Source organism: Symphalangus syndactylus, chromosome 8 (assembly GCF_028878055.3).
Source record: "Symphalangus syndactylus isolate Jambi chromosome 8, NHGRI_mSymSyn1-v2.1_pri, whole genome shotgun sequence".
Taxonomy (NCBI): Eukaryota; Metazoa; Chordata; class Mammalia; order Primates; family Hylobatidae; genus Symphalangus; species Symphalangus syndactylus.
Genome location: NC_072430.2, coordinates 120,839,550 through 121,127,907, shown reverse-complemented (window position 1 = coordinate 121,127,907; position 288,358 = coordinate 120,839,550). Strand labels below are relative to the sequence as shown.

General features: G+C 44.1%; 4 protein-coding genes and 2 long non-coding RNA genes across 25 annotated transcripts in view; 1 reads left to right on the top strand and 5 right to left on the bottom strand.

Moving 5' to 3' along the window:
* RPL37A (ribosomal protein L37a) overlaps positions 1-11,075 on the bottom strand; it is a 62,845-nt gene extending 51,770 nt beyond the window's left edge. For 14 of the 15 annotated variants that reach the window (XM_063645704.1, XM_063645703.1, XM_063645701.1 and 11 more), the window contains exons 1-3: positions 9,701-9,812; positions 9,176-9,304; positions 8,543-8,625 (exon numbers count right to left, since the gene is read on the bottom strand). In XM_063645704.1, the coding sequence (XP_063501774.1) occupies positions 8,543-8,625; positions 9,176-9,304; positions 9,701-9,703 (215 nt within the window). In that variant the 5' untranslated portion in view covers positions 9,704-9,812. Of the gene's footprint in view, positions 1-6,104; positions 7,238-8,542; positions 8,626-9,175; positions 9,305-9,700; positions 9,842-10,981 lie in introns of those variants that run through there. The other variant, XM_055290580.2, reaches the window with a different exon arrangement.
* A 14,379-nt stretch (positions 11,076-25,454) lies between these two features.
* Positions 25,455-96,374, bottom strand: SMARCAL1 (SWI/SNF related, matrix associated, actin dependent regulator of chromatin, subfamily a like 1). Of its 6 annotated transcripts, none has more exons than XM_055290557.2 (18): positions 96,083-96,374; positions 94,856-94,892; positions 93,282-94,150; positions 92,481-92,531; positions 88,288-88,521; positions 85,126-85,176; positions 80,025-80,211; positions 75,937-76,087; positions 73,341-73,499; positions 70,053-70,118; positions 61,378-61,518; positions 57,362-57,580; positions 44,100-44,170; positions 40,722-40,824; positions 33,000-33,182; positions 31,256-31,356; positions 30,173-30,269; positions 25,455-25,750 (listed from the first exon to the last, which is right to left on the bottom strand). In XM_055290557.2, exons 3-18 carry the CDS (start codon positions 94,090-94,092, stop codon positions 25,511-25,513), a joined length of 2,865 nt encoding a protein of 954 aa, XP_055146532.1. In that variant the 5' UTR covers positions 94,093-94,150; positions 94,856-94,892; positions 96,083-96,374; the 3' UTR covers positions 25,455-25,510. The 6 variants fall into 6 exon arrangements, with proteins under 6 accessions (XP_055146532.1, XP_063501763.1, XP_063501764.1 ...); XM_063645693.1 differs by having other exon boundaries at positions 95,941-96,290; XM_063645694.1 differs by lacking the exon at positions 96,083-96,374 and adding an exon at positions 95,813-95,984.
* A 41,340-nt stretch (positions 96,375-137,714) lies between these two features.
* On the top strand, positions 137,715-248,017 carry MARCHF4 (membrane associated ring-CH-type finger 4). The gene is made up of 4 exons (XM_055290555.2): positions 137,715-139,565; positions 221,837-221,992; positions 228,037-228,229; positions 246,222-248,017. The coding sequence occupies exons 1-4, from the start codon at positions 139,047-139,049 to the stop codon at positions 246,587-246,589; spliced, it is 1,236 nt and encodes a 411-aa protein (XP_055146530.1). The 5' UTR covers positions 137,715-139,046; the 3' UTR covers positions 246,590-248,017.
* Positions 181,647-188,004, bottom strand: LOC134737476 (uncharacterized). The gene is made up of 3 exons (XR_010122416.1): positions 187,872-188,004; positions 187,661-187,731; positions 181,647-184,260 (listed from the first exon to the last, which is right to left on the bottom strand). It is a non-coding gene; the product is annotated as an uncharacterized lncRNA (long non-coding RNA).
* A 9,743-nt stretch (positions 248,018-257,760) lies between the features above and the next one.
* Positions 257,761-259,227, bottom strand: LOC129488401 (cyclic AMP-dependent transcription factor ATF-4-like). The gene is given in 2 exon segments (XM_055290556.2): positions 257,761-258,841; positions 258,844-259,227. Coding segments are annotated over 2 exon segments (1,047 nt in total). The 5' UTR covers positions 258,905-259,227; the 3' UTR covers positions 257,761-257,855.
* A 2,123-nt stretch (positions 259,228-261,350) lies between these two features.
* LOC134737475 (uncharacterized) lies at positions 261,351-276,275 on the bottom strand. The gene is made up of 2 exons (XR_010122415.1): positions 270,583-276,275; positions 261,351-264,994 (listed from the first exon to the last, which is right to left on the bottom strand). It is a non-coding gene; the product is annotated as an uncharacterized lncRNA (long non-coding RNA).
* Positions 276,276-288,358: the final 12,083 nt, after the last annotated feature.

The following is a 288,358-nucleotide window of genomic DNA, read 5'->3' as shown; positions in this document are numbered from 1 at the left end:
CCATAATTCTGTATCCACACCCTCTGTAATTTGTAGCTTGTTGCATCAAGAAATAGAGTGTATCTTCGTACTCCTTAAATCTGGATTCGCCTTGAGACTGACTTCTTTGTACTATAATGCAGAACAGGTAATGATGTGTGAGCTTCAATTACCCTGCCACTGCCCTGTGAGCCAACCCAGGCTAGCTGCTGAATGACAGACACATGACCCAGTCACACTTACTGCTCCAATGCCAGCCAACTATCAGCCAAATACATGAGTGAGGCCATGCTAGACCAATCAGTCCCCCACTGACCTAACAGCTGACCACAAATGCAAGAGCAAGCCAAGCCCAGAATGACCCAGATTATCAGAATGACTTTTAAGTAATATTAATGCTTATTGTTTTCAGTTCTTAAGTTCTGAGGTGGTTTGGATTTAGCAGTAGCTAATACAAGACGACATAAAGAAGTAAACCTAGTCCCTACCCACAAGGACTGCACAATGACAACCTATTGAAGTTGATAATCTTCAACAGATCAACCTCTGATCTTAATAGAATGCAGAGCCCTAACAGATGGTAGGCTTGACATTTTTCACGTCTCTCTGGTGCCATCCTCCTCTCTTATCTTGATCTCTGCTCCAGGAGGCTGACCTCTATGTACTATGTGAATGGGTTCTTTTGCCTACTGGTTGCGCTTGGTCACTGGAGAACAGTAGCAGATAAGGAGAATGAGGCTGGGATATTCATCCCCTTGGGTCACTCTCTGCATGGCCATATTTCATTGGTTGAATCACTCTAAGGTCACCCTTTCCACAGGGCTTTCCTTAATTTCCAGTAACTACTCACTCTCCTCCCTTTCAGGCCACTCTACTATCTCCTATTTTTCCAACATCCTGCACACACTTTTGTAAATGTCTTTATAAAAACCTTGTATTTTTGTAATTTGAATGTGTCATCTGTTCCCTGCTAGGACACTGACTGACATATTACCCAACCAGGGAAATAGCTGGGGAGTCTGGGAGGAGTTCAGGTATGCCAAAAATAATACCATAAAGAAACTTTAGTTGTTGATATGGTTTGGATCTGTGTCCTCATTCAAATCTGATGTTCAATTGAAATCTCCAATGTTGGAGGTTGGGCCTGGTGGGACGTAAATGGATCATGGGGACAGTTTCTCATGGTTTAGCACCACCCCACTAGTGCTGTTCTTGTGGGAGTTCTCACAAGATCTGGTTTAGTGTGTAGTACCCCCTCCTACCCACCCCCCCACCCCTACTCTTCTCCTGCTCTAGGCTCCAGCCATGTGGATTACTGCTCTGGCTTTGCCTACCACGGTAAAAGCTCCCTGAGGCCTCCCCAGCCATGCCTCCTGTGTAGTCCGTGGAACTGTAAGCCAATTAAATCTCTTTATAAATTATCCAGTCTCAGGTATTTCTTTATAGCAATTCAAGGATGGACCAATATGGTTGTGTATAAAAGTATTGGCTGGGTGTGGTGGCTCATGCCAGTAATCTCAACATCCTGCGAGGCCACTCACTTTAAGTCAGGAGTTCGAAACCAGCCTGGCCAAGATGGTGAAACCCCGTCTCCATACAAAACTTAGCTGGGGCATGGTGCCACATGCTTGTAATCCCAGCTACTCAGGAGGCTGAGGACGATCACTTGAACCCAGGAGGCAGAGGTTATAACAAGCTGAGATCACACCACTGCACTCCAGCCTGGGCGAGAGCAAGACTCCATCTCAAAAAAAAAAAGTGTTACCCTTTTGCTTGCATGCCCCAAACTCCAGCTTACTCTGGTCTAGTGGGTGTAGATAATAAATCATGTAGCTGTAGATCCATGTGGTTGGTCTCCTACTTTTTTCACTGATTATTGCCTGGAAGGAACCATGAGGCACAGAGGTAGAAACTCGCTCTTCTAATGCTCCTGTAAATGGGCCTAAGATGGAAGTGATGTTAGCATCTTGCTGCTTACAGCATTCTCCCAGTCACTGCAGGTCCCAACCTTCTATATCTGGAAAGACTGGGTGCAGCCAACTCAGTGGGAAAGCAGAACAGAGAAGCTACAGGAACCACCTCTCCGCCACCAGGAATTAAACCTGTCCTCAGTTCTTGTGGTTTCCCTTTTTTCAGAATGGCTTTTTCCATCTCCAGTCAATGCCCTCTAAGCAAATGACACCATCCTTTTCCCATAGTGCTTGGAAAAATCCTTTTATGGTACCTGTGCAAATGCAGCCAACACATCTCATTTTCTCTACAGCCTAAAGTAAGTCAGAGACTAAGTAATCAAAAATTACACTAAAATACTTAAGTGAAGCCCCTGAGAAAATAGGGTATTATTTGATTCTTAGCACAAATGTGCTAGAATTTAACCCATGACAAACAGGCCCATACAACAACTTCCCATAGACAATATAAACAGCAAAGGCAGATCCGATGGAAAAGAGGAAAATAAGCCTTCCTCTTACAAGGAATATCCTAAGATTCCAAAGAGATTTGAACCTCAAAAGTGTTTCATATTCTGGGCACGGTGGCTCATGCCAGTAATCTGAGAATTATGGGAGGCTGTGGCAGGTGGATTGCTTGAGCTCAGGAGTCCTGAGACCAGCATGGGTAACATGGTGAAACCCTGTCTCTATGAAAAATACAAAAGGTAGCCAGGCGAGGTGGTGCACACTTGTAGTCCCAGCTACCGGGGAGGATGAGGTGGGAGGACGGCTTGAGCCTGGGAGGCAGAGGTTGCAGTGAGCTCAGACCACACCACTGCACTCTAGCCTGGGTGACAGAGCCAGACCCTAATTCAAAAAATAAAAATAAAAAATAAAACAAATCAGGTGTGTATGCACACACACACACACACACAAAATGACTTCAAAGTATTTTCAAAGATCTTATTGAAGCTCCTTGGGCCAAAAACAGAGTCTTCCTTGGCCTGAACCCTCTCTCCCTTTCCCTGACATCATAACTAATGCTTTTGCCATAGGCAGTTTCCCTCCTGATTCCTTCTCCTTTGGCCTGATAGCACCCTCTAACACCCACCCACCACCCCATCTTTGAAAAACAGCATTATGTCCAAAGTGTTACTCGTCTTTCCAAGATCTACAGTTCCTGAACCTGTGAGTGTTCTAGATCCAAATTTAACTAATTTGTTCTGTTTGAGAGGAAAACTATTATATCCATCTTACAGATGAAAAGATTAGGCAGCACGGTGGCTCATGCCTGTAATCCCAGCACTTTGGGAGGCCGAAGCAGGTGGATCACCTGAGGCCAGGACTTCAAGACCAGACTGGCCAACATGGTGAAACCCCGTCTCTACTAAAAATTAGCCGGGCGTGGTGGCGTACGCCTGTAATCCCAGCTACTCGGGAGGCTGAGGTTGCAGTGAGCCAAGATCATGGCACTGCACTCCAGCCTGGCAACAGAGCAAGACTGTCTCGGAAAAAAAAAAAAAAAAAAGATTGAATTTCGGGAGAGGATTAAGTAATTCCTCCAAGGTCACACAGCTAGTATAGCAGAACAACCAAGTAACTCCTGCTTGACTCTAGAATCCACATTTTTTTTTTTTTTGGTTGAGACGGAGTCTCGCTCTGTCGCCCAGGCTGGAGTGCAGTCTCGGCTCACGCCATTCTCCTGCCTCAGCCTCCACATTCTTAACCATTATGCTGGAGACAGTTCTTGTCCTTTCCAACTATTGTTTACGTTCCCGAATAAATTTGAGAAATATTTTGCACAGCTCTGGGGTTAAAAAGAAAAATTAGCATTCTGATTGGAATTGGCATGTATATATATACATAATTACTTTAGGGGGAAGTAACACTTTCACCATAGTTTTCTAACTCAGAGTTTATAATTAAGCTTAATTAAGCATACTGTTTCCCCCCTGCTATAGTGGGACTTGAGGATGGTGATCATGTCCTGTCCATACTGCAGGGAGTGGTCAACAAAGGCTGGTTTAATGAACAGTCTCTACCCTCAACTAAGCCCCTGCTTCATTAAGTGAACCCATAAAAATACCTGTGGGTCTTTGTGTCAACCATACCACCCACTCTCCCGACACTACTCTGCTCTCAAGGGCCCTGACATACAGGGTTGATTGTGGCATGACATTAACTTGACCCTCAACTTATGTTGATACACCCCAAAGCATATAAACAATGTTTCCATTCCCTGCTGATGAATTCTGACCTGAAGTGCTATCAACAAAATGGCTTTTAGTTTCCCAAAGGAAGACGGCCAACAGTAAAAACGTTGTACAGATTGCTTGGTTCTAGTTGCTTACATTCCCAAGTTGATGTATTATTTCCAATCTTAATTAAACAGATCCTCCCCAAACCCCTTCAGTCCCAGTTCTCCACACCTCACCTGTTGCTGACAAAACAAAGCTCAAGCTTCCCCATGTCTCAACTTCTTACCCAAAAGAAAACTTGGAATTAGACGTACTTCTGTATTGGCTAATCTGTACATTTATCACAGGCACCCGCATAGTTAGGATACAATGAAATGGCCTGGTGAAAAACACAAGCCTAACTTACTTTTTAAATCACAAAACAATGTACAATTAGATGACTTAAGAGTCAAAGGCTCAGAAAACCACTGTGAAAACAAGCCAGGGGATGAAGTTGCTTAAATAACAGAATGAAGGTGGGCATCTTTAGGATGGGAAAAGGCAGGTAAGGAATACTGAGCCCATAAAATAGAAGGCAGACTAGTACAGCAGGAAATCAGTTAGGAGCCAGAAACCTAATTTTCAGCCCTACCTACATCACCTGCCTTCCTATCATCTTGGGAAAATCACTATTTCCTTAGGTATAAAAATATTTATCTCAACACTTTCACTGGTCTGTAAACTGTCCCCCGCCCTTTCCTCTGTAACTGTCATAAAAAAGCAATACATGGCTGGGTGAGGTGGCTTACAGAATCCCAGCACTCTGGGAGGCCAAGGCTGACGTTATCAGTTGAGCCTGGGAGTTTGAGACCAGCCTGGTCAACATAGCGAAAGCCCATCTCTACTAAAAATACAAAAACTAGCCGGGCTTCGTGGCATAAGCCCGTAATCCCAGCTACTTCGGAGGCTGAGGCACAAGAACTGCTTGAACCTGGGAGGTGGAGGCTGCAGTGAGCTGAGATTATGCCACTGCACTTCAGCCTGGGTGACAGACACTGTCTCAGAAAACAAACAAAAAGTAGTACTTCACTGATTACAAAAATTAAAGTCCTCCATGCCTAATCATGTAACATAGCTTTGTAAGACTCCAAATTAGTAATCCAAACACCCATCATATACTCCATTCTACTACCACGAATTATACAGGAAACTGAAGCAGAGAGGTTAAGTCACTTAACCCAAGTCACCCAACTACCTAGGCAGTTTGGCTAAGTTGGTGTTCTTAACCACAGCATTAGACCATCTAATGCTCATTCAATTCCCTATGCTTACATGAAATCCTGGTCACTCACCTGGAGATCCTATGGAGAGTTCTCCAGGAGATTCACCTGGAGAGCTGTGTCATTCCTATGAAGCCTGAAAATCCTGACTTGTCACTCCTGGTCCTACCCCTACCGACCCACAGTAGTTGCTTCACATTACAAAATCAGTAGGAGTACCATTTTGTGACACAAATGAGATCCACAGATGACCAGTTACTCCTATGGATCTAGCAAACGCTTGACCCAGTGAAGTATTCTCCTGGGGTAGCAATGTTTCTGCCAGAGGCAATGCAGGAGGTACAGGTGAAGGGAGACATCCGTACAAAGGCCAGTAATGGGCAAAAAAACAAGTTACAGAAGATAGGGGTCAGACCAAGTGAAATAAAGGTTTTCACTCTGTCCTAAAGATGAAGTAAATCCACATTCTTATCCAATTAAATTTGCATCCTTAAAGGATTACTGACTCTGGAATAGATGAAAGACATACCAATTAGGAGGACTGAGAAGTCCACACCACAGATGGTTGAGGAGTTAGACTAAATTGGCAGTGAATTAAGTGCATAAAAGTGTCAAAGGCAGGCCTAAAATAACTCGAATTCTCCAAGGCAATTCATTTTTTTGTTACTACAACCATCTGTCAATCTGAAATCAATCCTACGAATCCTTACGTGCAAACTAAAAACTGGAGAATCGCAGACGTTTGCAACATTTAATGTGAAATTACTTTCATACTGTTTCCTGAAAGATGCTGATACAGTGTAGGTCAAATTAAACATCATAGAAGAGGCAGTATATGCATATCCTTTAGTGTATCTTTTATCTTCAGAAACTTTTTTTTTTTGGAGACAGAGTGTTGTCCCAGCTAAATAAAGTGCAGTGGCACGATCCTGGCTAACTGCAACCTCTGCCTCCTAGGTTCAAGTGATTCTTGTGCCTGAGCCTCCCAAGTAGCTGGGATTACAGGCATGTGCCACTATACCAAGCTATCTTTCGTTATTTTTCGTCGAGACGGGTTTTTGCTATGTTGGCCACACTGGTCTCAATCTCCTAGCCTCAAGTAATCCACCTGCCTCAGCCACCCAAAGTGCTGGGATTGCAGGCGTGAGTCACCGCACCCAGCCTAGACACGTTATAATAAAAGTATTAAATGTAAGGCTGGGCGTGGTGGCTCATGCCTGTAATCCCAGCACTCTGGGAGGCCGAGGCATGTGGATCACTTGAGGTCAGTTCAAGAACGGCCTGGCCAATGTGGTGAAAACCCCATCTCTACTCAAAATACAAAAATTAGCCAGGCATGGTGGTGCGTGCCTGTAATCCCAGCTACTCAGGAGGCTGAGGCAGGAGAATCGCTTGAACCTAAGCGGTGGAGGTTGCAGTGGGCCAAGATCGGTATACCGCACTCCAACCTGGGTAACAAACACTCCACCTCAAAAACAAACAAAAAAAGTTAACTGTAATTTAAAAACTAAAGTTTACAGTTGGCTCCAATGTATCTCAAAGTCAAACTGGCAGGAGCAGACTTATAAAAAGCTAATATACATATCTATCTTGGAAGACTTATATTCTTATGCTGCATTTTACCATCTGACTACTAAAAAAGACACTGATTACAATAATCCATCTTGGCATGCTTTTCCAATACAACAGTATTTACACAATGCAAACATCAGAATGTCTAATAAAGTTAACAAGCCAAGGCAATTTTGTTACATAAATTAACCCATTTATTATAGGCCAGTGATGTCTCAAAGAGTAGAGGAGCGTCTACTGGTCTTTCAACTCCTTCAGTCTTCTGATGGCGGACTTTACCGTGACAGCGGAAGTGGTACTGGAAAGAAAGATTCAGTTTCCAACATAATTAAGCATGTTAACACAGAAAATGGCAAATAAGTAAATCTGCCTCGTTTTTGTGTTAAAGTCTCTTCCCAAATTTTCCTAGAAAGAATTATACTGAGATAGACTGCTCTACCAATACTTTGGTGCAGTCAATCCAAAGACCTAACCAACATTAGATTACTCCTCAGAAATTAGTGGCTTCTAAACTTCATGATGGCATCCTTTAAAAGCCATGCCTTCAGGATCTTGCAGAATTAGACACACAATCTTATGCATCTGATTTCTCAACCAGAGTTTTTTTTTGTTTTTAAGTAACTCAGTTGTGGACAAGCAAGCTTTAACTCCCCCTACCCCATCCCATGAAAAAGAAATGGTCTAAGAGGCTGACCTGAACTTATTAAAAGGGAATGGACAGATTACAAGAAATGAATAAATTACAAGACGGTACAGTGAGAACAATTAAGGAAATAGAGCGGACACTAAAGTGCCTTTGGGAAAGACAGCTATTGAAATGACTACAAAAGTTTTACCACAAAATTCAGGAACTATACCTGAAAATCACCATCCTATGTGGTGAGTATATAAACGCTAATTCACTTTCCTATCAGAACCAAGAAAGCACTCTAGTTCCCATTTTCCATTCTGCTCTAATAAAAACCCCCACAAGGAACATATATATATTTCAATATTTTCCACTGCTTCCGTTTAAGTTTAAACTGACTGAAACTTTAAGATCCAATTCTTTAATTACACTAGCCATATATGCGCTTAGTGTATTGGACAACACAGCTCTAGACACTAGTTTGTAGTATAGTGTTTGTAGTATCACCCTGTCAGGTGATACTGAGTTGCAGATTCACAAATCTGCAGCAGTCTAATACTGTTCAGAAAGACGAAACTGTGGTGGTCCTGATGGCCTCAAGTTTCCAAATACAGTTTTGAACTAACTGACCCCTTCACCTATTTTTATGAAAACTTGCAGTGCAAATCAACGTTCAGTAGATTCAGCCCCACTAATGGACCTGCACAGTATCATGACAATATTCACAACGATGTGCCCAGTGACTATCAAATTCTAAAGTAGTCTGTGAATTAGATTTCCGACTTCTATTTTGGTAGTTTTGTGTTTACTCTTTCAATAACTGAAAATAAACCACCATGGAAGAATCCTGAAAATACAAAGGCATCCTCATTCTCTCAGTCCTGAGAAAGTGTTAAAACTAGCCCATCCGGCAACAACGTGGAATTTGGGCCTATGTGGTCCACACACTTCCAAATACAACAAGGAAAGACTCACTTGTACGTCCAGGCACCGCCAGCCACTGTCTTCATGCAGGAACCACAGTGCCAGATCCCCACAGCTCGTCTCTTCATTTTGGTCTATAAAAGAGAACCAATTTTCACTATGAACCAAGTAAGTATTTTCTCTTACAAGCATCCAGAAGTCTACATTTGGATTCACCTTATTGTCAGGGATGTGAAAGCCTCCCTTTCTCCCTCAAAAACAAAACAAGGATTGCTGTAATGCAGTATTTTGGACATAAACGTTCAAACTTTTACCAAACAAAAATCCCTCGCAGAACAAGTAGAATGGTATTAGATGTACAGACATCTTGGGAGTTGGTGCAGAAACATCAGTAGACAAAACTGATGGAATCATTTCCCACAAAGCAGGTTTGGCTTAGGCTGGGGGCGCTCTGTCAAATGATTATTTTACCCATTACCTTTTAAGTGGTTTTCTTTAAATGAGAAACGTTTCACAAAATCTAAAGTTACCATCAACACTTTTATCTTAAAACTCATAATCAACGGTATGAGTAATTCCAACTGCTTACCAGCACACGGCTTATAAAATACCTTGAAGTCAGGCCTCACTTGGGTAAGAAACCTGCCCTCCCTCTCCCCTCACCAGAGACTTTGCCTTACTTACTTTGCCACAGAAAGAGCAAGTGTACTTGGCGTGCTGGCTAATTTCAATTTTCTTCACCATTTTCCGGAGGGAGGCCCCATAGCGGGTCCCGTATTTACCGACGATCCCGACTTTCTTGGTACGTTTGGCCTGTTTAGAGTGAAGGGAGAAACCAGCGATAGTTAGACCTGGAACCCAGGCAGGCCTCGGAGCCTCCACACCCCGTTCCTCCACCTCAATGACGTGTGACCGACATGTGAATTACATGTGACCTAGTTTTCCCTAAATTCAACCCAACAAAACCAGTGCCCAGAGCTGGCCGCGCGCTCCGAAGGCCCGGCGTTAACCTGGCCGGAGCGCGCCAGGCCCAGCCAAGGCGCCCCCGCCCCTCCGCCTTGGGCAGCTTCCGACAATGGTGTCTCCTGCGAAGGCATGGAGACAGGAGAGAACACGGGGCAGGGCAGGTGAGGAGACGGGTGCGGGAGAAGAAAACAAGGACAGATGCAGGTAGATAGAGATCTAGGCCGCACAGAGACCCACACTCACCATGCCGCCGCGACCTAGGTCCGAGCCCAGAGAGGAAGAGAAGCGGTGCGCAGGCGCGGTATTAGGCGGACGAACGGAAGTGGCTGGTAGAGGCCTAGCTAGGAACTGAGCTCTATGGTTTGGGCGTTTTCCGGCGGCCTCCTGAGAAATGTTTGCGATTGTAAGGCGTCTCTCTCACCCAGGTTTACCCAGATTCGCAAACTATGGCGACAAACAACCATAGCAGAAGCATGTCCAGATTATTTCACATATATCACAAAATCCTGCAAAGGTACGGGTTCCTCCATTCGATGCACAGCACTTGGCTTGGAGAAGTGCATAAATCTTACATTTGTGGGGCCGGGCGCGGTGGCTCACGCTTGTGATTCTAACACTTTGGGAGGCGGGGCGGGTCAGGAGTTCGAGACCAGCCTGGACAGCAGGGTGAAACCCCGTCGCTATTCCAGATCTCATTTATTTCCCCTCTGCATTATGCTCTCTAAAAGTGGCTGACTGTGCAAGATGCTAGCGACAGTGGTGACTAAAATCCAAGGTTCCACTCCCAGAACAAGTTGCAGGCCAGCTGCAAATGATCATATAGCCACATTAAGAAGTTAGACAGTTTCAAACTGATCAGAGCTCTGAAGGAAAGGACGATGGTTCTGCCGCGACTAATTCGGAAGAGCCTGGTGTTTCCTGAGGAAAGTCTGAGATTGGAAGGCTGGGGAAAAATTAACAGTCATCTTGGAGTTTTATGTTCCAGTTGCTCCATCTCAGTGCAGATGGCCTGCCTTCCACTTCATTTCAGAACCCACTCTTATGGCCCCACACTAGGCTGTTAGACAGCTTCCTGGTCCAGGCCTGAACCCTTAAACTCCAACATCTTACCCTTTACCCACCATCAATTCTCTGTCCCTCCAGGTCTCTCAAAGGGGTCAGCAGGGAAGAATTGGATTTCTGGTTGAGGCCCGGGGTGGGGAGGGTGTGTTCTGGGACTATACACATGATCTTCTTTCTTCATGTAGAACACACACACTAGGAAGTTTGGCTGCCTTTTTTCAGGGGATGGCTAATCCAGAGGATAAGAAGCTCAGAAAACTACTGGAATAAGAGTGTAAGAGAGAATCCATGATTTGAGGGCCAAGAAAGACCATGAGAGCTGAAAGGCATTGTGTGGTCCTGATTCCAATGAGAACTCCGGTAACAAGTAGCTTCCGTTCCCAAAGCTTAATATTAACTGTCTCAAATAATTTTTCACCTGTTCACTTTTCCTCACAATTATGTTAAAGTCAACTTGCATACCTGGGCTGAGGTGGGAAGATCACTTGAGCCTGGGAGGTTGAGGCTGCAGTAAGCTGTCATCACGCCACTGTAGTCCAGCCTGGACAACAGAGTGAGACCCTGTCTCAAAAAATATATATGAATCAAATCAAATCAAAGCAACTTGCAAACAGCTATGCACTTCGTATGGTTACAATTGTTGGAAGGTAACACATGGTAGGCACTGAGTATTTTATATGGATGCTCTCATTTAATTTTCCATTATCCTTTATGATAGGAATGATTATTATCTTCATTACTAAGAAAAAGAGAGGAAGTCTCATATAATGATTAGGAAATTAGAGGCTCTGGATTCAGTCTGGGTTCAAAACAGAGCTCTGCTATTTACCAGCTGTGGGACCTCTGACAAGTTATTATATACTTTTCTTTCTTTCTTTTTCTTTTTCTTTTTTCTTTTTTTTTTTTTTTTTTTTTGAGACAGAGTCTGTCTTGCAAAAGATTCTTTGAGGCCAGGAGTTCTAGGCAGCCTGGAAAATATAGCGAGACTTCATTTCCACAAAAAAAATAATAATAGGCCAGGTATGGTGACACACATCTGTGGTTCTACCTGCTCAAAAGGCTGAAACGTGAGGATTGCTTGAGCCCAGGAGTTCAGAGGTTACAGTGAGCTATGATCACACCATTTCACTCCAACCTGGACAACAGAGTGAGATCCTTTCTCAAAACAAAAAAAAAAGAAAGAAAAAAGAAACTCAATCTCAGGGAAGTTAAGAATCTTGCTCAATGTCACACAGCAATTAGAACTCAAATCTGGTCTGTCTGACCCCAAAGTTAGTTCTCCTAATTGCTAGCTTGTACTACTCCAAATCATAATATTTAGTGCACTGAAAAAGCACATTAGAAAACATACTTGAATTAAAATCAGGTCCCTGGCACTCAGTCTGGGCCAGGCTCTGTAACTACCTTGTGGTTTGACTTTAGGTAAGCCACAGTCCCCACATGGAGAACCACCTCCCTACCTCCCAGCAGCCACCATCTTTATTTACAAGGAGCTAGACCAGGTGGTTTTCAAGGTCCTGTCCAGTTCTTCCCTCCTATGATTCCAGGAAGAGCTTCCAGACTTTGAGTGCCACTGGGGCAGTGACCGACCATGTGCTTTATTCATCACATCTTGCACATTTTTGTGGAAAAAAGGTAGTTGTCTCTTTATCCTCCCCAATCTGTTATTCCAGCTCTGCCTGTGTAAATTCAAGGAGGAGAAAAAGCAAAAAGTAGTGGATAGTGGGAATAGTTAAATTGATTTTTGCATACATTTTTGCATTTTCTAATTATCTTTTATAATGAGCATGTGCTTCTTTTATAATCTAAAAAAACTACCATTAAAAAAAAAACCCAAACATCTCCAGTAATGACGAGTATACCTACCACCCCAGATCTCAGGGTTTGTTTTTATTTGTTTTGTTTTGTTTTGAGACAGGGTCTTGCTCTGTCCCCCAGGCTGGTGTGCAGTGGTGTGATCACAGCTCACTATAGCCTTGACCTCCCCAGGCTCAAGCAGTCCTTTCACCTCAGTCTCCTGAGTAGTGCCCAAATAATTTTTTTATTTTTGTAGAGACGGTCTCGCCATGTTGCCCAGGCTGGTCTGGAACTCCTGGGTTCAAGCAGTCCTCCAGCCTCAGTCTTCCAGAGTGCTGGAATTACAGGCATGAGCCACCATGTCCGGACCCCAGATCTTGGTTTATAATATCATTCTTTAATGAAAGGAACCAGGGCCCCTTAGAGAAGTGATTCATTCTAGCACTGCAGCAGGAAATATACAAGGCGAGCCTGCAGTATCTTGTAGTGCCAGAAAGTAAGGAAATGTTCAGAAAACCCTACACTGATGGGGATATGTCAGAGAGGCACGGGAGTCAACTGAAAGAACTCCGAATGGCCAAAGCTAGAAAATTTTGAGCAATAAATAAAGTAGTATTGATATATAACCCAAGTGTAAAATAAATATCCATGAGTCCATGTGGATATAAATAAATGATAGACTAAATAAATGAAAGACAAGAGGCAACTCTCTTTTGCAGAAGAATTTCTTTTTTTTGAGACCGAGTCTTGCTCTGTCACCCAGGCTGGAGTGCAGTGGTATGATCTTGGCTCACTGCAACCTCTGCCTCCTGGGTTCAAGCAATTCTCCTGCCTCAGCCTCCTGAGCAGCTGGGACTGCAGGCGTGCACTACCACACCCAGCTAATTTTTGTATTTTTAGTAGAGATGGGGCTTCACCATATTGGCCAGGCTGGTCTCGAACTCCTGACCTCGTGATCCACCCTCCTCGACCTCCCAAAGTGCTGGGATTACAGGTGTGAGCCACTGCACCCGGCCAAGAAGAATTTCAAGTAATTTATGTGGATATTCTGCCCTCAAGGAGGGTGAGCATAACTCCCCACTCCCTAAGTGTGGGCTGCACAGAATGACTTCCTTCCAAAGAGCACAGTATAGAAAGGGGAAGAAAGAGTAACTTTATAGCCAACACGACCTCAGCCAAGGTGATGAAGGTCAACATCAACAGTGATAATCTTGTTAGTATGTCCCCTTGATGTGGAATGAAAATGGCACTTTGCCTTTGTGATCTTTCTCCCCAAACCCATAACCTCAATCTAATCATGAGAACAATAGACAAATTCCAAAAGAGGGACATCCTTCAATATACCTGACCAGGGCTCCTTAAAACTGTTAAACCAGGAAAGCCTGAGAAACTGTCACAGCCAAGAGGAGCGTAAGGTGACATGATGACTAAATGTAACATGATATCTTAGAACAAAAAAAAAGACAATACGTTAAAAACTAGGAAGATCCGAATAAACTATAGACTTTAGGTCTTAATAATGTATTAATCTTGCTTTATGAATTGTAACCAATTTACCATACTAATGTTAAGATGTTGCCGGGCGCAGTGGGTCACGCCTGTAATCCCAGCACTTTGAGAAGCCGAGGCGGGCAGATCACGAGGTCAGGAGATTGAGACCATCCTGGCTAACACAGTGAAACCCCATCTCTACTAAAAATACAAAAAATTAGCCAGGCATGGTGGCACATGCCTATAATCCCAGCTACTCGGGAGGCTGAGGCAGGAGAATCGCTTGAACCTGGGAGGTGGAGGTGGAGTGAGTTGAGATCGTGCCACTGCACTCCAGCCTGGGTGACAGAGCAAGACTTCATCTCAAAAAAAAAAAAAAATGTTAACAATAGAGAAAATTGGGTAAGGGTATACAAAAACTACTGTCTCCTCAATTTTTTTATATAACTATAAAACTGTTCTACAAAATAAAGTCTATTTTAAAACAACTACCACCACCACCCAAGGAGGTCACCACAAGTCAATTCCGTGAGGACAGCGCTTGTGTTGTTCACCTCTGCATCCCAGGACCTATACAAGAGCCTGACGTGTCAGCGGTAATATCTGTTGAATGGGGGATTGTTACCTTGCCTGGTATAATGGTGATGGGTATACGAAGCATTTTATATGTTTGGGTTTCTCTGCTTTATAAAGTCAGTCCAGTTATGTCAGAACTGAAAAAGGCTTTAGAGATAATGTAGCCCAAACCGGAAACTGAGGCCCAGGGAGGTCAAATGATTTGCCCAAGGTCACATAGCCATTAAGTGACACCTAGACGTGTTCTCTCCACTGTATCACATGATTCAAGTCTCTAAGTCTATTTCCGCAGCTGCAAAATGAGTATACTGTACAATAAAGGGTCTCAGGAGGATAAAATAACTTCCATGAAGTGTCTAGTAGACATTTGAAAATAGTGGCCAGAGTGTGTGTTGAGATGCTGCTGCTGCTGCTGCTGCTGCTACCTGATTTCAACATCTCTTTCTGCCTTTTCAGTCCTCTCTCCTCTTCTGCCATACTCAAGGAACTGCAGGAGATCTGCCTTCTTCTTTCCCTTAAAAATATGCCCATCTCTTTTCTCCTTACTTTCTTTAGCTTGGACACAATGAAACCACTACAGTCATGGTAACTGATGCCGCTTGAGGCCCACAAAGGGAGTGAGATGTGCCCAAGATGTTTCTCTTCCACCACAGGCCTCATGCACCCTCTGCCTCCATAGGTTAGGGTGGAAGATGGCAAGGGGCCAAGGGAACAAGTCCGTCTTCCCTCAGAAGGGAAATGCACTGCATTTCAGGGATGTTGTCTGTAAAAGCTCTCCACCCAAACAATGCCTGCCTCCAGAAAACTATAAATTAAAACAAAAACATATCCATATTGGTACAAACAAAGGAGACTAGTGGAAGGAGTCTTAAACAAACGCTCACCATGGCCCTCCCTTTTCAGACTGTGCCTCTTGGCCATGCAGGATGGTGCTCAATTGACCTGGAGAGTGGGTGAGTCAGCTTCATGCTGGGGCAGTCCAGGCAGAGCTGAGGTGAGCCATCCTGGGCTGGCACTAGAGCCTAATTCAGATCATCATTCAGCAAATGTGCTGCCTCCCCCACACCCTCCGCTGCAGAGCCTCCTATGTCTCTGGCCTTCAGGGGGTCTGAGAGAGAGAGCGAGAAGAGGGAATGCATGAGGAGGAATGCAATAAGCGGCTGAAAATGAGACACTCCATAATAGGAGGAAATTGTTCATGTTCAGAGCAATTTTGTCAAAACTGAACAATTCTCTTTAAATAGCAAGCTTGAGGATGTACAAATAGCACTCATGAAATCAGCTCTGAGTGACTTCAGAGAATCGGCCCTTTCCTAAAGTCTCAATTTGTCTTTTCTGTGGGCTCATAGATTTCCATCCCTATTAGAGGACCATCCGGTGTGGAGAATGTTAACTGTAATGTGTCCCCATAAAAGACTCAGTAAAAATTACTGCTGACTCACCTCTGCTCTTAAGGAGCCCTCAACATTCACTCTTTGCCTTTAGAAAAATAAATAAGTTAAAAGTCACCTCCAGAGAGGAGTTCTTGTAGCTGTTAACCAGTTCTCTTGGGGCATATGGAACATATTATTCTTGAAAGAAATCTGAGGTGCAAGCATCATTCCAAATTCATCTTGTGCTGGAGACAGAAAGGGTTTATTGGGGCGTTGTTCCTTCACCTCGTGCCTCAAGAGAGCCTGCTCTCCACAAAGCCCCTGGGGCCACAGACAAGAGTGGGGCCCACACAGCATTGTTGAGAGTCCCTTGAGCCCAGAGCTACAGGCAAGAGCTGACCCAGCAGGAGAGGTGAGGCCCTCCAAGGCAGTCCTGGATGCCCCGAAAGAATAAGAGTGTGGGAAATTGACTCAGGCAACCCTTCTTTCCTTTCCTCCTTCTCCCCTCAAATTCCGTTTAAACTCGTTCTAGTTATTAATGGACCCGTCACAGAGCATTTACACAGGAAGTGCACACATAAAGACTGGAGTAGCTACTTGGCAACTCTTAAGTGGGATAAGGTATGTTAAAAGAAAAACTTTCAACAAATTAAATTTAACAGAGTTTAATTAAGCAAAGAATGATTTGTGAATTGGACAGCCCCCACAACCAGAAGAGGTTCAGAGCAGCTCCAGGGTTGCCACATGGTTGGTTCACATTTATGGACAGAACAAAGAAAGTAACATACAGAAAAGGGAAGTGAGGACAGAACGAGCTGGATTGGTTGCACATTTGCCTTATTTGAACACAGTGTGAACGGTTGGCCACCTGTGATTGGCTGAAATGTGGCTGCAGTAATTGCCTGAGACTTGGCTACTTGTTACAAGAGTGGGTCCCAGTCTGTTTACCAATCCAGTTAGGTTACAGTTCACTCTGTACGGAGAAACCTTTAGGCCGACTTTAAAATATGTAAGGAGGCAACATTGGGTTAAACTTAATTTAACAAGTAGCAGGAGGCGGAGGTTGCAATGAGCTGAGATCGCACCATTGCACTCAAGCCTGGGTGACAGAGAGAGACTCTGTCTCAATAAATAAATAATAATTTAACGGGTAGATCAATATGAAACAATGGCCAAATACATCATGTGAAGTGAGTCATTTTCAGTATGAAGAATTTGATACAATTTTTGTAAAAACAGCTTCTATGTGTATTTTACATATATTTGTATGCATAGAGAATAAATTACAAATGGCTTCATCTCACATTATTTAGTTATTACTTCTAGGAGGTAGGGCTGAGGGAGGGAGGGAGGAGAATGCAGGACTCTTATTTTTGAGCTTATACTTTTCTAGATGAATTTTTTTTTTTTTTGACAGAGTCTGTCTCTGTTGCCCAGGTTGGAGTACAGTGTCACGATCTCAGCTCACTGCAACCTCTGCCTCCCTGGTTCAAGTGATTCTCCTGCCTCAGCCTCCTGAGTAGCTGGGATTACAGGCGCCCGCCACCATGCCCAGCTAATTTTTTTGCATTTTTGGTAGAGATGGGTTTTCACCATGTTGGCCAGGCTGGTCTCAAACTCCTGACCTCAGGTCATCCGCTGCCTTGGCCTCCCAAGGTGCTGGGATTACAGGCATGAGCCACTGCGCCCAGCCTTAGATGTATTTTTACATCAAGTTCATAATATTGGAAAGAAGGCACTGCAGAGCAGTAGGTGGAAGGACCGCCTTTTCCGTAAGTGGTGCCGAGCTAACTGCATATTCATATGGAAAAAATTAACCTTGGCCTTACCTCGCCCCATATACAAAAATAAACTGCCGGTGGATTGTAGATCTAAACATTAAAGGCAAAACACAAAAGCTTCTGCAACATACTATTTTTTCTTTCTTTTTTTTTTGAGACAGAGTCTTGCTCTGTCGCCCAGGCAGTCTCGCCCTGTTGCTCAGGCTGGAGTGCAGTGGCACGATCTCCACTCACTGCAACCTCTGCCTCCTGGGTTTAAGTGATTCTTCTGCCTCAGCCTCCCAAGTATCTGGGACTATAGGCGTGCACCACCACACCCAGCTAATTTTTGTATTTTTTATTTTTTTTTTAGTAGAGATGGGGTTTCACCATGTTAGTCAGGCTGGTCTCGAACTCCCGACCTCAGGTGATCCACTTACCTCGGCCTCCCAAAGTGCTGGGATTACAGGCGTGAGCCACCACACCTGGCCTCACAACATACTATTTTCATAACCTTGGGGTCATGGTTACATGGATGTTTATTTTAAAATATTTTGTTAAACTGTAAAGTGTTTTATGAACTTTTATGTATATTGTATTTTGCCCCCAAAAAGAGGAGTTAAAAAAGAGAAAAAGAGCCTCAAAATCTGTTGAATAGGGGGTGAGAGAGAAATGTGTGCAGAGGATCTTGCAAAATCAAATAACTGTTGATTGTCATAATGCCCAAAAGACTGTGACTCACAGGCTTCTTAATGCTTTCTGCTATGGTCAGGAATTCATTTCCTTCACTGAGACCTCACAGGAAAACACAAAACCAAAACAAAACACAGGTAGAAGAGACTTCTCCACTTAACCCTCTTTAAACTTCCAAGCCACTTTTTATGTTGGTAATTCTGAACTTGGTGAGAAGTGGGAGGATGGAGTAAATATATGGTTGGACTTCATTCTCTCCCCTTTGCAAAAAAGAGGATAGAACTTCAAAAAGCACTGAGGTTCTAACAGACGAGAATGAACAGACAAGGCAACACCTCAGAGCCAGTGGTGTGGGGATGACACCTCCTGCTCAATTTCTCAGCTCTCCCACTGATCTAGAAAAAGGCTCCTCTGAAGCCAAGAAGGAAAAAGACATGATTAATTCAAGCACAAGTGGATCAAGACTAAAAGGATCCTTTGCTGCCTCTTAGAGGCTTCCTTGATGCCAGCCCTAGAGGCAGAAATCAACCAGGATCACTCAGGAAAGAAAATACCACTTAGTGACCCTGGTGAGGGAAGGCAGAGACCAGCTCCATGGGCCAGAGGGGACTTCTAGTAAAATTCTGTAAGGGTACAATTGATGGCAGGGACAGGAGTGGGAGGAGATGGACCTAGATTTTCTTCATTTCAGTTGACGCTTCCAGAAAACACAGTTCTGGGGGTCTGGACTGTGCTGTGAAATGAAGGAGGAAAAGGAGTTAGTGTGGAAATATTAATACCACTTTAAACCCAGTGGTATTCACTCTCTATATAAATAAGTCCAAGTGTCTTTTGCTGAATTATACAGAACTGGTTAGGTGACTCTTAACAAATTTCAGAGTACATATGGGATGGTCTAACTTAAAATAGATAGGCTACATGGTATAAATAAAATTTGCTTTGGAGGACCTCAGGGACATCTCAAAGAGAGAGTTCGTTTTTCTCCAGAACAGCTAAAACTGAGGTTCAACTAAAGGCCTCAGATGGAGGCCATATTTACTAAGACTACAGATGAATAATGGTTTTAAATATGAGCACCAGGCATGGTGTGGTGGCTCACGCCTGTAATTCCAGCACTTTGGGAGGCCGAGGTGGGTGGATCACCTAGGGTTAGGACTTCAAAACCACCCTGGCCAACATGGTGAAACCCCATCTCTACCAAAAATACAAAAACTAGCCAGACGTGGTGGCAGGTGCCTGTAATCCCAGCTACTTGGGAGGCTGAGGCAGGAGAATTCCTTGAACCCAGGGGGTGGAGGTTGCACTGAGCCGAGATTGCCCCACTGCACTCCAGCCTGGGTGACAGAGTGAGATTCCGCCTCAAATAAATAAATAAGAGCACCAAATTGCAAGGAACAAGAGCAAGGCCTCCCGTTGGCAGCCACTAACCTGACTTCTTGCAGTATCATGAGGGCCACTCTGTGTTGCAGGTCCTGGGGTGAATACAACAGGAATTTAGTAATTTAATGATGATCAGTGATTCTCCATAGCAACACTGGGTATAAATGTCTCTAAAGTCACCTGTACATTCACTTTTATTTTCAAAGCATAACCACTGTATTACACCCCATATACCCATCATATCCTAACCACCTTCCTAGAGGAGAAACTGTTGATGGAAATAGAGAATGAGATCCTAAGAGATTCAAGTCCATAGAGCCCACAGAAAAGCTGCACCAAAACTCTGGTGGGGGCTGAGTGAATAGCAGACAGGTGGAAGCATCTTGGGAGATGTCCACAGGGCCCCGGGTGAGGGCTCGTTCATGTTTCTCAAGCCGTGTGATTCAGATACACAGAGCAGAGGCTTTGGATGGGCACTGGGGCAGGTGAGGAAGAAATATTCCTTCCTGAAGTTCTCTCAAGATCTGCCTGTGATCCAAAATCCTTTCTGCTTCCTGGACCTTGACTCATTCCAAAGATTTTTCCCTAATGAAGTGACTGTGTTGTTTCGATTGACAAGACCCCTAAGACTGCAAAAATCCATGCAAACAACATGTGGGCAAAATTTATGTACAATTTTAGCATTTCTTTTCATACAGGGTCTGTCCCTATTGGACCACCTCCCATCACGCCACACAGGACGTGAATGACTATGTGCTTCTCCATACCTGCATTGATCTCTGGGTCCATTGCCAATTATAAACCTCCAAGGGCAATAGCCATGAGGTGATGTACAGTCATGCATCACTTAATAACCAGGATACCTTCTGAGAAATTCGTCGTTAGGCAATTTTGTCATTGCACGAACCTCACAGAGTGTACTTACACTAACCTAGATAGTAGCATCCAGTAAACACCTGGGCTATATGGTCTAGCCTATTGCTGCTAGGCTACAAACCTGTATAGCATGTTACTGTACTGAATATGTAGGCACTTGTAACACAATGGTAAGTGTTTCTGTATCTAAACGTATCTAAACATAGGAGAGGTATTGCATTGTGCTACAGCATTACAATGGCTATGACAGACACTAGGCAAGAGGAATTTTCCAGCTCCATTATAATCTTAAGGGACCACCATGGTACATGCAGTCCATTGTTGACCAAAAGTTGTTATGTGGTGAATGACTATAATTGGCTTTTCAGAGCAACCACTCACAAGGGGGGGTGTAGTATAGCTTACTAGACGAAACTGCAGCCGCTGCTCTGTGTTTTGCTCTTAGAAAACTGAGTGCCTGATTTGGACAAAATCATAATAAAACCTAGAGCCAACATTTGTCCTCTGGAAGCTTCTGACAAGACACAAGTCACTATTATAATAGTCAAATGTCAAAGTGGTATATATAACAAAATTAAAACAGAGAGCTAGGAGTGAGAAGATTTAAGAAAATTCAGGTGGCCCAAAGGAAAGCCAAGACAAGACATTCTCTCCCGGCCTTTGGGCCTGGATTTTCACTTCAGCAGGTAATGAGGAGACCAAAGGCCTAGTTATTTATGGAGATCTGGGGCCACAGCAGAGCTCCTCATGGCAGGATAAGCCAGTGGAAAGCAGACTCAATGGCTAACCCCACAGTCCTCCTCAGCAAGCTGGGAGAAGCAACTGATGCCACTTTGATGCTTAGACTGGGCCTTCTGGAAGAGATCTGGCCCAAGGAGCAGCCGGCAGCTTGACACAGTGACCAGTTGGAAGCACAGCAACCGCACGCCATGAAACAAGATGATCATCTTCACTCATTTCCTGAGGCCAGAGCCTTCCTTACGCAGGACATGGATACCCCAGTCCCAGCTGTGCTGAAGTGTCAGGAAGCCTCCCCTGACCCCACCCTGAACAACAGTGAGGGGGGTTAAGTGGCCTCAAAAGATCTACTCTGTCAACTGGAGCTGTTGAGAAACTCAGGAAAGGGAACTAAAAAGGATAAGAAAATGGTGCATTCCAGTGTCTTCCTGTTCTCTGTTGCAGAGAGCCAGCTGGTGGAATGCAGAGACAGACTTCCAGCCAGGGCCAAGCCCTTCAGGAAGGGAGCCATGTACCAAACTCAGCTAACAGACCACCAGGGCACCACTGGGCCTCCTGCTGGGGAACAGCACACCTATGGGTAGGCTCTGGGGGTGGGGTGGCCTGGTTGCAGGTTCTGCTCTGCCACTTCTTAGCTGGACTTGAGCAATTTGTAACATTTCTTGGCTCAGTTTCTCCACCTGCACAATCAAAATATCACTACCTTCCTCCAAGATTGCATTAAGTATGACAATTTATGTAAAGCACTTAGTCCAGTGCCTGGCACCTAGTAAGTACTGAATAGTGAAAACAATTTAAGTCTAACAAATCCACACACCATGACGTCAGACAAATTAGGCATCTTTCATTGCTGCTGTGAAAATTGCGCTAACTCTAAACTCTAACGTACATCTGGCTCACTGTCTTTCTGTAAGACCAGTTAGAGCAGCAGCTCCTTCCTTGGTAAAATATTTTAAAAACTCCCATTCCTGGCTGGGCACAGGGACTCATGCCTGTAATCCTAGTAGTTTGGGAGGCTGAGGCGGGCGAATCACTTGAGGTCAGGAGTTCGAGACTAGCCTGGCCAACATGGTGAAACCTCATCTCTACTAAAAATACAAAATTAGCCGAGCGTGGTGGCAGGCACCTGTAATCCCAGCTACTCGGGAGGCTGAGGCAGAAGAATTGCCTGGAGGCGGAGGACGCAGTGAGCCGAGATCGTGCCACTGCACTCCAGCCTGTGCAACAGAGTGAGACTCTGTCTCAAAAAGCAAACAAACGAAAAACCCCCAAAACTCCCATTTCTGGGCACCCATTCTGGTTTTCTTCCTCATTTACTTCCCTGCTCAGTTGTCATCTCTTATGTTGCAGTTTGTGGGGGTCAGTCAGAACTGCTTTTCTTCAGAAGCCACTCTTACCCACTCAGTGACCTCATTCAGCCCATGCTAGGGCAGAATCCACAGCTCTTTCTCTGACCTTTCCACAATGTGAAGACACACATCCAACTGCCTGCAGAACATCTCCACTTGGATCTTGCTAGATTGTGTGGGTTTTCCAGAAACAAACACCAAGACAGAGTTTGGGGCACAAGATAATCTATTAGGGATTAACACCTGTGAAAGGAAGGGGATGGAGGCCGGTTTGGCAGGGGGAAGAGGTGAACTGTGATACAGGCCTGCGGGAACCTTAGACAATCCAGCAGGGAGCAGGGGGAAGGGAGCAGGGAGCTCTGTGAATACTGCCTAGGACATAGTCCCTGGGCTATATGGTCTAGCTTATTGCTCCTAGGCTACAAACCTGTATAGCATGTCACTGTACTGAATATGCAGGCACTTGTAACACAATGTTAAGAATTTCATCAGAGCTGCTCCGCATCAGGCCAAAGTGGCCCAGCCTTTGTGCCCTGCCTTGCTCAGTCATGGATGCAAGCTGCCAAGAAAGGTGTGACCACAGACAAAGTGGCTTTCTGCAGACCAGTTGTGGCCAGGTAGAAGCCATCTACCAACTTCACTCCCCTCAGCTGAGCAAGTCCCTCCTTGAAGGGGATCTGGGTGGGGTGTCTCCAAGTTTGCTAGATTATCTCCCAGCCATTTCAAACTCAACAAGTCCATAACCAAACCCTTGATTTTACCCGGCTCCCCAACCTCCCTTTCCCACTCTTTCTTCTTTTACCACTTTGCTCAGGCCAAAACCAAAGTCCCAGCCTGTCTTCCACAAATGCCCATTGGTCAATGTATCTACACATATCCTTCCATCGCTCCCTTCAGAATACGTCCAGAACCCAACCACTTCTCATCTCCTCCATGGTTCGACCCATACTCAGCCACACCCCAGCACCAACCCCACGGATAGTCACAGTAGCTCCATAGCTTCCTACCTAAGCGTTGCCTCTGCCCACTTGCTCTATTTTCTGTACATGCATTGGCATGAAATATTTTTTATTTTATTTTATTGAATAGAGACAGGGTATTGCTATGTTGGGCCTGATAATATTTTTTAAAAAAAGGGCCAGGTACAGTGGCTCACACCTGTAGTCCCAGCACTTTGGGAGGCCAAGGCAGTAGGATCACTTGAAGCCAGGAATTTGAGACCAGTCTGGGCAACATGAGATGCTGTGTCTCTATTTAAAAGATACATACATTATTTTATAAGTTTAAAAATATTTTTATTTATATACAATCAGATTGCCTCAGATGTCTGCTCAAAGCCATTTTGTGGCTTCCATTCATACTCAGAATTAAACCCAGATTCCTTACTGTGGCCTATGAGCCCTGCATCATTCTGTCCCTCTCAACATTATCAACTATTGCTCTTCCCCACATCACTCTCTAAACCAGAGCTGCCCAACACAGGAGCCACCAGTCTCATATGGCTACTGAGCACATGAAACCTGTGGCTCGTCCAAATTGAGATGGCGCCTGTATCAAATACATTGTTTCAGACTTAGTTGAGAAAAGAGAATGTAAAATTTCTTTTTTGTTTTTTTGACAGTCTCACTCTGTTGCCCAGGCTGGACTGCAGTGGCACGATCTTGGCTCACTGCAACCTCTGCCTCCTAGGTTCAAGTGATTCTCATGCCTCAGCCTCCTGAGTAAGTGGGATTACAGGCATGTGCCACCACACCTGGCTAATTTTTGTATTTTTAGTAGAAATGGGGTTTCTCCATGTTGGTCAGGCTGGTCTCGAACTCCTCACCTCAAGTGATCCGCTCACCTTGGCCTCCCAAAGTGCTGGGATTACAGGCATGAGCCACTGCACCCAGCCCAAGAATGTAAAATTTCCATTGATAATTTTTAAATATTGTTTGTAAATTGAAATAATATATTTAATATATTGGGTTAAATACATTATTAATCTTTTTTTTTTTGAGACGGAGATTTGCTCTTGGCTGGAGTGCAATGGCACAATCTCGGCTCACTGCAACCTCCACCTCCTGGGTTCAAGTGATTCTGCTGCCTCAGCCTCCCCAGTAGCTGGGATTACAGGCATGCGCCACCATACCAGACTAATTTTGTAATTTTAGTAGAAACAGGGTTTTACCATGTTGGTCAGGCTGGTCCTGAACTCCTGACCTCGAGTGATCCTCCCACCTCAGCCTCCCTATATTATTAATCTTAAGTCTAAATGTTCTATTAGAAAAGTTACAATCACATATGCAGCTTGCATTACATTGCTAATGGACCACGCTGCTCTAAACCAGGGGTTGGCAAACTATGAGCAGTGGACAACTTCCAGCCCACTGTCTGTTTCTGTATGGCTGGTAAACAAGGAATGGTTTTCACATTTTTAAATGGCAGAAAAAAAAAAATTTGTGATACATGAACATTAATAAAATTCAAATTTCAGTGTCCATGAAGAGTTTTATTGGAAAAGACAACCTACAACCATTGCCTCTCCCACTGTGTAAGTTCTGCAAAGGCTCATGCTTTGTCTTTTGTTGGATGAATGACTACCAGCACTTAGGACAGTGCCTGCACAAATTAGGTGCCCTATAAATATTTGTTGAGTCACTAAATTTTAAAATTCTAGATTATGGGGACTGTGTAGGAAGGACCTCATTATTTAGAGAACATGAATTACCCACTACTATGACTCGCTATGTCCATCCCTAAGCCAGAAGAGCGGAGGTTAAGACCCCAAGCAAGCCCACACATAATGACACAGGAATGGAAAGCTGATGCTCGGCCTGGTCTCCTGCTGAGCCTGGACACAGGCATAGGCACTGCTGCAATGGCAAGAGAAGCGCAAAATGTTTTAAAACAAAATACATTATTTTATTTTAATTCCATGATTTTAAAATGCTTTTTATTTTTTTCTTTTTGTCCCTTTTACAGGGGAGAGGTAAAACTGTCCCAGTTATCAAAAAATTCAAATCTCCTTTTCTTCTGGGGACTGGCTGTCAATGAGCTTTCATCCAGGGTGTCTCCCATGTTCTGGGAACTACTTCCAGATGTTCCTGAAGCACTTCCTGGGTCAAAGGACTCTGCTGCTTCCAGGAGCTCCATATCACTTCCTTCTTTCTCAAAGGACTTCTGGAATAGGTCATAGATCTTCTGCTGCTTTGGGTCCTTCATCAGAGAAAGAAAACAAAAGATAAAAGGAAGAACCCAGGCTCCAACACTGATTCTCCTCCACTAGGGCTGATGGGAGAATATAGAGATGAGAGACCACACATTTTATGGTGTCAGGGAGCTACATGATGGCAAGTGCACATCATCTCAGCAAACCATCACTAAAGCAGCCTCATTGTTTTAGTGTCTGCCATCTTACCCTCTCTGCGCTCATAGGGTTAGGAAAAAGAAATGGTTGTGAGTGCAACAAAGAAGCTGCTCTCACGCTATAATTTACGTTGGAAATGTTTTCTCCCTTTGAACTTTCCAAACCATTATTTCAACACTGAAATAGCACCCAAGATCTCACTTCCTCCAAAGCCTTTCTCTACTAAGGGTCAGTTAAGGTGTAATTCAACTTCTAAATCTCTATTTTTAAATTTATTTTTATTTTTATAATTTTTTAAGAGATGGGATCTCACTAAATGTTGCCCAAGCTGGTCTTGAACTCCTGAGCTCAAATGATCTGCCCATGTCGGCTACCCAAAATGTTGGGATTACAGGTGTGAGCCACCATGTGCCCAGCCCCCTAGACTTCCAAATCTCTGTGTTCAGCCATGGCTTATACCTAATTTTCAAAGTGGTTGAAAAAACATACACACATTTAACATATTCATAAGTAGATATGTGTACCTATTCTGATTACCTTAAATTACAAACAATCAAAATACCTACCAACTGCATCTATACATTGATGACAATGGTGTAGTGTTAAAACCATGCCCAGTGGATACAACCACAACACAGGATCACTATCACCCCTCTGCCGATTTTTCCTACATCTAAATTTCCAACCTTGACCATTTTTCAATCCAGAGGTATATTTCCCATATCTCCATTGACATCCCACAGTTTCATAAAACTAAACTGGTTTAAAATCAAATGATCTTTTGGCTGGGCACAGTGGCTCTCGCCTGTAATCCCAGCACTTTAGGAGGCCAAGGCGGATGGATCGCCTGAGGTCAGGAGTTCGAGACCAGCCCGGCCAATGTGGTGAAACCCCATCTCTACTAAAAATACAAAAAATTAGTCAGACATGGTGGTGCGTGCCTGTAGTCCCAGCTACTTGGGAGGCTGAGGCACAAGAATTGCTTGAACCCGCGAGGCAGAGGTTGCAGTGAGCCATGATCACGCCACTGCACTCCAGCCTGGGTGAGTGAGACTCTGTCTCAAAAAATAAATAAATAAAAATAAGGCTGCTGTGAGGGCTCACGCCTGTAATCCCAGCACTTCAGGAGGCCGAGGCGGGGGGATCATCTAAGCTCAGGAATTAGAGGCCAGCCTGGGCAACATGGCAAAACCCTATCTCTATCAAAAATACAGAAAATTGGCCAGGTGTTGGCAGCGTGCACCTGTAGTTCCAGCTACTCGGGAGGCTGAGATGGGGGGATCACTTGAGCCTGGGAGGCGGAGGTTGCAGTGAGCCAGGATAGTGCCACTGTACTCCAGCCTGGGTGACAGAGTGAGACCCTGTCTCTAAATAAATAAATATAAAAAATCAAATGGTCTCTCATCTCACTCCTATACTCTCAAAGCAGCTTCTCTTCCCATAAGTCTATTTTTTATAGCCTACCTGCATTCTCGTAGTCTCCCAGGTGGAAATCATCCAGGCAAACAGAGTCCTCAGCTCATGCAAGTTTGTTCCCCCATCAGTTCCCTCCTCTCTCCTTCAGGCACCATCTTTACTTGGGCCACATCACTTGGTACTGCATGGATTTGCAACAGCTCAGCTGCGCTTCCTGCCTCAGGCTTCTTCCCATTTCACACAGCCTACAGATATTTGCCAGCTGATTTTTACCCCAGGCTCTCCTTTAAAGATTTTTTTGTCATGTCTTTGGGCTCCGCTGTCCCTACCTCATCAAGTCTAAAGTTGCTCCCCTGGCTTTTCAGGCCTTTATAGAATTAGGTCTCAACCTACCTGGCCACTGTTCCTCACTATTCCTTAACCAAATCCCTCCACATTGGTGAAGCAGAGTTCCTTGAAAATTGATCATGACAGCCTGTCATGTAAGAACTCCAGATTATTCAATTAACCTGCACCCGAAATCGCCTAGCCTTTCAGGATCCCAGCCTTGCAGAGAGGGAAATGATATGAAAGATCATCAAGGCTGACCCCCAAATAACTCACATGTCCTCCTCCAGGATGCCCTCATCAGCCTCTTTCTGAATGACTGCAATGTCAAGGAAACGCCACCCTGCAAGGCAGCTTATTCCAAGTAGAAAAAGCTGCTAATGTGCATTTGATTATGATGATGGCAACACTGTATGCTAACTTGGGGCATGCATAATTAATTGGAAGCAAGTTCCAAGATCAGATTAATATTTCATTTCCCTTCTCAGAAGGAAGGCTATCTCAGTGAGATATAACCTCTTCTGCTTTTGTCTCCTATATTGGAAGCAACATTTTCTTTTTCTAGTAGTTGATAAAATTTTCAGCCCCATCTTAATTAAAAAATAAATTGATATAGTTATTAATCAAAATAAATATCGATAAAACTCATTTATATTACCTTGTACTTATATTTTAGGTAGAAATTCTTAACTAATTTAGAGTAAGAGAAAGGCAAGGAGGAATAAACGAGTTCAAGTGAGAATCCTTTAAAAATAGGCTTTTTTTTCTTTTTTGAGACAAGGTCTAGCTCTGTTGCCTAGGCTGAAATGCAGTGGTGTGATCTTGGCTCATTGCAACCTCTGCCTCCCAGGTTCAGGGAATCCTCCTGCCTCAGTCTCCTGAGTAGCTGGGAATATAGGCATGTGCCATCATGCCTGGCTAATTTTTGTATTTTTTGTAGAGATGGGGGTTTCACCATGTTGCCCAGGCTGGTCTCAAACTCCTGGGCTCAAGCCATCTGCCTGCCTCAGCCTGGGATTAGAGGCTTGAGCCACTATACCTGCTCAGACTCTTTCTTTTCAAAAGGCTTATAATAACCTAGGCTCTGTTACCATTTACCATTCAGCTGAACTGGAGAGTTCTTTAAAAAGCTTAAAAATAAGGTTGTTTTAAAATTGGCTTATTAACTATATATGTCTGAAAGAATAATTTGCAGTCTGCATTTAAAAATATGATCTGAGTCTTATTTATCCCAATATTTAGCAAATAAATTCTTGCAAAGAAAGAATTTATTTGCTAAATAAATGTAAGTGAATGAGCAGATCCACAGAGTCTTAAGTCTTGGTGTCAACGATAAGATTTAACTCAACTTCTTATTTATTTAAACTTTTTTATTTCTTTCTCTTTTTTTTTTGAGGCAGGCTCTTGCTCTGTTGCCCAGTGTAGAGTACAGTGACCATCATGGCTAACTACAGCCTTGACCTCCTAGGCTCAAGTGATCCTCACCTTTTCCTCCCGAGTAGCTGGGACTACAGGTGTGCACCACCACGCTTGGCCTAACTCAATTTCTGATGGTGATTTCACAGGAAGGAGGAGGTGCTTCACTTTCCTGATAAGCTACCCTAAGGCCCCTTTCTGCATGAGGCTCAGACCTGGTTCAAACTCTCCTGGCAGAAACAATTCAACCATGAGCTGTGCTCGAGGAGGGCATACTCCTAGTTTTCACCTTCTGGCCAACAATCCAAGCTGGGGAAGGAAAACAAGCTTTTGGAAGGCTCTGGGTCTCTTGCTCCCTCCATTGTGTTTCACTGAAATGGGGGAGGAAGAGTCTGTGGCAGCCACTGGGCTGGAGCACTGAGGCCAGGCAGGCATGATGGGCCCAGGGCTGTCCTGTCCAGAGGCAACAGCCTTCCCCCTCAGCACCTTTGACAAGGCCTGCCTGGTCATGGAGGGATGCCTCTTACACTCCTTTACAACAAGGGGCTGAGCTCAAAGGAGGAATGCTGGGCCAAGTTAGGAAGCCTTCTTCCTTGGGCTGGCTTCACATGCCCTGTGACTTTGTGCAAACCCACTACACTGCCATGTCTCAGTTTACCCGTCTATCAAGTGGGGAGACACTGAGAATAAATAAAATGACAGAAGGGAAAATATATTCTATGAAGCCAGTACCCTATTTTAAACATTTCCCCATTCTGTGCTGGGGACGCATTCCTGTGGCAGCCCTCTGTGTGGTGTTGCTGTGTACTTTTTGAAACAATTCAACATTTGCCATGGGGAGTTTTGTCAGTTTCTAATGGCCTGCTGGAAGAGGCAGCATTCAGAGCCTGTGCGGGAATGTCAGCAGCTGTAGGAGCTAATGCCATCACTTCCCCATAAAGCGATGCATGCATGGTTCAACTGAGAATGACTGCAGGCCACTGTTTTCAGCCCTGGGGCTGGGGGAGGTCCCTAGGAGTGATTCACATCCTCCCACTAAGGACCCAAAGGCTTGGCAGACAGCTTAATGCCTCCCTCTGCTCCAGGGGTGAAGAGCCATGTGCTGGCATTACCTTGTAGAGGTAATCAGTGGATTCTGTCATTTCTGAAAAATTGGTCTCAGAAAGCCCGGCTTCTGCCAGAACTTTAATCTTCTCTTGAATCAGGGGCCTGTTGGGGAGAAATGAGCTGCAGTGAATACAACCTGCACAGAACCACCAGACTAATGAAAATAAGGCCACCCTCCTTGTTCTTATGGGACAACGGCTTGTTTACGGTTTCACATCTTTGCATCTCTGCAAACACCCATCTTGAAAAATTTGCCCCCTCTCATTTGTAAAAACTCCAATTTAAGGCTAAGAATATCAACAGGTTCAATATTCTTTCTAATGGAAGATGTGTAGGAAATAAATGCTGCCTCATTACAACACAATTTTGAATCTGGTGGTGTTATAAGCTGCCCAATTAACAAATCCACTAAACAGAGGGAAGTAGGAGTGACCCACACACATTGCAAAGGGAAGACTCCTTAGTCATAAGGCTGGAAACAGAGACAAGCAGTGGAAGCGAATGAGATAATCAAGAAATTTAATATCAGGAAGGGGGAGATAAGGGGAAGAAGCTTTTTGAGATTTTTCACTTAGGTAACAGACAGAAAACCCCAGGTTGAAAATCTTACTCCAGCTCTGCTAACGAAGTACACTACATGGTCCAGGGTAAGCCACTTTCTCCCTGTGGTCCAGCAGCAGCAATGTAAGATGTGCCCACCAGATAAATGCACATCATAAAAGGTAAAAGACTGTCACCTTGTCTTAACAAATGCCTTCACAGCTGGGAACAGGGTGTTTTACAAACTAAATTCCATCTACATTTTGTCATAATTGGCACCTCTCCCTGCCTCAGACCAGCAGCAAAAGGAGCCACAACCCCTTATTGCTATAAGATTCCGCATGCACCCTGCAAGCCACCAGTGAACGCTAGTGAGGGAGGCCAAATATGGTCATGATGAAAGCAGGAGGGCATTACTAGTCAACTTTCTATAGATCCTTAAAGACCTTACTTAGCAAAAGCAGAAGCACTTTGGGAGAAAAGTAAACATATCATCAGTTTCCACCCTTGCTCGACTGCAACTGCCAGGCCACCCAGCCAAGCCATACCAAAGGTAGTCATCAGCTGTGCCCTTTGCCACGAGGTAGTGAATGCCCACGGAGCTGGTCTGTCCAATGCGGTGCACGCGGTCCTCAGCCTGGATCAGCACCTGTGTGCCCAGGAATCGAGACAGGCAGGTAAAGGCCTGAAGCAGTTCCATCCATCATAGCAGGTAGCCTCTCCACCCCATTTCCAGCCCCACCACAACCCTCCCTCCTCAAAGCACTTCACTGTCTCAGACCTAGAAATAACCTGCACTTCACCAACTCAGACCTACAAATGACCTGCCACTTTAACAAAAGAGAGAACCCAAAACAGCCCTGGTTGGGGAATTGGAATCTGAAGCAGAAGATCTGCAGGTGGCTGTTCAGTGCTGGGCACTGAGCTAGGTGCTGTGAATGAAGAGGCACAGGCTCTGCCATCAGGCTGCATGGGGAGGGGCTGGTGATGGAGGCCTGCATGCTTCCATTTCTTCTCTGTGTGAAATAAAAAGTTATCTTCTAAATAAATAAAAACATCACACACAAGGGAGAGGCTATCCATGATTTGGGCGTAGGGTGGTGGTTTAATATAGTGGTAAGCCTTATAATAAATACTTAAGAGCTGGGCGTGGTGGCTCACGCCTGTAATCCCAGCACTTTGGGAGGCCAAGGCAGGCAGATTGCTTTAGCCCAGGAGTTCCAGAACAGCTTGAGCAACATGGCGAAACCCCATCTCTACAAAAAATACAAAAATTAGTCAGGCATGGAGGTGTGATCCCCTGCTACTCAGGAGGCTGAGGTGGGAGGATCACCTGAGCTGGGGAAATCGAGGCTGCAGTGAGCCAGTAAGTCCCTGCAGTCCAGCCCGGGTGACAGAGCAAGACCCTGTCTCAAAAAAGGAAAAGAAAACACCACCTAACATCATGAGCATTATTTCTTGTATAAAATGGCTTCACCCTCAAGGTCTACCCATTATTAATGTACTCCCTCATGTGTAGCCAACAAAAGCCACAATATTATTAAATATTATATAAATATTACAGGGGATATAACTTTTCTGGAGATTACCAGAAAAATTTAAGAGTTCAAACAAATGTCTTATCTCTGCCCTCAGTTGGTCAGGTGAGGCCAATGGTGGTGTCCAGGAAACCCTCACTGCTGTCACTCTGCGTGAGGTCCATTGTTAAAGCAGCTCACATGATGGCTACTAAAGGGGGCACAGGATGGAACATGAGGCCTGGGCTGCAACCTGGTGCCACCACGTGCCCCTCTTCAGTTATGGCAGTGCAGTCCTGCCTCACCCCTTGAGCTCTCGGTGCCCTAACTTCCTCCTATGAGACATGAAGTCAAGATTCCTTCTAGACCTGGAAGACTTCAACCTTCCCGTTGATAAAATGGAGTCGATAATCCTACAGGTTGCTGTGAACATCTAGAAACCAGCCAATCGCCTGGCGCAGTGGCTCACGCCTGTAATCCCAGCTACTTGGGAGGCTGAGGCAGGGGAATCACTTGAACCCAGGAGGCGGAGGTTGCAGTGAGCTGAGATCACGCCACTGCACTCCAGCCTGGGTGATAAGAGACTGTCTCAAAAAAAGAGAAAAAGAAACTAGCCAATCAACATAGAAGTGCTTAAAGGAAGTGAAAACTGACTTGTGGGAAGTATAATGAATGGATAAAAAGGAAACCACACTTTCCGCGACGGATACTTGCTGCTTCCTGCCCACAGCCATGAGCATGCCTCAGGGGTATCCAAATCTTCTGCGTCTCTTACCCCTGGGTTCCAAAACAGCTCAGCGAACACCACCAGGTCAGCCGAGGAGAAGGTGAGGCCCATATTGGCAGCGGTGATGGACAGCACGGCCACGGCATGCCTCTCCGACAGTTGGAACTGCTGGCACAGGTCCTCCCGCTCAGCTGATGAGGTGGAGCCGTCGATGCGGATGTGCTGCACGTGCTGCAGGAAAAAGGGGCAGAAGCAAGGTGGGCAACAGCCCCGGGGACTTCTGAGTAAACCACACCCAGCCATAGCTCAAGCACGGAACCAGGTTCCAGCTCAGCAGAGGCCCCTGCCTTCAGGGCTTTTCTTTTCAAATTGAAATTGGTATTGAGATGATTGCTTATACTCAGGTGCCATTGTAAGAAATAATACAGAGATCCCTCTTAGGCCTTTGCCCAGTTTCCTGCAATGGTAACATTCTATAAGAACTATAGTATAATACCGCAGCCAGGATGCTGACTTCTATACAATCCACTGATCTTCAGATTTCTTGTTTTACTTGTATGTGTGTGTTCTACACAATTTTATCACCTGTGTAGGTTTTCATATATTCACCTCCAATGTCAAGATACTCAACAATTCCAACATTGCAAGGATCCTTTTACCTCCCTCCTCTTTCCACGGTCCTTAGCTCCTGATAGCCACCAATCTGACCTGCATTTCTAAAAAAATTTTTTTTCATTTTCTTTTTTAAGATGAAGTTTTGCTCTTGTCACTCAGGCTGGAGTGCAGTAGTGTGATCTTGGCTCACGGCAACCTCCGCCCCCCGGGGTTCAAGCGATTCTCCTGCCTCAGCCTCCCAACTAGGTGGGATTACAGGCGCGCACCACCACATCTGGCTAATTTTTGTATTTTTAGTAGAGGCGGGGTTCCACTATGTTGGCCAGCCTGGTCTCAAACTCCTGATTTCAGGTGATCCGCCTGCCTCGGCCTCCCAAAGTGCTGGGATTACAGGCATGAGCCACTGCACCTGGCCAATTTTTTTTTTTTTTTTCAAGAATGCACTATAGGCCAGGCACAGTGGCTCACACCTGTAATCCCAGCACTCTGGGAGGCCAAGGCAGGTGGATCACCTGAGGTCAGGAGTTCGAGAACAGCCTGGCCAACATGGCGGAACCCCGCCTCTACTAAAAATACAAAAATTAGCCAGATGTGGTGGTGTGCGCCTGTAATCCCGGCTACTCGGGAGGCCGAGGCAGGAGAATCACTTGAACTCGGGAGGCAGAGGTTGCAGTGAGCCAAGATGGCACCACTGCACTCCTGCCTGGGTGACAGTGACAGAGCGAGACTCTGTCTCAAAAAAAAAAAAAAAAAAAGAATGCTATACAAATGTTATACAGATTGCACAGCATATAACCTTTTGGAATGGGCCTTTGCATTCAGCATTCTCTGGAGATTCATCCAAGTTGTTACCTGTATCAATAATTTTCTCCTTTTTATTGTTGAGAAATAGCCCATGGTATGGATATACCATAGTTTCACCATCCATCTGTTGAAGGACATCTGAGTTGATTCCAATTTGGGGCTACTACAAATAAAGCTGCTATGAACATTTGTGTACAAGTTTTTCTGTTAACCTAAGTTTTCATTTCCCAAAGAAAAATGGTCGAAAGTCAATTGTTGTGTTGTATGGTAACTGCATGTTTACTTTAGCTATTTTCTTTTAGATGGCATTTATTTATTCTTGCTAGTGATAAACATGATAAGGAAAATAAAAACATTTAGTAATCTAACCAATCTACTTTTTCCTGTCTCTTTTTTTGATGTGTATGGTATATATATCTTTTAAATAAAAAGTTTTATATCCCGTTTTCCCCCAATAAAACGTATTGTAAGTAAAACTGTATTATTAAGTGTTCTAAAATATAATTTTTAATGGCCCTTTGTCATTAGGCAGCAACAGCATAATTTAACCATTCTATTTCTGCAGATTTAGGGGTCTCAAATTTTTCCTAAAAGGATATGTTGGTAAATGTCCATCAACAAGTGAACAGATGACGTACAATGGGATGTTATTCAGCACTAAAAGGGAGTGAACATCTGCAGGTCTAGATAACCAAAAAAGAAAAAAAAAAAGGAAAACCAAGGAGTGAACACTAAAAAGGAACGAGACACACAACAACACGGATAAATCTCAAAAAAAAAAAAAAGTACATCCTGAATGTCCTTTTCTCCACATTTATATTCCATTATATTCCATATTTATATAAAATTCTGAAAAACTGCAAACTAATCCTCAGTGACAGGCAGTAGACCAGAGGTTGCTTGAGGATGGGAGGGTGAGGGAAGGGGCAGGAGGGAGTGATTACAAAGGGACACGAGAAAACTCTGGGGGCGGGGGCAGCGGGTGGCAGATATGTTTCCTATCTTGATTCTTATAAAATTGTACACATTATGTGCAGTTTACTGCATGTCAATTATACCTCAATAATGCTATTAAAATGGAAAGTTTTTAAGAGGATGCCAATTTTTGGTGATTTTCTTAGATTGGACTACAAACCAAAGTACGATAGCAAAAAGAAAAAACTTAATTTAAGGCTCCTGATATTATTGCCAAATTGCTTTCCAATAACTAATGTATTAGCATGTCCATCTTGGTACACTTTCAGCAACAGTGAGCACCACACATTTTTAAAACCTCTACTGACTTGATGGGGTAAAAAAAAAAAATCTTTATTTTTCACTAACTTGATTACTACTGAAATTGGGTGTTTTCGTATCTTTTAATTGGCTATTGGTGTCATTTCTTTGATGAACTATCTATTTATACAGGTTGCCCTTTTTTTTTTTTTTCCTACTGGGAGTTAGGAAATACCTTTACATGTAAAAACCATTATTTGTATGTCACAGAGGTGGCTAATACTTTCCCTAGCTTATTTCCTTCTATTAATTTTCTGTTGTTTTCTAAATGCTCTTTTATTTTTAAAAACATAATTTTTCTTATTATAAAAATAATACACACTCATTGCAAAAATACAGAAAAACTAAAAAGAGAATGACTACTTAGAGATAATCATCATTAACGTACTGGTATATATTAATCAGGCTTTTTTCTATGGATGACTATTTTGTTTATTTTATTTATCTTATTTTTGAGACAGAGTCTTGTCTTTCACCCAGGCTGGAGTACAGTGGCAGGATCTCGGCTCACTGCAGCTGCTGCCTCCCAGGTTCAAGCAATTCTCGTGTCTCAGCCTCCCGACTAGCTGGGATTACAAGCAAGCATCACTATGCCCAGCTAATTTTTGTGTTTTTAGTAGAGATGGGGTTCTGCCATGTTGTCCAGGCTGGTCTAGAATTCCTAACTTCAGGTGATCTGCCCGCCTCAGTCTCCCAAAGTGCTGGGATTACAGGCGTGGGCCACCGCGCCCGGACAACATGACAATTTTTAAAAATTATTATACATACAACAGCTTTTTGTCCATAGTATGGACATCTTCTGATAGCAATATATACTAACCAGATACCAAGACCTTCAATTTTGGAGTTTCTTCAGGTTCTTATAGGGTTCAATGATCTCCAAAGTTAGGAACCACTGATCAACATTATATTTTATGGCTGAATGGACTATAATTTATTTAATAGTATATCTGTTGATAAAAACTTAGATTTTTAATTATTGAATATTATAAACAGCATGCCTAATATTCTCATTTATAAATCTGACTAGTCTGATGATTTCCTTAGGATAAATTCCTAGAAGTGAAATTTGAAAAACTGAGTGCACGCCTTAAGTTACTGTCAAACTGCCCTCCAAAAATGTAACAAATGTACAAGAGAATCATAACCACTGTGGGCCAGGCATGGTGGCTCACGCCTGTAATCTTAGCACTTTGGGAGGCCGAGATGGGTGGATCACCAGAGGCCAAGAGTTTGAGACCAGCCTGGCCAACACAGTGAAACCTTGTCTCTACTAAAAATACAAAGATTAGCTGGATGTGGTAGCAGGCACCTGTAGTCCCAGCTACTCGGGAGGCTGAGGCAGGAGAATTGCTTGAAGCCAGCAGGCAAAGGTTGCAGTCAGCTGCGATTGCACCATTGCACTCCAGCCTGAGTGACAGAGCAAAAACTCCGCCTCAAAAAAAAAAAAAAAAAAAATTAATCACTGTGTATATGTCACAGAAAAAATCCATGTGTTTAGGTAATTCAAATCAATTTTTCCTTTGTAATTTCTTTGTTTTTATGCTTAGAAAGTCATTCTCCACCCAGTGATCAGCTATTGTTCATTGGTATTTTCTTCTAATACTTTATGGTTTCAAGGATCTTTGATTCACCTGGAATTTAATATAGCAAACAGTGAGGTAAGGTTTCATCTACCCTCCCCACCCCCCAATTATTTAGGCAATTATCCAAACTTTGTTGAAGAAATTGAAAACGCATTTGTGACAATTCCTTGATCATGTATTTGCTTTCCGTTTATGGTAAAGGGTTATCTATTCTATTCCACCATCTGGCCATCTCTCTGGGGCCAGCATGGCTGAATTTTAATTATTGGTGTTTTGTAATAGATTTTAATATTTAATATCTGAAGGGACAAGTCTTCCAACATTGCTCTTCTTTTTCATAGTTGTTTAGATATCGCTGCTTTTTTTTTTTGAGATGTTCTTGGGAGTAACAGTATAAAGTTCCCTTTAAAAAGTCCAACTGGAGGCTGGGTGCAGTGGCTAATGCCTGTAATCCCAGCACTTTTGTAGGCTGAGGCAAAAGAATTGCTTGAGCCCAGTTCTAGACAAGCCTGGGCAACATGGCAAGACCCTGTCTCTACAGAAAAATTAAAAAATTTGCAAGGTATGGTGGTACATTCCTGAGGTCCCAGCTACTGGGAAGGCTCAGGCAGGAGGATCACTTGAGCCTAGGAGGTTGAGGCTTCAGTGAGCAGTGTTCGTGCCACTGAACTCTAGTGTGGGAGATAGAGTGAGACTGCCTCAAAAAAAAAAAAAAGATCTAGTTGGAGTTTTTATTAGAATTCAATTAAACCAGCTGGGCCTGGTGGCTCACACCTGTAATCCCAGCATTTTGAAAGGCTGAAGCGGGTGGGTCACTTGAGGCCAGGAATTCGAGACTAACCTGGCCAACATGGTGAAACCCCATCTCTACTAAAAAAAATGCAAAAAAATTAGCTGGGCATGGTGGTGCGCACCAGTAATCCCAGCTATTCGGGAGGCTGAGGCATGAGAATGTCTTGAACCCAGGAGGCGGAGGCTGTAGTGAGCTAAGATGAAGCCACTGCACTCCAGCCTGGGCAATGGAGTGAGACCCCCTCCCCAACAAAATAAATTTAAAAGATAAAAAGATAACTGATAAAACATTAATATCCAGAATTTATAAAGAATTTTCCTAAATCAATAAGAAAGAAACAATCCAACAGAAAAACAGGCAAAGGATACAAACAGAATATTCACAGGAGACAGCTAAAATGGCCATAAATAAATAAATAAATAAAATGATACACATTTTACTGGTAGTCAGGGAAATGCAAATTAGAGCAAGAATGAGATGATATTTCATTTCTCTGGATTGGTAAAATTAAAAAGTCAGATAATACCAGTGTTAATAGGCACATAGAACAGCAGGAACCCTTATATGTTGTTAGTGAGATTATAAATGTGAATGACCACCTTGGAGAGCAATTTGACACCACTTAGTATGAAGATGAGCCTATTTAATAACCATGCAACAGCATGCCTGAATATGCTTCCCCTACACAAAGCACATACACAAGGCATGAAGAAATGCATAGATACAAACATACACCTACTATAATATTCACACGATAGCAACCATCAGCAGGAGAATGGATAAACTGCAGTATAGCTATCCAATGAGATACAATTCCACAGTTACAGTGAATGAACTACGCGTGTAATGCAGTATAAAGAAATCTCCATTGGGAGGCTGAGGCGGGCGGATCACGAGGTCAGGAGATCGAGACCATCCTGGCTAACACATGGTGAAACCCTGTCTCTACTAAAAATACAAAAAAATTAGCTGGGCATGGTGGCGGGCACCTGTAGTCCCAGCTTCTCTGGAGGCTGAGACAGGAGAATCACTTGAACCCGGGAGGTGGAGCTTGCAGTGAGCCAAGATCGCACTACTGCACTCGAGCCTGGGCGACAGAGCGAGACTGTCTCAAAAAAAGAAAAAGGAAATCTCTAAAACAATGCTGAGAAAAAAGTAAGTTGCAAGATAATTACTCCGTGCTGTCATTTATTTTAAATTTTTAAAAATATGCAAAAAGGAGACGATAAATTGCTTATGGATACATACTCCTAGAATATAGTATGACAACATGGAGGGCAAGGATACCCATTGCCTTCATAATAGTGATGTTATTGCTGGAGAGATGGAAGGGGAATACAGTTAGAATACTGAGGGGACCTAAGTATTTTATTATTAAAAAAATAAACCTTCAGGCTGGATGTGGTGGCTCATGCCTGTAATACAAGCACTTTGGGAGGCCAAGGTAGGTGGATCACTTGAGGCCAGGAGTTCAAGACCAGCCTGGGCAACACGGTGAAACCCCGTCTCTACTAAAAATACAAAAATTAGCCAGGCGAGGCGGTGTGGTCCCAGCTACTTGGGAGGCTGAGGCACTTGAACCTGAGAAGCGGAGGCTACAGTGAGCTGAGATTCTGCCACTGCACTCCAGTGTGGGCAACACAGCAAGACTCCGCCCCAAAATAAAAAAACTAAAAAAAACCTTGAAATAAATACAGTGGAACTTTTCATTTATTAAATCTGGGTGGGAGATACATGGGTGTTTGCTGTATATTTCTCTGTACTCTTAATGTACATTCAAATATTATATAAATAGGCCGGGCGCGGTGGCTCACGCTTGTAATCCCAGCACTTTGGGAGGCCGAGGCGGGCGGATCACGAGGTCAGGAGATCGAGACCACAGTGAAACCCCGTCTCTACTAAAAATACAAAAAATTAGCCGGGCGTGGTGGCGGGCGCCTGTAGTCCCAGCTACTCGGAGAGGCTGAGGCAGGAGAATGGCGTGAACCCGGGAGGCGGAGCTTGCAGTGAGCCGAGATTGCGCCACTGCACTCCAGCCTGGGCGACAGAGCGAGACTCCGTCTCAAAAAAAAAAAAAAAAAAAAAAAAAAAAAAAAAACAAATATTATATAAATATAAACGATGAGGGAAGACAAAGAGCAATTTACAGCCTTAAATTTAACCAAAAATGAAAAGGGGATGAAATGTGTTCAGTTTTCATAAACATCCTTGGAAATCCTTCTAGATCCCTTTCGTTCAATTTCAGGAGAGCCATAAAACTCTCTACTAACGTCTGCACACTGCCATGTGCAATTAATAAAAGTGCTTTGACAGTGCTAAGCAGGAATGAAAGGAAGGAAAAAAGGAAAACATTCACATAAATACTTGTCTCCATACAAAAGGACAATTTTGCTATCTCCTCTCTTGCCAACTTTGTAATTATTTATGCAGAATAATGGAACAGCCCCTGGGAGAAGTTCCTAAAGCAATACTCCTGGGATATCTATTTGGAGCATGGAGGAAGTTAAAATGACATGGCTGGGGAAACATTTGGACCCCACTGTGGTTGTATAAGCAAGAAGAACTCTTCTTCAGAAAGTCTTCAGCAATGCTTCCAGAAGCTATCGGTCTCACTTTGCTTGGCTCTGACCTAAGCCTGCCCAGAACAACTTTGTACATGGCAAAAGTAGCCCATGGTGAATTTCAAAGGGAGCTCACCTTTCTCTCAAGCTCTTGTGTAATTGCGTCCAGGACCACCTTATGGTGTGCAAACACTAGAAACTTCTCTCTTCCACTTTCCAGTAGGTCCAAGATATATTCACTGCATTTGACAATGACAAAAAAACAGATTAAACATATACTCCTTATGTTTTATGTGTCTCTGGTATGTTACTGAAACATTCTTATTATCTGGGATCATAGAAGATGATCAACAGTTTTCACTTTACCTCCGACTATCATTATAATGTGTTTTAAATACAAATTAGTGTCCTCTGTAGATCTCAAAACACTTAGGGAGGGGACTAAGGAATTAATGACAGTACACAAATTTCTAGAAGCTAAATATTGAGACATAATACTAAAGAGACATTCCAGGAAGGATCTCCAGCTCCTCCCACTTTAGACCTCAAATGACAGGGCCAGTAGTTAAGTCAGTTAATTCTCTTCCAAGGCAGAGGACTATGGAGAGAAGGTTCTCATTTGTTTGGCTTCCCTTTAATTTACATCTCTCTTCCATCCACTGTGTTTTTTCTTAGCTTCCCACCCTTTTTTTTTTTTTTTTTTGAGACTGAGTTTCGCTCTGTTGCCCAGGCTGGAGTGCAGTGCTGAAATCTCGGCTCACTGCAACCTCCACCTCCTGGGTTCAAGCAATTCTCTTGCCTCAGCCTCCTGAGTAGCTGGGATTACAGGTGTGTACCACCACAACCAGCTAATTTTTGTATTTTTAGTAGAGATGGGGTTTCACCATGTTGGCCAGGCTGGTCTCAAACTCCTGATCTCAAGTGATTTGCCCACCTCGGCCTCCCAAAGTGCTGAGATTACAGGCATGAGCCACCATACCTGGCAAGCTTCCCAACTCTTATCTTTCGCTTGGCCTTAAGGTAGCTACCCTCAGGGAGCAATGGGGTGGGAAGTCATCAGGTTAACAGACCCTGGCTAGGTTCCCCTCTCCCCTGGTAGTTCCCTGAAGAGGGAGCACAATCCCAAAGAAGAGGTAAGCCCAGTACAGGCAAGTGAGCTCCTTCGCTGAGGCCATCGCCAGTCATGGGTGCGTCTGGACAGGGAACAGACTCTGCCTTCCTTAAAGAAGGATATGTCTCAGGTGGGGGAAAGGTATGGGGACTGCCCTGTAAACATCCAAGAGTCATTTCAAACAACACTATGACTGACCAGGGCACCAGATTTGAGTTCAATTTGTGAATTGTTGATACTAATAGAATTCACTTTAATTATTTTGAGAGACATAAAATTTGCCATGATATAAGCAAAAAAGTTTACGGCTACGGCATCAAAAAGTCACAAGGCCACAAAATCCACTTGGTGAGCTCATAAAAACCACAGGCCCCAATTTTCCTAATGCCTCTTTCCCCTCTATATCTCATACACAGCTTTGTTGTTCTATAACCTTCTACAAGTTCCTAGGCTGGAAATATCTGCCTAGCACAATAACCTTGGCTTTTATATTAAAAGATGCCCATTAAAATGAAAAAACAAACAACAGCAAAAAAAGAAAAGACAAATAACTAGCTGAGGAAATTGGGGTTTTGAAGACGTACAATCTAATTTCCACTTACTAACTGTGTGACTCTGAGGTCCAGAGAGTCATAGATTTACTCAGTGTTTGCATTTTTAAAAATGGAGCCGGTGTGACTTACATGATCTCACAAAGATGCTGTAAATGTGAAATGAGTTCACAGGTGTAAAAAATGTTTGGAAACTACAAAGCACTATACAATTTATCATATAACAGAATTTTGAGAAAGTATGTATGAGGTATGACCAAAGTTTATTTATGAGGTGGTAGAAAGACTTAAAATTTCTAAGGGAAATGGGTGGCTCTGGGCGCAGCATCTGAAGAGAGGCACCTAGTGGACTCTGAATTTTGCAGGTCCTGAGCTGGCTGAGGGAGCAAGGGAGAAATGCACATCCTTGCCATCTGTTATTCCACAGCACATGAGAAATGGGTCAGCGGGGGCAACTCTGATGTGTTTCTGGGAGAAAAGTTTCCAGGCCATAAAAACCACATCTGGAGTTCATTAGCTCTGTAACAGGGTCATAAATGAAAAGGGCAGTGCCCAGGAAGTGAAGGGGAGAGGCCAGCCCTAGGCAGTCTTTCCAGGGGGCATTGCAGATCGAGTGGTGTGGGGAACTGTCTTGCCACAGCGGAGGGGGTGGAGAGGTAGGTGGGCCAAGTACGAGGATGGGGCAGATATGTTTCTTAATTTATTCCCAGATCTCAGTCCCCACAGCCAGTCTGGCACCACTCAGCCCTACGGAATCCATTCTCATTGTAATTTCATCAGCTGGACCATTATCCTGCCAGAGCATCACATGAATGTTAAACAAAAAAAAAAAATCAGGCAAACTGCACGTCATTAGAATTGCCAGGTTTCTACCCAGTGATATTTAAATAGGAGTGGGTTTTTCTCTAAGAAAGGCATACAATTGAGATTTTGTCATGAATAATTCTAAGAATAGAAATTATTACTTTAGCTTTAGTTTACAAGGTGGAAATAGAACTAGGCGTGACAATGCCCATATGCCCATATATTTGAACAAACTTTGACATTTCTCTTTTTATTTAGGTAAGTAATGGATGACAATTCCTGACCTTGGGGAAGACCCAAGTATCCCCATAAGGCAGCTTTTCCTTCTAATTTTTTTTCCCTAAAGGCAAATGATCACAATTCTCCTAGAAAAACTCTCCCTTTTAGTGTTGGGGACAACCCCACCCTCCTTTTAAGGAGCAGCAGCTCTAGCCTACTTGGCTCAAGACAGGATCTCTTAGAGAACCAGGTACATCCTAGTAGTCGCTCCAGTTACTGGCCAACTTATGCCTTGTGTGTAATTAAGGGCAGGGTGCCCTAAACTTTTACTTTTTTCATTTTTCCCTTGAGACAGGGTTTTAGCCTCTTGCTTAGGCTGGAGTGCAGTGGCACCATCTTAGCTCATTGCAGCCTTGACCGTCCTCCCTCTCAAGCAATCCTCCCTCCTCAGCCTCCTGAGTAGTTGGGACCACAGGTGCATGCCACCATGCCCAGCTAATTCTGTTCATTTTTTGTAGAAATGGGGTCTCACTATGTTGTCCAGGCTGGTCTCAAACTCTTGGACTCAAGCAATCCTCCCACCTTGGCCTCCCAAAGTGCTGGGATTACAGGCGTGAGCCTGGCCCCCAAACTTTATTTTCAAGGCAGCTATAATTCTACTCTCTGATCATCTGTTTTATTTTTTCCTTCCTCAACAAAAGGCACATTTAATAATCTCTGGTCATTTCTTAGAAGCAGTAAAATCATTCAGGCAGAATAAAGTAATAAGTTTTTTTTTTTTTTTTTTAAAGATGAGAGAGAGAGAGGTCGACACTTCATGACCACTTACATGACAGATGGGATTTTAGCTTCAGCTGTTCTGTTGAAGAAGAGAATGAGGGCGTCTTTCTGCTGCTGTTTCTGTTGAAAGATAAGTTAAGAATGTTAAGTGCCCCAGTCTGAGAGCTCTGGGATGAGTGGATCTAATTATTGCTCCTATGCGCTTTACAAATCTCAACCACCCATCACCAGAGTCAGGAGACCCTCGTGCTGACAATGATTCCCCTTTCACTTTGGCCAAGTCAGAAGAACTGCCTGGGTCAGGTTTTGTCCTCAGAGACGGCATTAGAGCTACCCTGCCATTGTCCAAGAACTGTTGCAAGAATCCAAGAGGCAAGGAATACAAAAGCTCCTTGGAAAAGCATTTCGGGTAGGGCTTCACCATATACACCAAACCCATGTGACCCACTGAAATGTGGCCTTGGCTAAGCATTTAAGTGACATGCTTGTCACTAAACATGTAAGTGACAACTTACATGTGACATTTCCCCAACTTGCTTTTTGCTTCCCTCTTTTCTTCTGCTAAGCTGTGACTATATCTGACTTACGGAGCCTACCTCTGTCCAAGATTTACTGAATCAATTCCAATGGACCCTGACTAGTCTATTTTACTATCATTTTATTTTATCTTATTTTTTATTTTTTTGAGACAAAGTCTCCCTCTGTCTCGCCCAAGCTGGAGCACAGTGGCTTGATCTCAGCCCACTGCAGCCTCTGCCTCCCAGGTTCAAGCGATTTTCCTGTCTCAGCCTCCGAGTAGCTGGGACTACAGGTGTGTGCCACCACGCCCAGCTAATTTTAGTAGAGACAGGTATTTTTAGTAGAGACAGGGTTTCACCATGTTGGCCAGGCTGGTCTCGAACTTCTGACCTCCGGTGTTCCACCCACCTCGGCCTCCCAAAGTGCTGGGATTACAGGTGTGAGTCACTGTGCCTGGCCCATTTTAGTATCATTTTAAAACCATTATTCAGGTGTTCTTGGTCTACCTCCCACATAAGGTAATTAACTTCCCAGAAGAAGAAACGGTGTTTTCTTTATGGTTTACATTTAAGTGACTCCTAATAAAGAATGCTAACACAGGAGATGCTCAAATTGTTTCATAATAATGTGAGATAACATTTACTATCGCTCTGGCCTCCCAGAGATCATATTCTTACCATCATTGCTAAGAGTGTCCCCCCAAAATTCATAATCTGAAACTTAATTTCCAGTGCAGTGGTGGTGGGAAGTGGGGCATCTGGGAGATGCTTAGGTCCTAAGGACAGACAGCCTGTTTTTTCCTTCCGCCCTCTTTGAAACAAAAACTGGGCGCTCACTAGACACTGAATCTGCTGGCCACTTGATCTTGAACTTCCCAGCCCCTAAAACTGTGAGCAATACGTTTCTGCTTATAGATGACTCAGTCTAAAGTATTTTGTTACAGCACAAATGGACCAAGACAGGTGGCCATCTCCTTTCACCAGCAAGCATAGTTTTACAGGTGCACCTCCCTTCTTGTGCCTGGCCTCTGTAAGATCTGTGACTGACAGGACAGCTTCCCCAGGGAACAAAGACGTGATTCAACAGCAATAACATCTATAGCCTTGAACCTGTCATTCTTGAGATCTTGATAACTCAGGAAAACCACAGCCAGACTGTACCTAAAACTAATAACCATGGATGGAGGAAAAAGCTGTCTGGTTAAAACAGCTTCTTGGCTTTGGGGTTGTTTTTATTGTTTTTGAGACAGGGTCATGCTCTGTCACCCAGGCTGGACTCGACCATGGTTCACTGCAGCCTCAGCCTCTTGGGCTCAAGTGATCCTCCCACCTCAGCCTCCCAAGTAACTGGGACTAAAGGTATGCACCACCACACCAGCTTTTTTTTTTTTTAATTTTTTTGTAGAGACAGGATCTCACTATGTTGTCCAGGTTGGTCTCAAACTCTTAGGCTCAAGTAATCCTCTCCCATCTCGGCCTCCTACAGTGCTGGGATTACAGGCATGAGCCACTGCATCTGGCCAGCTTCTTAGCTTTGAATGGTGTCTTTCCTCCAGGACTTTATGGGAAAAAAGAAAGATGCTGAGGAACCACAGGAAGCTGTGAGGTCACTGATTAGACTGTAAATCCCTTTCATATCCTACATGTGTCTTGGCAGTGGCAGCCACCTACCCTCCTATTTTGTATCAGGCTCTGGAAACATACACTTTTCACCCGTGGCTAGTGAGCTCAGACTTCATGAAATCCATTCATGGACCTCTAACGGTCCCCAGGAGCAGGCTAGGCCCTCCAACCCAATGCAGTTTCTAGTAGCCAAAGGGGCAGGGCAGGCGTACATATGATGACCTCACTCGCAGCATGTGTGCCTCCATCAGACTGCACCCCAGTTGGCCCCCGTCTACAGTTTTACTCCTGTGTCCTTCAGAGACAGCCTACCCCTCCCACTTACACTCACTCATGCCACACTCCCTACTAAGAAAGAAAGAGGGCAAAACAAACAGATGGAAAACTGCTGAGAAGCACTTTCAGGAATCTTGCCCTAACATTTAGCACCTAGAGTTGATGAGAGTGTGAAGAAACAAACACTTTTATTATACATGACTGGTGGCATGGTACACTGGGCTAGCCATTTTGGTGATGATGCAGCAAAATGTACCAACCCCCTTTAAAACATGCCAAAACCCTATCATCCAGCAACTTACTCCTTAAAACTGATTCTCATTATAAAATCGCATGTGCACAAATTTCAATGTAAGCTACTTTTTCAGTACAGTATTACTCAGAATAGTGAGCAATTGAAAATAACTTAAAGGCCCAACAAAAAAGATTAGCAAAATTATAGCCATGTGAGAAAACACTATGCGGTCTTTAAATATTATGTTTTTTTTTTTTTTTTTTTTTTTTTTTTTTGAGACAAGGTCTCTCTCCGTCAGACTGGAATGCAGTGGCACAATCACAGCTCAACTCCGCCCCAAACTTCAGGCTCAGGTGATCCTCCCACCTCAGCCTCCTACCCGAGTAGCTGGGACTACAGGTACACACTATATCGCCCAGCTAATTTTTTTGTATTTTTTTGTAAAGACAGGGTTTTGCCATGTTGTCCAGGCTGGTATCAATCTCCTGGGCTCAGGTGATCCTCCTGCCTTGGCCTCCCAAAATGTTGGGATTACAGGAGTGAGCCAGCGCACTTGGCTAAACATTATGTTTTAAGATAATATTATGTTTTAAGATAACATGGAAAAGTCTTCATAAGACAGTAACCTGTTTTCCTTCCCACTTGATGTGTATGATCCCAGTTCTGCTTTTAAAATATATGTATTGCTTATTGCATATATAAATATAACATTTTATATATATTTATATGCAGATATATAAAAATATATCTTAAAGCAACATATACACACATAATTATAGAAAAATACTCATATATGCCAAAATTATGGTTGTATAAAAGATGATTTTTAAATATATATATATATATTTTTATTACACTTTAAGTTCTAGGGTACATGTGCACAACCTGCAGGTTACATATGTATATATGTGCCATGTTGGTGTGCTGCACCCATTAACTTGTCAGTTACATTAGGTATATCTCCTAATGCTATCCCTCCCCGCTCCCCCAATCCCACAACAGGCCCCGGTGTGTTCCCCTTCCTGTGTCCAAGTGTTCTCATTGTTCAGTTCCCACCTATGACTGAGAACATGTGGTGTTTGATTTTTTGTCCTTGTGACAGTTTGCTGAGAATGAAGGTTTCCAGCTTCATCCATGTCCCTACAAAGGACATGAACTCATCATTTTTTATGGCTGCACAGTATTCCATGGTGTATATGTGCCACATTTTCTTAATCCAGTCTATCATTGTTGGACATTTGGGTTGGTTCCAAGTCTTTGCTATTGTGAATAGTGCCGCAATAAACATACGTGTGCATGTGTCTTTATAGCAGCGTGATTTATAATCCTTTGGGTATATACCCAGTAATGGGATGGCTAGGTCAAATGGTATTTCTAGTTCTAGATCCCTGAGGAATCGCCACACTGACTTCCACAATGGTTGAACTAGTTTACAGTCCCATCAACAGTGTAAAAGTGTTCCTATTTCTCCATATCCTCTCCAGCACCTGTTGTTTCCTGACTTTTTAATGACCGTCATTCTAACTGGTGTGAGATGGTATCTCATTGTGGTTTTGATTTGCATTTCTCTGATGGCCAGTGATGATGAGCATTTTTTCATGTGTCTGTTGGCTGCATAAATGTCTTCTTTTGAGAAGTGCCTGTTCACATCCTTCACCCACTTGTTGATGGGGTCGTTTGTTTTTTTCTTGTAAATTTGTTTGAGTTCTTTGTAGATTCTGGATATTAGCCCTTTGTCAGATGAGGAGATTGCAAAAATTGTCTCCCATTCTGTAGGTTGCCTGTTCACTCTGACAGTAGTTTCTTTTGCTGTGCAGAGGCTCTTTAGTTTAATTAGATCCCATTTGTCAATTCTGGCTTTTGTTGCCATTGCTTTTGGTGTTTTAGACATGAAGTCCTTGCCCATGCCTATGTCCTGAATGGTATTGCCTAGGTTTTCTTCTAGAGTTTTTATGGCTTTAGGTCTAACATTTAAGTCTTTAATCCATCTTGAATTAATTTTTGTAGAAGGTATAAGGAAGGGATCCAGTTTCAGCTTTCTACATATGGCTAGCCAGTTTTCCCAGCACCGTTTGTTAAATAGGGAATCCTTTCCCCATTTCTTGTTTTTGTCAGGTTTGTCAAAGACCAGATAGTTGTAGATGTGTGGTATTGTTTCTGAGGGCTCTGTTCTGTTCCATTGGTCTATATCTCTGTTTTGGTACCAGTACCATGCTGTTTTGGTTATAGTATATACCTATAAGGTTGTAGCCTTATAGTATAGTTTGAAGTCGGGTAGTGTGATGCCTTCAGCTTTGTTCTTTTGGCTTAGGATTGACTTGGCAATGTGGGCTCTTTTTTGGTTCCATATGAACCTTAAAGTAATTTTTTCCAATTCTGTGAAGAAAGTCATTGGTAGCTTGATGGGGATGGCTTTGAATCTATAAATTACCTTGAGGGGTATCGCCATTTTCAAGATATTGATTCTTCCTATTCAGGAGCATGGAATGTTCTTCCATTTGTTTGTATCCTCTTTTATTTCGTTGAGCCAGTGGTTTGTAGTTCTCCTTGAAGAGGACCTTCACATCCCTTGTAAGTTGGATTCCTAGGTATTTTATTCCTTTGAAGCAATTGTGAATGGGAGTTCACTGATGATTTGGCTCTCTGTCTGTCTGTGATTGGTGTATAAGAATGCTTGTCATTTTTGCACATTAATTTTGTATCCTGAGACTTTGCTGAAGTTGCTTATCAGCTTAAGGAGATTTTGGGCTGAGACAGTGGGGTTTTCTAGATATACAATCATGTCATCTGAAAACAGGGACAATTTGACTTCCTCTTTTCCTAACTGAATACCCTTTATTTCTTTCTCCTGCCTGACTGCCCTGGCCAGAACTTCCAACACTATGTTGAATAGGAGTGGTGAGAGAGGGCAACCCTGTCTTGTGCCAGTTTTCAAAGGGAATGCTTCTAGTTTTTGCCCATTCAGTATGATATTGGCTGTGGGTCTGTCATAAATAGCTCTTATTATTTTGAGATACGTCCTATCAATACCTAATTTATTGAGAGTTTTTAGCATGAAGGGCTGTTAAATTTTGTCAAAGGCCTTTTCTGCATCTATTGAGATAATCATGTGGTTTTTGTCTTTGGTTCTGTTTATATGCTGGATTACGTTTACTGATTTGCGTATGTTGAACCAGCCTTGCATCCCAGGGATGAAGCCCACTTGATCATGGTGGATAAGCTTTTTGATGTGCTGCTGGATTTGGTTTGCCAGTATTTTCTCGAGGATTTTTGCATCGAAGTTCATCAGGGATATTGGTCTAAAATTCTCTTTTTTTGTTGTGTCTCTGCCAGGCTTTGGTATCAGGATGATGCTGGCCTCATAAAATGAGTTAGGGAGGATTCCCTCTTTTTCTATTGATTGGAATAGTTTCAGAAGGAATGGTACCAGCTCCTCCTCATACCTCTGGTAGAATTCGGCTGTGAATCCGTCTGGTCCTGGACTTTTTTTGGTTGGTAAGCTATTAATTCTTGCCTCAATTTCAGAGCCTATTATTGGTCTATTCAGAGATTCAACTTCTTCCTGGTTTAGTCTTTGGAGGGTGTATGTGTCGAGCAATTTATCCCTTTCTTCTAGGTTTTCTGGTTTATTTGCATAGAGGTGTTTATAATATTCTCTGATGGTAGTTTGTATTTCTGTGGGATTGGTGGTGATACCCCTTTTTCATTTTTTATTGGGTCTATTTGATTCTTCTCTCTTTTCTTCTTTATTAGTCTTGCTAGTGGTCTATCAATTTTGTTGATCTTTTCAAAAAACCAGCTCCTGGATTCATTGATTTTTTGAAGGGTTTTTTGTGTCTCTATCTCCTTCAGTTCTTCTCTGATCTTAGTTATTTCTTGCCTTCTGCTAGCTTTTGAATGTGTTTGCTCTTGCTTCTCTAGTTATTTTAATTGTGATGTTAAGGTATCAATTTTAGATCTTTCCCGCTTTCTCTTGTGGGCATTTAGTGCTAAAAATTTCCCTCTACACACTGCTTTAAATGTGTCCCAGAGATTCTGGTATGTTGTGTCTTTGTTCTCCTTGGTTTCAAAGAACATCTTTATTTCTGCCTTCATTTCATTATGTACCCAGTAGTCATTTAGGAGCAGGTTGTTCAGTTTCCATGTAGTTGAGCGGTTTTGAGTGAGTTTCTCAATCCTGAGCTCTAGTTTGATTGCACTGTGGTCTGAGAGATAGTTTGTTATAATTTCTGTTCTTTTACATTTGCTGAAGCGTGCTTTACTTCCAATTATGTGGTCAATTTTGGAATAAGTGTGGTGTGGTGCTTAGAAGACTGTATATTCTGTTGATTTGGGGTGAAGAGTTCTGTAAATGTCTATTAGGTCTGCTTGGTGCAGAGCTGAGTTCAATTCCTGGATATCCTTGTTAACTTTCTGTCTCATTGATCTGTCTAATGTTGACAGTGGGGTGTTAAAGTCTCTCATTATTATTGTGTGGGAGTCTAAGTCTCTTTGTAGGTCTCTAAGGACTTGCTTTATGAATCTGGGTGCTCCTGTATTGGGTGCATATATATTTAGGATAGTTAGCTCTTCTTGTTGAGTTGATCCCTTTACCATTATGTAATGGCCTTCTTTGTCTCTTTTGATCCTTGTTGGTTTAAAGTCTGTTTTATCAGAGACTAGGATTGCAACCCCTGCCTTTTTTTGTTTTCCATTTGCTTGGTAGATCTTTCTCCATCCCTTTATTTTGAGCCTATGTGTGTCCCTGCACGTGAGATGGGTTTCCTGAATACAGCACACTGATGGGTCTTGACTCTCTATCCAATTTGCCAGTCTGTGTCTTTTAATTGGAGCATTTGGCCCATTTACATTTAAGGTTAATATTGTTATGTGTGAATTTGATCTTGTCATTATGATGTTAGCTGGTTATCCTGCTCGTTAGGTGATGCAGTTTCTTCCTAGCCTCGATGGTCTTTACAATTTGGCATGTTTTTGCAGTGGCTGGAACTGGTTGTTCCTTTCCATGTTTAGTGCTTCCTTCAGGAGTTCTTGTAGGGCAGGCCTGGTGGTGACGAAATCTCTCAGGATTTGCTTGTCTGTAAAGTAGCTTATTTCTCCTTCACTTCTGAAGCTTAGTTTGGCTGGATATGAAATTCTGGGTTGAAAATTCTTTTCTTTAAGAATGTTGAATATTGGCCCCCACTCTCTTCTGGCTTGTAGAATTTCTGCCGAGAGATCCGCTGTTAGTCTGATGGGCTTCCGTTTGTGGGTAACTCGACCTTTCTCTCTGGCTGCCCTTAACATTTTTCCTTCATTTCAACTTTGGTGAATCTGAAAATTATGTGTCTTGGAGTTGCTCTTCTCGAGAAGTATCTTTGTGGCGTTCTCTGTATTTCCTGAATTTGAATGTTGGCCTGCCTTGCTCGGTTGGGGAAGTTCTCCTGAATAATATCCTGCAGAGTGTTTTCCAACCTGGTTCCATTCTTCCCGTCACTTTCAGGTACACCAATCAGACATAGGTTTGGTCTTTTCACATAATCCCATATTTCTTGGAGGCTTTGTTTGTTTCTTTTTTCTCTAAACTTCTCTTCTCACTTCATTTCATTCATTTGATCTTCAATCACTAATACCCTTTCTTCCAGTTGATCGAATTGGCTACTGAAGCTTGTGCATTTGTCACGTAGTTCTTGTGCTTTGGTTTTCAGCTCCATCAGGTCCTTTAAGGACTTCTCTGCATTGGTTATTCTAGTTAGCCATTTGTCTAGTCTTTTTTCAAGGTTTTTAACTTACTTGCAATGGGTTCGAACTTCCTCCTTTAGCTTGGAGAAGTTTGATCGTCTGAAGCCTTCTTCTCTCAACTCATCAAAGTCATTCTCCTTCCAGCTTTGTTCCATTGCTGGTGAGGAGCTGCATTCCTTTGGAGGAGGAGAGGTGCTCTGATTTTAGAATTTTCAGTTTTTCTGCTCTGCTTTTCCCCCCATCTTTGTGATTTTATCTACCTTTGGTCTTTGATGATGGCGGACGTACAGATGGGGTTTTGGTGTGGATGTCCTTTCTGTTTGTTAGTTTTCCTTCTAACAGTCAGGACCCTCAGCTGCAGGTCTGTTGGATTTTGCTGGAGGACCACTCCAGACCCTGTTTGCCTGGGTATCAGCAGCAGAGGCTGCAGAACAGCGAATATTGCTGAACAGCAAATGTTGCTGCCTGATTGTTCCTCTGGAAGTTTTGTTTCAGAGGGGTACCCAGCCATGTGAGGTGTCAGTCTGCCCCTACTCGGGGGTGCCTCCCAGTTAGGCAACTCAGGGGTCAGGGACCCACTTGAGGAGGCAGCCTGTCTGTTCTCAGATCTCAAACTCCGTGCTGGGAGAACCACTACTCTCTTCAAAGCTGTCAGACAGGGACATTTGAGTCTGCAGAGGTTTCTGCTGCCTTTTGTTTGGCTATGCCCTGCCCCCAGAGGTGGAGTCTACAGATGCAGGCAGGCCTCCTTGCGCTGTGGTGGGCTCCACCGAGTTCGAGCTTCCTGGCCACTTTGTTTACCTACTCAAGCCTCAGCAATGGCAGGCGCCCCTCCCTCAGCCTCGCTGCTGCCTTGCAGTTTGATCTCAGACTGCTGCACTAGTAATGAGCAAGGCTCCGTGGGCGTGGGACCCTCCGAGCCAGCCAGGTGCGGGATATAATCTCCTGGTGTGCCATTTGCTAAGACCGTTGGAAAAGCACAGTATTAGGGTGGGAGTGACCCTACTTTCCAGGTGCCATCTGTCACAGCTTTGCTTGGCTAGGAAAGGGAATTCCCTGACCCCTTGCACTTCCCCGGTGAGGCGATGCCTCGCCCTGCTTCGGCTCACGCTCAGTGCGCTGCACCCACCGTCCTGCACCCACTGTCTGACAAGCCCCAGTGAGATGAACCCGGTACCTCAGTTGGAAATGCAGAAATCACCTGTCTTCTGCGTCACTCATGCTGGGAGCTGTAGAGTGGAGCTGTTCCTATTTGGCCATCTTGGAACTGCCCCAAGATGATTCTTTTTTATAGTATAGTAATAAAAATAACAACTAACTCTCATATACCACTTATTACAGGCCAAGCAGTAGTCTAAGAACTAAATATGCATTAACTCACTGAATAATCAGCATTGCTATGAGGGAGGCACTATTATCACCACTGCACAGATTAGGAAACTGAGCCAAAAAAAAGTCAAGTGAGTGTACTTGTCACACTGCTACTAAACGGTAGAACCAGAATTTGTAGCACTTAAAAGTGCAGGCTCTGAGGCTCAAATATCTGGGCTGATGGTGAGAATTTAATGACCCAATACACGTAAAGCACCATGCCCAGCACATAGCAAGTATTCAATAAATGTTACTGATTGTAAGTATTTTTATTTTTCAGATTTTATACAATAGATATCTATTGTATTAATACTTTTAATGTGGGAGAAATCAATAGTTTTAGCTTTAAAAAAAACTCCCCCAAACTGTGCAGACATAATACTCTATTAATGATCTTACTTCTTTTGCCAGCTACTGGCCAGGAAATTTTAAATAACCTGCATTCTTTGTTCCTGACTAGACGTTAATTAAATTAGATCCAATGGAGTTTTTAAATTTTTCTACATTGGAAATTTGAGTGGATTGTCAAATGGCAAGGGTGAACTGATATTGTTACCAGGAAATCTGTATGGACTTGTTCCATTTCTCTGTTACTGGTCTTGAGGATGAAAAAATGGCTTTAGACAAAAGATGATTACAGTCAGCTTTCCTTTGCCTGTGAAGCGATATCCATTATTTCAGCTGAAAAAATGAGAAAAGTCTTTCATTATACATTATATTCTATAAATTGGCTCCTTCACCTCAGCTCCTGTGATATAAAGCTTTTTAAGAAATGTATTCTTCCAGATGGAAAGGTGTGAAGGAACAAAGAAAGAATCAATTCTTGACAGGCAGGTCAGCAGTGCTTGGCTGCAGTCACCATGATTTGCAAAATTGCAAGGAAACTTGGGACTAAAAAGTAACTTAAAAAGCTGGTGGCAATGGAGAGAGGGGACTTTCTATAGATCCACAGGGCCTCCTTATTCGACTAAAACCATAAAAAAACCTAAGTCCCCATTTTAACCCTTCCAATTCAGGATTTCATAGCTGGCCAGGGTTTGGAAGACATGCCTATGGTCATCTAGTCCAGCCTCCAGCTGATGCTGACTCCCATCCTGAATTAAGTTAGAGCAATGCTCCTGATCAGATCCATGATTTAGAAATGCACTAAATCAATGGCTTTAGAAATCCAAAGGTTCTGATGGCCCAAAGCACAAACACACAAATCTGTTTTCTACTTGGATTTTCCATTATAAGAATTGATTTATATTAAGACACAAAAAGTCATCAAGTTCTTAAGGAATTATTATCTGAAAGAATTTAGTGTCTCGCTTCAGCCATCACACTGAAGGTAATCTGTACCAACTCAATTTCTATCTTTCAGGGATAAACGTTTAATTTTCCTAAGACTCCAAGGAAGCAGACAGCAACTCTCAAGTGCTGGACTGAGAAGAGCTCTGGGCTCTTTCTCAGCTGGATTCTTAAAGAATGACACTGCAATTTAGGCTCCATTTTCATCATCTGCAAAATGGATTTAAGACTGTGGTGTTTACAAAGCAAGGAGGATAATCACCCAATAGGCAGGATTCTGGGCAACTGGCACTATCCTTATGTACTTTTCCACAACCAAAAGGGAGCTGTGGCTCCATTTCTAAGCAAGAAAATATAAAAATATCCCCCAAAATACTGGATTTGTATAGCTACCTAAAGTTATAAAACACCCAACATTCCTAAGTTCCATGGTACCTTCTAGTTAATTTCATAGCATCACCAACAAGCTCAGAAATCAAACTCTCAGGTGGCATCTGAAATCATCTTTGAAAAGAGCCACTTCCTTTACTTGAAGAACTATACAAGTTGGCAGAAGTTTACAAAATGCTTTCAGATCTTGTTGCACTAAGTACAAAATTTCTACTGCTTTTCTTTTTTTCTTTTTGTCCATACTACACAATTCACAGTTGTGTTTCAACAAGTTAATGTGCTTTTCCTGCTTAATTCAAATGCCCACTAATTGCTTTTTCAGGTGTCTACCCTGGCTGTTCTGAAACTGGTTCAGGAGGTGAACCAGGTATTGGTGAGGGTGTTCTCTGAGGAATCTCATGAAACACTAACAGACTTACTTCCATCTCACACACACAAGGAACAACTTTGCTGGCAAAAAAACGTAACATTTTATAAATATTCAGATCTTTGCATCTAAAAATATTGCATGTCTGAATTTTTCCATTAATATTATATTTGCTATGCCAGTTCACTGGTTTTCTTGTCTGGTAGAGTTCACCAGTAGACAAAAGTCATTAATAAAAAGTTATAAGAAAAAACTTCAAATTGAGAAAAAATATTCTACTTATTGCATTTTTATCTCTAAAAATAAACAAAAGACCACCAAGATTGATTTTAGTGACAAAGCTTCCTGGTTTTACTCATGGTTCCACTGAAATATAATCTGAGAACACTGGTCTATATGTCTACATCAATGTTGTTTAACTTTGAAAACTCCACAATAAAGAGATGATGCCTGCTCACTTACTCCAGACCATCCAGATTATTATATGTAGTACAGCATAAATTCAATACAGCTTGACAATTTGCCAGTGCATCCTCTATCCTGCCATTTCTTAAAAGTTATCAATGAATCTTGCTCATCACATGGTAAAATAACATGAAAAACATGCATTCTGTCTCTTGTCATTCTTATTTATTTTGTAACCTCCCAGAAGGCTGAGATCTATATCTAAATATCTTTATACAGGGTAATATTAAGCCCAGATAATACTTCATGATGTTGAAAAATATCAATGACTGTTATTTTCTTGGTAATGGGAATTACAAGATTTTATCTAAGAGGACAGAAACAGAGCTGGCATAGATTATAGCACTTAGCACAGTATGACACTAAAGACAGAAATAAAATAAAAGTGTTTGAAAAGATAAAACCATCATAGTGAAGAGTCCTAAAATAGGGGCAAGAGGCTTGGTTCTAGCCTCAGCTCTGCAGTGGAGCAGCTGAGAGACCCTGGGCAAACTGCAATCTCTATGAGCCTCAGTTTCCCTCTCTGTAAAAGGGGGATGCCAACTTCCTGCCAACCATAAATGCCTGTAATAGGGATTTAAAAGGTTAGGAGGGTTTGAAAAACTTAATTTTGTTATATGAATGTCGACTTGTTATTTTGACTAACACAAATGACACAGTATAGTTAAAGGATTAACATATGTATCAAACATGTTAGGACTAATTTTCTAACAACTGTTACTAGAATGATGCATTCTCAAAATATAGTAGACATAATTTCCACATTCTTTGAGGGATTCGGAATATTGATCACCACCCTGCTGTTGCCTGTGCTTATCTTTATGGCCATCCATCAACAGTGATCTATGCAAGTATAAAACCACAAATTAATAAGAGATTTTCCAAAACTGACTAGGTAGACTGAGGAATGAAATGGACTTGCTGTTCTTGCCTAGGGAAGAGGGAAAAGGTTACAGAAAGGAAAGCTGAAAGAATGCCAGGTCATTTTCAAGGGCCTCTCATGGAAAGGAACACCTAGACACGTCTGCTTCCAAACCTGTCTCCAGCCCTGGACTCACAGTTTTGTCCTTGGTGGTCATTTCCTTGGCTGCAGCGTCCAGGGCAGCTCTGGTCCTGGCATTGATCCGTCCTGGGGCAATCACCACTATCTTGCGCTGCTTGGCAGGCAGCTGGGAAAGGACGTCGGACTTGAGGCGCCGCAGCATGACCGCTTCCTCCAGCAGGAGCTTCAGCTCTCCCAGGTTGGAGGAACCTGAGTAGTCCCACCCCCAAGGCATCTGCAGAGAACAAGACAGCAACAGCCCCATGAGGCTCCTTTCAGGCCCAGTCCAACAGGGACGTGGGATCCTGGGAGGTCCCTCTTCTCACAACCACCCCTGGCTTAGCTCAGAGAACTTCTAGTGACTTACAGGGACAAATAAACCCCCAATAAAACAAATGAGAAATGGAAAGGAAAAGAGAGAAAAAAGTCAGGAATGAGATGAACAAAAAACACCTATCACGGCATTCTACAGTTTGGCAGTGAGCTTTCTTTTCCAGCAGCAAATGCCAGAAGTCAAGCAATTGGGTGTCCATTTTATTAAAAAACAAACAAAAAACTTGGCTTGTCAGACTATTCCTGTACACTAAATACTAAATCTTCCCTATGGCTTATCCTACAGAGTCCATTGCACAATGTAATAAAATAATGTCAGTAACATCTTTATTTGATGAGACTTACAGGGATTTTAAAAACTGTTGTTCCTCAGTATGGATTACACCAGCACAAACAAGTACAATATAATAAAAGTAACTGCAGTGTTGTTGCGGATGGCAGCTGGGGTTGGCAGGAGGAGCTCACCACATAGGCTTCTGGCAGTCTGGCTAAGTGCCTAGGCAGTCCTTCATAAACATGGCTCCCTCGCTCAGTAGCTCACGGGAGGCAGTGAGCTCAAATGTTCATTCCCCATCACACAGCTAGAGAAGCCATTACTGGCCAGGCACAGTGGCTCATGCCTGTAATCCCAGCACTTTGGGACGCGGAGGCAGGAGGATCACTTGAGGTCAGGAGTTAGAGACCAGCCTGGCCAACATGGAAAAACCCTATCTCTACTAAACATACAAAAATTAACTGGCATGGTAATGTGCACCTGTAATCCCAGCTACTAGGGAGGCTGAGGCAGGAGAATTGCTTGAACCCGAGAGGCAGAGGTTGCAGTGAGCCGAGATGGTGTCACTGCACTCCAACCTGGGCAACAGAGCAAGACTCTGTCTCAAAAAAAAAAAAAAAAAAAGAAGCCGTTACCATTAAAAACCCTATCCCTCACCAACAATCTTACTGGAAATGGAACTGATTTCTACAATCTAGTAGAAAATCAGGGAGCCAGTGTGCCTGCCACTTTGTATTTTAAGGAGCTCATCTCTCCTCCTGGCTGATGAGCTAGCTACCTGAGGGTAGGGGCTAGGTTTTTCCATTATGGAGGGCTAGATAGCCTAGCATAATAGTGGAGACAGAATAGGTGTCTCATAAACCTTTGCTAAATTGAGAGAAGGAAGAGATGGTCAAAGGTGGAGGAATAAAATGTTGTAAAGCTGTTTCTTCTTTTTAAAAAATACTCTGAAATCAGCTGGAAGTTCTCAGCAAATGCCTTCAGATAGTTAGTGGTTTGCAAATGAGCTCAGCATGAGGTTCTCTTTTCAGTGGTTTCTTAATGCATGAGGCTGGCAAAAAATATATGAACGTATCTGATTTTTTTTCCCCGTATATTTCTTACTTTGTGCATTTGATATTCAGTTGTGTTTGTAATCACAGAAAAATAAAAGCATATATTTTCAAAAAAAAAAAAGAAAAAAAAAAGGCAGCCCTGGCTTATGGATTGTATTAAATAAAAACCATGCTGAGAACAAGTGGATATCATAATTAATTTGGATATTGCTATGGCTTAAATGTGTCCCCCAAATTTCACATGTTAGAAAAGTAATCCCCAAATTCATATGTTGATTGAAGGTGGGGCCTTTGGGAGGTAGATAAGGTCATCACGGTGGGTCCCCCATGTTGGGACTGGTAGCTTTATAAGAAAAGGACCAGAGACCTGAGCTGACACATATGGTCTTGCTCTCTTCTCCATATGATGCCTTCTGCCATATTATGAAGCAGCAAGAAGGCCCTCACTAGATGCCAGTGCCATGCTCTTGAACTTCCCAGTCTCCAGAACCATGAGCTAAATAAACCTCTATTCTTTGTAAGTTACTTAGTCTGTGGTATTTAGTTACAGCAACAGAAAACAGATTAAGACAGATAGCATGCTCCTAGGTTCTAATATTGTTAGCTCTTAACCTTGTAGGTTAAAACTTAGTAATACCAAGTAAAGTAATTTGTTACTTTTTTTTTTTTTTTTTTTTGAGACAGAGTCTTAGTCTGTCGCCCAGGCTGGAGTGCAGTGGCATGATCTTGGCTCACTACAACCTCTGCCTCCTGGGTTGAAGCGATTCTCGTGCCTCAGCCTGCAGAGTAGCAGGGACTACAGGTGTGTACCGCTGCATGCAGCGAAAATTTTAAGCTTGACTTTGGGATAGTCACAATCCAACAACCTTTAATTGAAAAATTACCACATATCAGGCACTGGGTTAGGTGGAAAGAAGGATGTGAAGATGAGGAAGGCATTCTTTGTTGTATTGGGGAGGTGTATCAAGAAGGCAGGAAAAGGAGAATTCAAAGATAATGCCTTAGTTTCTGGCAGGAGAAACTACTGAGATGCTGGCCTGAGATGGGGAACATAGGAAGGGACAGTTTGGGGAGGAAAGGCAATGAATTTTATCTTCAGCCCCTTTCATCACTAGCTGAACATTATTATGCCATGGGCCCATATAGTCAAGAAAGAGAAGATCCTTTTTAGAAAGTGGACTATTTGCAAATAGGACAGAAATCCAAATCATACATGAAGGGTTTTGAGGGACCATGAAAACTATATAGCATCAATCTAATCTGGATTGATCTACAGGGAAAATGAACTAAATATATGATTAAAGAAGTGTACAGCTTTTAAATACATTTAATAATTGGGAAATTTCCTGCCTCAATAACCAGCTAAAAATGGTTTTCAATTAACTATGCTAAGCACTACAATTTACATTGTAAGTACTTTGTTTGAATGTAAGTGGATATTTTTAAAGTACTTGAAAACTTTTTTTCTTCTTTTAAAAATTTAAAAAATAAGACAGACACTCTCATTTATATCATGTATTTGCACAGCAAGGCTTTTCCCTGATAGATGGCTTGTACCCTCATAGATGGTTTGTAGGATAAGTTGCAGCTATTTCTCCAAAGTGTCAGTACATTTGTGACTTGATCACAAAACAAGAATCCCTAAGGTCTGAATTAATGTGGTTTTAAAAACAAGGGTTCCATGGCAATGCATTGGTGTTTACAGGGCTTCCCTGCCATTTTGGGAGAGCATTTCTGGAGTGCTGACTGTAGGTCCTGAGGTGCCTGCGCCATTGGCACTGCACTCACAGAGCCCACCCAAGGCAGTTTGGGATCAGGCTCCCCAATCTACCTTTATCTTTTTTTTTTTTCTTTTTTTTGCACAGGGAGGAATTTCCCACCTTTACTTCATATTCCTCCCATATCAGGAGGAAGCCCTTACCCCCTCACCTACTTCTTCCCTCTGCCTGGGGCCTCAGCCTCACTCCTAGCTCACCTCAGTGCCAGCATCTTCTCTAGGGCCAGCACTTGACATGGACTTTCATTTTATAGCTCCAGCACTGTGCCTCATGCAGAGCTGTGACTCTGGGCAAGGGGGCAGCCGGCTCTCAGAGCTCCACACACCCACACATCAGCCACTGGTCCCTTTACTGGAAAACGGTGACTTGGGATAACCATAACCATTAAAACTAGATTTAAAGGGTAAGATGACCATTGTCATCTTATCCCTGAGGACATTCTAAAGCCATAGTAAGAAACAGAAAGACTAACATCCATTCCCCTGGCCAGTGCTCTTCTGATCATATCATGGCCAGAGAGAAGGAAGAGAAAGATAAGTGTCAAAATCAGGGTGAGAAATGGGTGGGCTGGGAGGGAAGAGATAATACATACCCGCTTGGCATCACAGTAGCGAAGTCCAAAGGCATGAAACTGGGGGAAGAAAGTTGGCTTGACTGCGATGATCTGCGTGTAGAGCTCTGCGGGCCGGGACATGGCTGGTGTGCCCGACAACAGGATCACCCTCTTGGCAACCTAAAAGACAAACAGCCAAAAGTGCTCTGAACACAGGGAGGAGCACACAGGAAATGTTCAAAATGCCCCAGTGAGGGAGGAGCTGGATGCCCCCAGAAAAAAAGACTGCGCGCGTGTTGCGAGAACCTAATGGCATTGCCAATGCAAGCAGTTAGACGGCATCTCCTTTTCTTTAAATCCTCCCTGCCTGCCCTCTGCTGAGCTCTATCCTAGTACTTAACATATTACATTGAATTATAACTTTTCTGTCTCCCTTGTTAGACTGCAAGCCTCTTGAGATCAAGGACTGGGCTGTATTCACCTTTATTTTCTGTAGCATATGCCTGACACCAAGTAACCAATAAATGTTCACCATATGCTGCAAAAAAATTCACAAGGAAGCTAATCAGTACCCTGCAGAACACAGAGTAAACTCAAAGAATCCAGCATTGGACAGGAAGTGGGAGAAGACAGTGGTAGGTCTGAACTTCCTCCAGAGTGGATCTGTGACATGCAAGTTGAACGCAGATAATGACAATTACAATCAGCCTTCTCCCGTTCCCAAGAGGAAGTGTCAGGGGTTGCCAATGTATACGTCTCCATGTGACTTTCTTTAAAGGAAAATAAGGCCTTTACTAACTCAGCTTCACAATGCTTCAAGCCTACAGATCCTGACTCAGGCTCATTTTGCAGTTGTTAACAATAAGAACCTTAAAAGGTGATACCTGGTTCCATTTTCCCTAAACTCAGCCCAGATATGCAGCAGCCTGCTTAGCATGGGCAAGATGGGAAAAAATAGATGGTCAACAGCAATGGCAGATTCCAAGTTCCTCATTACCCAGACGCCAACCTGACCCATGGGGATCAGACCCAAAGATCCCATCTCCTATTATTAAGATGGGAAAGAGGGTGAGAAAAAAACAAAGGAGACGCTTCCTACTGTATTAGAACACAGAATCACTACAAATTACTGGAGGTAAAATTCACTTCAGCTCTGGGAACGGACCCTACCATGGAGCTCAGTTGTCTAGAAACAGCTTGTTAACCACTGTAACCTTGAGTTAATGACAGTAATACAAGGCAATTGCATGTAATAAATCACCTAGGAGAATAAATTAGGTTTACAGATGGATACACTGCCTCATAAAAATAAATAAAGGTGCAATAGTGAAAAGAAAAATCATTCTTTATAAATATACAATATATACAATTATCAAAACGCATTTGTGCCCTCACAACAATCGCCAATATCTAATTCCATTATGACGGGAGAGCTATGAATGTCTCCAGCTATAATTTCCACAGTTCAATTACCTAGGCCTTCTAATTTCCTGCACAGTTTAATGCAGACTCATTAAAATAACAATGAGCTGACGTTGGTAGCATCTCTTGCCTTGGCTTTAAGATCATTTCAATGAAAAAGGAAAAATGAAAAGTTTTATCAAAAAGAGAAAATCTCCCCATCACCCCAAACCTATTTTTCATGTCGCTGTGCTGGCCTGGGGATGGAGCCAGGGCAAAAACAGTTCATGAATCAGATGATGGAAATTAACTCCAGGGTCTTCTGTCAGATATTTATAGGATGTAGTTAGTATTGAATCGCTTCTCCCATACACTCCCCAAACTAGAGAGTGATGGGAGCGTTGCAAATGGGTGTTTGTGGGCATCAAAAAGGCAGAGGCAGCATTACAAAAAAAGAAAAAGACTAGCTTTGAAAAGAAACCAGAATGGCATCTTGTCTGTAATGGGGTGATTTGGCTTGCTCCCGGCTCAGGCTCAGCATTAACGTGTGTATGTCATCACTATCACCCATAAGGGCTTTTAACACATGCTGAGCTGCAAAGGTGTCATATGTCACCCTCCACTTCTGAAAACTTCCAAATCTAGGAAAACATAAATCTATAAAACTACATAAATCAACACTAAATTGAACAGTTTACAGTGAACTCCCCCACCTAAGGGAGAAAAGCAACACCCAAGAAATCGACGATAGAACAACGTAAAAAAATACTTTCTGTGTGGTGTTAGAAAGATAACATGATTCACATGTGCAGACACTGTTGGGATCAGATGACCCTCAAAGACAGGCTTAGTTTCTTTGTGAGTTGGGGGTGGGAAAGCCCTGCAGAATAGGTTGAGTTTGTGTATATATAATTCGCCACAGAGAATTCAATGTAGTAGTTGAAAGTGGATAACCTGTACATAGTTTTAAAATTAAGAGTTGGCCAGGTGTGATGGCTAATGCCTGTAATCTCAGCACTTTGGAAGGCTGAGGCAGGCGGATCATCTGAGGTCAGGAGTTCGAGACCAGCCTGGCCAACATGGTGAAACCCTGCCTCTACTAAAAATACAAAATTAGCCGGGTGCAGTGCTGCACACCTGTAATCCCACTACTCAGGAGGCTGAGGCAGAAGAATCGCTTGAACAGGGGAGGCAGAGGTTGCAGTGAGCTGAGATCATGCCATTGCACTCCAGCCTGGGTGACAAGAGTGAAACTCTGTCTCAAAAAAATAAAATTAAATAAAAAATAAAATTAAGAGCCAAGAGAATGTTCTACTGTAGAAAAAAGAGCTGAAGTCTTAAGTTTATGTAAGAAGCAGTCCAGAAATTCTTCATCACTTTATGTTATCTCTTTTTTTTTTCCAAATGAGCCAGTAACTTGCTTTACTGAATTATTCTGATGGGCTGTAATATATTTTGCCAAAACCCCAGACTAGGAAAAAAATCATGCTCTCCAAACCTCAGTCCAGTCTTATACCCAGAATTATTCCTAATGGTACTCTAAATAAATTTACACAATACCATATATTCAATTTAGAAATAAGACATGAAGAAGGCAGGTAACATCAAAGAGAAGGTCAAGTCCACACTGCTGGAAAGTCTCCATACTCAGTAACCCTGATGTGGCAGGGACATTGAAGCTGTGTTTTAATTAGTTCAGAGGTCATGATACAATCTTCAAAAATAAGGATAGTGGCAAGCATAGCTTGAGGACAAGTGACCAAAAGAACACAGATCAAGAATAAATGTGGGATCACAGTCACTATACGAGGAGCTACAAAAGAGACACCTGTAGTTAAATCGAAAGCCTAAGAGCAAAAAGAAAAGCTCAACATTCAGAAGAAAGCCAGTGCTTGGAGTCGGGGAGGGAGACCGCGGGTGTATTCTTTACTCTGCTCCTGAGTGGTGCCCCCCAAAACAAACCAGGCCAAACCAAGAAAACAGCATAATTATGGCCACTGCTGACCAGCGGCTGCCCTAAGTATTGGCAGAAGGCCACCTACCACCCAGTGATACTTTATATATGGCCTTTGAATCTCTGGTTAGGTCAGCTTATTTCACATAAATGGTTCCCTCTAGGTTCTAGCCTATGTTCCAAAAAAGACAAAGTTCCAGTCACAAATCTGAATAGTACTAATCTTAACTAAACTGATTTGCTATAATAACCATAATGCCTTCAGGCTAAGTGAGTATTGCTGCTGTAACATAAATGAAATTATCATGCCACATACAAGGCAGTTCTTGGGTAAGAACAAACAGAATGAAGACAGTGAGTGCATGTATATTGGTCCAAAAATACCAAAATATTATAATGAGAATACATCGAATGGTATAATTATAGCTGATTAAAGTTATGCCATTCCAAGCTTTTTTTTTTTTTTTGAGACAGAGTATCACTCTGTCACCTAGGCTGGAGTGCAGTGACATGATCTCGGCTCACTGCAACCTCCACCTCCCAGGTTCGAGTGACCCTCCTGCCTCAGTCTCCCATATAGCTGGGATTATAGGCGCACATCACCATTCCCAGTTAATTTTGTAGAGATGGGTTTCACCACGTTGGCCAGGCTGGTCTTGAACTCTTGACCTCAAGTGATCTGCCCACCTCAGATTCCCAAAGTGGTAGGATTACAGACATGAGCCACTGTGCCCGGCCTAAGGTAGATTTTTTTACTCTGGAAAAGACAGTCTATTTTACCATAGGCTTCAAACTCTAATAATTTCCTTTTTAAGTCTGATTATGCAATGAAAGTGAGGAAATAAATGAGAATGGCTGGACCCCAGGGGACTTCTATAGCCTCAACACACTAGGGGAGAAAACAGAATCTGCCAGTTGACACTGCTCTCCCCTCTGTCCTGATAGGCAAAAAGCTATCTCAGACACAGAGGGATTGCATTTTCTACTCCCCACTTCTCTATCGTATGAGAAAATGCTCATTGCAGTGTTGCATGTAATAGCTGCAATTTGGTTATAAATCTATCAAAAGAGAACAGATAATACATATTATGATAAATTTGTCCAATAGAATGCTATTTGCAAGAATGCGGTAAAAGTCATTTGGAACAATATGGAATGATTTTCAAGACACATTATTAAGGGGATAAAGGCAAGTGTAAAATAATGGTTGTAAAACACTCTAAGGAGGCAGAAAGGAAACACACACATTCGTACTTCCATAGGCACAGGCTATTTTATGGAAGTAAACCTGAAAACTGGTAACTATAGCTGCCTTTAGGGAAAGAGACTGGGGACTAGGGATCCAGAGGGGTTGAAAGACTTATTTTTCACTGTCCATCCTTTTGTATCGTTTGAATTTTTTTTTTTTTGGAGACAGACTCTAGCTTTGTTGCTCAGGTTGGAGTGCAGTGGTGTGATCTCGGCTCAGGGCAACCTCCGCCTCCCAGGTTCAAGTGATTCTCCCGCCTCAGCCTGCCGAGTAGCTGGGATTACAGGCATGTGCCACCACGCCCGGCTAATGTTTGTATCTTTAGTAGAGATGGGGTTTCGCCATTTTGGCCAGGCTGGTCTCAAACTCCTGACCTCAGGTGATCCTACTGCTTCAGGCCTCCCAAAGTATTAGAATTATGGGCATGAGCGACTGCACCCGACACCATTTGAATTTATCATCTATTTAAACTACTTTAACAACAAAGGAAAAAGAAAAAAACCTTATACATTTTAGCTACTATCTCATCCAGCCAATCAACAGAGATATAAAAAGTACTCTCTACTTACAGAAAAAAGAGAAACAGCTGCTTCTTAGGAAAGACTGGTAGGATTCTGGGGGCCTTTCCCTTTTAAAAATTTTAATTTTGTTATTACACTAGTTTAACAATAAAAGCCAGTGTTGACAAAAGACAACTAAACTAAACCAAAATACCCCACACACCTACCTCACTGTTCAAAAGTGAGGTAGGTGCCTGCCGGTAATCCTGAGGGCAGAGTCATGTGGGAAAAAAAAGCCTCTGATTGAAGACTGAATGGGAGTGAAGATTGTTATGCCTGGCCAGACTGGACTTCAGAGGCCTCCCCCAAAATGGTCAAATGAAAACTGGCCTGGCAATTCTGATTGTAGGAATTTGTCCTAATAGGATAAATATGCAAGTACATACAGATGATGTTCACTTGCAGAATTATTTATAATAGCAAAAATGGAAAACAACAACATGTCTGATACTGAGGATTAAATTATGGGATGTGTCTCTACTATGTAAATGTTCCATAGTTATTGAAAAATGATGATCTTGCTCAATAATTGACATGATGGAAAAATAAGATGTTAACAGTGGCTTTTTCTGTTGGAGGGATTAACAGTAATTTTAACTTTGTTCTTTTTAGCTTCTATCTTGTCTACTTTCGTGTATTTATATATAAAAATAGATCTACCTCATTTAGGATTAGTAGCCCCAGCAAATAGTGCTGTGGGAGAAGAAAAATGTCACATTTCCCAGGGGGCAGTGACACTAGTTTCTTACAATCTAACACATCTTCTCTCTGCTGACTGCTATTGCCATTTACAAAAGCCACATTTTTCTGGACACGATCTGGCCCTGCTATCCAACGAACTGTATGATTTAATCTAAATACCTCATTATGCCTATTTGCTGAAAATATGCTTGTAATATTATTAGAATATAGTTCTAAGAGATGTTCACATTAGAGGAACAATCAAGTGGTATTAAATTAGGTCCTTATATGGCTTTTCAAAGACATACTTTACTTTTCCCCAACTATCTTATTATTCCAAAAACATTTAGATTCATTTCCTTATTTAGATTGGTGGTTCTCCATGGGGTTGGGGAAGGGCAAGGTGGGTAGAGAGTGATTTGTCCTCCCTCAGAGGACATTTGGTAGCATCTGGAGACAATTTTGGTTGTCATGACTGGGGAGGAACTGCTGGCATCTAGTGGGTAGAGGCCACGGATGCTGCTAAACATCCTAAAATGCACACGACAGCTCCCCAACAACAGAGTCATCCAGCCCAAAATGTCAACAGTACCAAGGTTGAGAGACTCCAATCTAGACGAAAATACAATAGACAGAGGTGAAAGGTTCGGTTAACAGAATAGCACGGAATTCTCCATCCCATTCCTTCACCCCAATCCTGCCACAGTCCAGCATTATATGAAGTCAACGTTGCAGAAGAGTGTGGCCTCAAGACACCTTCATAAACACAGGCCATGTTCATGAGGCTTATTTTAAAATATTAATTCATCTAAGTTCTACAGCAAATGCAGAGTAGTACATATTAGTTAGCAGTTTAAAGATTTCTTTTAAACATGTCACTTTGAAACACACTCAAGATATTAGAGGTATATGCTGCTTCCAAAGGTCTGGCTGAGAAGCACACATTTCAGAAACCACTATCTGGTTCAGCTTGCCCAGCCAGGCAATGACTACATTAACAAGTGGTTGCTAGAAGCTTTCACATTATATCTTTAATGATAGAATCTATCTATTGTGCAATTTCTTTTGTCTAAACAATCAGGAGTAAAGATTTAATTTAGTTATGGCTGAAATACTGAAACCATAATACCAAACCCTATTGTTTTCCTATGGAAAGCATATTAAAGCCTCCCAAAAGAAGGGTTACCAACCTAGGAAAAACATTTTATTTAAATGTGTCCATCAATGGCTATCGACATATAAATATTTATAGGTAATACTGGCAGAGAATCAAGCGCTTTTTTTTTTTCTCTTTTTGAGATAGAGTCTTGCTCTGTCATCCAGGCTGGAGTGCAGTGGCGCAATCTCGGCTCACTGCAACCTCCGCTTCCCAGGTTCAAGCGATTCTCCTGCCTCAGCTTCCTGAGTAGCTGGGATTACAGGTGTGCACCACTATGCCTGGCTCATTTTTGTATTTTTAGTACAGACGGGATTTCGTCATGTTGCTCAGACTGGTCTCAAGTGACCCACATGCCTCAGCCTCCCAAAGTGCTGGGATTACAGGCGTGAGCCACCACCCCAGCAAAACCAAGCTTTTGCAGTAAAAGACCTTCATTCTTAGGTTTGGCACATGACATGACCCTGCCTTGGAAAATGTATCATATTCCGTTATTCCTAAACACATGAAAACTTGAAATGAGTGGACACTTACGTGTGTTTTGTGAGGAACTGGTAAGATTAATGTTCAAATGCTAAGCTTCATTAACATTTAGCATATTTGTTTTCCCTAGTTTAGGTAAAAGTTAAAGCTTCTTTTAATCAATAAAAGCCATAGTTTTAAAATGCTAGTACAACACAAAGGTTGCTTTGAGCACAAGAAAAACACATGCTTTGGTTTGCTCAGTCTACACAAACCAAAGTGGATACCTCCAAAGTTATCTGTGAGAAATTTCTAACTTGTTACAAGAGAAAAGGCTACTTTTCTAATTGTACTTCTCCTTCCCTCTTCCAATAATAGGAACAAAATCATCCCCCCACCCCCTAAAATGGAAGGAAATTTAGAGGCCTACCCTTTGTTGGGATGGGGGACTAAGAAACCAAACACAGACAGAAGAGAGAGACAGATGAAACACAGAGCCTATATTGCACATCAGAACATGCTTAGATAAAGACTAGAATCTGCATCACATACCCACGCCTGCCTGCTGTGAAGCCAGAACTCACACCCACCAAAGCACTCAGAGATGAGTTTAGGCCACCACAGGGAGGAATGGGGATGGCTGCTCCTTCTGTCAACCAAAGAGGCTCAGGGTAGCCACAGAAAACAGTATCAGCTTTTAAAGCCCATCTTGGCTTTGCCAGTGTATCTCGCTGACCCCACCAGCCCTTGCTCAGTTCTGTTTGTATTAGTTTGATGCAAAAGTAATTGCATTTTTTTGCCATTACTTTCGTTAATACAACTCATCTTCCCTGATTTCCAGCATCTAGACAGCTTTGCCACTATAAGTGACTTAGAGGACAGGCAGTTTTTTCTAAGCTAATGAGTAGACAAGCTGCTAGCAGCTCTCCCTTGTCTAAGTAGGAAGCCAGAGGAGGATTCTGGAGTCCAATGCCCACCCAGCCTCAATAGTCTTGACCTTGGAGAGACAAAGGCAGCACTACTGACTACTAGTACTGACTACTAGTTCCTTAGCAGGATGTTAGGAAGAAAGATGAAATTGGTACCACAGCCCTAAGGAGAGAGAGAGACACCCTAAGTCAATGCCAAGTCATGACCATGGCCCACAGGTCTGTACTTGCAACCCCTGCTGGACTAGGGACCACATGCAAGCCTGAGCAAAATATTATGGGATGCCAATGCTCAGTGGGCTCGGTTCTCAGAAGTACTCACCTTTAGAACTGGCATAGCTGCTCGACAGCGGGCAGTCCTACTGTTTTTGAGGAAGTGAGATTCATCCTGAAAAGAAGTAGCCACATAAGTGAACAAGGTTCAATCTTGAGTGGACAGAAATATGCGCCACTTTGGCCGGGCGCGGTGGCTCATGCTTGTAATCCCAGCACTTTGGGAGGCCGAGGCGGGCGGATCACGAGGTCAGGAGATCGAGACCACGGTGAAACCCCGTCTCTACTAAAAATACAAAAAATTAGCCGGGCGTGGTGGCAGGCGCCTGTAGTCCCAGCTACTCGGAGAGGCTGAGGCAGGAGAATGGCGTGAACCCAGGAGACAGAGCTTGCAGTGAGCCGAGATTGAGCCACTGCACTCCAGCCTGGGTGAAACAGCGAGACTCCGTCTCAAAAAAAAAAAAAAAAAAAAAAGAAATATGGGCCACTTTAGGCTTGACCCTGGCACGGCAAGCGCAAGGTGGATGCTCCCTTAGCATTTTCTCATTCAAGGAGATGGCTCAGTGGGCCTAGGTCAGGACCCAGGGTTCTGGTGGCAGCTGCTCTACTGCATTCTGAGCAAGTTGCTTCATCTCTCCGGGGACAATTTTCCATCTATAAAGTGGGATTCATGAATCCCTGCTCCACCCACCTCAGAGGCTGCTCAAAGAAACCACTAGAAGGTGGTTTGCTGCTTTTTAAGAGGCACCTCGCACCTGTGGAGCACTAGACCAAGTGCCCCATAGTGGGCCCTGCACTGGTGCAAAGCTCTGGGGTGTCCGGCCCCTGCCCTCAGGGGCTCAGGGTGCAGGAAGGATGCCAGACACAGTGACAACCGATCAGGCTATATTATCAGTACTGTCACTGAGGCAAGTGTAAACAAAGTGCTGGAGAAACTGAGAAACGGAAAGAAGATGATATGATTCCTATTCTCAAGGAACTGCTATGTTTAGAACATGAAGTCTGATTAACCACTCTGTATCTGTGCATAAGCAAATATATATATATATATATATATATAGTTTTTCTTTATTCTTCTTTTTGTTGCATAAGCAAATATAGAGTTGATCATATTTTCTAAAGCCAAATGAGTAACTAATACCTAAGTATTTGAGTGGAAATTTTCTAGTTTGGTACAGAGTCAAATTCCTTGCTGTGTGACTCTGAGCAACTACCTCTCCGTAATGCCAGTTTTGCTGTTTGTAAAATGGGTATCATAGTCCCTTATGTATTAGGTTGCTGTGAGTCTTAAATGAGCTAACACATTGTGAAGTCCTTAGCACAGCCCTGTCACTCAGTAAGCACTCAATGGTATCAGCCTTCCTATAACTGGGATACCAGTGAGATCCCAACGCTGTCCTTAAAGATGATCTATAAGAAATCCCCTATTCCATTTCAGCTATCACGAGCAAAAAGGGCCACAAAGCACAACAGAGGGGAGTGTGAAATAACCCTCAAAATGTCAAGACGGTATCTTGTCCAGAAAGCTGGAGTGTTACAGTCATACGCCTTTCTGATAATGAAACCTCATTACAGTCAAGAAAAAGGTATTTATGGAGAAAAAACACAGAAAGTACAGAGGATATGGAAGAGAATGGGCCCTTTCAACCAATGGGTAAAAATGTGCCAATACTGGAACAAATCTCAAAGAATGGCTTGAAACTGAAGCCTCTTCTGAAAAGTGTGACACTTCAGAGCCATCACTCTATTCTTTCCTACAACATTTCTCTGAAAGCAAGGGGACAGAGCTCTTACTTAACTGAAGAACAAACCAACAATGGTGGTAAGTGGCTTGCCAAAAATCATACGGCAGGTTAAGTGATGGGCCAGAAAGAGAAGAACATGAATTCTGAAGGCAGACGCAACCCAGCTTTAATCAATAACCTCTAACTTGCTAGCTTCGTGCCTATGGGCAAATTTATGTACCCACTCTCACTGCCAGTTTCATCAGCTGTGAAATGGATAATTCACAAGGATAAAAGATAAAGCCTGCTCAGGGGCCACTGGGAAAATAGATGATTATATGTCAGTACCTAACACAAGGCAACACTCAAGAATTGAAAGCATTATTCTTCCCACACACTCTAGAGCCATCCCCATCATCCTGGGAAACTTCTTGTAATGTTTTCATTTCACATGTATGCTGACATCTTTTCAAAGCCACACTTGAATTTGTGCCAAACCAGAAATTACTCCCCCAAAGACTCATTACCTCTATCACTTTGCAAAACTATCAACACTCAAGTTTGCTTATGCTAAGAACACAGTGTGGCTCTCATGTCCAAAACAGAATAATAGATCCCCTGAGGTCAGTAACGGTATCTTCTCCTTCCTTTCTCTAAGCTCCCACAATATTTGTGTGAGTTATGTAAATATACTCAGTACTGACAGAGATGGCTGGGTACCAAGTCTGTCTAGACTTTCCTTAGGAAGTATGTGAGGAGTCAAAAGTAGGAAAGCCTGCAACTGAAAGATATGTTGTCAAATCTGGAAGCAGGTCAGTCAGACCTTCTTTAAAAAACAATTAGAGGCTGGGCAAGGTGGCTTACACCTGTAAATCCCAGCACTTTGGGAGGCCAAGGTGGGTGGATCACCTGAGGTCAGGAGTTCGAGACTAGCTTGGCCAACATGGTGAAATCCCATCTCTACTAAAAATACAAAACTTAGCTGGGCGTGGTGGCAAGTGCCTGTAATCCTAGCTACTTGGGGAGCTGAGGCAGGAGAATTGCTTGAACCCGGGAGGCAGAGGTTGCAGTGAGCCGAGATCACGCCACTGCACTCCAGCCTGGGTGACAAGAGTGAAACTCCGTCTCAAAAAAAACAACACAAAAAAACCTCCAAAACACAATTAGAGTAAAAAGTGCTTTTGTGGGGTGGGGGTGTATCTTCACATTGGCTGGAAGAAAACTCAGTTGTTTGAGTAAGGTGGCACCAGATGTAGGCACACCCCCTTACCGTCCAGGTTGTAGTCCCCAGAGCCCCAGGTGGCCTGGGATCCACATGATGGCCTCCATCCATGACTCACGCTGGGAAAGAAAATGAGCTAGAAATCCCCAGCAAAGACTAATTAAATCACAATTTCAAAAAAAGCTCCCTAGGAGATTCTAGTACGTAGCCTTGAGAATGGCTATTTGAGGGGAATGAATTTCCAGTTCCCCACAAAATAAAGACAGTGATTTCTATTCTTCTAGAAACTAAACGCGGCTCAAGGAGATTATAGACATGAAAGTTCTCAGAGCTTTTACAAAGAAAGTTTCCAGAGAGATAAAGTACTTAAAGACTTTGCCAAGTTTCTTACAATGATGACAACTTTAAAAGGGGTTTTTAGCTGTTTTTCCAACTTGCTAAGAAGGTCAAAGCTGACAATGTTGATCAGGCCAGCTGTCAGGCGGTCCTTCCCAGTCACCACGACGTTGATGCAATCTGGGCTCAGAGATGGCAGCCACCGAAGGAAGGCCTGTGGACAACAGGAGGGAACAAAGCTACAATGACCACCCAGCACAGCAGCTGTTGGTTGTGACAGCAGCAGGCTCATGCCCATGAACAGCCATCACCTCTACCTTCCTCTCACTCTTCTGCACCCCTTCACTTGTCACTGACAGGACACTCCCCCCCTTTTTTTTTAATAGTTGGGGGAGCCGGGTGCGGTCGCTTACACCTGTAATCCCAGCACTTTGGAAGGCCGAGGAGGGCGGATCACCTGAGATCGGGAGTTTGAGACCAGCCTGACCAACATGGAGAAATCCCATCTCTACTAAAAATACAAAATTAGCCGGGCATGGTGGTGCATGCCTGTAATCCCAGCTACTCGGGAGGCTGACGCAGAAGAATCGCTTGAACCCAGGAAGTGGAGGTTGTGGTGAGATGAGATCACGCCATTGCACTCCGGCCTGGGCAACAGGAGAGAAAACTTGGGTCTCAAAAAAAAAAAAAGAGTTGTATTGGTCACACTTTGTTGCCCAGGCTGGAGTACAGTGGCACCATCATAGCTTACTGCAGCCTCAAACTCCTAGGCTCAAGTGATCCTCCCGCCTCAGTCTCCCAAGTTGCTGGGACTACAGGTGCGTACCACCATACTCTGCTAATTTCTTTCTTCTTTTTTTTTAAAGAGATGGGTCTCAGTATGTTGCTCAGACTGGTCTTGAACTACTGGCCTCAAGTGATCCTCCTGCCACAGCTTCCCAAGTTGCTGAGACTACAGGCATGAACCACCATGTCTGGCTATCTCCCTGCCTTTGTCAACAGTCACTTCATAGTGTCTGGGTTTCATCTCTGTGATCTCTAACTAGATGGTAAGTTTCTGCAGGGAAAGAATGTGACTCTTCTTAAGAGGAATTTTATAAAGGACTTAGCAGAGCCTGGTACACTGAAGGCAAATCATAAACGTTTATTGATGATTATAAGACTATGTCAATATTTCTACAAATCCACCTTCTCTCTCTGGCAATCTGAGCATCTCTAGCCAAACTCACCCAGGCATCTGGGTGCTCACTTGCCTCATCTGGGGTGACACTGTTCGATACAGGGAGGGCTGGCCTTTTCTCTAACCTCAGGCTGGTCACCATCTGGCTGACTCTTCCTAGAATTTCTGAGGGTACTGTGGGAACCTAACACACACAAAATATGTACTGAAGATTACTTTCTACAGGCACTGGCAGAATTCACAAGACTTGGGAGGCCAAGGCAGAAGGATCACTTGACCTCAGGAGTTCAAGACCAGCCTGGGCAACATAATGAGACACTGTCTCATCAAAAAATAAAATAAAAAATTAAAATTAAAGAAAAGAACTCAGACTACCCGGACAGAAAAAAAACGAGATGCACATTTTTTAGTTTTTTTTTTTTTTTTTGCCATCTCTTCGGTCGCAACAGCACGCCTGGGCCTTGGGCTGACTGGCAGCAGGAGGAGCTGCCTCCTCTGCACGAGTGGCTCGTGGAGGCCTCAGGAAGAAGCCCCAGGCTGATGTCAGTCGCATAAAGCTAGAAAAAGCTGTGGACGATGGACTAGGTCTTCCTTCTTCACTGAGTTTGTTCACGGGCTTTTTATTCATTTCACAAAACCACTCTGATTCCTGGATTTACAGTAGAAAAAGCTCAAGGGTGGGTGATACAGTTTTCTTGTCAGGCTCTGCATCCATAAAGCTACCTGGCAGACAGTGAACATCCCATTTACTTCCCCCTCTACAGAGTGCAAAATCCCTGAGTCAGGAAGTCAGGAGATGCCACATCAAGATCTGCCAGGGCTCCTCATTAACAGGAAGCATGGAGCTTAACCTCTGAGATTCCATTTTCTCATCTATAAATGGGGTTACTGTCTATTGTACCCACCGCATAGGACTATCATGGGATTGAGGAAAATATAGGAGGTAAAAATATTTTAAAAATTAAGTGTGAGCCAGGCACAGTGGCTCCTGTAATCCCAGCACTTTGGGAGGCCAAGACAAGTGGATCACTTGAACCCAGGAGTTTGGGACCAGCCTGGGCAACATGGCAAAACCTCATCTTTACAAAAAGTACAAAAACTAGCCAGTCTCATAATCCAGTTTCAAAATGAATAAAAATTTTAAAAAATAATAAAAAAGCAGAATAAAAAAAATTAACTGTGGTACAGATGAAAAGTATTATTAGCAGGGCACAGAGGTCCCAGAAGTGCCTGCTGACAGATGAACACAAGTCTCTAAGCCAGTTTTTCCTTGGCTTTCTTCCCTCAAGGTGTAACCTGATTCTAATCCAGAAAACCCCCAGCCTGCCCTCAGGTGGCATCTCATCTCTCTTCCTGCCTTTGCCTTTACTTAAGACGATACTTAAAGATCCCTAGGCCCTGTCTGCAAACCATTATTTTATGACTCTAAGAAAACCTTCTCTGTGAAAACTGCAATTTGAAGAGTATTAACCTGCTCCCAGGTGAAGCGCACAGAGGATGGCACCACCACCAGGAGCGGCCACTCCTTCCGGTAAAAGGCTGCGATGCAGATGGCTTGGATGGTCTTCCCCAGGCCCATGTCGTCAGCGAGCAGCAGGCGGCCTCCTTTGGCTATGGCAAAACTGAAGGCAGACAAGGTGAGGATGGCACGTTTCCCGGGGCATGAGTTCATGTGCCCTCATGTCCGGTGGGTCAGCACTGCTGGGTGAAAGCCACTGCACTGGCCAGCCCGGGCCCAGCCCACCACCAGACTTGCTCCCCAGAAGGAAAGGAGCATGGGCCAAATAGGGAGCAGAATAAAAAAGAGAGAGAGACAGAAAGCCCAAAAAGGAAAAATGTGGAATGTGGTCAAAAGGTAGGAAGAAGATCTGGAAGATGATTAGGTCGTGGAGGCCAAAGAAGGAAGTTTCCAGTGAGAGGAGTCGCCTCGGTCCACTGTAGGCAGGGCCCAGGGGACGTACGTGGAGGAGGGTGGTGGGAGTCCAGGACTAGCATTGAAGAGGGCATGCTTACTCACTCCAGAGTCTGCCTTGAAAGGAAGGAAAGGGTCGGGCACGGTGGCTCATGCCCGTAATCCCAGCACTTTGAGAGGCTGAGGGGGGCGGATCACCTGAGGTCAGGAGTTTGACACCAGCCTGACCAACATGGTGACACTCCATCTCTATAGGCACATGCCTGTAGTTCCAGCTACTCAGGAGGCTGAGGCAGGAGAATCGCTTGAACCTGGGAGGCAGAGGTTGCAGTGAGCCAAGATCACACCATTGTACTCCAGCCTGGGCAACAAAAGCAAAACTCCATCTCAAAAAAAAAAAAAAAAAGAAAGGAAGGAAAGAAAGAAGAGCTGGTGGGGTGAAAAGAAGGCTTTCTGAAGATCAGAGAGGACTCAGTATGCATAAAGGCAGAGAAAGGGGCTGGCAAAGACAGAAGATGCTGCTAACGAGGAGAGAGGTGGAGAAAAGGATGGGAGGAAGGGTGCTTGTCCAACAGGGAGCACCAACCTCAGCACTGAGTTTTTTACTATGGCAGCCTCCAGGACCCTAAAGCCCTTAAGTGCAGCATCCCTTGCTAATAGTTCATGAATAAAGGTGTATTCCACTATTTTGCAGCCAGATTGGCTGGGGTTGGAGTCCCAATTCCATCACTCAGCAGCTGTACACCTTCATGCACATGATTTAACCTCCCTATGCCTCAGCCCCCTCAGCAGTAAGAAGGGAGTAATAACAGTACCTATCTCATGGAGCTGTGGGAGGGTTAATAACGCTAATACTGAAAACAGTGGTTGGCAACATCATAAGCGCTAAGGAAGTGCTTCTATCATAACTACTATTCCACAAAAAGAAAAAGAATCAAAACACAAACAGTAAAAATGACTTGTTCGTGTCGCATGATGAAACAGTGAAAAGCTAAAAGGATCCCAAGTGCCAGATGTCTGGTCTTCTGTGCCAAATACTAGTCTTCTTTCATCTAATCTCTGAAAAATAGATCATTTGCTCAGAATCCTGATAATAAGCTGCTGGGATAGTTCTTTCTCTTTCCTTCTCACACAGTGAAAACAGAGAATGTCACCTCTTCTAATCAGCAATTAGCAGGGCTGACAAGAAGTCTAGGCTGCACTTGCCCTTTCTGAATTGCCTGGAAACACCGTTTCCAAAGATGGAAAACTGGGCAGCAAATCCCCAGGCAGCCCGAGGCCAGTAGAGTGTGGGGACAACAGGCATCATGGCATGGCACCCTTCTGTTCTCCCTGCAGCCTGGGCGGGGCCCTGCCTGGGAGAGGGGGCAGCCCTTCCCAAAGCCCAGATTTGGCGGCCTCACCCTCCACTGGGGAGGAACGGAGCCGAGCAGTGGGCTGCCTCACCTCTCCAGAACAGGCGCAGCCTCCTCCCTGTACACCCACCTCTATGAAATCTTCTGGACCATTTCTGGGATCAACCCACAACACAGACAGATGGGGGGAGGGCAGGTGTGAAAAGATGTATTTTTTACCTCACTTTCTGATTTACAAAATTGGTGGCCAGCGAGGACAGGCAGTACCTAAGCAACGGAATCCATGGAGAGCCCCACGCCCTTTGAGCATCTTTTGTTTCAGCCTCCTCAGCTTTACCATCTATAATTTCCAGAAGTTTGGTATATCCATATCCTTAGAGCAGAATGGACCCCCTGAATTTCACATTCTCTCCTTTTTCCCCTGCCTAGAGGGAGCCCAACTAAGGAACAAAGTGGCCAAAAAATGACAACAAAGACAGAAAAAGCCTGGATAACAGAGGAACAATAACATAATTAAATGTCATCCTCCACAGGGTAGTTGAATATAATAGAAAAAAATGCCATACTCAGAAATTAATCAATCAGAAAACACAGACTTAAGCCCCAACTCCACTTTTGGCAGCTGAATAACTTTAGGCAACTGACTGTCTTTCTAAGCCTCAATTCATTCACCTGCTGAAGAAGAGTGACTTGGATATTAGAAGATGTTGATATTTCTAAGAGATTCTGCTTTATAAATTAAAGGGTGTGTTCAATTGTAGTTCTTGCATTAAAGAAAACAAAACAAAACATGGAATTGACAGCCCTCCTCCCCCAATGCCAAACCCCCACCTCTTCAGGGTATGAAAGTTAAAATCTGAGTTTATTTAGAAAATTCTGAAGAAAGATTACAAGTACTTTAGAGCCACAGAGAGAGAAACAGATCTGCCCTGGGGTGCCTCACGCACAGAGCCTCTCTCAGGGGTAATGGGGTAACTGGTAAGACCAGCACCCACCACGTGGACCCAAGGATGGCTAACAGTGCCACGAAGAACTGGATGCTGAAGGCAGAGGCTGCCCAGGGGGTGGGGCTGGGCAACCTCTACTGCAGCTTTAATAAAGAGGCCCAGAGAAAGAAAGATGAAAGGAAAAAACCACCCTGAGCCTGGTTAAAACAAGGCCCAAAGGACATCTCACCAGCTGGAGAATTGGAATGGCAATGCCAGAGGAGGTTTTGCAGAGTGTGCTATTTAAGAGAGATAGAAGGAAATGAAGAAAAGAATTAGGGGGAAGGGCTGGGGCCAGGTAATGTAATAAAGTGCATTGTGCCCAAACGGCACACTGAGACCCAAATCCTGCCAAAGACAGTAGCCAAGCTTTCACCAAAATACCACAATCAGGCTTCAAGCAGGCAGGCTGTTGTGGTTTGTCAGTGCCATTGTTAATTTAGGTTCCTTCCCTTGCACAGGGCTCTATGTCCAACTACACTGTCTAATAACAGCTTCTTATTTCTAGACAGACTATCAAGACTTCCTCTTTCTTCTCCTTGAACTCCCATATTTTTAAGAGAAGACTAGTTCAAATCTGGCATTTTGCTTCTCCCAAGAAACTCAGGAAAAAAAGGAAAGATCAGGATGTAGGTTTATCTTTTTTCTTCCTCTAATAAGAGCACCTTGACTTTCTTTTGGAGAACTGCCACCTCCCACTTTCAATCCAAGTAATTTAGGTGGGCAGGCCTTACCCTCTGGTTCTAGGGACAGGCCTATCACCAAGTCTAATCACCAAGACCTCAAGCCTCCAAGGCCACAATGACTGGCTCCAACATTGGTACCAGACTTAAGCTATTGCAGTGTTAGCCCCATTAGAAAAAAGGTGCTTCTGTGTGTTGCTAAGCTGAGAATGCAAGTTGGAAGCTCCTGGCTGCCCGAGCTGCCACACTTGAGTAACACCTGCTTTGGAACAGAGCAAACAAACAGAAAGCAGATCTGAGAGAGGAGAGCAGCCTGATGAGATCTTTAGAGATGCTGGATTTTCTCTTACAGGCACTGAGAAATCTCTTTCCTTAAGCTAGTTTGAATTGGGTTTCTGCATAGCTGCAATTCAGAGTCCTGATTAACCCATGGAATTTGAAACCAATGGTTACAATAAAGCTTTGGTAACAGCACACCTGGCTGTTTAATGCCTAGACTCCTCTAAATTTTCATCTATCCGTGGAAAATAAAAGTTCATAAAACAGGAAGCATCTGAATGCGGTCTGTGGTGAGTAATGAAATTTGAGCAAGAGAGGAAGAGAGAGGAAGGTCAAGAACCTACTTGACTCCAGCTCTCTGAAAGGGCATGAGATTAGACACGAGCTTGGGGTCCACTTCAGAAAGGTCTGCCTCTGGGACATCTGGCGTGAGACTGAGAGATGTCTTCTTGAGCTGAGAAGCAAACGCCAGGGTGAGGGTCGTGGGCAGAGGGTCCAGCTGAACTTGTGGGAGGCAGCGCACCTTTGCAACTGAAAAGAAGAACAGAAGCATATGAGCTGGAGTGTTCATGCCCAAAAGATTTAGAGAAAGAGGAGCTTTGGGATATATATATTTCCTTCCAATGATGCTGGTCCTAGGTCCCTATATAATGGGTGGAGAAATCTCTTCTAGTCAGGACCATTAACCCAAATGGGAAAAATAATTTACTTGGGATCTACATGGAAATGAAAGCAAATGAATTGCACTGACCTTGCTTTTTGAAAGAATGTAGTCTCACCTGATTTTAAACTTCAAAAAAGAGGGAAAAAAAAAAGCCTTTATTCAATAGAGAAACAGAAAAAGAATAAACCAGAGAGATAAATAAAACACATAATTCTTGGGAGAAGGAGGCTGAATTACAAATTAAAAATGCAGAGAAAAAATGACAGACCAAGAGACCCTTGGCAGTGGAACTACCGTTAAATCACTAACCACAGCCTGCTGTCCTGAGGGCTGTCACTTTCAGGATGTTCTTCCCTTTTATCATTTTCCTTTGAAAAGTCTAATTAGAAGAGTAGCCATTATTTACAGATCGTCAATTGCTCTTTATCCTTTACCTTTTCAAGGGCACTCTGGGAGTCAGAGTAACCCACCAAGAAGCTAATTGTCCTCCGGTATCCAGTAAAGGAAACTACAAAGAGAAACTGGGTATTATTTTACTTCTATCCAATATTATTTGAAATAGTAAGGCTGGTTCTCTATTTCATACAGTCATGTGTGATCATACGTTTTCTCAATACCCTCACAAGTGATTCCAAAAGTCTTTTGCCACAACCATCAATTGGTTACCACTGTAAATACTGATGTGAACGTGCAGGGCTGAGCCATCTACTGCTACCTCCAATTGCTTTGTATTTTCAATATATTTAAGTCCATTTCTCTCTTCCACTAAATATAAGTATCAGTTATTTCTGGAAACAGTTTCCACAAAAATAATCACCATGAGAGGAAATTAGGTAAGGTTGATGGCTTTAATACAAAACAGACTGTCCATATTGATGCAGAAATACATTTTATACCTCCAAATTAAATATGAGCATGTTGATTTCTGCACACTTCAGGAGGCTGAGCACTCCGTGTGCTTTCAGAAACCATTTTCATTTTAATTCTAGTGATCCTCAGAACTCAAATACCTGATGAAAGCTAAGAAAGGGCTGACGAACTGGCTGGTAGAAAATGCAGGGCTTTGTAAGCATTATGTTCCTTCGGCCATTTAAGAGGAATAAAACCAACATCTACCCTGTCTCCTACCAACTACTGTCTCCCAAATCCTATGCTGCTAGTTCAGACATCTCAGTGTCCCTGAGAAAGCCACCATTCCTTGACAACGACTGTCTCTACTGTCCTTTCCCTGGTACTAGGAGATGACAGACGTGCTGTCTGGCTTCATGAGTCATCTGGAAGTCATTTCTGTAAAATAGCTCTTTGCCAGAATGCTACTAGCCACATAGCAGAGATGCTAATGTTTTCAAATAGCAGCTGACAAGACAAGATTGTTGAGAACCCTTCTGGACTGACAGCAAGGGGAAAACAAAAGGCCTATGCCAGTTTCACTGGGGGCAAAAGGCCTGAGTCACTTAGAATAGAGGAGGAAAGCTTAGATTCTCCTTACTAGAGAAAATAACTCCCACTGCTTCACCAATGAACACTCACATACTCAGGTCTTATTGTCATTTCTTCATTAGTTTCCTATGCACATGTTCACTAGCTCAGGGTCAACGATCTAATTTCACTCGTGAGGAAGGAGAGCATGGGGTGAGGAAGGAGGTGGGCATTCCCCAGGTTCACAGTACTGGTGGAGAAATCGGAACTAAAGTGGAACTGGGCTCTATTCTCACCGCTTTTCCCTCCCCAGCTTCTTAGTATAGCTGGCTTCTAAATTTTATAATGGGTCACGTTACAAAGGCAGATAGCAATTTTAGTCTTATTTCTGTCACTGACCTTACTGTAACCCTGCAATGCTCCCAGTAAGGAAAGCCACTGTTTCCTTTCTCTGGGCCCAACCTTTTCTCAGTCTATGAAATAGGAATATCAGTCTTATCTTCCGTGAGACACTGTCATGATGAGATAGCAGGTAAAAATTCTAAATCTAGAATCTTCACTCAGGATCCATGGAATCATCTTTATCAAGTGCAAAATCTTATTTGTGACCATTATGTGCATTTTTTTCTGGGTGAAGAATCCATTCTTTTCATCAGATATTTCAAGGAGTCTGTTGTCTGCAAAAGATCAGGAACCACTCTACAATGCTATCTGAGTCACAAGTCATGGTTTTTCAACACTACATTTATCTATTAATGCTGTAAGTGTCCTGCTTTTTGTTGTTCCATAAAAGTCAAAGACTTTATAGCTAACATATGTGTGTTTCCTGGTTGAAAGACAAAGGCAAGAAGGAAAGAACTCACTTCTATTTTTCTTCAAAAATTCAGCTTTTGTGGCCGGGCACGGTGGCTCACACCTGTAATCCCAGCACTTTGGGAGGCCAAGGTGGGAGGATCACTTGAGGCCAGGAGTTCGAGACCAGCCTGGCTGACATGACGAAACCCCATCTCTACTAAAAATACAAAAATTAGCCAGGCGTGGGGATGTGCACCTATAATTCCAGCTGATAATAGCAGGAGGCAGACAACTTCCTAGGCAGACAGGTGTGGGTCCACAGTGAAACCCAACCTTCAAGCCAAACACAGACTGAAACCGGAAAACCAGGCTGTCAGTTCCAGGTGGAGTCCACAACCCAGAATGAGAACTTCCTCAATGCCTTTTAGCCAATTGAATGGTGCTTTTTCCAGGCCTGCCCATGGTCCAATCAGCACACACACCCCCATTCTGAGCCCATAAAAACCCTGGACTTGGTCACACGTTGGGACTACCCACTTTGGGTCCCGTCTCCACTAAGAGCTGTTCCGTTGCTCAATAAAACCCTAGTCTGTCTTGCTTACTCTCCAGTTGTTCATGTAACCTCATTCTTCTTGGACGCAGGACAAGAATCTGGGACCCGCTGAATGGCAGGTGAGAAAACGGCTATATCACACTCCTGGTCTGCTTGCCAAGCTGCAGGCAGTGACATGCTCCTGTTTGTTGGACCACAGGAGTGAAGAGTGGCAACCTTTCTGGAGCCCAGACCTTGGGACTCCCTGAGCCAGAGCTGTGACACGCTGTAACACCCCCTTGGGGCTCCATGGTTGCTGGTGTCTTCAAGTTTTTGGGTACCAGCACATTCCCATCATCCAGATGCTGGTGCCCAAGGCAGAAGCTGCTTGTGGTATGCCTAGTCCAGCTGCAGCCTCACACGGAGCTAGTGCCTGTGCCACAGTCTGCAGCTGCCCGCTCCGCTGCAGCAGCTGGCGCACCTGGCTGTGTGCTGTGGCCAGACCCTACACTCACTCGCTCACACACCCTCCACTGCTCCATGCCTAGCTCGCCCATGGTGGGTGTGGAATCTGGACTGGTAGTGTGAGCCAAGCGCAGTCTGCCAGGTCGAGTGGGCAGAGCAAGCCCAGTGGCAAGCCCGGCTGGTAAAGTGGCACCAAAAGGATTCTGTGTAACAGCTACTTGGGAGGCTGAGGCACGGTAATCGCTTGAGCCTGGGAGGCAGAGGTTGCAGTGAACTGAGATCATGCCACTGCACTCCAGCCTGGGCGATATTGAGACCCTGTCTCAAAAGGAAAAAAAAATTCAGCTTTTGCCAAATAATTCCCTCTAAATCACAAGTTCCAAATAGTAGCAGCCAGAGTCTCAAGATCAACGTGAACCATCCTTTCTGCTTCAGCCAGCATTTATTAAGTTATCATCTCATATTCAAACCTAATCGTGTAGTTCACAGCAAGTTTTGCTTAAGGAACCAAAGGCTCTTCCTTTATATTTAATTCCTATGTCAGGAGAGCAAATAGAGATTAAAGACCACCCTTTTTTTTACTAAAGGGACAATGGGACCCAGAATATTTAATTATTTACTCAATGTCACACAGTAAATCACATAAGAAGGAGACAAAAGGAAGGAACCCAGTTTTTCCCTCACATTGAAGCCCTAGCCTGCCAGGCAAGATGACCAATGACTCAGAGCTCCCAGGGTTGGCTCGTGTCTGTCCTGGCCTGATTGGTACCCACAAATGACTCCTTCCTTGGTTTGGGAGGCCCAACAGGCCATCAGGATTAGGAGTAAAGCAGAGGAACATAAGCCATGCTAGCTGCAAACCCAATGCAGAATTGTTACAGCCAGATAGATAAGGGACTGGTATTCTGGTACAGTCTGAGATATCACCATATTTCCTTTTTCCAGGCATATTAGAATTTATTGCCCCATCTAAGCAAAACACAGAGAAGAAAAATGATAAACCCAAACTGGCTTCTTCTTCTTGCACTTATGCTGTCTGTACACATATCCCTTTTCCTTGGTCAGTCTGTAAAGTGCTTGTTAAAATGCCGAAGTCCCTGGCCTTGACGTCTGCCTCAAACAGAACTCTATGATGAAGTCCATTCCCAGTGAGACTCTCCTACCTTTCTTGATCATCCCATCCAGTTCTAGAAGTACACTGAGAGCCTATTCTTAGAAGTAATCTATGGTCACTTCCACCTAAGCTAAGCAATCCTAGCTCACTTCTGATTCCTAAAGTCTATGTACCCATGCTTCTAGCACTTCTATGACAGCAGGAAGGTTTCACAGGCCTGGGAAATTTCACTATTGCTGCCTCACCCTTATGGCAGAAGAGGCCTGGCATTTGTCTGGGCTGTCATAAAGCCAGTGGATGTGGACAAGGCTGCATCCTCACCTCTACTCACCCTGTACTCAAGCATCCCACCATAGCAAAGGGAGGAGAAGATTCTTCGAAAATACATCAAATTCAAGGTGAATTATTAAAGCTTAACAATAGCATGATATAAAACAAGTAAGGAAGGCTTCTTACTTAGTTTACTGTGCTCTTCCAAGAGAAAGCTCCACTTCCTGGTCTTGACATCTGCAATGACAAGAAATAAATAAGCAAATAGGACACCCTGCCCTCCTGCTACGTGATCACACTTACTCATTTATTCCTTGGCTTCATAAACTTCCATTAAGCTTAGACAATGTGGCAGCTGGTCCTGTATCTAGCACTGCAGATACAGAAATTAGGAGAGTACTTTCCCTGGAGGTTTCCCCAGTGTACTAGGAGGAAAAAGAGGCAGAGATGCTGACAACACTGGGTTGTAAGGGTTGTGATAAAAGGTGCCACAGGATACATGGCTGGGGAGGGTCTAGCAGGTCAGAAATGCCCTGAGTGACAGGGGTGGTAACTGGAGCTCACACCTAAGCAGCATTCATGTTCAGCCTGGCACTGTGCCAACACTCAGTGGCACCCTCTCATCTGCCCCTCCCAAGTCTGTAAGGTGGGCTGTTGTTAACTCCATTTTACACATGGGAAACAAGTTGCATGTGGTCAGTGGTCAAAATGCCAAAGTTTCAATTTCAGCTCTGCCTCTTGCTAGCTATGTCACCTTGGGCAAGTCACTGTAACACCTCTCCCTCAGTTTCCACATCTGAAAAATAAAGATACTACAGCTCCTACCTCAGGGGTTACCGTGAGGATTATGTGAAATTAAAGTAAAATGCTTATAAAAGTATGACTGGAAAGCAACGAGCACCTCAAAAAGCCAGTTGTTATGAATTATTGTTAGTGTGATTATTATATCATCTGCTAATCAGCAAAGTGTGGTATAAATTACACACGATATCACCTAAGAAAGGTGAGCATCTTTCTACCCAATGGTGGCTCATTCTCTAAATAGAGGAATTTCTCTACTAATCTATCTTTTGAAAAATCAAGAAAGCTTGGTCTCAGTAAATGCTATCTGGGCAGCAAAAGTTCATTCTTCACTGTATAGTTCCTTCAAAAGCAAGGTGGTCAGAAAAAGGCATCATGGACACAGAGTCAGTTTCAGCAAAAAGCGAGGTCGTCCAGGTACAACCTGATGGAAGGAACAAAGCAGACAGACTAATCTTAAATGCAGAACTAGAAGAGGAAGGCCCTTCCTGACAACTTGATTCTCACAGTGGCACAGCAGCAAACAGGAAAAGCTGTGAACAACAGCTAAGGCAAAGGAACCAATCACGGTTTTTGGACCAGTATCAATGTGAGCAGGATCAGTATCAATACCTTCATGGTACCCACTCCCAGAATGCAGACCATGTCAGAAGTGTGATCTCATAGGCCGGTGATAGACACATATCACTGTATTTGCCTTTTTTATTTTTGAGATTGTCACCCAGGCTGGAGTGCAGTGGTGCGATCTAGGCTCACTGCAACCTCTGCATCCTGGGCTCAAGCGATTCTCCTGCCTCAGCCTCCTGAGTAGTTGGGATTATAGGCTGGCACCACCACACCTGGCTAGTTTTTGTATTTTTAGTAGACAGGGTTTCACCATGTTGGCCAGGTTGGTCTCGAACTCCTGTGACCTCAGGTGATCCACCCACCTCGGCCTCCCAAACTGCTGGGATTACACGCCACCACACCCGGCCTGTATTTGCCTTTTAAGGGCCACCCCAAGCTGAAGCCGAACATCCGAGGGGGCAGGAAAGGCAAAGGATCTAGACTGTCGTGGAGCAGCTCATCTCACGACCTGCCTGGGCCTCGCACAACTCCCCTGTGCCCTGCTCACCAGCCTGCCCTCATCAGTCCAAACTCCATCCATCTAAGGATGATGACGTAGCAACCAGCATCAGCCTCCTCCGGAACCCAAACCCTGATGAAAGCTCTTGTTGAGCAAGCAATTCTAGAGGCTTCTTCCAGAATGATGCTTGAATGTGAGGTCTCAAAGGCATGAGGTTTTAAGTATTTGAGTTCTACTTGATTAAGAACAAGATTAAACCAATTCAAGAATGGGGAAACACTAATCCATAAAAACTACATAGTTTTTAAAAAACAATGTGGCCCAAGCTAAGAATGACACCCACGAGTCCAGAATCTATAGCTGCTTCTCCTCTATTCTGACGGGGGAGCTTTTGAAGAACCTCACAAAAAAAATAAAGCGAAACGGCCAGGCGTGGTGGCTCATGCCTGTAATTAATCCCAGCACTTTGGGAGGCCAAGGTGGGCGAAGAAGTTTGAGACCAGCCTGGCCAACATGATGAAACCCTACCTCTACTAAAAATACAAAAATTAGCCCAGTGTGGTGGCAGGTGCCCGTAGTCCCTGCTACTCAGGAGGCTGAGGCAGGAAAATCGCTTGAACCCAGGAGGCAGAGGTTGCGATGAGCCAAGATTGCACCACTGCACTCCAGCCTGGGCAACAGAGTGAAACTCCATCTCAAAAATAAATAGAATAAAATAAAATACAGCAAAACTATTCTGCTGTGGCCAGTAGATGTCAAGACTGGCTTATAATTAGGGTCATCTGAAGATTAAAAAAAAACAAACAAAAAACACCCCAACAATGTCCAAGCCCCACCTCCGACAAAAAAAACATCTCTGGGTAAGAATCAGGCATCAGTGCTTTTGAAGTGGCCCCGTGATGCTGATGGGCAGGCCGAGAGCAGAACTACCAGCATTTTCAAACTGTGGCAACATCACCAGCAGCAGCACCAGCACAGGGAACTTGTGAGAAACGCAAATTTTTGGCTCCACGCTCAAGTTCTAGAATCAGAAACTCCAGTAGTGGGGCCCAGCTAGCTGCATTTTAACAACCCCTGCAGGCGGTTCCCTGCATGCTCAAGTTTGAAAACCACTAAGTTTGCATATGGAAAAGCATTTATTTTTATGGCAACCACCTGTTTTTCTGCTCGGCAAAGGCCAAAATAAAAACAGATGGGTTTTAAATGGCTGAAGCAGGAATTTACCTGCTTCTACCAAGAAGATATTGACCAGGGGGAAATTATGAGGTCTTCCCTTTGGGAGGCCTTATGACAAAACAGCCGCCACTGTATGTTTACTATCTGGAATAATTAACATGTCATCTTTCTATAGGAAGAGGAGCAGAACAGGAAGTCTTTCCCAAGAAAGTAATTTTTGAATATTCAAGGTAGAGAAAAATACCCTATGTTGAGATCACAGACCACTACACATTCTGGGAATCAGACAAAGACCAATTACTTGCCATATCTTCTGGAATCCATCTGTTTAAAAAGCACAATCAGGTCCTGTGAATAACTGATGTCTGCCTCGAAGTAGGCCCTGGAGATGAGCATGCATCGCCCTTTGACAAACGAAAGGGATGGAGCTAATGGAAGTCCGGCCTGTCCCTCACTGCTGGTGGAGGGTGACTCGCTGCTGCCATAGGCCCATTCCAGAGGCTGCAGGTTGACCGTTGGGAGGCACTGGGCTGCTTTCACTGCCAAAGAAGAAGAATCGAACTGAAGTGATAAAGCAGAGGACTATGATGTGGCTTTGAAATACAGGCAAGGCAAGAGGGAGAAAGTGGGGAAGGGACATGGTCAAGAGGCAAGAAAAGGCACTGTTAGATTAGGAAGGCTTGAAAGTGTTTTTTAGTTGGGGCTTTGGGAATTTCAATATTTGTTGAATGTAAATTTCCATCTCCTTAAGTTTCTTTTTTTTTTTTTTTTTTTGAGACATGAGACAGGGTCTTGCTCTGTCACCCAGGCTGGAGTGCAGTGCCGTGATCATGGCTCACTGCAGCCTCAACCGCCCTGGCTCAAGCCATCCTCCACCTCAGACTCCCCAGTAGCTGGGACTACAGGCGTGCACCACCACATGCGGTTAGTTTTCGTATTTTTTGTAGAGACAGGGTTTCGCTATGTTGCCCAGGCTGGTATCAAATCCCTAAGCTCAAGCCATCTACCCACCTTAGCCTCCCGAAGTGCTGGTATTACAGGCGTGAGGCACCATACCTGGCCTCCCTACATTTTTCACATCAAAACATTTAAAATTCAGAAATTAACAAGGGGAAGAGGAAGCTCGCCAGGATGAATAAACTTATTAGATAATTTCTGGCATGGTGTTGGAGAAGCCACTGAAGTCAGCACAACACAAATTACCCAGTTAAGCCCACTCCTAGGTTGCTACTCTGTCTACTGCTCAGAGAACAAAGGAGTGAGGACCAGGATCACCAGGTCACAAACACACAGTTCTGAACACTATTTTATCTACTACAGATGCATTTTATAATGAACAAATCCAACTATGTAACACTAAGCTGTCAATAGACACACACTGGAGTGAAAGGCAAAAACCCTGAGTAAAGAAATATAAAAGAGCTCATGCTTATAAAAGTACTAAGAACATAAAAGAAGAGGATAGAGATGTTGCCAATTCAAAACGGGAGGAAAAAAACTAAGAAACATTTGAAGAAATGTTAACCTTCACAAAAAATCAGAAAAATAAGAGACTTTTTTACTTCTCGAATTTGCAGGATGAGAAACAATCAGACATCCATATTGCTAGTTGGGAATAAAACCTTCTGGAAAACAATTTGGCAATTATAGCAAGAGCTCTAAGAATAATGATTCAACTTCTGGAAACCTATCCCAACTACCGATTGAAAATACAGACAAAAACTTACATACAAAGGTGTTCCTCTACAGCTTTAAAACTGGAAGAACTGGCAGCAAATTAAAATCAAGCAGGAAAAAATAAACAACAACAATTTAAGCAATGTATGACACATTCATAAGACAGAATGTTATACCGCTATCAAAATTTATTTCGTACTAAAAATTCTGGAAAAGACAAAAGTAGTTCAACAACATGAAACCATTTCTTGAAGGTCAAAATGGCCCATTATGATAATGGACACATTTTCATCACTTAGAATTAACTGTTAACATTCAGTAAAATAAATATGCTTTATGCTGGACCATTAAATTAAAAGGGCAAAATAAAAATTATATGCATATGTAAAACTTTATATTTTAATGCATAGAAAAAAGGCTGCAGGGAATGAAACCAAAATGTTAATAATGGTTAGTTGAGTGGGGAGATTACGGGGGATAGTTTTTCTTCTTCACATGTCAAAATATGTTCTACAGTGAGTATGTGGTAGGGTTCATGAAGCCAAATCCAGAGATATACCTAAAGCAAAATGACAGAAAGACTGACACAGAGACAATTTTATATGGTTATACCGATAAAAAGCCAATCCTGACACACAATCATGAACCTATCTGAAACTTAGAAATACAAGGAGAAATTCACAAATCCATAATTATGGCAAGGAATTTCAAGGTTTATCTCAGCAGGCAAAAGGTCAAGTGTGTAACACATTGGTAAAGATGCAGAGGAGCCAAACAATCAGAAAAATTCATCTAAAAGCTATATGGAGAATTTTTTTTCTCTTTTGTGAGCTTCATTGAGAAGTATATATGGAGAATTTTGTACCCAATAAACATGGTTGTCAAAACATGTGGAGCATTACACAAAGCAATGATAGTCGGGCACAGTGGCTCACACCTATAATCCCAGCACTTTTAGAGGCTGACGCAGGTACATCACCTGAGGTCAGGGGTTCAAGACCAGCCTGGCCAACATGGAGGAAGCCCCATCTCTACTAAAAATACAAAAATTAGCCGGGCGTTGTGGTACACACCTGAAATCCCAGCTACTCAGGAGGCTGAGGCAGGAGAATCACTTGAACCTGGAAGGCAGAGGTTGCAGGGAGCCAAGATCACGCCACTGCACTCCAGCCAGGGCGACAGAGTGAGACTCTGTCTCAAAAAAAAAGTAACGATATCACACAAAAAACCTAAATGAATCTGCAAAAGCAGCAGTCATCTAAGTCACCATGCACCGTGGTCAGAACAAGAATAAAAAGACAAAACAAACAACTGCAACAGGGGAAACCACTGGTTTAAAATCACCAGCAATGAGAATACCGGGTGTCAAAATCTGCAATCTTTATCCAGAGCCTTGGGTCTCCCTGTTCCAACAGCAAACAAATCGATTAAAAAATGAGCCCTCGCTAGACGGACCTAGCAGCAGCAGTGTTATGGGTTGAATTGTGTCCCTCCAAAATTCATGTTAAACACACAGCACAGGACCTCAGAATGTGATTGTATATGGAGATACGGCCTTTAAAGAGGTTAGCTGTTCAAAACAATGAGTTCACCAAGGTGGGCGATAATCCAATGACTGGTCTTCTTCTAAGAAAAGGGAGAGACTCTAGGGATTTGCACACACAAAGGAAAATCCACACAAGGACACAGAGAGAAGGCAGCCACCTGCAAAGCATGGAGAGAGGCCTCTGAAGAAACCAACCCTACCAATCTCAGGCTTCCAGCCTCCAGGACTGTGAAAAAATAAATTTCTATTGTTTAAGCCACCCAGTCAGTGGTACTTTGTCACGGCAGCCCTCGCAAACTAACACACTAGCAGCTACCAAAGAAAGATATCGCCTAATGTACACATTTCAAGAATTGGAGGCCAAGGAGAAAACCAGGAAATTCTACAGGGAGCTGTCCCATCACCGGCCCAAACCACCCTTCCCAGAAACTGTACTGGTGCCTCCAGATAATCCTATCTCATACCCCAAATCTGCAAAGTGACCATCTTTTCCCTTCTTAAGCTGGGGGAGGAAGAGAGGGTGTAGAAACGGCAGCTGGGGGAAAAGAGTAAAATAAATGGAAGATGAAAACACACGGGGCTGACGCTTTGACACAGGTGTGCAAGCTTCATGTACCAGGATCAAGTGACAAAAACTTTGGTGTATGACAGTTTTCTCAGAAGACAGAGGGACGTAACCAGGTGCTGACTATGACCAGACTCTGCATTAGCTGGAACTTGCTTGGCCAATGCCCCCTCCTTGCATTTTTGAGTAGTTAGCTGCACAGAGAGTACTCTGAGGATCTGTGCTGTTTGCTGAACTGTTACCTTCCTGGGAGCAGGGGCTGGCAGGCTGCCTGAGCTGCCTGTCACTGCTGGGGCCAGCGTAGTCTGGTGGGAACATGTAGTCTGAAGTCATACTGTCAGGGTTTGAATCCCAGTTGTACAACTTATTGGCTATGTGACCCTGTGTTACTGACTCATCCTCCCTGGACCTCAGTTTCCCCATCTGTAAAATAGTCATTATAAGGAATAAAAGTTAGCCTAAGGGGCTTAGAATAGCCTAATGCATAGCGAGCATCATTTAGTGCTAGCTTTTGTTAATATTACCAACGGCCTTCACCCACAGAGCTGCCTCATTAGGCTAGACAGAGTGGGAAGGAGTGTGGGGGGGTGCCCTCAAAGCTTTCACCACCTGTAAAGCTATGCACACCATAAGCTAGACTACATGTGATACTCTAAAGATTTTCAGCACCAGTGTCGCCCTCCATGAGAGACAACCATGTGTCTACTTACTCAGGGCACTATAGTCATTCATGCTGAAGTTCCAAGTCTTGGTGCCAGGATCTGAAACAAAACAGAGGGCTGATGACTGTTGACAATTTGTACTTAGGCACTCAACACAAGCTTGTCTTCTAAATGAATGAATGAAGGACGCCAAGTTCAAAACAGCTGACCAGCAAGCCCCCACTGATCTATAAAAACCTCTGTAGAGGACAAATAGTAAATATAGACAATTCTTTTATTCCATGTAGTGGAATCCAACTCAGGCCCTGGGAAGTTATGAACTTCACCTAAGAGGACTGAGGGCAGAGTTAGGACTAGAATCCAAGTTCTCCAGGTCGTAGTGTGGTCAGGCAAAGCAGTATGAGGAGTAATGGCTCTGGGCTGTAATTGAGCTAGTCACATCCTGACGCTGCCTTTCCAGACCAATGAAACTGGGCCTGTCACTTAATCTTGCTGAGCCAGTTCCATCGCCTCAAAAACTAAAATAACATCTACTTATTTCAAAAAAACTGCTGTTCAGCTTAAGTGCTACAATGCATATAAAGCACCTGGCAGAGGAAGCGTCTTCTCAATAACATTCAACCGTTCTCCAGATGGCCATGTGACAACCATCAAGTTTGGCAGCTGTTTGAGGGAATGACTATTATGAAGGGAAACACAAGCTAAAATTGAAAAATTGTTAACAACTGGATGGACAGAATGTGCCAATGCACTCTCTTAATATTTATGAGAAACTGTTAGATTAAAAGAGACTCCAAAAATAAGCAAAAAAAAAAAAAAAACAAAACAGCTGAAGAACAAAGACATTACCATAACTCTTGCTGGGCAGGCTCTTAAACACTGCAATGAGTTCCGCATTGTACCCAATCAACACCTGGAAACGATCGCCGTTCCTTATGCACTTTCCCTTCTGAGAGTTCACTCCTTTTTGGACTGAGGACCCTGACTTCTGTTGGAGTCTTCCTTCTGTCCTGGGCATTACATTCTCTGAGCTAGAATGGACGTAAGAAATGTTCTGCCCTGAGGTGGAGGCTTTTGCTGTCTTGGCCTCTAATTTAGCATCCCTGCGAGGCTGTCCAGAGGAATGAGTTGGTGTCTCTTGGGAACTCTTTGCTTTGGCCAGAGGCTCATGACTTGGGTTAGCAAAGGGTGTGAACCTGATCTCAGGTGAAGCCTGAGCATGACCTTGACCTAACTCATAACTCAAGAGCTGTTGTTTAGGGACCTCTGGAGGACTTTGTGCCAAGGGAGGAGAGATTCCAGTGACAGCCATTTGACTACATGGACTGTGGCCTGGGCAGGCTGTGGGCATTTCTTCTGGCTTTTTCCATATTCCCTTTGCCTGAAAACTGTGGGAATCATGAGGTCTTTGGTCAGCATTAGATGAGCTACTGAGATTCTGGTGCTTGAAAATGACACCATGGCTCACTGGCTTACAAGACTCCCTTGGGAAATTTTGGGATGGGCCTTGCTTGGACTGGAATGGGTTGCCAGCAATGGAGGTGCCCGAGCTAGTCCTCTGACGCTGTTCTGCCAATAACTTCTCAGCTCTGCGGGCCAGAGCCTTTTGTCGATTCTCTTCAATCTTTTTCCTCTGCTCCTCTGTAAGAGGCAAGGACATTTTCACAGAGAACTGCTTATGCAGGAATGTCAACCTTTAACTGGAAAGTTGGCAAAAGCTGTGGAAGAAAGTAAGAAGAATGAAATGAACATTACATGTATTAATTGCCATGCTCCAACCATGATTTCCACAAGCTTTTGTCCCAGAAAATGCATAATCAGCACAACTGAAGGATATATTAAAGTTTCTTTTATAATTGCACACGCACTGAAATAGTAGGTAGCAAATGCTGCAATAAAGATCCTGATGAAAAAGCAAAAGCAGGCCAGGTGTGGTGGCTCATGCCTGTAATCCCAGCACTTTGGGAAGCTTGAGGCAGGCAGATCACTTGAGGTCAGGAGTTTGAGACCAGCCTGGCCAATATGGTGAAACCTCATCTCTACTAAAAATACAAAATTAGCCAGGCGTGGTGGTGCACACCTGTAATTCCAGCTACTTGGGAGGCTGAGGCAGAAGAATTGCTTGAACCTGGGAAGCAGAGGTTGCAGTAAGCCAAGATCGTGCCACTGCACTCCAGCCTAGGCGACAAGAGCAAAACTCTCAAAGGAAAAAAAAAAAAAAAAAAAAGCAAAAAGCAAATCCAAAGCTAAAAAGGCATTTCAGAGGCAATATTTCTCTCCTTCCCATGGCCCACCCAAGGTGAGTTATCAGAACCTAAGAAAGTTATGCAGTGCAACGTGAATCCATCAGATAATGAGAAAGGTGACATTTTTAACCAGAAAGCATAATAGATTAGACTGAAATAGACCAACCAACCACATACCATGGCGTGACACTTGTTAAAATAGTCTCTTTCCAACCTAGAAGAAGGAAAAAAGCATTAGCCTCCCATAGACTGCACACTAAATTCTCCCCTCACATTCATCCCTTTTTATCATTCCTGGCAAATCAGTCTGCCTGTGGCTCAATGCAAGCCAGAGCAGCTGGCCTTAGTACCTGACTTCCAAAACACAACACAAGGAGCAACTGACTGACTCTCCTGGGAAAATAAGGGGCAGAAAAAAAAAATTATGTGTTCAGTGTGCAAATTAAGATGCTACATAAGGATGTAAACAAAAAAAAGAATAAAATTACTCTGTAATCTTAACAGCCATCAATAACCACAGTTGAAATTAATAATTTAGAGTATATAGTTCGGATTTTTTTTCATCCATAACCAAATGGCACATATTTAGGAGACATAAGAATTTATTATAAAGTAGGATAATTGTAAACATTCCATATTGCACCCTGATTATTTTTTTCCATGAATTTACCCGGAACATTTATTTTCCTATGAGCTGAGACATTTTTACAATATTTTAGAAGCAGAGGGCAGGACACCAATTTGTCTGGCTTGGTTCAGACTAAATAGCCTGCATCTAATGTAATACTGTGTAACAGTTAGAATGATGATGTAGGGGTACTCCAAAAGCATTGCTTAGGCCTCTGGGCAGCTATAGGGTTCAAAGGTTTCCTTCCCTACTGGGGCTCCCTTTGGCCAGAACCCAACCCCTCTCTCCCCTCCCCCACCACGAAGTATCTATCCCCAGAGAAATTCCACCTTCTCCAACCATTAGCAGTTAGGAAGGGGTGAAGAGGTTAGGGAAAGGTTTTGGAGGTGCACAGCAGAAGCCCTCAGTCTCTCTGGGTAACACACTCCTGCTTAAGTTTCCAACCAGGGATCTCCTGCACCTCCAAACTCCCCAGATCCCAGGCCTGGTAAGCTGTCTCCACTAACCAGGGAGACTCGGCCATAAGACCCACTGATCAGCCCCAAACCATAAATCCATTCCGCCACATGGACGCCCCTCTTCCTCTCTAGGCAGGGACCTCTGCCACCCCCCGGCATTTCGGGGCGCGCCTCACCCGGCCTCAGGGTAAGCGGGCGCCACGCCCCACTCCCACCCCTACAGTCTCCACTTGGATTCACCCTTCCCACTTCCTCCTCCAGGCTGGCATTGGTCTCGTCCGCCTCCGCCGCCTTCCTGCCAGTCTACCACATTCTCACCCAGGGAGGCCTAGAAGGCGAGCCGCATTCGACCCCTGCCCTGACCCCAGGCGCGACTCCAGAGCCTCCCGAGCGGGGCCGGTCTTCCGAGTGGACGGTTAGGCCATGGGTATTCAAGCCCTGCGAGTTCGCCCGCCTTATTGTAGCGGCCAGGCCTGAAGGGCTCGGCCACCGCTGAACTACATTTCCCAGCAGGCAACGCGGCCGCAGTTTCGCTTCCAAAAGTAGGAATGATGAGACGAGAACGCGAGCGGGGCTGCAGGGTCTTCCGGGATTTGTAGTTCGGGCCGGCAGCCTGGCGAGGAACGGGAGCTGCAACGTCATGGGCGGGGCGAAAGTGGTGCACCTTGGAAGTTGTAGTTCTCCAGAGGTTTAGCCAAACGCTAGGTCCTGAAAGCCTGGGACATTGAGGTTTCCAAACCCGGAGTCTCCCGTCTCCAGAGGGCATCCCAGACAGCCATACTAACTTGGCAGCTCTTAATAAAAAGTATCTCCCCGGGGCATCCATTCCTGGTATTGCTATACTTGCAATTTAAGCCCCACCCGCTGCGCCCGGCTGCCATCATCGTCATCATTGTAGTCATCAGTCATTGTGTTTAGGATAAATATGAGTTACCTCATTTAACCGCACTGCAACCTATGGAACACATTCTTGTCCCCATTTTACAGAGGGGGAAACTGAGACAGCTATTTGATAATATTTCTCAAGGCTTTATTAAGCTAGCTTGTGATTCTGATTCCATAGCCCCTCCTCTTGAGAGAAGATTAGTCATGAGACTTTGAGTCGCCTTACCCCATCCTGAGCACCAACATCCTGAGCCATCCTGAGCACCACTGGTGATAAATATAATATTTCTGTATCAGTGTGCATATGAATGTTGCTATTGTTCTATTTTCAAACACGGCTCATTTAAAAACAAACAAGTCTACTAAAGGATTTGGAAAAATGGACCAGACATGCTAAGAAAAAGGAAGCACAGCAATGTGTGTAGTTTGATTTTTTTTTTAATCCTTACCTGTACATGTATGTAAACTCATAAAGGTCTGGGAAGGAAACTTGAAAAGTCACCAAACTGTTCAGGAGCAGAGTGGCATGGAATACACTTTTCAGCTTTTTAGTCTCTATTTTTCAGAATGATTTGAATTTTCTAAAATAATAATGTAGAATTTGTGTGACTTTTGAAGCAATAAATAATCTCCCTTCCTCCTTCCTTGCTTTTTTTTTTTTTTTTTTTTTGAGACAGAGTCTCACTCTGTTGCCTAGACTGAGTGTAGTGGTGTGATCTTGGCTCACTTCAGCCTCCGACTCCTGGGTTCAAATTATTCTCCTGCCTCAGCCTCCCAAATAGCTGGGATTACGGGTGCGCGTGGCCATGCTTGGCTAACTTTTGTATTTTTAGTAGAGACAGAGTTTCACCGTGTTGGCCAGGCTGGTCTCGAACTCCTGACCTCAAGTGATCCACCTGCCTCAGCCTCCCAAAGTGCTGGGATTACAGGTGTCAGCCACTGTGCCAGGCCCATTTTTCTTAAATGACAAAGACATTGCCTGTCTTAGGGGATCTGTGTGAGGTTTAGTAGTAGAAAGTATTCAAATCTCAGCTCTACACCACTTATTGACCTGACATACCCAGTGACTGTGCCTCCATTTTCTACATCTGTAAAGTAAATGTAGAAAACAATACCACCTTGGTAAATCTCCTTGTTATTAGAATCAAAGCAAGGTATTATGAGGGGAAGTGCTTAGTGAACTGTGAAATCCCAGAACAGGTAAGAGAGGGATGTTGTTATTATTTGAGGTAAATCTCTTATATCGTCCATTTCTCTATACCTCGTGCTCATTTCCTACTATATAGTGTGAACAGAAACTAGTTAATGAACACCTGTCCCTGCCTTTCCTGTCTCCCAACAGAGTCAGTTAATTTGCTAAGAAAGCTGGGTGCTGTGCACTTGACTCATGTCTGTCACCGATTCATAAGACCATCACTTCACTTTCCTGGGCTTCAGTCGTCTCACCTGTAAAATGATATCCTGCTTTGACATATGCTAAGAGGGCCTGTGGACCAGTGGATCCTAATGTTAGATCCTAGAATTCTTATAGAATTTTTCTTCCAAAACTTAATCCAATAATGTTTAGTCAGTGAAATCCAAAAAGCTGGCAGATACCACCATAAGGGAATCCAAAGATGAGTAAGGTCCAGTTTTTCTCCCTCCAAAAGGTTACAGTATTTGGAGAACAGAAGACAAATAACTAGAACAGCCAGATTTAACAAATGTCTCAAATATTTGTCCCAAATATTGTGTGGGACATACTTACACTAAAAATGGATTTCAACATATCTGAAATTCAAATGTAACTGGACATACTGTATTTTACTCAACAGCCTCCTATTATTAGTAGCTCAGGACTTAGTTGAGCAACAAGCAAATATGCATTGATAGATGATTCATGGATATATTGACACATTGCGTTTTAAAGCTAGAAGGACCTTTAGAGACCATCTGGTTTCATAGGTGAGGGAATAGAGGCCAGATTGGCTGCCAGTCCATATGGCACCTGTGTTACTCTGCTCAGGCTACAAAAAAAAAAAAAAAAAAAAAAAAAAAAAAAAAAAAAACCCACCACCATAGACCGGGTGGCTTAAACAACAGAAATGTATCTTCTCACAATTCTGGAGGCTGCAAAGTCCAAGATAGAGGTGCCAGCTGTTGATTTCTGGTGAGGAGTCTCTTCCTCTCTATGTCCTCATGCGGTGGAGAGGGAGAGAGCATAGCCCCCTCTCTTGTCCCTTCTTAGGACGCTGATCCTGTCATATCAGAGCTTCGCCCTTAGGACCTCACTGAACCTTCGTTCCCTCCTTGCAGGTCTTGTCTCCAAATATGGTCACAGTAGGGGTTAGGGCTTCAACATATGAATCTCGGGGGGACACAGTTCAGTCCATAGCAGCACCTTTGTGTGTTGTAAAAACACACCCCTTTCTCCCAGGAAAGCAGCCTGGCTCCAAGACCCACTGCAAGCAGAGCATTGCCAGCCCCCAGTGGGGTGCCCCGGCCAAGTGGCAGTCTTGCTTCCTCCCCAGAAGAATGCCTCGATTTTGCCAAAGCTACTTCCTTAGGTGGAAGAACATTGATTTCCCATCTCTCTTTGGAGTAACCATCCCTCCCCAACTTCATGCAGACTTGGGAGAGTGTTAATCAGGGGGCCTCACCCTCGGGGAAGGCAGTGGATGCAAGATACGAGGGAAAACACCAGACCCCCTTCTTCTGGGAACTTAATCTGTAAGGATATGATACGATGATAAAAAGACAACTGAACTGATATAGCCCAGCAGTGGCTTTGAATGGAGCCTGTTCCTTAGTTCCTGACACCCAGCTTTGAGAGTCACCCTGACCCTGTTATTCCTGAGCCTTGATTTTGATTTTGCTATTCTGTGAACTGCCCTTAGCCTTCCAATGAATTCTTTATTTTTATTTTTGGAGTGGGAGACTCTAATTAGCCAAAGTCAGTCTCTGTTGCTTGCATCCAAAGAACCTTGACTTCTTTTTTTTTTTTGAGACGGAGTCTCGCTCTGTCACCCAGGCTGGAGTGCAGTGGCACGATCTTGGTTCACTGCAACCTCTGCCTCCTGGATTCAAGCAATTCTCCTGCCTCAGCCTCCTGAGTAGCTGGGATTACAGATGCAAACCACCATGCCCAGCTAAATTTTGTATTTTTAGTAGAGATGGGGTGTCACCATGTTGGACAGGCTGGTCTTGAACTCCTGGGCTCCAGTGATCCACCTGCCTCAGCCTCTCAAACTGCTAGGACTACAGGCGTGAGCCACTGTGCCTGGCGAAGAACCCTGACTTCTAACTGTCAAGTCAAAGGAGTTTTATCCTCCTTCCCTCCATTTTCCTTCCTTCTTTTCATCCTCCTCTGAAATATTCTGAACTCTCAATAAGCTGAAAGTTTAGGGTAAAATACCGGTGCAAAAAGGCAATGTTTACAAAAGGATCCAAATAATGTGAATTTGTCATTCTCAGGTTCAACAAGTCCCTTAGGATTCCACAACATCATCTCTAGGTTATCTTGGATTCTTGATCCCTTGAGGACAAGAGTTGCATCTAAGACATATTCTTCCTAGTCTATAACTCTTAATTATCCACCTTGTATACTCTGGGGTACTCAAAGTGTAATAGCAGCACCACAAATACATTTCCAGAGAATCTATCTCATTTTCTTTTCTTAACCCATAAAATGAGATTTAGAAAGGATCTTAGAGAGCATTAATCTCTCTTTAGAGCTAAAGAAATGGAAGCCCAGAGAAGTTAGCTATGCCTGATGTCATAGACCAGGCACAGGCCAGGCTGGAATGAGGCACCTCAGTCCCCCAGTAGGGCTCTTTCTAGATACTAATTAAATGCACAGATAGTGATTGCATGCTTGCCCTTGCCTGACGGTGTATGTCTGGGCACCTAAAGCAGTTTCAAGTCCCTCTCTCTGGAGCTTACCTGATAGTGATGTAAGTACTGGGCTTCGCTCTTCCCTCAGCAAGGATTCCCTAGAGAGCGCTTGACAGCCCTTTGGGGAGAGCTTTTTTGACAGCCACCCCTAGGGCATGTCATCGCTCAGGTTAATTACACCTAGAGTGCTGTGATGAGATTCAGGAGCAGATGGAATACTTTGGGTGGAAAAGGAGGCTATTCCCTCTCAGATGCTGCCAGTTGGCAAGGACATTTGCATATCCAAAGCACAGAGGAGTAATGTAAAGGTTTATAAGCCAAGAAATTCACCTTCCTTAGTGGTTGTTCCGTTCTGATGGATTTAATTGCTTGGAGTCTGACAGTTCTGTTTTTCTTCCTCCTCTTGTCTGCTTCCCTCTCGCCCTCCTTCTCCCTCGACTCTAAATGTCTTATGAAGACAGAATCTCCATGTAATTTCCTTACACCACACATTCCATGGCTTGGTATGAGGGTTCTCCTAGTGTCTTAATTTCTCTAACTGGTCTTGGTGGCTGTGATTACTTCACAAGCCTCTCTCTCAAACCTGGCACATTTTCTGCTGGGATGGCTTTGTCTGTCCTTTGCTAAAAGCACCCACCTAGACACCCTGTTCCAGTGATGTTAGACTTAGGAAATTTTACTTTTTTCTGTTTCTTCAATATTGCAAATTCCACTTTGTTCATATTCATCTATTCATTCTTTTTTCAACCATTCATTCTTTTTCTTTTTTTTTTTTTTATACAGGGTCTGAATCTGTCACTCAGGTTGGAGTGCAGTGGTGTGACCTTGTCTCACTGCAAACTCTGCCTGCCGGGCTCATATGATCCTCCCACCTCAGCCTCCCAAGTAGCTGGGACCACAGTTGTGCACCAGCATGCCCGGCTACTTTTTGTATTTTTAGTAGAGACCGGCTGTTGCCATATTGCTCAGGCTTGTCTCGAACTCCTGGCCTCAAGCGATCCACCCAGCTCATCCTCCCAAAGTGATCCCCCAAAGAGATTACATGTGTGAGCCACCACGCCCGGCCTTCATCCATTGATTCTTATATTCACCTAACAAAAATTTAAGGACCTACTGTGGGGCGCACGGTGTGCAGAAGCACCAGGGCTGCAATACTGATGTCATCCTTTTTTAAATAAAGCTTACAGTTTAGTTAGGGAGGCAGATCCCCCGCAACACACACACAAAACAAAAAGAAACAAATCAGCTAAATGATAAGTGCTGTGAGGGACCTAAACAGAGAGCCCAAGTGGACACTTAAGAGGGAACTATTTCAGAGTGGTCAGGAAGGTGTCCCCAGGGGAGACCTGAAGGAGGAGAGGAGACAGCCATGAGGAGCTCAGAGGGAAGCGGGTTCTGAATGAGCTGCAAGGGCAAGAAACATCAAGCCCAGGCAAGGAAGAGCTGAGCTGGGCATGTTTGAGAAGTGGAAGCGAGGCCGGCTTGGCTGGAGGAGGTGCGAGAGGATGAAAAGGACACAAGATGGGGCTGGGTAGAGAAATAGGACAGATAACGTCCAGGTTCTTCAGTACCACACAAAGACATTGGGAATTTGTTCTGAGAACAGCAGGAGGCCCCTAATAAGATGCACACCAGAGTGGAGTAACTTGTGTGTCTCAGGAAGCTTCTTGCTGTTATGTGCAGAAAGCCCCGGAGGAGGGCGGAATGCGGATAGGAGGACTTCTTAGGAAGCCATTGCAGGAGTCTAGGGAAGAGACGATGGTGATGGAACTGGATGGACAGGTCGGAAAGCTATTTGGAGGTGGCTCCAGCACCATCTCTCTATCTCAGGAAGCCTGAATGTCTGAGTCTAGCACATGCACGTGCAGGGCTCCACAGCTCATCTCCTGTTGGCCACAACAGACATGAAGTTGGCTTAGAAATTCAAGTTCGGCTAGGTGTGGTGGCTCATGCCTCTAATCCCAGCACTTTAGGAGGTGAGGTGGGCAGATCACTTGAGGTCAGGAGTTTGAGACCAGCCTGGCCGACATGGTAAAACCCCATCTCTACTAAAAATACAAAAAAAATTAGCTGGGTATGGTGGCGCATGCCTGTAATCCCCTCTACTCAGGAGGCCAGGGCAGGAGAATCACTTGAACTTGGGAAGTGGAGGTTGCAGTGAGCCGAGATCGTGCCACTGCACTCCAGCCTGGGTGACAGAGTGAGATTCCCCCCAACCACCCCCCAAAAAAGAAAGAAAAGAAAAGAAAAAGAAATTCAAGGTCATACACTAAACTTTCTTTTTCTTTTTTATTTTTTTGAGACACGGTCTTGCTCTATCACCCCAGACTGGAATGCAGTGACATGATCATAGCTCACTGCAACCTTGAACTTCTCAGCTCAAGGGATCCTCTCACCTCAGCCTGTTGAGTATCTGAAATTACAGGCACATGCCACCAAGCCCGACTAACTTTTAAAATTATTTTTTGTAGAGATGGGGTCTCACTATGTTGCCCAGGCTGGTCTTGAACTCCTGAGCTCAAGTGATCCTCCTGCCTTGGCCTCTCAAACTGCTGGGATTTCAGGTGTCAGCCATCACATTGGGCTGAGCTTTCTTATGTACCATTTCTTCCTGCATATGAGGCAGCTTCTTCACAGAGACATAGACTGGAAAAAGTATGATTCATGCTTTCATGGTTATTAAGGGAGAATGAAGGCAAAGGGAGGCCAAGTAGCTTGTGCAAGGATATAGAGAACGCTGGAGCCCAAACTTGATCTCAGGCATCCTAGTTTCTTCTACTCATCCAGCAGGCCACTCTGTAGCTCCAGCAAGTGGAGCACCATCAGCCTTTGGTCAATAGTCTACTCTTAATATAATTGTATCCACCACACTAGAAATTGCGTAACTGTTCAAAGTGCATTTTTGTCTGCAGATGTGAACTGTTAAGGTTGGATTTGAAGTAATTGGCTGACTGCAATGTCCCTGAGGACCACAAGGGGGCGAATAGATAGGCTGCCTGTGTCCCTCTGTCCGTCTCACCTGCCCCTCTGTACTCCTTAATTTTATTTATTTATTTATTTATTTATTTATTTATTTATTTATTTATTTATTTATTTTGAGAGGGAGTCTCGCTCTGTCACTCAGGCCGGAGTCCAGTGGTACAATCTCAGCTCACTGCAACCTCTGCCTCCCGGATTCAAACGATTCTCCTGCCTCAGCCTCCCAAGTAGCTGGGATTACAGGCAATCGCCACCACGCCTGGCTAATTTTTGTATTTTCAGTAGAGACAGGGTTTCACCGTGTTGGCCAGGCTGGTCTCGAACTCCTGACCTCAAGTGATCCGCCCGCCTCGGCCTCTGAAAGTGCTAGGATTATAGGCGTGAGCCACCTCACCTGGCCTCCTCCTTAATTCTACATGTGTGTGCTTTATCTATATCATTCTTTTTCATTTTATTATAGTAAGTTACATCTATTTACTTTTTATCTTTCTCTTTCCCTCTCTCTTTTTTTTTTTTTTTTTCTGTGCTCCTCTAACCCCACATCCAGCTGCCCATAGCATGGAGCTAAAGCTTATTTTGCCCGGTTTGCCGTATGTGTTAAATTGCTCCTGGTTTTCAGTTCTCAAAAGGTACAAGTGAAACATCTCATATTTCCCTCCTCTAGCCTTTCCTCATGCTGATTTGATGTTTTCTTATATGGCCACCAATTGCCTTCCTCTTTTCTAGCTGAGTGGTCTTCAATAGAAAAAGAAAGAGGGGTCTACCTCTGACTGAAATGCAATAGCACACACACAAACAAAAGGCCAATCAGTTCTTAAGGAATTTCCTGAGTAAGGGAAAGAAGGCTTTGAGGCCTGCATCCTGTCTCTACTGTAACTAAGATGGCACCAAAATAACCATCCAAAGTGTGGGATTCCTGTGGGTCTGGGCAAAAGGCAATTCCTTCCTTCCCTTTCTCCAGCATTTCACGTTTCTTATTGTCAGATTATTCTTTTTAGTGTTTGCCCAAATTATCTGCAAATTGTGTCCAAATTCCCTGCAAATTTGTTCTGTCCATGGGGGAAAGATAAATGGAGGGGCTGCTAGCTATTTTGTGTTCCTGTTGACTTGGAGGACTTACAATCAGCCCCTTGCACAGAGCCAGGCTACAACCTGCAGGTTTAGACCTCAGGGTGGTGAGGATACAAGGCTGGCTTTCTGCCCCAAACAGAACTATTTATATCTGCATTCAATGGAGGCACAGCCCAGACTAAATCAGGGAGAAGGAACTGTCCCATTCATCGCAAGGATAAATTACCCTAATTGAGTGGTTAAGAGCCTGAATGATTTCTAGACACTTTACAGTAAGGGACCTGCTACTCCTAGATGCAATAATAGAAAACCACGGGCCATCAGAGCCATTTGGGAAAGAGCATTAGCATCCTGTCTGCTCACATCCTTGGTCCTCAGCACTGGTTTCCAGGAAATTAGCTCCCTTTTAACAATCAGTGCAGTATTATTTGAGTTTTTACTTTAATTTTCTCTTGTACGTTTCTGAAGAAGCAGGGTCTCTTTTCCTTGTCCCTACGTGTATACATGTGCAGTATATGCCTTTTATTTTTAATTGTTTTCATTTTTCCATGTTACAACTGTATATGCCTTTTACATTTCTGACACAAATCTCTACTCGGAATTATGAAGGTAAATCCCCATGTCCCTCTACCCTGCCTCCATAAAACAGGCAACTCTGGAATTCCTCCTCAGCACCCCCACCAGCTTGCTATAGGCACAGACACCTCTGCTTCTGGAAAAATGGAAACTTAGTTATTTACTTTTTGAAAAATGTAAAAGTCCTGCTTTATGAAGTCAGTTGGAGAACTGGCTTTTAAAAATATTATTATTATTTTTGAGAGAGAGTCTCACTGTGTCGCCCAGGCTGGAGTGCAATGGCATGATCTTGGCTCACTGCAACCTCTGCCGCCCGGGTTCAAGCGATTCTCCTGCCTCAGCTTCCTGGGTAGCTGGGCTTAAGGCACGTGCCACCATGCTCAGCTATTTTTTTGTGTTTTTAGTAGAGACAAGCTTTCACCATGTTGGCCAAGCTGGTCTTGAACTGCTGACCTCAAGTTATCTGCCGGCCTCAGCCTCCTGAAGTGCTGGGATTACAGGCGTGAGCCACTGTGCCTGGCAAAACAAAAAATATAAATTTTTAAAAAACTGTATCTTTTTGAGTAGACAATGCATTTACATGATTAAAGCTCCATATATTTAATATATACAAAAGTATATATAGTGGAATGTCTCCTTCCTGCTGAGGGCAGATTTAAAAAGTAACCTATGGCATCAGGGATCCTCATTTGCATATATCCCTTCTAAGGCTCTGTATCTAATTTTGTATTTTTTTGGTAAAAGTGCTCCCCCCAAATTGTATGAGCTTCAGTGCACCCAAAACTTGATTCTGCTCTTCTTCCATTCTTAACTCCCGCATCCCATTCCCTTCCCAGCAGGCAGCCAATGTCATCCATTTCTTTTTTAAAAAAATTGTTTATTTTTAATTGACTTATAATAATTACGGATATAATTATTATATTTCAATTACATAATCAATTTCTTGCATATTTTTCTGGATATATTCTATGCACATTTAAGTAAAAACATTTATTTATCTTCCCTTCCCTTTCATACAAATGGCAGTGTGCTATACACACTGTTCTGCACTTTTTGCATTTGTCTTGGAGTAAATTCATCTCTTTAAATTTTGTTTTTTCCATCTGTAATATGGAAATAATTGTACCTATCCCATAGATTTCCTGTTAGGATTACCTGAGATCATGTAAAGCACTTAGCTCATTGCCTGGAATACATTAAGTAATCAATAAATGTAAGTTATTATTCCATTAATGTTTAAAATATGCTACAAAGCTACAATAATAAAACTAGTGTGGTATTGATAACATAGTAGCAGACTGATGAAACAAAGTAAGAAGCCTCTTCAACTTGGTCTTTATGATTTGTATGCAAGATACTGTTGCCAACAGATGAAATGCAAACACTAAAAAGAAAGTTTGTCTCAAAGAACTTAAAGACTAGGGGAAGAGAGAATATGTGTGTGAAAAATATAATACAAAAATAATTATGGATAAGATCAGTGCAGTGGTGTGTGCCTGTAGTCCCAGCTGCTTAGGAGGCTGAGTCAAGAGTGTTGCTTGAGCCCAGGAATTCAAGGCCTTAGTGGGCTATGATTATGCCTGTGAATAGACACTGTGCTCTAGCCTGGGAAACATAGTGAGACTCCATCTCTAAAAAGAAATCAATCAATCAATCACAGATAAATGGCCTTGGGGGTTTAGTGAGGAGCTCTGATGATGGAGACACAGGGAATACAGAATCAGGAAGGTTAAGTGGATGAAGTGGTGTCTGAACTGGCTAAGTAGAAATTTGGAATCCAACAATAATAGGAAGATGGTGGTTATGGCAAGGATGATCCAATCCGATGGAAGCACAAATGCTGAGAAAAATCTAGTTAACCAAAATAATGTGTAAAAAAGTTTATTCTTTAACATAGAGTTATAGATTGGCGGGATGTTTTCCTATATGACTTGGTCTCTGGGGTCCTTTCTACATGTCTGAACAAGTAAAAGAGAGCCAGAAGTCCCTTGGCGGGGGATAAGATGTGCATTTTGATTGAATTTGGCATCTAAATCTAACTCCTAACTGCATTAAAGGGGGGAAAACCTTGTCAATATTAACAAAACCAGTCCCTCACGAACAGACTCAAAGTCTAAATCTTTAGCTAGCACTTTATCAATAACATGTTCTAATTACATGTGAAGCTTTGAAAATATGCCTCTGTGTGATAATTGCTGGAAAGCAGATTTTAATCCCAGGAACTTATAAATTGCAGTTGTAAAGAAGAAATAGAGAGCTTATCCATTGACACTATTTAGTGTCATTTGATTGCAACTGCAGATATTGACAGGACACTGCTTGGAACAATGGGTGCCCTGTCCCCCTCTATGACCACCACCCCAGTAGATCAAGTGTATAAGTGACAGTTAATATGCAAAATGGTCAAAAGGCTACCTGATCACCCCCCAAGGCCACATGAGGCTTTGAGGAAACTGAATGCAAAGCCACATGTTAGGTAAAATAAAGCTTATATCTTCATCCCAGAAATTAAAAAGCCTCCTGGCAAAGTCAGCTTCCAGACAAGCTGAGGCCCGAAAGAAGAACCAGTCCCCCAAAGCTCTATCATTGGATTGAATTGTTTCAGACCTGAGGAGGAGGGAGCTCCTGAAGCTGGGCCCACCCTGGCACATGGAGGGTGGGCTTCTTCTGCCATCTGCCACTTCTTTATTCCAATGCCTTCTCCTCTCAGTCTAGATTTCCCTGGGCCCCCAGTCCTCGCCCAACCAGTATGTGCTGTTTGTGTGATCAGCAAATCGTTTAGGGAAAAGCCTTTTAATTAAGAGGAGAGCAACAAATTATTAAATCAGAGTCATTTATTACCCTTCCATCTGGCCAGACTTCCTTCTGGCCCCCCTTCTTCCTCAGCCAAGCCTGCACAGGCATATAAAGTAACAAAGAGAATGAAAAAAGAGGAGACTCCTTTCTGCCTGGACTTGGAAAGGACTGTCCAGCTCCTCCTGGAAGCAGGGTAAGGGTTCTAGGAGGACTTTTCTACACCCTTTCTATACTGTAGAAGCCAAGTCTTGGTTTTCCTCTCCTGTAGAACGGGGATGATGAGGTCCACCTCAGGGCTTCTGGATGCCTGGCCCAGTGGCTGGTATAGTGGAGGCACTCAGGAAATAGAAGCTGAATCTGAAGCCTGCAAATTGGAAGCTTTGTTATGGATTGTGGCCTCAGCAGTAGCGGAGGCAGTGATGGCTGGAGGGAGCCTACTAAATGTTTCCATCCTGTAAGCCCAGCTGGCTCTCCCTCTGTTGTGACCCACAGTGGTATTCCCTTGCTGCCTCCATGCAAATGTCAGGGAAGCTCAGGAAATTCATGCCCACCCCTTGCTCCCATCCCCAACCAAACCTGAATGCTGGGACATTATTCCAAGAGAAAGGCAGCTGGAGTCCACAGTATCTGGTTCAGGCATGATGAGAAGGACTGAGCAACACTTAGAGTAGAAAGAAGCTAAGGAATCACACATAGGGGTGTATTTCAATAGCCAACAGCTCAGAAAGGACTATGCTGGGATACATAATAAGACAGTCAGGCACTATTTCCTAAAAGCAAAACACCACAGTTACGACAGCTATGAATGAAAACTAATACGGGTATATTGGAGACTCAATTACCATGAGTGGTGTGGCAGTCAATGATGTGATTTTCCAAAAGAGTGAGCAACTCTGGTAAAGAAATTAACAACACAAACTCTAATCTTCCCTTAATTTACAGAGTAGTTTCATTCTTAGCATACACTTAGTGAATATTAAAAATCATTTTTAAAAAGTCTCTCTGTTTACATATAAAATTAAGTTACTTTTTAAAGCTCAGATAGTTATAAACAAGTTATAAACAGCTCTGCAAATATCTAGTAGAACAGTTGAAAATTGTGTGGAGCATAAGGTAAGTATATATGAGATGGTGAGATTGTCTCACAGATAGTAAAAGATTGAGCTGCCTGGGGTCCCAGCCTCTACTTGCCAGGAGTGAGCCCCTTACCCATCATTGGGGCAACCAAAAACACTCCACACTTTTTCAAAATGCTCCCTAGTGGGTGATCCTGTGCTAGACTAAAAATTGAAATGTGAATCAAACTAAATTAATGTTAAAAAAAACCTTACTTTGACACAATTGAGAAATTTTGAATTTGAATGGATGCCTGATGATATGAAAGAATTTTTGTTTTGTTAGATATGATAATTGTCTTAGTCCATTTGTATTGCTGTAACAAACTACTACAGACTAGGTAATTTGTAAACCAGAGAAATTTATCTGGATCAGGGATCTGGAGGCTGGGAAGTCCAACATGGAGGAGATTCATCTGGCGAGGGCCTTCTTGCTGTGTTGTAACCTGGCAGAGGGCATCACATGGTGAGAAACCTCTCCAGAGCAAGAGAGCAAGAGGGGGCTGGACTTACTTTTATAACTGTCCCATCCCGGAGACAACTAACCACTTCTGCAATAATGATTTTAATCCATTCTTGAGGGCAGAGCCTCCTGACCTAATCACCTCTTATTAGGCCATGCCTCCCAACACTTTTGCCTTGGTGAGTAAGTTTCCAACAAACCAATTTTGGGGGACACATTCAAATCATAGCAATAATGAAATGGTTTTACATAAAAACACATTCAAACATGCATATACTCATATCAAAAAATCAGGCTCACAATAAAATTTCAGTAGTGACCATCTGAGTACAATATATCTTTGCATTTTTTTTTTTTTTTTTTTTCTTGAGATGGAGCCTCGCTCTGTCACCCAGGCTGGAGTGCAGTGGCGCGATCTCGGCTCACTGCAAGCTCCGCCTCCCGGGTTCACGCCATTCTCCTGCCTCAGCCTCTCCAAGTAGCTGGGACTACAGGCGCCCGCCACCACGCCTGGCTAATTTTTTGTATTTTTAGTAGAGACGGGGTTTCACCGTGGTCTCGATCTCCTGACCTCGTGATCCGCCCGCCTCGGCCTCCCAAAGTGCTGGGATTACAAGCATGAGCCACCGCGCCCGGCCGTATCTTTGCATTTTATAGAAAGTATTTCTTGGGGTGGCTAGTCAGCTCCCAAAGACTCACTCATCTCATGGAACTTCCTTAATACAATACTCAAGGGGACCTTAGTAGTGGAGTTTGTGTCCCTTACTCCCCTGTCTGTAGGTGATGAGTCTATGTGGGACCGGAGCTCCCCTGACCCAATTGAAGCCATTCAGATGCTCTGGCACAGCAATCTGGCCATTCTGAAAAGAGAGATGGGGGCCTAGGGTGTGGGAGCTGAGCCACATTGGTGGCAACTCCTAGAGAAGAGCCTTGTACTGCAGGAACTGAAGTCTCCAAAGCCACCCTGTTCCCTGTCTTTGTTGACGCTTAGTAATCCAGTCCTTCCAAGGTTTCTGTGAGACACCACAGAATCTTTCCCCCAGATTCCCTTCATTTGTGTCCAAGACAGCTAAAGTTGGTGCTTGCTGTTTATTACCAAATAATTTTAGCAAGATTATTTCATTCTAGAGGCAAATAATATTTCAGGAGATGATTTACAGATAAAAGATGGATTACTTAGGACTAGGTCCTTTGGAAGTCAAAGTTAGAGAATTGTTATGTGCCTGAATTTGTTTTTTAGATAAACACTACAAAGGGGGATGCAGTTGAACGTGGCAAATCATCTGTCTTTGGATATATTGGAAATTCTCATTTAAATAGAATAGCTGTGATAGCCAGTTTCCAAAAGGGCCCCCAGTGTTGTTAGCTGCTTGGTATTCACACCTTGTTTAGTCCCCTCCCACACGGAAAAAGGCTGACCTGTGCAAGCAATAAAATACTATGAAATATTATGTGTGGAGTCATAAAAAATGGAGGCTTCTGCTTTGTCTCTTGGATTACTTACCAGGGAGGAAGCTATTCCCCATGTCATGAGGACCCCGTGGAGACAGCCGTGTGGTGAGGAACACAGCCTCCTCCTACTTGCCAGCCTTGTGAGTATGTGAGCCACCTTGGAAGAGGGTCCTCCAGCCCCAGTCAAGAGGCTGCAGATGAATACAGTACGTGGCGACCATCTTGATTACAATCTCATGAGTGTCCCTGAGCCACTGAAACTGTGAGGTAATCAATGTTTGCTGTTGTTTTAAGCCACTGTGTTTTAAGTTTTGTTATATTCCAATAGATACTTAGCCCAAAAATCAAATCAAACTCCTCACAAACTGTAGGTGGCCTTCCCACTTTCTTTCCCCAGCTGCATTTTTTTTTTTTTTTTTTTTGAGACCAAGTCTCACTTTGCCACCCAGGCTGGAGTACAGTGATGTGATCTCGGTTCACTGCAACCTCTGCCTCCTGAGTTCAAGCGATTCTCCTGCCTCAGCCTCCCAAGTAAATGGGACTACAGATGCACACCATCATGCCTGGCTAATTTTTGTATTTTTAGTAGAGATGGGGTTTTTCCATGTTGCCTGGGTTGGTCTTGAACTCCTGACCTCAGGTGATCCACCCACCTTGGGCTCCCAAAGTACTGGGATTAAAGACATGAGCCACCACACCTGGCCTTTCCCAGCTACATCTTTATTTTTTCTTTTCTTTTCAACTTCTTTTGTTTTTTCCTCCCCCAACTACGTCTTTGACCCTATCTTCTTGTCCTCTCCCTCTCTCTCATTCTGCTTCAGATACCCTGGTCACCTGCTTTTCTTGGAACTTGCCTGGCACACCTGCCTCACACACTTTGTATCTGTGGGCCTCTCTGCCCAAACCACCCTTCTCCCAGATACTTAAGTGACTCGTTCCCCCCGCCTCCTTCAACACTTCGTTTAAATCTCACTTTCTCAGTGATGCCTTCCCTGGTCACCATATTTAAAATGAAAATCCTTCTCCTTACCTGGCAATTTCAACCTCCTCTCCTGTTTTATTTTCTCCATCACTCTTATCACCATTTCACATCCCATATGTTTTACTTGTCAGTCTTCTTTATCATCAGCTCCAGGAGGGCAAGGATTTAAGTGCATTTTGTACACGGCATCCTTAGGGTCCAAAACAATGTTTGCATGCAGGAAGCTCCAATAATTATTTGCTAAGTGAATGAATACATGAATTAATCTAGTTAGCTTAAAATATTAAACTCATTATAGGGGTTCTTTGTAGGAAAATTAGAAACTATGATAACCCTTAGGAATGAAATAAGAACCACCAACTGGAAATATCCAATACTAACATTTTTCTAGATATTCTTCTTGGCTGCTCTCATTCATGCCCTTAGATTTGCAAGGAATGGAAATCCACTCTGGCTAGCCCAGACAAATTAAAGGCTGCAGAGGACTCTAGGGAAATGGACAAGGCACAAGGCACCTCTGGGGGTTAAGAGAACCAAAACTCCAACCAACATGCTGCTCTCTCTGGCTTGTGGGGCCTTAGGACCTCCCTCCCGTGTCATCTCTGCTTCCTCTCCTCACCTGCTCCAATCTGCAAACTCATTAATTCACATATGGTTTTCATGGCTGTTCTGGGATTGCCATGCTTTTCAGTCTTGCTGGCTTAGTCCCTCTTTGTCCCAATTCCCAAGTTCCAAGAAAACTCTTAGTATGCCAGCTTGGGCCAGGCATCCTCGTCGGGTAGACGAGGTCATAAATCTGTATTTGTTTGCTGGAGCTGCCATAATGAAGTACTACAAACCGGGAGGCTCAAGCAATGGAAATCTGCTGTCTCGCGGTTCTGGAGGCCAGAAATCTGAGATCGAGGGATTGGCGGGTTGGTTCCTTCTGAGGGCTCTGAGGGAGCATCTGCTCCATGCCTCTTGTCAAGCTTCTGGTGGTTTGCTGGAAATAAATCATTAGCATTTCCTGCCTTCCACTGCATCATGTGATCTCTGCCTTCATCTTCACATGACATTCCTCCTGTGTCTATCTCTTTGTTTCAAAATTTCCCCTTTTTATAAGGACACTAGTCACATTGGATTATGGTGTACCCTAATGACCTCTTCTTAAGTTAATCATCCACAAATACCTTATTTCCAAATGAAGTCACATTCTCTGGAATTGGAGGTTAGGGCTTCAGCATAGACCCCGTGATGGTCACACTGAAACACAAACGCTCCCCGACTTACGATGGCTGCAAGACTCACCTCCTTTTCTCTGCTTCTGAGTGAGGGTGATGCTCTGATATCAACTTGCAAAAAGGACAGGTCTAGATGCCCTTTTCCCCAACAGATCGTATTATATAAATGTCTCAACATCTGCCAAAACGGAGACTTGGGCCAGATACTCTCAAACCTCTCTTTAAGATCTTAAAAACCTGCAGTCCCTAAACCTGAGCCATGGGCCTGGCAATATGGGCAATGTACAGGAAAACGAGTGGTCCGGTTTAGCCAGGACTCAGGGTGCCTTTTCCTGTAGAGGGTCCTCTGGTTCCAGGCACCAGGAGGGACAGGGTAAAGTCACATAAGTGGGAAGGTCATGCTGAATTCATCCCTGTATCCTTAGAGCCCAACACAATGCTGGGTCATGCAGGACATATTTGATGTCTAAGATAAAACCCCTCAAATGACAGTGGCCGAGCTGAAGCCCCAGTCCTCAGAGACCCCCAAACTGTTTCTGAGAGTTTCCCAGAGTGCTGCCTTGCATGTGTCCAGAAAGAAATCCAGGAGATGATTCCTGTTGCCTTATCCCTGAGCCACTGCTTCCTTCATTGACCTTCACCGTGTTTCGACTGGATACGATTGCCCTGCTACTACCACTGATTCGACTTCTCTGGTCTCAAGGGAGGGGACACTGCCCACTGCTCTGCTGTTTGGTCCCAAATGGGTACCAGACTCTTCCCTCAGCCTCTACAGCATCACTGAGACCAGGCTGTAGATCTTAAAGAGACTTTTCTCTAAGTCAGAGATTAATGGAAGGAAATATAAAAACTGAAAATTACCAAAACTCTTGCCTGATACCAGGTTCTTCCCTAGGATCTGTTTCCTTTTTTGGCTCCTGGGCTGCCTACATTTGGCAAAAGGCAGCCTTCCTTCTGCCCCAAAATGCACTCACTGGGAATATCCCACTCCTCTCTTGGGACACCAGATAAACACATACCCTGCTCTGGGGAAAACGAACACTTTTTTTTCTTTCCACTCTCTGTCTCTCCTCTTTATATCCTTATAGCCAGCATCAAATCAAATTCTTGCCAGGATGATGGACAACGAGAGCATCCATTAACTTCAAGTGCAAGCCCTCTGTATTCCTTCACCAGGGTGTGTCTGGCCTAGATAAGACAACCACAGAATGGCCTGACATTAATGAATTTCTTCACTTGGGTTCGCTAGTCTTATTCATATGCACCTTATTGATGAAGCAATGAATGATGTGACCTAAATCAAGGTACCCACCCTAATTCTAACCAACAAGGCCTATACCAAGCATCTTTTTAAGTATTCAGACAGCTTCCTCTTCACACCAGAGCTTATAAATTCCCAGCACAACCTCCAGCACGGATCAACACTATCTTCCCCTCTTCTGGCCATCGTCAGTTCTCCAAGCCCAGGATCATTAATTACTCTGCCACCACCAGGCCCTTTCTGTCAGCCATGGTCCCCTCTGACCTGTCCTGTCAGTCCCCATCCCTTGCCTCAGCCTCTCACAGCAGAGCTGAGGCTCACACCTGTCAGAATGGAATGGGCAAAACCAATCAACAGGGGTGTGAATCTCCCTTACTGCCCACCCTGCTTCCCACCCTTTCATTCCTCTACTTCTCAATAGCACGCCATGACCTGACACATTTAGATTTTTTTTCCTTTGAGAAGGGGTCTCACTCTTTTGCCCAGGCTGGTGTGCAGCGGTGTGATCTCAGCTCACTGCAGCCTCGACCTCCCAGGCTCAAGCGATCCTCCCACCCTAGCCTCCTTAGTAGCTGGGACTAAGAGCGTGCTCCATCACACCCAGCTAATTTTTGTATTTTTTGTAGGGACAGGGTTTCGCCATGTTGCCCAGGCTTGTCTGGAACTCCTGGGCTCAAGCAACCCGCCCACCTTGGCCTCCCAAAATGCTGAGATTAAAGGAGTTAGCCATTGCTCCCGGCCCACACTTGGATTTTTAATTTTTTCCTGGGATTAGCCAAGGAGAAGTGGTGATGAGAGGAAGTGGGGAAGAACTTAGGAAGAACCACAATCTCTGGGGGGTCCTGTGGGGCTTTGGGTGCACCCTAATGCCTGGCTGCCCTAAGCACATAAAAAAGTTCTCCAACTTGGACCTAGATTCCCGTGAGGAGAAATTGCAAAACCTAAATGGAACCGCAAAGGAGAAGCAGAATATGATGCTTTACTTGTGGGCCCATTGTCTTATTTTCTTTACAGCCTGTTTCCTAATTTCTTCAGGGCCCTGGTCATATGGGCATGAATGAATTAAGTGACTGGCATCTCAGTAGGAGGCAAAATTGTAAAGTAGGCCACTCCTGCCTCCTCTGAGCTTCTGGCCGTATTAGCTCTTTGTGCTAAAAGGAGCAGACTCAAGGGCCTCCCTTCCACTCCCAGGAAGCCTGCTTTAATGGTGACCTGCTGGGAAACATGCCCCGTTTTTTATCATCTAAACCCTTAGCAACTCTAATGGTAGGAATTTCAGGCTCAATAAGAAGGGACGGTGTCCCAGGCAGGTGGGTAGAGGAGATATTTTTAGGCAGGCAGAGCCTCTGAGAACCCATCAAATCACAGCGGCCCGCCCACTCCACCTGTGTTGTCAGCTTTAAATTTGGATGGTATTTTTGGTGGCACAAAAGAGTCTATGCCTCCTGCCACTGGGAGGGCCCATTCTCCCACCCTGCCATTCTCTGGATGTTCCATCCTTCTCTTCCCCACTGACCCCAGCACCCAGCTGGCTCCACTCAGCTTGAAGGAGAGCAGGCTGCCAGACCAGCCTTGCTAGACTGGCCATCTGTCCCAGAGGAGGGTGGCAGTCCCACCTATCCCAAGGCCTCCCAGGGCTGCTGATACAGCTGCTCCAAGTAGAAGATTTTATTTTATTTTAATTAATTTATTTATTTTGAGATAGCATCTTGCTCTGTTGCCCAGGCTGGAGTGCAGTGGCGCGATCTCCACTCCTGGCTCACTGCAGCCTCTGCCTCCTGGGCTCAAGCAATTCTTGTGCCCCAGCCTCCTGTGTAGCTGGGGCTACAGGCATGCACCACCATGCGCAGCCTAATTTTTGTATTTTTAGTAGAATGGAGTTTCACCATGTTGGCCAGGCTGGTCTTAAACTCCTGGCCTCAGGTGATCTGCCCTCCTCTGCCTTCCAAAGTGCTGGGATTATGGGCGTGAGCCACCATATCTGGCCAAGAGAGATTTGAAAGCATGTTTTCTCATAGGTGCCACCGACTGAGATTGGGTTGCAGGGATAGTGACTTTTCTAGCACTTCAGGCCAAATCCTCAATCTTTACATGGATCATTTCAGAAAATGGGACCCAATATCAGATAGAGTTGGTGAGGGAAAATGAGCTGGGGTAGAATAGTGAGGAGATGTGGCTTCTGGTCCTGACTCTGCTTCTCAGTAACTGAGTGACCTTAGTGATTATTTCCTTCTCTGGGCCTCCATTTCCTCCTCTGTAAAATGAGAAGGCTGGATAGGTTGTATCTATTTCCTTTTAACTCTTCCTTTTTATGGATTTAATATGATTCTTATGACCAAATATCTGTATGAAGCATCCAGGCAATACCTACAATGATTCAGTGGCATTTGAAATTGTGACAAGTGTCCAAACTTGAGGCCCATACTTTCCTTAATTTTATTAATATTTTAAGCAGAAGTATTTTGTTATATTTGGGAAAGGTATGGGGTGGGAGGAGGCTGGGTAGTGCTTCATTCTACTTTTTTTGCTGGTATAGATTAGATTTATTTGCTGGGTTCAGATTAATTTGAAAATACTTATATCTGTTGTCTGCACTGGGGTGACTTTTGGGTACTGGGAACTCTATTCCTATTCCATCTGTATCAGTTAAATCATTTTGTTGCAAGCAGCAGAAACCCCAACCCTAAGGGACTAAAGCCAAGCAAAAAAATGTATTGTCTCATAAATCTAAACCATTTGTCACTAAGATCCACTTCTTCCCTGTCCTGAGCTCTGCATCCTCGAATCTTAGATAGGGCCTTTCTTCACGATTAGAAGAAAACTTCCAGGCCAGGCACAGTGGCTCATGCCTGTAATCCCAGCACTTTGGGAGGCCGAGGTGGGCAGATCACCAGGTCAGGAGTTCAAGACCAGCCTGGCCAATGTGGTGAAACCCCATCTCTACTAAAAATACAAAAATTAGCTGGGCCTGGTGGCACGTGCCTGTAATCCCAGCCACTTGGGAGGCTGAGGCAGGAGAATTGCTTGAACCAAGACACAGGAGGCAGAGGCTGCAGTAAGCCAAGATGGTGCCACTGCACTCCAGCCTGGGCTACAGAGCAAGACTCCTTCTCAAAAAGAAAAAAAGAGAGAACTTCCAGTAACTCCCAGGGCCACATATGTGCTTATTGAAGTCTATGTCAGTTAGGATGATTTGAGCTGCAAACAGGAGAAAATCTGACCCAAAGTAGCTTAGATGATAAAGCAATTTTTTTTTTTTTTTTTTTTTTTGAGACGGAGTCTCGCTTTGTCGCCCAGGCTGGAGTCCAGTGGCATGATCTCGGCTCACTGCAAGCTCCACCTCCCGGGTTCACGCCATTCTCCTGCCTCAGCCTCCCGAGCAGCTGGGACTACAGGCGCCTGCCACCACGCCCAGCTAATTTTTTGTATTTTTAGTAGAGATGGAGTTTCACCGTGTTAGCCAGGATGGTCTTGATCTCCTGACCTCGTGATCCGCCTGCCTCGGCCTCCCAAAGTGCTGAGATTACAGGCATGAGCCACCACGCGCAGCCGAGAAATTTTTCTCTGCACACAAGAAATATAAAGATGTGGTGAGATCCAGAATGGTTGATTAAGCGCCTCAACAATGTAGCTGAGATGCCAAGTTTTTCCCACCCCTTCATTTTCAGTGTCAATTCTCTCAGGATGGCTTCCCTCGTGGTTACACAATGGCCGTTAAATTTTTAAGTGTAATATTCAGACACTGCAATGTGCAGAAAAAGAATTGAAACTACCTCTTCCTTCTGCTCTTTTGTCAGAAAAAGGAAATGTTTCCCAGAATCTCCTAGAAGGCTTTTTACATCTTATGGGACAGAATTGCATCACATGCCCATCCCTCACCCAGCCACTGATAAGTAGGATAAAATGTTCATGGTTAGCTTAGACTAGTGGTTCTCAATCAGGGGAGATGTCACCCCATTGGGGCCATTTGACAAAGTCTGGAGTCATTTTAGGTTGTCACTGAGTGGGGTGGGGTGGGGTGCTCCCGCAATCTAGTGGGTAGATGACAGAAATGCTGCTAAACATTCCAGATTGCACAAGACAATTCTTCTACAACAAAAAAACTCTCTTGTCCAAAGTGTCAGCAGTGTAATGTTGAGAATCCTGGCTTAGATGATCACCTAGGGTGGAATGGCTGGTGGAAAGTCAACCAGCCATAATGTCTTCTGCAGTGTCTGCTCTAGGAAAAGTCTTTATACCAGAATTTCTAGCAAAATTTCACTACATTTTATTGGCTCTGACTGCATCACATATCCACCTCTGAAACAATTTCTGTGTATAGGAAAATGGGACACAATGATTGGATTAAGCCTAGGTCACATGTTCCACCTCTGAGCCAGGCTCAAGTCAACTCTACCCGAAACACATAAGTTGAGACTTGGGGAGGAAAGGATGATACCCTAGAGAGAAGCAAGAATGTCACCAAGATAAGATGAATATAGGATGAGCACCAATAAACAAACAAACACAAACAAACAAACAAAACTCCGGATGTCCTCTACCCCAGTCCTCTTACTGAGAAATTGTGGGCAAGAATTGTGCATGTACTTTGACTTGGATAGCAGCAGCAGCAGCAGCAACAGCAGGCTAATGGGACTGTCCAGGAACTCTCTGGGCTGACTCCATGAATTTCTTACTCCTTATGGTAGGTAGAAGTACTGACTTTAACTATCACCATCCAGAAAGTACTTTTCACCTGAGGAGATGCTCAGTCAACCTAGCAAAGTGAAAGTGGGAGGAGCAGAGAAGGAAGAAGGAGAGGAGGAGGCAGCAGCTAAGAAGAGTGCAGAGAGAGGGAGAGTTGGAGCACAGGTATACTGTTTGTCCCCAACCCCAGATGACTTCTCTGGGCTGGGGGCCATCTCTATGACCCAGAAACCCAGGCTTCCCTGTCTCGTGGCTTTCGGTTGGGTTTGGCCAATGGGTGGCATTATCAGGGGATGAAAGGGAGGAGGAATGAGAGATTGGGATATTTGTTCCTCCTGTTTCCTCCCCTACTTGTCAAGAGTTCTGGCAGTCGCTACATCCCGCTTTGACTAGTGCTTCTGTTGGGTGGTTCCCCATAATACCACTTCCTCCCTTTGCTTCTTTAGGTCTAAAGGTGACATTACATTACTGATGGTACCTTCCTAGATGAGTCAGTATTGGTTTTCTTAATTCTACCTATACATCTGTAAATAGTACCTTCATTAGAAAGTCTCTGAGTGTGTTGTCTGGTTCCTATAAGGATCCTGACTAACAAGCAGGTGGGAGGCACAAGAGCCTCTCATGCCAGACTGTTGTGCCTGGATACCACATGCTTTGATCACACCCAGTGCTCTGTGAGCCTAAAGAACATCTACTCATACCTGTTTTTAGGACCTAGCCTTCTTGGGAAGCCTAGTAGTTAAAATGATGGATTTGCAGGTTATTCTCTCTCTCTCTCCTTCCAATCTCTGCCAACCTCTTCTCCCTATTTTCTAAGCAAGTAAAAAGTATACTAACCATGATATATTTGATGAAGGTGCCTCCCATTTCTTGAACACATTATGTGCCAGACACTGTGGTAAGCACTTAAGATGCTTTACTTCATTTAATCTTCACAACAACTTATATGTTAGATACTCTTGTTTTTCACATTTTACAGTTCAGGGAACTGAGGCTCAGAGAATTAAGTCTTGCCCAAGATCAAACAGCTGGTAAGTGGCTATGGTAGCTAATACCAGTGGTCACCAATATTTTCAATTCTCTTCCTCTTCCTAGATACATGGGAAACTTTGTTTTCCATCTTTCTTGGCAATTGGGTAGGGACTTATGACTAGTTTTGCCAATGTGTTGTGACTTTGAGTGATAAGGTACTTCTAGGCTGACACATGTAAGAGCTCTTATGTGGGCTTTGATGCTTTATTCCTCTGCTCCAGCAGTCATGGAGGCATTTGTTGAAATGGAGGTGCCAAAGACTGAAGAGATGTGGATTGCTGACCCACCGCATGAAGGCGGTTGCCCTACAGAGTCACTTGGACCTGCACTGACTTGGTATAAATGTAAAATAAGCTTTTATTGTGTTCAGAAACTGAAAATTTGGTGCTGCTTGTTACTGCAGCATAACCTAACCTATCCTGACTGAAACAGTGAAGGAGCCAGGATCAAATCAAAAGTCAGTGTCTTTAACCGCTGGATAATACTTCTTCTCCCTGCCTCTTAATCCATGGAAATTTCTTGAAAGTTGTGGTTTTGGAAGGATAAGTGAAATGGGACAAAAGAAAAGAAAGTGATACTCATGAGGACTATTTTAAAGGAATAAAAATATTAGAAAGGGATTAGCAAAAAATCATGCTTGTCTTTCCTTTACTTCCCACGTCAATAAAAAAATTAAAGAAAATAAAAGAGAGAAATCTTTAGAAAAATGTTTATACATAGGGCCTCCAGGATTTTTGCTCTTGGCCAGGGAATTAATTGTGGCTGCTTCTTACTGAAAATAACTTGCAGCCCATCTCTAGGGAAGTCGAAGTGGAAATTCTGTCTGCTTTAGAAGAGAAGCTTCAAGCAACAGCCCCTTTGCCGGAAAGCAGGACAGAACCTCCATTCGGGTCATTGTCTCCCTGTGTGGTTTATCTCTTTTTTTGGTTCAATAAAGACAATTTGCTGGTTTAACACTGCTTATTAATCTTAACCACCTCCTCCTTTCAGCCCTCCATCACCTACTGCTCTCAAATCCCAAGGATCGACAGGCCGTGTCTTTGTATCTAAGTTTGGAAAGAACCCAGGTAATGAGGCCAGTGTTCATGGATCTAAAGGCACTTTGTATAATAAATCACAGTCCCCCAAGGTTACTAGAAAACCTGAGTTTAAAGGGATTACATAGGAAACCAAGATGCTAAAATGACCTCTTTTTCTGGAGTGAAAAATATAATACTTTCTATAGAAAGAAAAAAAAAAGATTTGACAAAGAAGGTGGTACTTATTGCCCACATCTATATATACCTATGGATGGGAACATAGAATGGTGACCCATCTTATCCATATTCCAGGGCATGTGTACACGTGTCCCCAAACTGGAAGCAGCTATGAGACAATTTGCTAATTAGCATCATGTTTACACATTTATTGTCAACTGTAATTACTTGTTTATTAGAACAGAGGTTTCCCTGTTTATTACAGTCATTATGGTCTGTCAGCAAGAGATAGTGTGGTTGAATTTCACAAGTATATGTACATTGCACAAGTCCTGCCAGCCCTAGCTGGGACCAACTCAGAGTGAAAATGCTCAGAGAAGTAATTCTCAAGGAGATATGGGGATTTAATTTTAGCTAATAAGGAGTTATCCTGCCCAATAGAACTGCAAATCTTCTCCTAAGTAAGGAATTTGCAGCAAGCTCCTTCTTATTTAGCCTGAATGTCCTTATCTTCAGTAGTGTTAATGCCAGGCATTGTGCTAGGCACTTACTTGATATGTGTGTTTTCATTCCATCCTCACAACAACCCTTCAGTGTGGAAGTGAATAGCCTCATTTTCTAGATGAGGAAACCAAAGCTCTGAGAGGTCAGGAGACTTGCACTGAGGGACACACCTGGTATCTATTACACACACACACACACACACACACACATGCGTGCGCGTGCACGTGCATACACACTCTGCCCACTTATGCTCTCGTACCCCACATAAATGAATTACAAGATAACACTGATTGGGCTAATTTTTCTGGTGTATGTAACTGCAGGGGTGCATAAGAAGGGGAATTGTTGGGAAGGACAGGACAGGGAGGTAGAGTCTCTAGGTTAGCAAAGGCAAGCAGAGGTGTGGCAACGTGTTAAGATGGGGAAGCTGGTGATGGAACAAGGTTGTGCTGTTTGCTGAGGAAGTTAGAAAACATGATGACTCATCGAGGAATTGGGAGATCAACTGTTGTGGATGGAGTTGGACAACCAGGACATTAAGAATCATTAGGTCTCTGATTATGTGTAATCGTTTTTTGCTTTCACAGATTCTGCAGGGCAGAGGTTGTGCCCCATAAATAGTGCTATGCATTGAGTGTCTTCTGGCTCTGTCAGTGTGAGGAGTAAGGGGTGGTCATGATCATCTTGGAAAGAGCCCACTGTTGCTGAGAGTTACTATGTGCCAGACACCATGCAAAGTGCTTTATGTTAATTTTTTCATTTGATTTTTCTGCAGCTCTATAAGGTTTGATCTATTTTATTTGTGGGTGGGGAAGCAAGCACAAGGAGTAAAGTGGCCAAGGTGACATGACCATGAATTATCAGAATCCAGACTCAATGCTCCACCTTATCTGAACTAACAGAGTTCTGAGAAGTGCCCCACGTAGTAAGTTCCAGCATCCCTCTGAGATGTTGCGGATTCAGTTTTAGGCCACCATAGTAAAAAGAATATTGCAACAAAGCAAGTTACACACACTTTTGGTTTCCCAATGCAATAGAAGTTATGTTTACATTATCTTGTAGTCTATTAAGTGTGCAATAACATTGTGTCTAAAAAACAATGTACAGATCTTCATTAAAAAATACTTTATTGCCAAAAATGCAAGTGATCATCTGAGTCTTCAGCTAGTCATAATCTTATTGCTGGTGGAGGGTCTTGTCTCTATGTTGACAGCGGCTGGAGGGTCAGACTGGTGGTTGTTGAAGGTTGGAGTGGCAGTGGGTTTTGGTTTTGTTTTGTTTTTTTTTTTTTGCTTGAGACAGGGTCTTACTCTGTCACACCTAGGTTGTAGTGCAGTGGTGCAATCACAGCTCACTTCAGCCTTTCAAGTAGCTGGGACATCAGGCATGTGCCACCACACCTGGCTAGTTTTTAAAAATTATTTGTAGAGACAGGATCTTGCTGTGTTGCCCAGGCTGGTCTTGAACTCCTGGGCTCAAGCAATCCTCAGCCTCCCAAAGTGCTGGGATTATAGGCATGAGTCACGCACCTGGCATGTGGTTATTTATTAAAATAAGACAACAAAGAAGTTTGCTGCATTGATTGACTCTTTTGTGTTTGTTTGTTTTTTGAGACAGAGTTTTGCTCTGTTGCCAGGCTGAAGTGTGGTGGCATGATATCAGCTCACTGCAGCCTCCGCCTCCCAGGTCGATTCTCCTGCCTCAACCTCCAGAGTAGCTGGGATTGCAGATGCCCACCACCATGCCCGGCTAATTTTTATATTTTTAGTAGAGACGGGGTTTTACCATGTTGGCCAGGCTGGTCTCAAACTCCTGACCTCAAGGGATTTGCCTGCCTTGGCCTCCCAAAGTGCTGGGATTACAGGCACAAGCCACTGTTCCTGGCCCAATTGGCTCTTTTAAGAAAGATTTCTCTGTAGCATGTGATGCTGTTTGATAGCATATCACCCACAGTAGAACTTCTTTCAAAACTGGAGTCACTCCTCTTAAGCCCTGCAGCTGCTTGATCAACTAAGTGTATGGAATGTTCTAAATCCTTTGTTGTAATTTCAACAATGTTCACAGCATCTTCACCAGGAGTAGATTCCATCTCAATAAATTGCTTTCTTTGCTCATCCATAAGAAGCAACTCCTCATTCATTAAAGTTTTATCATAAAATTACAGCAATTCAGTAGCATCTTTAGGCTGTAATTTCTGATTATGATTATCTTGCTATTTCCACCACATCTGCAGTGACCTCCTCCCCTGAAGTCTTGAACTCCTTAAAGTCATCCATGAGGGTTGAAATCAACTTCTTCCAAACTCATGTTTAAAGTTGATATTTCGACCTCCTCCCATGGAACACAAATGTACTTAATGACATCTAGAATGATGAATCTTTTCCAGAAGGTTTTCAATGTACTTTACCCAGATCCATGAGAAGAATCACTATGCATGGATGCTATAGCCTTACAAAATGTATTTCTTAAACAAGACAGGAAAGTTAAAACGACTCCTTGATCCATGGGCTATGGAATGGACGTTGGGTTAACAGGGCAGGAAAACAGCATTAATCTCCTGGTGCATCTCCATCAGAGCTCTTGGGTGGCCAGGTGCATTGTTAATGAGCAGTAATATTTTGAAAGGAATCTTCTTTTTCTTAGCAGTAGTTCTCAACAGTGGGCTTAAAATATTCAGTAAACCAGCCAGGTATGGTGACTCACGCCTATAATCCCAGCACTTTGGGAGGCCAAGGTGGGCAGATCACCTGAGGTCAGGAATTCAAGACTAGGCTGGCCAACATGGTGAAACCCCATCTCTACTTAAAAAAAAATTAGCCAGTTGTGGTGGTAAGCACCTGTAGTCCCAGCTACTCAGGAGGCTGAGGCAGGAGAATCACTTGACCCCAGGAGGCAGAGGTTTCAGTGAGCTCAGATCACACCACTGCACTCCAGCCTGGGCAACAGAGTAAGACTTCTTCTCAAAAAAAAAAAAAAATATATGTGTGTGTGTGTATGTGTATATATATGTATACATATATGTATATATATTTATATTTATATGTATATATATTTGTATGTATATATACATGTGTGTATGTATATATATTTGTATGTATATATACATATGTGTATGTATATATACATGTACACATATATATGTATACATATGTATATGTATATATGTGTGTGCCTCCAGCTAAGACAATGATAAATAATGTATACATATATACACATATATGTATACATGTACACATATATGTATACATATACACATATATGTGTACATATATACATATATATGTATGTGTGTGTGTGTGTGTGTATATATATATATATATATATATATATGTACATCAAATATTCAGTAAACCTTGCTATAAACAAGTGTCTTGTCATCCAGGCTTTGTTGTTCCATTTATAGTGCACAGGTGGAGTAGATTTAGCATAATTCTTAAGGGCCCCAAGAGTTTTGGAATGGTCAGTGAGTATTAGTCTCAACTTTAAGTCATCAGCTGCATTAGCTTCTGACAAGACAGTCAGCCTGTCCTTTAAAGCATCAAAGCCAGGCAATTACTTCTCTAGCTGTGAAAGTCCTAGATGGCATCTTCTTCCAATGTAAGTCTGTTTTGTCTACACTGAAAATGTGTTATGTAGTGTGGCCACCTTCATTAATTGTCTTAGCTAGATCTTCTGGCTAACTTGCTGCCCCTTCTCCACCAGCACTTGCTGCTTAGCCTTGTATTTTCATGTTATGAAGGCAGGATCATGAACCAACCTTTGCTAGCTTCCAGCTTTTCTTGTGCAGCTTCCTCACCTCTCTCAGCCTTCATAGAATTGAAGAGTTAGGTCCTTGCTCTGGATTAGTCTTTGGCTTAAAAGACTGTTGTGTCTGGTTTGACCTTCCATTCAGACCACTAAAACTTTCTCCATATCAGCAATGAGGCAGTTTTGCTTTCTTATCATTCATGTGTTCACTGTAGTACTTTTAAATTCCTTCAAGAACTTTTTCTCTGTGTTCATAACTTTGCTGTTTGGCTCAAGAGGTCTAGCTTTTGGCCTATCTCTACTTGCAAAATGGCTTCCTCACTAAGCATAATCATTTCTAGTTTCCAATTTAACATAAGAGACATGCAACTCTGCTTTTCACTTGCATACTTAGAGGTCATTGTAGTGTTATTAATTGACCTAATTACAATATGGTTTGGTCTCAGGGAATAGGAAGGCCTGAGAAGCAGGAGAGAGATGTGGGAATGGCCGGTCAGTGGAGCAATCAAGACATACACAATATTTATCAATTAAATTTATTGTTTTATATGGGCATGGTTCATGACACCTCAAAACAATTACTATAGTAACATCTAAGACCACTCATTACAGATCCCCATAACAGATATAATAATAAGGAAAAAGTTTGACGTATTGTGAGAATTACCAGAATGGGGCATAGAGACACGAAATGAGCACAGGCTATTGTGAAAATGTCACCAATAGACTTGCTCCACGTAAGGTTGCCACAAACCTTCAATTTGTAAGAAATGCAAGATCTGTGAAGTGCAATACAGTGATATGTAATAAAACAAGGTATGCCTGTACTCTTTATTACCCTGTCCCCAGGTTATGAGACAGCATCCTGGATTTCAAGAGGCAACTTTGTTTTTTCTCACTTTTTAATATTGAGGTATTTACCTATATATAGCAAATTGCACGAATCTTAAGTGAATCACTTAATGGATTTTTACCCAATTATATAATCATGTAATAGTGTTCTATTTCAATAACTATACCTAATCTGAAAAGGCAGAAATGAAAATGCACTTACAAAAGTTTTTTTAATCTCCAGGTAATGTTACTTAGCACATAGTCACATAGCATGCATGTGTATGGTATTACACACAAATTCTTTTTATAATTTATATTTTGGATGGTGTGTGAATTCAGATGCTTAGGGTGCATGTGGTGCACAGGTAGCATTAACTAGAATGTTATAGGACTTTCTCTGTGTTTATATTAATTCTGCTTCACGTCTCATGCATAGATAAACTTTTATTTTTTTATTTTTTTTATTTTTGCACACAAAACAATAAACATTTTCTAAAAGTACATACAAACAAAAAGATGCATATCAAACATATTAGGAAGGTTGCACATGGGAAGATGGGGAATAGAAATGGGGGGTGGGAATTAAAGAAAATAAATGAGAGAGGGACTTTGTATGGATCAATGATAATAACTCAATCCTCTACTTGACAAAGAAGAAGGAGAAGGAAGAGGAAGAAAAAGAAAGTGGGATAAAGGATCAGAAAGGGAGGAAAATAGAAAAAATTAGAGTATGACTCCAGGGTAGACCTGTTTTGTTGTCACTTGGTTGGTTGGTTGGTTTGTCAGTTGTATATTTCATATGTTTCGCCATGTTGGCCAGGCTGGTCTCGAACTCCTAGCCTCAAGTGATCAACCCGCCTTGGCCTCCCAGAGTACTGGGACTACAGGCGTGAGCCACCATGTCCAGCCCCCACATTGATTCTGGCCTCTGTGGTAGACCTCCCAGACGGGGCGGCTGGGCAGAGGCGCTCCCCACATCCCAGACGGGGCGGCCAGGCAGAGACACTCCTCACTTCCCAGATGGGGTGGCCTGGCAGAGACGCTCCTCACTTCCTAGACGGGGTGGCGGCCAGGCAGAGGGGCTCCTCACTTCCCGGACGGGGCGGCCGGGCAGAGGCGCTCCTCACATCCCAGACAATGGGTGGCCGGGCAGAGGCGCTCCCCACTTCCCAGAAGGGGCGGCCGGGCAGAGGCGCTCCCCACTTCCCAGAGGGGGCGGCCGGGCAGAGGCGCTCCTCACCTCCCAGACGGGGCGGCCGGGCAGAGGCGCTCCTCACATCCCAGACGGGGCGGCCGGGCAGAGTTGCTCCTCACTTCTTCCCAGACGGGGCGGCCGGGCAGAGGCGCTCCTCACTGCTTCCCAGAAGGGGCGGCTGGGCAGAGTCTCTCCTCACATCCCAGACGGGGCGGCCGGGCAGAGGAGCTCCTCATAACCCAGACGATAGGCGGCCAGGCAGAGACGCTCCCCACCTCCCAGACGGGGCGGCGGCCGGGCAGAGGCTGCAATCCCAGCACCCTGGGCGGCCAAGGCAGGCGGCTGGGAGGCGGAGGCTGCAGCGAGCCAAGACCACGCCACCGCACTGCAGCCCGGGCAACACCGAGCACCGAGTGAGCGAGCCTCCGTCTGCAGTCCCAGCACCTCTAGAGGCCGAGGCGGGCAGACCACCGGAGGTCAGGAGCTGGAGACCAGCCTGGCCGACATGGTGAAACCGCGCCTCCAGCCAAAGGAGAAAAACCAGGGAGGGGTGGTGGCACGCGCGGGCAATCCCAGGCAGCCCGCAGGCCAGCAGGAGAATCACGGGAGCCGGACGTAGGGAGTCTGCAGCGAGCCGAGTGTACTCCAGCCTGGGCCACAGAGGGAAGAAAAGAAAAAGAAAGAAAGAAAGAAAGGGAAGGAAGGGAGGGAAGGAAGGCAGGGAAGGCAGGGAGGAAGGAAGAAGGAAGGAAGGAAGGAAGGAAGGAAGGAAGGAAGGAAGGAAGGAAGGAAGGGAAGCAGATAAACTTTTAGACTCTCCACATAGGGAAGAAGTGACACATCCTGCACATTCCCCAGGAGAAGGACGTGTATAAATTAAAGGTTTTATTGTTGCTATGTCTGTATCTAAAAATCAATATTTCTATTTGTCTGACTATCAAGCTACATGTGCCCATTGGGCAGACATTTAAAACAGGCTGTTTTTAAAGCCACATTTCTTTAAGTGGGCCCTGTGTTAAAATGGGTTATGTGTATATGGCTAACGTTTGCAGAATGTGGGTATCACTGTACACATATGAGCTGGGGGAATTTGAGGTAAATACAGATTACATTTCTGTTTAGAACTAGGTATGTATACACATGACATCTCAGACACCTATAATTCCATATATTGTCACATGTCACTTGAACAAGATGATATGTCACCAATGAGGAATGGTCTGTGGAGGGACTTGTCCCCATGAAGGGTAAAAGCCCTCATGTCTGGGACCACATGTAGGGTGGACGCATCAGAGAAGCCCTGGGAAGCATGGGCTGAGACCACACCTCCTTTGTCCCAGCCTCACTCTGAGTAGGCAGCTGCCCTCTCAGCACAATTGAAAAGCAGGTTCCATCTATCATGTCCACTGCCTCTTTGCAGGTGTATTGAATATTTAATAATGCCATTTGCCTTCCCAGAAAAAGAGCTCAAAGAAGCCTGAACAGGCTGGCGGTAGGCAGCAGGGTGGTGCTGGAGGTGGGTAGCAGGGCCGGTGATGATACAGAGCAGGCTGGCCAGTCATTTCCCCCCAGGAACATCCCCAAACTGGAAACCCCGGCAGATGGCTCTGGGCTGGAATGCGACAAGCAAGGAGGCCATCTGTGTGGTTTCAGGCACCAGTCAGGAGCTTGGAGAGGAAGAGGAAGTGCTGAGCTGATATCAAGTGACCATGCCATGCAGTGAGATTGAAACCAGAGACTTATTTTCCACTCACATATAAGAGCTTGGCTCAAATTCAGGCTACCATGGTGTATTCATGGAATAGCGAAGCTAGAAGGAACTGTACTGCTCCCTTGGTGCCAAGCAAACATTTTACTGATTGGGAAACTGAGGCCCCAAGTGTACTCAGTCTCTGGAGTCATACAGCTGATTGGTGGCCAAGCTGTTTCCACTCTTGCCTACTTCCAGTCCACTCCCTACTCAGCAACCAAAGGGATGTTTTACAAAATAAAAATCCATAACTTAAAATCTTTCAGTGGCTTTCCAGCTCGGTTAGAATTAAATGCAATCTCTTTTCCCATTGTTACAGGAACCTACATAACATGATTCCTGCCCTCCTCTCTCATTTCATCTTCCATTACCCCGCCTCTCGTTCCCTTGCCTCCGACTGGCCTTTTTTTTCTGTTCCCCTAATGTGCCACATCAGTCTCACCTCAGGCTCTGTGCTTGCTGACTTCTCTGATTGAAAACAGCCTCAGATCTTCACATCATTAGTTCCTTCTCTTTGAGGTCTAAATTCAGGGAAGCCATCGCAGCCCTTACCATCTATTTTCCTCTTGTCAACACATATTCTAGTGGGTCATTCTCTATCACATTACTGTGTTTAGTCTCCTTATGATACTTATCAACACAGGAAATTAACTTATTTTATTTGCTTACTTATCTGTCTTTCACACTAGGCTAACTGTGAGGGCACGGACATGATCTGTCTTGCTCCCTACTGTACACCTATCACTGGGAGGGTCTAGGGTTGCAGTGCCGAATGATCAAATCTCTGTTCAGCATCTTTTCTGTTTCACTATGTTGCTTCTTTTTGACACTGATCCAGCAATTGCTCTTTACTCACTCATGTCTACAGAGTAATATTAACTCATGACAGGCAGTAGCTAGCTCTGCTCTCACAGTAGCTGATAACTGAAGGGTGGGGTCCTGGCTCTGGGCTTTACCTTTTAAGTCAGTATTCTTCACAAGGGAGCTCAAGGATCACCTGTCTCAGAATTGCCCAAGGAACTAATCCAAAGTGCATAACCTAAATCCTACACTGTACTAAATTGGAATCTCTGGAGGCGAGAGTCTACCAAGGAATGTGCCCCTTTAATGAGTGCCACAGGTGATCCTTAAGATAATCTTAGGGCATTAATTCATGCTCACCAATTAAGTATATCAAAATACTTCCCCCTCCCCACCCCCATGAGCTCTCACATTTATACTTTCAATGCCTTATGAATGATCAAACTCTGTCTGAGATTAGGGTAGCATACCTTGAGATACAGGAAGTATGGGCATAGTGGTTGGTGTTCTAAGTGCCCTTATGTATGGGTTATCAATTGCTGTGTAACAAATTACCCCAAAACTTAGTGTGCTCCTCTCATTTAGGGACAATCTTATGCTCATCAGAAACTCCTTGAGAAGTATGGAGCAGAGTAACATAGGTCAGGAGCAGAAATAGGACAGGAAACTAAAATCCATTTCAAATTACCCCCTTGTCAATGGTTTAATGAAAGGCTTGGATAAGAGGCTGGGGAGGTTGGTGAAGATGAGGCTGCAATATTTCTTTGGATTCTTATGATCTATAAGTCAAAGAGAACTAGGCTTAGAATTATGCTGACTACAGTGATGATGGACACAACCCATTCAACACATTTTTACTGAGCGCCTGCTATGTTCCATCACTGATCTAGGCACATGGGATCAAAATGGATCCCCTCTAGAATGCTTGCCCCATGGAGTCTAAATTTCAGAAGAGGAAACAGAAGATGGTGTTGGGATTCCCCTTCCATGTTTGGAACATTTTATTCTTGAGTTCTTAGTCATTAGAGACTTGGTCTACACCAAGTAAATAAGTCTCTAGTTCCCATCTCACCACAGGCCATGGTCACTTGATATCTACACTGTGTTCTGAAGTTCAATGAGGGATTCTGAAAACTTTATCTCTTCCAAGGCTTGCAGACAGGTATCTGTCCAAAATGTTTTATGCAGGGAAGCAGACTCTTGTTGACAGGCAGTTATCTCTGTGTACATGTTTTGGAGGTGGCAGCTGTGATCACATATAGAGGGCTTAAGACAACTACATCTATCTAATAGTTTCTGTCAGTTAGGAATTCAGGCACAGCTTTTCTGGGACCCCTGGCTCAGGAGCTTTCATAAGGCTGCAATCAAGTGTCAGCCAATGCTGCAGTCATCTCAAGGCTCAACTGGGGAAGGATCTACTTCCAAGCTCACTCACAGGGCTGTTGGCAAGATTTAGTTCCTCATGGGCTGTTGAACTAAGGGCCTTGGTTCCTTGCTGGCTGTTGGCTAGAGTCTGTTCTCAGTTCCTCACCACATGGGAGAGCCTCCATAGGACAGCTCACACTATGGCACCTGGTCTCCATCACAGTGAACAAATGAGAAGAGCCAGAGAGAGCAAGGGCAAGCAGGGTGCAAGTCACAGCTCTCCCCCTCCCCCTCCTCCTCCTCTTCTTTTTCTTCTTCCTCCTCCTCTTCTCCCTCCCCCTCCTCCTCCTCCTCCTCCTCTTCTTTTTCTTCTTCTTATATATTTTTGAGACAGGGTCTCACTCTGTCACCCAGGCTACAGTGCTGTGGCACAATCTCAGCTCACTGTAACCTCTGCCTCCTAGATTCAAATGATTCTCAAGCCTCAGCCTCCTAAGTAGCTGAGACTACAGGTGCATGCCACAACACCTCGCTAATTTTTGTATTTTTAGTTGTATTTTGTATTTTCACCATGTTGGCAAGGCTGGTCTTGAACTCCTGACCTCAAGTGATCTCTCTTCTTTGGCCTCCCAAAGTGCTGAGATTACAAGTGTAAGCCACCGCACCCAGCCAAGTCACAGTCTTTTGTATCCTGATCTCTGAAGTGACATCCCATCACTTTCACTGTATTCTAATTGTTAGAATCAAGTAAGGCATGGATGCCAGGAGACAGGGATCACTGGGGCCATTTAAGAAGCTCCTTACCACACCTTACCTTGAATTTGAACTATCTTTTGACATAGGACATGTATGGCAGACAGATAACTATGTGGGGATTCCATGTGGCACCTGGAGATCTAATTAAAAAGGCAGTATTTCATAGTAAGAGGAGCATAGACTTCAGGTTCAGAGAGGCCTCTGTTAGAATCTCAGCTTTAGTATTTACCAACTGCATGACCTTAAACTTAGTTTCCCCAAGACTCAGTTTTCTTACCCCAAAAATGTGAAAAATAACACCTATCATCTAAGGCATTTTGAGGTTTAAAAAAATCACTTGGGTAAGACACTCGTCAAAAAGTGGATTTCCAGGTTGTTTCCCAAGAAATTCTTATTCAGTAGACTTGCAGTGGCACCTAAGAATTTATATTTTTAATAAGTGTCCAGGTGCTTCTAAGTACATATGAAAAGCACATGGTAGCTGTTAATTTGCCTATTAACCATAATTCTACACCTATTCTTGAGGAGCTATATGTTTGAAGAAAGTCAAATGTGATATAGTAGGAAGCAAATTGTATTGAGGATTAGAAGAGAAGATATGTGAGTTCTGGCCTCTATCTGACACTTACTTTGCAATGAGATCTTAGTCACAGAGCTATCCAATTTTTCTAAACCTCTCTTTTTAAAGGGTCTGTAAAATCTCCTCTAGTCTGGGTTACTGTCTGTCTAGGTAAAGAAGAAATAATAACAACTAGCGTGGAGTCCCTTTAGAGCTCTCTTTGTTGGAGAAACAAGTACAGTGGCCTCCATAATGCATCTCTTCTGAATCTCTGGGTCTTCTAATATTTCTTCCTGAAGACTATTTTTTGGTGCCTTTCATTCCACTATTCCTCTTCTAATTCTTATGACCTCAGCATCCCTGTATGTAATGAAATATATCTGAAAACAACCTCATTTAAAAGAATAAATCTATTAAGGAGCTGAGAACTTTCTGGCGTGAAATGAAAAATATTGATTGCTTCCCACCTGTTAGCAATGAAATCCCATCCAGTTAATTAACCTGCTCAGAGATAAAGTTTATTTTTGCCCTTCAGCTTCAAATCTTTAAAGCCATTAAAACAAGTACCTGGTCAATGAATAAATCTTCTCCCAGAGTGGCATTCAGGGTCTTCTGTAATCTGGCTCCAGCCTACCTTTCTGACATTTCCTCTAGCTACTTACCTTTGAGTACCTTCCACCATAGCCTAATGGAAAAGCTAAAGTATTCAGTGCTCCCACTGCCAGGAATATGCCTGCCTCCTCTAAATTCCACATATTTTAACTCAGTTCAAATGTCACTTCTTGAAAAAGGCTTTCAAGGCTTTCCCAGAGCTGTGGCAACTATCTCCACCTCCCTACTCTTCCCACCTCTCCTAATTGCTGCCAAGCTGTAAGCATTATCTCCCTATTTTGAACACTCCCCAAACTTTGTATGCTTTTGTAACACTATTCTATGCTTTATATTATGATTACATACACATTTATAGTACTAGACCCTTGATGATGCAATTCCAACCAGTTTGTGCTCCCCATATCTTTCAACACAATGCCTTACCTATGATGGGTGTTCAGTAAATATTTTTTGAATGTCTAAATAGGAACCCATTGATTTAATATGGTCTTTATGGTTGGTTTTTACTCTGGAGCTCATTAGACAATAATGGGGTTTTTACTTTTGGGCTCATGATTAGGCAATTATGTAAGAAGAATCTAACTCAGTGAAGTGTTTTACAAGATTTACATTGTATTCAAAACAGGCCTTTTAGGCTTCTCAATCTTCTTCTTTTTTTTTTTTTTTTTTTTTTTTTGAGATGGAGTCTCACTCTGTCACCCAGGCTGGAGTGCAGTGGTGCAATCTCAGCTCACTGCAACCTGCACCTCCCTGGCTCAAGCAATTCCCCTGCCTCAGTCTTCCGAGTAGCTGGGATTACAGGTGCACACCACCACGCCTGGCTAATTTTTTAATATTTTTAGTAGAGACAGGGTTTCACCATGTTGGCCAGGCCGGTCTCGAACTTCTGACCTCTGGCAATCCACTGCCTAGGCCTCCCAAAGTGCTGGGATTACAGGTGTGAGCCACCACGCCCGGCCACTTCTCAATCTTTCTAAAGGTAGTCCTGTTGTTGCTTCCTGTCCTTAGCAGTTTTCCGTTTCGAGAAATCTTTTCACTTTCAATGGAAGGGTTGGGAAAGGCAGTCTTGTTATGGACATCATCTCTTTCTTTCTTTCTTTTTCTTTTTTTCTTTGTTTTTCTCTTTTTTTTTTTTTTTTTTTTTTTTTTGACAGAGTTTTGCTCTTGTTGCCCAGGCTGGAGTGCAATTGTGCAATGTTGGCTCACGGCAACCTCCTCCTCCCAGGTTCAAGTGATTCTCCTACCTCAGCCTCCCGAGTAGCTGGGATTACAGGCATGTGCCACCACACCCGGCTAATTTTGTATTTTTAGTAGAGACGGGGTTTCTCCATGTTAGTCAGGGTGGTCTCGAACTCCCAACCTCAGGTGATCCACCTGCCTCGGCCTCCCAAAGTGCTGGGATTACAGGCATGAGCCACCATGCCTGGCTGGACATCATCCATTTCTATGACTCTGGATATAGGTCTCATATGGCATTTCTATCTCCTGCCCTAATTTACTTGCACAACACATTTGGAGCTAGAATTTAATGAGCACAAAACCCTAAAACTCAATTTTAGGTAAAGCAGATATTCAGTCATATGTGGGAGCACTCACATGTATGTGCTTAGGCTGAAGGGGAGAAATATGGTAGCTTCACTGAAATAAAAAAGCCATTTATTTATTCAGAGTCCATTTTCTTGAACACCTACTAAACTTCAGGTGCTGCATTATGTGCTGGTGATACAAATATAAATACTGATCCCAGCCTTAAAGTAGCTCTGAGTGATACAAAGGGAGATGAATGTATGGTGAGATAATTATTATATAGACTATGATTTCTGCAATACCAGAAACAGATACAGAGTGATGTGGAACACAAAATATTTTCTTGAAGAACAAATAGAATTTTTTAAATAAAGAGGTTTTCTGTTGCTGCACAGTATTTGTGCTGATATTAATCAATAAATATTATTTTGTAGTTATTAAAATATTAGTATCATCTTTAAACAAGCACCTTGGGCTGGGTCTCAGCATCCATGGTGAGTCCTGGGGCATGATTCAGACAAGTAGCCATGCTGGGTTAACCAAGACTGAGATGTAGGTCCTTTCTCCTTAGAGCTTGCAGGAATGAATCATTTCATAGAGATGGCAGCAAAGGGGTAGTTTTCTTATGACTCATTGGACTGAACTTCATTCCAATGATATTTTGCTGCAGAAATTTTGCATGCTACTCTGTCTATGGCTCCAATATTTGCAAAGGCATTACCATGGCTGTTTGGATGAATCACTGGCATATCTTCTCTATGGCCCTAGAGGGGTGTGTGTGTGTGTGTGTGTGTATGTGTGTGTGTGAGAGAGAGAGGTTTATAAGGAAAGGCAAAAAAAGCAATCCTAAGTTTTCAATGACCAAAATCTACAGCTGCAAACACTGAGGTTTTATATAGACCAATTTAAGTTTCCTTCTTTTTCTTGCTCTTCACATTTAGTGGCACTTTGCTGCTCAAGAAACTCCTTGAGAAAAATAGGGTAGGGTGACATGAGTCAGTAGCAGAAATAGGAGAGGAAATTAAAATCCATTTCAAATTACCTCTTGTCAGCGGCTCAGTGAAAGGCTTGAATAGGGAGAAGGCTGGGGATGTTGGTGAAGATGAAGCTGAAATATTGCTTTGGATTCTTATGATTCACAATTGAAAGAGGACTGTGACTTAAAGTAATGATGACTGTGGTGATGGTGGCCACTAGCCATTCAACAAATATGCATTGAACATTTACTACATGCCATCACTGACTTAGGCACATGGGATCAAATGGATTAAAAAAATTATCTCTGTCAATTGGAGCTTAAATTCTAGGCGAAGAAGCTGACAAAAAAAATGGTACTAGCATCCTCCTCCCTGTTTGGAAATTTGAAGCATTTCCTTCTCATGTCTCAAGCCTCAATGAAGCATTTCCTTCTCATGTCTCATGTCTCCAGCATTTCTTTAGTCATGAGGGATTTAATCTCCATCAAGTCCCAGCTTCATTGTGGAAGTCACAAAACTTTATCTCCTCGAAAGCTTGCAGACTGAGATCTACTTTAAATGTTTATGTGAACAGAGAAACAGTCTCTGGTTGAGAGGTGTCTGTGTCTTATATGTGCAATAAGGGGAGCTGTGATAGTGGACAGTGGGCAGAGAGTCTACAACCAGACCTTCCACACCGACACGTTCCTGCTGAGGTGAAATGCAAGAGTTAGTGCCTGAATCGCTCCACTCCCTCCCCGTGGCCTTTCTCCTTCTTTCTTTTACTCTTCACTTTGCTCCCTCCTCCTCCCCTTCCTAAATCCCTCCCTCTCCTGGTTACCTCCCCTTCCCTTGGTCCCTCCCCATCCCCTTCCCTCGCACAGTTCTCTCCTCCTCTTGCTCCCTCTCCCTCCAGCTTCTTTTCCTCTCATCCCCTTTCCCTCCTCCATCCCTCCGCGGCGTCTGCGTCAGGCCCCCACGAGCGTGACGCGCGGGGGTCTGGGTGGGAGCTGTCCACTCGCCCGGGGTGCTGAATGCAGCAGCGGCGGCCGCGGCGCCGGCGGCGGAGATAGCCGAGAGCCTCCCTCGCTGCAAGAACCTTGTTTCCAGTTCTCGGACGGTCAGCTCGCCGCCCCGCCACCTCCCTTCCAGCGCCACCCCTTTGGGAACCGAGCCAGTGGGGGCAGCGGCGGGTGCTGAGCAACGGCGGAAGACGAGACAACACCTGGCAGCAGCCTGGAATCTGATTTGCTTCCTCTCGGCTTTTATAAGAGATATATACGGTTTTGGGGAGTCGCGAGGACCAAGCTGGAGCCAAGTGCCTGCTGCCTCCCACCTCGGCCACACTGCTTCGCTCCCCCCTCCCCACCTTCAGCTGGCACCGCAAACAAGCCTTACCTCGTTGCATCTGCGAGGAGAGGTAGCAACAGCGAGCCCAGCCAGCCAGAGGCGGCGGAGAGGAGGAAGGGGCGGGGTGGGGGGGCAGAGAGCGAGCCGAGGCCGCCCTTGGTGGGGGTAGCGGGGGCAGAGCTGCCGAGTAGATCCGGCAGCCGCCCTCCTCCGCCCCCACCCTCCAGAAGCACTCTTGCCTGACTGAGAACCGAATTATTCCACTAGTATTATTTCATTTTTTGTTACCCCCCCTCCTCACTCCCCAGCCGCCCCCACCCCCACGCCGGCCTCGCCTCTGGTTGCATGGCAGCGCTGCCCGGGCGCGGGGGCTCAGGGCTGGCCCCCAGGGAAGGGGGAGGAGGAGGAGGATCATGAAGGCCGGAGTCGCGACCGCGCCGGACGGCGGGCAGCAGCCAGAGGACGAGCCGGAGCAGCCCCCGCCCCGGAGACACCCGGACGCCGAGCAGCAGTCGCCTCCGCCGCCGCAGCAGCAGCTGCGGGCGCGGACCGACCCGGAGCCGGAGGAGGAGGGCGACCGCGACCCAGAGGAGGAAGAGGAGGAGAAGGCGAGGCCACTCGCCCGCCTGGACCTGCCCTTCTCTCGGCTCTTGCCCCTCGCCCGAAGGGACCTTTGATGGAACCGAGGGGAGGGGGCCACGGATTTGCCGACTGCAGCAGGGGTGGGCTGGGGCCTGAGATAATGTAACGACTCCTTTCTCCTGTTCTCTCCCACACGCCCGTCTCCTCTACCCCTATTCTCTGCTCCGCCGCCCTCTCACCCCGGTACACACACCCTTCCTCTAGCCAGGATCTTCATGCTCAGGAAGGAGGCGCCTCTGCAAGAGTTAAACGATCTTTTCTTTTTCTCCCATCCTTTTTCCTTCCCAAACCTCTATTTTACCTCCCTTCTCTTAATTGGCTTTCCCCTCTTCGGTGTAGCCCTTTGGCTGCGGAGGCAAAGCACAAGCCCCTAGCCCAGTTTCACCTGCAACACCCCTCCCCCACCCAACTGCTCTCTTAAAAGCAACTCTGGTGCTTCTGGGGGTTAATTGCCCCAGTTTTCTGCCCAGGAGAATTAAAACTTCTCCCAATCTTCTCTCCTCCCCTACCTTGACTCCCCCAACCCCTACCACCTGAGAAAAACGATCTTTTCTCTCTCACACATGCAGTCCTCAATTCTTCATTGAGCTAGTTTTCTCTAAGCCCAGCTCAGTCCACTCCAGATTCGATTTACAGTTGTTCCCACCCTTTTAGATAAAAGAAAGATTTCTCACTGCCTAGGAATTTGAGAAGAACCCAATAATCCTTTCCTGGGGAACTTTTAAACAATTCGACATTGATTTTAAGGCTCTAGTGGCCCCTCCACCACGCTTCTTCAATCCCTCTGCTCCTACGAGTGTCCTCAGGTCAAAGGCAGAAAGGAGACACACTGAACAAAGTTGGAGGTTGGGGTGGGTGTGTGAGGGCAAGAAAAACTTTTTTGTTATTGGGCTTTCCAGGTGGAGTTCAGAACCAGTGACTCACACTTCTCAGTCCTGGGAGCAATTTATTTGCTACTTGGAGGGGTTGTAAGAAAAGCCAGTGAGAAAGCAGACTCCCCCCACAACACAGATCCACTGTGGACCCCCAAACCTGTCCTGTCCCCCTCTTTTAAGACTCCGGCCACCCCTCTTGGGCTCTCTACTTCCACGGGGCACATGCTGATGCCCCTGTGTGGGCTGCTCTGGTGGTGGTGGTGCTGCTGCTGCGGCTGGTACTGCTGTGGATTGTGCGCCCCAGCCCCCCAGATGTTGCGCCACCAGGGTCTCCTCAAGTGCCGCTGCCGCATGCTCTTCAATGACCTGAAGGTTTTCTTACTGCGGCGCCCTCCTCAAGCGCCCCTGCCCATGCACGGCGACCCCCAGCCCCCCGGTTTGGCGGCCAACAACAACACCCTTCCGGCTCTGGGCGCCGGGGGGTGGGCAGGCTGGAGGGGCCCCCGAGAAGTGGTGGGCAGGGAGCCTCCTCCTGTGCCACCTCCACCCCCCTTGGCACCTTCTTCTGTGGAAGATGACTGGGGTGGCCCAGCCACAGAGCCACCTGCCTCGCTGCTCAGCAGTGCCTCCTCAGATGACTTCTGTAAGGAGAAGACCGAGGATCGCTACTCACTGGGCAGCAGCTTGGACAGTGGTATGAGGACCCCACTCTGCCGCATCTGCTTCCAGGGGCCAGAACAGGTGAGTCCCCTTTTCTCTTCTCCGGCTTCCTGTGGTATTTTCAGGTCTTGCAGATTGCTACTCGCCTGCTTGCCCTGGGGAACCGTTATGTTGTCTTTAGTATGAGGACTCTATGTTTAAGAGCCCTCATTGATGTTTCTTGTGGTTAAGTTTGCCCAATGAATGTCTGGTTCCTGGTGGAGCCTGTTTGGTGGTTCGTTTGTGTTCTAGATTTTGCATTTTCCTTCCAATGCTAGTGTCTCCAATTCCAACTCCAAATTTCACAAACATCCTCAGAATAGAAGATCTAGAAACAACGGAGTGAAGAAACTTGGTGGTACATTCACACTGGTTGCCAAGATATACTTTTATCTAACTTGTTGATATAACATTTTGTCTAGCCCATCTTCAGTACCATATCCCAACTTCTTCCTGCTCTGAGAGTATGCCGAGATCTTGTTCTCTTTTCCTATTCCCATAGGTTGAAATCCAGTAAGTTTGTTCTTTTACTTTGGAAAACTTCCTTTCATATCACATTGACATCCTCAGCATTATGTTCTAGCAACTGAGGAGGAAATGGAGAGGGATTCTAGGTCAAGACTATATGGTTTGCTGAGACACTTCTCGGCAGACTCGAATTTTTCTATGTTGAAAACAGGCAGGTAAATGGGAACGAGAGTGAGTTTAAGAGACTGGTGTAGGCAATAAGGTATCTTGCTATTTCCCTTTTCAGACCTAAAAAGTGTATTGACTTAGAAAATCCCTTAAATGCTCCCCATCCAGGATAGGGGATGCCAACTCTCATATGGACCAGAGCTTTCCCAAGTCTGGCAGGTTTTTCCTACCCTATTCATTCAGATTTTCACAGACACCTCTCCCAACTTCACCTACAATCTAGTATCGGCAATGCTGGATAGCATGTGTACATTCTTCAAGAACCATAGAATGTGGCAACACTCTCCAAAGAATCCCAGATAGAAAGGCTCACGCAGTTAGTGATGCTGGAGAAGGAGTATTCAATTGCAAGGTGGGCAAGGTTATGTGTTCCTATCAGCCACTTCTTCAATAGTTTCCTGAAGTGCAGGGAAGACTTCTGGATACTCCTCGAGGAAGTGGCAGTGCAGTAGGATGCCATGCCAGGCTTTGACTGGCTCTGGTTCTTGCTGAGGGTGTGCTCTGTAAGATGCATGCTTAGCTGGCATTTTCATTCATTTTCTTGCTTTGCTCTCAATGGACAAAGAACTTTAGGGACCAGTGATCCCTGGAGCTACAGCTTGGAATTATGAGGGGAAGTGATTATAAATCTCAGTGTGAATAAATGTCTCTGAGAGGCTGGGGGCTGGGTTCTTCCATCTTAAGATTACCTAAGTATCCAATAAAGTGTTGTCCAGAGTTGAAAACTCCTGTTAGGAAAAATCCTCCAGAGTGCCTTTCCTTCAGTCTTTCTCTCTACTTCCAGCACCAGGCTCTGGCAGAGCTATGGGGTAGAGTGTCTTGGCTGACAACAAGAGGATGCCTCACTTTGATATCAGGATCTTGTCACCATCAAGTACTTCATACTTCCAAAAGAAAGAATTACTTAGCTTCCTAAATTCCTAAGGCATTTCTTTTGTCTCCCATATGGGCTCAGGTCTGCGTGTCACAGGGGCTTCTGAGAGTGTGGCTTCTGGCAAGAGCACTCTTGTCTCTAGAAAACAGCAGGACTTGGAGGTACCCTGGGATAGTATTTCCCCCACTGTGTGAACTTCTCCAAATAGCTTTATGCCTCTAGGCTGCTTTTCCAACTTAAGTGATTTGGAGACACCTTTTCATGCCCCCACCCCCGCTCCTTTCCTTACAGGTGTGTTGGGAGAATCCAGGAGAAAATAAGTGTAAAAATATCTTGGAAGGAATTTATATATAATGAGCATGTATTTTGATAACAGAAAGCTGTATGTTATTGAAAAAAGAAAAAGAAAAAAATCATTTGCAATACTGTGAAATACCCTCATGTGATACAAGATCTGGTCAGAGGTTAGAAGCTTTCCTTTCTTGTTCATTATTTTGATGGTGTGTCATAAATAAAGCATTGAATAAAAAAGCTAACACCAGTAAAGGAAAGGGCTCTATTATGTGGGAGGATTAGGGGGCCATGTCTGCATTAAAACTGGATCAAATTAAGCACTTCCTGCATATGATTATTATGTTTTGGGGGTTTACCTTATCTGTGCAGGAGCCAAGAGGCTTTAATGGGATTGTGTTACAGTAGTAATAACAGCAATGTGAGTACTGCATTAGATGTGGAGAACACAGTTTCCCAGTTTCTTCTCATTTTTTTTTTCACAGCATTTCTATGAAGGAGACAAAGGAGGGGAGATAAGGGAAACTCTAGAAAAGGAAGAGAGAGATAGAGAGGCAACAGCAGCGGAGGAGAGGGAGAAAGAGAGGGATAGAGAGAGAAGGAGGAGGAGGGAGGAGGAGAGAGAGAGAGAGAGACACGCTAAAATTTCTGTATTTTAATTTCTGTGCAGGGAGAGAGCTGTCCAGCAATTGTCTACACATGGCCCTGGAGGAAATGTGGTCTGCAATCTTAGTAGCTGAATGTCTTGGTGTTATCTCTGCCCAAACAAAGGAATTAAGCAGACCCCCACCTCCCTGCTCCCCATCACCCCAGTCATTTACTACTGCTATAGGGGCTAAACGACTGCCAAAAAATGAATATTTGATCTTTTCCTGCCAAGAGCTTACAATATTTGTGGTGAGGAACAACAAGAGAATCCAGCTAGTTTCACCTTTGTACCTATCTACAAAGGACTTTGCACCTATCTGCAAAGGACTTTGCATCCATTCGTTGGTGCATGCATTTATTTAACAAATGTTTCAGGGCACCTACAGTGTGCCCGTTGCTGTTCCAGGCATGAGTATTCAGGAGTGAACAAAACAGACGAGATTTCTGCTCTCCTGAAGCTGACATTCTAGTAGAGACACATAAATAGACAAGTAAACTAGTAAGTAAATCAGGTGATTTAAGCTCCATGATGAAATTTAAAAAGGAAAATGAGTTAGAAAGGAATGAAAGGGAGGCAGTGGGAAAGGTACCACCACATTAGATAGGGTAATCAGGAAAAGCCTTCCTAAGAATGTGTCATCTGAGCTGACACCTAAATGATGAGAAGGGCCCAGCAATGCATAGGTCTAGGGGAAGAGCATTTCAGGTGAAGGAAATAGCAAGTTCAAAAGCGTGAATGTGAATGAGCTTAGCATGTTGGAAAAACAGAAGAGAAGACAGGAAGAGAGAGAGAGATAGGTGTGAACACTTGCTTTGAGAACCTACTTGGCTCCATGCTAGAAAGCTACTGAGTAGCCTCTCTCCTCTCCACCATTCATTCATGTTGAGCAGGGGTCAGGTCCCATGAGACTGTAGAACCAGAGTCCAGCTCACAACCTCCTCACTCTCCCTTTTTGGTTGAAGCTGCACTAGCCCACTTTGCGGGACAATGTACCATTGTGAGTAATCTGAACTCTCTGAAGCCAGATGGCCCCAGTTGGAGGCCTGAACAAGTTATATAGCCTGTCTGTGTCTTGGATTCCTCATTTGTAAAGATGGAATAATAATAATAGTCCCCATGTCATAAGATTATTCTGAGCATCAAATCAGTCAATACTATAAGAGCAGTGCCATTGTAGTATTTTGTTATTGTTATTACTATCTCAGATGCAAGACAGTGCTGTTCCTGCCTTGTTTAAAAGGAAAAGTGTGCCCCAGCCCACAGGCTGTCAGGAAGCCACTATGATTGTGGCATGGATGTGGACTGTTTCTTGCAGATTTATAGTGCTCTAGGCACAGAGCGGAACTTGCCCGTTTCCATCATCAAAGTCTTTATTAAGCACCTACCTTTTGCCTGCTGTTCTGCTGGACAAGGTCCAGAGACATAGGGTAGATGTGGTCCTGCCCTCTGGGAGTGTCATAATCTAACCCAGACATCACAGGGGCTGATAGAGATCAAGAACACACAGACAGTGAGGCTGAGTGAATTACAGTAATATCAGGTACAAGAAAGATATGCATGTTTAAAAGCAGCTAGTGGGCGGGGTGCCTATTCAAAAAGACAAGTCGGGGAATTTGCCACTTTATCTACAGTTAGTTAGAGAAGGCTTCTCTATTGCCGCTGAAGACCAAGTGAGAAGAAATGGGTTTAGGCTGCAAGGCTGAGGTTAGACAGATGGAAGCAGAAGAGATGTGTCCCCCACCCCCACACCTGACTGCCATGGTGGATTTTATCTTTGTGGAGCAACCTCCAGGCACTCCACACATGGATACCTTGAAAAGAGGTGAATCCACCTCCCAGCTAGGCAGCTGTGGAGTGCCTAGCAGTGGATACGAAGACGAAATCCACCATGGCAGTCAGAAGCTAGGGTGGGAGGCCACCTGTTCTGGCCCTAATGGGAAGTAGGATGTGTATCTGGAAAAGTTTAGCAGGCTTAATCTGCCTTTTTATTCTTTCTGGGGTTGTCTTCCCTGGAGTTCTGCATTCAGAAGGAGCAATAATTGTGTAGAATGTTCTAGTCAGTGTTTTGGTTAGTTGGGAATAAGATATGGCTTTTCAGGGCTTGGGGAATCTGGAGATCCTAAGATGCAATGAAAACCTGGGAATGGAGCTCAAGTAGAGCATTTTACAAGAGACTTAAATGGTGTACTTACTCATCTTAGTGCTATGGTTTGATTTTACATTTCTTTGTGTGGTTATTTAGTATCTGTCTTCCACAAAGAAGAGACTCATCCCTAACATTTACGGCCCTAGGGCAGGAGTATAAATCGAAGCTCACATACCATGTGCCAAAATATTTAAAAGTAGTAAATCCAGCTAACAAACTGTTAAACAAAATATACTTTATCCTTCTTTCCTGAAAAATACTCCTTCAAAATAACCTGGAAGACAGGTTTGAATTTAGAACTTTTAGAGGTCTCTGGATTCTGTACTAGCCAAATGGGGATAACTGTCCTTTGGTCTACAGGACATTCTGATTCTCTTTCCAGTGCTGACTCTAGCCTGTACTAATGAGCCTTGGACCCATGTGTATGGACAGTCCTGCTGGCTTGTCCAAGCTCTGTCCATATCATCCCCAAAACAGTGGTGCCTTGCCCCAATCCCTGCCCTTGGGCCAAGAAGGGAACAGTTTATGGATCCAAAGAAGAGAGTCTTCTTTGGACGATGCAGGTCCTGGGAGCTAGTTCATGGCTGTCTGGACAGGAATTCCAGGGTTCTGGGTAATTGGAACATATTCCAGAAGAGGGGTGAGGTTTCTTGACCCTGCAGACTCCTCACACTATGGGGAGAGGTGCAGCTGAAGGGGGAGCAGAGTGGAGTCCTCTAGAGCTAGACGTTCTCTTGCCTGGGTCTAAGGGGAGCACTGCAAAGGGACTATAAGATCCCTGGAGGAAGTGAACTGTGTATGTTCATTCATTGTTAGATCATCGGCTTTCAACCCAGTACCTGGCACCTGCTTCATGCTCTATGAGTATTTCTTGAAAGGACCAATCTCTGGAGCTCATCTAGTGGGCAGCTTCATAGGTAGGAGAACTGGGGAAAAGAGAACATTTAGGAAAAAAGTGGTGTCAAATGCCAAAGGTGTGTTCTGCAGAAGAAAGGGTCCACAGGGCAGTGCCTTCGATAGTGATAGAATTTCCAGGGAAGTAAACTTGGGTTTCACTATTATACAAACTTTCTATCAAAGCTGTCCCAAGATGTTATAGGCTGCCTTAGAAGGAGGATCTTATGGGGACGTGGGACTAGATAATCCTCAAGATCCCTTCTGAGCTTGGGAGTTGGAATTCATAAATAAGATCATTTTGGGGTCGGGGAGATTTTTAATCTAAGCAAAAAGAGATGATCCCCTCACCCTCTCCAATTCAAGGGGTCATCTCATCTCAGGACATCTAGGCCCAGTAAACATGTTACATGGCATATACAAATATATCTTCAGCAAAGATTGGAGAGAACAGTCTCTGTCCTGTGTTCATAGAAATCCTAAGGTGTTGCCAGCCATATTTTTGCTGCAATTGTAAATTTTCACCATGCACACACCACGATGGGAAAGCAAGCCCTTCATGGCCAATAGGCAATGGACACCATTATGGACCCAAGGATACAAAACCATCCTGGGAAGGGGGGAGCCCAGTTACCTCCAAGAGTTGTGAGCTTTCAGTTCCTACTTCTGTCAGTCCTGATCCTACTTAAATTGGAAGCTCCAAGAACCTTTTCTTCACTCAAGGCTCTTACCAAAGCTCTAATTCTCTATTGGGAGATAAGGTAAGGATGTTAAAACCCCACCACTGGGTTACAGGCTATTTCACAGATATAGCTATCTTACATGCACACACTTGCTCACACATAAGCACGAATACAACATTGAATGCATCTGTCTCACTTTCACAGGCAGAACTGGGAATGAGAGGAGGGGAGATGCCTGTATCTTGACAGTTGTGAAGCAGTTCTCCAATCAATTGTTTGTAAGATTCTCTACACAGTGTTCAGTTCGTAGTAATCCTTCACTTACCAGTATCAGCTTGGGCTGAGTTGACCAATTTATTGGATGTGGCTTCTAGCTGAGGCCCCCATTGAGAAAGTTACTTAAGGCTAGCAGGGCAGGAAGTTATGAAATAGTGATTTCAGAAGAGGCTGGAAGAGAAAAAGGAGAGATACTGGGACTCTCTCTTTCTCCTGTCTTTCTGCCCCTTTTTCCAGCTGCTATGCTGGAAAAGCCCAGCTGTGGCCTGTGAGATGGGGGAGGGAGAGGAGGTTGGAGGGAGAGGAGACACTTAAAGGAGTGTGGGAATGAGCAAGCTGCTGGTTGTTTGCTGGGAAGGAAGCCAAGTTGGAAGTGAGCCTGGATGTAAAGGAGCTGGCAAGAAAATACTGTATGGCCCAAGCTGCATACCATCCCCCTCCCGAGATGCCAGAGTTTACATGTGCATATAGTATACATTTGATACCTCCTTCTGTGTATGGTAAAAGCAAAGGTGAGGTGTACCCAGGGCTGACTGTCTCATGATGAAATAGCAAAATTGAGTAAGTTACAATTTGAAATCCAGGTAGATGCAAATTGTCAGGGAAAGAAAGGGGGGAGTTTGCAAATATAGGTTCTATCCAACTCTGTGATCTAAGAATGACCTCATGCCCCACAAGGGGGACACAAGGTCCCCAGTCCTGAACCCAGCGAATGGTACTCATGAGGATTTTTGCAGGACTTGTCCATAGAGGTGTTGAGAAGGACAGATCAAATTATTTTTCTCCTTTATGGAAAGATTGTTTTGGATGTGGTTGAATACAATCAACATCAGTGTCTGAAAGAACCCTCTTGAAGCCAGCCCAGTGGCTGGCATAGGGCTCTGCATACAGTAGGGACTCATTATTTGCTAATCCTTTCCCCCTGCTGCTCGCACATGTTCATTCCAGATTAATAGTGCTATCTTTGGTTCCTAGTATATGTGTGGTAGAAGACATATTTGTGCGTGTGTATAATCGAAAAGGCCAAGCAACGGGGGTATGGATGACCCCTTGCAATCTCATCCAACCTCATTTTCTGTTTCTATAATGACAAATAGCAATGATTCTTGTCCTGGTAATCATAGTGATCGTTATCTTGGCTTGAGACCATTTGGCCAGCATGCATTTCCTTATTCTATTGCAGAATGATGGGAAGAACGTGGGCTTTGATGTCCAAAAGACATGGATTTCATTCCCATTTGGGGCCCTTCCCAGCTGAGTGGTCTTGGGCAACTTATTTAACCTCCCTGGACCTAGATTTTATTGTTTATAAAGCAGAGGTAAAATACTGAGTTTGAACATTTGTAAGGAATTGACATGATGCATTAAAGATCTAGGCACACAACAGCTGCTAATTGAATGAGGGTGATATTTACCCCATCCCACCAGTGTATCTCAGAGACCTGGAATGGAGCCCACAGATCACACTGTTGCTTTTCCTACTACCCTCTCTCACTGGAGTCTTTAAAAAATCTGATGTCTAAGGCTATGCTTCCATCACATGTTTTGGACCAGCCTCTGTTTAGCACATTTTCTGCCTCTGTGTTGTCTGATTCAGCTGAACTCTGTCCTCTCTTCCTTGGATCCCTCACTCCTAACATAGTTGTCTTTATCCATCTCCATCATCACCAGGTCCCTGACAGGTCTTTATTAAGCAGCACTCTCTGCTTGGCAGGAACTATGTAGAAAGACACTTTCCTGGACTTTGAGTCCCTAGAGTTCAGGGGCAGACCATGCATGCAGGCAAGCATGCAGAAGAAGTTGCAGAGGAAACACTTGCCCAATATGTAACAGCAAGGGATTTGCATTGAGGGTCCTCCTTGGACTAGGTCCTCCTTTCTGAAAGCCTGGGTTGGGATGGACAGCCCCAGACAGACATAATGTTAAATAACATTGATCCCCAGGTAAGAATGTTGTTCCCTTTTCAGTTTGCTCTTATGCTTCTTAATTATGTCTAGGAGAAAATCTGACCATAGTGATAATACGTCTTTAACACCTTTCTAGCGGTGTCAGTCTGCTTTATAAACAAAGAAAGAAGGCATTAGACTCAGAGTCTTCGGACGTGCACTATTTTAGCTAGAATTTCTCACCTTGTTTTGTTTATATTTGTGTGTGTCTATTCTTTTTTTTAATGGGCTTCATTTTTTTAGAGCAGCTTTAGGTTCACAGCAAAATTGAACAGAAAGTACAGAGAGTTCCCATGTACTCCCTGCAACCCCACCATCAACATCCCATACTTTGGCCAGGCACAGTGGCTCATGCCTGTAATCCCAGCACTTTGGGAGGCTGAAGTGGGAGGATCGTTTGAGCCCTGGAATTTGAGACGAGTTCTGGAATTTGAGGCCAGCTCTGGAATTTGAGACCAGCCTGAGTGACATAGCAAGACTCCATCTCTACAAAACAAAACAAAGGCAAAAAAAAATCCCACCAGGGTGGAACATTTGTTACAACTGACCCTACATTGACACATCATTATCACCCAAAGTCCATAGATTACATGAGGGTTCACTGTGGTATCGTACATTCTAAGGGTTTTGACAAATATGTAGTGACATGTATCCACCATTATGGTATCATACAGAATGGTTTTACTGCCCTAAACACCCACTGTGCTCCACCACCTATTCATCTTCCTGCTTCCACTCCCGATCTCCCGGCAAAATATTTGGCCTTTTCCAGGATGTCATATAGTTGGAATCATACAGTGTGTAGCCTTTTCAGATAGGCTTTTTCACTTAGTAATATGCATTTAAACTTCCTCCATGTCTCGGTGTCTTTTTGTGGTTGATAGCACATTTCTTCTTAGCGCTGAATAATATTCCATCACATGGATGTCCCAGAGTTTGTCTATTCTTTTTATGGCAAATGGTACCAGTTTTTTCATTTATGGCAGTGACAAAAAGTCTCCCTTAGAAATAAATTTATTGAAATAGAAATGTGAGACATTTAAAGGCAAATGTTAAGTTTGAAGAAAATAATAGTATAAATGGTACATGAATACATCAAAAAGTATAAGTGACTGAAGTTATTCTGACCTGGCTGCACTTTAAAGTAGCTTTGAAACATCTGTGGACATCAAGAAGTGCTTCAGGAAGGGGATGATATGTGGAGCCCCAGGCTGTGATCCCAGGGTAGTGCCCTGGGATCTGCATTTTCAATCTCTGACTTTGAGAATTCCAAAGTAAGTGACTACTTCAGGAATACCATGTATTAGTAGGAAATCAAGTGGGGAGAAGAAATGTGTCCACCAGACCTGAGGTTCTGGAACAAGGAACAGAGGTGTGGGCCCTGGAGGAGGAGAGGAGAGTTAGTTGGAAGGGTATGATATAATAAAAAATGCAAGCTCAGTCATTCAGTGCTGGCAGAGTTCAATTAATAAGAGCAAGATCTGCTATGAAGAAAGTGACTTTTTATTCCAAAGCTAGCTTAGGGGAAGAAGTACAGGTTTCTTGCTTTAAGGGTACTACTTCGTTTTTAGAGCAGAAAGCAGGTGCTTTTAGAAGGGGTCTCAGCGTGCAAGGCACACAGTGGAGGAAGCAAGCAGGTGGAGGTCTGCATAATTCATTTCAGTGCCTTATCTACTGGGTGGTCAAGCTGGTGACTGCTGGCACCTTCATGAGCAGAACTAGACTGTAAATGTGACCAAAACTTTCCAGGTGGGAGAGAGTTTTGTAGTGGGCATACTTGGGGTTGTAGATTGACTGTTGTCTCTTGAGGCAACCTCCTGGTGGGTGAATTCCACTCAAGCTTCTAAACACATAGTTAGGTGAACTTGTCCTGTAGGGAGAGCCTGATGAAGAGGAGGTAAAAAGCTATAATTGCCTTTCTAAAGGACTAAGTAGGAAGTGGGGGAAAGGGGGAAACAGAGAAAAGAGAAAAGAAGAGGAAAAAATAATAAAAATAATAATTCATTCTCTTTTTTGTAGAAAAATGGGGGTACTTGGCTACAACAGGACCATGTGACTAGGAAAGAAGAGGCATGTGTCACCCATGGCAGAGGTAGGAAGGGATGCCTCTTACATCTCTCTTCTCCCCTGCCTCAGGGATCTGAGAACTCTAAGTCCTAGGTAGGATAGCTGCAAGATGGAAAAGTCTGACCAACATGGGCTCTGACATGAAGGAAATGCTAACTTTGATTGTGTTAAGACACTGAAGCTTGGGAGTTTGTCTGTTAACCAGCTAATGTTAATTTCCCTGACTAATACAACCATAAATTCCCACTCCTGAGGGTATTCTTGAGTGAAGAATATTCTGTTCTGAGGGTATTCTTGAGTGAAGCCAAATCTGGGGCTTGCTTCCCATTTCTCCCCATTTGGTTTCCTTCCCCTAGGTTCCAGAGCAGGGCAACAGATGGTACACAGCTCCATCCCTCACAGCTCACTAAGTCCCAACAATGAAGTGTTTCAGCTCAGGAATGACATATCACTTTTGTCTACAACTGCCTGGCTGGATCTAGGAACATGGGTCTGCCTAACAGCAATAGGAGTGGGGAGTATAATCCTTCTGGGTACTGGCAAAAAGATGAAGGCTTTTTTTCCAGGGATGGGTGAGTTCTAGAAGTCTCTACCTCAATAAAAATAGAGGGAGTGAACAAATGAGAAAACACATGGCAAGCTTTTAGAACACCATTTGACCCACATTAAGCATGCAATAAGTATTCCTAGTTATTGTTCTTATTTGCTCTTTTATAAAAAGGGGAGGTTGTGCTCTGGAATATCCACGCTGCTTCTAGTTCTGCTGTCCTTGTTTATGCCTTATCATGCCCCCGTCACACCTGGGGCTGATATAAATCCAATTCCTTCTTCCATCTATAGCAGATGCCTCCCTAGAAGAATGGTCTAAAAACTGGACATTAAAGGCTGAAAAGGGAAAAGAATTTGGGAAATAGAAAATGAAGACTGTCCCTGGCATAAGGACAATGAAAGCAAGGAGTCAGAGATGCTTTGGGAGAAAATTAGCAAGGTTGATAAGAACACAGGCTTCTAGAGTCAGGCAGAACTGCTTTCAGATCCCATTGTTACTGTGCAGTAGATATGTGTCCTTGGGCAAGTCACTTATAGACTCAGAATCTTAATTTCCTCCACTGTAGAATGGCAATGATAATAATAGTACCTGTCCCAGAGGTTGTTGTGAGGTTAACTGATATAATGAATGCAAAAATCTTAGCATAGTGCAGAATACAAACATACAATAAAATCACAAACATACATTAAACATTAGTGCTTGGTGTTTTTGTCTGACCTCACAAGCTCGCTATTGTTTTTTCAAACTTTGAAAATTTCTGCCTTGGACTGTGTATGATTGCAGGCTGCTGACCTCAGGAGGAGCTGCCAAAATATCTTTCAGGAGTAGATGAAACTAAATATACCCAACCATTGCCTGTAGCTAAATAAAATGATCTCACAGATATACTTACTATTTTTCAAATGTATATGGAACAAACTCAAAAGCATTCTTCAATTTACTGTAGCTTGTCAATAAATATATTCTCAAAGAGATACTTGAAGTATAACTACAGTCATTTGAGGGTTTGTGATACTTTTTGAATATTAAAAAGAGTCTAATTAGAGAGATTTTATAAAATAACTGGCCAGTACTTTCCAAAGTCTCAACATCATGAAAGATATAGAATGAAGGCCAGGCATGGTGGCTCATGCCTTTAATCCCAGTACTTTGGCTAAGGCGGGAAGATTGTTTGAGCCCAGGAGTTTGTGACCAGACTAGGCAATATAGTGAAACTTTGTTTCTACAAAAAATTTAAAAATTAGCCAAGCATGGTGGTGCAAGCCTGTGGTCCCAGCTACTCAGGGGACTGAGGTGGGAGGATTGCTTGAACCCAGAGGCAGAGGCTGCAGGGAGCCATGATGCACTACTGCACTCCAGCCTGGGTGACAGAGCAAGACCATGTCAAAAAAGTATGTGTGTGTGTGTGTGTGTGTGTAAAAGTGTACATATAGAATGATGGGGAACTACCTCAGATTGGAAGAGTCTAAGGTGATATAACAATTAAATACAATGTATAATCTGGATTGGATTCTGGACCACGTAGAGGACATTAGTGGGACCCTCGGTGAAATTCAAATATCTGTAGATTAGTTAATAGTCTTGTATCAATGTTAAGTTCCTAGTTTGGGTCATTGCACTATGGTTATATGAGATTTAACCTTTGGGGAACTTGGGTGAAAGTCATATGAGAAATCTTTGTGCTATCTTTATAATTTTTTTTTTTTTTGAGACAGAGTCTCGCTTTGTTGCCCAGGCTGGAGTGCAGTGGCACTATCTTAGCTCATTGCAACCTCCACCTCCCAGGTTTAAGTAATTCTCCTGTGTCAGCCTCCCTAGTAGCTGGGATTATAGGGGCCCGCCACCACGCCCAGCTAATTTTTGTATTTTTAGTAGAGACGGGGTTTCACCATGTTGGCCAGGCTGGTCTCAAACTCCTGACCTCAAGTGATCCACCAACCTCGGCATCCCAAAGTGCTGGGATTACAGACGTGAGCCACTACGCCCGGCCTATTTTTATAATTTTTAAAATAAGTTTAATGTTATTTCAAAATGAAAAGTTAAAAAATAAAAATAACTTAAAAGGGAAGAGGATTTTCAGACTTGGAATAATTGCGAATTACCAGTATAGCAAAAAGAGCATAGATTTGCCGGTTAGAAAAACCTGTATTAGAATCCAGGCTCTAGCGTTTACTAGCTGTGTGGCTTTAGGCAAATCAATTAAATCCTCCGAACTTCAGTGTCCTCTATCTGTCACAGGGGGCCAATGAAAATAAATATCTCATAGAATTGTGTGGAATTTAAGAAGACAATACGTAGCACAGTGCATGAAGTGGGCTCCTGAGAACTATTAGTTCACTTTCTGGTCTTTCCTTCCCCGTCTGTCCAAAGCGGATGATAAACATGCTTCACGCAGTTCCTCAAGTACGAGTACACTGCATGCTTTGAGATTGACAGGAGGGACACCTGAGCAGTGCAGTGTTGAGTGGGCAGGGAAGTTTCCCCAATATGGGCCCTTCAGCATCTAAACAGTTAATGATCATCAGCACAAACAGCATTGGCCATTATGCAGTGTTCTTGAACACTTCTTAACCTGACACCGCCAAAAGAGTGCCTTCGCACACTGAAGGAATGTGGGTTGTATATTTTGATTTATCCCATGGTGATCCCTCTAGGAACCACAGATTTAAGCCTCTATGGAGCAAAAAGAGCTTTCTAGTCCTGGGGCTGTCAGTTCTTCGACTGGTTTGGAAAACAAGTGCCAAAACCAGCCAGAGGCAGGTGAATGAGTATAGGCAGCCGGTGAGGGTGTAGAGGTGTCCCTTCTGTTGTATGTGTGCTTGTGGGTAAGAGGGAGGGAGAAGATTGAGGGGTTGGGGGAGTAGGCTGGGTCTGCATGAAATGCAACTTTTTAACATAAAAGAAAAACGGCACTCCAGGGGTTGGCCCATTTGGCTGTTCCAGCCTTTTGTGCATCTTTGTTCCAGGGAGAACCCAGAAGGTCTGGTCTTTGCAAAGTCAATGCAGACATTCTGTGCAATACTTGCTGCCTTATTTCTGGCTTTTTGACATCCATTACGCATTTGTCTGCAAAAAAATAAAAAATCAGTTTGAGTATCAGAAAGAGTACGTGATGTGATTTCACGGACTTTCCACCCCCAACCAAAGACCAAACAACAACAAAAAAATCCACTTATTGGGAAGTGACCCTAGAGGGAGGTTCCTCCCAATTTAAATTAATTTTTATTCTTTCTACAAATGCAATTCAAGTAAAAAACTGTGTCTTTGACATGAGGCTGGAATTTGCTTCAAAATAATCCAGTGACTATAAGTAAAACAAGACTGATTTTGTGTGTCATTTCTGAAGGTGGGTGCTGGGTACATGGGGGGTTTATTCTAATTTTCTCTCTACTTTTATATGTGCTTGAAAGTTTCCATATTATTTTGTTAATAAAAAGATTATAAAAATACAAGTATTAGGGCCAGGAGCAGTGGCTCACGTCTGTAATCCCAGCACTTTGTGAGGCCGAGGCGAGTGGATCACTTGAGGTCAGGAGTTCAAGACCAGCCTGACCAACATAGTGAAACCCTGTCTCTACTAAAAATACAAAAATGAGCCGGGTGTGGTGGCACATGCCTGTAACCCAACTACTCAGGAGTCTGAGGCAGGAGAATCACTTGAACCTGGGAAGTGGAGGTTGCAGTGAGCCAAGATCACGTCACTGCACTCTAGCCTGGGTGACAAAGTTAGACTCTGTCTCAAAAAAAAAAAAATTATTAAATAAGTTTCACAAACAGGCAGGTGGAATTAGCTGAGAGTAGACAAGACAGCTTTGGTCACAATTATGCTGAGGACCAGAGTCAAAGACAGAAAGGACCTGAGTGAGTCCCACCAGGTATTCACCAGTCTTGCTCAATGAGGGGAATCAACTTGATGACCTCTTAAGGGAACCTCCATCCCCCAAGGTCATGATTTAGAGATGAAAATGTCCTGTCGTCTATTTCCTTTCTGGTCCCCCTGGTCTAGTGGCAGCAAAAGGATCAGTTACCATTCACTCAGTAGAGGTTGAGTGAACACCATTGGGTGTCAGGCCCCGGGAATGCAGAGATAAGATGAGGAGCTTGGAGTCTTGTGCAAGAGACTGGTGTGCTGAGAACAACCACAAGACATACTGAGTGCCATGGACCAGGGTTGCATATGTTGTGCTAAAAAACCACACAGGAGGGGTGACTAGTGATGCCTGGGAAAGCTGGAGAAGGACCCCACGTGGGCTTGCCTTTGAGTGGTTGAGTAAGAATGAGTAGGTGGAGACAAGGCAGTTAAGGGAATTCTCCAGGTGGAAATGTATGCCAAAATATGGCAATAAGAGATTAACCCCGATTCTCCTCATCAGAAATGTATTCCTTCCTACTCAGCCTAATCCTGTCTCTCTCTCACTGCATTTCAAATTGCCCTCTGTGCTTTAAGACCCAGAATGCAGGGTAGGGTGCAGAGATGGGAGAGATGTGCTTACTCCTTTTTAGCAACTAGTCCTCTTAAGCCCAGCCTTTTTGTGGTTGGTCCTAATGACCTTTCTGTAATAGGAGTCTAGAAGTCTGGATGTGCTTGGAGGCACCTGCCTGGGAACAGTAACTCCACAACAGCCATCTTGGTTGATTGAATGGAGTTTTTCTCTGGAAGCCACCAGAGGGTCTGGAAGAAACCTTGTGGGTTCAGAAGCTTCCTTATCTTCCAACACATGCAGAGCCACTAGCTCATGTTTCTATGGTGGGAGGGAAGAGTAGGTATTGTTTTCCTGATCTTTAGAAGCGAGAAACTGGAGGCCAGGCACGGTCGCTCGTGCCTGTAATGCCAGCACTTTGGGAGGCCGAGGTGGGCACATCACTTGAGGTCAGGAGTTTGAGACCTGCCTGGCCAACATGGTAAAACCCCGTCTCTACTAAAAATACAATAATTAGCTGGGCATGGTGGCAGGCACCTGTAATCCCAGCTGCTTAGGAGGCTGAGGCAAGAGAATCATTTGAACCTGGGAGGGGGAGTTTGCAGTGAGCTGAGATTGCACCACTGCACTCCAGCCCAGGCAGTAGAGTAAGACTCCATCTCAGAAAAAAAGAAGAAGAAACTAGGATCCAGAGAGGTGAGGGGACATGTTCAAGGTGGAAGGCAAATGCCTAAGCTGATATTTCCTATTCTCAGACTAGAAAATATCAGTGAATACATCTGTACCTTTCAGGAGAAATAAATTCTTCCATTTTTCACCCGCTTTCCAGCCTCAGAGCTATTTATCTATTCACTTCCTACATATTAATATATTGTACTAAAGGATTAATTTACCAGAATATTTAGATACTGGAAGAGATCAAAGAGAATGGGTGGGAGTTTATGGTTAATTTGATTTTCTAGTGAATTTGGGGCTAACCCGTGTAAGTTTTATTTCAGTTTTATTGTTGAAAGTCTTTATAAAATGTGAGGATACTTGGCAGTGCTTTTGAACATCGCCTCAATTTTTTTTTTTTATGTTGAAGTGTTGTCGTTTAAAGTTAGGCTCCATGGTTAGAAAAGGCACAGGAAATGAAGTTCTAGCTTCACAGACCACAGGATATCTTGTAGAAGCTGGTGGGTGGCTTTTATTTAAACTGTGATATCAACTTGTTTTATCTTTCTCCCACACAAGGGGAATAAAATCTCTAGTTGATCCATTCTGCAAATATTTATTGAGCAGCTGCTTTGTGCCAGAACTGCATGAGGATTCTGGGTACCATGGTGAATTGGAACACAGCTCCTGTCTTCTTGGTGCTTTGCCAGTCTTGTGACTGCAGGGCAGGAATTAAGATATAGTATGGTAAGGACTGAGGACTGCTCAAGGTGTTGTGGGAGGGCAGGCTTGAGGAGGGTCAGGGATGGCTTCTCACAAGGTGAGATATCTATGGTAGACCTGAATTTAGCCAAGATAAGAGAGTGGAACACACTCCAGGTTGAAGGAGGAGCTTTTCCAAAAGCACAGAGGGTCCAGGCCTGGAGGTTTATGTCTGTAATCCTAGCACTTTGGGAGGCCGAGGTGGGAGGCTGGCTTGAGCCCTGGAGTTCAGGACAAGCCTGGGCAACATAGTGGGACCCTGTCTCTATTTTAAAAACAACAAAAAAAAGCAAAAGCTCAGAGGGAGGAAAGAAATGTCACCCCTGGGAGGAAGGGAAAGGCCCACTTTGCTTCCATACACAAGCACTCACTCATGCCTTCTTTCTCTGCACACTCACCCCGGGCAGTAGAGTTGTGTTGGCTTCTCTGGAGCATCTGCTGGGGCAGCTGAATTTCCCTTGACTTGGGAGCTCCATCTGTGCAGGCCCTGGCCTAACCCAGCCTGGCTTCCACCAAGAGGCTGCCTTACTTAGCCCACTTGAGGAAGGGGGACACAGGAGTCCCTCCATTTGGGGTGATCACTAAGGTAACAATCACGTCAGGTTGCTGGGGACTGAAACAGGTGGACAAAGGAGAGTACAGAAGCCCCAAGCCCCTGGACATGCCAAGGTCCCTCCATTGTGGTTGGCAAAGCGGATCTCTTTCAAGACTCATGCATACTTCTATTCCAGATCTTTGACCTAGAGGCCATTTTCTGGACAGAGAGCCAAATAAAATGTCAGAAATGCAGCACATACCCCATAATTTTCTCAGCACTTGGAATTATCTAGTCCTTCCTATTATTTTGCATTTGCTCATACCTGTAGGGATCTGGTAGATGCACAACCAAGGTACTATATTTGCCTTTTTTTGTCCTTTTAAAATGAATCCCCAGGTGCCATCAGCATTATTACTACCTACCCTCATGCTGGAAAGGGTTAACAGGTTCTGTTATTTATAGAATAATGCACTTTGAGAAAGGGACCTTCCTTCATCTTTGAGATGAGTCAGTCAAGGTCTAGAGAGGTTAAGTGAGGTGTTTGTGTTACTGTCATGCACAGATGCTGTGCTAGCCATAGCCACAGCCATATCATCATAAACAAAACAGACAAGGCCTCCACTGTCATGGAGCTTACAGCCTAGAAGTGAAGTCCAGCAGAACTGTGGGTCCTCAGCTCATGATAGTGGTCCTGGTGGCCTTGGCCCCTTGGCTGAACTGCACCAACTTCTTCTTTTTATTATTTTAAAATTTATTTTGATTATTTATTTTTTAAAGGCTAGTCAAGTGAAGCAGTGGGGGTGGAAAAGGAACAAAGAAATTTGTAACTGGTTGTGATCAGTTATTTGTAAATACCACTGCACTTGGACCAGCCAAGCTTCTTGGCATAGTTCTGCTTGTAGCTCTTGTATTCCCTCTGCTGATAAGCCTTCAGCCTCTCGAAAAGGGTTGACAATTTCTTGATCAACTTTCATGTCCTTTCTCCACTACATTTCTACTTCAAATATTCAAGATGTCTTTTTCCTTGCGCGTGGTGATGCCTGGCATGCAGTGGGACTCCCAGTGGCAGTAATGTCTGTTCTTTGCATATTTCCACTCTAGAAACTATTCACTGTGAATAAACAATTACAGTTGAGGTAAGTGCAATGGGCAGAAGTACAGCTATTATGCTCCAGAAATATAATAGGGTCCTTCAGGAGAAAACTGTGAAATTGAGATTATTATCCCTTTCCCCTCCTATGAATGAGAGGCAGACTTGGAGGGTTGGGTTACTTGTTTGTTTGTTGTAAGACTGGGGTTTGGATTCTAGGCTCCTGGCTCCAAGTTCAGTGCTCTTTCTACTGTTTAATTAAGCATAATTAAATTTAGCAGCTATTTTTCAAGTACCTGTGATTTGCCAAGCATGGTGCTAGCCCTAGGAACTCAACAAATAAATATGGTTCCCTGTCTCAATAACTTTTCAGTTTAACAAGAGAGATAAGTGTGTGAGCAAATTATTGTCATAAAAAACCATGATGATGAAATGTTCCAATAACATCAGGGGCAGAAAACAGGGAGGGGCATGCTTAGATTGCATGAGTCAGAGGCCAGTGGCTTCCTAGACAACAGAACCTCTAGCTGGTGGTAGGAGCATGTGCGATAGCAGACCAGAGAGGTGGGGGAGAAGGGGCCCACAGGCACCTGTCAAACAAGGTGGTCTGGTGTCACAGTGTGGTGGTGTGGCACAGTGAGGTAGTATGGCACGGTATGCTGTACTGTGGTGGTGTAGCACAGTGAGGTGGTGTGGCACAGTGGTGATGGCGTGGCATGATGAGCTTGTGTGGCTCACATGATGGTGTGGGTAAGCAAGGTGGTGTGGCATAGTGTGCAGTTCTGGCACAGTGAGGGGGTGTGTCATGGTGAGGGGGTGTGGCACGGTGAGGGGTTGTGGCATGGTGAGGGGTGTGGCATAGTGAGGGAGTGTGGCATAATGAAGGAGTGTGGCATGGTGAGGGGGTGTGGCATGGTGAGAGGTGTGGCACAGTGAGGGGGTGTAGCACAGTGAGGGAGTATGGCAGAGTGAGGGGGAGTGGCGGAGTGAGGGGGAGTAGCATAGTGAGGGGTTGTGGCATGATGAAACAGTGGCGTAGCATGGTTGTGTTGTGGCACAGTGTAATGCCATGGCGTAGCATGGTGGTGGTGGTGTGGCATGGTGTGGCATCATGTGGCATAGCACGGTTGTGTTGTGGCATAGTGAGGTCTTATTGTATCACATTACGGTGTGGCAAAGCAAGGTGGTGTGGCAGGTGAAAGAAATCCACTTGATGAGTGTCAGAAGACAGGAGGGCAAGGCCCAGAGGCCCCTGAGCATGTTAGTTTTTTGCCTCCACCCGGCTGTCCCTTGCAGTGAGATTGGGAGGAAAGCATCAGGCCACCACCTGACCCAGTGACCCTACATAATAAAGATTTTGAGCAGTTCACTCTGCTGCTTCTCACTGTCGAGAAAAATGTTAAATGCCCAGTGACAACCAGGCACTCCTGAGGTCCGACCCTAACCTTTTGGTCGAGCCTCCAGCCTCATCACTTTAACCTCCCACCAGATACTCTGGCTAATCCCCACTGCCTGCATCTCCAAATAGACTCCATAGCTCTCTGCCTTTTGTTTCCATTCAAAGGCGTTCTTCCCCACTGAGGCCTCTCTTCCATCACCAGTCCAAGCCCAGCCTCCTCCAAGCACTAGCCTGTCACATGTCACCTTCTCCATAAAACCTCCTTCCTGCACTTCACATCATCCCCAGCTGTGCTTCTGCAGCACGCAGTGCAGGCCGCCTGCCCTGTTATCACTATTTACCTGTGAAACCTCCATTTCTTCCTCCCAGGTGAACGATGAGCTCAAAGGAGCTTGTTCCATGTGTCTAGTTCACCTTTATACAGAACCTTGTGCCTAGCAATCGCAGAGGCTCAGAAAGGTAATGTAATTACTGCAATCGAAGCCAATTAGGCATTTAGATACTTTCATGGATCCACTCAAGAAAAACTTGTTTTTGTTTTCCTAACCAGTGTTCTCCCCTTTCTGCTAAGACAGGAGAGGAGAGATCCCTGAAACTTATGTTTTTAACCATCTTGTGGTTAGCACATCATTCTCTCAGCCCTTTCTTCAGCACATTGAGCATGTACACTGAATTTGTTACTGCTCCCCACACTGGGAATTAGTCACTGAACAATGAAACGAGATCCTTGCTCTCAAGGAGCTTACCTTCTTGCTCTCAGATACAGAAACCCAAAGACACCAGACTAGCCCAAACTGACCGACAGTCGGCAAAATCACTGATGTCTTCTCGGTGTCAAAATCCTGAAAGACAAGAAAGACTGAAGAACTGTAATAGATGGCAGCAGGCCAAGGATAAACAACAATGAAGTGCAATGTGGAATTCTGGAACCAAAACCAAAAAAGTAGGATGTTAGTGGAAAATTGATCAAGTTTGAATTGAGTCTTTAGTGTGTACCATAATTTCCTGATTCTGATCATTGTACAGTGAATATGTCTAATGTTAATGTTACAGGAAAAGGGTCCTGATCCAGACCCCAAAAGAGGGTTCTTGGATCTCTAGCAAGAAATAATTCAGGGCAAGTCCATAGAGTAAAGTGAAAGCAAGTTTATTAGGAAAGTAAAAGAATAAAGAATGGCTACTCCATAAAGCAGCCCCAAGGGCTGCTGGTTGCCCATTTTTATGGTTATTTATCAATTATATACTAAACAGGGGGTGGATTATTCATGCCTCCCCTTTTTAGACCACATAGGGGGACTTCCTGACATCACATGGCATCTATAAACTGTCATGGCACTGGTAGGAGTGTAGCAGTGAGGACAACCAGAGGTCACTGTCATCACCATCTTGGTTTTGGTGGGTTTTAGCCAGCTTCTTTACTGCAAACTATTTTATCAGCAAGGTCTTTATGACCTGTATCTTGTGCTGACCTCCTATCTCATTATGTTACTAAGAATGCCTTAACCGGCCAGGCACGGTGGCTCACGCCTGTAATCCCAGCGCTTTGAGAGGCCGAGGCGGGTGGATCACCTGATGTCAGGAGTTTGAGACCAGCCTGACGAACATGGAGAAACCCCGTTTCTACCAAAAATACAAAATTAGCCGGGTGTGGTGGTGCATGTCTGTAATGCCAGCTACTCTCGGGAGGCTGAGGCAGGAGAATCACTTGAACCGGGGAGGTGGAGGTTTCAGTGAGCCGAGATCGCGCCAGCACTCCAGCCTAGGCAACAAAAGTGAAACTCTGTCTCAAAAAAAAAAAAAAACAAACAAAAAAGAATGCCTTAATCTCCTGAGAATGCAGCCCAGTGAGTCTCAGCCTCATTTTACCCAGCCCCTATTCAAGATGGAGTTGCTCTGCTTAAAATGCCTCTGACATTAACATTAGGAAAGACTCAGTGAGGGATGTATGAAAACTGTATTTTTGCAACTTTTTGGTAAGTTTAGAAGTAGTTCAAAATAAAAAGTTAAAAAAAAAAAAAAACCTGTGCCTAATCCCCAATTCTTCTCTGTCTTTACCATCACCCTATCTCCATCAAGGGCATTTTTCTTTTTTTTTTTTCTTTTTTTTTTTTTTGATACGGAGTCTCGCTCTGTTGCCCAGGCTGGAGTGCAGTGGTGCCATCTCAGCTCACTGCAACATCCGCCTCCCTGGTTTAAGCAATTCCCTGCCTCAGCCTCCCAAGTAGCTGGGATTACAGGCGCCCATCACCATGCCCGGCTAATTTTTGTATTTTTAGTAGAGACGGGGTTTCACCATCTTCACCAGGCTGGTCGGCATTTTTCAAACACCATGTTCTTCTATGGCTTCTACTCTCTGGATAAAGAGAAACGGATGGATTCAAGAGATGTTTATACTGCCACCGTCTCAGTTCAAGCTACCCTCCTCTCTTACTCCTGGATTACTAAGCCTTTGTTTTGACTTCTCGCTTTCATTTTTATTTTCTCCATTCTATTTTCTACAGAATTGCAGAGTGATTGATCATTTTTCACCCAAATCTGCTTCTCAAAATTGGCTTTAAATTCTTCTGTGGATCCTCTTCTCTTAGAATGATGCCACAGTTCTTTGACTTGTTTTACAGGATCATTCACAGGCTGCTGTATTAGACCGTTCTTACACTGCTGTCAAGAAACACCTGAGACTGGGTAATTCACAAAGAAAATAGGTTTAGTTGGCTCATCGTTCCACAGGCTGTGCAGGAAACATGGCTGGGGAGGCCTCAGGAAACTTACAATCATGGCAGAAGGTGAAGGGGAAGCAAGCACATCCTCACATGGCCAGAACAGGAGGAAGAGAGAAAAGGGGGAGGTGCTATACACTTTTAAACAACCAGATCCCACAATAACTCACTCACTATCACGAAAGCAGCACCAAAGGGGAAATCTGCCGCTGTGATCTAATCACTTCCCACCAGGCCTCACCTCTAACACTAGGGATTACAATTTGACATGAGATTTAAATGGGGACACAGACTCAAACCCTATCAACTGTCCTCTGCCTACCTTTCTAAACTCATGGCCTACCCTTACCTCCCACCTCTCATTGTATCCTCCTTAGGAATATTGAACTTCTTTCAGGTTCAAAGGAGCCATGCTCTCTTTTGCCCCAACCTATGGACCACTATTCCCTCTGCTTAGAAGCTTTCATCTCCTTACTTATGCCCTTTGCCCCCACCTGGTTAATTTCTCCCATCCTTCAGAACTTTCTGGCACACATGTGTGGTGCTCCTCCCATAAGCTTCTGCAGATCCCTACACTCAGACAGTGATCACAGTGCTCACTCCACTGCATATCATCACTCTGCATTCACCTCTAAACTGTAATCCCCATGAGGGCAGGTGTTGTGTCTACTTCGGTATTTTGCAGAGACTGGCACACTGAGGACACTCAATGAATTTTTGTTGAATGAATGAACCAACATTTTAAAGCATTAACTATATGCACAAAAACACCCAAGTTCCTAGCTATGTGTGTTCGTGAGGGTTGGTGGGTACCAAAGAAGCAGAGCTTGCCTTTTATGGGGTGTCTGTGCGTGTGTAGGTGGGTGGGGGTGGAGGGCTTGACATAGAATGACCAACTATTCTAGTTTGCCCAGAACTGACAGATTTCCCAAGATGTGAGACTTACAATGCTAAAATTGGGACAGTCCCTGACAAACCAGGACAGTTGGTCATCTTACAAGAATGCTCCAGCTAACTACACTGTACACTGTTAAGCCCGAGAGACAACACTCAAATACTGAGTGTCTGCTTGCTGAGATGTCAGGAAGCACTTGTTCATGATTGGTTGGTAGGTGCCTGTTTTCACACTCTAGGGAAAAGCAGACATCAGCTCTTTGCCAGGATGCTCAGAGATAAGGAGGTGTGATCTCGGAGACCCTCCTATTTGATTTTACATGGGGTGGGTGGATTTAAGAGGTTAGTTCTCTAGCATAGAGCTCCTCAGGCTTCAGTGGAGAACAAGGCTGGAGTCCTTGTTGAATTGCAGATTCTGATTTCTCAGATCTGGGGTAGAGCCTGAAATTCTGCATTTCAAACAGGAATCCAGGCTCATGCAGGTACTTCTAATTCACAGATCACACTATAAGCAGCAAAGGGGTCAGTGGTTCTCATTCTTAGCTGGCATATTAGAATTATCTGGGAGGGTTTTCCCAATGCCCAGCCACAAAACCAGACCAATTAAGTCAATCCCTAAGGGTGGGACCAGGCATTGGTATTTTTAACTTTCCCTAGGTTATTCCAATGTGCAGACAGAGTTGCAAATCCCAGGAAGGGGGAAGTGGAGAAAAATATAGCTTGATGATAAAGGCTGATTGATTGGTCCAGATGGGCTAGGCTGTGCTGTCAAGAGATTTATTGGATGTAGAATCAGAAATCTAAAAGAAGTAGCTTATTTTGGAAAGCCTCGAGGCAAGATTCTTAAAAAAAAAAAATCAGGGTGTAATAGTTTGTGTTCTTTGGCCTTTTAGCAGGGAATCAACAACATTCCCTGAACCATTGCTCGATGTCTAACCTTGGGGAGAAGAAGGGGCCGTGCTTTAACAGTATTCTTGGGGAGCGAGCAGAGGTCCTCCAAACCAGCAAACCACAGGTTTCACAGACCAAGGGATCTACACTGGACCTCCCACTATTCAGCCTTTCTTTTGTTTCTTTACTTGTTGATGTTTCCTAGCAGCTGTTCCCAACATTTCTTATTCACATGAAGTTGCCATCCCCATTCTCAGCAGACGACCTTGCCTTCTACATTGCTGAGAAAGTTGGGGTCAGCCGTTCACATTCCATCATCTTTCCCTTTCTGCTTGCCGTCACTGCCTCTTCACTCCTGTAAATATCTATTCTTACCTAGACTCTCCCCTTCCCTATCTGAGAGAAAGAAGCACCCTGCCTCCTTCCCAAAGTGCTCTTTGTCCCAGCTCATTCCAGGATTTTCCATCTCCCCGTGGACTTGGCTCCATCCATTACCACCTCCACTCACACCCACACAGCTCACTGTGGGACACCTTCAATCACTTCGTCTTTGCTGGCTCCCTCCCCTCTGCATGCAAGCAAGCCTTTAACACCCCTCCCTCTTTCATCTCCTTAAGCCTACTCCTATTTTCCAGTCTTGTTTCCACCTCCCCCACTGACTGAAACGGTTCCTTGGAAGGTCCGTTATGCCCTCATTGTAAAAATAAGGGGCCTTTTAGAAGCCCTGCCCTCCTTGATTCCTCTGTACATTAAGTATTCTCAATTTCCCATTCTTGCCAATATCAATTCCTCTCTTGGTTCTGTCTTTCATAAAGTCCGTGTGTGGTGATCATGAGGACTGGCTGCTCTACTCCACCCTGCTTCTGGTGAAGTCTTAGCCAAACTTTGGGCCCTTCCCCATTTGTGAGTCATGAAATCAATTCCATAAGAGGCAGCCAGTGTTCTCCTTCTCCACCTGCACCCCCACCATGAAATCGAGTAGAATAGGATAGGAAAAGTCAGAGTACATTATGTAGAGGAAGAGAAAGTATTGTTACATGTTTTTTGTTTGTTTTTGTTTTTGTTTTGCTGTGGGTGAGTTAAAAAGTTGGGAAGTTTCTGTTTTAGTTTGTCTTTCTGTACTGCCAAGCTGGGAAGTAAAAATGACACTTACCATTCCTCTATAACTAACACAACATTTTCAAAATCATAGTAAGACTATCTTCTGAAAACTGAGCTCTCTCCCAAATTCTCTACATTGCTAATGGTTTTGCCAGGGTTCCCATCAGTCCCCCCTCCCCTGCCCCATCCTCTGTGACTTCTTCCTCTGGCCCCATCCATACCGGATCAATTATCACTAGGTCCCACTCTGAGATCTCCAGCATTCATTCCCTCTCGTGATTCTCCTGCCTCAATTGCAGTTACAGATATTACTATTCATATCCAGATAGTACTTCTAGCTACTCTTCCGACCTCTAGTTTCACAAAGTCCCCGACTTCAGTTACAATCCTGACCTGTCATTTACCAGCTGCTATATGACCTCAGGAATGTTGTTGGACATTTCTGAGCTTCAATATCCCTACATGCAAAGTGAAACTATTTAATATTTTTCTCACAGGGCTGTTCTCAGAATTAGAGGAATATGGAGATAAATATATATACATATATAAAGCTGGATAAAGGATACACAAAGGGGCTAGCACAAGTTCGGAGCTCAGATACTAGCTTCCAACCTCACAATGTGTCTGATGCTATTATGGACTAAATGTTTGTGCACCGCCCCCAACACCCGGATCATATGCTGAAATCCTGACCTCCGATGTGATGGTATTAGGAAGGGTGGGGACTTTAGGAGGTAATTGAATTTAGTTGAGGTCATGTGAGTAGATTCTCCATGATGGGATTAGTGTCCTTATGAGAAGAGGAAGAGACTAAAGCTCTCTCGGCCATGTAAGAATACAGCAAGAGGGAAGCTGTCTGCAAGCTACAAAGAGAGGTCTTACCAGAACCCAATCATGCTGGCACCCTAATCTCAGATTTCCCAGCCTCCAGAACTGGGAGAAATAAATGTCTGTTATTTAAGCCACTCAGTCTATGATATTTTGTTATAGCAGCCCAAACTAAGACAGATACCCCACTAGCAAACCTTCCATGGCTCTCTGTTGCCTGCTGAATGAAATATCTCAACTCTGGTCCTTGTCCCTTAAGAATCCTTCAGCTCGGTCACAGCCTGCCATTTAAGCCTTCACTTTCCACTAGTCCCAGTCCTTTGGGACAGGGGGACAGCTCACCGTTCTTCCTACAGACATGTGTGCTCCTGTCCCCACGCTTCTTCCTCAGGCAGTCCTTTCTGCCTGCCCCACCCTCCCCACACCCCCACCTTGCTCTCATGCTGGTCACTACAGCACGGTCTTGCTGAAGGTGATCACAAGAGCCCACCTACCGGCTGGTGGCCCCACCCGGGACCTGGGAAGGAACTGGACTGGAACCCAGGAGCAGCAGGCGTCTTGGAAGGGAGGGTGTACCGTGCAGCCACACTTAGCAATCAGTTCCCTGGGCCACTGCAGAGAAGGTGGCATATGGGCCTTTCTGCAGGATCATGGAAAACAAAACCTCAGCCCCTCCTAGGGGGTCTCTGAGTCCTCACTAAGACCCAAGTCCTCTCATTCCTCCCACAAGAATGAACTCCAGAATCTCTCTAACATACCTACCCCATTCCCACTTCTCCATGCAGGTTCTTATGCCTTCCCACCATTCCTGCAGGCATCCTAGGCCCATCGCAGCCACCCCTAGCAACCTTGCCAGTCCCTCTGCAGACCTGTCCTCAGCCCCAGCCCGACCTTCAACAGGACATATGCCGAATGGAGCACAGAAACATTTTTGCACCCAAGAGGGTCTTTTCTCCTCCTTGGAGACAGGCAGATTTGGGTTCAACCAGCTGCCTTCTCTTGTTCCAGATAAGTTCTCCTGTTGGCTCCCATCACCCTATAGAAAACTGATTTTCAGTTTTCTCCTCTTTCAAGTGGAGAGAATAACAAGAACCTGGTGGGTGATTGTGAGGAATTAACTGCAGTTAAAGTTCAGCACAGTTTCTGGTACCCTAAGGCCAGAGGGCTCAAACTGAGGGCTCTCAGAGGGCATATGGGCAAAGATACATTTTATTTGGCCTAGTCTGGCTATGTAAACAAATGTTTTAAAATAAAAAGTTCTACACACACATACACACTTCAGATCAGACTGCTCTTGAAAAATGGGAAGATCAAGAGTCAATGGGCTGCTTCCTCCCACGAGGCAATTATGGGCCACTGCTGAATAGTGGTTGCCCCAATGATGAGTTTGCTGCAGTCATCTCCAACCTTCTTATCTGACCCTCTGGGCATATGGCTGATATTTAATATTGCTGTAACATTGCAGTCCTTCTGTGCTGGTTGGTGAGCAGCTGCTGTCTGGGACTCCACCATCCTGGCTGCTCCAGTCCCTCCCTGGGATCCCCAAGACCTCATTAGGATTCAGCACCTAAAGGGTTAATTCTCAGCCCAGTTGGGGAGCCCCTGGGACTGTGCTACTTGGTGGCTGATGGATTGGTGTCTATGCAGGTCCAGTTGTTAAAGATTTAGAGTAATATTCCCACCAGGAGGCACCGGAGTTGCTGTCCTCCATTCACTGCTTCAGTCCTCAGCTTCGAGAACAGGATGAGGTGCACAGTAGGTACTAAGCCTACTAAGACTTTGACTTTGTGGACTGAGTTTTGTCTTATGCCCTTAAAACCATTAGTTTCCTCTTCTTGGCCTTGCCCTCCCCTTCCTTTGAGGCTAACAGAAGACGGCCCTCCCAGCTGCTACCCTTTGCGCAGCTCTGCCTCTCCCCAGGCTCAGTCCGCATCAGCAGTGAACGTGGGTGGGGTCTGGGCGGCTCTCTTGGCTCAGGCTCAAGCCCCTGTGGAAGAGGCAAGCAGGCCTCTTCTAGGAGCCATGGCTGAGGGATGCAGCTGGTGCCTTTTGCCTTGTGGGTAGCCAAAGTACAGTCATTCACGAGAGACCGTGGGTGTAATCAAAACCATTTTATTTCTCAGACAATGGAAACAAACAGAACAGCCATCTCAGTCAGGACATGGAAGGACCAGCAGGGAGCAGGCAGATTGGAGGAGCTGCAAAATGGTATAAATTAATGGAAATGATTCTGCTGGCACTGCTCACTGCCTCCTCCGAATAGTTCCAGCGACTGCTTTCCCGGGGCCCGGCCACTCACGGAGGGTAAACGCTGGAGGATCCGAGGAGAGTGAGGGGAGGAGGAGCAAGAGGAACTGACTGACAACTGGGCGTAGTTCACAACCTGGACATTTAACTTTCCAAGCCAGGGGGCTTCAGTGTGAGTCTTGTGCTGCCCTTGACCGGCTGTGTGACCTTGGACAAGGCACCTCACTTCTCTGGGCCTCAGTTTTCATATCACTGAGTAGACTGGGGTAGTGCAGCATCCAAGGCCCTGCCAGCCTCTATTCTGTGGCCCCCACGTATTGTTTTATATACTTCCCTTGTCCCTACCCCAACACCGTATTTTCTCTGTTAAAATACTTGGCTCATGGACAGCTCTGTCTTCTACAGCCAGGAGCTCCTCCTCAAGGCTAGGGAGCACTTCCTTTCCCTTTTTGTCCCTGAGGTCCTAGGGGCATGGGAGATGCTCAGTCAGCCCCTGGGAGGCTGGACCAGGGGTAGGCTAAGACTGTTGCAGGTGGCAGCCCTGGGGGGCTACTGACAAAGGCCAAAGGAACAGTAGGTGTTGGTGGAATTAGGCGAAATTGCTGGCTTGACTGGATTTGGATGGGGTTTGTTGACTCAAGCCTGGAACCCCCCAGGCCTCTTCCTCTCCCTTCTGTAAACATAGCCTGGCTGGGCGCAGTGGCTCACGCTTGTAATCCCAGCACTTTGGGAGGCCGAGGCGGGTGGATCACGAGGTCAGGAGATCGAGACCACGGTGAAACCCCGTTTCTACTAAAAATACAAAAAATTAGCTGGGCGCGGTGGCGGGCGCCTGTAGTCCCAGCTACTCGGGAGGCTGAGGCAGGAGAATGGCGTGAACCCGGGAGGCGGAGCTTGCAGTGAGCCAAGATCGCGCCACTGCACTCCAGCCTGGGCGACAGGGAGACTCTGTCTCAAAAAAAAAAAAAAGATAGCCTCAGAAGGCTGCAGGAGGAAAGCCAGGGAGGCCTGTGTTAATTCCTGGTGAAACCGAACTGCCAGCCCTTCAAAATCATTATGGGGTTTATATTCTTGTGTCACCCTAAATTAAACAACAAACAACACTCAGATGGGGAATTCCACCCCCACTCCCTCCCAACCCACTCCGAGGTCCCTCATTCTGGCCAGGAGAGCTAAGCATGGTTCCAAACGCTCAGGCTGTAAAAGGAATCTGGCAGCAGGCTTTGTGGAAAAGCTCCAGGGATTGGATGGATCTGAACAGCAGCCCCACCCTCTCAACTTCCTGTTTCTTTTGTCTGGGGCGAGGGCTTGGGAAGAAAGGCTGCAGGGGAGGTTTGGGAAAGAGAGAGGCGGATAACGGCTGGAAATTCAGCTTCTCCAACCCAGCGGACTTGAGGGAAAGGGGGTGGGTGCTGGGGAGGAAAGCCTGGCAGGGAGGGAGCCAGCTGCTACTTGATTTAAGGAGTTGTTTTCCAGTCACCCCAGCAGGAGGCCCAGAGAGATGGTGGAAATTAAGTGCATAAGTCCCCTGAGGCTCCATGGTACCGTATTGCCCTGGCTGGGTCCTGGGTGATAATGAGATCTCCTGGAGGGCCTCTATGGGATCCTTGCTGATGCCAGCCTTATACTTGACAGGCCCCAATAAAACCCAAAGCCCTAAGTCAGTGCCTGCCCCATAGAAGGCACATGAATGAACGAATGAACAGATGGATGAATGACCAGGAGGGCAGATGAGGATTTGAAAAGGATTGTAAAACTGCCAGACTCCCTGTGTTAATGCTACTTTCACTCTTGCTGAAGAAAAACACTTCTCCACTGAGCAGCCAAGAGAGAAAAGCATGTTTTACAAGAGGAGGGGAAGGGTAAAGGAGAGGAAAGAATGAATGGATTTTGTGTTTTGACATATTTACTAAAAAATGTGGAAGCTGCTCAGCACCTGCTAATTAGAATCAGAGCAACCTGCACTCCCTGTGATGTGCAAGTGCCAAGGCAGCGGGAGCCTGAAGGATGGGTGGATTTCCCAAGGGGATTATGGGCTTTTTCCCAATGGAGGAGAGAGGACCATGGGAAGTAGGAGGGTAGAGATGAGGAACAGAGGGAGGTGCGGAGAAGGGCACGGCCATTGAACACTGCACGTTGGATTTCTTGGCATATTTCCTTTACTGTCTTCTCCCATAGATGGCTAGAATGACAAGACTGCTGTTGGGTGCCAGGAAAGGGGGTATTGGTGACTAGGTCTATCCTCTCAAACTACAGATCAGGAATTGCAATCTGAGGTCAAAGACTGGTCCAAGGCTCCCCTCGTCTTTTTTCTAACTCTCGCCTCTCTTAGGAATCTCTCCCATCTCCCCACTCCTTCCTGTCCAACCTGGGACAGCCAAGAGGTAGGAACACAGGTCCTGGATTCAAACAGCCTGGGTCTCACTCATCCTTCTCCAGCTTGCTTGCTGTGCCTTTTGGGAAAGTTTCTTGGCTTTGGCTTTTTCTCTTGTAAATGGGAGATAATAAGAGCACTCACTTGGTAGGGTTGTGGTGAGGATTAAATTAGATGATCCCTTTGAAGACCTTGACACTTAGTAACTATTCGGTGACTATGGGCTACCATCTTTGAAGACTTTGGAGTCCAAGAGCCATGAGTATCCTAGTTCAGCCACTGATTAGCTGTGTGACTATATGGGTCAGGATCTGTTCAGGAACACAGGCCACACTAGATGGTTCATGTGGGGATTTTAACATCAGGAACTAGTTATAGAGGTGGCAGTGGAGCTGTAAGTCCACGCAGGAGAGGCTGAGATGGAGCAGAGATGGAATGCAGGAAGGCAGTGCCTAAGCTGGAGGGACAAAAGGAGGAGGTAGGTTACTAGAACCTGGGAATCCAGGGTTGATGGGAACTGCGACCACTGAGGAAGGGCTGTCAAGGTTTATGGGGGCTGGAACCAAGGAGGGAAACAGCCACTGTTGAAGCTACTACCTGCAGTTGCTACCTGGAGCTGGGAGGGAGCCAGCAGAAACTTCTGTGGTTTCTCCCTAACTCCCATCCTCCAGCCTCCCATTTTGCTGAACTAGCTGGCAACGGTGTCTAGGTAGTGTAGATTGCAGGGGTCAGTACTCTGGGAGAGACAGCAGAAGAGGACAAGGCAAGGAGTGACCACACAGCACCTGGGCAGGTTACTTACCCTCTTGCACTTCAGTGTTCTAAACTGCTTAAGGAAAAGTTGGGAAGGGGAGAGGATGCTGGGTATGATTGCCGGGAGAATTATATGACGTAAGGCATGTAAAGTCTATACCACAGGGCCTGGTCATAGCCAATAACTGTGGGCTCATCACGTTCCCTCCTCCAGGATCCAACTCTAGTCTTACCTCTTCAAGAAGTCACTGCTGACCTCTGTGATCTTAGACCACTTTGCTCATACTTTTGAGTGTGTTTTTCCACACTCAGTGCCATTTCTGATCAAATATCTGTCTCTTCCACTAGAGTCTGAACTTCTAGGAGTGTCTTCCTCCTTTTGGTGTCCTTTGCTCCTTGAGTGCCTGCCACTCAACAGTTAGAGGATGCAAACCCTGTATGTCAGCATACAACATGTAACTGTTAAAAAACAGTCTCCAAGCCATGCTGTAGTTCGTGGGGTATGAATGTCTGGAAGTAGTAAGTCACTAACCAAATTTAAAGAAGGGAAGGGAAAGACCACGAAAGAGATGTGAAGGTCAAGGAAAATGAGAAATACGAAGACTTGGAGAGAGGCACAGTGGCTTATTTAAGGCCATATACATTGGAAGGGTGTTCTGGCTTCTAAGCTAATGAGTGATTAAAAACTCTTTTTTCTTTTTATAAAGAATAACACATTTTCAGTGTGGAAATTTTAGAAAATTCAGGTAAACAAAAAGAAGAAAATAAAAATTATCCATAATGCCAACCCCAAAATAACTAAATATTTTGGAGTTTATCCACTCAGTCACATGCATATGGCATTTTTTTGTGTGTTTACTAAAGTAGTATCAGTCTGTTTCACAGCTTTTTAAAAACAATAATGCTTGAAGAACTTTTCAAGACATCAAATATGCTTTCACAGCACAAATTTTAAAGCTTCATAACAGTCCGCTGATCCATTTAACCAACACCTGTTATTGAAATTTTTACTTGCCTTTAATATTTTACTGTATTAGATAATTCTGGTACAAAATCCATGTAGCCTGATCTTTTTGCACATTGTCATTCATTCTTTTTTAACCTTTCTTTTTTTTTTTTTTTTTCCGAGAGGGAGTCTTGCTCTGTCACCCAGGCTAGACTGCAGTGGCATGATCTCAGCTCACTGCAACCTCCGTCTCCCAGGTTCCAGCGATTCTCCTGTCTCAGCCTCCTGAGTAGCTGGGACTACAGGCATGCACTACCATACCTGGCTAATTTTTGTATTTTTAGTAGAGACGGGGTTTCACCTTGTTGGCCAGGCTGGTCTCAAACTCTTGACTTCAGGTGACCTGCCTGCCTCAGCCTCCCAAAATGCTGGGATTACAGGTGTGAGCCACCGGGCCCGGCCTGTTTTAAAAATAATTTCTTTGAAGTGGAATTGTTAGTCAATGAATCCCATTCACATTTTTACAGTTTCTAACAAGGGTTGCCAAATTGCTTTCCAGAAAGCTTTTTTTTTTTTTTTTTAAATCTATTTGCCTTTCCCATTTGCTATGAAGGAAGTGGTTTGGGGTGAATTTACCAACACTGAATTGATCTAAAGCCAATTCTTTGCCAAAAACCAATTCATCAAATAACCAATTCACAAAATAGCCAGTTAGGAAGGTAGAGTGACAGACAGATGGATAGAACAAGCCAAAGACAGACAGAACAGACAGAACAAGCCAAAGCCAATTCTTCAAACTACCAATTAACAGAATAAATAATTTAACAAATGTACTGATTAACATAGTTGTAAAGAAATTTCTACTGCGCAGGAAGGTTTTCATGTGGTTTTGGAGATCACCAACAAGTCTGAGTGGATGGGTTTTCATTTTGTTCTTACAGCAGCCATTATGGATTACTCAATTTGTTGAAATGATGGGGCTTTGTGTGTGGGTATCTTTAATATTCAAAAAGTGTATTTCTTCATTAGACACCAGAATGTTGTCATTTTAAACAGTAATCTTTTGGTTTTTACTGATTTGTTTTGAATTCTTTTTTAATGTCATTTTCTGTTGCCACACTTAAAATTTTTATGAGTGTTCAGCTACTTTCTCCATAGTTTCTCAGCTTAGCAATTGTCTAGCATTTTTTGGATTAGTAACCAATTGACTTGTTATCTTTCCTTAATACCTTTTTTTTTAGACAGAGTCTCACTCTGTCACTCAGGCTAGAGTGCAGTGGTGCAATCTCGGCTCACTGCAACCTCCACCTCACCGGTTCAAGTGATTCTCCTGCGTCAGCCTCCTAAGTGGCTGGAATTACAGGTGTGTGCCACCATGCCCAGCTAATTTTTGTATTTTTAGTAGAGATGGGGTTTCAACATGTTGGCCAGGCTGGTCTTGAACTCCTGACCTCAAGTGATCCACCTGCCTCGGCCTCCCAAAGTGCTGGGATTACAGGCACGAGCCACTGTACTTGGCCTTCCTTAATATTTTTGTATTTTATATATTTCTATTGTATATTGATCATTAATGTCTGTCGTATTCAAGGCACTCATTGTACTGCTCATTAAAATAATCTCTCCTAGATTTCTGTACTCCTTTTCGGCTGCCTGGAACAGTTTACTCTTTTTTGTGAACTCTTCTGCAAACTGCTACTAAGTCCTCAGATCCCAAGTATTCCTTGCTAGACATCAAAATGTCAGAATTTCATATTAGATGGGATTGTTTCCTCCGATCTCTTTAGTATGTTGGTGAATGTCTCTTACGTTTATTCAATTACATGCATTTTTAGCATTCATTTGCTAATTCCGCAGATTGTGTGTTAACCTCAACGCCTTTCTAGCCATTAAATTGTTAAATTTTTATCATTTCTCCTGTAAAGAATTCACGGATTGTTTTGGACTCCTGTGTGCCATTTTCTATCATTCCCATCTTTAGTCATTTGGGGCTTTCTTTTATCAATTTCTCAATGGCATATCAGCTTCTATTTTAAATCCTTCTGATGGTTTCTGCCCTTTTCTTGCTTGGCCCATCTTCTGGGCTACTATTTGGAGCCAATTAGTGTTTGACTCTCTTAGTTAATTTCATATTTATAGTGAATCTATATCCAGATTTGGTGATTCTAGTCTGTCACTGATACCTTCTTTTTTATATTTTGACCAGTTTTGTCTTGATTGTGAGCTATATAGATTTTCTGAAAATTGCTACCAAGTTGATATCATTATAATTTTTTTACAACATGTAAATCATCTATGATTACTGGAAATAACACATAGCCATTTGAACAGTGGGAGTAGTTCTGAAGGTTCCCTTCCTACATCATCCCTCACAGTACTCCAGAATCCACAGGCTACTTTCAGTGTTGTCGTAAATCAGTAAATTTGGTACATTTATTGACTTATTCCACTAACGGGCTATTTGGAGAATCCATGTTTTAGTGAATTCTTTTCTGATAAAACAGCCTGCTTTCTTATGAAAGTCCTATTTTCTTGCCTCCTTGACAACTATCTCACTTTTCCATTGCTGCTGTACTATTATAAATAGCTATAAACTAGGCAGCTTTAGGCCAGGCGCACTGGTGGCTCATGCCTGAAATCCCAGTGCTTTGGGAGGCTGAGGTGGGAGGATTGCTTGAGGCCAGGAGTTTGAGACCAGCCTGGGCAAGGGAGCAAAACTTCATCTCTACAAAAAATTTAAAAACTAGCTGGTCATGGTGGCCTGCAACTGTAGTCTTAGCTACGTGGGAGGCTAAGGCAGGAAGATAGCTTGAGTTCAGGAGTTGGAGGCTACAGTGAGCTGTGATTATGTCACTGCACTCCACCGTGGGCAACAGAGCAAGACCAAAAAAAAACAAGATGTGAGCATATCACCTTACTTTCTGGAGGCCCTAGGGAAAAATTCATTTTTTGCTCATTCGGTTTGCTGGCAGAACTCAATTCCCTGTGATTGAAGGAAGAAGTCTCTGTTTTCTTGCTGGCTAGCAGCTACCACATTCCTTGACCCAAGGCCTTCTTCCTCCATCTTCAAATCCAGCAACAGCAGTCAGTCCTCCTCACATCACATCTTTCTGATCCACTCTCCTGCCTTCTTCCACTTTTAAGGGCCTGTGTCATTAGATCAGATTCACCTGGATGATCTAGGACAATCTTCCTACACTCAGCTGATTAACAACCTTAGTTCCCCTTTGTCATGCAGTGTAACATATTCACAAGTTCCATGGTTTAGGATATGGGCATCTTTGGGGGGTCATGTTCTATTCTGCCTATCAAGCCAACATTAGGTATTATTGTTAAAAAAAAAAATTACTTCAGCCAGGCTGTTTCAGGCCTCGATTTAGGAGAGTGACATAGGAGGCCCAATGATTGCTTTGGCACCATGTCACAAAAGCTTCCCCCACATTCTACACGGCGGTGGCTCCAGGCTGTGGTCAGTTCCTAAGGATGTTGAGATGTGTCCTAGGGACAGGTGTCTTTCCAGGGGCTGCTAAATATAGGAGGATGGAAGCCCTCGTCATGCTCTTAAGGGAGAAAAGGTGAGAAGAAACTTGAACGATTGTAAGAGAAAATGGGCTCAAAAGAGATTATTTTAGTGCAGGGAGACATGAGTAAACATGGGGCAAGTGAGGAGCTGATTTTATGATTCCTGTACTGCAGCTGCTGGGACATGGGGCATGCATGTGGAACTTTCGTGGCACCTACCACATAGATTTCCATATATGTTGTGCAATTTACATTCCCACTAGCAATGAAGAGTCTCCACAGCTTCTGCAACAATGGTATTTTCCGTCATTTTAATGTGAGCCAATCCAGTGGGGTCATATGGCATTTCATTTTGGTTTTAAATTCATTTTTTATGAGCACTGAAGCTGAACACTTTTTCATAAATTTATTGGCCCTTTGGCCATCTTCTTTTGTGAAGTACCTGTTCAAGCCTTTTACTCATTTTTCTGCAGGGTTAGCTGTCTCTTTTTGGTTTCTAAGAGTTCTTTATATGTTTTGAATTTCAGTTATTTGGCATATATGCGTTTTGCAAATATCTTCTTCTATTCTGGGGCTTGCTCCTTTACTCTCTAAATTAAATCTTTGGCTGAGCTAATGTTTTTAATTTTACCAATTTTTCCCCTTATATAATTAATGGTATTTGTGTGTTATGTAAGACAATTTTGCCTATCCCAAAGATCATGAAAATATTCTTCTTTGTTTTCTTCTAGAAGAGTTATGGATTTTCCTTTCACATTTAATCCATCTAGAACTGGTTTTTGTGTATGGGATTGGGTGGGTTCAAGATGCACTTTTTTTTGGTATGGATATACAATTTACACAGCAACTATTAAGAAGACTAGCTTTCCCTCACCACTCTACCATTTCACACTTGTCATAAATCAAGTAATCGTGTATCCGTGTATGTGGATCTATGTCTGTACCCTTCTCTATTCCACTAATCTCCTTCAATTTAATTCAATACCACATTGAATTAATTACTATGGCTATATCATTAGTCTTAATATCTGGTAGTTCAGACAGCTTTGTTAATCCATAGATGCATTTGGGGAGATGACCGTCTTTATATGTTATTAAATTTCTTTCAGCAAAGTTTTATAGTTTTCAGTATAAAGGTCTTGCAGATCTTTTATAACACCTAGTTTTAAGTATTTTAAAGTTTTGATGCTATTGTAGGTGAAATTATTTAAAATTTTTTTCCTTTGTGTTTGTACTGATAATATAAATTGACCTTTTTTTTTTTTTTGCACTGGCACGTATACAGAGCAGTGATTTTTATATTGGCCTTCAAATCAATAAATCTTGCCAAATTTTGGGGTTTGGGGTTTTTGTTTTTTTCTTTTTTCTTTTCTTTTCTTTCTTTCTTTTTTTTTTTTTTTTAGACAGAGTCTTGCTCTGTCACTCAGGCTGGAGTGCAGCGGCTCAATCTCAGCACACTGCAAACTCCACCTCCCGGGTTCAAGCGATTCTTGTGCCTCAGCATCCTAGGTAGCTGGGATTACAGGTGTGTGCCACCGTGCCTGGCTAATTCTTTGTATTTTTAACACAAACAGAGTTTTTGCCATATTGCCCAGGCTGATCTCAAACTCCTGGGCTCAAGCGATCCTTTCACCTTGGCCTCCCAAAGTGCTGGGATTACAGGCATGAGCCACTGTGCCCGGCCCCAAATTCAGTTTTTAATCACAATTTGTAGATTTTTTTTTCTATGTATATAATGTACTGACTAGAAATAATGCAAGTTTTATTCTTTTCTTTCCAATTCTTATAACAAGTTACATATTTGTTTTCATTGTTTTATTGAAGTGGCTTAAGACTCCTAGTATAATAAGAATAGAAATCGTGATGTGTGCTGAGCATCTTTTCTGATTTCATGGGAAAATTTTCACTATTTCTCAAGTATTATTTTTACCTTAAGAGTTTTGTAGATACTTTAAAAGACCTAGAAATCCTCTTTTAGTCTTAGTTCACTAGTAACTTTTTCATTCATTGGTGTTAAAATATTAAACCTTTTTCTCATTTATTTAGATGACCACATGATTTTTCTCAGTTATTCTGTTTATGGCATGAACTACGTTGATTGGTTTTCATTTGTTAGATAATTCTTGTGTTTTTGAACAAATCCACTTAGTCCTGATACATTGTCTATTTTATGTATCATTAGATTCAATTTGCTGATATTTTGTTTATAAGTTTTGTGCTACATTCTTGGAAGAGATTGGCCAAAATCTTCTTTCCTTTTTATGTGTATGTCAGATTTTGATATCCAAATTATATTGGCTTCATAGAATGTAATATTCTCTATTTTTTGAGTTTGCATAATATTGATATTATTTATTTCTGAAATATTTGAGATAATTAGTGAAGCCATTTGTGCCTAGAGTTTTCTTTGTGTGAAGATTTTTAATTATATATTTAATTGATTTAGTAGATACACAGCTATTCAGATTTTTATTTTTTTAATTGTTTTTTTAAAATTGTGCTTTTCTAGAAATTTTTCCATTTACCTAAATTTTCTAACATGTTTGGCATAAGGATGTGTAATAGTCTATTAACTTCTTAGTGTCTGAAAAGTTTGTGGTGAATTTAATTTCTGATATAGGTAATTTGTGCTTTTCCTCTTTTTGTCTTGATGAGTCTTGTTAGAGATCAATTCATTTTTATTAGTCTTTTCAAAGACCAAAATTTGGTGTTGTTGACTTTCTCTAAGGTGCATTTGTTTTCTATTTCATTACTTTCTTTTTTTGTTGTTTTGTTTTGTTTTCCATTTCATTAATTTCTGGTCTTATTTTTATGATTCCCTTCCTTCTACTCACTTTGAGTTTAATTTGCCATTCTTTTAAAACATTATTCAATGAATACTTAGATTCTTGAATTTCAGCCTTGTTCTTTCCTAATATAAATGTATAAAGCTATAAGTAAAGCTTTAATTGCATCACACATTTTTAATTTGTCATATTTTATTATTAAGGATGAAATTTTTCCACTGTGATTTCTTCTTTAACCCACAGATTATTTAGAATTTTATTAATATTTGGTGATATTTTAGGGTTTTTTTGTTATTGATTTCTAGTTTAAGTTAACATACTCAGAAAATTCTGACTGATTTCAGTTCTTGAGATTTTCTTAGAACTTGGTTTTTGGCACAATATATGTTCAAATTTTAGAAACATTTCATGTAGACTTGGAAAGAATGTATTAATACTTTTTGTCATCATTGTGAACAGTATTTTTTATGTATCTGTAGGTCAAGTTTGTGTCAGTTTTGTTTTTCAGATCTTTCATATCCTCGTTAATTTTTTTGTCTGATCATTCTGTCAGTTATCAAGAGAGATGTGGTAAAGTTTCCCTCTGTGACTGTGGCTTTATCTGTTTCTCCTTTTAGTTCTGTTCATCTTTGTTTTATATACTTTTACTGATATGATAGTTATATATAAGCCAATAATTGTTATATTTTCCTGACACATTGACCATACTGTCACTATAAAATCATTATCAATGAAAAAATTGACCACACTATCACACTATCATTATAAAATGGATGACCATATTCATTCATTACAGCATTAATCTCTCTGGTAGTGCTTCATGCTATAAATCTACTTTGTCTGGTATCAGTATAGCTACACAGTTTTCTTTTGATTAGTGTATACTAGGCATTTTTTTTTTTTTTTAAATGAGGCAGACTCTCATTCTGTTGCCCAGGCTGGAGTACAGTGATCATAGCTCACTGCAGCCTCAAACTCTTGGGCTGCAGGAATTTGAGGCAAGGAATCCTCTTGCCTCAGCCTCCCAAGTAGCTAGGACGACAGGTGTGCATCACCACACCAGCTAATGTTTTATTTTTGTGGAAACAGGGCTGTCACAATGCTACCCAGACTGGTCTCAAACTCCTAGCCCCAAGTGATCCTTCCACCTTGGCCTCCCAAAGTGCTGGGATTACAGGTGTGAGCCACACGACTCAGCCCTTTTCTTTCTACCTTTTGTGTCCTTATACTTAAGGGACATACAGTTGGGTTTTTATTTTTTATCTAGCATGACTGTATTTGTATTTTCATTGAAGTAGTCCATTTACATTTAATGTAATTACTGATAAGTTTATATTTACTATCTGTTTTCTGATTTTTTTATTTGTCCTACCTGTTTTATGTCATTTTCTCTCCTTTCTTGCCTTCTTTTATATTAATCCAGTATTTTTCCCTATATTAGCTTCTTAGTTATACATTCTTCTATTCTTCTTATAGTGGCCACTCTTGCTTACATTGATATTTTTCCCATTTCTGAAATAATCCAAAGGCCTTAGAAAGTTTAAACCTGTCAACTACGTCAGGGTGTTTTTTGTTTGTTTGTTTGTTTTTTGAGACTGAGTCTCGCTCTGTCGCCCAGGCTGGAGTCCAGTGGCGCGATCTCAGCTCACTGCAAGCTCCGCCTCCCGGGTTCACGCCATTCTCCTGCCTCAGCCTCCCGAGTAGCTGGGACTACAGGTGCCCACCACCACGCCTGGCTAATTTCTTTGTATTTTTAGTAGAGACGGGGTTTCACCACGTTAGCTAGGATGGTCTCGATCTCCTGACCGAGATCCACCCGCCTTGGCCTCCCAAAGTGCTGGGATTACAGGCATGAGCCACCGCGCCAGGCCGGGTGTTTTTGTTTTTATCATAGCTTTTATTTGTTTATTTTTGTTTTGTTTTCTTGTTTGTTGTTTTTCTGAGACGGAATTTTGTTCTTGTTGCTCAGGCAAAATCTCGGCTCACTGCAACCTCCACCTCACCGGTTCAAGTGATTCTTGTACCTCAGCCTCTGGAGTAGCTGGGATTACAGGCACCCACCACCATGCCTGGCTAATTTTTGTATTTTTAGTAGAGGCAGGGTTTCATCTTGCTGGCCAGGCTGGTCTCAAACTCCTGACCTCAGGTGATCCAACTGCCTCAGCCTCCCAAAGTGCTGGGATTACAGGTGTGAGCCTCTGCACCCGGCCTATCATAGCTTTTAATTCTACAAATATTTAATCCCCCATAAGATGTCATTGTTATTGCTCTTTGCAACCAATACTCTATTGCGTTTATACCAAATTTACTCTTTGAGTTGCCCTTCATTTTTTCCTGCATTTTCCACAAACAACTAGTAAACTCTGGGTGATGTCTCCATTCACTAAGAAGTGAACAAGGGCTCTAACGGCCCCTGGAGGGCAAAGCTGGGATGTAGCAGGAGTCACAGTAAAACAGAACCATAAGTCCTAGGTTCTGCCAGATGTGTGGTTTGAACAACTTATTTCATATTTCTAAGCCTCAGTTTCTTCTCTTAAAATCAGGATTGTTGGGCGGATCGTGAGATCAGGAGATCGAGACCATTCTGGCCAACATGGTGAAACCCCGTCTCTACGAAAACAAAAATTAGCCAGGCATGGTGGTGCACACTTGTAATCCGAGCTACTTGGGAGGCTGAGGCAGGAGAATCACTTGAATCCGGGAGGCGGAGGTTTCAGTGAGCCAAGATCGTGCCATTGCACTCTAGCCTGGTGACAGAGCGAGACTCCGTCTCAAAAAAAAAACCAGGATTGTACACCCCCTTGCCTTTCCTGTCTTGCAAGTATATTCAAGATTAAATGAGGTAGTAGATGTAAAAGCACTGTATGAACTACAACAGGGATTATAAACTGATCTATGGGCTACGCAGGCAGCAGACATGTTTTCTTGACCTACAGAGAGCTTTCTTTCTTTTCTTTTTCTTTTTCTTTTCTTTTTTTTGCAAGGTAATGTTAAAAAGAATTTCACATAAAAATACAAATTTCTGCCTTTTTCCCTGGAAGGAAAATCTGAAGATCTGGTGACTGTAGAAAACCTGTAGATCTGGTTTCACACCTGTAGAACAATGAGGTAGAGCTGAATAGTACTTACCCTCTGCCTGGGCACAATCTCAGTTGGGTCAAATCCTGCCATTCTCAACAAGGACAAACATGCACTCATTTATGTGGCCAGGTTTACTCCACTCTACCTCCTTTCTTATCTCATTTCATGGATCTTGCTAAAGCATTGTATCAACATTAGTGGTTATTACCCATTTAAAAGCCAGGGACACACAGAGACAGAGCTTTCTAATGTTAAGTGTTGCTAAGCGCTGAAACAGGTGACTGAGAGAGGTTGCAGAAAAACTTTCCCTGGAGATCTAAAAATAAAACCAATTGGATTTTATCTATAGACTTTCCAAGATGCAGGAAAGCGGCAAAATGACTGTCCCAAGGTCCTTCTAGGTTTTAAATTTGGCTGGGGGTGGGGAGGAGCTGTTTTAGAACCTATAGAAGCAGACCTTAAGATGAGGGGAAAAAAGAAAGAAAAAAATAGAATCTGGATGCTGGTGGTAGGGGGGTGAAGATTTTTCATGGATAGATTATATATTGTAATATAATTCAGCATTTGGAAAACAAAAAACTTTAGAATATAGGGAATAGAAAGGGCATGAGGCTTTTATCAAAAAGAGGCATGGATTTGTCAAAACGTATTGAACTGTGCATTTAAAATCTGTGAATTTCACTGTGTGTAAATTATATCTAAATTAAAAAAATACAAAGTAAAAACAAAATTTAAAAAGGGAAGCAGGGAGTAAAGTCTCATTCTAACCTGTATCAGGCACTTAGTATATGCCAAACACTGTGACTAACATGGATTAATTGGATTATTTTATCCTCACAGTATTTATACGGTAAATACTATTATTATCTCCATTTTACCAAGTGCTGAAACTGAAATTCAGGGTGATAAAATTACATACAAACCTCTCCAACTGGTATCTGGAAGAGCCATATCTTGCATCTCAAATTGAAGGACTCCAGGGCCCAGATTCTTACCCACTCATTTGGATGATTGCAAAAAAAGGAGAAAATTAATTACTATAAGCTTAAGGAGGTTGACAGAATGTAAATATAACTTACTAGGGTATCAGTTTGAACATCTAATGAGGAACACACTTTGCTTATTCAATATTAGGTACACTCATTCAGAAAACCCAAGCCTCTCAGAGAATTACCATTGGATTCCTATGGGCAAGGTGATCAAACTCCATACAAGAGAAAAAAGGTTCTTCTGAGGCATTAGTAGCTTCTTTCCAAGAAAAATTACAACTTTCTTGGCCTTAATAGTAAATAGCTTTGTTTTCTGACAGGACATCTTATGGTATAATGTTTCCATCTTTAACAAAATTCACTCTGACCCACCCAGCCGGGTCATCTGTGTATCTTGATACCAGTTCTTTTTTTTGAGACGGAGTCTCGCTCTGTCGCCCAGGTGACAGGAGTGCACTGGCAGGATCTTGGCTCACTGCAACCTCCACCTCCTGGGTTCAAATGATTCTCCCGCCTCAGCCTCCTGAGTAGCTGGGACTACAGGCACCCACCACCGCATCCGGCTAATTTTTGTATTTTTAGTAGAGACGGGGTTTCGCCATGTTGGCCAGGCTGGTTTCGAACTCCTGACCTCAGGTGGTCTGCCTGCCTCAGCCTCCCAAAGTGTTGGGATTACAGGCATGAGCCACCGTGCCTGGCTGAGACCAGTTCTTAATCCGATAATCTGATGACTGCTAAGACCCTCCACAACAAAAGTGTGTATGCACACATATATGCAAAATAATACTGTAATTTCAGGAGGTTCAGAGGTCCCCTGAAGGTCACTGATGGACTCCCTAGTTAATAACATTTGCTGTAAACCAGAATTGGGCCAGATTCCAGGGATAATCAAGCCAGCCTTCAAATTCTCTGATTATTCCAGGCAACTTATCACCAGTGGGCCAATCGTCTGGTTTTAATTTTCTTCTCTCCTAATGACTTGAGGTCCACCTCTTGCTTTTTCATTATCTCCTGGTAAGTTGGTCCTGGTAAACACGTTTTAGGAGATGCTGCCTTTGTTGGTTCTCATTCTTGTTACCCACCTTGGACTTCTGTAGACATCTTTGGCAATTCACAGTTATTTACCAGGACACACACACACACATACCCTTAAGTATACCTCATTGTGCACAATGCTTGCGGTCAGTTTAGTCCTCATTTCACAGCCATTTCAGTCACAGCGACTTGTAAAACAAAGGTCTGTTCACAGGTCCACCATGTGTGGATGTTCAGGTTGTTCACTGGAGAAGAGTAGCTGGTTTGGGTTGGAGGAGCTAGTCACTGCAATAGAAATTGAGCCCGTGCTCTCCTCCTCAAACTAGATGCCCAAGGCTGATTCTTCCTGAAGGAATGGTCATCTTTTTCTGAGTCATACAAATGCAGTATATGGGACAACAGCAGTCCCACCTGATTAGTAGTATCACCAAGAAGTACAGAAGACTGACATATCAGAGGATAAAATACCAATACCCCTATTCTGATTTTGTATCATCAGTCACCAGTCACCTTGTCTCTTCTTTCTTTTCAATGAAAGTGTTCCCAGGGCTACATTTGCTTGGAAGAAGGAGACCTGAAGGATCCATTGCCTGTATTGCCCATCTCCATTTCACAAGATTCAGGTTTCCGCTATGGCAAGCTGAGAAGGAGAAAGGACAGAATGGGTGGATGATTCTATTAGCATTTTCCCTCCCCTCTTTGCCAACTCAGTTCCTGGCCATCATTCATATCTTGGCTCAAGCATCATTCCTTCAAGGACAGACCAATCCCCTCTTACAGCACCACGTTTCTCTCTTGCATTGAACTTAACCACCATTGCAATTTCATGTTATTTTAGATATTATGGATATACACATATTAATTGTACATATATCCATACACCTCAAAACGATGAGCTTCATGAGAGTGGGGGCCATTCTATTTGTATTTACCATTGCATTCCTATTGCCTGGCATGTAGTCGGTATCTAATTTAATATTTGTTTGACTGAATGAATGGATGGGAGGTAATTAGTCCAGATTGTGAGAAGCCTTGGAGTCTTGACTGAAGAGTTAAGATTTTCCTACAGACAGTAGGAAGCCTATTTTCTGGGCTAAAAGAGCTTCTTGTCTCACTCCAAAGTTCTAGTTTTGAACTGTGTATTATAGCTCTGGCATTCCAACGTCATTATTCTTCGATCTTACTCAACTTCAGAGAAATTTTGCAAAATCTTACTTAAAGAAAAAGAGGCATCTGGGTGCAGTGGCTCATGCCTGTAATCCCAGCACTTTGGGAGGCCAAGGTAGGTGTATCATGAGGTCAGGAGTTTGAGACCAGCCTGACCAACATGGTGAAACCCCGTCTCTACTAAAAATACAAAAAAAAAAAAATTAGCCGGGCATGGTAGTGTGCACCTGTAATCCCAGCTACTCAGGAGACTAAGGCAGGAGAATCGTTTGAACCTGGCAGGCAGTGGTTGCAGTGAGCCGAGATCGCACCATTGCACTGCATCCTGGGTGACAGAGTGGGATTCCATCTCAAAAAAAAAAAAAAAAAGAAAGAAAAAGAGGCTACAACTGTACATCCTTATCTGCTATGAGAGGCTGCATAATAGGGTAGTGGCTTAAAACATGGGCCTTGGAATTGGGTAGACCGTGGTTTTAAACCTGGATTGCCCATTTGCTGGCTGTGTGATTTTAAGTAAATGATTTCATGCCTCGAAGCCTCAGTTGCTTCTATCTGTAAATGGGGATAATAATATCTTCCCCAAAGGATTGAATGAGTTAAGCAACATGAAATGCTTATTAGAGAACCTGGCCTTTAGTAAGGACTCAATCACTGAAACTGTTTATTATTCACCAAACTGGACCCTCATAAGAGAGGCAGGGAATAAAGCACCCATAGGAACTGGGTCAAAAAGAGTTAATACACGGCATCCTCCTTTCTTATTTGCTTCTCAGAAAATATGGAAGGAGGAATACCTTAACAGCTGATATCATTTATGGGTTTGTTTAATAATGAGTCCCTTATGTTCCCTAAATATATCTTTGTGTCTTACAGTAATCTTAGTTCTGTGGCAGATTTTTTACTTTCCCTTTGACACCACCCATCACACTGGGGAGAGGAAGAAAAACTCAACCAAGGCATTGACTAATGATTCAGCTTCTAAACTCATAGAAGCATCCAGATGGAGGAGCATGTCAAGGACCAGCCAGGCAGCAAGTGAAGGCTCTGATGAGGAATGTGGCTTTCTAGATGACAATGGCAAGTGCTGTTTGTGAGGGTAGGCCAAGCAGTTGGGGGTATTAGTTCCATTATCCTGAGAGTAGTGAGCCTGGGAAGGTTGCCATCTCAGTCCTTGTGGAAGGAGGCAGTGTGAGTGATGGGCTGGGGACTTAAATCCCAGGATCTAGTGTAGATTTCCTTATTCAATCCTGTTTCTCCCATTACCAGTTTCAGCAGAAAGTTCAGAGCCTGAAGTCAAAGAAGAGGCTTATTATGTTTCCCAAGAGACCAATAAAAGTTCTATAGCTTCCGTGCTCAAAATCATAGTATTTCTTTAATTATCAAACTCTCTATATGGCATGAATAATTTGAAAATTGCAAAACTCTACGAATGAGGTAAAGAAATTAGGATTATATTGACCTGCTTCAGGTAGGGCCTGGATAGTTTCTTATTCTCTTGCTCTAGACAGGACATGTAACCCATCTCAAGAGGTTCATTTCATTGATTCCATGAGCATTTATGAGTGCCCATCTCAAGAGGTTCATTTCATTGATTCCACGAGCATTTATGAGTGTCTGCCGTGCACTGGGTACAATTCCAAGCACTGGGGATGTAGAGGCACCCCCTATCCATGGCCCCTGTGGTGGTAGATTTGTGTGTTGTTTTTTTTTTTTTTGATGGAATCTCACTCTGTTGCCCAGGTTGGAGTGCAGTGGCACCATTTTGGCTCACTGCAACCTCTGCTTCTTGGGTTTAAGCGATTCTCCTGCCTCATCCTCCCGAATAGGTGGGATTACAGGCACCTGCCACCACGCTGGGCTAATTTTTGTATTTTTAGTAGAAACAGGGTTTCACCGTGTTGGCCAGGCTGGTTTTGAACTCCTGACCACAAGTGATCTGCCTGCCTCAGCCCCGCAAAGTGCTGGCCTTACAGATGTGAGCCACCACACCCAGTGGGTAGATTTGTTTTAAGGTAAATATATTTCATATTCCAGAAGTATTTCAGCAATCACAAATTCTTTTCTTTTTTAAAAAAAGAAAAGAAAATCCATAATCCTACCTCCCCTACATAGACTGCTTTCATTTTTGTGTGTCCCTTTTCTGAAATCTTTGTCTTTAAAATCCCCTAAAGAAGTAGCTTTGATGACTTTTTCTTAGTCACATCATTAAAGTTTGGGGGTGGGGAAAATCTCTTTAGCTGTAAGCGCTTTCTGTGTGTTAACCCAAAGTCCCATCATGACAGCAAGGCCCCAGGCAGTGGAGCCCCTGGCACCTCTCTGATTTCATTTCCTGCCATTCTCCTCATTCACGGCAGCCCCTTTTCTCACATCAGCTTGCTCCTACCTCTGGGCCTGTGAACTTGCCCTCCTCTGTCTGGTCTTCCCTCTGATATTCACACAGTTGACTCCCTCACTTCCTTCCAGTCTCTGCTCAAATTTCATCACCTAAGGCTTTCCCTGAACCCCTCTGGTACTTTGCATTGCTCTCCATCCCTTTGTTGAGATTTAATTATCTTCATAGCACTTATGACCCCCTCCCATATATATTTTGAAATTACCTGTTTATTAAAGTCTATCTTGTCCTGCTGGAATGAGTCCCCTGAGAGCAAGGGCTTTGTTTGATTTGTTCACTGCTACATCCCCATCCCCTACAGCAGTTGGCTGGCCTGGGAGGGGCGCTCATTTGCCCCCTCAAGGACACTTTCTGCTTCAGCTCCCTTTCCCTTACATTTTGCTCAACAGAGGTGGTGAGGAATTGCCTGCTTCCCTTGCTGTAACATTCATTTAAGTATGACCTGTGCCAAAGTAAGGAAAACTTAGATCGAGACACTAACCTACAGAACCTTGAGAGAAAAGACATGAAGGCCACTCTGTTTTCTGCTGGTGACTTGAATCGAGCTTCCTCCTGTAAGAAGGAAAGATTCTGCAATGAGCAACACGCTTTCATTTCCACAGCTTGTATCTAAGATCAGCCTCGGAAGCGCTGGTTGCATTGCTTGGAAGAACTCTTGTTTTCCTAGTAATCTTCACACCTACTCCCTTTACCTTCTCAGTGTCAGACAGCTGGCACAATGGCTGAGATCTTTCTATTGTCCTCCATCAGCACGAACTGTCCTGGAATTGCAGAATTCTCTGGATAGTCAATGTGTCCACTGTTTACTCTTCCATTCATATCCTTCACGCAATCACCACACGACCCGGTCATATGCTTTCTCTACTTTACCTGCTAATAGAGAGGTGTAAAAAAAGCTTGCTTTAAAAGGATTAGGGGCCGGGCATGGTGGCTCATGCCTGTAATCCCAGCACTTTGGGAGGCCAAGGTGGGTGGATCACTTGAGGTCAGGAGTTCGAGACCAGCGTGGCCAACATGGCGAAACCCCATCTCTACTAAAAATACAAAAATTAGCCAGGCATTGTGGCTTGTACCTGTAATCTCAGCTACTTGAGAGGCTGAGACATGAGATCACTTGAACCCAGAAGGTGGAAGGTTGCAGTGAGCCAAGATCACACCACTGCACTCCAGCCTGGGCAATAGAGCAAGACCCTGTTTCTACAAAAACAAAAAAAGGATTAGGAAGCTGATGTTGCATGTGGGCACCCAAATTGGCTCCTCATGGGAGGAGAGGGGGTTTAATTGGATTTAATGTTTTAGAGCCCAACCTTCCTGCTGCATTTCCCTAACAAGATATGATCAAAGCTAAATACACACAAAAATATTCCCATTACCCCAGAAACTTCTATGAGATAAGAAAATAACACTACCAACCAATGGCTCTGCCATAAGATAATCGTCCAGCAATGTATCACTGGAGAGCAGGTCCTCTATAAAGACGCCAATGAAAGAGTATGGCTTTGGGGGGTGGGGGCACACATATCAGGCTTGGACTTGACAGGTTCAGAAGCCCCTTCCAGACCAGCTTGGGCTGAAGAGGTTAGAAGGATGGAGAAGGTTGGAGAGTGCTCACCCTTTCCCTCCCTTGCAGGCAGTCCCCCTCTCCCACCTCATCCCATGCTGGTCATGCTTAGATTCCTCAGACGTCCCTAGCCACTCCTGTTGAGCAAAATGTAAGGAATTCCCCCTTGGAGTCCTCTGATGTGCCCAACGACTAGTCTTTCCTCATCCCTTATGCCAGGATTCTCAAAGTAAAGTGCACAGATCACCTGCTTCTGAATGATGTGGGGTGCCTTTTTCAAAATGCAGATTTCTGGACAACACCTTGGACCTGCAGAATCAGAAGTTCTGGGGGTAGGGCAAGAAGTACATAGCAACTTAGGAACTTCTGTCTCAGTGTTCAGTTTTTACTTAGTACCTTGACACTACTCTTAGTTCCTGGCTCTACTGGTATAATTTTGGGATTGGGGGTGTGTCTATTTTTTTGTGCCTCTGTTCTTCTGACCCTGTCCCCGCACCCCTCTCCCACCCCCATTTCCCAGGACTGTGGACCTATTTCATTTCTTCAAGAATGAAGTTTCCTTCTTCCACTATGCAATACTCCGTTCTAGAAATTTGCCTTTCATCTCTTTCCTTGAATCAGAGAGCTGCCCTGTTTTTGCAAGGTTTTGCAGTCCTCGGCAATTTTCCCACATGTTCAGGAGGGACTAGGAGGAAGATAGGGCCTCCATTTTAGAACGGGGCATGAGCAGGCAGGGACCCCACTGCAGGAAGCACAATGAAGAATGTTCTCAGCAGGAAGGCTGCTCTCCGGGAAGCACAGAGAGCTGTCAGGACAAGTGACCTTTCTAATCGTGCCTGACATTTCACAGCCTCGAAGGCGGAAGGACTGCCCTTATTCCGGAGGCGCAGTGTTGCGCTGTGTCACCCCCAGACACCTGCGTCTGAGCTGTGGTGACTCGGCCTCCAACGGGGCGATGAATCAGAGCAGCAAAGGGCTTTGTTTCCTGGGGAAAAGAGAAAACATTGAGCAGAGGGCTTAGGTGGACGGTGACTGTGTCTAAACCAGGGATAGAAAGGCCCTGGTGGAGGATGTTGCCTCCCTTAGGGATAAGCCCTGCTCTGGAGGGCTCTAGTGATGCGGATCAAACAGACCTGCTCCCAGGAAGTGAAATAGATGGGATCCTCTTCCAGTTCCTTCTGGCCTAAGGCGACTAGGATGACTCACTTTTTACCCATCTCAATAAGAAAACAGCTTAATTTTTTCTTAGTATAAACAGTAATGCACACTCATTCTAAAAAGGTCGTATAAAATATAAAGATATAAAAAGTAAAAGTTACATGTAATCTCATCGCTTTGAGAAATCCATTGTTAACATTTTACAGACATTTCTATGCATATATATGGTATTTTAAAACAAAATACAATCCTATCAAAAGTGCTGTTTTGTAAGCTGCGCTTTTCTACTCAACATCTTGAAGGCATTTTCATGTCAGTAAAATATAAATTTAACAAAATTCTTCTTAATAACTTCACTGTATTCCATTGTATGAATATAGTCTCCTGAGGTTGTCTCTGATTTTAAATCATAATAGAATATAGTGTAATGAACATCCCGATAGTTAAATTTTTCTGCAGAACTGAGTGTGCTTCCTTACAACAAATTCCTAGCAGCAGACTTTCTGAGTTGAAGAATATGTGTATTTTTAAGGCCTTTACTCTCCGTTTTCTAGAAAGGTTATACCAATGCACATTCCCACCGACTAGCAGAGAATAGAATACTTGCTTCTCCATACTCTCCTTGATTCTGTGAATTACCATTCTTTTAAATCTCTGCCACTCTCAGGAGTAAAAAATAGCATGTCATTATTGTTTTAAGGTTTATGTTTCTATTTACTAGAGTTAAGAAGATTTCCAATATTTATTGATTATTTGTGTTTCTTGTTTTGTGAATTTGCTTGACCTTTTTCCCCCTCTTTGGGAGTATTAACTTTTCTGATATATAGTTTTAAATACTTTCAATCTAGTAAGGACGATAATATATTGACATTCAAGTTATAATGATTTTTACCAGTTTACCATTTGTCTTTAGCTTTATGTGGTCTCTGCCATGAAGAATTTAAAAATTCTGATGTCGTCTGACTACTGTGGTTCCAGCTTTTTTTGGAATCACATTTAGAAAGGGCTTCTCTGTTCCGTGGTTGTAAAAATATTTATCTGTGTTTTCTTTCTAGCTCTGTCACCTCTCATGGTCTTCTTACCACTTGCCCTCTCTGCCTGGAATGATCTTCCTTTACTCTTCAACAGACTGGCTCCTTCTCATTCCTCAAATCTCAAATTAAATACCACCTGCTTTGAGAAGTCTTTCCAGGTTATATAACCTAAAGGAGGTTTCCCTAACCCTGGTCTTCTTTCTCTTAGCATCCTATTATTTTCCTTTTTAACTTTTATCAATAATTGTAGTTACAGGCCGAGCATGGTGGCTCTTGCCTGTAACCCCAGCACTTTGGGAGGCTGAGGCGGGTGGATCACTTGAGGCCAGGAGTTCAGGACCAGCCTGGCTAACATGGTGCAAACCCAACTCTACCAAAAATACAAAAATTAGCTGGGCTTGGTGGTGTGTGCCTGCAATCCCAGCTACTCAGGAGACTGCCGTGGGAGAATTGCTTGAACCCTAGAGGCAAAGGTTGCAGTGAGCTGAGATTGCGCCACTGCACTCCAGCCTGGGTGACGGAGCAAGACTGTCTCAAAAAAAAAAATAAAATAAAGAATTGTAGTTACATCATTTATCTACTTATTTAATATATGCACCCCTAACTAGATTGTAAACTCTATGGAGGGCAGAAACCATATCTGTTTTGCATTTTAAGAACCTAACCTAGCAACTGGTACACAGTAGATGTACAAAAGACATTTGTTAAAAGTCATTGCATGCTAAATCCATCTAGAATTTATTCTGGTGTAGGGGTAAACTAGAGATCTAATTTAAGTTTTTCCAAACAGTATATTGTGATTATAACACACAACTACAATGCAGACTAGCTGTCTTATAATCCCCTTTCACCTGGCACCAAGAAATTAGACCTAGGATGCAAGAGGGAAATAGAATCAATGGCTCTTGTTATTGCTGTTCTCCAGCCCCACTGTCTCTTCTCTCTGCAGGGACTTCCCTTTCTCCATTATTGCCTTAGCCCTAAGTGCTTCCCATAAGGCTTATTTCAGGGCTTAGCCTAGAGTGGATCTTTAATTAATGGTATTTACTGGCTGGCTCAAATCATTTAAATGGCAGGAGAATCAGATATCTTTGATGTGTTTCATACAATATTCACATCAGCCTTTGAAAGCCCTGAAAAATCTATGCTCCCTTCACAATCCTGAGAAAGTAGATCTTTCTACACCCTTTCCTTATCTAGGGATCATGTCTAATAGTTGTGAACAAGGATGAGAGATGGAGAGCTGTCAGAGACAGAAAGAGGAAGATAGCGACACTTGCTTACATGTGATAGTAAAGTTTCAAGTGCCACTTCATGTTACATGCCATTTGCTCCTTCAAAACTGACCTGTGAAGTAGGTATGGGAGCTTTACAATCAGGCCTAGGGAAGCCATAACTTTTAGTCTTTAGAATTTAATATCAGTATTTTTTTCTAATTTATGAAAGTAACACACTAGGAATAAAATAGTAAAAGAATCAATTTTACTCCATTTAAAACCTGTTTTAATGAACTAAAAATGTCCAACTTTACTAATAATCAAAGGAATGCAACTTAAAAGAGAAATTAGATGCCATTTGCCTCTAAAATCAATGGAAGTCACATAGAGAAACCAAATTTATTCAATTTAAAAATTGTTTTATCAACATAGATCAATGGAACAGAATAGAGAACCCAGAAAAAAAGCCACATACCTACAACAAATTGACCTTTCACAAAGTTGACAAAAATAAACAATGGGGAAAGGACACCCTATTCAGTTGATGGTGCTGGGATAACTGGCTACCAAGGTGCAGAAGAATGAAACTGGACCCCTCTCTCTCACCATACACAAAAATTAACTCAAGTCATTAAAGACTAAATGTAAGACCTGAAACTATAAAAATCCTAGAAGAAAGCCAAGAAAAAACTCCCTGGACATCGATCTAGGCAGAGAATTTACAATGAAGACCCCAAAAGCAAATGCAAAAAAAAAAACAAAAACAGACAAATGGGACTTAGTTAAACCAAAAAAGCTTCTGCACAGCAAAAGAAAATAATCAACAGAGTAAACAGACAACCTATGGAATGGGAGAAAATAATTGCAAATTATACCTCTGACAAATGACTAATATCCAGAGCCTACAAGGAACTCAAGTAACTCAATAAGAAACAACTCCATTAAAAAACTGGGCAAAGGGCATGAATAGACATTTCTCGAAAGAAGACATCCAAGCAGCTAACAAACACATGAAAAAATGCTCAACGTCATTAACCATCAGAGGAATGCAAATTAAAGCCACAATGAGATATCATATTATACTAGTCAGAATGGCTATTATTAAAAAGTCAGAAAACAACAGATGGCATGGATATGAAGAAAAGGGAATGCTTATACACTGTTGGTGAGAATGTAAGTTAGTTCAATCTCCACACTGTGTATCTACCCAAAGGAAAATAAATCATTATGTTAAAAAAGACATCTGTACTTGTTTGTTCATCACAGCACTATTCACAATGTCAGAGTCATAGAACCAACCTAAGTGACCATCAGCAGGTGACTGGATAAAGAAAATGTGGTGTATATACACCTTGGAATACTACACAGCCATTAAAAGAATGAAATCATGTTCTTTGTAGCAACATGGATGAAACTGGAAGCCGTTATCCTAAGTAAAGGAACTCAGACACAGAAAACTACATGTTCTCAATTACAAATGGGAGCTAAACAATGGACACACATGGACATAAAGATGGAAATAATAAGCACTGGGGACTCCAGAAGGTGGACAAGGGTTGAAAAATTATCTGATGGACACAGTGTTCACTATTTGGGAAACAGGTATGCTAGAAACTCAATCCCCACCAGTACACAATATACCCATGTAACAAACATGCATATGTATTCTTGAATCTAAGTTAAAATAAAATTTAATAAAAAATTATTTCATCAAACCTAAAAACAAATCAACCTTATAAATAATCAATGGATACAACTTAAAACAGCAATTGGATACCATTTGCTCCTAATACGTTGATTACAATATAAAAATTATAATACCTAATCCTGAGCAGAAAGTGATAAGACAAGTGCTTCATACACTATGGATGGGAGAATAAATGGCTAAGTCGTTTCTGGGCTGGAATTTGCTAAGAAGATACAAGAACCTTACAGAAGTCCTTACTCTTATGCAAGCCCATGGTCTGGTACTTTAAAATAATTTAAAAAAGGTTCTTACCCTACTGATTTCTAATCTTATCTCTATAAATTTTTACTAAAAATGTTCAAACTGTGGTTGTCTATTAAAGCAAAAATGTGAGAAAACCTAAGTGTTTAATAATAAAGACATGATTTACGGCCAAATGCAGTGGCTCATACCTGTAATCCCAGCACTTTGGGAGGCCAATGCAGGTGGGTCACTTGAGGCCAGGAGTTTGAGACCAGCCTGCCCAACATGGTGAAACCCCATGTCTACTAAAAACACAAAAATTAGCCAGGTGTGGTGATGCATGCCTGTAATCCCAGCTACTCAGGAGGCTGAGGCAGGAGAATCACTTGAACTTGGGAGGCAGAGGTTGCAGTGAGCCGAGATGGCGCCACTACACTCCAGCCTGGATGACAGAGTGAGACTCTGACAGAGTGAGAACCCCCCACCCAAAAAAAAAGGACATGATTTAAAAATTCAGACATGGACTATTATGGAGCGATCGCCAATAATATTTCCATGAATTACTTAATGGCATGGGATATGCTCCTGAATCTAATAAATATTCAGAATTTGATTCTAAAGTTTATTTGAAAATTATGTTTATATTTGTATAGAGAAAAGATTAGAGGAGAGATAATAAGGGGTTAGCAGTGCTTATCTCTAGATGGTAGGAGTGTAGGTAATATTTGGCTTCCTTCTTAATATATTTGACTTCTTTATAATCCAATATATTACTATTTAATTTAAAATAATCCTTCCCCCACTCCTTCCCATCACTTGGTGATGTTAATGTGGTCCTAGTCTATCCTCACTAAAGTATGGAATCCAGAAAAGGGGAGTAAGAGACCTCCTATACTCCTATTTTGTCAGCCTAACACCTGTCTTGTGCAGGATGAAGCCCTGAATGCCACATGCTCCCAGAAGTAGATTAATAAAAAGATGACTGTAAGAAGAGACTTAAAACCATGTGACATGAAGAGTAGCTGGAATACATGGCAGGACCAGGAAGCCAGACTGGCTGCCCACCAGTACTTTGAAGGTTATCATGCAGCAAAGAGCAAGCTTACCCTGCATCACCCCAGAAGAGAGGGCCAGTGGCTAGAAATAACAGACAACTAGATTTTGATTCAGTTTAAGAAAGAACTGGCTGAGTGTGATGGCTCACACCTGTAATCTTAACACTTTCAGAGGCTGAGGCAGGAGGATTGCTTGAGCCCAGGAGCTCAAGGCCAGTCCAGGCAACATAAGGAGAATGTCTATATAAATAATTTAGAAAAATTAGCTGGGCTTGGTGTCATGAACCTGTAGTCCCAGCTACTCGGGAGGCTGAGGTGGGAGGATTGCTTGAGCCCAGAAGGTTGAGGCTGTGGCGAGCTATGATCATGCCACTGCACTCCAGCCTGGGCGACAGAGTGAGACCCTACCTCAAAAAAAGAAAAGAAAAGAAAGAACTATCTAATGATTAGTAATGCCCCAAAGTGAAAGAGCAGGCTCAGCAAGGATGGAGACTCATCACTGGAGTCAAGGCTAGGTGACCACTTGGTAGCACAGTTGAGAGGGGCCTGGCACCATTTGAGTGATTGCACTGGGTAGGTGCCCTCCAGGGTCTCATCTAGGCAGTGGTTCTATAGTTTGCCTATCATAAAATGGGAAGGATAATCCTAGAGATATTAGTTTGTCATCATCCCCTCTTCTTGCCAGCTCCTCAGTTTCAAGCCAGAAGGCACCAAAGCCATTCTAGATAGGTGGTGTGTGTTTGTAGCTAGGATGGGATTGGGCTTCGGAATCAGGGAAATGGAGCTATATCAGTTAGAGCTCTTTTGGTTGAAAGGGGCAGAAAGCCAAGTGGAACTACATCATGCAAAATAATAATAAAAAAAGGAATTATACAAAAACAGGAAAGCTGAAGTAAATGGCTGCATGTGGTTACAGCTGAGGCCTCTCTTTCTATTTTCATCCCTTGGTCTGTGTAGCTGGGTCTAGCTCAGGTCTCTCCATGTGGAAGCAAGATGGTTTCCTAGTTTATCTTGTACTTATAGCTCATAAACTCAGCTCAGACTAAAATAGTTTTTTCCAATAAAGCTTAAGTAAAATCCCTGGGAAGCCCTCCTCAGATGGTTTGGGTCATGTAACCCATTTCTAAACCAAACACTGTGTCCCAGGGTAGGAGTCTTCTGATTAGTTAGGCTGGGGTTGTATGTACACCCTAGGAACTTGGATGTGGTAGGTGCAATTTAGCTTCACGTGGACCATGTGAGTTGAACAGGATAAGCAAAGGAAAGTGTCCTATGTCCACTACAGGGAGATCATGCCTGTGTTAAAAATATTTTGGAAAAAGAGTTATACCAGCTGCCATGGTAATCTATTTCATGTCCCTACCATCTGGTAATTCTACCTCTCTTCTAGCTTGAATTTCTCCTGCTATAATTTTCACCTGTCTTATTCTGTTCCAGCTTCAGGGTACATACAGATCAAAACCTCTTCCTGAAAGACACACTGTGAGGATTAATTAGGTTTTTCCAGAAACCATCTTTAAAGTGTCGTGGGATCTTCAGAACCAAATGCTTTGTGAAGATACGTCGCCATTAGAATCAATTCTCCAGTTTTTATGCTTATAGGGGATTGGTGGTTGGGGTGAAGATTGACCAAAAGGCAAGGAGATGGAAATCTATAGCTAGTCCCAAGACTTCATTTTGACCACGATAACCATTCTCTTCCCTCTCCAAGTACTTTGCTTCTGCAGTTCATAAGGAGCAAACATGAAAACCATGAATAGGTTTGAATATTCACACCCTTCTTCGAAAAGAATAGGAAAAACATGGGAACAGGGGACCAGGAGTTGCTAAGCAGGTTGTATAATTAGAATCAAACCAGGATCGGACCCTGGAGGATTCACAGCTGGCTATGGCAGTGGCTTTCTATTTTTAGCTCAGGTTAATGAGCTATGAATGATATATAACTGTCTGGGCAGCATGCATACATCATAGTCTGGGTTCCTGTATCAGTTTGCAAGATCTCTTTCTGAGGACTCTCAGGGGCAAATGCTGGGAAGCACAAGTAAGTTAGTGGGAGGATCACAACTCAGAGTTCCGGAAGCAGAGTGCAGTGCAGGCCTGGCTCACAAGCCACACCTTAGGCAGTACCAGGCACACTGTAGGGCTCTTCTGTGCCATCTGCCTATATGGATTGCACAGGCCTATCATCAGCATTCAGCGTGGGTGATACAGGAAACAGATTCTAGGGAGTAAGGCCTGGAGTTCAGGATAGAGCTCCATGTGCCTGACTTTTTTCTTTTCTTTTTTTGAGACAGGGTCTGGCTCTGTTGCCCAGGCTGGAGTGCAGTGGCACCATCATAGCTCACTGGAAACTCTGCCTCCTTGGCTCAAGCCATCCTCTGATCAGCTTCCCAAGTAGCTGGGACTACAGTCACGTACCACCAACCCCAGCTACTTTTTGTATTTTTGAGGATTAGGGACGGGTTTTCACCATGTTACCCAAGATGCTCTCAAACTCCTGAGCTCAAGCGATCTGCCTGCCTTAGCCTCCCACTGTTGGGATTATAGGCATGAACCACCGCGCCCAGCCTTTTTGTCTTGTCTAAACACATATTTTCCCAAACTTTGAGGGTTTTCTTTGTTTTTGTTTTCTTGAGATAGGGTCTCACTTTGTCACTCAGGCTGGAGTGCAGTGGCTCAATCATAGCTCACTGCAGCCTTGAACTCCTGGGCTCAAGCAATCCTCCCATGTCAGCCTTCTGGACAGCTGGGACTATAGATGCATGCCACCAGGCCTAGCTAAGTTTTTTAAATTTTAAATTTTTTTGTAGCAATAGGGGTCTTGCCATGTTGCCCAGGCTAGTCTCAAAATCCTGGCCTCAAGCAGTCTTCCCACCTCAGCACCTAGGCATCAATAAGTATTTCATGAATGAATGAATGAATACATGGAAATGTGATCCTTTTCCCTTACCCTGCTCAACAAGCGGTTTAAACGTGTTTTCAGTCGAGCTATCACGGGGGCCTCCACGTGCTCTGGGAGAAGCCAAGCGGGCAGGGCTCAGGAAGCTGCCTATGTCCATGGAGATAAACAGCTCCCCTTTTATTTATTTTTTATATTGGCATTTCTTCATAGGATACTTTTGGAGAAAAGATTCCAGTTCCAAAAAAAAAGTAGGTTTGAAAATCACTTCCCTAGACCTTACCCCTCCCACCAGTTACCCCTTGCTCACTCCCATCTTTTCTTCCTTCTTCCTTCTTCACAGAAACTTCCACAGAACTAATGCCTAGCAAGGGTTTAAAAATAGAAACCGCTCTCCCTCCCTCTATTCCTCCATTTCCTTTCATTCCCACCCCCCTTGTAATTTGTTGTAAAAAAGGAAACTGTCTGGATGTGCTCCATTGAGAAACCACGCTCTTCCTTTCTAAATAAAACAACACTGATGGACTCCCTCAGCCAGCAGTTGAGCCCCTGTGAGTCCCCGTGGGGCTGCCTCCTTCAGGTTTCCCAGTTGGAACTCAGAGGCACACCTGTGAGGGCCCACCTAACGTGCTGTCCATGGGAGCTCCTTCCAGGTGGTTCCTGGGGCCACTGTGGGACTCACCTACCAGGGAGGGAGGAGAGAGGAAGTTGTGCTGCTCCCAGGGTGAGGCCTGGAGCACAGTGGCCGTCTGTTGTGCTATATTGGGAGCGCAAAGGGGATGTGTGTGTGTGTGTGTGTGTGTGTGTGTGAGAGAGAGAGAGAGAGAGAGAGACAGAGTCAGAGAACAGGAGGTAGGCAAAAACAAGGCAAAATGTGTTATGAGATGTGTGTACAGCCGGTGAACACAGTATACTTATGAATGAATTGAGAGACACTGGAAAAAACAGTACAGTAGGAGGAAAAAAAAGGAGATTTTAACACCCAAAGTCCTGGTTTTTAATTCCCAGGTGTATCAGAGTCTCTGTATGAGACTGGGCAAGTGACCTCATTTCCAGCCTCAGTTCACTTATCTATAAAACGGGGATAATAATATCCATCCCTCAACATTGCTGTAGGATTAAATGAGATAATGTTTACTTGATGCCCATATATACTAAGCAGTTAGTAACGTACCCTTGCTATAATATGGCAGGACACCTTCACTCTGATGATATTTAGAAATATTCAATATAAGATAAAACTGATTAGTGATCAAAACCACCCTCAGTTAAATGTATGGTTTATGAACATCTGGCAGAAGATTACAACTTCTTGACAAAATTCAGATCTGCTAACTTTGATCTAGAAAAAAATAGATTTGGAAAGATTATAAAGCCACATAATAAAGTCTTCATTGACAGAACTATAAATAGTAAATTTTGATACGGATCCAAAACTGATCAACTTATCAAGTGGTTAATGCCTATTTTACTTGTAAAATGATTGATCCCGAGGAAAGTTTCAATAACATTAAATTAGAAATGGGAAAAAAATGGAAACAATTTAACTGCTCTATATTTTAAAAGATTGATGAAAAATTACATTGGCTAAAGAGAATTCTCTTTGGAGAATAGATTGTCAATGAGAGTTTATCGATGCAGATAAAATTTCAATTAAAACTTTGCATGTATAATTTCAATTAAAACTTTGCGTGTATAAAATACAGAATCAAAATGTCCTTGGAGTTGAAATGGTGAACTCAGACAATCTCTACAATGATGATAATTATGGTAATGATGATGATAATAATGATAATGACAACTATTATAAAAAAAATGTTTTGGTGCAGGAGGGGTGGGGTGTGGTTAGGTAGTGTGTTGGGATGTCCTGGCGAGAACAGAGAATGTTTAGATTAGATACATGGGATGCCAAGGCAAGATGTGCATGGTCCTTCTGCCTCTTTATGTTTGAGGATTTATGTGATGTCATTCCTCCGACGGGCTGAGTACAGGGAGATGTTTGGCAAGGACAATCAGCCCTTGATTTCTTTTATATGACCAGGATGATGCAAGTTGCTCCATCTCCACATGGGCCTATGATAAAACCAGTCTAATTTGTGGAAGGTCAGAAACATGGATTCAGTGCTCTTGGCCATCGAGTCTGAGTCTGTGGGTGTGAACAGGTGCTGGCTTGGCTCAGGCAGTGAGGGCCTGCCCACCCATTCTGCTACTTTGAGTCTTTTGGCAGCTCCTTAGCACCCCAGGCTGGCTCTTTTGTCTCATGTTCTCTTCTTCTCTTCCTCCTTCCATTCTTCTTGCCTCTGGCATTTTTGTCTTAGTGTTAGAGCCAGAGCAAGAAAGGTGATACTTAAGGTGAATAGGAATAAGGATTTATCCCAGAAGACAGAGGTGAGACAGGTGATGGAGGAAATCGCCGTGAAAGAACATTCAAACTATAGACCATGACCACATGCACATTCAGACAGACCTGGTACACTTGAACCTTGAACTATACCTTATAACCTGGAACTTATACCCGCCTATCTCCTTTCCTGACTCCACATGCATACCGGACTCTCCAATACAGACACACATCACCAGATATCCTGATTATCTTCACATCTTTAATAATGCCTCTTTGCCATGCCTTACACATAGTCCTGCCCTCCTGCAGCTTGTAATCTAATATTTATTCATTTCTCCAGCAAGCATTTGTTGATTGGAACAATTTTTTTTTAATGCAGTGGGTACCCTTGTGAGGTAGTAAGCTCCCTTTCACTGACAGGCTAGTGAATAATTAGGAACAGGATGCGTGGGATGCTTGCATGCTGAATTGAATGACTTCCATGCAGTCTATATTAATGTTTTCTTTTTTTTTTTTTTTGAGACGGAGTCTCACTCTGTTGCCCAGACTGGAGTACAATGGCGTGATCTTGGCTCACTGCAACCTCCACCTCCTGGGTTCACGCGATTCTCCTGCCTCAGCCTCCTGAGTAGCTGGGACTACAAGCACATGCCACCATGCCTGGATCATTTTTGTATTTTCGGTAGAGATGGGGTTTCTCCATGTTAGCCAGGCTGGTCTTGAACTCCAGACCTCAGGTGATCCGCCCACTTTGGCCTCCCTATGAATTTTTCTACACTGCCCTAGGGTCTCAGACAGACTTGACTAATGGAGATTTATAGAGCAAAAACAAAAAATGGAATAAAAACAAAAATACATTATGTTGGCCTTATATACATTTCAGGAATGATGAGTCTCCTATTTGGATGAGAGTGCAAGGAGAATTAGGACAAGAAGTGAAGAGGTGATCAACCTTAAGAGAAATTTTGGCCTGAGAGAAACCATTCTATTTGTCCTCGGTCATTACAAACAGCTTCTCTTTCCTCTACTGAGGGATCTAGGTGTCAGTTTTGCAAGTCTGGTACCTTGATTTAGTGGCCCTTTATCCCTGGGTATTTGTATCCTGTAAAGTCATAATTCAAGCCAAGAAAACTAATAAGAAATCAAGACAGAGACCAGAAAGATGATTTATAGCTACAATTGAAGATGCTCCTTTTCAATACCTAGAATGCTTATGTCCCCATGTCAAGGAAACTCATTCTAGAATCTATATGTATATATGAGAAGCCAAGTAAAAGCTAAGAAGCATGAGGAAGTGAATCAGAAGCTCTTTACACATGATTTGGGGTGAGCAATAGAAATCTACCTTTTTCTACTCTAGGCAGCAAATCTTTCCAGTAACCTGAGTATCCCCATGACATGTCTCACCCTCTGTTGTGCTGCAGACACACAACCCTAAATTTCTCTTTCCAAGTTCCCTGTTTCAGGGTCCTGGGGTGGGTAGGAGGTTTCCAGTAGCTGGTGGTGCCATTTCCGGGTGACCTTTTGACCTGCCCATGAAGTGTGCTGCTCCCTTCCTTTACAAAGAACTCCTGCTTCTATGCCTTTGGCCTACCTCACCTTTAAGCAATTCCTGGAATCTGGTGTTGCTTTTCATCTACAGAATCTTTGTATAATTTATAAAATCTTTAAATATAAAAAACTGTCAGACTAGTAGAGATGATTTATCCAACATCCCATTTAACCAATGAGAAAAACAGCAGCTCACTTGGCAAGAGGAACAGACTTGCTCACTTGGCAGGTGGAGGGGACAGACTGAAAGCCAGGAACTTACCTAACCTTTTTCAGAGCTTGTTCTTCATCCTTTACACCATCAGAGATGCACCTACTTTGGGCATCGGCACTCTCTGCAGCACTAGCATTGGCTTCTGTAACTGCACTCCCAGTCAAGTGGCCCAGCCATACTTCATTTCAGGACCCTGGACATCAGGGAAAAAGCCAGCTCTGTCTCCAACAACCCCCTGACCTATTACAGAACCAGAAAGTGTGAGAAAATTTATCCCTTGAAGAGGTGAGCTGATTTGTGCAGTCAATTATCTCTTCAAATGGTTATCCTGACCATTTCCCAAGCACTGATGATCCAGTTAAGAAAGATTAAGCACAGGAGCCTGGGCACCCAAGCATGATCTGAGGACCAGGTGTGGAAGGGAATGAGCTCTTTTCAATAGTGGGAGGCCTGTTCTGCCTTTTAAGGACATGAACCAATGTCATCTTCCTCAAGCTCTTTTTTCCCAAAGGCCAAGGACTTCTGAGTACTTTTTCTAGGAGATAAAGTTCTTGCCATTTCGGAGAGAACACTGTGCATTGTTCATGTCTTTTCTTCCCTAGTTTCATTCCTATGCTCTGAGCTTAAACCAGGATGTTTTATTCCTCAATGAAGAGACAGGAAGTATGAATGGAGAAAGGAGCTGTAAGAGAAGAAATGGAATTGAGGTGTGAGTTTGGGGGGCATTACAAATTAGGATCCTTTATATCTTTATAAATACATTTTTGTAATTACAAAATGCTATTTTTGTTTTTTTTGATACGGAGTCTCACTCTGTCACCCAGGCTGAGTGCAGTGGTGCTATCTTGGCTCAATGCAACCTCCACCTCCCAGGTTCAAGCGATTCTCCTGCCGCAGCCTCTCAAGTAGCTGGGATTACAGGTGCCCACCACCACACCTGGTTAATTTTTGTGTTTTTGGTGGAGACGGGGTTTCACCGTGTTGGCCAGGCTGGTCTTGAACTCCTGACCTCAAGTGATCCGCCCACCTCAGCCTCCCAAACTGTTGAGATTACAGGCATAAGCCACCACACCCAGCCTAAAATTCCATTTTCAATGGTCCTCTTCAATGTATTGCTCACTTTTCTTACTGAGTTTGTGATGAACTTTCAATAAAAATTTGAAAATAGCCAGGCACAGTGGCTCACGCCTGTAATCCCAGCACTTTGGGAGGCCGAGGCGGGTGGATCACGAGGTCAGGAGATCAAGACCATCCTGGCTAACATGGTGAAACCCTGTCTCTGCTAAAAATACAAAAAAAAAAAAAAAGTTAGTTGGGCATGGTGGCAGGTGCCTATAGTCCCAGCTACTCGGGAGGCTGAGGCAGGAGAATGGAGTGAACCCAGGAGGCAGAGCTTGCAGTGAGCCAAGATCACACCACTGCACTCTAGCCTGGGAGATACAGCGAGACTCCGTCCCAAAAAAAAAAAAAATTGAAAATAAATATCAAAATGCACGATAAAAACAAAACTGCTTACTTGTTCTAAGTGATGGTTTATTGCTGTGAGTTTTAAAGTATTAATGAAGTAGAGTTTACTGCAAATTCTGAATTTTTATCAAGCTTCTGTCTCACAAAATAGTTTCCTGAAAGCAATGATTTTGCTTGCGTTTTTTTGTTGTTCTGCTTTGCTTTTTGCCAACAGATTTATTATACCACTAGGTTGACAGAGCGTGGGTGGGTCAATAACTGGTCCCACTTCTCTATGTCACTTCACTAGAAGGAATCACGAGGACATGTTTATTAAGACTCTGCACTATTCTAAGCTCTTTACATATTATTCTTTCCAAAAGCCTTATTAGATCAGGAATACTATTGCCCTCATTTTAATAATTAGAAAACTAAGGCACCAAGAGGTGAAGTAATTTGTCCAACATTCTCCAAAAGCCACATACATCATTGTACATTTATGCTAAAAAGTGACATTGCCTTGTTTTTCATAGTCACGTCTATTGACCTTCACATGTCATTCTTTTCTATATTTGTGTTCCAGAAATTGCCATGGCAGAAAGGACATACTCATTGCCATGAGAACAAGTTTTCCCTAAGCATAGTTAGATTAATTTATTTGAGTGAAATAAATTCACATTGCCCTGAAACAACAGTACAGGAATGCTGTGCCATTGCTTCAAACCATACAAATGGACAAATGGCACACACACAGTACACTGGGGAGTTGAGCTTGTATTTGGAGACCTCTCTGAAGTCGAAGATTGACAATACAAGTGACCGTAACTATGTGGTGCTTCTCTCATGGAAGTTGGGGGAAGCACAGAGATGAGAAGATTCACAGGCTCCGTGCTCCAGTACTGATCGCCCAAGTGTGAGAAGGTCCTTCACCTAGGCTGGAGTCCAGCCCTGGAATTGGAACTGTGGTGTTGCAGCCAGGAAGGCCCCTGAGCATGGGAGGTTCTTGCTGCCATGCACCTGTTTGAGTCCTTTCCCTTGGAGCTTCCCTTACCTGCTTTGGGTGAGCAGACCAACTCTTCCCTGTACTTCCTGCCATGATGCTTTCACAGCCAATTAAAATTCTATTCCATTCTCAGCAAGGGAGCTGGCAGTCTTGGGTCTCCCCAGCAGGATGGGCTGGCTGCAATTAATGTCCCTTCTGGAGCCTGATTAGCTAAGGAGCGGCCAGGATACTTATCCTATCCCCAAAGCCACATTTAAATTAGGAAATGGGGGTTTCTCATTTTATTGCCTCTATTAAGAATCATCAGTTAATGCAAATGTGTTAACTCCTTTCTATTTCATTTGTGGTATTGGACCCAGATCAGAAAGCCAAGAGGTCATTTCACAACTTGATGGTCCCAGGAACAAAGGGAAGAGATACTCTTTGATTCCTTTAGTCTCCAAATTCCAGACCATTGGAATGAATTGAGGGCACACTTGATTAGGCACAGGCTAGGAGTTGGGGATTCAACAGAAGCCATGGGAATAATGTTTATTATTACTATCTTCGAGCTTTGTATGTATAACATAATGCATAAGAATGATGCACTTAAGGGCCAGGCATGGTGGCTCATGCCTGTAATCCCAATACTTTGGGAGGTCAAGGTGGGTGGAATGCTTGAGCCCAGGAGTTAAAGACCAGCCTCAGCAACATAATGAAACCCTTCTTTATAAAATATACAAGAAAATTTAGCTGGGTGTGGTGGCAGACATCTGTACTTCCAGCTACCTGGGAGGCTGAGGTGGGACGATCACTTGAGCCTGGGAGGTCGAGGCTGCAGTGAGCTGTGATCATGCCACTGCACTCTCACCTGGATGATAGAGTAAGTCATATATATATATATATATATATATATAGAGAGAGAGAGAGAGAGAGAGAGAGATGGACATATATATATATATGCATTTAAGAAAACATTCAAGTGATGGAAAAGGAAAAGAAAATTAATAAATATGGCATGTTTATTGTGTAGCAGACATTTTACATACATTATAGCAAAGAATACCAAAAAACTCAGCACTTTTATAGATTATAGAGTTAAAGCTCAGAGAGGCTAAGGAAATTGCCCAAGGTCACAAAGTTAATGTGGTAGATTGATTGTACTAATGGCTCTAGATCTTCATGCTTCCCTATAGCCACTTTCTTTGGGTAATGCCTACGCACACTGACTCTGAAGTAAGCCACATGATTTGCTTTGGTCAGTGGGACATTAGCAAACTTGATGCAAATACAGGCTTGAAAGGTGCTCGTGCATTGAAAAATGCTTGCCCTCTCCTGCTGGTGGGAACTCTTCTGCCTTCAGGCAAGCAAGCCTGGGCAATTCTACTGGATGATAAGAGACATGAGGCAGAGGACAGTCAACCTATGCTGAATCAGACAGTGTCCAGCCAATGCACAGATGCATGAGTGAGTCCAGCCAAGATCAACCAAGTCAGATTAGCAGAACCATTCAGCCAACTTGTAGGCTTGTGAAAAGTAATAAGTAGTTGTTATTTTAAGACACTAATTTTGGAATGCATATGCAGAAGTGAAGTCAGCAGCTGGTGTTAACTGATACAGTTAGTAAATGACAGAGCCAGAAGTTGTCTGATCTGAAAGCCTGTGTGATGTTCCTTCACCATGAAAAGATAGGAAAAAGCTGAAATTGCAGCAGGGAAAATACAGGTTAGATTAAGATATGTTTTTAACCACAAAGTCTTTTAGTTACACAAGAGTCTTATTGGGGAAGAGTGTGGGGTTCCCATATCTAGGTATCTTACAGAGGGCAGTGGTGGGCAGTTATCTGACTGACAGGTTTTAAATGTGGGACATTTCAGCCCCAGTGTCTTTGCCCTGAAGTTTGCCATCTCAGAGACTGACTATGCTGAGACGCTTGATAAGAATACTCCAAGTCATTCCTGTCATCTGTCAGTTCCACGGAGAAGGCAAAACACCCAAGCTAAGATTCTGCAGCCTCCAGCTGGCAAGGCACCCCCTGGTTCTCTTTCATGGCTGAGATCCCCCTCCAAGATTGCCACAGTTGCACTGCTGCTCATTTCTGACTTAGCTCTTCCTCAGTCCTGCAGCCACATCCCACTCCTTCCCTACAGTGCAAAGAAAGGTAGGGGAAAAAAACAAAACAAAACCCAGAATGTCTATGTCTTCTGAGCCTTTCTTTTCAGGATCACAGTGGTGGTGCTGTTGACAGTTGCCCATGAGAATGAGGAGAAAGGACAAGACCTCAAACATGGGGCAATAGCAGCAGATAGTGACATGCTCAGATGATATAGATGGAAATTCGTGTCATCCTCCTGAAGGCCGATTTGGCAGTATGTGTAACAGCCTTAAAAAAGCCCTTTGAATTAGTAATTCCATTCCAGTACTGTCTTCTCAGGAAACTCATGGACAGGATCTGTGAAATCATGGATCACCAAGAGAATTTTTTTGTGACATAGTGTGAATGAAAAAATACAAGTTAAAAACAAGCTGTACATTATGTTCCTGATTTAGGGGGAATTTTATGTGTGGGAAGGGGCTGTAGTTATGAGGAAAATTTTGATTTATAATAAATCTGTACATATTTAAGATATTTTAAGATGGGAATAATTTTTCCTTCCCAGCCTCTGGGCACGTACATCCATGGCTATCTCGAATGTAGCAGGAAAACATACCTTAAAAACCTAACAGAGGCTGTGGATAGTGGCTCACGCCTGTAATCCCAGCACTCTGGGAGGCCAAAGCAGGTGAATCTCCTGAGCCCAGGAGTTTGAGACCAGCCTGGGAAACATGGTGAAACGCCATCTCTACAAAAAATACAAAAATTAGCTGAGCGTGGTGGCACACACCTGTAGTCCCAGCTACCCAGGAGGCTGAGGTGGGAGAATCACTTGAGCCTGAGAGGTCAAGGCTGCAGTGAGCCATACTGTGCCACTGTACTCTCCAGTCTGGACAACAGAGTCAGACCCTGCTAAAAAAAAAAAAAAAAAAAACTAAAAGACTGGTAAAATAGTCTGGAAAGAAAGTGGTTGTTGAAATGATCAATGACATGAGAATAGAATTTAAAAATAGAGCTTTTCAGGATGGATGGATAATGGTTGAGCAGAAGATGAATGAAGATTAAATAATTGTGAAGCATAAGAGGATGGGGAACATGAGCTTGGGTCACCAAATCCCAGAAAATAACTGAGAACAGCATGTCTTGATTGCTTGTTTAACTATCTAGTCATCTGAAATAAAAAAGGTAATATGTTATACACCAGCTACTAATTAAGTGAAATACAGGCCTAAAAAGCATGGCAAAAGCTGAGAATCCATCTGGATTTGAGAGAGTGTGTCCTCATTTGTGACTGTCTCTTGGGCAGGTGCCCTCTTGAGTTCTCAACACCAGGGCTAAGAGTCAGTGCTCAACCAATGCCGCTGAATGGCTCCTAAAAGAAGACCATGGGGGAGGGGTGTGGTGGCTCACTTTGGGAGGCCGAGCCCAGTGGATCACCCAAGGTGGGGAGTTTGAGATCAGCCTGACCAACATGGAGAAACCCTGTCTCTACTAAAAATACAAAAACATTAGGCGGGCGTGGTGGCACATGCCTGTAATCCCAGCTACTCGGGAGGCTGAGGCAAAAGAATTGCTTGAACCCAGGGGAGGCGGACGTTGTGGTGAGCTGAGATTGTGCCACTGCACTCCCGCCTGGGCAACAAGAGGGAAACGCCATCTCACAAAACAAAACATAACAAACAAGAAGAAGACCATGGGCTATGGCCTCTCTCCTTTGGACGGAAATAGTGCTGGTCCATAAATATCCCCCTGATCCCTGAGTGCAGAGGTGTGGGCTGTTCTATGAGCTTTGGCCCTGTCTCATGTTGGTTTTCATATATGGATCAGAATGGGAAAACTGGAAGGCACTGGTGAGCAAGGAAGACCCCAGAGCTCCCTTCCATCTGCCAGGACTGGGGGTAGGCAGTCTGACCAGATGCTGGGGGAGGGGAGGAGGACCTTTGATGACCAGGCCCTTCCCAGCTCTAGAAGTAAGGAATGTAGAATTCTTTGAAACAGAAAACAAAATTGCCAAGATAACAGAAGCTACAGCCACTTGGAGCAGCTTAGCAGAAGCTTGGAGTCAACAGACCGAAGTCTATTCACACGCCATAGTAATTCAGATTCTACTTAGCATGCTTATTCCTGACGGGGAACTGGAGCCAAGATTTCAGGAATAGTATGTTTCCTTGAGAGGTGTGAAAAGAACTGGGCCAGGTTTTCAGCAGACTCTGGCACGGCTATCACCTGGTGAGAACGACGAGGCATCAATCTCCCAGGGGCGCAGGACCCACCCTTTGGCGCTTTGAGCCCAGAGCAGGGTTTGGTCTTCAATTTTTTCCTAGTTCAATGCTGCCCCATTGCGCCACCCTCAGAAAGGCCAGTGCCCTCTCTGTGTGGCAGGCTTTTCAGTTTAAATTGAGTATAATGGTGAAGCTGATAATGAAGAAGAAATACAAGTCCCACATAGAGAAAGAATTGAAAAACAATTTAAATGTTTACTGCAATGTAAAGTGGGCAGAGAAAATGATAGGGCAGAGATTTCTTTTTCTTTCTCCTGTTCCCCTTTCCTTGCTAAGCTCTTAAAATTGCAGATCATTTTACCCTCTGGGCCCTGCTTTCACTTTCTCTAGGCAAAACAAAACCCCCAGTTGCTCCTAGAAACACACAAGCTCACAGCCCTACCTGAAAGCCGGGAGGTAAGGAGAGGAGATGCTGTTTGTTTCCTCCGGTCACAGGAGGTAGAAACACACACATGCGCAGGAAGAAGGCTTGGGGAGGGGCGAGTCCTTAGGAAGAGACATGGAGGCCGGCAGGTGCAGAAAGGGCTGGGGTATCTGATTTTTTTTTTTTTTTTTTTTTTTTTTTTTGAGACAGAGTCTTGCTCTGTCTCCCAGGCTGGAGTGCAGTGGCACGATCTCAGCCCACTGGAACCTCTGCCTCCCGGGTGCAAGCGATTCTCCTGCCTCAGCCTCCCAAGTAGCTGGGACTACGGGCACACGCCACCAGGCTCGGGTAATTTTTTTGTACTTTTATTTTTATTTATCTTTGTTTGTTTATTTATTGAGATGGAGTCTTGCTCTGTTGCCCAGGTTGGAGTGCAGTGGCACGATCTCGGCTCACTGCAACCTCTGCCTCCCAGGTTCAATCGATCCTCCTGCCTCAACCCCCCCAGTAGCTGGGATTACAGGTATGTGCCACCACGCCTGGCTAATTTTTCTATTTTTAGTAGAAACAGGGTTTCGCCATGTTGGCCAGGCTGGTCTCAAACTCCTGACCACGTGATCCACCTGCCTCGGCCTCCCAAAGTGCTGGAATTACAGGCGTGAGCCACCGCGCCCAGCCATGGGGTATCTGTTTTGTTCTTTCCTCCCCTTGACACAACAGGGCCATTAGCCACACCTGGAGACAGGTGGCTTTCAGCATAATTACCCACACACATGATCTAGGCTCCCAGGCAACTACACACTCTCAGGTTTCAGACTGATGAACTTCATTTACAAGGCAGTAAAGTGTGGTGCCTGGGAAGGCCATACATGGAAGGCACCCCTTGTCCACAAGCAAAGAGAGCAGTGTCCTCTCCCTACCTCTTTTTATTAGGATGTGAAGAGATGAAGTGTGGATAGGTGGGTACATGAAAGCCAACAATGACACCACAATAAACACTCCCTAGGTTTCAGATAGGGTCCTAACAACATCTCACAGCTGGGTGCAGTGGCTCATGCCTGTAATCCCAGCATGGCAACATGGCGAGACCCCATCTCTACAAAAAATAAACAGAATTAGGGTATGGTGGTGCATGCCTGTAATCCCAGCAACTCAGGAGGCTGAGGTGAGAGGATCGCTTAAGCCCAGAAAGTTGAGGGCTGAAGTAAGTTGAGATCGCCACACTACACTCCAGTCTGGGTGACAGGGCAAGACCCTGTCTCTAAAAACAAAACAAAACAAAACAAAAAACAAAAACCCTCACCTTGTATTATCCCATTGAATCCTCATGAGCACCTGGGAGGCAGGAAGTATCTTTGGTCCCACTTTACCCCTGAGAAAACTCACTCCAGGTCAGCAAGGATTCAACCCAGCCAGCCTAGCTCTGCAGGCCCCGCTAACCATGCTGTATCACCCCACGCCTATCGGGTGCTCAGGACAATACCTAGCCTCTAGTACATGTTCAAAGGTGTGAGTTACCAGGAGAGGCTGCAGCAATAGCAGAAGCACTGGCAAAGCGCTATAGCTGCAGATGGTGTGGATGGGGTTTGGAGTGGGTAAGTACGTTGCACAACATCCCTCATCAAGCAAGTGGAAGAACTAGGATTTGAACCCAGCAGTCAATACTTGCATACAGGGTTGGGCACCTGATAAGTGCTCAGTAAGTTTCAGCTATTAGTATTTATTTTTATCTTTGTATACAGAAGAGTCTTAAAGTAATGTAGGAGACAAGATTTGCTGAAGAGTATCTGGTCCAGCGCTTCACAAAATGAGTCTCAGCCAACCTTACCTCAAGAGAAGAAGAGAGGGTCTTCATGCAATCAGAATCTCTGGAGTGAAGCCTGAGCTTCTGAATGCGTAAGAAGCCTCCCAGGTGATTCTTACACATGCTAAACTCTGAGAACCAAGAAATCAGGGCTTAGATTGCTTAAGCCCATGGCTGCCAGCCTGAGAGGGTGGCAGAGCTGGAATTGATTCTTAGGAAAGATCTTGCTTTTTTTGCTTTGTAAGAGTCAGCGATACACAGAAGTGTTTCTAAGTGCCTGGGGCCATGATCCGGAACATTAGTGAAGTGTAACTTGTCATCACAGCTCATTTGCACTTGCAACATCTGCTGTTTCCCCTGAATACACTGAATATTAATTACAGTGACTGAAAATTAATTTTTGAAGAATTTCACCATAGCTCCTACAAAGAACACCATGAGGGTTTTGCACAGCTGAGGCTGGGATCCCTCTGCTTGTGTACGGAAGGCTGCTCATAAGAGGCAAGATTATTTGCCACTTAACTTGCCAGGGGACCTGTGCCTTTGCCTTGGCTTGATTTCTGGGGAAAAAGAGAACACGGTGACCTGGCATCCCTGAAATTTCAGGGTAGTGGCCTGGAACGTGAAAACAGGCCCAGCCCACCATATACAAATAGCCCAATTCTGGTTATGCAAGATTTATCTAAATTATGTTTTTCTATTTAGCCAGGGGGAGAACTGAGAGCAGGTCAGTCTTTAATTGTAGCTGTTTGGTAACAATGGTGATGGTAATGATGAGTTATGCAGAAAGACAAACGGACAGTATATTACACATTTAGGTCATTAGAAATACAGATATGATTATAAATGTACACATTAAACGTGACCTTTTTTTTCCACCAGCCCCCGTATAGCTTGGTTTGTTTATTATGCAGATCATGTTTGACTTCATAGAATTGGATGTTATTTAAATTCAATTATTGTGAGGCTAAGTTCTTCTTTCTAGTACCAGTTGAGTAAATTTAGAGGCAGTTAGAGGAAATAGGTACATTTGTCTTATACCAGTAAAATTATAGGGAGAAAAGCACTGCAGGAACAAAATAATTATTGTGAAAATGAAAAACATAGTTTGGAAGGTTTGGCTTGGATCTGTTTGTTTTCCTTGTCTCTTTTTACATTGTTTTGTTTTTACATTAAAATGATGAGCAGAAAGGCTGGAAAATATTCCATGAAGACGGAAGCAGATTAAACATGTGTGTGTGTGTGTGTTTGTGCGAAAGTAAGCTGCTGGTAGGAGAGTAGAACTAGAAATAATTATGTGGTTAATTGGATTTCGTGTAGATAACTACAGCTCATTAAGGCCTTAAATCTTTTTTCCCTAGTAATAGAGTTCTTTCTTTTTTTAATCAAATTATCTTGCAACAATGCCTTATTTCCTCTTGCCAGTGTCAACACACTGTTAGTCTCCTGAAGCCAAGACTTGGCCTTGGTGCCATCAGGAGGGAAGCGAGAAGCCCGGCGTGAGCTGACTGGGAAGGGAGCATGTGAAATGCCATGGACGGGTGGTGCAGCTAAAGGATTGGCTGGGACGGACTCCAGCCAGAAAACAAAGAGCTGCTCACACACTATCAGACACCACATGAGGAGAATTCAGATTGGCTGGTCTGTGAACAGCAATGGATTCTAGGGCCATAGAGGATCTTTGAAGGTCATCTTGCCAACCAGCCTGTCTCCCACAGATAAGGGGGAAACTCACTTAATCATTCTCTAGGGCAGCAGGAGTCAAACCCTTCTCCATTCGTCTCTCCTCCACAATCTTTGTTGGAAAGAAGGTCTTCCTGGTAGTTCATTTTTCTTGATCCTGATACCAGGATACATTGACCTCCCACAGGTCTGTAGAGTGAAGAAATTACTGCCTGGTGTCCTGAAGGAAGAAGACACTGGAATCTTCTGGTTTCTCCTAGCTTATTTCTATTCGCTGGCCCCACTGGTGATCCACTTTTGTCTCCTCCCCCGCCAAACCCTTTCCACCAACCCAGATCACAGACACAAATAGTTGGTCAATATCACACACAGTTTGGTTGTGCCAATAAAGTTGGTTGTGTGTGTGTTATTGACAAGCCTTATTGTCAGCTGGTTCCTCAAATATAGGAGTCCAAGAAGTGTTACAAAACAGTACTTTCTCTCTCAAGTCTGTCATCATAGAGACGATTTAATATGGACACTGGAGAATTCCTACTTTCTATGTCATCTCTCCTTATTCTTCTCCACAAATCCAGTGAATTTTTCTACTCCTATACCCGTTCCTCCCCACACCAACACACATGGGCTCCACCTCCACCCTGGAGGGGAAATTCTGATTTCAAGGCTTTAGGTTCTCTGAGTCTTCACAGTGGAACAACTACAAGGCAACTGGACATTTCCTGCTAATGTGGACTCCATCTCAGAGCAAATTTTAATGGGTTGCTATGCTTCCAAAAACCTCTGTCCCTTAACTTTGTCTTAACAGATATCTCCCCCTCACCAAAGGTGGGGTTGTAAATAAAGTGTGAAGGGAAAGTAAAACCCCATGTTGTCCCACCCCCTAACATAAACACACATCAATTAATCCCCAACAAATACTACCTACCAGGAACTGGTTTAGAGGAAAGAGACTCAGGGGAAAGCACAATATGGTTTCTGTCTTGGTGTTAATATGATAACAGGGGAGCCAGCAAGGCCATCTCTTACATCGGGACAAAGAAGGTAAGGGTCTGATGGACAGGCTGCTGTGGGTGGGAGTAGAGACAGAAAGCAGGAGTCACTGCAATGGGCAGAGAGGATATGGGTAAATTTGATGGACAGACAGGTTCCAGAGACCTCCTTTTCCATTTTCTTGAGCAAGTAACAACCTCTCTATCTTCATCTATAAAGTGAAGGAAATTGTTGTTAGCTTCATTTAGCTATTGAGGTAGTAGGTGGTATAATGTCTGTGAAAGTGTTTGCATGTAGAACTGTGAAATATTTATAACAATAGAATTATTAATAAGAAAATGTTACAGAGAGGAGAAAGAAAGGAAGCCAGAAAATTGATCAACATTTGAAGTGGGTGAGAAGGTAGGCGTAGAGGTGAGGAGATCTGCTATAAACTCTTACCTATTAGCCAGCATTTACTGAGAGCTTACTGTGTGCCAGGCATGGAGCTAAACAGAGTCTCTTACTACCCTCCTCCCTCAGTTTCACAGATGAGCTATTTCATTTTAATAGAAAGGACACTTCGTGCTGCCCATGAGCATACTTTATTTCTCTAGTCTAATCACCATAGAACTCTCCTGGATGACTATTTTATACCAGTCCTCAGACATCCAGGACCTCCCCCGCCAATCTTCACTCTCAGCCTATGCCTTTTCTTCATATTGCACTAAGAAAATAGAAGAAACCAGAAAGAAAACTTGCCAAGTCCATGGTTACTGTTTGGTTCCCATCAGCAGCATTTGACAAGGTCCATTACTCCCTCTTTTCTTGAAACAGTGTCGTCTTCTTGGCTTTTGGAAAAATGTCCTCTTGCCATCTCATTGAGCTTCCCTTCTCAGTCTCTTCTGCTGGTTCTTCTACATCTCCTGACCTCTAAACATTGGCATCCTCTAGCGATCACCTCTGGTACCCCTTCCTTTTCCTACCTATACTCACTGCTTTGGTTGTCTCATTCAGACTCAGCTTTTAACACCATCTGTACACCAAATGACTCTCAAATTTACATCTTGAGCCTGGACCTTCCCCTAAACTCCAGACTAACATATCTCTCAGTACTTATGTGACATCACCTCCTGGATATCTAACAGGCATCTCAAAGCTGACACTTTGAAACTGAGCTCCCAATCTTTCCTCCAAACCTGCAACTCCTTCAGTCTTTCTCATCTCGATTAAAGGCAACTCCCTATCCTTCTCATTGTGCAGGTCAAAATTAGCATCATTCTTGACTTTTCTGCTTCTCTCCTTACCACATCCAATCCATCAGCAAATCTTAATATCTACATCCTCAAAATGTATCCTGAAACTGACCATTTCTCAGGACTTCCTCTGCTACTATAGTGATCCAAAACACCATCGTGACTCATCTGGATGAACACAACTCCAGCCCTTATTTCCCTCCAGTCTGTTTACAATAGAGCAGCCAGTGATCCTGTCAAACATGATCAGATCATGCCACTCTCCTCTGCTCAAAACACTCATGATTGCCCATCTCACTCACAAATGCCAAGTCCTTAAAATGATTCACAAGCCTGGCCTGATCTGTCCCCTGACTCTTGATCCCTGTTATATCTCTAACTTCATTTTCGGCTCCTCTTCCTCTAAACTACTCTATCCCAGAGACACCAGCCTCTTTGGTTCCCCTAGAACAGACCAGGCATGTTTCTGCCTCAGAGCCTTTGTACTTGATGTTCCCTCTGTCTGGATGGCTCAGCCCCCAAATAACTGTATGGCTTGCTCCCTTACTTTCCTCAGCTCTTCACTCAAATACCTCCATTGAGTGAAGCCTTCATACACAGTCACCCTATGTAGGATTTCAACTCACCCCCTCCTTTCTATTCCATTTCCCTTTTCCCTGCTTATTTTTCTCCATAGCACATAACAGCCTCTTAGGTACATATGCTTTACTTTTTAATCATATTTATTGTCTGTCTTGACTAGAGAATTTTAGTCAGTCCCATTCACTGCAGTATCCTTGTCACCTAAAACAAAACCTGGAACATAGTAGATAAATATTTAATGAATAAATGATAATTGAGCAAGGCCCAGAGATGTTAAGCAGCTTGCCCAGGGTCACACAGATTGTAACAGCTTGGATATACCCAAGTCTTCCTGAGATTAGAGTCCAAGCTTTTCACCACCATATTAGTCTTATTAAAGGAATATGTCCCTAAACTGCACCCGAAGGCTGATGTTTCTATTGTCTCCTTGTTCTGTTCTCTCCAATTTCCAAACTACAGCATGGTACAGGACTGCCTTTGCTGCACTAGACTGTATTTATTTCTTTCTACTCAGTGGCAGGGATGCCTGAAACCTGTGTGGGCAGAAAAGGAAGTCTTTGGTTTACCTGTCACTACCACGGCAACCAGGTAACCTAGGGACTCCAGAAGCAAGACCTTCAGACTGAAAGAGGTGAAAAATGAAACAAGCTCAAAATAAACAGAAAGAAATCTATAAATGGAGAAACAACTAGAGACTGGTGTCTGCAGCTTGCTGTGTTATTGGCAGTGTTGGGAGGGAAACAATTTCTCCTCAACCATCACAAGTTCCTAGTTGGGACAGACCTTGTAACACAAGACAGATAAGAGAAAAATGAGCAAGTTTATTAGGGTACGCAGTGTGTGTCATGTGGGAGAAATGAAAGGTAATTCACTGGCTTAGAACTCTGGCTAATATAGCATCTTCAACAAAAACAATATATATTTAGAGAAGTGGCAAGACAAAGGAAAAGGACTTTGAGTCTCTATGGGCAGCAACTCGGGGTGGGGGGAAGAAAACAAAGGGCAGAAGAACTTCAGTGAGTAAAGCTTGTTAATATAAATTCCTCTATTGCAGTAAGCCTTGCAGTGAGCTGAGATCGTGTCACTGCACTCCAGCCTGGGTGACAGAGCGAGACTCTGTCTCCAAAAAAAACAACAACAAAAAAAATATATATACAAGTTTATATATATATATGTTTTTATATATATTCATATATAGATATATATAAATTCCTCTGGTGTCATCTGGAGGCTGATGAGGGTCTAAAGCTGTCTTCAGTGTTTACCTTTGTTCTCCTGATGGAGAGGGGGAGGCAGGATAACTTTTGTCTTTGTAAATCTATGTCCTGCTTTTATGCAAATAGAGAAAGAGCAGAGAGCTCTCCTAAATCTGCTGCTTCTTAATTGTCTTAGCTCAACACGCCTTCGTATTTTGGGGAGGCCTATTATGGTCTCCCACTGCGGTGAGCGGAATACATCTGTTCTCCCTCCCACCAGCTCCATCACAACCAAGGCTAAAAGGGTCACCTCCTGCCTCCTGCCTCCTGCCTCTAGCACGACCCCACTTAACCCATACGAGAGGCCTGCACTCTTCTTCTGTTTGGCATCCCCTGAAAAGAAGTTTCCCCAGATGCTCCCAGTGTCCCCATGGTGACACAAGGAACAATCTTGGGCTAGAAGTCAGGGTCCCTTATCCATCCCAGAAGGGCAGAGTCTCTTAGACAATTCTTTAATCTTTACTGCTCTTGGTGACTCAATTGACTCTTTTCTTTAGGCAGTCATTCCCTTCCTTATCTATTTCACCTGTCTTAGAGTGACAGTAGGAAACAGAGTTGTAGAAGAAAAAACCATGAAATTAAAGTTGTTACAGAAATGTGAGCTAGAATTGTAATAGTTTAACAGGAGGACTTACTTGTGCCATGCACTGTGTCAAACTCTTGCATGCATGACCTCATTTAATCCTTACAGGCCAGGCACAATGGCTCATGCCTGTAATCCCTACACTTTGGGAGGCTGAGGCAGAAGGATCATTTGAGCCTAGGAGTTTGAGATCAGCCTAGGCTACATGGTGAAATCTCATCTCTACAAAAAATACAATACATTTTGCTGGGCATGGTGGCATGTGCCTGTAGTCCCAGCTACTCAAGAGGCTGAGGTGGGAGGATCACTTGAGCCTGGGGAGCTCGAGGCTGCAGTGAGCCATGATTATGCCACTCTGCACCCCAGCCTGGGCAACAGAGTGAAATCGTGTCTCAAAGGAAAAAATAAATCCTTACAACTACCCTTGAGGAGGTAAGAGTTACTTGCAACGGAAAGATGAAGAAATGGAGCCTCAGAGAGGTTAAGACACTTGGCTAAATTTGCACAGCTGGTGAACAGACACTCAAAAACAAAGTGGCTGTTTCCCAAAACCATGTTCTTAACCACTCCCTCACAATGTGTCCCTTGGGGGGCAGATGATTAGAGAAGATCCCATTTTTCTTGTTTTAGTCATTCCCAGGGCACTCTGAGCAGATCATTGAGGAAGTGTCTGGCGCCCTTTGCATTTAATGAGTCCCTTTGATCTATGGAGTTTGCTGAGCTCTGCAAACAAGATCACAGTAATCCTTCCAGCCCAAATGCTGGAGCCTCAGTAACTGGGCCAGAGGAGCTTGTCCTTTCCCATACCCTGGGGCCTGTTCAATTAGTAGCACACCTTAATTGTACATCGCTGATGTGCTCAGTTCTAGGGGGTATGTAGGAGCAGCTCTAATCGCAGAGCATTTGAAAATGGTGAAGTGCCAAACTGTGGGTGATGATGGGAGACTTGGCTGAGGGTCTGAGCTGGGCCAGGAATTGGGGTGGGACCTGGAGAAGGGGAGACTTACAGGCACAGGTGCAGGTGGGGCAGCAGGATCCAGAGGATGGAAGGCGGATGAGCAGAGCGGGTGGTGAAGCTTAGAGTCTGACGCCCGTGTGACCTTGAGTGAGTCATTTAACCTTTCTCCTCAATCAGGGATATCTCTTACATTGAGAGAATTTTACTAGGGTAGAGGGGGCGAGAATTCATCTCAGTGTCCATGTAGCTTTTAACAGAGTTTACTGCAAAGAGCGTCTTCCTAAGTTTAGCTTGAATCCATCTGGCTCATTTCCACATCTGTTGTTCTTGGAGACATACAGGTCTGACCAGTAGTTGGCAAAGAGTCCCTGTTAAAGCTTTTTAGAAGCCCTAAACACTAAAAAGATGATGGGCTTTCCCCGAAATGTATATAGAAATACACTAAATCATAACCTACAAAATTTGCCTGAATGCCAGAGTTAAAATAGTTTGTTTCTCTGGATTCCACCCAACCCCCACAGCAAATACCCAATCATTACTTCCTTTTTCCTTTACCAAAGTTAAACTTTTCTAACAGTTTGTTGTCCTTGCTTTATTTTCTTCTTCTTGTTCTTTTTTTATTTTTTTATTTTTTTTTAGATGGAGTTGCGCTCTGTCGCCCAGGCTGGCACTGCAACCTCTGCCTCTGCCTCTGCCTCTGCCTCCTGGGTTCAAGCAATTCTCCTGCCTCAGCCTCCTGAGTAGCTGGCATTTTAGGAGCATGCCACCACGGCCAGCTAACTTTTGTATTTTTTGTAGAGATGGGGTTTCGCCATGTTGGCCAGGCTGGTCTTGAACCCCTGACCTCAAGTGATCCACCTGCCTCGGCCTCCCAAAGTGTGGCATTACAGGCGTGAGCCACCGCACCTGGACCATCCTTGCTTTCTAATATTTGTAATGCCAGAAGCAAGTCCCTATGCTGCCTTTTGGGGTTTTCTTCTCCCTAAAGGAAAATGAATGTTTCGCTGGAGGGGAAGCAGCATAGTCCTGGCCTCTTGTCCCTTAGCCAGGCACTGGGATTAGGCCAGATCACGCTCCTCCTTTCTCCACACAGATTAGCATGCTGAGGCTCGGGAGGCTCCCATGAGCCCCAATGGTCCCACAACAAGAGCCCAGGTCTTGTTATCAGTTGTGCCCCAGGCAGCAGCTCTTCCTGCCTTGTCTCTTGGCTGCTGCTTGGGAAGCAAGGCGTGGAGACTTCACTGTCGCTCAGCACTGTTGCCAGGGACCAGAAGTAATGTCTCTTACCTGATGGGCAATTTGACATGGCTGCTTAACAACCCGATTAATCAAACCCAGCTCATCCTGTTAGAATTAATGAGCCTAGGAAATACTGCCACGAATAATGAGGAATTCCGCCCTGCCCCCAGCATGTCTCTCCACTCACCCCCTCCTGTTTCCTTTTCAGAGCCATATAGCAGCTCCTCAGTACAAGGGCCCTTAGGCCTTGATGGGTGTGCCGAATGCCCAGCAACATGGGTATCTCCAGCCTCTTCTTCTCCTCTCCAGGAGGTGGCTGCCTACCTGTAGTCAAAGGCTGGCCATGTCCTAGAGAAGCAAAACTTCTCCTTCATAAAACAGATATGCATGCATTCAGCTCTCAAAGTTGGATTGAGTATCAAACTTTACCAGGCCCTTTACTAGATGTTAGGGCTGCAAAGATGGATAAGATATTGTCCCTGTGAGGGGCAAATGAGGCCATGCTATAACAGAGCGTATGGGAAGGGCCTGGAGCCACAGCAAAGAGGGCCTGTTGTTATTGGAGGAGCAGAGTGGGGAACCAAGGAGGGTTTCACGGGGATGAGCACCTGAGCATTTCTGCCAAATTCATTCATTGCACAAATACAGAGTGCCAGGCACTGAGCAAGATGTTTGTTCCCAGAGTTAACAAAATAGATGTGGTTCCCATTCTCACGGAGTGGGCATTCTCATTCTTGTTCCTCCAGGCAGTGCAGGCAACCTGAGAAGACACTTGACTTATTTTTTCATGTACTTCTTCAAACGTGAAAACTTATTTAGGGCTTGGCACTGGAGGAAAGGGGTGCAAAAATGAATACCTCACCCTGCCTTCTGGGGCTCCTCTGGTGGGTAGACAGGGATATGCATAGATCCTCATAATGATGTGCCAAGTGTGCTAACAGGGATGTGCCCAAGTCACTCAGCATAAGGCACTCAGAGCTCAAAGCACTGTGCTCAACCTGGAGAAGTCAGGGACCACTCCCAGTAGGAGGTGGCATTCGAATCATCTTGAAGACAGTAACAGCTGACAGGTAGACCAGGTGTAAAAGGACATTCCAAACCTCAGCCAGGCCACAGTGAGATCCTTGAGTGATAAGAGTTGAAATGGAAAAGAAATATGATTCCAGGAATCTTAGAAGGAAGAGCTGGTTCTACAGTCTGCAGTCAAGTGCATGATTACAGAGGCAGATAGAAATCCGTAATTTCAAGACCAGCTGGGCAACATGATGAGACCCCATCTCTACAAAAAATAAAAAATTAGCCTGGCATGGTGGTGCATGCCTGTAGTTTCAGCTACTTGGGAGGCCGAGGCCAGAGGATCACTTGAGCTCAGAAGATCAAGGTTGCAGTTAGCCGCGATCATGCCACTGCACTCCAGCCTGGGCAGCACAGTGAGATCCTGTTCCAAAAACAACAAACAAACAAAAAACACAGGTTTCAGCCACGGTCATCTGACATATGGTCATGGGAAGTTCTGGAGAGTGAGCCCAATGCTGCCATCCACTCAAAGGAAGTTTCAAATCCTGACACCATCTTGCTCAGTTGAGTCCTCTGCCTCTCTGATTCCAACTCCTCCAAACCGGCTTCCCAGCTACCCCCAGCCAGGCCCAAGGGTGGCTGGCGGGACCCAGGCCTTCAGTGAGGGCATTTGTCCAACCTCCTAGATCCCCACATCTACGCTGTCTAGAGCTGATGGTGGCTTTCCCTTTAGCTTGGGTCTGAGCCTTCCAATTCAGTCTCCACTAGCTAGCTTTTGTTATTTTGTTGCCTGTCTGTCCTTGAGGGCATTTGAGTTTGCAACCCTTGGCTGAGCCTTTACAGAGACACTTCTGCAGCCTGACACCCCACTGTGAACAGCAGAGGCTTCCGCAGAAACCAGCCCGCTCATCTTCGTAGAACCCTAGTAATTAATAGTACTGTGCTGTATCAAGTAGTAGCAGGGGCTCAGAGCCGTTAGTTGAGCTGCAACATGGCTTGGCTCTCATGGTGGGGGTGCGGGAGCCCAGGCCTCCTCCGTGGAGTCTGGTGCCCCCAAACAAAGCCTGTGGCCTACTTGGGTGGCCCAAACCAGGCTGCAGCTGCCACCCTCTCGCCCATCACTCACCCACCAGCCACTGTAGGTCTCAGCCTCATCACCTTCTGCTCTCTCCCTGCAGGGGGAGCTGCTGAGCCCGTGCCGCTGTGATGGCTCGGTCAAGTGCACACATCAGCCTTGCCTCATCAAGTGGATCAGCGAGCGGGGCTGCTGGAGCTGCGAGCTGTGCTACTACAAGTACCACGTCATCGCCATAAGCACAAAAAATCCTCTGCAGGTACGACCCAGGGCTGCCTGGTGGGGTTGCCGGGCCTGGGGCTTCCACACCACCTGCTTCAACAGGAGGCTTACTTCACTTTAGATTCAGGACAGTTTGAGGAAAAGGAAGGAGATGGGCTGGGTGGGCAAGCACAGTGGGTGGCATGGGGCAGGAGGGGATGAAAGGACATTTGTGTTTTCTCTTAAGCTTCAGCAAGAAGAAGAGGAAGAGATGGGGCAAAGAGAGGGAAATAGATACAGAAGGAAAGAAGTGTGGAGAATCAGAGGGAAAAGAGAGAATAAGTAAGTGAAAGGATGAATAAATAAGGGCAGAAAGGAGAGGAAGAAAGAAGGAAAGGAAAGGAAGAAATGAAGGAGGGAGGGAAGAAGAAGAAAAAAGAGAAAGGCCAGAGGGCAGAAGAGAACAGGAAACAAAAAGACAGAAGGTGGGAGGGGTGAGGAGAAGGACTGAGATCAAGCTATGGGCTGGTAAAGAAGAAATAAGAAGAATAGACTCACTGGCACTTCTCACACATCAGTGTGCATGTAATTGATCTGCAGTCTTCTCAAAATGCAGGCTATTCAGTAGGTCTGGAGCAAGGATGTTGTATTCGGTAGGTCTGGAGCATCTGTTGATGCTTCTGGTTCAGAGACCACACTTCCAATGGCAAGGGACAGAGGGAAAAACAGAAAAGAAACAGGAGAGGGAGGCAGAGAAAAATGGGAATAAGAGCAATAAGAAATAGAAGAAGCGGAGAGAATATTAAAAAGCTACTGTGGAAAGGCAGGCAGGGCCAGGGCGGAATGAGGGCCTGCCACACAGATTCAGACAGAACTTAGGGCTCCTCTGCCTGCCCCCACCACTCTATCCCTGCCCTGACACATCCATTGTCCCCAGGGGAGCTGGCACACCTGTGCCGCCCTCACAAATGCCCCAAATCAAGCAGCTCTCCTTTGGGGAGCACACACATACAAAGAGCATTTTGCTTCTGAAAATACCTCCACATATGCATGATCAGCCAATTAAGCTGCCACATAATCAATTAGTGAGCACGAGAGTGAGGATGGGGACTTCAGCTCCTGGCACAGTCTCACTCCTCCTCTCTGGGGTGGTGGTGGAGGGGGGAGCCCTGAAAGCCCAGAAGGGGTAATGGCGGTTGGGAGGGATGGTGGCGTTGGGGTCTTTGCATGGAGGAGCACCTGGAAGCACCCACAGCTATGGTGTCCAGGGTGTTTTATTTTACACCCCATGGAGTTTTACATGGGGCAATCCCAGGAATGAGTGTGTATGTGTGTGTGTGTTGCACACACACAAGTGTGCTGGGGTTGCAGGGCATTTCTGTAAGGTGGCACTAAAAGCCCCAGGCACCTTAGCTCTCTTAGTAGTATACCAAGGGGTCATAAAGAGGTGCCTTTCCCTGCTGCTGGTTCCATCTTCAATTCATTTCAAAATCTCAAAGTGTCTTAAAATAGTAGTATCACGAGACAGCTGACTCCACATCCTCTGGGTTCCAGCAGGGGTCTGAATGCCTTAACCCTCCCCTTGCTTTTCACCCGGCTCAAGCCTCAAGAAAGGATCAGATTCCAAACTCATGAGCCCACCCCCAAGCACCCTTCCTTGGCTCCACCCTTGGCTCATAAAGTGAAAATGCATTTAGGGATAACTTTTTCATGGGGGTAAAAAACGAAAAGGTTATTCTAATCTCCCAAGTCAGGTAAGCAAGTGGCAATGTTAGCAATATGGATCTATAAGGATCCATATGGATCTATTCTTGAGTCCCTACCCTGTCTTCCACTGTGAGTTTCTTGACACTCACTGCTGGGGGCTCCCTCTGATTCTGTTGCTCCTGGAAATGCAATGGTGTGTGCTCAGTAAATTCCATCTCACTTCTGGACAGCACTGGAAGAAGGAAGTAGTTTAGATTAGAAGCAATTTTGTGTGGTTGTGGTCCAAATTGTCCCAATTGTACATCCTGCGCTCCTCAGACCCAGCAACATGTGAGACAGCTGCCTGCTCAGTACAGTGGGCAACTTTTGGGCTACTATGTCCCAGCCCAGCTGGATCATTGGCAGTGTAGGATGGAGCTGGCAGGCCCCACCACAAGTGGGTGGAGCAATGGATGGGAATCCCAGGCCTGCCTCTGCTATCAGAGAGGGGAAGCTCCTTCCAGGTCTCCTGGTTCTCTTACCTCCTGGTTCATGCCCCGGACAGAGTTATGAGAAATAGGCCAGGCATGGTGGCTCACACTTGTGATCCCAGCACTGATGGGAGGCTGAGGCTGGAGGATCACTTGAGGCCAGGAGTTCAACACCAGCCTGGGCAACATAATGAGACCCTGTCTCTACAAAAGAAATTAGCTGGGAGTAGTAGCCCATGACTGTAGTCCCAGCTACTCGGGAGGCTGAGGTGGGAGGATTATTTGAGCACAAGAGGTCTAGGTTGTAGTGAGCTATGATTATGCCACTGAACCACTCCAGCCTGGGTGGGAGAGTGAGATCCTGTCTCAAAAAAAAAAAAAAAGTTGTGAAAAATAATACACTGTTTCCTGTGTATTATTTGATGATGCCCATGGGGCATCATCTCAGCAACCCTCCAGAAGCAATATTTCCAGCCAGAAGAACCACTGAAGAAGGAGGCACAGCATGGCCCTGAGAGTCTAAAGGCTTCATGGCTGCTTCCTACCCTCTCTTTGTTACGTGTGAATTGCAATTATTAATGAACATTTAGTTAGTGCTTATTAGGGGCCAGTCAGTGTTCTAAATATTCACATATATTGTATAATTTAGTCCTGGAAACAACCCAGTGAAGTGAGCACTATTATTATTCCTAACCTACAGATGAGACAATGGAGGCACAGAAGGGTTCAGCAATGTGTCCCGGGTGACACAGCTACCGAGTGGTGGGGTGGATGTGGGGGTCTGACTCCTGGGTCCAGGTCTTAACTTCTGCACAGGCACGTTTGGGAATATCCCTGCCTTGACATGCTGATCTGTATTTTTGCTGAAACATCATTAAGAACGCCCTTCAAAGCACTGGTTTAAGAGTGATTTCGTACAGGCCGGGCGCGGTGGCTCATGCCTGTAATCCCAGCACTTTGGGAGGCCGAGGCAGGTGGATCACGAGGTCAGGAGATCGAGACCACGGTGAAACCCCGTCTCTACTAAAAAATACAAAAAATTAGCCGGGCGCGGTGGCGGGCGCCTGTAGTCCCAGCTACTCGGAGAGGCTGAGGCAGGAGAATGGCGTGAACCCGGGAGGCGGAGCTTGCAGTGAGCCGAGATCGCGCCACTGCACTCCAGCCTGGGCGACAGAGCAAGACTCCGTCTCAAAAAAAAAAAAAAAAAAAAAAAAAAAAGAGTGATTTCGTTTAACATAACACTCTAGGAAGCAGGAAAGACCAACTATTTCTATTTTACAGAAAGGAAAATTGAGGGTCCTCATGATTGATTGACTTCTCCTAGGTCATATTCAGTGCGTAGGAGTGGAGCCCAATCAGGATCGGGTCATCTGATCCCTCAGTCGGTGCCCCTTCCTGTACTAAGACACACAACATCCAGTCTCTGTGCTCTTCCCCTTGTCTCTCCATTCATTGGTGCTGCAGGATGGGAGTTCAGGGTATGGAGAAACCTCATGATACTGAGATCAGAGTGGGGATCTGGTGGCAGCCTGGTACCCCGGGTGCCCATCTCCCCCTCCCAGCCCTCCTGTGAGTTTTCAGAGCTCACTCACTCTCTGCTTTCTCCCTCATCTCTGTGGAGCCTCGTATGGGACAGACAGGAGAAGAGTGCCTTGTCCATAGAACCCCACCCTGCTCCTTCGTCACGCTTCACATTGCAGTCAGGAGCCCCATTTAGGTTCCACATCTGGCTTCAGAGCTGGTAGAAGGGGCTTTAGGAATGAAGAGAAGCTTTCTGTGCCTCTATATTTGGCATTTTTGAAGTCTAGAGGAGCAGGAGAAAGTGAGGATGACGGATACCTCAACGGTAGAAACAAAAACTCAGCCAGAAGCCCTCTTTCCAGGCAGCAGGGCAGGCCCTGGAAAAAGCATTTGTTGTGCATGAAAGAAGTCTGTATGATGAAGTCATCTTCTGGAAAATCCTTTCATTATGTGTAACCCTAGGCGGGGGGAAGCAGTGGAAAATGTAAAGGCCCAATTACCTGTAATGGAGGCTATCTGTTTAACTAAATGTAGAGGCTGATGTCCTATGTCTGGACCAGCAAGTGAAATGCTTCCCAACAGTTAAAATTCCCTGGAGGCCACTGGCCAGGCCAATCCCAGCTGCAGCCAGAATGAATCAAATGCTTCCATCCGGGTCTCCCTGTTGGCGGAGGGAAAGTAGTCTGCCTTTCCTCAGAGTTCAGAGTGAAATGCTTTCTGGGGGTGTTCTTTGCAGAGTGTTATGCAAATCTGTCCAGTCGAAAGGTGTCCTTCCCCATACCTTCCCAAATTTGATCGTGTCAGTCCTCTGCTTAAAACCATTCATATCATCACATCTACACTTAGGACAAAGCACAAAGTCTCTGCATATTCTACAAGGTTCTGTGTGATCTCTCATTCTTCCTTTTCCAGTTGTCTCACCCCACAAGCTCTTTTGCTGTCTCCACTCCACCCACTCTTATCTTCTCCCAGGCTTTTATCCTTCCCATGCTTTCTTCTGGCACAGGCCTTTCCGCATGCTCTTCCCTCTGCCAGGAGCAGTCTTCCCTCCTTTCTTTGCCTAGTAACCACTTGGTCAGCTCAAGCATTGCTTCCTCTGGGAAGCTGAATCCCCCTATCACCGGCTCTCACTGTGCCATGTTCCTCCCTGACTTACCCTTGATGAATTGCATGTGCAAATAATTATATTGTTGTCTAAGTTCCCTAGACTATAAGCCCCATAGGGGCAGGCACCTTGTCTGTTTTCGCCTAGGGCTTCATTGCCAACAGCTAGCATAGTGGCCAGCACATACAAAATACTCGATATATGTTCCTTGAGTAAGTGCATGAATAAACCGCAAGTTAAAAATCTAACTCCTGGCTCCTTCAGACCTGTACTGCCTGGACCAGCCATAGAATCATAGAATTTCAGAGTCGAAATTCACCCACACCCTAGCCTTTTAACCCATCTGTCAATACTGCTATAAGCACAGGGCTTTTTCTGTTAAAAAATGAAATAATAGTGTTGATATACATTCAGTAAATTATAAGCTGTTTTTCTTCTCTCTCCCCACATCTCATTCTCTCGTCTACTGAACTGGTAATCTCTAGCATATAAATTAAGAGGCATGCAAGGTGATGTTGTAGAAAGCAAGAAAAAATAAAAATAAAAAACAAAAAAGCCTGTGCACTCTCAGCACCTATTAGTGAGAAAATAGACTGTGTTTCTCTGAAAAGAATCATCTAGGGGCAGGCCGGGCACGGTGGCTCACACCTGTAATCCCAGCACTTTGGGAGGTCGAGGTGGGTGGATCATGAGGTCAGGAGATCGAGACCATCCTGGCTAACACAGTGAAACCCTGTCTCTACTAAAAAATACAAAAAAATTAGCTGCGCATGGTGGCGGGCGCCTGTAGTCTCAGCTACTCGGGAGGCTGAGGCAGGAGAATGGTGTGAACCCAGGAAGTGGAGCTTGCAATGAGCTGAGATTGTGCCACTGCACTCCAGCCTGGGTGACAGAGCAAAGACTCCGTCTCAAAAAAAAAATAAATAAAATAAATAAATAAATAAAAGAATCATCTGGGGGCCTAGAACACCACCCTCACTAGCTCTGCATTTTCATTGTTCCCTCCATTTCTCTGTGTATATCATAATCAAGTCTAAGGGTCTTCCTTTCCAGCCATGCCCACCTAGACCCCCCTCCTTACAATGAACTGTGATCATTTGGTGTGACAGAGACTTCCTCTGCATCAAAAGTTCAATGTGAAATTCAGAAACCTGCAAAATGTGCATTGTACCACAGGTTGGAAAGCCCTGGCTTAAATCCTAAATCAGAGGTGAGCTGTTGGAGCAGCAGACAGAAGAGGGGTGGGAATGGGATAAGGGCATCCAAGCAACCGCTAACTGGCCACTCTCTCCCCTGCAGTGGCAGGCCATCTCTCTGACGGTCATTGAGAAGGTTCAGGTTGCAGCCGCTATCCTGGGCTCCCTCTTCCTCATCGCCAGTATTTCTTGGCTCATCTGGTCAACTTTCAGCCCCTCGGCAAGATGGCAGCGCCAAGACCTTCTCTTCCAGATCTGCTACGGGATGTATGGCTTCATGGACGTGGTGTGCATAGGTGGGTCTGGGGGTTTGTCTCCATGGGAAGTGGGGAACCATGTGCTTGTGGGATGGGCAGATCCCTCAGGATCCCCCACTGTGGGAGGCTGAAGCAGATATGGCCCCAGGCTTGAGACCTGGGAGCTCAGGAGAGGCCAGAGGTTTGGATTTAAGGGGTGGATGGGAAGGGGGAGGAGGCAGAGGAAAGAAGGAAGATCTAGATCTTTCCCAAACAAACTTGTCTTGCACAGTTGAAGATAAAGATGAGGCTTGCCTCTAGGAGGATTTGAGAAAAATTGTTGGTCTATGCACCTCAAGCAGGATATGCATGGCCTCCTCTCCACTGTGCACCCTACACTGCCAAGCATGACAAGGGATGCCTGCCCATTTCATTCCATTCTCTTCACAGCAAACTGCCTAGAGACAGCCATGGTTGAATCTGCCCCCACTCCCTGCCTTATTCCAGCTTTCTCTAAGCCTGTTTCAATGCCCTGAGTTTCTCTAGTCCAGTGGTTTTCCAGCTTTGTGTAGTACTGGGGCCTCACACACAGCTCCAGGCTCCCCCATCACACCAGGGAATGGAAAAGGAATGCTGCACAGAGGGGCTTCAAATCCTCACTCCTGTTTCATCATGGCTTCTGTTCTTTTATCTATTTACATGTATTTCTGTTCCAGATAAAGTTTTGTTTAAAAGGTTTCAGTGTTTTAGAAAAAAAAAATATTGGAAACCCCTGCTTTACATTCTACTCCTTCCCTGACCCCACCCGCAAGTTTATATTCTTCCTTTCTTCCGCCATGTAGTTTGGGTGGTTGAGGGCTGGGTCTTTCCCCTCCCTACCCCAACAGATGATTGTGGCTGTTGACTCTGGAGACATGGTCCAAGCAGCTAAGGAGGTGGGGGAGCGCTGGTCAGATATCCCACCCTAGAACTCTCAGGTTATCCCCTAAGTCACAGTCCTGGGAGCATTAGAGTTCCACAGTTATCCTCTCCGGGTGTTATTAGCGTGTATATTGTATTAAATATGCTACACTTCTCTGTTTGGCAGAAAAATATCTATTAGCTAGAATTTGGCTGGGATGATGTTTGTGTGAATTTCTTTGGAGTTCTTTAATATTAGGGATCAGAAAAGCCTGGAGACTTACATACTGTTTGCAGCAGCCAGAGACCAGGGATGCTGGAACTTGTAAACTTCTCTAAGCCATCTTGCTGTCTCTCCACGTTAGCTAAACCAATATATCCACTCCAAGTTCAAGAGTCTTTTAATTATAGCACCTAGGCAGTGAGAGAAGCAGACAGCCCAGGTTTGGAGGACTATGAACGGGGAGCAATTTGACATTGATGCATTCTAGTTTCTTTCCCCCTCCCACCAAACTCCCCTCCTACTCCTGCTGAGCCCTGGATTATTGATGCCAAAAGCCAGGTGTGTCTCCATATGGAGGTTTACAGCAGCTCTGGCATGGAAGCGGGAAACAGTGGAGGGGCCCCTCTTGCTGCCCTTCATTCTCCTTCAGGCAGGCTTTAGATCAGTCTCTGATGTGTCCTATAAGACATGCTTTCCTGTCACATGATGTATTAGTCAGCTAGTCAGCACTGGCTACAGTAACAAACAATTCCACAAATCGCAGTGCCTTACAACAAACATTTATTTCCCATTCAGGGATTTGGGAGATGGCTTTGGTTCTGCTGAGGTTGGCTGGGCTTAACTTCTGGTTGTGCATTGGGTTCAGGCCTGCTCTGAGTGTCTCCTCATGCTGGGACCCAGGCTAAAGGAGCAGAGACTACTGGGTGTGCTATTTTCCTAGATGAATGCAGGAGCACAAGGGGGCTTGGTGGAAACTTGCAAAGCATCTCAAAACGCCTGCTCAGGACTAGTGCACTGTCCCTTCTGCCCACAGCCTATTGGCTAACACAAGTCATCAGTAAGCCCAACATCAATAGGGTAACAGGTCAGGGAAGTAAGTTCCTTCCCTGGAGGGAGCACGGACAAAAGAGAGGAGCATAAATACCCGCTACCACCAATGGCTCTACAGATTTGAAGACTGAATTGAATATAGAAGAGACCATGTCATCGACCAGTCTGGCTTGCTTGCTTTGCAGCTGAGAGAACTGAGGCTCAGAGAGAGGAAATAATCTGCTCAAGGTTCTTATCTGGGATTAAAAGCGAGGTGTCCTGACTCACAACCCAGTGCTCATTCCATTAGCTCTCTTGCACCAGATAGCAGGAGCCCCATGGTGTGACCTATGGAAAACCTACAGATGCCACCTGTGACTTTGAGTGCACCTGGGCCTACTCACAAGGGGGTGTCACGCATAGGTCTGTTCGCCATGGCTCTGAGCCTCCCAGCGCTCCTGCTCAGCCTGGCCTGCTGCTCTGGTCTCTCCTTCTCATGGTGTTTCTCTCTGAGTAGGGCTCTGTGCCATCTCTCCTCCTCCTCCTGTTTCTTGGCTTTTTTCTAGCTGCCTGCCTTTTCCCTGGCACACTTCTATCTCTCTAATTCTTTTTCTTATACACATGTGGCACTCAGTCCTTCAGTTTATTGGGAGAAGCAGAGTGGGCTGAATATTGAGAGTTTTCATTGTTTTCCTTTTTTCGGAAAACATAATAGCTCAAGATGCAAAAGCACGCCATAATTTATCCATTCTGTGCCGACAAGCCAGTGACTGCTTGGAGACAGCTATGGGATGGGAGAGGGAATGCAGAGGGACCCTAATTGCTTTCAGTGTCATCCAAAAGTGGTGAGATCTTTTGACATTTAGACCATCTCACCTTTAAGGAGTTCAGACAGCTCTATCATTGCATTGATTATAATAAGAACCTATACCCTTTCAGAGCATGACTGCGGGGCAAGGATTCGTCTTCCTGTTTTTCAGATTGTAAAATTCTGAAACAGAAGCGTTTGTCTTAGGCTGACTCCTACAGCAGAGTAGAACTCTCAGTTCAGTGTTTTCATAGGAGAGGTTGTCCACAGGGGAAAATGCTGGGAGAAGAAATAAAAAGGAGTAATATGTGATCTTGCAAGAGAGTGGGAGGTGCAAGGCATTGGCAGGAATCCACAAACAGGTTCTTGGGGTTGCAATGATGAGGATTTTAGTGATGGTAAAATGATGATAACCAGTAGTGATGATGGTGGTTTGAGGGTGAAATTCAACTTCTCCTTCTGTGCAGTATTCTGTCCAGTAGAGGGAAAACGCATCACACTGTACAATTTGGTGCAAAAATATCCACTTTTTAAGGGCTCTCTGGAGGAAGAATCGGGTACAGCCTGCAATGCCTGCCAGGGATATCTTTATTTTAGGCTCAACTAGACATTCTGACTCATGGGGACTTCCAGAGAGCACACTTGGTATTAGATTCACTCAGGGCAATGTAGGACAGGAACCACAGCCTCTGGGATGGCAAGTTGGGCTTACCTCTGCAGGGAGTCCTCACCGCACTCCACATCCTAGTCCCCGGCTATTCTCTTGGTTCCCAAACAGTAGCTCAGGAGCAAGAAGATGAGACCCACAACCATGGGTATAGGGTCCACCTGAGCATCATTTCCAGGGTTCCCACAGAAGTCAAACTCAGTTCAGGTCACTGTGCTTGGGGAAGCCCAAAGCCACAGTCTCCCAGCAGGCATTCCCAGTAAAGCACCCATCAACCAGGGGTTGCCCCCAACTCAAGTGATGCTGTAACACAGCCGACACTCCACCTTCATCAGATTTCCAGAATGCCAACCCAGGGTGCAGTTTGCTTTGAGAGAAGGAGAAAATGTCCCCATCACCCCTCTCCCACCACCTCCTGCCTCCATCCATGAACCTGGACCTCTGGCCACCCAAACCGGATTTACTAAACCAATGAGAGACAGAGAAGCTAGAACAGGGAACAGAGACCTGGCTGGGACGGCCAGAAGGAGGCACAGCATGGTCTTCTTGCTGCACGAAGGCGGAAACAAAGGCAAGAGCCACGGGAGTCATCTATCTTACATTTGAGGCATTCTACAGTTTCAAAACCTGATAAGTTAGTTAAGTTAGTTTGCTTCCATGAAAAAGGGGGAAGCTTCCCTTCCAGAAGTCCTGAGAGAGTGGAAGAAGATAATGTGAGTGGGAAGAGGAAGAGGAGGCTCCCTGGCAGAGAGAGAGTAGAAGGGATTTCAGCAGAGGGGCATCTTCTCAAGAAATGCTGGTTGAGGAAAACGTTGACAAAAAAGCATCAATATCCATAGGCCCAAGCTCCTTGGATGGGTGGAGCAATTCAGCACCTGAGATAAAAATGTTATCATCAGGAGAAAAGACAACGAGTCTGGCCCTGTGTTGGCTCTGAAGGCCAAGTAAGAGAAGAGGAACAAACCATCTGCTACAATGAGTCTCTAGACTTTCTTTATATTTCAGATACCAAGGACAATTTGTTTATTCCCTAAGACTGTTAAATGGCCACAGATAGTAAAGAATATGGGTAAACATAAAATGGATGGTTTTAGCAAATTGTTCACAATGTATTTACCTTTCCTTTTGGAGCGGTGTGCTGAGGGACAGCTCATGAAAGTGGGAGGGACCCCAAGCAGAAACTTCACGGAAAGCCAACAGCAGCTCTGCAGATATGCCCTGCCAGGAACCCAGGAGGATGCGGTGTAGGATACTGCCTGCTTGCTGCTCGTGGAGCTGCTTCAACCCCATCCATAGCTGTATCCATCTGACTGGCTCTTAGCGGTCAATGAGAAGACTCCAGAGCAGTGACTCTCGGAGAATGGCTCAGTGCTTACCAAAGGATTTTGCCTGAAATGACTGCCAGGAAAGTCTGAGCTCCCTATTTGATACAGCACAGCTCCAGCGTTGAGAATGATGTCTTTAGACTTGGTTATACCAGAGGGTTGTACAATTACTGACACAAGCTGCCTCAACAGACAAAGCATCTCTTAGCTTAGGGTCCTAACTTTCTAGACTAATGCATGCCACTGTGAAAACCAAACATAAGTTGCTTTGGATGGAAGAAACTGTGACATCCCTGCAAGAACAGAGAGAAACCAATTAGCTCCAAAAGATAAGCAGGATAAGTATTAGGATGCATATTTAACAGGTGAGGAAAGGCTTAAAGCAACTGTGCTCCAAGTCACACAGCTAAGAAAATGGTGGAGCAGAGGATTGCACCAAGAACCTCTGGCTCTAATTCCAGGACTCTTTCTACTATCTATTTCTTCTCTGATTGCTCTGTAAAATTGCAAATGCAGAGTTTGGTTGGGGAGGCAGATTGGGGGGGAAATTAGTCCAGTAATATTTTGACCCTCATGATAACTGCTGGTAACAATCAGAAATTCAGTGAGCCCCAGCTGCTCCTGTCCTATATTCAGGGTTTGGGAGGTTAGCCATTGTTGCATCTCCTTTTTGATTGTGCTATGTTGACATCAATTGAGAGAGAAGCCTGAGAAATTGAGATGAAATTTGATGGTTTATCTCCCTATAAGACACTCTGATGAAAGGTTCTTCAGGTGGAAGAAGCTAAATCTAGTTAACATGAACTTGGGGAATCCATTTATTCATTAATTTAAAAATATTTATTCAGGCCAGACACAGTAGCTCACACCTGTAATCTTAGTACTTTGGGAGGCCAAACTGGGAGGATTGCTTGATACAGCCTAGGCAACATAGGGAGACCCCATCTCTTAAAAAAAAAAAAAAATTAGCCAGGTGCGGTGGTGTGCACCTGTAGTCCCAGCTACTTGGGAGGCTTAGATAGGAGGATTGCTTGAGCACAGGAGATCAAGGCTGCAGTGAGTTATGATGGTGCCACTGTACTCCAGTCTGGGTGACACAGCAAGACCATGTCTCAAAAAAAAAAAAAGAAATTATTCAGAGGAACCTGGGTATATACACTCAAATGAGAGAGTCACCTGCTTTCAAGAATCTTTCTTCTTGTCGGGGAGGCAAACAAGGTAATCACTGAACCCCATATAATAAGAGCTGGGACTGAGGTCTGAACATAAGAATGAGTGTGAGCCCAGGAAGGAGGAACTTGAGTTGGAGCGGGTCATATCCATTCCTTCAGTAGCTTTTGTTTGCTACCTTGTTTTGTGCCCAAAACTAGAGAACATTCACAAAAAGATGATAAGACACAATTCCTTGCCCTCAAGGAGCTCGTAGTCTACAAATAAGTCACAATCCAGGATGGGCTGTTCATGGTACAGAGGAAGGTAGAGCAGAGCAGAGAGCAATTGACTTCCTTGGGGGAGTCCAAGAAGTCTTATTGAAGGAAGGAACCCTATCCTTGAGCTAGTTTCCAAAGACAAATCAAAGTTCATCCAGAAGAGGGTGAAAGAGTATTTCAGGCAAAGGAACTAGCATTGTATGGAGGTGCAGAGACATGAGTGAGCCAGGTATGCTTAGGAAATATTGGGCAGTCTGTATGGCTCAATGCAAATAGTTAGGCTGGGAGGTGGGTGATGGGCAAGGAGCTTGGAGAAGTTGGCCAGGCCAAATCCCACAGAGTCATGGGTCATGTGCTAAGCCACTCAGATTTGACCCCACTGGTGGTGGGAGGCATTGATAAAATTTCAAATGAGGAAATATGATCAGATTTGCATTTTAAATTGAACTCTAATTCAAATGGGGAAATATGAACAGATGTGCATTTTAAACTGAACTCTAGCAACTATGGAGAGAATGGGTCAGAGGTGGACAGAATTGGGAAGGGAAGGACTTTGTTGGAAAATGCTTGTAATAGGCTAAGCAAGAAATAAAGAGATGCAACACAGTGGCAGTGGGGAAGAAGTATAGGGATGACCTTGAGAGGTACTTAGGATGTAGATTTGATAGGGTTGTTCGGGTCCCTCTCAGGGAGTGAGAGTCCCAGGGTGTGACTTGAGTGGGGAATGGGCACCATAGTGGAACCTGAGAATGGGATGGGCAATGGATGGAATAAAGGACAACAAAAGGGTATGTCCTTGGCAAAGGCACCAAAACAAAAGGACTATCTTAAGCCTAAAATCCAGGCAGAGAAGCAAGAGCCTCTCTAAGCCAAGAGTTTGTAGTAGAAGATAAACAAGACACATGGAGTACATTATGGAATACAAGGAGGAGAAGGCAGTACCAAGAAGACGTCTCTTTGTCAGGGTAGAAAGAGGGAAAGGCCTTTTATAGCACACAGGTGGTCCCCTCCTGTCACATAGAGGAACATGTTGAGGGCATTGGTCCTATTCTGACAAGGGTTTGTGACTGATGGAGTTGGGGCTGGTGATAAAAGAGGATTGAAAATCTCTGGTAGGCCAGACATGGTGACTAACGCCTCTAATACCAGCATTTTGGGAGGCTAAGGCAGGAGGATCACTTGAAACAAGGAGTTCAAGACCAGCCTAGGCAACATAGTGAGTCCTCATCTCTACAAAAATTTAAAAAATTAGCCAGGCATGGTGGTGCACACCTGCAGTCCCAGTTACTCAGGAGGCTGAGACAGGAGGATCACTTGAGCCCAGGAGTTTGAGGTCATAGTGAGCTATGATTATGCCACTGCACTCCAGCCTGGGTGACAAAGTGAAACCTGTCTCAAAAAAAAAAAATAAATCTCTGGTGGATGCCTAGGTTTCTGTAGGCAGTTGGATAATGAGGCTTAAAGACAGATTTGGAAGTGAACAATAAAAGGTGTTTGAAGCTGTGGGTTTTGATGAGATAATGTAGTGCTCAGAGAGTAGGTGGCTGAGGACAGAGGACTAGGGGACACTAACCAAGTAAGGGACGGGTGAAGATAGAGAATGAGAAAACAATAGGAAGGACTGAGTCACAAAGGCCAGAGTGGTGGGTTTCCCAAGTGGAAGCCGTGCTACAGAATGGCCCAGGGCTCAGCTTCTTACTAACCTTGTGACCTTGAGGAACTGGCAGTTCTCTCTGCTTCCCTTTCCTTGTCTATGAAATAGGATAATAACACCATCATCAGAGGGCGGTTCAGAGGTTTGGGCACTGTGGCAAATGTAAAGGAGTGTGTCCTTGTAATTATCAGGGACCAGGTAGGAAGCGCTTGATCAGGGTGGATTCCCCTCAGAAGGAACACTCAAGAAAGGTTTGCCGAAACTGTTATAATCAGAATGCAGCCACCGCCTAGATATAGAGATCACCCAAACCTGTGTCCTCACGTCATTAAAAGTCTGCTCTTATTTGGAGCAGTGCTTTTTCTTGAAGGTTCTTTGTTCCCTCACCCGTGTCCCCTCAATGAGAAGATCTGATTACATCTAATGTCCTCGTTCCACCTGCCTCCTCTTCTGTCATCTCTAATGACGCTGTCCTCTGCTGCAGAGGAGATGACAGAGCCTCCCAGCAAAGAAATGGGGCATTCTCTGCTCCAGTGGGTCAAGTTATTAGGATTTAACAAGAGCAAATTAATTAAGGGCTTTGGCACCAAAAAAACACATTTTTTTTTAACTCCACAGACGTAAAAGATTGGACATCAAATAGTCAACTGCAAAAATGAGGCTCTCTTCATCATGTTTGTTTTTAACTAGTGATTGAAATGGGGTCAGGGGAAGGAAGGAAAGGAATGTTCCTGAGATTATTTCCAAAGCTTTAAAACAGTAGAATATGGTAATCGGCTAAATTATAGAAAGTTTTTTTTCAAGCTTCCTCTGTGTGTGGTCCCCTAAGATTCTTTTCAGTGATTTAAAGATGCCTGGCCCCTGTCCTCTGAGATGAAGGAATTTAAATCTCATTTTATAGCAAATAGGCAGAGGGTGGGGGCAGCAGGATTGTACAAACATTTTTCTTTCAAACCTAATTTTAATCCACGTTAACTACAAAACATATATATGCTACAAAAATTCCTTCTTCTCCTCCTAGCTATAAATGACTCTACCTGTAAAACCTTTTAATTTCCTGATTAGGAAATTTGGAACATTTGTTGGAGGCAGCCTAGTGCAGTACAAGAAACTAGGAAGCAGATCTAGGTCTGAAGACCAGAATAGCCACTATATTAGTCCATTTTCACACTGCTATAAAGAACTTCCCTGATACTGGGTAATTTATAAAGGAAAGAGATTTAATTGACTCAGTTCCACATGGCTTGGGAGGCCCCAGGAAACTTACAATCATGGCAGAACTGGAAGGAGACACCTTCTTCACAAGGCAGCAGGAGAGAGAAGAATGAAGGAGGAACTTCCAAACACTTACAGATCTTGTGAGAATTCACTCACTATCACAAGAATAGCATGGGAGAAACCGCCTCCATGATCCAATCACCTCCCTCCCTTGACATGTAGGGATTACAGGTCCCTCTCTTGACACATGGGGATTACAATTCAAGATGAGACTTGGGTGGGAACACAGAGCCAAACAATATCAGCTACTAATCACCTCTATGGCCTTGGACAAGTTACTCTCTCTCTCTACAACTAGTTCCTTATCTATAAAATAAGAGGGATGAACCCGACAACCTCCAGGTTCCTTCCAGGTCTGACATCCCAGGATTTTGATGTCACCTCCACACTGAGATGCCAGGGCTTGCAGAGGCTGACACTTGTGGCCATGGGGCATCCCCAGCAATGTTGGGCTGGGCCACAAAACTGACATGAGAAGCAGCAGCTGTAGAAACTGGCGAGATGATGCCCATCCACGTACTGTTACTTGCATGTGGCTTATCTGGTTTTCTAGATTCCATGTTAACTCCTTCCCATCCACCCGGGGCCTCCTGTGACGGCCACCAATCTCCACAGCCAAGTGGCTGGATGCTTAGAGATGAAGATGACTGATTTAGAAGCAGATGCCCCAAATGAGCACTGTCCCTTTCCAAGGATACCCCTCAAGAGGCACTTCATTTATCCCAGTTGTGCTGACAAAGCTCAACATATTTTAGGAATATTTCTTGGGAACTCTCTTTGGCACAGAACAGATTCAGGAGTGGCCTGTCTGTTGGCAGTGGGTTTTTGACTAGAAATAGCCCCAATTTGATACATAAGGTGGATGCTCAAGCCAGCTAATACATTTTGGGGACAATATGAAACATGCCATCAAGCCACAAACTTCTTTTCTTGTGTGGCCCCAACCTAGAGCTGTAGGTATGTTAGTTAGGGTACCTTCAGCAGATATAAAAAAATAAGCCCCTATGTGTCAGTGGTTTAACCCAATAGAAGTTCCTGAGCAGTAGGAGATTCTCTTCCACACAGCAATTTGGAGTCCCAAGCTCCTTCCATCTCTGGGCTCCACAGGCCCCTAGGGCTGCTGAGTCTTTTGCCTCCGGCTAATAGAAAATTGAAGAGAGCATGAGTAAGTCATCTTCTGCCCCAGCCCTGCACACGTTTTCTCTCAATACCCATTTCTTTTTTCCTTCTTTTTATTTTTTATTTTTATTGGGCAAACCTTATTCTATAAAATCAAATTAAATGAGTGCTCCCTAGACCCATTTCTTAAATGCTGGCCTGGCTTGTGGTCACATTCAGTACTAGTCACCTGGTCTCACCTTGATGCAAAAAGCTAGAAAATGTAACTTTTCAGTGGCAACTTTATACCAAGGAAAGGGAGTGTGGATTTTAGTGGACCGTTAGCCATCTCTGTCACAGAAGGCCAACCCCACTGAGCAATTTCCAGAAATGTTCTGAACTGGGATAACCCAATAGGAGTAAATACCCTATTTCCAAAGGGCAATACTTGGGATTTTAAAAGACAAAACTCTGATTCGATATAGAAAGGTGTTGGCATGTTTACTTAAATAAACTACTTTTGTAACTTTACGGTAACTTTATAATAAGCTTTGTAATTTTATAATAGCTCATGTGACATGTAGCCTGGCCATACCTGTGTCCAGTATAAAGCTGCACCCTGGAGAATCGTGGGCAGGCAGTGATGTTGTCAACCTGGCCTTTCCCAGCAGTACCCCCCAAACCCACCCAAAATAGCTGGTTATATTCATTTCTTTCAACCCTTGCCTGATATGTGCTTTGGTCCAGGTTCTTAACAGGGCTGAGCACTGGAGGAGTGGAATCTGGAAGATGGGTGGTTGGCAATGGTAGGACCTCAGAGTGAGACACTGCTAAGCCTCACTCCATAGGTCTCTGACAGTGGGGAATTCTGCGGGGAAGGAGAGTGCCTCTCTGTGGTTGGAGAGGAGGCACCAGTATGAGAATCAGTTGGTCTCTAGAGTGCTTTTTACCTCTGGCATGTCATTCATCCATAAACAATGACTTGACTGAGGGTTGGGGAGTCAGGAGATGAAAGAGCAGGTACTTGTGTTGGGGACAAGGTTGCCAATGAAGAAGGAGGAAGAGAGATGAGTGGACTTTTCTTGTGTCCTGTAATCTCCCCCACAATAGTCAATATTAGGTGGCATTGAGTGTTACATGTGTCCCAGGCACAGTACCAAGTATTGGCACGCAGGACTCATTACTTATTTAATCTCATAACAACCCTATGAGGAAGGGTTTACTGATGAGAAAACTGAGTCTCAGAGAGAGGAAGTCCCTTACCTAAAGCCGCAAGGTGAGTAAGTGGCAAACACTCTGAAAGCTTAATATTAATACATACTCACTGGTAAGTTAACTCTTAGTTGTGGGGCACAAAGATCTTTGGGTCTAGAAGAGGAAGTATTTATTTCTTCCATTTCTTCCCATTTCCATGTCTATGACATCTGGAAGTAGATTACTTTTTAAAATTACATATAACAATTTTTGTGATCAAAATTTAGAATCTTCTGTGAGGGATAAAAATCATTTCCTAGCCTAGCAGTCCACACACAGGCAGCATCAACCTCACCTGAGGTTTCTTAGGAATGCATATTCTCAGGCCTCAGCCCAGAGCTACTAAGCCAGTAGGCCTCCAAGATTGCAGCTTGGGAATCTGTCTTAACAAGCTCTTTGGGTGATTCTGATGCACAGTAGAGTGTGAAAGGCAGCTGGGTGCAGTGGCTCATGCCTGTAATCCCAGCAGTTTGGGAGGCTGAGGCAAGAGGATCGCTTGAGTTCGGGAGTTGAGACCAATCTGCAACATGGCAAAACCCTGTATCTATAAAAAATACAGAAATTAGCCAGTGCCTGAAGTCCCAGCTACTTGGGAGGCTGAGGCGGGAGAATCGCTTGAACCAGGAGGTCGAGGCTGTAGTGAGCCATGATCGCACCACTGCACTCCAGCCTGGGCAACAGAGAGAGACACTGTCAAAAAAAAAAAAAAAATGTGAAAAGCAGTGTTCTAGAGTTGTCAGTAACTTTTATGTCACTTAACCCAGGCCACTAGCAGGACATGGAGTGGGGGTGGGATTCTGATGACCCATGGAGCTTGCAGCTTTATGAGGAAGAAGAGCCCTGGAAGGTGGAGAGACATTGAAAAGACGAAGGAGACAATTCTTCTAGAACTGGATTTCCCACAAATACAGCCCAGGGTTGGGTACATTGTAGGTGAGCACTAGAAAACCATTAAATTAAGTATTAAAACACCAGAAAGGACTTAATCAAAACTTGTTGGGTTTCTGATGTTACTATGCCCCCTCATTTCCCATTTTCTCCTCCTATGACTTTTCTGCCTCTGTTCACCAGCAGCCTTTCTTCCTAATCGAATCTAGTTTATTTCTCTATCCACTGTCATTTCTCATCCCCCTTCCCTTTTTCCCACCTCTTCAACCTTGGCCACGTCACCTGCTCCTATCAGATGAACCCCAGTCATCTTCCCCTGTTTCTTCGATATGCTGCCACCCAAGAAATCAATAAGAAATTTGTAGAGCAGGGAGCAGAGGAAGGGCTGTGAAGAGTGGATTTGAATGAGGTAGTTTGTGCTTTTCCCTCTTTTGCCAAACAAGCATTATCTAGAAAAACAGGTCCACCTTCCTCACCTTCAGCCAACTATCCATTAAAATGGTTTAACTACTTCCTGAACACTAGACAGTTAGATAATTGGAAGGCAGCATTCACACCAGAAATTTAAGTCACAGTCTTCAATCAGGACAAAATTGTCTGATCAAGAAACTAATTAAGAATCAAATGTAATGTCTCTTACTGGAAAGAGTGAATTTGGGGCTTCAGAAGATCCCACTTCTCTCTCTCCAGACCTCATCTCTTCCACTGTACCATTACACTCCTGGTGCTGTGTTAGCTGCCGGAGATGAACCAGACCTGGCTCTGTCCTCGAGGGGCTTACAGTTTGGAGAAAAGAGCTTAGCAATGTTCAAACAAGGTTTGTGGGATAAATGGACAGATGAATGGCTTCAGTGCCAAGGGCACATTCCAAAGATTGGCAGAGATGATGGGAGTTGGTACAACTGGGAGAGGGTGAGAGAGTGGGACAACAAGGAAATCTCTTTGTTCAGCATCTATCAGGCCAGAGCAGAGGGTCCACAAGTGATCTTCAGGAGATTTAGTACAAGGACAATTTGAGTGTCTGTTTTCTTTCCCCTCCAGAGAGATGGTCCTTCCCTTCATTGGATCCTCAAAGGAGTGTGATCCAAACAAAGGGCTAGAAACCCCTGAGACTACTTCTTTTTTGATGAACCTTGAAGACTTGTTGAGCGAGGCATGATTTCAGACACAGTTTGAACACTGGAGGAGAAAGTGGCCTTGCGGGTGGCTCTGGTCTCCAAGAATTGCAACCTGTTGGAGACTGAAGAGGCTCTGAGGTTTTGCACCAGGAGGCTGGGGTGACTCATTGCTGTTCGCTCCAAGCCGGCTGCTCCCCTGGATCCTCAGTAGCTGTGGGATGAAGCCCACCATGTGATCATTTCACCCACCATCACAGGGCCCAGCTCCTGGCAGCCTCACTCTCTGCACCAGCGTCCCTTTCCTGCTCAGCTTATCCCTACATCTGAGCCCGTCTTCCCAGCCCTTCACCATGCCCCCCTGCACTTCATGGTCCATCATTAGCAACCTCCTCTCTGTGTGTTCCCTCCAGCTTTCCTACCTGAAGCATGGCTGTGTCCTGAGAACACCATTTCCCTCACACTGGTGGCGGCTGTTCTTTCCCCCATACACTGTGTCTTGTGGGGTCTGGAGGTAGGGCCCATGTCCTTCTTGCTTTCCATTACCACTCGCAACTACTTCTCTTCCTTCATGCTTCAGAAGCCTCAGCCCCTTTGAAGTCTTTCTTTCTTTCCTTTTTTCTTTCTTTCTTTCTTTCTTTCTTTCTTTCTTCTTTCTTTCTTTCTTTTCTTTCTTTCTTTCTTCTTTCTTTTTCTTTCCTTTTTCTTTCTCTTTCTTTCTTTCTTTTTCTTTCTTTCTTTCTTTCTTTCTTTCTTTCTTTCTTTCTTTCTTCTTTCTTTCTTTCTTTCTTTCTTTCTTCCTTTCTTTCTTTCTTCTTTCTTTTCTTTCTCTTTCTCTCTTTCTTTCTCTTTCAGGCAAAGTCCTGCTCTTGTCACCCAGGCTGGAGTGCAGTGGCATGATCTCAGTCGGCTCTCTGCAACCTTCACCTCCTGGGTTCAAGCAATTTTCCTGTCTCAGCCTCCTGAATAGTTGGGATTACAGGCGCATGTCACCATACCCAGCTAATTTTTGAATTTTTAGTAGAGACGGGATTTCACCATGTTGGCCTGGCTGGTCTTGAATTCCTGACCTCAGGTGATCCACCTGCCGCGGCCTCTCAAAGTGCTGGGATTTCAGGCACGAGACACTGCGCCTAGCTGAAGTGCATCTTTCTTTACCACCCATTTTCCCTTCTGGATGCTGTTGGCTGCTGGCCGCCTACTCAGTCCTCAGATACCCTCATGCACCTGCTCATACACTGCCCCCACTCCTGTCCTCAGCACTACATAGATCAGTGCTTGGCAGAGATGGGCCTGTCCCCCAGAGGCATTTGGAAATGTCTGGGGTTTGTTCGTTTGTCTGTTTCCTAATGTAGTTGTACTGTAGCATTTTCACTGAAATGTATATTGTTTTGTTATAAAAGATTTCCCTTTATTATTTTTATTTTATATTATCTGTTAGGGCATTATATTAATTTAAAAGACATAGTAGCTATGAATTTCATTTCAGGATAGAAATGGTGATGTTAAAATATATTTGTTATAAAAAGGGGATGTTTGGTGTGATAGCATTGAGGATGGCTGATGCAGATAGTCTTTCCAATTCCCTGCTCCAAAGATCTTTTCCTCCAGCACACTTCAGCCCCAATCAAATAGTCACATCCTAGATTCATAATTGATAGTAACCACACCGCTTCCAAAATCTGGATTTAAACATCCCACTCTCCTACCATCTACCCCCATTCACTGACTCCAATAATCCTCTAACCTCATGAAGACTTGGCCTTGACTCTCTCACTTTCCACTTTTCATTATTCCTTATACCTTTCGTATTCTCATCCCCAGCCTGGGCTCCATGGTCCAGCATGATAACCACTCTCTTGCAAGTACATATAATTCTCATGTCTGCTTGCCCAGGGAAACAGTTTACCCTGGTTAAACGCAGGTTTCTTCTTCTTCCACATGTGCACCCGAGCAAGCAGTTTGAAGGGGTGGAGAAAAATCACACAACCAGTAACTAGATTCACTTCAGATTTATGGCTACAAATCTCAAATGGACACTTAACACAGTGAGCTAATTCTACCACATCTCCCTTGTAAATTCACACTCCTACTTTCCGAGATAATTATTTCCCACCTTCTCCTCTCTCCACAAATCTTTAACACTTCCTCTCTTATCTCTTCTATCTTAGCTGATGATTTCATGGGAAAAACGAATATATGTGTACTTGGATGAGAACTACCTGATTTTCTCGCTGTCATTTCTATCATTCTCCCTCCTTCTGTGCCCATGGAACCGGTGGTCATTTCCCATTTTACTCAAGCTGACCTCTTGATAACATTGTAAAGAGTCACTGCACTCTTTCTGAATCCTTCCCTAGGCTTTTGGGTCTCCACACTTGCTGGTCTTGCTTCTACTCCATTGGTTGCTTCTTTTGAGCCTCATTCATTGGCCCTATCTCCACCAAAGCCTCCACCAAGCCTCTAAACACCTGAAGCCCAGGGCTCTGTCTTTGGCCTTCTTCTCTCCCCTAAGAGGTCTCAGCCTTTTCCAAGTCTTCAAGTTCTACCTCTGCAATGATGGCTTCTATCTCCAGGCCGGACCTCTCCCTAAGCTTCAGACTCATATGTCCAGTTGCCCATCTGACACTTCTAGTTAGATTTCTATCAGACACCTTAAACTAACCATGACCAAAATGTAGCTAGTAATCACTCTGATAGGCTTGAATCATGGGCCCCAAAGACATCCAGGTCCTAATCCCTGAACCTGTCAGTGTTACCTTATATGGAAAAGGACTTTGCGAATGTGATTAATTTAAGGATCTTGAAATGGGGACAGTATCCTGGATTATTCAGGTGGGCCCTAAATGTAGCCACAAGTGTTCTTACAAGAAGGAGAGGGAGATCTGATGACAGAAGAGTAGTAGGAGAGGTGAGAACAGAAGAAAGAGGCTGGAGCGATGCAAGAACGAGGCAGAAATTGCAATTTCTAGAAGCTGAAAAAGGCAAGGAGACAGATTCTTCCCCCTCAAAGCCTCCAGAAAGAACCAGAAGGTGCCCTGCTGACACTTTCACGTCAGCCCAGTGGGATTGATTTTAGACTTCTGTTCTCCAGAACTGTAAGAGAAACATGCGTCCCATTTTAAGCTGCCAGATGTGTGGTATTTTGTCACTGCAGCAATAGGAAACGAATCTAGTCATGCAGCCACCACACAAATCCATAGCCTGCCCCTGGTGCCCTCCACTTCTCAGGAAATGGCTCCCCATTCATGCAGCTGCTGAGGCCAAGAGCTTCGCAGTTGTCCAGATCTTTCTCTTCATTCCTACCCTGCTGGTCAGCAAGTCTTCAACTCTGCTTCCAGCACATGGCCTGACTCCAGCAGTTTCTCACTGCTCCACTGCCATGACCCTAGTCAATGCTATCACCATTTCCAACTCGCATGACGTCACTGCTTCCTGCTTGGCTTTCCACTCGTTCTCTTGGCCCTCTTCACAGGTGCCACAGGTGGCTTTATGAAGGGTGAATCAGATCACATCATTCCCCCTACTGAAACCGTCAATGGCTCCCCATTATACTCAGGATAGAATGCAAATCCCTAGCCATGGCCTATAAGACCCTACCATCCATTGGCCTCTGCTCAACTTACCTCCCTCCACTTCCTCACTGCTACACTGTATTGGTCACACTGTCCTTCTCTCTGACCTTGTTCATTCCATTCCCACCTCCTGGCCTTTGCACTTGGAGCTCCTACCACCGAAGTGCTCTCTCTCCAGATCTTTGCATGGATCTCTCCTGTTCATCACTTAAGTCTCAAATCAGATATGATCTCCTCCAAAAGGCCTTTCCCACCACCCTTGCTAAAACAGGATCTCAAAGCCTGCAGCCAGTGGCTATTTAACCCCGGTTATCATCCTTAAGGCAATTGTCAGCATCTGAAATTGTCACATTGGTTTGTTTACACATCTATTGTGTGTCTCCATGAAGATGTAAGCTCTCAGAGGGTGTCCTGCTGACTGCAGTATCCCCAGTGCTTGGCACACAGTAGGCACACAATGATTATTTATTTGCCTTGCTGCCTGATGTAGCTTGTTTCCAACTCTATCACTGCCTCTGGCAGATATAACTGCATCAAAGGCCTGTTTGTGTCTCAGTAGTACCGGGGTATCCATGCAAAGAGTTAACCAGTGGGATTTCTAGCAACCTTTAGCAGGTGTGGAGAAACCATGGGTTTTCTTTTGTGGTGCTTTAAAAGCACACAATTCATTCAACATCTGCTAAGGACTGGGTGCCATGGATACATAATAGAGGGAGGAAAAGATATTTATATTATGCCTTAGTGGATGAATTTGGATTTTGTCAAGGCAGGAAGGGGGTGGGGTGGAGTAGAAGTGGGCGAAGGCACTGCCTGAAGGTGCTCAACTATTTCATGGACTTGGCCTGGTGGCCCCTCCACCTTCTGCCTACTGGAACTCGCTGAGCTTGGGAATCTGGGGATGGTCCTCCCATGGCTCAGCACTGGAGCTGATGCCCATACTTGCATAGATTCAGAGAGACTGTGGTCTCCTGGCAGTGACCCACTTCCTCTCATTTGGCCTCTGTTTCTCCTCTCCCTCCTCCCTCAGGTCTCATCATCCACGAAGGACCCTCGGTGTACCGCATCTTTAAACGGTGGCAGGCCGTCAACCAGCAGTGGAAAGTGCTGAACTATGACAAGACAAAAGACCTGGAGGATCAAAAGGCAGGAGGCAGGACCAACCCCCGGACCTCCTCATCCACCCAGGCCAATATCCCCTCCTCGGAAGAGGAGACCGCAGGCACCCCTGCCCCTGAGCAGGGCCCTGCCCAGGCTGCCGGCCACCCCTCAGGCCCTCTGTCCCATCACCACTGTGCTTATACCATCCTGCACATCCTGAGTCACTTGAGACCTCATGAACAGCGAAGTCCCCCAGGCAGCAGCCGAGAGCTGGTCATGAGAGTCACGACAGTGTGAGAGCAGAGGCCCGGGAGGAAGGCCATGACCACCACTGAGGGCCCAGAGCAGGGTGGGGGGTGCAGTGGCACCCCCAGAGCCAACAGAGGGAGCAGGCAGAGGGTGGGGGGCCTGGCGGGAGCCCTGGGGTAGGGTCAGAGCGGGAGTGAGGCTGGTAGGAGCAGTTCTGCTATTTCCAATCAGTCAATGCCACTCTCCACAACAGCAATGAAAACCAACACCAACTCAACAACAAAGTGCAATACAGGCTGAACCTGGCCCAACAGAAAAACCCTGCCCCAAATGCACCTGCAGGCAAGGTACGCGAAGAAGCAGAGGCTGAGGGCAGGCAAAGCCTGTGTGACTGGTGGCAGTGCCGGAGGCCAAGGGGGCCAAGAGGAAAAGCATCTGTGGTCTGCTCTGCTCTCGCCCTGTTTGGTTTTGTTTCTCCTGGGGCCGTGTTCTGCGGGCAGCCGGGAAAGGGGGAGGCACAGGTGAGCTGGCAGGGACACACTGCCTTTGGGGCTCCTGGGCTCATTTGGATGGGCAAGATTCGCTGACAAATGGCTGTGGGGATGGTGGGGTGGATGGTCAGGGAGGGATGCGCAGGGAGGGAGATGCTGGTGTGGGCAGCCAGAGGGAGAAGTGTGTCTCCTTCCTGAAGGAACTTCCAAATGGAACTCCCGATTTCAGGTGGGCTAAAAGAGGGCTTAGGTTTGGAAAAGGGTGTCTTTCTGTGCCCTTGTTAATTTATTTTATAGTGATTTGGTTCAAAGATGTTTACAGGACACACACACACACACACACCCCCCTAGAGAAAAGTACAGATTTCCAGTGGATATTTCAAGCACAGTTCTGCTGCTGTGGCTTCAGCTTTGGAAGCTCTCAATCCCGGAGCAACTTTCCCAACTACCCAATCCCACCATGGCCAGGACATGTGCAATGCCAGCCCCTTCTTGTCTTGGCACATGCACAGACCCAGTCCCCTCACGGTAGGGCACCCCCGACCTAGGGGCTTCCAAGAGAGCAGCTGCAGTGGTTAGGAGGAGCTTGGCCAGTGTGCTCCAAGGAGTGGAGTAGAGCCCAATCTAAGTATTCTTTGCTGCTTGGAACCCTCCCTGCTTGGAACCCTCCCCAAAGAGGCAGTCAGGCTGATGCTCAGTGCTTTGTGCTCCCTGCTGCTTCCTGTGCAGCCAGGTGGGCCCAAGGGTGCCTGGCAGGGAGCACTACCCCTTGACCCCTCCTGCTCGCTCTGGGGACCCTGCCAGGGAAGGCCACTGGGTGTTCACCTGCAAAGTTTCTGGTTGTCACTGCACAATGGCCGCGTCATCCGGTATTAAAAGGACACTGTCAAGTACTTTTTTAAACTAGTTTTTAGGGTTTTTTAAAACTCTCTGTTGTTTGTAATATTCTCTTAAAAGCTTGAAAATAAAACTTCTTTCCCTACCATTAGTGTCCCTTTCCATATGCGAGTTTTTCTTCCTCTTCCCTATCCTCCCTCTGTGGTGTAAACAGCCTTCTTTCTCCCTGTGTCTGCTCCATCCCTAGATTCTCCCTCATCACAAGAAATCAAGCATGTTTTCATTTCTCCTTTGAGGGCACGGATGGGGCAGGGCAGGCAGGGATGTTCCCTTCTGTGTGCCTGTGTGTGAATCTGTAGTAAACTCCTGGCTTCTTCTTGGCATCCTAGCAGACAGAGTCCTTCCAGCCCCAGGCTCTCCCAAGGATTCTGCTCAGGAATCCTAGAAGCAGAGACCGTGGGTGCTGGGGGAAGTTTGGAGAGCTCCACTTCATCTGGTCATTTCACAGAGGCTGGGAAAGCCACACACAGGAGAGGGGTGTTAGGACCTCATTGCCCTGAGAGTGTCCTTTGACTATCAGAGGACAGCACCCACGTTAAGGCCTCATGAGAGGGCTTGGACATATTATGAGGCAGCAGACAAGATCTTTTATTCCCTTTAACTTAATCTGGCCCTCTCACCCTGGGGCTGGCTGTGGGTCAGGCAATGACATCAGTGGGGTGTGCATAGGCTTAGAAAGGTTCCTCCCTGATGAAGCTCAAAATCCAGAGAGTTAAGAAAGACACACTTGGAGAGAGACCGAAGAACACACACAATGAAAATATACAAACAAATGAAAACCAATCACACTGTGCAAATAAACCATGTAGAGGAAGCATGTTTATTTTTCAGTATGGTCTAGGAACAGGCCTTTCAGTTTAATTAAACATTTATGGAGGCTATCGATGTGTTATATGGACTATCTGTTTTCAAAAAAGTATTACAGAGTGGGTTGCAGTGGCACATCCTTTAATCCTAGCTACTTGGGAGGCTGAGGCAGGAAAATCACTTGAGTCCAGGAGTTTGAGGCCAGCCTGGGCAACATATCAAGACCCCAATTCTATAAAGAAAAAAAGGCTGGGTGCAGTGGCTCATGCCTGTAATCCCAGTACTCTGGGAGGCCAAGGTGGGCAGATCGTTTGAGGCCAGTAGTTTGAGACCAGCCTGGCCAATGTGGTGAAATGCCATCTCTACTAAAAATACAAAGTTAGCCGGGCATGGTGGCACACACCTGTAATCCCAGCTACTTGGGAGGCTGAGGCAGGAGAGTCACTTGAACCCAGAAGGCGGAGGTTGCAGTGAGCCAAGATTGCACAACTGCACTCCAGCCTGGGTGACAGAACAAGATTCAGTCTCAAAAAAAAAAAAAGAAAAAAAGGTATTATAATACAACAAAATATGCATATCATCAAAACTATAGTGGCCATGATGTTGTTTTTCTTTGGTGGTTCACAAGGCTCTTTAGACTCTTGCAGCCATTGAAGGTCGTCATTTGAATATGTTGTGCTGAAGAAGAAGAGGCAATTAATAATAAACTCTTGTAGGATGCTGGAGTTTGTTGGATCTTGATAATGCAAGCTCCAAGAGAACAAAGATCTCATCTGTCTTGTTTACTGCTGTATTTTCAGGACCCACAGCAGTACCTGGCACACAGTAGGTTCTCAATGAATATTTTTGAATGGGTAAGACACTCTTGGAAGAGTGCAAGAGTACCTTCAGCATCTAGGAGACACACCTCCTCTTCTTTCAACTTATGCTTTAACACACAAGGTCAATCACAGAGTAGAAAAGAAAGGTCAAGTTCTGACTTCTCCACTCAACATGGTACTCTCCACAGGATTGTAATTTCCCAGTGCCTTGGGGAGTTGAATTTATGGGTACAGAAATGAATGAATTGGGGTTTTATATTTTATATGCATCTCTGGAAAGCAAGGTAAAAGTACACACTGATGACCAGAGATCACTGCCCCCTTTCAGATGTGCAGGTCATCTTTCATACCACGAGGCAAACGTCTATATTTCCTTTGGAGTTATTTAATGCAGAGTAATGAAAAGTAGCCCAGAGTTCACTTGCACATCATCTGCAAGTATGACCCATGTATGGGGCAATATACTAGCTAACGTCTGAAGTTCTTACTATGTGCAAGGCACCAAATGGAATGCTTTATATGTGTTAATTCACTTAACAGTCCAACAACCTGATGAAACGGATACCATTCTTATCTTCATTTTGCAGATGTGGATGCTGAGGCCAAGAGGTTAAGTAACTTGCCTATAGTCACCAGCCAGGATCCCATCCCCAGCAATCTGGCTTGCTTATTTATTTATTTATTTATTTATTTATTTATATATTTATTTTTGAGACAGAGTTTCACTCTTGTTGCCCAGGCTGGAGTGCAATGGCACAATCTTGGCTCACTGCAACCTCTAACTCCTGGGTTCAAGCGATTCTCCAGACTCAGCCTCCCAAGTAGCTGGGATTACAGGCACCCGCCACCATGCCCGACTAATTTTTGTATTTTTAGTAGAGACAGGGTTTCGCCATGTTGGCTAGGCTAGTCTCGAACTGCTGACCTCAGGTGATATGCCCACCTCGGCCTCCCAAAGTGCTGAGAATACAGGCGTGAGCCACCAGGCCCGGCCAGCAATCTGGCTTTGAGCATAACCACGCTGTTACATTTCCTCAAGACAACCAGCCAATTTAAGGAAAATCTGGATCAGGTCAACCAGGGAGTTTAGAATGTGACAGAGCTACAGGAAAGCTTTGGAGATTGGGGTAAATACAAATAAATGATTTATGTCCCCTACAGAAAAAAAAAGCTGAGTTTACATGACAATTCTTGCTGTTACCCAAATAATATCATGGTTGAATGAAGCCTATATAAAGCAGGTTGGTTATATTTGAGAACAATGGAATTCTGAAAGGGCAATAGGAATAGTTCAATCATATTTTTATGGGGAAAGAGCCAAGATTCATATGGGTTCACAGAGGCCTCTCCTCCCAATTAAAAAAAAAAAAAGTAAAAAATTATCCTTTTTGGATATTAGACTTTCGGCACTGGTTCCAAATGAGTGGTGCAGAGTGGCAGGTTGGGGGTTCTAGTCACAGTCCACAGCATTTAGGAGAACCCCACAAATACGAGGTCTTGTCCCTACCTCTCAGGAAAGTCAGGTGTCACCATCTTAGAACATAGAAACTCCAAAATCATAGAATTGTTTTAGTCTCTATGAGATAACTGTTATTTCTTTGTTTTGCCTGTGAGATCTGGATTTATGGCAGAGGGTAGGGGCATGGTTTGATAGGACCATAACCAATTTCTAAGGATAATTGTGTGTTTGTCAGCAGAATTTCTTGTATTGTGGAGGTGAGAGGGCAGGTGGGGTGGGAGGAAAAACTCATATTGTATTGTTCCTCACTACCTTTCCTCAAATTATCCTGCTACAGCATTGATGCAGTAGTCCCAAAACCTTCTCCCCACACTTTCTCACCCCACTTATTGGTAGAATAGAATATGGGAACTAGGCAATCCTTGGGGTGCTGTGGACAGTAGAGTGAGACTCCGGAATGACTCCAAGTGTGAGGAACTGGCCTCATCCAGGGTCTGGGCTGCCTTGGCTGGTGGCCAGTGAGCTAGCTCAGTACCTACTCATCCCACCATGGGCCCCCATCATGGGTCCTCCCTCCTTCCACATCTACTCCTCACACAGCCCATCACAGCACCAAGAATCCACTGGCTTTCTTCCTGCCCAAGCCAACCAGTTGAGGACTGCAGCATTCAATATCCTCCTGGCCCCCAACCACTGGTGGTCGAGGTGAGTCCCTCTTCTTTAAATGTGTTACCCATAACATGTACCAAAACATCTCCCCATCACGCTCGGGTCCAGCCCACGGGCTCAGCAGATGTTTAGGGAGGAGGAGGAGACGTGGATCGGGAGAGTTTAGGGTTATGGATGAAAAGAGAAGCAGGCTCACCCAGTGCCCATGCCATCATAACTTTCGAGAAGGAAAAGTCCTAAACACAGCAACCTCAGTGCCCTTGGCACTGGCCAAAGTCTGGTGCTCTGCCATTTTCTGAGGCCCAGCCCAGCAAGGAAAGCGCCATGCCGGATGCAGTTGGCACCTTGGCATAGAACACCTCCAAGGTGCCCATGGGTCTGAGGGGCCATCCCCCAACGAGAGGGGACAATCTGCTAAATGAAAAAGTAGAATGCTTGGGCTCTGCATCTAATAACACAGAGGTGGATTTATTTTATTTTATTATTTATTAATTATTTCTCCAAGGTGATTGGGTTTTTCCAACCCTTAAGTTGGAAACTACTGTTATTCCCATTTTTCAGGGGAGGAAACTGAGGCCTGAAAGGTTAAGCACGATGCCCAAGGTCATACAGCTATAGATGGTGGCACGGGAATCTATACCTCAGCTGTGTGAGGCCATACATTGGGCTGCTAACCTCTGCATTATACTGCCTCTCAGCAAAGTGGAAATGCGTTTAAAAGGTTTATCTGATTCAAGAGGCAAAGAAGGAAGTGAATGAGGCCCCCATCAGCCAGATGTAACCGAGATATCTGTATGTCACATGTCCTTCAATGTCCGCTAAGGTCAGCTCCAATCTCTCAATCCCTCCTTCTATGGGAAGATTGATATCTTCAGCAGTTTTTCTAATAATTCAGACCCTAAAATTTTTCCTGGTTGCCTCCTACTCCAAAATCCAGACTCCTGAACTCCGGGTTTCTGTTTTCTGTCTTAGAGCTATTTCTTTATTTCAACCCTGTGTTAAACCCAAATGTTGAACATGACTCTTCCTCCTTGATTTTCCATTCCATCTTAAATAGTATCACTTACAGTTGTGTATAATTTAGTTTTATCAGGAAGTCAGAGATAACTAGAAGTTTGTTCGTATAAGAACCTGTAGTGAGAAACTGAAATATGGAAGTTCTTGCCAGGTGGGTACCTCAAATGTAGGTTAGATAAAACCACCTTCAAAAACCCCATTGCCTAGTTATTAGACTCTGTTAAGAAGCTCGGCATTTTTCATAAAAAATATTTCTCATGAAAGAGCTTGGCAAGCTTATGCTTATTAACTATAAATAAGCAAGCTAACAGTGTTTTCTCTTCTGGGAAATTTGCATTTTTAAGAGGAGATAATTCTTAAACAAGGGGAGTAATCCCATAAGTGGTGGAATTTCAATCATCAGCAGGTAGGTGGAGAATTGTATGGTGTTCTTTTAGCCAGAAGGACCATAGCCATGTATCTGCATTTGACACGCAGGTAGACACACAGAAAGACATAAGCACAGAGAGTAACAAATGCATTCTCCAAAAGGTGACATGGAGTCAAGGCCTGTTGACTAAGCAGCCTGTTGGTTTTCTTCCGGAGGATCAAGACTCCCAGGCAACAGATGGTGAGGGGCAGGAAGGGGCCTGTCTGCATCAGGCCCTCTAAGCTTGGTAATGTTACTTGGCTGGAGCAGCCCTTTTTTCCACAGGTTACAGTTGGGATACCAGCTGTTATGTCCCAGGTAGTGATCCTTCCAAAGGGTGACTTGTTGAGAAGGGAACTCTCTGCACCCTCCAACACAGGCTGCTATCCCTCTTCCAAGAAGAAATGCAGAAATGGTGGAGCTGCCACTGCCCTGAGCATGCTGAGAGGATATACCTGTTGGGTGAATTATGGTGACTTTATTGTAAGTCCTAGTCCCACCATCAAAAGCCTCAAGGCTGAGACATTAGCTCATGTTGTCCATCGCTCCTCAAATCATTTCAGTGGACATCTGTTGCTTTTGTCTATTCAGCACACAGTGACCCACCCTGTTTCCTATGGGAAACTCATGCCATACGGTTTTGGTAGGGCTGAACCACTAAAACCACAGTAGCCATAGAAATGAGACTGTGATCCAGGCTTGGATAGTCAAAGTCTGTTATTTCTGTGTCCACAGGAGTTGATTCAGCAACTGGAGTGTGAGGCCGGCCGCGGTGGCTCTCGCCTCTAATCCCAGCACTTTGGGAAGCTGAGGCAGGCAGATCATGAGGTCAGGAGACCGAGACCATCCTGGCTAACAAGGTGAAAGCCCGTCTCTACTAAAAATACAAAAACAAAACAAAACAAAAAACAATTAGCTTGGCGGTCACCTGTAGTCCCAGCTACTGGGGAGGCTGAAGCAGGAGAATAGCGTGAACCAGGGAGGAGCTTGCAGTGAGGCGAGATTGCACCACTGCACTCCAGCCTGGGCGACAGAGCGAGACCCCATCTCAAAAAAAAAAAAAAAGAAATTGGTATGTGACTGAAGCCTGTCCATGTCCTCCCTGGGACTTATCCATCAGGGCTAGCGGGAGACACGGTTTCCCTCCACTAGGGATGCTAGCTGCATGTCTGTGTGTCAGGGAAATTAAAAGATTCCATCTTCTGCCACCAAGAAAGCATCTGCCTTCTGAATGTGGTGAAGAAATAGAGACACACAAAGCAAAGAGCAGGAGAGAGATGGTCCTGCCTCTCCTGGACCCACTCATGACTGAGCCAGCTTCTCCACTAGATTTCCTAGGACATTAGCCAATCAATTTCATTTTGCTTATATTAGTCTGAGCTGCATGTACGTCACTTGTAACCAAATTTTTTCAGAATTATGAATACAAAGCTTTCCTTATATCCCCATGACAAAACTTTGTGTTAAATCCATGGTGCATTGGTTGGGAGACCAAAGACTGTAACAGGTTGCCTCACTTTCCTATTGAGTAGGGCTCAAGGTGGCTTCCTGGCAGCATTCACAACTGTTATTCTCCTTTAATTCTTTTTTTTGTTTGTTTGTTTTTGGTTTTTTTTTGTTTGTTTTTTGGTGAAAGTCTTACTCTGTTGCCCAGGCTGGAGTGCAGTGGTGTGATCTCAGCTAACTGCAACCTCCACCTCCCAGGTTCAAGCGATTCTTGTGCCTCAGCCTCCCAAGTAGCTGGGACAACAGGCACGTGACATCACACCTGGCTAATTTTTGTATTTTTCGTAGATATGGCGTTTGTCCATGTTGCCCAGGCTGGTCTGGAACTCCTGATCTCAGGTGATCCACCCGCTTTGGGTGCTTGGATTACAGGCATAATCCACCACACACCTGGCCTTCCATAATTCTCTTTGTGAATCTGTTCAGTTATCAAATGATAAAATAGAAAGACAATATGCACAGACACACATGCAAAGAGTGTTCTCTTAAAACATTTCTTTAGATTACAGTGGGGAGACAAAGAAGGGACCTAAAGTGAAAAGTAGGTAGACCTCTGATCAGAACTCTGATCTAAGGGCTTAGGAAGGGGCAGGATCCAGTTATGAGGGCTTCAGGACACCAGGATTCAGAATGGAAGAGGCAAAGCACACTGCAAGACCTTGGTCCACTGGCCAGTCAAAGGGGTTCTCCTTTACCCCTGGCATTGGCCATGACATGGCCCCCCAGCACATGCCACCTTACTGCTACTATTATTGTTTTTCCTGGATTAAATAAGCTACCATGGGTGTCAGACTTTAAAAATGGGGACCTATGGAAACAGTCAGAACCAGGTCAGAATCCTTTGTGAACATGGGCAAGTATCTTAGCTTTTTTGGTCTCTGGTTTCCTCATCTTTAAAATAAAGATAACTGGCCTCTGAAGACCTTTGTAATATCAGAGATAATGCATATAAAGTAGGCAGTAAATAAATAATTGCTATTATCATTTTTATTGTTCAACAGAGTAATAGGAAAGTTGTACCATTACCATAGCATATAAAAAGCAAGGTTACCTTTCTTTTGGGTATATACCTGGCAGTGAGATTGATGAATCTTATGGGGTTAGTTCTATTTTTAGTTTTTCAAGGAAGCTCCAAACTGTTCTCCATAGTGATTTGTACTAATTTACATTCCCACCAACAGTGTACAATGGTTTCCTTTTCTTTGCATCCTTGCCTGCATTTGTTATTGCCTGTCTTTTGGATAAAAGCCATTTTAACCAGAGTGAGAGGATAGCTCATTATAGTTTTGATTTGCGTTTCTCTGATAATCGATGATGTTGAGCACCTTTTCATATACCTGTTTGGCATCTGTATGTCTTCTTTTGAAAAATCTTTATTCAGATCTTTTGCCCATTTTTAATGGAATTATTAGATATTTTCCTATTGAATTGTTTGAGCTCCTTATATATTCTGGTTATTAGTTTCCTGTCAGATGGATAGTTTACAAATATTTTCTCCCATTCTGTGGGCTGTCTCTTTACTTTGTTTATTGTTTCCTTTGCTGTGCAGAAGCTTTTTAACTTGATGTAATCCCATTTGCCCATTTTTGCTTTGGTTGCCTGTGCATGTGGGGGTATTAGTCAAGAAACCTTTGCCCAGACCAATGTCCTGGAGAGTTTCTCCAATGCTTTCTTGTAGTGTGATAGGGTTTGGCTCTGTGACCCCATCCAAATCTCATCTCGAATTGGAATCCCTACAATTCCCATTTGTCAAGGCAGGGACCTGGTGGGAGGTGATTGGATCATGGCAGCAGTTTCCTCCATGCTGCTTTTGTGATACTGAGTGAGTGAGATCTGAGGGTTTTATAAGAGTTTGATGGTTCCTCCTTTACACTGTCTCTCACCTACCACCATGTAAGATGTGCCTGCTTCCCCTTCTGCCATGATTGTAAGTTTCCTGAGGCCTTCCCAGCCATGGAGAACTGTAAGTCAATTAAACTTCTTTCCTTTATAAATTACTGAGTCCCAGGTATTTCTTTATAGCAGTGTGAAAACGGACTAATACACAGTAGTTTCAAAGTCTGGGTTCTTAGATTTAAGTCTTTAACCCATTTTGATTGGATTTTTGTATATGGTGAGAAATTGGGGTCTAGTTTTATTCTTCTGTATATGGATATCCAGTTTTTCCCAGTGCCATTTATTGAAGATACTGTCCTTTCCCCACTGTATGTTCTTGGCACCTTTGTCAAAAATGAGTTCACTGTAGATGGACAGACTTATTTCTGTGTTCTCTGTTCTGTTTCATTGGTCTATACGTCAGTTTTTATGCCAATACCATGTTGTTTTTTAATTATAGCTCTGTAGTATAATTTGAAGTTAGATAATGTTATTCTTCCAGTTTAGTTCTTTTTGGTCAGAATAGCTTTGGCTATTCTGGGCCTTTTGTGGTTTCATATACATTTTATGATTTTTTTTCTATTTCTGTGAAAAATATCACTGGTATTTTGATAGGGATTGCATTGAATCTGTAGATTGCTTTGAGTAGTATGGACATTTAAATAATATTGACTTTTCCTATTCATGAACATGGAGTATCTTTCCATTTTTTTTGTATCCTCTTCAATTACCACTAGGCATATACCCTAAAGAAAGGAAATCAGTATATTGAAGAGATATCTGCACTCTCATGTTTATTTCAGTAATATTCACAATAGCAAAGATTTGGAAGCAACCTAAGTGTCCATCAACAGATGAACGGATAAAGAAAATGTGGTACATCATACACAATGGAGTACTATTCAGCTGTAAAAATGAATGAGATCCTGTCATTGCAACAACATGGATGGAACTGGAGGACATGAAGTGAAATAAGCCAGGCAAAGAAAGACAAACTTTGCATGTTCTCATTTATTTGTGGGAGCTAAAAATTTAAAAAATTGAACTCATGGAGATAGAGAGTAGAAGGATGGTAAGGCTGGAAAGGGTAGTGGGAGACAGGGAAAGTGGGGACAATTAATGAGTACAAAAATGTAGTTAGATAGAATGAATAAAGTCTAGTATTTGATAGCACAACAGGTGACTAGAGTCAACAATAACTTATTGTACATTTAAAAATAACCAAAAGGATATATAATTAGATGATTTGTAACATAAAAAAGGATAAATTCTTTTTTTTTTCCCTACAAAATAATTTATTGGAACACACAGCTACAGCAGACACTCTATGTACAAGCACATTGACGCTCCTGACTACCCTCAACTAGGGGACCCTTTTCTTCCCCCTTGCCTTGCGGACATCTTCTATCAAATCTTTCAGGTACTGGATCTCCTTGGCCAGGGAATCCGCCCTCTCTTTTAGATCCTCGTTCTTCTTTTCTAGCTCTTTGCACTCGCCAGTGAGAGCCTCCTGCTCTGCGCTCTTCTGGCGGTACCTAGTGGCTGCTGTCTTGTTTTGCTCCATTTTTTTCAGCTTCTTATCCAGTTTCTCACCCTTTACTTTTGCTGCTACCATCTTCTCTCCAGGAGGATCATAAGGTTTGGGGCGGGCAGACCCACGGAGAACACCTGGAGATGGGAGACTCCTATTTGGAGAGCCCCTGGTAGAGGGGCTATGCTGAGGAGACCCCAGATACGACTCTGGGCTCATACATATTCCACTATCATTATCTGAAGGGATGTCTTCCTCCTTTATGCACTGAGGGATCATGACAACGTAAGCAGTGGAGTCTGGCTTCCTATCTCCTTCAGTGATATCCACTTCACTGCCCAGCTCTAAACGAAAGGAATGATCTGGAGTGGAGGACAGGACTCCTGGGGAAAGGGGAAGAGGTTGCAAGAAGGTGAAGGGGGCAACCTGGTCGGGTTTTATTAAACTTTCTGGGAGATGGCCAATTGGGTTCACCGTCTGGGGGGGCTCCTTATTAGTCTCCTGGACTAGGGGGGCAAAGAGATCACAAGTGTCATCCAAAGTGGTCAAAAGGTCATCTGGCATGGTTTCCAGGTCATCTATACCCAACAGGGCATCAAAGTCGAACTCCTTCAAATCCATTTTCTCCAACATCCAATCTGTCCCGGAGAAGGCATCCTCCTTGCTGTTGTTGGAGGGACTGACCAACCCATCCACAGCCAGCCATTCGGAGGAGCCCGCCTTAGCCTTGTCGCTGGAGAACCCATGAGGTTTGAAGTGCTTGACCACCTCCAGGTAGTCATTTAACAGACCTAGGCTTTCCTCAGCCCCCAAACCTGGTCGAAGGGGGACATCAAGTCCCCCACCAACACCTCGCTGCTCAGGAAGCTCATTTCGGTCATGTTGCGGTGCTTTGCTGGAATCGAGGAATGTGTTTAATTCGAAGGTGTCTTTGTCGGTTACAGCAACGCTGCTGCTGAATGCCGTGAGAAGAGCCATGGCTTAAGCCGCTGGGGGGTGCCGCTGCAGAGCCTGGTGCTGCTGCCGCTGCTGCAAAGGCCAATGCTGCCGCAGGCACTGCTGCCCCTAATACGCCATGGTGGCCGTGGACCCTGAGGGCGGGGAGGAGCGAAGGCGCGCACGTGCGGAAAAAACTACATCCGTGGGCGAGCGAAGTAGAAATGCAAAAAGGATAAATTCTTGAGGCGATGGATACCACGTTTACCCTGATGTGATTATTATGCATTGTATGACTGTATCAAAATATCTCATGTACCCCATAAATATATATGCCTATTATGTACCCACAACATTTTTTTAAAAAAGATTGAATCAAAGCAAAATGGGTACCTGGAATCAGTACTCTGTCCCATTTAAGTTTTTCTTCAGTTACAAGTAACATACCCAACTAGCAGGAGTTTAAACAATTAAGGGTGTGTTTTCCTTTTGTAATAAGATGTCCAGTGTACATGGCTGCTGGCATCAGTCCAGTTGCTTGGTGATGCCACTAGCAACTCAGGCTCTTGCTGTCATCTGCTCTGGCACCCTTAAAATGTTGATTCGTCACCTGTGACTCTAACCTCATAGTCTCAATATGATAGCTCATCTTGAGATGAGATAAGAGAAGCGGTGGCCCCAGTCACATCTCTCCTTTATGTCAAGAAAAGCTGGCCTGGCACGGTGGCTCAGGCCTGTAATCCCAGCACTTTGGGAGCCTGAGGTGGGTGTATCACCTGAGGTCAGGAGTTCAAGACCAGCCTGGCCAATATGATGAAACCCCATCTCTACTAAAATTACAAAAAATAAAAATAAAATAAATAATTAGCCAGACATGGTGGCGTGCTCCTGTAATCCCAACTACTCGGGAGGCTGAGGCAGGAGAATCACCTGAACCTGGGAGGTGGAGGTTGCAGTGAGCCAAAATCATGCCATTGCACTCCAGCCTGGGCAACATGAGCAAAACTCTGTCTCAAAAAACAAACAAACAAACAAAAAAAACTGAAAAGGTAAAGAACTGTGTTTCTGCTCCTAGATGCTTCCATGTGTAGCATTGTGGCCAAAAATATGTCTTATAGCCACACTTAGCTGCTGGAGGGGTGGGCTAGGAAAGTGATTATTTACCCTTTTTTATTTATTTACCAGCTACTACTATGGAATGCACCAAGGGAAAAGGGGATGGGACTGGATGCTGGGTAGGCTAGCTGGGGGCATCTGGCCACCCTGAGGGTAGGAGTATAAATTAGTAGGCTGTTTTTGAGGGCTATTTGGTAATATTCTATCGAATTTTAAATATACATGTCCTTCAACCCAGGGATTCCATTTCTTTGGAACTCTCCTAGAGCGAGAGTAGCAGATGTTGCATTAGCAAAGAGCTTGGGAAATGAGAGCAATATGAGCGTAATAATGAGATAAATTGGAAAGAACCTAAATGTCTGTCACATGGGAGTGATGGAGTATGAGATATTGAAACCATGCAATACCAACAGCATCAGAGAATGTCATAGGCATGGAAGGACTGACAGGGAAGGTTCTCAAAATCATATCGTTAATTGAAAAATAATGAAATCTGCAGGACAAGATGCACAATGATCACATACTTGGAGAACAACCACCACAACAAAACCACACCTACATCTCATATTTTAAGATGCCACATTCAAAAGAATATGGAGGGATACAACCAAACTGATTAGAATGATTTTTGGGGGGAGAAGATGAGGTTGAGGAATGTGACGGGGGAACTTTCTCTCTGCTTATATTGTTTGCATTTTAATTATAAAAATGAATTCATGTGATATTTGGGTAATGTTTTAAATTACGGTGCATATATACAGTAGAATATTAAGTAACTATTAAAAACAATGAGTAGGCCGGGCATGGTGGCTCACGCCTGTAATCCCAGCACTTTGGGAGGCCAAGGCGGGTGGATCATCTGAGGTCAGGAGTTCAAGACCAGCCTGGCCAACTTGGAGAAACCCCATCTCTACTGAAAATACAAACAGTAGCCAGGTGTGGTGATGCACACCTGTAATCCCAGCTACTCAGGAGGCTGAGGCACAAGAATTGCTTGAACCTGGAAGGCAGAGGCTGAAGTGAGCTGAGATTGTGCCACTGTACTCCAGCCTGGGCGACAGAGCAAGACTCTGTCTCAAACAACAACAACAACAACAACGAGTAAAATCTTTTTTAGAAAACAGGTACCTTGTACTTAGATAAAGTCCTGGGTCATCTTTCCTGAGAACTTGTAGCAGGGTGGGCCCTAAAGGGTTTGGGGTAGAGGACTCCTGAGGCTTCCCACTGCCTGTTTTTCTATGGTTCTGTGATAAGGAAAGTTTGAGAGCAAGGAAATCTGTACTTCAGACTTTATTTGGTAATTTAATGTAGGGTAGAAGCAGCGAAGAGACCTTGGGTTGGACAGCAGGAGTGGCCTCCCCTACCTTCAGTTAGGCCTTGGTCCCCCAGACCAGAGGTTTTTCTAGAATAGCCTTTGGAGTGACCAGAGATTTGGAGTTTTTGCTGCCAGCACGCGGTTGAGAGGAGTCCGGCTGGCTGAGAGGCACCGCACACAGATGCAGCCAGCCATCTTTGAGAGTGTCTGCCTGCTAGTCCAGCTCCCTCTGTGCCCAATAGAAGCTGCAAGCAAGGCTGGCAAGCACAGAAGCAGGATCACCCAGACTGCAGGCAGTTGGTTCTTTTCCTTCTCTCCTCCACGTCTTTTCTCCCACCTTCCAAATCCTTCCTAGGCCAGGGTTTTCCTTCCAACAGTAGATGATGGTAGACGAAGTGTATGATGCCCCGTGCCCACTCCAGGTTCCAGTCCTCAGGGGCCAGTCAGTCCTCTGCCCAGGGACTGACTGTGGATATTCACTGAAGGTTTCTGCTTGTCCAGCCAAATGCCTGAAGCCTCACGGACATCAGTCCTGGCCACAGAGCCTGCCAGATGTGACTTGGGAAAGTCAGTCAAGGAGATTGACAATATGGAGCTACTGAAACAAACAAGGTGAAGGCTGCTTTCTGAGTTCCAAGGCAGATGGAGACCCTAGAGAATCAGACAGAGTAAACAAACATCAAATAAATAAAGCCCCTGTAATCCCAGCACTTTGGGAGGCCGAGGCGGGTGGATTGCTTGAGGTCAGGAGTTCGAGACCAGCCTGACCAACATACTGAAACCTGTCTCTACTAAAAATACAAAAATTAACCAGGTGTGGTGGTAGGTGCCTATAATCCCAGCTACTAGGGAGGCTGAGGCAGGAGAATCACTTGAACCCGGGAGGTGGAGGTCACAGTGAGCCGAGATTGAGCCAGTGCACTGCAGCCTGGGCAATAGAGTGAGACTGTCTCAAAAATAAATAAATAAATAAATAAAGCCTTATTTAGCTAAAACAACAAAACAAGAAGGTAAAACATGCATTACCTTCTTTTTTGTGTGTCTATTTGAAAATTTTCATGACAGAAGTTAACAAAATGGCCCTCGTCACAACACACTTTGGTGCCCTTGTTTACGTAGTTTCTCTGGCCTGGAAGGCCCTTCCTGTCCTACACCCCTTGTATAAATCTTACAGATCCCACATGGCCCAATCCAAATGCTGTCTCTAGGAAGCCCTCACTGATTCCTCCTCCATCCTCCATTCCCAGTGAGAGCAATTATACTTTCTTCTGGTTTCTTAATTCATTTTGCTTATACCACTTTGAAAGAAGCTATTCCATTCTCACTTTTAATGTCATTATCTACATGCTAATCCCACTGATCAGCCTAAGAGTATATTAAAGTCAGGGATTCCGGTTCATTAATCTCCCTATTCTCAGTACCTGACACAGAGTCTAGGGTGATGAGAACTGATAAATGAATAAATAGATCAATTATTCATCCATCTCATAAGCATTTATGGTGCATCTGAATATAACAGGCACTGTACTAGGCAGTGATGTTAATAAGACAAATAAGACAGTAAATCCCTTGGCCTCATGGGGTCTGCAGTCTGGGTGACAGGGACAGCCATATAAGCAGATAATTACAGTAAAGAACCATTGGTATAATCATGAAAGTACATGCAAGGTACAGCGGACGAAGTGAAAGAGAGTTCAATTCTATTTGAGGGAGGTTAAGATTTTTAAGAAATAAGTGACGTTAACTTGGTACATTAGTTCAGGTTCACAGAAAAGCAGACTGAAAGAGAGGGTGCTATGGTTTGAATGTGTCCTCCAAAGTTCATGTGCTGGAAATGATCTCAATGCCGCAGTGGTGTTGGGATGTGGGACCTAAAGGGAAGGGTTTGGGTCACTGGGGCACTGCCCTCATGACTGGATTAATGCCATTATCTTGGGCTTGTTATCTCAGGAGGGGGTTCCTTATTAAAAAGATGACTTCACCCTCCCATCTCTCACTCATGTGATGCTTTCTGCCATGTTATGGTGTGACAAGAAGGCCCTTACCAGATGCTGGTACCTTGATTTTGGACTTCCCATCCTCCAGAACTGTAAGAAAACAAATTTCTGTTCTTTATAAATTACCCAGCCTGTGGTATTTTGTTACAGCGGCACAAAATGGACTGAGACAGAGGGTTACATACAAGAGATTCATTGAGGGAGGGAGCAGAAGGCAGGAAGACCCCTCAGACCACAATGCAGGCCTGATTCCTATCGAGGAAGAGAGGGATAAAGGAGGATAGGGTTGGCAAAGTCTCAGTTTGCAGAGGAGCAGTTCCAGGCAAGATTTGGCTAGACCAATGGAGAACTCTTGAGCCAGTCTCCTCCTAGAGGAATCTCATGTCTTGTTGGATGGGGCTGCCTTACCACCCCGTTGTACTCAGTCATTGGCTGGGAGCAGCCCACTGGCACCATGGCCTTCGTGTGAACATGGCAGCAGAACCAGAAGGGCAACAGCTGGAGGCACTGGCAGTTATGCTTTCTGCAGCAAGTGGTCTGAGTGGCACACTTTCATGGCCACTACACTTGGTCTTTATATTTAAGTATATATCAGCAGGCATATAGGTGAGAAAATGGGGGAGAAGACAAAAAGGACACATTCCAGGATGAGGGACCTGCATTAGAAAACACACCAAAGCATGAGTCCATGTAGCTTATTAATGGACCTGGAAGTAATTCCGCATGAATGGAGTGATGGGGGGGACAATCCGGCAGGTTGTGGCCGGTTGGCAGAAGCTTGGCTATGGTAGGTATTGCGTGTGAGCAGTGGAGGGACATTAAAGGGCTAATATTAGGAAAGTGGAGCAGGTTTGGGCTTGGAAAATAGGCTCTGGAGGCATGTGGAGGAGGGCTCAGAGGAAGGCAGCCCAGAGAGGAGGACCCAGCAAGCATTTGGAGTGATGTGCTGTGGAGTGGACTAGATCAGTGGTGGTGGAAACAGAGAGGAAGAGGGGGATGGATGAATGGAAGGATGGATGAGTGAAGGAATGAATTAGTAAATGCAAGCGGTTAGATGCAAACTAGCTGTACCTCTCTCAGGGACAGTTCCATTGTATTCAAATCCCTGAACTCTGCTCTGTGTGTTCATGAAACTTATAACTCATTCCTGTTAGAGTTTCATTAGGTAAAAAATATACCCCGATATATTGTCAAGGGAAAAAAGCACATGTCCCAAACATCCTGCTCTACAAAAACACATCAGCACTTGCTGCCAACCCAGGCTGGCCTCAGGCAGGCATGAATGTAAGTCTGCCCGGTTGGAGCAGGAATCCCCAGGAGGCAAGGCCTCCTTTTGTGCTCCATTCATTTTCAGGGCCAGATGGAGTTTGCCTCATTGATTTTCATTGCTGATTTAGTCTTGTTTGCTGGTTTTTTACAGGTTGCTTCATTTCCTTATTTCAATTCATTTTTTCATGTGCCCCAGTTTTGCGCTCTGCAGCACGTTCATCACGATGGCAGGGAGACAACTGGAGCTCTTAGCAGGTGGAAGTTTTCAGGGAGCTGGCCAAACCTAGTTCCCACAGCTCAGCACCCTGGCTCCGGGAAAACACTGTGCGGAAGGAGCTCTGAGAAAAAAAAACAGTAAATACAGTTTCATTGAAAAACACTGTTGATTGAGCAAGATGGCAGAGCCACCAATAACAGCCATGACTGAAAGGATGATTCCTGGTCCAAACTACTTCCTTTTTCTGGCCTTTCTGTTACCATCTTGCATAAAGACTAAGTCTAAACAGCAGTTTCAGGGATGCTCACCATCCAGGTGCTCTCTGATACTGCAGCATCCCTGTTGGGTCACCAGCAAGGACAATCAGCGTATTCATCTGCTCACACCATGCCTCCAGTCCTCAGATGCTTACCCCCAAATCAAAAGCTCCATCCTTTCTAGTCAAATGATATCCCCTTCCACCTTTTTTTTTTTTTTTTTTTTTTGAGATGGAGTCTCGCTCTGTCACCCAGGCTGGAGTGCAGTGGTGCAATCTTGGCTTACTGCAAGCTCCACCTCCTGGGTTCACGCCATTCTCCTGCCTCAGTCTCCCAAGTAGCTGGGACTACAGGCGCCCGCTGCCATGCCTGGCTAATTTTTTGTATTTTTAGTAGAGATGGGGTTTCACCGTGTTAGCCAGGATGGTCTCGATCTCCTGACCTCGTGTTCCACCCACCTTGGCCTCCCAAAGTGCTGGGATTACAGGCATGAGCCACTGCGCCCGGGGCCCCCTTTCACCTTTAAAATTCAGTTCTGCTTCCTGCTAGGATGAGTGTTTCCAGCATTCTCTGTTACTTATATCTACAGTCCCATCTGGTTGTGGCTAATTGTTGACTTTGTTTTGGTCTGAGTTCTTTTGAAAATTAGGTGTTTTGTTCTATCTTCCTCGCTAGACTGTCAGACCCTCAAGAATGAGAATGAATCAAGTTGACAGATGAGCCATTTGAAGAAGCAAACACATTTTTAAAAATAAAAAGAGAATGGGAATGAAGCCTCATCCCTCTTTTCAGGCCTCCAAGTCTCTGGGGGAATGGCCTGTCACCATTGTGCCGTTGAGTGACATGTGTCTCTGACTTGCAAGGCTTGGCTTCTAGTTCTGTCTTAGCTATGCTGTGAGTTTCAGGCCAGCACTTGTCCCTGTCTACTCAATGGAAAGACCAGCTTCTGCTCACCTACTGCATTATCTGGGTTTGGGTAAAATGAGTGTGGCCTAGAAAGTTTGAGATGTTACAAACAGATAGGACAAAGAGACTAATGGCTGTTTTTAGCAAGTGATCAATACTTTAACATTTTAAACAACATCGATAGCCTAACATTTTAAAAACGTATTATCACCACTCTTATGGACCTTAGTCCTTCTTATTTGGCTCTGCCATGTGCCTTTCTTGCTCCTCCTCCTTGCATGTTTTTATGACGTTGTGTAACTGCCTCACATTGTATTTAATTGACTCTAAGTGTATTATTCCAAAATCTTTTACTGACTAGCACATGGCTCCCTGGGCACTGACTCTGCACTTCTGTGGTAGCGGTGATTGTGTGTGTGTGTGTGTGTGTGTGTGTGGTGTGTGAGTGGAACTGAAAGAAAGCAACTCAGCAAGTGCCAACTGGCAGCCTCTCTGTATCAATAATATTAACTATTTCAGAGACTTCCAAGGAGCTATTGCCAACTCTTTTGTTTTTTTTCAATACTATTATCACTATTACAAGGGCACCCCAAGGCCCTTTTACTTAAATACATGACAGAATGACCCAAATGAGAGTACTATTGGTTTCTGTCTTCAAGAGCTACAACTTCAATGGCTCCTACAAGATGGGTGGTTGGGGTTAGGCTTAATCTTAATGTTGAGGTCAAGGTTTCACAAGGAGGGATGGTAGGATCTCCTGGGAGCTCATTTTGTGACTGGTACCCTTGTGACCACTTGCTCAGCCTTACTCTGAGAGTTTCCACCTGCCTTTATGAAGACATGTTTATAGAAATCTAGGACCACATTGGCAAAACAAGGTAGTGTTTAAGTGCGTAGGCTTTGGAAAAGGCATTCTGGTTCTACCCCGTGCTCTGTCATTTACGGATGTGTGATCGTCTCAAGGCCCTCCATCTCTCAAGGCTCCATTCCCTATTTTGTGGACTGTGGGACTGAGAAGTTGTCTAGTGGTGAATGACAACTGAGATTCTGTGATGGTCATTCATTGCAGGAGTTGGAGAGCCAGAGGGAGGGCATGTAGCTCAAGTGAGAAGACAAAGGCCTGAGAACCCCATGGAAGTCTTTATTAATTAATGTACTTATTTATTTATTTATGTTAAAATATTTTTAAATTGACACATACTAATTGTACATATTAGTGAGGTACGTAGTAATGTTGCCATATGATATGGTTCAGCTGTGTCCCCACCCAAATCTCATCTTGAATTCCCAAGTGTTGTGAAAGGAACCCAGTGGGAGGTGATTGAATTATGGGGTTGGGTCTTTCCTGCGCTGTTCTCACTATGGTGAATAAGTCTCACGAGATCTGATGGTTTTAAAAAGGGGAGTTTCCTTGCACAAGCTCTCTTCTCTTGTCTGCTGCCATGTGAGACATGCCTTTCACCTTCTGCCATGATTGTGAGGCCTTCCCAGCCATGTGGAACTGTAAGTCCAATAAACCTCTTTCTTTTGTAAATTGCCCAGTCTCAGGTATGTCTTTTTCAGCAGCGTGAAAACAGACTAATATACCATACATGTAATGCATAGTTATCAGAACAGGCTAATTAGCATATCCATCCTCTCAAACATTTATTATTTCTTTGTGTTGGGAGCATTAAATATCCTTCTAGCTGTTCATTTACTTATTCAACATATGTTTCTGGAAGGCCTACTCTGTGTCAGGCAATGCTCTAGATTCTAGATAAGTGCTGTCCAATAGAAATTTAATGCAAGCCACATAAGTACTTTTAAACTTACTTAATTTCTTTCTTTTTTTTTCTTTTTTTTTTTTTTGAGGCAGAGTCTTGCTTTGTCACCCAGGCTGGAATGCAGTGGTACAATCATGGCTTACTGCAGCATCGACCTCTTGGGCTCAAGATATCTTCCTGCCTCAGTCTCCTGAGTACCTATATTGCCTAGGTTGGTCTCGAACCCCCAGGCTCAAGCAATCCTCCCACCACGGCTTCTCAAAATGCTTGAATTGCAGGTGTGAGCCATAGTGCCCAGCTGTAATTTTAAACTTCTTAGTAGCCACATTTAAAAAGTAAAACAGGTGAAATTAATTTAAATGATTAATTTCATTAAAATTTTAATTTTACTTTAATTTAATCCAATATATCCAAAATATTATCATTTCATTTTGTAATCAATAAAGTACCAATAAGATATGATGTGTTCCCTTGTTTATACCAAAACTTTGAAATCCAGTGTGTATTTCAGTAATACAACTTACAGCACATCTCAATTCCAGCCCCATACTGAGTGCTCGGTAGTCACAGCAGCTAGTGGCAATTGTATTGGACAACACCACTCCTGAACATTTCCTAGTGGGAATGGTGTTGATGAGTGAGGCTGTTTGAAAGGCCGAATGGTAATGATGAGGGTGAGGAGCAGTGAAGGCACAGTGCTCAAATAATAGCTACCTAGGCTTAAGGAGGGACTTGGATAACAGTTGTTATGGCTAACATTTATGAGAGTGTTCATTAGGAGAGAGGCATTACTCTAAGCACTTTTCAGACATTAACTAATTTTAACCTACAACACATCTAATAGGCGTTGCTTTTACGCTTACTTTATGAGATGAGGAAACAGAGGCCTAGAAACTCTAAGCTGCTCCAGACCATATGGCAGCTGAGTTGGTGAGCCAAGGAACCCGGTTTGCCTGATTCCATGCACTTGGGGATGTATTTATCATCCCGTTTACGGTGCCCCTTTGGGCAAGTCAGCCCATCTGAAACTGTTAACAGCATGTGGTTGCTTTTAGCTTGCAAGACCGTGGTGAGGGATAAAACGAAACTTGTAAATGGAATGAATTGTTTACCTACCTCACCTAGAAAGCCAGGAATGGTCACATCCCTTCATTTTTTCCTATTTACGTTAAAGCTACCCATAAGCAAATCGGCAGGAAGTTCAATGTCACATTTTTGTGGTCCTCCTTGTCCTTGAGACTTACAGGGTCTTAAAAAAAACATCTGCCTGGCCAGGTGCAGTGGCTCATGACTGTAGTCTCAGCACTTTGGGAGGCTGAGGCGGGTGGATCACAAGATCAGAAGTTCAAGACCAGCCTGACCGACATGGTGAAACCCCATCTCTACTAAAGATACAAAAAATTAGCCGAGCATGGTGGTGCATGCCTGTAATCCTAGCTACTTGAGAGGCTGAGGCAGGAGAATCACTTGAACCTGGGAGGCGGAGGTTGCGGATCATACCACTGCACTCCAGCATGGGCGATGGGGTGAGACTCTGTCTCAAAAAAAAAACAAACAAAAAAAACAAAACACACACACACATACACACACACACACACACATCTACCTGGCTCCACGACCACCTGCCACTGTTCCTGTGTGCCATGCAGGGCCATGTGGGGCACTGGGCCTCTCCCGGCTAGAGCTGTTGGTTCACACTGAAGTTGACTGGAAATAAAACCACAGGACACCATCCTCCCACAGTGGGTTCATCCTCCCACAGTGGGTTCTTCAAGCCACCCCAAATCTAATCTAAAATATTGAGCTATTGAGTCCACATTTTAAAAAAAGGGAAATTTCCATAAAATCTGGATGTATGGCTTCTCTAAAGAAAAATTTTTTTGAGACACGGTCTCATTCTGTCAACCAGGCTGGAGTGCAGTGGTGTGATCATGACTCACTGCAGCCTCAACCTCTCAGGCTTAAGTGATCCTCCCACCTCAGGTTCCCACGTAGGTGAGACTACAGGCACACACCACCACACCGGCTAATTTTTTTTAATTAATATTTTTTGTAGAGACAGGGTTTTGCCATGTTGCTCAGGCTGGTCTCAAACTCCTGGGCTCAACTGATCCATCACCTTGGCCTTCCAAAGTGCTGCAACTACAGGCATGAACCACTGTGTGTGGCCTACAAAAAAAATTTTTTTTAATCTGATGACATTAAATGCATATTCCCACATGGCTACCAAAAGCTGGCACTGAGTAGCAGTTGTCTCTTCTAGAGGGGGCACAAGCTAAAGTTGGCCACAGTCCTCACCACACCCCACTGCATCCTGGGCACTAAAGAAGATTACAGTTTCTGGCCGGGCACAGTGGCTCACGCCTGTAATTCCAGCACTTTGGGAGGCCAAGGTGGGTGGATCATTTGAGGTCAGGAGTTCAAGACAAGCCTAACATGGTAAAACCTTGTCTCTACTAAAAATACAAAAATTAGCAGGGCGTAGTGGTGCATGCCTGTAGTCCCAGCTACTTGGGAAGCCGAGGCACAAGAATCGCTTGAACCTTGGAGGCGGAAGTTGCAGTGAGCCGAAATTGGGCCACCGAAGTCCAGCCTGGGCGACAGAGCGAGACTCCATCTCGAAATAAATAAATAAATAATACAGTTTCTGTCTATCATCACATGTGTGCCATTGCTTTTCATTGTAGAGACCTATCTCTCTGTGTTCACGTCTCCTGAAGTCAGACGACACACAGTCAGACTGTGTATTTCCTTGAGGCCAGCAGCTTTACTCTACTTACCTGGCACCTTGAAAGGCCTGCCCAGTGCTCAGAGTCCACTCCTTCAGCCATACACACAGTTCTTCTCCTCTGAAGATCCACCTTTGCAAAGGCATGGTGCCACAGCAGGTTTTGGCACCCATCCTGCTGATCCTGCAGCCTCTGTGCCTCTTTTCAGTTCTGGAGAGCCTTTGAAACCTTAAGTATTCATTCTGTTCTCCAAAAGCACAGTTTGAGTGTGTGAATGTGCTTTTAAGGAGGCAAACCTTAAAAATGCTGGGGGTCCATTTTACCTTTGCTAAGGCTTGGGGAAACATCAAGCACACCTCACTGACAAGCTGTCTTTCTAAGCAGACCATGAAGTGAAGTGGCTAAGTGTATAGATTTAGAAGCCAGACTATCTAAGCATATAAATCTGGCTTCTATCACCCACTACTTGTGTGAACTTGGAAAAGTTACTTGGTCTCCCTGTGTGCTTCATTTTCCCAAATGGGAATGCTAATCTATAGAGTTGACCCTTGAACAACATGAGTTTGAACTGTGTGGGTCCACTTCTATGCAGATTTTTTCAACCAAACACAGTATTCACTGGATGTGAAACCTGCATATATAGAGGCTACTTTTTGAATCCACAAGTTCCATTTCTGCAGGTTCCACGTGGCTTACTGTGGGAATTGAGTATGTGGCAATTTGGGTATACATACACAGAGGTCTGGGAACCAATCCCCTGCACATACCAAGAGACAGCTGTATAAAGTGCTTATGTTAGTGTCTGGCACAGTTAGTGCTATTTAAGTGACGGTTATTATTCTTATGAAAAGACAAACCAAGTTTTCAGCAGGTCATCTCACTGGCCCATAGTAGACAGAAAAATTGCCTATTTTCTCTCTTAGCGCTATTGGTACAAAGTGTCAACTATGAAACATACTTACTTCTTGTCTTAGAGAATTTCTGATTTCATAGTAGGGACTAAGGGATCCTCATCACTTTTCAACACCAGTAAATATTCATGATGATGTGCTACCAGGAAATTAGTCTCAACAAAACAGCCCCTGTTTACTCTGCCTGCTCTTCAACAAAGAGGGAGATGTGTCCCACAGAGTACAGCAGCCATCTAGAACTTTTCACACATGAGGAGGCCTAAGCCTCCTCTCTTGTGTGAACACACTTGAAGTGGGCAGCCTGGCTCCAGGCCCAATTATAGCCTGTGGCTCATGCTACACAGCAGGAGATGGGGGTCTGGGCAAAGATATTCTCTCCATCCTCCCTGCATCTACAGAAGGAAAAAAGAAGGATTCTGCTCTATAGAAGAAAATGTAAATGCCATCCCAAAGGATGGGATTGGTACAGCAGGGGAGCAAGGCCAACTGGACACAGGGGAAGCTGCTTTCAGGGACCTGGGTGAGCAGAATGTAGACAGGGTTTTAGGCAGCCTGGAGACATGGAATGAACAGGAGGCCTTGGCCCCAGGTCCACCTGTGCTGCTGACCAGCTGAGTAGCCTTAGGCAAGGCCTTCACCCTGCTGATCCTCAGAATCCTCAAGGAGGGGACAGGATCAGATATCCTCCACAGTCTCTTCTAGCTGTGATGCCCTTTGGCCATTGCCTGCCTCATACTTGAGTGACCATGCTTGTGATTGGTTCTGTTTGTCCCAGTGCTGTTAGAGACATACTGCAATCCTCCAAAGGAAGAACTCAGTGCTATCAGAGGCATATTGCATCCTCCAAAGCAAGGATTTTGTCTATAACAAGATCTAGGTTCCTATATCAGATGCTGCTTAGAATCTCAGCCCCAAATTGGGCTCAATAAAAGCTTTTTGATTCACAGTGATGGCTTCCATGCTGGGCATTCATACTTATGCATTCATTCATCCATTCTTTCATTCACTGAGCAATATTTATGAAACACTTATCAAACAGAACATGGTGTTGGCTCTGGGAAGAATGAATGAGACAACCCAGGAACATAAAATCCAGCAACTTGGCTCTGGAGAGGGGCTTCAAGATGGCTGACTAGATGCATCTGGTACTTGCCTCTTCCACAGAGGAACCAAAATAGTGCGTAGAAAATCACACTTTGAATAGATCATCTAAGAGAGAACACTGGAATTCAGCAGGGAAGTGACGGGAGGCACCAAAAGCAAACAAAGAGAGAGAAGCGAGGCATCCTGCTCAGCCAGGACTGGTAGGGAGGCTGGAGGCTCCTTAATGCAGGGAAAGAGTAGACGAGACACCTTCAGTGGTCCACATTCTCATCATGGGCTTCTACAATCCTAGCCACTGGAGAGCCCCTCAACCTTCACAGGCCCTGTGACTAACATAGGGAGCTGCCTGGAGACCATGCAATGGCATTACTCCACGGAGGGAGCTCACATTGAATCCCACAACCCCCCAAGTCCTAAGCAGCTACAGCCCGGCACCATTTTGAGAGCCTACCCTTCAACAGGCTGCATCCTGCTCTGGGGCCCCAAAGCCCCTGCATCTCCACATCCTCTCTGGAGCCCCACTGACATTCCCTGCCTGTAGTGGCAGCCTCCAGGGCTGAGGCAGGAACCACTAGCAGTGACCATCCCCGCAATAGAGGGGGGTGCTGAGGACAAATTCCATTGCCCACAACCACCACTGTGAGTTGCTGTGGGGCCAAGGCATGAGCAAAGTGCATGTCCCCCAGACACCTACCTATGGCTACTCCCACTGAAAGCAACCCCACACTCTCCAGTAGCAAGGCTATAGCACAGCCACTGCTCCCCAGCCTAAGCATTTCCCTGGTGGCCTGGAGATCACCCTGCCCCCACCTACCACAGTCAGTGCCTGCATGCACCACTGGGGTCCTGAGAGCAAGACCACCTAACCCAGCTTTGCCCTCCCCCAGTACCTGAGCATGAGCCTAGGAGGCTGGGAATCACTCAGCCTAGTCCACTGCTGTTAGTACCTGAGCATTCCTTCCAGGGTCTGAGGTTAGGCCCACCCGACCTGGCACTACCACCACAGTTGAAACCCACCCCCATGCACCACCTGTAATGCAAGCCTGGGGCCTGGCCAGCCCAGCCTGTCACAGCCAATAACAACATCAGTTTGGACTGCTTGGGTCTCAAAGGGCTGTCCCACCACTGCTATTGCCATCATCCATACCATAACTGCTTCTCAGGGGATCAAGAACTGCCAACCCACCTAGCCCACTGCTGCCATTCCTGAGACCTGAGCAAGCCACCTCAAGGCCCAAGAATTGACCTGCCTGAACCTGCTCACACTGGTGCCAGTGTATGACACTCTAGGACTCAAGGGCAGCCGTGTTCATCCCACTGCTGGCACCACTGGGGCCTGAAGACTAGCCTACCAGGCATCCCAATCCCCAGCAAAATTTCACCACAGCATCTACTAAAAACCACACCCAAAGTCACCAAGGAAATCACAGCACCACTAATGCTATTTATAGCTAAAGAAAACATATAGAGACTACACTACTGCATGTACCCAAAATCAAAGGCAAAGTGCCCTTCCCAGTCAATACCATACTTACATCTTCATGAAAAAGTCTTCCCCTACAATAGCAAATTAAAAAAATGGGAAGAGTTACTGTTACATCAGATGTGTAGATATCAATGTAAGGACACAGGAAATATGAAAAAGCAAGGAAATAAAAACACCTCCAAAGTAACACAATAAGTCTTCAGTAACAGATCCCAATCAAAAAGAAATTTGTGAAAGCCCAGAAAAAGAATTTTAAAAATACTGATATTAAAGAAGTTCAGGAAAATACAAAAGAATACTGAAAAATAATACAAAGACATCAGAAAAACAATTCAGGATATGAATGAGAAGTTTACCAAAGATAGATATCATAATAAAGAACTGAACAGAAATTCTAAACTGAAGAACTTATTGAACGAAATACAAAATGCATTTGAAAGCTCCAACAACAGACTAGATCAAGCAGAAGAAAGGATCTCAGAACTTGAAGACAGGTCTTTTGAAAAACGCAGACAAAAATAAAAAGAACAAAAAAAGAATAAACAAAGCCTACAATGACATATGAAACACCATAAAGCAACCAAATTTTTGAATTTTTGATGTCCCAGAGGGCAAAGAGAGAATGAAAGGGCTAGAAAACCTATTTAATGAAATAATACATAAAAACTTCCCAAGCAGGCCAGGCACAGTGGCTCACACCTGTAATACCAGCACTTTGGGAGGCCGAGGTGGGAGGATCACAAGGTCAGGAGTTGAAGACCAGCCTGGCCAACATAATGAAACCCTATCTCTACTAAAAAATACAAAGAATTAGCCAGGTGTGGTGGCAGGTGCCTGTAATCCCAGCTACTTGGGAGGCTGAGGCAGGATAATTTCTTGAACCCAGGAGGCAGAGGTTGCAGTGAGCGGAGATTGCGCCACTGTAACCCAGCCTGGGTGACAGTGTGAGACTCCATCTCAAAAAAAAAAAAAAAAAAAAAAACATCCCAAGTATAGCAGGAAATTTAGACATCCAGATACAGGAGGCCTAGAGATTCCCAAATAGAGACAATTCAAAAAGGTCTTCTCCACAGCACATTATATAGTTAAAATGTAAAATATCAAAGGCAAAGACAGAATTCTAAAAACAGCAAGTAACCTAGTCACTTATACAGGAAACCCCCATTGGACTACAGTGGATTTCTCAGCAGAAACCTTATAGGCCAGGAGAGAATGAAATACTATATTCAAAGTGCTGAAAGAAAAACAAACAAAGAAACAAACAAAAAACCTGTCATCCAAGAATACTATACCCAGAAAAGTTATCCTTCATAAACAAAAGAGAAAGTATTTCACAGACAAGCAAAAGCTGAGAGAGTTCATCACCACTAAATTGGCCCTAAAAGAAATGCTTAAGGGAGTCTTATAACCAGAAGTAAAAGAACAATATCTACCATTATGAAAATACACAAAAATATAAAAGCCACTGGTAGAGGAAACACACAAACAAGGAAAAGACCAGACTCAAATGTTACCACTACAGAAAACCACCAAACCACTTTCTTTCTCTCATTAAACAGTAAGAGAAAGAAAGAACAGGCCAGACACAGTGGCTCACACCTGTAATCCCACCACTTTAGGAGGCCAAGGTGGGTGGATCACCTAAGGTCAGGAACTTGAGACCAGCCTAGCCAACATGGTGAAACCCTGTCTCTACTCAAAATACAAAAATTAGCTGGGTGTGGTGGCAAGCACCTATAGTCCCAGCCACTAGAGAGGCTGAGGCAAGAGAATTGCTCCAACCTGGGAGGCAGAGATTGCAGTGAGCCAAGATCACGCCACTGCACTCCAGCCTAAGTGACAGAGTGTGACCCTGTCTCAAAATAATAATAATAATAATAATAACAATAATAATGGAAAGAATAAAAGACATGCAAAGCAATCAGAAATCAATTAATGAAATGAGAGGAATAAGCCTCACATATCGATAAAAACATTGAATGTAAATGGATTAAACTTTCCACTTAAAAGATATAGACTGGCTGAATATATACAAAAAAATAAAAAAACACATAAGACATGGCCCATATATATGCCACTTAAAAGAAACTTGTCTCACCTGTAAAGACACATATAGACTGAAAGTAAAGGGATAGCAAAAGATATTCCATGCAAACAAAAACCAAAAGCAAGCAGGAGTAGCTACCTTTATATCAGGTAAACAGATTTTAAGTCAAAAATAGTAAAAAGAAAAGAAGGTCATTTTATAATGATAAAGGAATCAATTCAGCAAGAGGATATAACAATACTAAATATATATGCACTCAACACTGGAGTATCCAGATATATAAAGCAAATATTATTAGATCTAATGGGAGAGATAGATTCCAATACAATAATAATTGGGGACTTCATCTCTCAGCATTAGACAGATCATCTAGGCAGAAAATTACAAAGAAATGTTGAATTTAAACTATACATTAGACCAAATGAACCTAATAGATATTTACAGACTATTTTATCCAACAGCTGCAGAATACATATTTTTCTCATCAGCACATTGAACATTTTCTAGGATAGACCACATGTTAGGACACAAAACAAGTCTCAATTTTTTTAAAAAAATTGAAGTCATATCAAGTATCTTCTCAGACCACAGTGGAATAAAACTTTGGAAACTATACAAATACATGGAAATTAAAATACCTTCTTTTGAATGACCACTGGGTTAAGAAAGAAATTTAAGGACGAAATTAAAAACATTTCTTGAAACAAATGAAAATGGGGACACGATATACCAAAACCTATGGGATACAGAAAAAGCGGTGCTAAGAGGGAAGTTTATAGCAATAAATTTTTATAGCAATAAATATTTACATCAATAAAGTAGAAAGATTTCAAGTAAACAATCTAACAATGCATCTCAAAGAACTGAAAAAGCAAGAATAAACCAAACAAAATTTGCTGAAGGAAAGAAACATATAAGATCATAGCAGAACTAAATGAAATAGAGACTAAAAAAATACTAAGATCAATGAAATGAAAAGGTTTTTTTTAAGATAGATAAAATTGATAAACCAATTACTAACCAAGAAAAAAAGAGAAAAACCCAAATAAATAAAATCTGAAATGAAAAATAAGACATTATGACTGACATCATAGAAATATAAAAGATCACCAAGAACTATTATGAACAGTTGTTCATAACGTGCTAGAAACAAACTGGAAAACCTAGAGGAAACAGATACATTCCTGGACACATAGAACCACTAAGATTGACTCAAGAAGAAACAGAAGGCCTGAACAGACCAATAACAAGTCATGAAATTGAATCGCTAATAAAGTCTCCCAACAAAGAAAAGTGCAGGACTAGATGGCTTTTCTGCCAAATTCTACCAAATTTTCAAAGAAGAACTAACACCAATTCTCCTCAAATTATTCCAAAAACTGAGGAGGAGGAAATTCTTCCTAACTCATTCCATGAGGCCAACATTACCCTGCTATCAAAACCAGATGAGGACACAACAACAAAAAAGAAAATGACAGGCTAATTGTCTCAATAAACATAGATGCAGAAGTCCTCGACAAAATATTAGCAAACCAAATCCAACAGCAAAAAAAAAAAAAAAAACCCATCATGACCAAGTAGGATTTATCTCAGGGATGCAAGAGATACACAACGCAATAAACATAATACATAATATTGACAGAATGAAAGGAAAAAACCATATGACCATCTCGATAGACACAGAAAAAGCATTTGATAAACTCCAACATCCCTTCGTGATAAAAAGTCTCAACAAACTAGGTATAAAAGGAACATACCTCAACATAATAAAGGCTCTATATGACAAACCCACAGTTAGCATTACATTGAATGAGGAATGCTGAAAGCCTCTAAGAATTCGAACAAGGATGCCTGCTTTCACCACTCCCGTTCCTAGCCAGAGGAGCCAGGCAAGAGAAAGAAATAAAAGGAATCTAAATTTAAAAAATAAAAAAGGAAAAAAATTGTCCCTTTTTACTTACGGTATTATCTTATATCTAGAAACACCTAAAGGCCCCACAAAAAAAAAAAAAAAAAAAAAATCCACACAAACTCTTATAGATCTGATAAATAAATTCAGTAAAGTTGCAGGATGCAAAATCAACTTACAAAAAGTATTATCACCTCAATATGCCAATAATGAGCTAGCTGAGAAAGACACCAAGAAGGCAATTCCATGTAAGTAGCTACCAAAAAATATATAAGAATACATTTAACCAAGGAGGTGAAAGATCTCTACATGGAAAAATCGTAAAAACACTGATGAAACAAATTGAAGAGGACACAAACAAATGGAAAGATATCCCATGCTGATGGGTCAGAAGAATATTATTTAAATGATCATCCTACCCAAAACAATGTAGATTCAATGCAATCCCTAACAAAATATTAATGCTATTTTTCTTTTTTTTTTTTTTTTTTTTGAGATGGAGTCTCGCTGTGTCGCCCAGGCTGGAGTGCAGTGGCGCAATCTCGGCTCACTGCAAGCTCCGCCTCCCAGGTTCACGCCATTCTCCTGCCTCAGCCTCTCCGAGTAGCTGGGACTACAGGCGCCCGCCACCACGCCTGGCTAATTTTTTGTATTTTTAGTAGAGACGGGGTTTCACTGTGGTCTCGATCTCCTGACCTCGTGATCCGCCCGCCTCGGCCTCCCAAAGTGCTGGGATTACAAGCGTGAGCCACCGCGCCCGGCCGCTATTTTTCAAATAAATAGAAAAACCATCTCTAAAATTAATATGGAACCAAAAAAGAGCCCAAATAACCAAAGCAATCCTGAACAAAAAGAACAAAGCTGAAGGCACCACACTATCTCACTTCAAAATATACTACAAGGCTATTGTAACCAAACCAGGATGGTATTGGTATAGAAACAGACACATAGACCAAAGGAACAGAGTAGAGAATCCAGAAATAAATCCACATATTTACAGCTAAATGATTTTTGACAAAGGCATCAAGAACAGACATTGGGGAAAGGATACTCTCTTCAATAAACAGTGCTGAGAAAATTGGATATCCATATGCAGAAAAATGAAAATGGATACCAATCTCTCCCCACATATAAAACTCGAGATGAATTAAAGACGTAAATGTAAGACCCCAAACTATAAAACTACTAGAAGAAAACATAGGGAAAACACTGCAGGACATTGGTCTAGGCAAAGAATTTATGACTAAGACCTCAAAAGCAGACAAGAAAAATACACAAATTGGGCTCAACAAATTAAAAAGCTATCTTCTGCATTCCATATCATCTAGTGGTTAAAAAGAAAGAAAGAAAAAAAAGCTTCTGCACAGCAAAGGAAACAACAGAGTGAAGAGATGACTTGATAAATACTCAAGGTGATGGATATCCTAAATATCCTGACTTGATCATTATACACTCTATGCATGTAACAAAACAAGTATACCCCATAAATACATAAAATATCATATCAATTTTAAAAACCAACAACTTTGCATAGGGCATGACACATGACCTCCGTGAACTGATGAGTCCAAGCATCTTGCCATGCATCTGCTTTAAGAATACATGCCATGGGCTGGGTGCGGTGGCTCATGCTTGTAATCCTAGCACTTTGGGAGGCTGAGGTGGGTGGATCACGAGGTCAGGAGTTCGAGACCAGCCTGGCCAAAGTGGTGAAACTCTCTACTAAAAATACAAAAAAATTAGCCGGGTGTGGTGGCAAGCACCTGTAATCCCAGCTATTCAGGAGGCTAGGGCAGAGAATTGCTTGAACCCAGGAGGCGGAGGTTGCAGTGAGCCGAGACTGCGCCATTATACTCCAGCCTGGGGGACAGAGCGAGACTCCATCTCAAAAAAAAAAAAAGAATACATGCCATGTGTTACCCTAACTTCATGAGTCAGGTGGGTGCCCTGGGTACCAGAGAGCCAGGCTATCTCTAGCACCATCTAAGAAACTATGATACCAAGACCTCTTCTTCCAGCCTGACCCACAATCTTTTTCCACACCTTCCCTGCTTTCTTAAGGACCAACGAAAGGTATAAAGTCAAGGTATTTCCAGAGATTTTCCCAAACTGCACGTATCCTGGGCTCTGGCATCGGGAGTCTCTTCTTTTCCCAGAAGCCTGGGCAACCTCCCACTGACAGAGCCTGATAATAAATGAGTTCATTATCAGGCTGCTGGGGCCCATGACAGCCCATCTGCTGGCATGATTAATTAAAACTTTGACTGGCGATGGGGGTGCCATCTCAGGGTCGGAAAGCAATTAATTGGAGCATCATCCAGACCATTATTTCTGTTGGATTCTAGAATGACCAATGCTAGAGAGCAAGGTCTATGCGAGTCAGTCTCAGTCTCATTGCCTTACTCTCCTTTTGTTTTTTGTTTGTTTGTTTTTAAGATGGAGTCTCACTCTGTTGCCCAGGCTGGAGTGCAGTGGAGCAGTCATGGCTCACTGCAGTCTCGACCTCCTGGGCTCAATCAATCCTCCCAACTCAGCCTCCTGAGTAGTTGGGACTACAAGTGTGCACCACCATTGTGAAGCTCATTTTCGTATTATTATTATTATTATTATTATTATTATTATTATTGTAGAGACAGGATTTCGCCATGTTGTCCAGGCTGGTCTCCAACTCCTGGGCTCAAGCAATCCGCCTACCTTGGTTTCCCAAAGTGCTAGGATTATAGGGATGCCATTTTTCACAGAAATAGAAAAACCAACTCTAAAATTAATATGGAACCAAAGAAGAGCCCAAATCACCACCATACCTGGCCTCCTTACTCTCCTTTATATTTCTTGCAGAGTCTCTTCCCCAGGCAAGCCCACCCTAATGAAGCAGAGACAGATTGGTGGGAATCGGATCCTCAAATCCTCTAAGTGGGGAAGGAGGATCATCCTCTTAGGGCTTTCTACTCCTCCCAAGAGTGGGGAGTATTGGGATTCAAAAGAGGGTTTCACTCTGTTTTCTTGACTCTTGTGCTCATGCACAGCAAACTCATCATTTTACATCTTCGTATTTGTCAGGTTTCCGCAGAAATAGGATATATATATATATATATAATAGGAACTGGTTCACATGACTATGGAGGCTGAGAAGACCCATGATATGCTATCTGTAAGTTGGAGAACCAGGAAAGCCAGTGGTGTAATTATCTGAAAGCCTGAGAACTAGGAGTGCCAATGTCTGAGGGCAGAAGATGGATGTCTCAGCTCCAATGAGAGAGAACAAATTCACCCTTCCTCTGCCTTTTGTTCTATCCAGGGTCTCAACAGATTGGATGATGGCCACCCACATAGGTGAGGGTAGATCTTCATTACTACTGATACAAATGCTCATCTCTTCCAGACACACCCTCACAGGTACTCTGAGAAGGTTTTATAGCTATCGGGACATCACTTAACCCAGTCAATAATTATGGATATATAATTAACCATCACAGTCTTAATATAGCGATGTTTCCATCACTCTGTCTGTGTTCTCCTGATGAGCTGCTAGGTAAGGCCTCAGGCCCAAACAGTGCTCTTCAGCCCACAGAACCAGAAGCCCTGCATTTGGGGAAAAGCTAGGGGATTTCCTGGCCATAAATAAGGTTGTGGTTTTGGTCCCCAACTGGCTATGATCATGGTTTGCTTATCTCTGTAGTGAGAACACAGAGGGGAAAGAAGGACTCAGACTCTGGGAATAAACCCTGCCACCTCTGGAAACACACAGGAGAGGCACCACACTTCTTTTTCGTGCAGCCCACAGCTCCTGGCACATCACAGTGAGTTCCAATATGGATGTCTCACTGGAATGAAGTCACAGGAAATGATTAGGTACTTTTTTGTGCCCTCACAACCCAGAAAAGCCGTCAGGTTTGCCTTTGGTCTAAACAAATTCTGCGTCTGTTTCTGTATCACCTCTTCTGCCCATCTCAGTCCCCATGCTCTTCTACTACTCTTGAAACAAAACTTAATCCAGATCCATCATTCACCCCAAGATATAAATAGCTGATTAGAGTTAAACTATTACTCTTATTAGGGGCATCGCATCTTCTCCTTTTCTAAGACAGCATCTCCCCCTGTTGACCAGGCTGGAGTGCAGTGGTGCAAACTCAGCTTACAGCAGCCTTGACCTCCAGGGCTCAAGTGATGATGCTCCCACCTCAGCCTCCTGAGTAGCTGGGACTATAGGTGCACACCCCACATGCCTGGTTAAGTTTTCTATGTTTTGTAGAGATGGGGTTTTGCTGTGTTGCCAAGCCTGGTCTCAAACTTTTGGGCTCAAGCAATCTGCCTGCCTTGGCCTCCCAAAGTGCTGGGATTACAGGCATTAGCCCCCAAACATGGCCAAGGAGCATCTCCATCTTAACAAGGATCAAAGCCTTGAGCTATGGGAATGAGATAGGTGCATTTTTAGAACAACGAGTGAAGGAAGGGAGCTTTGCAGTCTTTGGGACCTTCTAGAAATGACCTTTTACACCATCATGTTAGCCAGTCCTCTTTTTCTGTATCCCTAATACTATCCCTTATTGAAGTTAGCATGATTTCACCATGTTATCACCAGGAAGAAAGTGAGGTGCAGCATTCCTCATCTGGCTGGGCTTTTCACGTGAGACTCATAATCATAGGAATGAAGATGGAGATGTCTTGGATTAAGCAGGACCTTGAATTAACTCACGTGCATATTCTAGTTAGGCTTTTGTGCTTTTGATAGGTGATTGTGCTTTTTGGTACCATGAAGGAAAGAGGAAATGACTCAGAGACAAAAGTGGGAGGAGTCCAGCTGCAGGAGTATGGCACAAGTATAGCTAAGAGAGGAGAGGGCAGGCAGGACATTGGGGTCATCCCTGTAGGACACTGACTCACACCAAGAGATGGCTAAAGAGGTCAAGTACAAGGGAGACTAAAGGAAGAATTTCTGACTTGTCCTCTCAAGCCCTGAGCTGTATAGAGTCCATTTGCCTCCAAACTATACAGGAAGGAGCATCCAGACAGCCTTTCTGCCAGTCTCACTACATACAGATATGTAGAGCTACATATTAGCAAGAGTAGGAGGGAAACATCAGGACACGGTTCCCAAACTTTGCTGTACACTGGAATCAGCTGGGGATATTTCAACGCTATTTATTGTTGCCTGGCTCCTTACATTCTGATTTAATTAACAGGGCCTGTGACCTGGGCGCTGGTTTTCACAGGTCCTCAGGTGAGGTGAATGTGCAGCAAAGATTACACCAGGAGCAGGTCTGCAGCCCTGCATGAGCCTGCCAGTGGCCAGCTTCTGTGATGCTTACCCCACTTCTCAGAAAGCATGGCTTCTGGGGACAGGACAGAGTTGCAGGATGCTCAGTCAGTGCTCCTTGAGTGCATGAAGGTGGGGGCCAGCATGCCTGCAGCCCTGGAAAGACAACGCTTACTTTGTTTTCCTTCTCCATAGGGCACACAGGCAAAGATGACACAAGGTGAGAGCTTTGCGGAAGGAGGCTGCAAAGAATGGGAGGTAGCAAACTGCAAGCACTTTCCTGAAAAGGGGGAAATGGTCAGAGGGAGACATGGCTGAGGCAGGACAGGTGTATCATGGTGGAGCAGTGAGTAGGGCAGGTGGCTTGCTCTGAGAGGAGAGGGGAGAGCTGGGGTGGGGTGGGGGACAAGCTGACCCAGCCTGACAAGTGGGCTGAGGGAGCTTATGGGCACATGCTGTTGATACTGGGGCACCTTTTCCCAAGAATCTCAGGACAGGGCTCTCCACTCTCTTGGGGCTGTCCTGGCTAGTACCTCATTCTCTCCCAAGCGATGTCAACTGAGTCTGAATTGTTCTCCTTGCATCCTGCCTCTTCAGTGCCTCTCCATCCTATTTGCACATTGCTGTCAGAATAATGCTGCTGAAGTGCCCATCTGATTGTATCTTTCTTCAAAAACAGGGTTTCTCCCACCATAACTGCCCTAACCTATCTTTGTCGTCTAACTGCTCACCATTTTCCATCATGCACCTGACCTCCCAGCAAACCAAACCACTTACCCTTTCCTGCATCTGGTCTGAACTCTGCTGTGTCCTCTATTTGAACGTCCTGGTCCTTTCCTCTTCATTAAATTCCTGCTCCATTTGTGGTTCATCTTAAATGCCACCAACTCCAGAAAGCATACCCTGTTACCAAGACTAAAATGAGTATCTTCTCAGTGGCTCTGAAACCCTTCTCAGCTCTCTTTTATATCCCTTCTCACCTTGTAGATTCTGGCTGTTTGTGACCTTCTCTCCCTACTGGACCATGAACTTCTGGAGGACAACGAATGCGTGTTCTTCAAACTCTAATCTTCCAGAGAGCCCAGGAGAGCTTTGGATATAGCAGATGTTCAATATATTATCTATTAAGTGGAATTTTACAGTCAAGAAACTCAGGACACATGTCAGAGAATGAGTAGGCACATACCTGCTTTTGGGGCAGCTGGAATATCAATAGAGAGGCATCTCTTCCTGCTAGGCATGGTTTTGGATAAGATCCCTGTGGCCCACGTAATGCCCATGAGGACAAACATAAAAAGACAAGGCTGCATGCCTGGGACCCAATGTTGTGCTGAACCCCTATTAACTTCAATAGGGAAGGCATAAGGTTCAAGACGCCAAAGAAGAGACCCAGAGCCAGCAAAAGAGACGTGGGGTTTTATTGAGGACTTACATATAGGGGAGTCCAGAGGTGGCGGGCTGGATAGAATTGCCTTACATACAGAAATGGTCCTGTGGTGTTGAGCTGGACAACATATCCGCATGGCCTGGTGGTGGCAGGCTGGGCAGGAAAACCACAACTGCCTGCAAACATCATGCAGTTTACACAGCATTTTCACTTAACCCCTTTCCCTAATGACCGACACCTGGCAACTGTCACTTAACCCAAAACTTAAGGCCTCAATCCTCTCTACAGCCTGGGTTTCATGGGATGGGCCAGGGGCTCAGATGTCTATTATAGATAAGAAACAAATCTCCGATTGGCCACTCCCGGATTTTCTAGCTCGAAACACACATTCGGGTGCATCTGCCATACAGGGTCATTATAAAGGTGTGCTTAAGTTACTGCTATCAGGTGCATTTCCCCGACACCGGGTAAGATACCGACCACATGGACTCTTTCTTCATAATGTGCAAGAATTCATGAATAAAAGGACACAAAGACATACAATATCTAATAATAGTGAACATTTATAGAATACTTGCAGCTTGTTTCATATTCACATTCTCAATAACTGCAGACAGATTATGTCTTCACAATTTAGTAGTCTGACCCTTTCCACCTATATAACATGGACAGCCTGTTTATCACCTCCTAACACAGCAAGAACATCTAGCACACATGTGTGCACACACACACTTACAGAAAGAAGGGGACTAAAATGATTGAGTCCCATATTTCAGGTGCTGTTCTAGGCATCTGACAGATATAAAACACACTCCCCAAAGTCCTGCTCATGTGTCTGTGTGTGTCTACTTCAATCCCCTCCCTCCCCTTTTACCCTTGCCTTCCCACCCCTTGTACCACATGTATCTTCCTTTTAACTCCACATTTATTCTCTGGAGATATAATAACCTCAGTGGCTGTCATGGGTTGAATTATGATCCCCCAAAAGCTGTGTTGAAGTCCCAACCCTCAGTACATCTGAATGTGACCTTATTAGGAAATACGGTCTTTCCTAATGTAATTGGTTGATAAGCTCAGATGAGTGGGGTGGGCTCCTCGTACGACTGGTGTCTTATAAGAAGATGCCCTAGGAAACCAATACAGTGGCCTAGGAAGGGAATGTGTGCGTGTATGCATGTGCGCTGGACACTGGGATTATGCCTTGTGTGTGGAATAACAGTGTATATGTGTATGTGTGTGAGAGAGAGTTTGAGTCTGTGTGCCCATGCATTACGCATGGGAAGCCAAGGGATGATTTTTGCCCATTTACCATCACACACACACTTACTCTTCAGTCCTGAAATTCTGAGTGTTCTCTCTGCCTGGATTATTAATTAGAATCATGTATTTCCCCTGCCTCCCTTTGCCAGTGGGCAGAAGGCAGTTTCTGAGCGGTGATTAAGCCTCTATCAGGACACTAATGCAAGTGGCCCATAAAAGGCATCTAACCCTGACACTGTTGGAGGATCCAGGACCCAGGGAGTTGGAAAGAGGGAAAGAAAATCTTTAAACGAGGGAGCGAGGTGAAGCGACACACTGCAATGTGACTGACCTGCTGAGATTCCAAGACCTGAAACACAAACACACATGTGCATGCACACCTCCTCCCATCTAGAGTTTCTGAGTTCTGTTCTCTTAGTGGGCTTCCCATTCCTCCTATGCCCCCAACATTCTCTGAGAGGCAGCTGTCTGTTTTGTAGGAGAAAAGAGATAGTCTGTTTGAGTGATGCACACTGGATCACAGAGCAAGTTACGGACAAAGATGGAACTGTCTCTGAGTGTCATTACTTAACTTGCTAATCCACATGGGGCTGAGGGTATCCACTCATAAAAAGCAGGGCAGGACATTTTAAAGCCAGACAGGGGCTGTGTAGAGAAGGAAGAAAAATAGAATTGGAGGGACTGATAATGGAAATATTTACTGTACACTTACTATACACCAAACATTTTAGGTGGTTCATGCTCATTTAATCCTGACAGCTCTGAAAGTTAGGTTAACATAAACCCTATTTGATAGTTGCAGAAACTGAGACTGAGAATGGTCAAGCAACTTGGCTGAGGTCACAAAGCCAGGATACAGTGGCAGGTTTTTAAAGAGGCAGTTTGATTCCAGGCTGGGCTCTGATAATATTGAGTGGGCATTAAAAAGCAGGCTTCTGGGAGAGATGGAAAAGGAGTTGTGGAATCATCAAACGGCATGGATGTTGTACATAACTGAAGCCCTGGATTAAAGAATTAAAATTCCATGTCTGTACTCCTCCCTCCCGCTCCAGCTCCACAGTTGGCAAGCGTGGGCCAGCCCAAGGCTACTGGTGGTGGGAGGAATAGCTTCGTGTCCTCAAAGCACTCACCTAAATTCTGGTGTAGGGAGAGCTTAAAGTCTGTGGAAGAGACCCAGCATGCCTTTCCAAGTAGGTCCTGGGTTAGAAAGATCTGGGAGGCCTGTGTGTTAAAAGAGATGGCAGGAAATGATTCAGCTCTATATCTGTAAAATCTCTGACAATGACAGGATGTGAGGAAAGACAGGAGGATCAGGAGGGCTGAGGGGGTGACTGAAATGTACTGACCCTGGCTGCAAACTAAAAATAAAATCCTAAGCCGCCTCCACCAACTGAACAGAAACGCTCTTGGCCAAGAGGACCCCAGAAAAACCTTAGAAACTGAGTTCCCAGACATGATGGGACAAGAGGTCAGAAACACCTCGTTATACTCCCCTCCCTTTTATGGTTTAGACACAACTGACCAGCATTAATGTCAAAATAGAGGTCATAAGACTGACTAAACACACTCTTTGTGGCAACAAGATACCAAATTACGAACAGGACCTAAGGCCATGCCAGGCAAGGGTTAAATCATGCAGCCCTACACTTAAAGAATAAACTATGTTCTAACGGCCACAAGGTTTTTCCTTTTCTCTAGCAGCTAAATAAGCACTGGCCTCTAAATAAACAATACTAAAACACTTGCAGCTCCACCAGATGCTGACTAACTGAACTCCACCAGCCATAACTACAGTTTTGATTGGACAAGAATGATTTCGGTAAGTTTCTCCTGGTAAGAAGCCCACCGACCATGACTGGTTCTAGCAGGTTTAGAGATTGCATACTTGAGTGCCTTCATGTCCTGAAAAGACCTTTTGACGTATAGGGCCTGATTGTAGTATTTAAATATTAAGTCTCCACCCCAAGGTGAACATGGATCATATGTAACATGCATGTTTAATATGCATGCATCAGGACCACTTTCATCAATATTCATAGCTCCTCCTGTAACCTGTTGAATATGTGTTCAGCCAACCCATTCAGCATAAAAGCATAAAGCTCCTACCCCAACCCCTCCTCCTTGGAAGTGCCTGTCTCTGGGCTTCTGCTGGAGGAGGCTGTGCTTCCTGGCCTGCAGGATGGCCACCTGGCAGACTGTCACCCTTAAGAAGTAGTGTCTCCATTTTTCTAAATTTGTATCTTATGATTTTTTTTTAAGTTAACATATCTGGCAAAGACAGGATTCTGAAGCAGCCCCTGAATTCCTTTTCCTGTATCACCCAGGACACCAGGTACAGCCAAGGTCCCTTTGAAAAAGTCCAGTTGTTTCTGACCATGCTGGGAAAGGATCTTGGGTAAGTGCTATCAGAATCCAAGATCTCCCACTTTTAGGTTGCAGACTTGATTTCTTCTTTTAGGCCCCCTC

Bases quoted from the DNA above. Each gene is read 5' to 3' on its own strand.
- SMARCAL1 (XM_055290557.2), bottom strand. From the start codon at position 94,092: ATGTCCTTGCCTCTTACAGAGGAGCAGAGGAAAAAGATTGAAGAGAAT. The intron at 73,500-75,936 runs GTTAATACTCTT...TGTTGTCCACAG, and splicing joins TGCGCTTCACCTGGGAGCAG to GCCTTCCTTCGGTGGCTGCC. The intron at 61,519-70,052 runs GTGAGTACTTCT...TTTGTCTTTTAG, and splicing joins CAGCTATGCCAGTTCTAAAG to GTTGCCAAGAGGGTGATCCT.
- MARCHF4 (XM_055290555.2), top strand. From the start codon at position 139,047: ATGCTGATGCCCCTGTGTGGGCTGCTCTGGTGGTGGTGGTGCTGCTGC. The intron at 139,566-221,836 runs GTGAGTCCCCTT...CTCTCCCTGCAG, and splicing joins GCTTCCAGGGGCCAGAACAG to GGGGAGCTGCTGAGCCCGTG. The intron at 228,230-246,221 runs GTGGGTCTGGGG...CTCCTCCCTCAG, and splicing joins CATGGACGTGGTGTGCATAG to GTCTCATCATCCACGAAGGA.